The sequence below is a fragment of the Ranitomeya imitator genome, chromosome 4 (genome assembly GCF_032444005.1).
Source record: "Ranitomeya imitator isolate aRanImi1 chromosome 4, aRanImi1.pri, whole genome shotgun sequence".
Classification (NCBI taxonomy): Eukaryota; Metazoa; Chordata; class Amphibia; order Anura; family Dendrobatidae; genus Ranitomeya; species Ranitomeya imitator.
This window is the reverse complement of record NC_091285.1, coordinates 504258772-504539269: the sequence shown is the minus strand read 5'-3', so window position 1 is coordinate 504539269 and position 280498 is coordinate 504258772. Positions and strand designations below refer to the sequence as shown.

General features: G+C 43.2%; 1 protein-coding gene across 2 annotated transcripts; it reads right to left on the bottom strand.

Moving 5' to 3' along the window:
• Nucleotides 1-56036: 56036 nt before the first annotated feature.
• SLC12A1 (solute carrier family 12 member 1) lies at nucleotides 56037-242679 on the bottom strand. Of its 2 annotated transcripts, none has more exons than XM_069766023.1 (27): nucleotides 242598-242679; nucleotides 239556-240097; nucleotides 227634-227756; nucleotides 225527-225602; nucleotides 219719-219814; nucleotides 209886-210025; nucleotides 208939-209049; nucleotides 205476-205587; nucleotides 202799-202926; nucleotides 198999-199083; nucleotides 172347-172498; nucleotides 167517-167624; nucleotides 149392-149515; nucleotides 145801-145902; nucleotides 140953-141108; nucleotides 136937-137036; nucleotides 126077-126188; nucleotides 123422-123562; nucleotides 112602-112708; nucleotides 111576-111658; nucleotides 98073-98216; nucleotides 82423-82548; nucleotides 79206-79317; nucleotides 78822-78908; nucleotides 68735-68870; nucleotides 66029-66096; nucleotides 56037-58030 (listed from the first exon to the last, which is right to left on the bottom strand). In XM_069766023.1, the coding sequence occupies exons 2-27, from the start codon at nucleotides 239961-239963 to the stop codon at nucleotides 57895-57897; spliced, it is 3273 nt and encodes a 1090-aa protein (XP_069622124.1). In that variant the 5' UTR covers nucleotides 239964-240097; nucleotides 242598-242679; the 3' UTR covers nucleotides 56037-57894. The 2 variants fall into 2 exon arrangements, with proteins under 2 accessions (XP_069622124.1, XP_069622125.1); XM_069766024.1 differs by lacking the exon at nucleotides 219719-219814 and adding an exon at nucleotides 216932-217027.
• Nucleotides 242680-280498: the final 37819 nt, after the last annotated feature.

Below are 280498 nucleotides of genomic sequence, written 5' to 3'. Positions count from 1 at the left end.
CACGGGCACACGGACACGGATAATTCCGGTACCGGAATTATCTGGACGTGTGGGACTGCCCTAATAGGGACAGGAAATGACAAAGAGGTTAAATAACCGCTCCCTCATCCTCCCCTCAGTGTTCTTTCCTGTCCCTACTAGGGATGAAGAGGTCATCCCAGGTGTACTGTGCCAGCAGCGCTCACCGAGGGGAAAAAACTCATAAGCCGGGCAGCTGGGGAGCAGACTTACTTCTCTTCCCCGAGTGCTGCTCCCGTCACCTTTGGACTCGGGACACCCGCCACCAATCCGCACCTTCGGGCAAGGTCTGGGGGCATTCTTCGGCTGGAGGCCTCTTGAAGCTCTCAGACTCCAGCCCCTCTCCTCAGGCGTTGTAGCCAGCATGTCACGCAGTGCGCTGAGACTTCCGCTCTGAAGCCGGTGGCAGGATGTGATGTCAGACGCCGGCCGGATTCAGCATGCAAGAAAGGTTTTTTTGCATTCCACTCTGGAACGCATAGTGAATTACAGCGCGGATGGTGTCGGCGGGCTCCTCCCCCCACACACACACACCTGGACATCGGTGGGAGAAGGTCCTCTGATCAAGAGGACAGGTGCTGCAGTCCGGTCGCCTATATAAGAGCCCTGCACAGGAAGACATCTCAGGTTGGACCACTGTGTGGTGAAAATCAGCATATAGATGTCAGCTACCTCGCGCTCTGCATCTGCAGATCCCAGCATCATCCTGGCCCCAGTAAGTAGTCTGGCTCCGGTTGTCCACTCTCTGATGCAGGTTACAATCTTATGATTCCTTCTCCCCTATATTGCAGGGGGACAAGGAACCGGCATCAGGAAGCAAATCTAAGACTTCACGCAGATGCGCAGTCTGTACGAAAAAATTGGCCTCTTTGTATAAGAAAACAATATGCAAAGAGTGCACAGAAAAAGTCATCAGGGACGATCAACCATCCTTGATGGAAGAGATTAAGGGCTTAATCCAGCACAAAATTAAAACCTTCCTGGCTGCCCTTTCCCAGCCCACACTCTCTCCTAGTGCCCCTCCTGAAGCTGGTCGGAAATTCAAAGAGTGGACTTCTAGATTGCTAGGGTAGCTAAAACATACTACCATTTGAGGATGCCTCCCAGTTAACCTAAGAAGGACGGACTACTAAGAAAATCAGGGGAAACGTCGGCATCTTTATTGAACACCAATGCAGTATCTACCTGTGTGGCTAGATCAATGTACCGTTGGCTGGGACAACTAGAGGAGCAGCTGTCCTCAGGTAATCCCAGAGAAGATATTCTAGCTTCCCTACCTCTCTTCCAGAAGGCGATAGGCTTTCTAGCAGATGCTTCTGCAGAATCTGTGAGAGTGGCAGCAAGATCATAAGGGTTGTCAAACTCAGTGAGGCGAGCACTCTGGCTAAGATCTTGGTCCGGGGATATGACTTCAAAGATTAAGTTGTGCTCTATTCCCTTAAAGGGGAAATATATGTTTGGTCCGGCCTGAGACAAACTATTAGAAAAGGCCTTGGACAAAAAGAAAACATTACCAGAGCCTAGAAATCCTAGGAAAAGACCCTACCGCCCCCAACAAGAGCATACTCCTCAGTAGTACAAAGGAAGGGCAAATCGGGGTGTTGGAGTTATCCAAAAGGGGAAAAGACAGGAATCTTCTTCCCCACTCCCAGAAACAAAGAAAGCAATGACGCCATCACAGTGGGAGGTCGCATCTCAAACTTCTGTACTGGCAAAAAATCTGCTCGGATCAATGGACCCTCAGATCAGTCAGAGAAGGGATAAAAATAGTTTGTCTCATACCCTCAAAGAATATTAAAAACAACATGTCAGTCTATGTCAAGACTACAATCCACCCTGATAGTGGGAGTAGAAGACCTATTAACCGGCAATGTAATCTCCATAGTTTTGGAGAACGAAAGGAACAGGGGACATTATTCAAACCTATTCCTGAGAAAAAAAAACAAACTGGTCACATCGGGTCATAATCAACCTGAAGCCCCTGAATCGATATGTAGCATGCAGAAGATTCAAGATGGAATCCGGCAGGTCAACAGTACCTCTGATAGGCCAGGACTTCGTCATGGCGACTATAGATCTACAGGACGCATATTATCACATCCCAATCCATCCAACTTATCAAAGATTCCTAAGGTTTCCCGTCACCAGGGGAAAAAACATAGACCATTTCCAGTTCAACGTCCTCCCGTTTGGAATATCCTCAGCCCCAAGGTTCTTCACAAAGATCATGTCCAAGGTTATGGCCTACATCAGAGGTCAACATATATGCATAGTCTTATACCTCGACGACCTCTTGATAGTGGCTCCCTCAGTACCCATGCTATAAGAACATCTTCAGACGACAGTCCAGATCTTATCGTCCCTAGGCTGGATAGTGAACCACAAGATATGGTTCCAGCAACAGCAAAAACATTTTTAGGAGTCCTACTAGACTCACACAGCCAAACATCTTTCTTGCCCAGACTAAAACAAATCTTTCTAACAGCAAAGATAAAGATGTTGCGGGACAAAGAAATAGTATGATTAAGATGGGCTATGTCGGTTCTTGGATCCATGACATCCTGCATCCAGACATGGTAGCATGTGCACAAGCTCACACCAGGACACTTCAGACTCATATCCTGGCAAACTGAGACGGATCCCCAGAATCTTTAAGATCCGAATACCACTGCATGTAAAGTCTTCATTAACATGGTGGCTACAGAAGGAGAACTTAACCAGAGGAGTTCCCTGGTCGCAAGACCCAGCGATCACTATAAGAGTAGACGCCAGCGGGAAAGTATGGGGAGCCATGGTATCCCAACACATGCTACAAGGATGCTGGTCAGACGAGATAAGCCGACGATCCTCAAACTTCAGGGAACTAAAAGCGGTAGAGGAGGACCTCAGAGCAGCAGTAACTCTTGTCCAGGATTCCCATATCAAAATATACTTGGACAACATGACAACAGTTGCCCACCTTCGCCATCAGGGAAGTACAAGGCATGAAGATCTGCAAGCAATATCAGCCAGAATATTTTCATGGGCAGAAGAAAACCTTCTCTCACTGCTCTACACATCAAAGGGGCAATAAATATACAGGCCGATTTCCTGAACAGAATAAAGATCCATCCAGGAGAATGGAGCCTAGACCCCGAGGTCTTTCAGATACTGACCAGAAGGTCGGGCCAGCCAGAGGTAGACCAGTTCGCAAGTGGTCAGAACACAAAGAAGGACTAGTATTATTCACTAGATTAACCGATCCCGGCCAAGGTGTAGACGTGTCAGCCCAACCATGGACATTCAAACTGGCTTATGCCTTCCCTCCATTACTGATTCAACCAAGAGTCCTACAAAAAATGAGGGAAAGGGTCAGGGTAATCCTGGTGGCTCCATTCTGGCCCAAAAGAAGCTGGTTGGGAACCCTTACCAACCTAAGAGTAGATGGACTGATAGCACTACCTACGGTCAAGAACCTTCTCTATCAAGGGCAAATACTTCATCTGGATCCCGAGAGATTACACCAGAAGGCCTGGCTTCTGAATTCTCAATCCTGAAGACCAGAGGGCTGTCAGAAAAGGTCATTAGGACACTACAAAATAGCCAAAAGGCAGTGACCAACTCCATTTACCAGAAGATATGGAAGACCTTTATCACATGGAGTGCTCCCAAACGGCCTAAGCCACATCGGCCGAACTTAGCCAGAATCTTGGATTTTTTGCAAGAAGGGCTGGAGTAGGGTCTCAGACCCAGCACCCTTAAGGTCCAGGTGGCGGCCCTAAGCTCATATTTTGACCAGTCTTTAGCCGATCACAGATAGATCAGAAGGTTTATGACAGCAGCATCCCGCATATGTCCAAGAGCTATGAACCTAGTTCCATTCTGGGACCTCAATATAGTATAATATATAGTATATAATGTTTAGTCTACAATCTGTCCCTGTTGCTTCCGCTCCGGCATCTTGACTCCAGTCATCCACTCCCCATCCTCCTCCTCTTCTTGGTAAACCTCCCAGGTTCAGTGGCGATCCCAAACTCTGCAGAGGGTTCCTGAATCAATGTCGTCTCCATTTCGAGCTTCTGCCCCAGCAGTACCCCATGGATCGAGCTAAAGTAGCGTTTATTGTGTCTCATTTGGAGGGGGAGGCTTTGGCCTGGATTAATCCCTTGTGGGAGCGTGATGATCTTGTAGTCTCCCACTTAGAGGATTTTCTCGAGACCTTTTGTAGGGTTTTTGATGAGCCCGGACATTTAGGTTCTACAACAGAGTCTCTCTTTAACTGACATCAGGGTTCCCTATCTGTTGGACAGTATGCCATCCGCTTTTGTACTCTGGCTTCGGAACTAGGATGGAATAATGAGGCTCTTGTTGGCGCTTTCTGGTGGGGTCTGTCGAGCCGGATTAAGGATGAGCTTGCTGGACGTGACACTCCAACTACTCTGGAGGATCTTATCTCCCTCGCTACCCGCATAGACCTCTGCTTTCAAGAGCGATCTCATGAGTCTGCTAGGGAGAGGAGACCTCATTCTTCTATGCCTTCCTTCCATCAGTCCAGTAGCCCTCGACTCCCCACTACTTCTACATCTACTTCTTCGACACCTGAACCCATGCAAGTGGATCGCATAAAGATGGCAGAACAGCGCCGTAAAGAGAGACGTACTCAGGGTCTCTGTTTTTATTGTGGAAGTGCCGCCCACTTGCTACGTAGTTGCCCTGAGAGGCCTGAAAACTCCGCCTAGGACAGGTAAGAGAGGCCTCCCTAGGTGTCCCTGCTTCCTCTCTACCTTTGACTCTCTCTGTCTTATTTGTTTTCAACCAGGGTCATTTCTCCGAGGTCGCGTATGTGGATTTGGGTGCGGCAGGTAATTTAATCATTCAGTAATTTTATCAGTCTTGAGGCGGTTCGGAGGCTTCGCATTCCAGTTTTCTCTCTGGACACTCCACGGCTAATTGCATCGGTGGATGGGAGACCTTTACAAGAGGCAATTTCTTTGGTTACACAAGAGGTGGAATTACAAATCGGGGCTCTTCATCATGAAAGGATTGCTATTTATATTCTGCCGAATCTCTCTCATGCCTTATTGCTCGGTCTTCCGTGGCTTCGAGTCCATGAGCCTACTCTTAATTGGCGTTCTGGAGACATGCTACGTTGGGGTCCTACTTGTCAAGATCGGTGTCTACGGTCTATTCGCCCAGTCTTCTTTCCTCAATCCACTTGTGTTCCCGCAGGGTTACCTTCTCCTTACTGGTCTTATGCAGACGTCTTCAACAAACAGGAGGCCGAAAATCTTCCTCCACATCGTTCCTACGATTGCCCGATTGATCTCCTCCCCGGTTGCACACCACCTAGGGGAAGAATCTACCCTTTGTCGGCTGCGGAGACCCAGTCTATGTCCGAGTATATCCAGGAGAATCTGGCTAAAGAATTCATCCAAAAATCTTCCTCCCCTGCTGGAGCAGGATTTTTCTTCGTAAAAAAGAAGGATGGTTCCTTACGACCTTGTATTGACTACCATGGATTGAATAACATCACAGTCAAGAACAGGTATCCCCTGCCTCTCATTCCGGAGCTCTTCGACCGTCTTTGAGGAGCTCATATCTGCACTAAGCTTGGCTTGCGAGGTGCTTACAATTTAGTCCGTATTCGCTCCGGTGACGAGTGGAAGACCGCCTTTAACACCCGGGACGGTCACTACAAATATTTGGTTATGCCTTTCAGCCTCTGCAATGCCCCCGCGGTTTTCCAAAAATTCATCAACGATATTTTTCGAGACCTTCTCTACTCCTGTGCAGTGGTATACCTGGATGACATCTTTGTTTTTTCTTCAGACCTCCCATCCCATCGAAAAAGTGTTCGCATGGTCCTGCAACGTCTGAGAGATAATCACCTGTATGCTAAGTACGAGAAATGTCTATTCGAGCAGACTTCCTTGCCGTTTCTTGGATACATCATCTCGGATTCTGGTCTAAAGATGGATCCCGAAAAAGTGAATGCCATTGTTAATTGGCCGCAACGCTGCGGGGTGAAAGCCATCCAACAATTTATAGGATTTGCCAATTATTATAGGCAATTCATACCACATTTCTCGTCTGTGATCCAACCTCTTTCATCTCTCACCCGTAAAAGTTCCTGCTCAAATGTTTGGGCCCCGGAGGCGGAGAGATCCTTCGTATTTCTAAAACAGTCTTTTTCCACCACTCTGGTCTTGCATCATCCAGAGGTTAACAAACCCTTCATTCTGGAAGTGGGCGCATATTCCACGGGTGACGGAGCAGTGCTCTCTCAAAAGACTTCTGAGGGTCGGATGGTTCCCTGCAGCTTCTTCTCTAAAGCATTTTCGACTTCAGAGCAAAATTATACCATTGGAGATCGTGAGTAGTTAGCCATCAAATTGACTTTAGAGGAGTGGAGGTATCTGAAGGCTCCGTACATCCATTTGTAATTTTCTCTGAACATAAGAATCTTGCATATCTTCAAACTGCGCAAAGACTAAACCATCGACAAGCCAGATGGTCTCTATTCTTTGCCCATTTTGAATTCGAGCTACGCTTCGGGCCGGGCAATAGGAACGTTAAAGCAGACGCGCTGTCTAGGTCATTTCAGCCACTAGATACTGTGGAAGAGCCAGCATACATCATAGATCCCTCCAAAGTCATTACTATGGCTCCTTTGCAAAAGATTCGTCCTCCACCTGGTAAAACCCTTGTCTCGGACTGTGATAAAGAGAGGGTTTTATGTTGGGGCCATTCATCTAAATTGGCTGGTCATGCAGGATTCAAGAAGACTTTTCTTCTCATCTCTCGAAGAATTTGTTGCATCTTGTCCTTCCTGTGCCAGGAACAAAGTACCCAGTCAGTTACCTTTTGGTAATCTACTACCTCTTCCAGTTCCGTCAGCGCCTTGGCAGCATATTGCCATGGATTTCATTACCGACTTAACAAGCTCTTCCGGATGTACAGTCATCCTTGTGGTTGTGGACCGGTTTTCCAAAATGGCTCACTTTATTTCTCTACCTGGATTACCCTTTGCTCCTGAGTTGGCGAAGGTTTTCATCCAGAACATTTTCAGACTCTATGGCTTTCCTTTGCACATCGTATCCGACAGAGGAGTTCAATTTACTTCCCGCTTTTGGAGAGCTTTGTGCAAACTCCTGAAGGTGTATCTTGATTTTTCTTCCACTTACCCTCAAACCAACGGTCAAGCTGAACGAACTAACCAGACTTTAGCTGCCTATCTGCGACACTTCACTAATGCTCATCATAATGCTTGGGTCAGTCTGCTCCCTTGGGCTGAGTTTGCTTACAATAACCACTCCAGTGAAGCTTCTGCGAGAACTCCTTTCTTCATTGTGTTCGGACAGCTGTTATGAATAGGTAATTCAGAACCACAATGGACCTTGAAGTTCAGAGCACACAAGTGACCTGACAAAAACCACAAAACATAGGACGAGCTCTGAGACGTGGGAACTCTGCTGACCGCAATCCCTAAACCTATCAAACCACACTAGAGGTAGCCGTGGATTGCGCCTAACGCTCCCTATGCAACTCGGCACAGCCTGAGAAACTAGCTAGTCCTGAAGATAGAAAAATAAGCCTACCTTGCCTCAGAGAAATTCCCCAAAGGAAAAGGCAGCCCCCCACATATAATGACTGTGAGTTAAGATGAAAATACAAACACAGAGATGAAATAGATTTAGCAAAGTGAGGCCCGACTTACTGAATAGACCGAGGATAGGAAAGATAGCTTTGCGGTCAACACAAAAACCTACAAACAACCACGCAGAGGGGCAAAAAGACCCTCCGCACCGACTAACGGTACGGAGGTGCTCCCTCTGCGTCTCAGAGCTTCCAGCAAGCAAGCAAAACCAAAAAAGCAAGCTGGACAGAAAATATAGCAACAAAAGTAACACAAGCAGAACTTAGCTTATGCTGAGCAGACAGGCCACAGCAACGATCCAGGAGGAAGCAAGACCAATACTAGAACATTGACTGGAGGCCAGGATCAAAGCACTAGGTGGAGTTAAATAGAGCAGCACCTAACGACTTAACCTCATCACCTGAGGAAGGAAACTCAGAAGCCGCAGTACCACTCGTGACCACAGGAGGGAGCTTGATCACAGAATTCACAACAGTACCCCCCCCTTGAGGAGGGGTCACCGAACCCTCACCAGAGCCCCCAGGCCGACCAGGATGAGCCATATGAAAGGCACGAACAAGATCGGCAGCATGGACATCAGAGGCAAAGACCCAGGAATTATCTTCCTGACCATAACCCTTCCACTTAACCAGATACTGGAGTTTCCGTCTCGAAACACGAGAATCCAAAATCTTCTCCACTATATACTCCAACTCCCCCTCCACCAAAACCGGGGCAGGAGGATCAACAGATGGAACCACAGGCGCCACATATCTCCGCAACAATGACCTATGGAATACGTTATGGATGGAAAAAGAATCCGGAAGGGTCAAACGAAAAGACACAGGATTAAGAACCTCAGAAATCCTATACGGACCAATGAAACGAGGCTTAAACTTAGGAGAGGAAACCTTCATAGGAATATAACGAGATGACAACCAAACCAAATCCCCAACACGAAGTCGGGGACCCACACAGCGTCTGCGATTAGCGAAACGTTGAGCCTTCTCCTGGGACAAGGTCAAATTGTCCACTACATGAGTCCAAATCCGCTGCAACCTGTCCACCACAGTATCCACACCAGGACAGTCCGAAGACTCAACCTGCCCTGAAGAGAAACGAGGATGGAACCAAGAATTGCAGAAAAACGGTGAAACCAAGGTAGCCGAGCTGGCCCGATTATTAAGAGCGAACTCAGCCAACGGCAAAAAGGACACCCAATCATCCTGATCAGCAGAAACAAAACATCTCAGATATGTTTCCAAGGTCTGATTGGTTCGTTCAGTCTGGCCATTTGTCTGAGATTGGAAAGCCGAGGAAAAAGACAAATCAATGCCCATCCTAGCACAAAAGGCTCGCCAAAACCTCGAAACAAACTGGGAACCTCTGTCAGAAACGATGTTCTCTGGAATGCCATGTAAACGAACCACATGCTGGAAGAACAATGGCACCAAATCAGAGGAGGAAGGCAATTTAGACAAGGGTACCAAATGGATCATCTTAGAGAAGCGATCACAAACCACCCAAATGACCGACATTTTTTGAGAGACGGGGAGATCCAAAATAAAATCCATAGAGATATGTGTCCAAGGCCTCTTCGGGATCGGCAAGGGCAAAAGCAACCCACTGGCACAAGAACAGCAGGGCTTAGCCCGAGCACAAATCCCACAGGACTGCACAAAAGAACGCACATCCCGCGACAGAGACGGCCACCAAAAGGATCTAGCCACCAAATCTCTGGTACCAAAGATTCCAGGATGACCAGCCAACACCGAACAATGAACCTCAGAGATAACTTTATTCGTCCACCTATCAGGGACAAACAGTTTCTCTGCTGGGCAACGATCAGGTTTATTAGCCTGAAATTTTTGCAGCACCCGCCGCAAATCAGGGGAGATGGCAGACAAAATTACTCCCTCTTTGAGGATACCCGCCGGCTCAGGCAAACCCGGAGAGTCGGGCACAAAACTCCTAGACAGGGCATCCGCCTTCACATTTTTAGAGCCCGGAAGGTACGAAACCACAAAGTCAAAACGGGAGAAAAACAGCGACCAACGAGCCTGTCTAGGATTCAACTGTTTGGCAGACTCGAGATAAGTCAAGTTCTTGTGATCAGTCAAGACCACCACACGATGCTTAGCTCCTTCAAGCCAATGACGCCACTCCTCGAATGCCCACTTCATGGCCAGCAACTCTCGATTGCCAACATAATTTCGCTCAGCAGGCGAAAACTTCCTGGAAAAGAAGGCGCATGGCTTCATCACCGAGCAATCAGCACCTCTTTGCGACAAAACAGCCCCCGCTCCAATTTCAGAAGCATCAACCTCAACCTGGAACGGAAGCGAAACATCTGGTTGACACAACACAGGGGCAGAAGAAAAATGACGCTTTAACTCTTCAAAAGCTTCCACAGCAGCAGAAGACCAATTGACTACATCAGCACCCTTCTTGGTCAAATCGGTCAATGGTTTAGCAATACTAGAAAAATTACAGATGAAGCGACGATAAAAATTAGCAAAGCCAAGGAACTTTTGCAGACTCTTCAGAGATGTCGGCTGAGTCCAATCATAAATGGCCTGGACCTTAACAGGGTCCATCTCGATGGTAGAAGGGGAAAAAATGAACCCCAAAAATGAAACCTTCTGAACACCAAAGAGACACTTTGATCCCTTCACAAACAAAGAATTAGCACGCAGGACCTGGAACACCATTCTGACCTGCTTCACATGAGACTCCCAATCATCCGAGAAGACCAAAATATCATCCAAGTATACAATCAGGAATTTATCCAGGTACTCTCGGAAGATGTCATGCATAAAGGACTGAAATACTGATGGAGCATTGGCAAGTCCGAATGGCATAACTAGGTACTCAAAATGGCCCTCGGGCGTATTAAATGCAGTTTTCCATTCATCGCCCCGTTTAATACGCACAAGATTATATGCACCACGAAGATCTATCTTGGTGAACCAACTAGCCCCCTTAATCCGAGCAAACAAATCAGATAGCAGCAGCAAGGGGTACTGAAATTTGACCGTGATTTTATTTAGAAGGCGGTAATCAATACAAGGTCTCAGCGAACCATCCTTCTTGGCCACAAAAAAGAACCCTGCTCCCAATGGCGATGACGACGGCCGAATATGACCCTTCTCCAAGGATTCTTTTACGTAACTCCGCATAGCGGCGTGCTCAGGTACAGATAAATTAAACAGTCGACCCTTAGGAAACTTACTACCAGGAATCAAATCGATAGCACAATCACAATCCCTATGCGGAGGTAGGGCATTGGACTTGGGCTCATCGAATACATCCCGGTAATCAGACAAGAACTCTGGGACCTCAGAAGGGGTGGATGATGAGATAGACAGAAATGGAACATCACCATGTACCCCCTGACAACCCCAGCTGGACACAGACATTGATTTCCAATCTAATACTGGGTTATGGACTTGTAGCCATGGCAACCCCAACACGACCACATCATGAAGATTTTGCAACACCAGAAAGCGAATATCCTCCTGGTGCGCAGGAGCCATGCACATGGTCAGCTGGGTCCAATACTGAGGCTTATTCTTGGCCAAAGGCGTAGCATCAATTCCTCTCAATGGAATAAGACACTGCAAGGGCTCCAAGACAAACCCACAGCGCCTAGCAAACTCCAAGTCCATCAAATTCAGGGCAGCGCCTGAATCCACAAATGCCATGACAGAATAGGAAGACAAAGAGCAGATCAAAGTAACGGACAAAAGAAATTTCGACTGTACCGTACCAATGGTGGCAGACTTAGCGAACCGCTTAGTGCGCTCAGGACAATCGGAGATAGCATGAGTGGAATCACCACAGTAGAAACACAGCCCATTCTGACGTCTGTGTTCTTGCCTTTCAGCTCTGGTCAAAGTCCTATCGCACTGCATAGGCTCAGGTTTATGCTCAGATAATACCGCCAAATGGTGCACAGATTTACGCTCACGCAAGCGTCGACCAATCTGAATGGCCAAAGACATATTATCATTCAGACCAGCAGGCATAGGAAATCCCACCATGACATCCTTAAGGGCTTCAGAGAGACCATTTCTGAAGATTGCTGCCAAAGCACATTCATTCCATTGAGTGAGCACAGACCACTTTCTAAACTTCTGACAATAAATCTCTATCTCATCCTGACCCTGACACAGAGCAGGCAAATTTTTCTCTGCCTGATCCACTGAATTAGGTTCATCGTACAGTAATCCGAGCGCCAAAAAAAAAAAGCATCAATATTACATAATGCAGGATCTCCTGGCGCAAGGGAAAATGCCCAGTCTTGAGGGTCGCCACATAATAAAGAAATAATGATCTTAACTTGTTGAACTGGGTCACCAGAGGAGCGAGGTTTCAACGCCAGAAACAGTTTGCAATTATTTTTGAAACTCAGAAATTTAGCTCTATCTCCAGAAAACAAATCAGGAATAGGAATTCTTGGTTCTAACATAGAATTCTGAGCCACAAAGTCTTGAATATTTTGTACTCTTGCAGTGAGAAGATCCACACATGAAGACAGACCTTTAATGTCCATCACCACACCTGTGTCCTGAACCACCCAAATGTCTAGGGGAAAAAAAAGGCAAAACACAGTGCAAAGAAAAAAAAAAATGGTCTCAGAACTTCTTTTTTCCCTCTATTGAGAAGCATAGTACTTTGGGCCTCCAGTACTGTTATAAATAGGTAATTCAGAACCACAATGGACCTTGAAGTTCAGAGCACACAAGTGACCTGACAAAAACCACAAAACATAGGACGAGCTCTGAGACATGGGAACTCTGCTGACCGCAATCCCTAAACCTATCAAACCACACTAGATGTAGCCGTGGATTGCGCCTAACGCTCCCTATGCAACTCGGCAGAGCCTGAGAAACTAGCTAGTCCTGAAGATAGAAAAATAAGCCTACCTTGCCTCAGAGAAATTCCCCAAAGGAAAAGGCAGCCCCCCACATATAATGACTGTGAATTAAGATGAAAATACAAACACAGAGATGAAATAGATTTAGCAAAGTGAGGCCCGACTTACTGAATAGACCGAGGATAGGAAAGATAGCTTTGCGGTCAACACAAAAACCTACAAACAACCATGCAGAGGGGCAAAATGACCCTCCGCACCGACTAACGGTACGGAGGTGCTCCCTCTGCGTCTCAGAGCTTCCAGCAAGCAAGCAAAACCAAAAAAGCAAGCTGGACAGAAAATATAGCAACAAAAGTAACACAAGCAGAACTTAGCTTATGCTGAGGAGACAGGCCACAGGAACGATCCAGGAGGAAGCAAGACCAATACTAGAACATTGACTGGAGGCCAGGATCAAAGCACTAGGTGGAGTTAAATAGAGCAGCACCTAACGACTTAACCTCATCACCTGAGGAAGGAAACTCAGAAGCCGCAGTACCACTCGTGACCACAGGAGGAAGCTTGATCACAGAATTCACAACAGACAGCATCCTGGTTTGCCCCTACCAGTCTCACCTGCCTCAGGTGTACCAGCAGCCGACTCTTTAGCTTTGAAGTTTTCCACGATCTGGGGCGAAGTTAAAGAAACGCTCGATAAGGCATCGTTAAGAATGAAAAGACAGGCCGACAAGAGACGTTTAGATTCTCCTCCTTTCATGCCTGGTGATAAGGTCTGGCTTTCTTCAAGATTCATCAGACTCAAGATACCATCTTACAAACTTGGTCCACGCTACATTGGTCCTTTTGAGATTCTGCTCTTATGAACAGGTGATTCAGAACCACAATGGACCTAGTGGTTAAGAGCACACAAAGTGACCTGATAGTTACTAACATAGGACGAGCTCTGAGACGTGGGAACTCTGCTGACCGCAATCCCTAATCCTATCATACCACACTAGAGGTAGCCGTGGATTGCGCCTAACGCTCCCTATGCAACTCGGGACAGCCTGAGAAACTAGCTAGCCCTGAAGATAGAAAAATAAGCCTACCTTGCCTCAGAGAAATTCCCCAAAGGAAAAGGCAGCCCCCCACATATAATGACTGTGAGTTAAGATGAAAAAACAAACACAGAGATGAAATAGATTTTAGCAAAGTGAGGCCCAACTTACTGAATAGACCGAGGATAGGAAAGATAGCTTTGAGGTCAACACAAAAACCTACAAACAACCACGCAGAGGGGCAAAAAGACCCTCCGCACCGACTAACGGTACGGAGGTGCTCCCTCTGCGTCTCAGAGCTTCCAGCAAGCAAGAAAAACCAATATAGCAAGCTGGACAGAAAATATAGCAAACAAAAGTAACACAAGCAAAACTTAGCTTATGCAGGGCAGACAGGCCACAAGAACGATCCAGGAGAAAGCAAGACCAATACTGGAACATTGACTGGAGGCCAGGAACAAAGAACTAGGTGGAGTTAAATAGAGCAGCACCTAACGACTTAACCTCATCACCTGAGGAAGGAAACTCAGAAGCCGCAGCCCCACTCACATCCACCAGAGGAAGCTCATAGACAGAACCAGCCGAAGTACCACTCATGACCACAGGAGGGAGCTTGACCACAGAATTCACAACAGTACCCCCCCTTGAGGAGGGGTCACCGAACCCTCACCAGAGCCCCCAGGCCGACCAGGATGAGCCAAATGAAAGGCACGAACCAGATCGGCAGCATGAACATCAGAGGCAAAGACCCAGGAATTATCTTCCTGACCATAACCCTTCCATTTAACCAGGTACTGGAGTTTCCGTCTCGAAATACGAGAATCCAAAATCTTCTCCACTATATACTCCAACTCCCCCTCAACCAAAACCGGGGCAGGAGGATCAACGGATGGAACCACAGGTGCCACGTATCTCCGCAACAATGACCTATGGAATACGTTATGGATGGTAAAAGAAGCTGGAAGGGTCAAACGAAAAGACACAGGATTAAGAACCTCAGAAATCCTATACGGACCAATGAAACGATGCTTAAACTTAGGAGAGGAAACTTTCATAGGAATATAACGAGATGACAACCAAACCAAATCCCCAACACGAAGTCGGGGACCCACACAGCGCCTGTGGTTAGCGAAACGTTGAGCCTTCTCCTGAGACAATGTCAAATTGTCCACCACATGAGTCCAAATCTGCTGCAACCTATCCACCACAGTATCCACACCAGGACAGTCAGAAGACTCAACCTGCCCTGAAGAGAAACGAGGATGGAAACCAGAATTGCAGAAAAACGGCGAAACCAAAGTAGCCGAGCTGGCCCGATTATTAAGGGCGAACTCAGCCAAAGGCAAAAAGGACACCCAATCATCCTGATCGGCAGAAACAAAACATCTCAGATATGTTTCCAAGGTCTGATTGGTTCGTTCAGTCTGGCCATTTGTCTGAGGATGGAAAGCCGAGGAAAAAGACAAATCAATGCCCATCCTAGCACAAAAGGCTCGCCAAAACCTCGAAACAAACTGGGAACCTCTGTCAGAAACGATGTTCTCCGGAATGCCATGTAAACGGACCACATGCTGGAAGAACAATGGCACCAAATCAGAGGAGGAAGGCAATTTAGACAAGGGTACCAAATGGACCATCTTAGAGAAGCGATCACAAACAACCCAAATGACCGACATTTTTTGAGAGACGGGGAGATCCGAAATAAAATCCATAGAGATATGTGTCCAGGGCCTCTTCGGGACTGGCAAGGGCAAAAGCAACCCACTGGCACGAGAACAGCAGGGCTTAGCCCGAGCACAAATCCCACAGGACTGCACAAACGAACGCACATCCCGCGACAGAGACGGCCACCAAAAGGATCTAGCCACCAAATCTCTGGTACCAAAGATTCCAGGATGACCAGCCAACACCGAACAATGAGCCTCAGAAATAACTCTACTCGTCCATTTATCAGGGACAAACAGTTTCTCCGCTGGGCAACGGTCAGGTCTATTAGCCTGAAATTTTTGCAGCACCCGCCGCAAATCAGGGGAGATGGCAGACAAAATTACCCCCTCTTTGAGAATACCCACCGGCTCAGACAAACCCGGAGAGTCGGGCACAAAACTCCTAGACAGGGCATCTGCCTTCACATTTTTAGAGCCCGGAAGGTACGAAACCACAAAGTCAAAACGGGAGAAAAACAGCGAACAACGAGCCTGTCTAGGATTCAACCGTTTGGCAGACTCGAGATAAGTCAAGTTCTTGTGATCAGTCAAGACCACCACGCGATGCTTAGCTCCTTCAAGCCAATGACGCCACTCCTCGAATGCCCACTTCATGGCCAGCAACTCTCGATTGCCAACATCATAATTACGCTCAGCAGGCGAAAACTTCCTGGAAAAGAAGGCGCATGGTTTCATCACCGAGCCATCAGAACTTCTTTGCGACAAAACAGCCCCTGCTCCAATCTCAGAAGCATCAACCTCGACCTGGAACGGGAGCGAAACATCTGGTTGGCACAACACAGGGGCAGAAGAAAAACGACGCTTCAACTCTTGAAAAGCTTCCACAGCAGCAGAAGACCAATTGACCACATCAGCACCCTTCTTGGTTAACTCAGTCAATGGTTTAGCAATACTAGAAAAATTATTGATGAAGCGACGATAAAAATTAGCAAAGCCCAGGAACTTTTGCAGACTCTTCAGAGATGTCGGCTGAGTCCAATCATAAATGGCCTGAACTTTAACAGGGTCCATCTCGATAGTAGAAGGGAAAAAAATGAACCCCAAAAATGAAACCTTCTGAACACCAAAGAGACACTTTGACCCCTTCACAAACAAAGAATTCGCACGCAGAACCTGGAACACCATTCTGACCTGCTTCACGTGAGACTCCCAATCATCCGAGAAGACCAAAATATCATCCAAGTATACAATCAGGAATTTATCCAGGTACTCTCGGAAGATGTCATGCATAAAGAACTGAAACACTGATGGAGCATTAGAAAGCCCGAATGGCATAACCAGGTACTCAAAATGGCCCTCGGGCGTATTAAATGCTGTTTTCCATTCATCGCCCTGTTTAATACGCACAAGATTATACGCACCACGAAGATCTATCTTGGTGAACCAACTAGCCCCCTTAATCCGAGCAAACAAATCAGACAGCAGCGGCAAGGGGTACTGAAATTTGACCGTGATTTTATTTAGAAGGCGGTAATCAATACAAGGTCTCAGCGAACCATCCTTCTTGGCCACAAAAAAGAACCCTGCTCCCAATGGCGACGACGACGGGCGAATATGACCCTTCTCCAAGGATTCCTTTACGTAACTCCGCATAGCGGCGTGTTCAGGCACAGACAAATTAAACAGTCGACCTTTAGGAAATTTACTACCAGGAATCAAATCGATAGCACAATCACAATCCCTATGCGGAGGTAGGGCACTGGACTTGGGCTCATCAAATACATCCCGGTAATCCGACAAGAACTCTGGGACCTCAGAAGGGGTGGATGATGAAATAGACAGAAAAGGAACATCACCATGTACCCCCTGACAACCCCAGCTGGACACAGACATTGATTTCCAATCCAATACTGGGTTATGGACTTGTAGCCATGGCAACCCCAACACGACCACATCATGCAGATTATGCAGCACCAAAAAGCGAATATGCAGGAGCCATGCACATGGTCAGCTGGGTCCAGTACTGAGGCTTATTCTTGGCCAAAGGCGTAGCATCAATTCCTCTCAATGGAATAGGATACTGCAAGGGCTCCAAGAAAAACCCACAGCGCCTCCAAGTCCATCAAATTCAGGGAAGCGCCTGAATCCACAAATGCCATGACAGAATAGGATGACAAAGAGCAGATCAAAGTAACGGACAAAAGAAATTTCGACTGTACCGTATGTTATGTAGGCAATCCAGTGACACAGTGAGCCAGCAATCAGAGCACATACAGTGATTTGACAATAACCCAAAAACAATAGAACGAGCTCTGAGACGTGGAATCTCTGTAGACCGCAATACCTGAACCCATCCTAAACACAACCAAAGGCAGCCGTGGATTGCGCCCGCCACCACCCACGCAACCCGGCACAGCCCGAGGAGCTGACCAGCCCGAAGATAGAAAAACAAGCCCGACTTGCCTCAGAGAAACACCCCAAAGGAAAAGGCAGCCCCCCACACATAACGACTGCTAGCAAGACGAAAAGACAAACGCAGGGACGAAACAGATTCAGCAAAGTGAGGCCCGATATTCTAGATAGAGCGAGGATAGCAAAGAGAACTTTGCAGTCTACAAAAACCCTAAAGCAAAAAACCACGCAAAGGGGGCAAAAAGACCCACCGTGCCGAACTAACGGCACGGCGGTGCACCCTTTGCGTCTCAGAGCTTCCAGCAAAAACGAATAGACAAGCTGGACAGAAAAAGTAGCAACAAAAGCAAAGAAACACTTATCTAAGCAGAGCAGCAGGCCACAGGAAAGATCCAGAAGCTCAGGTCCAACACTGGAACATTGACAAGGAGCAAGGAAGACAGAATCAGGTGGAGTTAAATAACAAAGCAGCCAACGAGCTCACCAGAACACCTGAGGGAGGAAGCTCAGAAGCTGCAGCACCACTTGTGACCACAGGAGTGAATTCAGCCACAGAATTCACAACAGTACCCCCCCCCTTGAGGAGGGGTCACCGAACCCTCACCAGAGCCCCCAGGCCGACCAGGATGAGCCGCATGAAAGGCACGAACAAGATCTGGAGCATGGACATCAGAGGCAAAAACCCAGGAATTATCTTCCTGAGCATAACCCTTCCATTTAACCAGATACTGGAGTTTCCGTCTAGAAACACGAGAATCCAAAATTTTCTCCACAATATACTCCAATTCCCCCTCCACCAAAACCGGGGCAGGAGGTTCAACAGATGGAACCATAGGTGCCACGTATCTCCGCAACAACGACCTATGGAATACATTATGTATGGAAAAGGAGTCTGGGAGGGTCAGACGAAAAGACACAGGATTGAGAATCTCAGAAATCCTATACGGACCAATAAAACGAGGTTTAAATTTAGGAGAGGAAACCTTCATAGGAATATAACGAGAAGATAACCAAACCAGATCCCCAACACGAAGTCGGGGACCCACACGGCGTCTGCGATTAGCGAAAAGTTGAGCCTTCTCCTGGGACAAGGCCAAATTGTCCACTACCTGAGTCCAGATCTGCTGCAACCTGTCCACCACAGAATCCACACCAGGACAGTCCGAAGACTCAACCTGTCCTGAAGAGAAACGAGGATGGAACCCAGAATTGCAGAAAAATGGAGAGACCAAGGTAGCCGAGCTGGCCCGATTATTAAGGGCGAACTCAGCCAACGGCAAAAAGGACACCCAACCAACCTGGTCTGCAGAAACAAAACATCTCAGATATGTCTCCAAGGTCTGATTGGTTCGTTCGGTCTGGCCATTAGTCTGAGGATGGAAAGCCGAGGAAAAAGACAGGTCAATGCCCATCCTGCCACAAAAGGCTCGCCAAAACTTCGAAACAAACTGGGAACCTCTGTCAGAAACAATATTCTCAGGAATGCCATGCAAACGAACCACATGCTGGAAGAACAAAGGCACCAAATCAGAGGAGGAAGGCAATTTAACCAAGGGCACCAGATGGACCATTTTAGAAAAGCGATCACCTACCACCCAAATGACTGACATCTTTTGAGAAACAGGAAGGTCAGAAATGAAATCCATCGAAATATGTGTCCAAGGCCTCTTTGGGACCGGCAAGGGCAAAAGCAACCCACTGGCACGTGAACAGCAGGGCTTAGCCCTAGCACAAATCCCACAGGACTGCACAAAAGTACGTACATCCCGTGACAGAGATGGCCACCAGAAGGATCTAGCCACTAACTCTCTGGTACCAAATATTCCAGGATGACCAGCCAACACCGAACAATGAAGTTCAGAGATAACTTTAGTAGTCCACCTATCAGGGACGAACAGTTTCTCCGCCGGACAACGATCAGGTTTATTCGCCTGAAATTTTTGCAACACTCGCCGCAAATCAGGGGAGATGGCAGACACAATTACTCCTTCCTTGAGGATACTCGCCAGCTCAGATGAACCCGGAGAGTCGGGCACAAAACTCCTAGACAGAGCATCCGCCTTCACATTTTTAGAGCCCGGAAGGTACGAAATCACAAAATCGAAGCGGGCAAAAAATAACGACCAACGGGCCTGTCTAGGATTCAAGCGCTTGGCAGACTCGAGATAAGTAAGGTTCTTATGATCAGTCAATACCACCACGCGATGCTTAGCTCCTTCAAGCCAATGACGCCATTCCTCGAATGCCCACTTCATGGCCAAAAACTCTCGGTTGCCCACATCATAATTACGCTCAGCAGCCGAAAACTTCCTGGAAAAGAAAGCACATGGTTTCAACACTGAGCAACCAGAACCTCTCTGTGACAAAACCGCCCCTGCTCCAATCTCAGAAGCATCAACCTCGACCTGGAACGGAAGAGAAACATCTGGTTGACACAACACAGGGGCAGAACAAAAACGATGCTTCAACTCCTGAAAAGCTTCCACAGCAGCAGAAGACCAATTAACCAAATCAGCACCCTTCTTGGTCAAATCGTTCAATGGTTTGGCAATGCTAGAAAAATTACAGATGAAGCGACGATAAAAATTAGCAAAGCCCAGGAATTTTTGCAGACTTTTCAGAGATGTCGGCTGAGTCCAATCCTGGATGGCTTGGACCTTAACCGGATCCATCTCGATAGTAGAAGGGGAAAAGATGAACCCCAAAAATGAAACTTTCTGCACACCGAAGAGACACTTTGATCCCTTCACAAACAAAGAATTAGCACGCAGGACCTGGAAAACCATTCTGACCTGCTTCACATGAGAGTCCCAATCATCTGAGAAGATCAAAATGTCATCCAAGTAAACAATCAGGAATTTATCCAGATACTCACGGAAGATGTCATGCATAAAAGACTGAAACACAGATGGAGCATTGGCAAGTCCGAACGGCATCACTAGATACTCAAAATGACCCTCGGGCGTATTAAATGCAGTTTTCCATTCATCTCCTTGCCTGATTCTCACCAGATTATACGCACCACGAAGATCTATCTTAGTGAACCAACTAGCCCCCTTAATCCGAGCAAACAAGTCAGATAACAATGGCAAGGGATACTGAAATTTAACAGTGATCTTATTAAGAAGGCGGTAATCAATACATGGTCTCAGCGAACCATCCTTCTTGGCTACAAAAAAGAACCCTGCTCCCAGTGGTGATGACGATGGGCGAATATGTCCCTTCTCCAGTGATTCCTTCACATAACTGCGCATAGCGGAGTGTTCAGGCACAGATAAATTAAATAATCGACCTTTAGGGAATTTACTACCAGGAATCAAATTGATAGCACAATCACAATCCCTATGCGGAGGTAGGTCATCGGACTTGGGCTCTTCAAATACATCCTGATAATCAGACAAGAACTCTGGGACCTCAGAAGGAGTGGATGACGAAATAGACAAAAATGGAACATCACCATGTACCCCCTGACAACCCCAGCTGGATACCGACATAGAGTTCCAATCCAATACTGGATTATGGGTTTGCAGCCATGGCAACCCCAACACGACCACATCATGCAGATTATGTAACACCAGAAAGCGAATAACTTCCTTATGTGCTGGAGCCATGCACATGGTCAGCTGGGTCCAGTACTGAGGTTTATTCTTGGCCAAAGGTGTAGAATCAATTCCTCTCAACGGAATAGGACACCGCAAAGGTTCCAAGAAAAACCCACAACGTTTAGCATAATCCAAATCCATCAGATTCAGGGCAGCGCCTGAATCCACAAACGCCATGACAGAATACGATGACAAAGAGCATATCAAGGTAATGGACAGAAGGAATTTGGATTGTACAGTACCAATGACGGCAGACCTATCGAACCGCTTAGTGCGCTTAGGACAATCAGAAATAGCATGAGTGGAATCACCACAGTAGAAACACAGACCATTCAGACGTCTGTGTTCTTGCCGTTCAACTCTGGTCATAGTCCTATCGCACTGCATAGGCTCAGGTTTAATCTTAGACAATACCGCCAAATGGTGCACAGATTTACGCTCGCGCAAGCGTCGACCGATCTGAATGGCCAAAGACATAGACTCATTCAAACCAGCAGGCATAGGAAAACCCACCATGACATCCTTAAGAGCCTCAGAGAGACCCTTTCTGAACAAAGCTGCCAGCGCAGATTCATTCCACAGAGTGAGTACAGACCACTTCCTAAATTTCTGACAATATACTTCTATATCATCCTGACCCTGGCACAAAGCCAGCAAATTTTTCTCAGCCTGATCCACTGAATTAGGCTCATCGTAAAGCAATCCGAGCGCCAGGAAAAACGCATTTACATTACTCAATGCAGGGTCTCCTGGCGCAAGAGAAAATGCCCAGTCCTGAGGGTCGCCGCGCAAAAAAGAAATAATAATCAAAACCTGTTGAATAGGATTACCAGAAGAATGAGGTTTCAAGGCCAGAAATAGCTTACAATTATTTTTGAAATTAAGAAACTTAGTTCTTTCACCAAAAAACAAATCAGGAATAGGAATTCTTGGTTCTAACATAGATTTCTGATCAATAGTATCTTGAATCCTTTGTACATTTGTAACGAGATTATCCATTGAAGAGCACAGACCCTGAATATCCATGTCCACACCTGTGTCCTGAAACACCCAAATGTCTAGGGGAAAAAAAAAGACTGAACACAGAGCTGAGAAAAAAAAATGATGTCAGAACTTCTTTTTTCCCTCTATTGAGAATCATTAGGTTGGCTCCTTGTACTGTTATGTAGGCAATCCAGTGACACAGTGAGCCAGCAATCAGAGCACATACAGTGATTTGACAATAACCCAAAAACAATAGAACGAGCTCTGAGACGTGGAATCTCTGTAGACCGCAATACCTGAACCCATCCTAAACACAACCAAAGGCAGCCGTGGATTGCGCCCGCCACCACCCACGCAACCCGGCACAGCCCGAGGAGCTGACCAGCCCGAAGATAGAAAAACAAGCCCGACTTGCCTCAGAGAAACACCCCAAAGGAAAAGGCAGCCCCCCACACATAACGACTGCTAGCAAGACGAAAAGACAAACGCAGGGACGAAACAGATTCAGCAAAGTGAGGCCCGATATTCTAGATAGAGCGAGGATAGCAAAGAGAACTTTGCAGTCTACAAAAAACCCTAAAGCAAAAAACCACGCAAAGGGGGCAAAAAGACCCACCGTGCCGAACTAACGGCACGGCGGTGCACCCTTTGCGTCTCAGAGCTTCCAGCAAAAACGAATAGACAAGCTGGACAGAAAAAGTAGCAACAAAAGCAAAGAAACACTTATCTAAGCAGAGCAGCAGGCCACAGGAAAGATCCAGAAGCTCAGGTCCAACACTGGAACATTGACAAGGAGCAAGGAAGACAGAATCAGGTGGAGTTAAATAACAAAGCAGCCAATGAGCTCACCAGAACACCTGAGGGAGGAAGCTCAGAAGCTGCAGTACCACTTGTGACCACAGGAGTGAATTCAGCCACAGAATTCACAACAACCGTACCAATGGTGGCAGACCTAGCGAACCGCTTAGTGCGCTTAGGACAATCGGAGATAGCATGAGTGGAATCACCACAGTAAAAACACAGCCCATTCTGACGTCTGTGTTCTTGCCGTTCAGCTCTGGTCAAAGTCCTATCGCACTGCATAGGCTCAGGTCCATGCTCAGATAATACCGCCAAATGGTGCACAGTTTTACGCTCACGCAAGCGTCGACCAATCTGAATGGCCAAAGACATCGACTCATTCAGACCAGCAAGCATAGGAAATCCCACCATGACATCCTTAAGGGCTTCAGAGAGACCTTTTCTGAAAATTGCTGCCAGCGCACATTCATTCCATTGAGTGAGCACAGACCACTTCCTAAACTTCTGACAATATATCTCTACCTCATCCTGACCCTGAGACAGAGCCAGCAAATTTTTCTCTGCCTGATCCACTGAATTAGGTTCATCATACAGCAATCCGAGCGCCAGAAAAAACGCATCAATATTACATAATGCAGGATCTCCTGGCGCAAGGGAAAATGCCCAGTCTTGAGGGTCGCCACGTAATAAAGAAATAATGATCTTAACTTGTTGAACTGGGTCACCAGAGGAGCGGGGTTTCAAAGCCAGAAACAGTTTACAATTATTCTTAAAACTCAGAAACTTAGCTCTATCTCCAGAAAACAAATCAGGAATAGGAATTCTTGGCTCTAACATAGAATTCTGAACCACAAAGTCTTGAATATTTTGTACTCTTGCAGTGAGATGATCCACACAAGAAGACAGATCTTTAATGTCCATCACTACACCTGTGTCCTGAACCACCCAAATGTCTAGGGGAAAAGAAAGGCAAAACACAGTACAGAGAAAAAAAAATGGTCTCAGAACTTCTCTTTTCCCTCTATTGAGAAGCATTAGTACTTTGGGCCTCCAGTACTGTTATAAACAGGTGATTCAGAACCACAATGGACCTAGTGGTTAAGAGCACACAAAGTGACCTGATAGTTACTAACATAGGACGAGCTCTGAGACGTGGGAACTCTGCTGACCGCAATCCCTAATCCTATCATACCACACTAGAGGTAGCCGTGGATTGCGCCTAACGCTCCCTATGCAACTCGGCACAGCCTGAGAAACTAGCTAGCCCTGAAGATAGAAAAATAAGCCTACCTTGCCTCAGAGACATTCCCCAAAGGAAAAGGCAGCCCCCCACATATAATGACTGTGAGTTAAGATGAAAAAACAAACACAGAGATTAAATAGATTTTAGCAAAGTGAGGCCCGACTTACTGAATAGACCGAGGATAGGAAAGATAGCTTTGCGGTCAACACAAAAACCTACAAACAACCACGCAGAGGGGCAAAAAGACCCTCTGCACCGACTAACGGTACGGAGGTGCTCCCTCTGCATCTCAGAGCTTCCAGCAAGCAAGAAAAACCAATATAGCAAGCTGGACAGAAAATATAGCAAACAATAGTAACACAAGCAAAACGTAGCTTATGCAGGGCAGACAGGCCACAAGAACGATCCAGGAGAAAGCAAGACCAATACTGGAACATTGACTGGAGGCCAGGAACAAAGAACTAGGTGGAGTTAAATAGAGCAGCACCTAACGACTTAACCTCGTCACCTGAGGAAGGAAACCCAGAAGCCGCAGCCCCACTCACATCCACCAGAGGAAGCTCATAGACAGAACCAGCCGAAGTACCACTCATGACCACAGGAGGGAGCTTGACCACAGAATTCACAACATTCTGCGTCGAGTAAACAATGTCGCCTACAAGCTGAGATTGCCTGCCTCGCTCCGTATTCTCAATACCATTCATGTCTCTCTGCTTAAACACCCTATCTTTAACCGATTCCGTCCTTCATCTAGTACCTCTTCTCAACCAATCAGCGCTGACAACATCTTTGAGGTGAGGGATATTTTAGCTTTTAAGAAGGTTCGTGGAAGGGATTTTTTCTTGGTTGATTGGAAGGGTTTTGGTCCTGAGGAGAGATCCTGGGAACCTTTGGAGAACATTGATGCTCCTCGTATTCTTAACAAATTTCTTTCCAGTTTGTGTAGGGGGAGTTGTAAGGAGGGGGGTACTGTAAGGCTACGTTCACATTTGCGTTGTTGGGCGCAGCGTCGGCAACGCGACGCAATGCAACCAACAACGCAAATACACAACGCAGCGTTTTGCGACGCATGCGTTGTCATAGGATTGCACAGAGCAGGAATTTCGGCGCAGGGAAAACGCTACAAGTAGCGTCCTCTGCACCCTGTCTGTGTGTCAATATGACGCATGTGTCGTAAAACGCAATACAAAGCATACCGGCGCATGTCCATGAAGCATCATGGAGCCATCAGAGACCTGCTGGACGCACTCCAACTTCCAAAAGTGGTGTGCAGTACTAAAAGTCAAAGCGCATGGAAAACTGAACACAGTAGAGGCACGGGGCAACAATATGGCAGCCAAAGAAGCAGTCAAAGGAAGACAATATGGAGAAGTGGGAGAGGTGGTAGAGCCGGACGGCTACTACATGGCAACTGAGGACAAGACACCTGACAAGATGACATCTTGGGACCTGTTTAAGAAGTTGCAGGAGCAAGCTCCAAAGAAGTAGAAGGAAAGCTGGATTCGGAAGGGGGCAACACATCAAGAAGGATGGGTATACTCAATGGACTACAATCCCTGTTTACTCCGAAGCATGTACCCTATGGTGGTTCAATGGGCACATGCGCCCATACACAGATCAAAGACACATTAATGATCTGATAGGTGCTTAGTGGTTCGCTCCAGGGATCTCTACCCTAACAGCCAAATTCACTATCAGCTGTTTGACCTGCAGCAAATGCAACCCTGGAAGAATGGAGAAAGTTCCCATACATCATCTTGCCAGACCACTGTACCCCTTCAAGAGGTTCCTTTCAGCCTTCCAAAAAAGTGACAAGTCTCAGAATATGATAATACAAAAACAAACTCATTCTTGTAAAAATTGTTCTTAGTGTGCTAAAGTAGCAAAGCGCACAAATATATAAATCTGGTATTGCTAGAACTGTACTGACCCAAAGAAGAAATCGGCCTAATCACTTTTTCCATATGCTGAACCACGTAAAAAATAAAATATGGCAATAACTGAATTGCTGGTGGTCAATCTACATCTGAAGAATCTGATTAAAAATCAATCAAAAAATGTTTCTTATATAAAAGTATTTTTACTGTGTGATAGCAGCAAAACATTAATAAAAACTATATAAATCTGGTATCGCTGTAATCGAACTGACCCGATGAATAAATCCGCACGATCTTTTATACTGCACGGTGACCCACATAAAATTAAGAACTATTCTTGTATTGCTGTCTGTGTTAATTTTGCCTCCCAAAAATCAGTAAAAGGCTCAGGTCGCCTTTATCCTGTGCTGTCCTCTGAGCGCTTACTTTGGGGTTACCGTGTAAATTTCCAAAAACTGATTTGGACAAAACCACAGACAGAACCACTAACTATATTGAGGCAAATGGAGTCACTTTGGAGTCTGTCTGGTGTCTGTTCCGGCAGTGTGCCATTATTTTAGGCATCTTTTTAATTCACAAGTGTGATCGATCACCGTTCTGTGAACGCCTAGAAAGATGGATACCATCTGAACAGGCACTAAATGGAGTCCAAATTGTCTCCATCTGCCTCATTATGGTGGGTGGTTCCGTCAAGAGTTGCATTTTTGTGGGATTTACTAAGAAAACCCTTATTTATCCCTGCACAAAACCAGCCGCAATGCAGGTGTGTCGTCTGTTACTGGAAATATAGGGGTTCCCACATTACTGGTAGAACAAAGACTCTGGAAATGTGACATGGCTCCGGCCCCCCAAATAAAATCCAGTAAAAACTGCTCTCCCAAATCCAAATGACCCCTCTTTCTGATGTCCACTGTGCCTAAAACACAATAAGTGACCACATATTTGGCGTGCATGTCTCCACTAGAAAAAGCTAATCACAATGTATGGGGCGCTACAATGTATGCGCACTACATTGTATAGGGGCACTAAACTGTCAGATTTGCAATTCTTCAAAAAAAAGCACGGAGAGCTTACAAAGTGAAAACACCAGTGAGGCCAAAATAGATACTGCACCCATAGATACAGTTGTGTGAAAAGGTGTTTGCCCCCTTCCTGATTTCCTATTATTTTGCATGTTTGTCACGCGTAAATGTTTCAGATCACCAAACACATATATTTATATATATTAGACAAAGATAATAATAATTTTATTTATATAGCGGCAACATATTCCGCAGTACTTTACATTATAGAGGGGACTTGTACAGACAATAGACATTACAGCATAACAATAAACACAGATCAAAACGGATACCAAGAGGAATGAGGGCCCTGCTCGCAAGCTTACAATCTATGAGGAAAAAGGGAAGACACGAGAGGTGTATGGTAACAATTGCTTTCGTTGTTCGGACCAACCATAGTGTAAGAATCGTGTGTGCATGTAAAGCTGCATGAACCAGTTAACAGCCTAAATATGTAACAGTACAGACACAGAGGGATAACTAAATGCATAAAGTGTATGAGAACATGATGCGAGGAACCTGATTATGGTTTAAGTTTTTTGAATGGGCCAACAGGGATAGTTAGGTTAATGCGTTGAAGGGGTAGGCCAGTCTGAACAAATGTGTTTTTAGGGTACGCTTAAAACTGTGGGGATTGGGGAATCGTATTAACCTGGATAGTGCATTCCAAAGAATTGGTGCAGCACGTGAAAAGTCTTGGAGACGGGAGTGCGAGGTTCTGATTGTTGAGGATGTTAACCTCAGGTCATTAGCAGAATGGAGCGCACGGGTAGGGTGGTAGGCTGAGACCAGGGAAGAGATGTAGGGTGGTGCTGAGCCATGGAGTGCTTTGTGGATGATGGTAATAGTTTTGTACTGGATTCTGGAGTGGATGGGTAACCAGTGTAATGACTGGCACAAGGTACAGGCATCGGTATAACGATTGGTGAGGAATATGATCATGGCTGCAGCATTCAGGACAGATTGGAGAGGGGAGAGTTTGGTAAGAGGGAGGCCGATTAGTAAAGAGTTACAATTGTCCAGATGAGAATGAATAAGAGAAACAGTAAGAGTTTTGGCAGAGTCGAAAGTAAGAAAAGGTCAAGTTCTAGAAAAGTTTTTGAGATGCAGATAAGAAGAGCGAGCCAGTGATCGGATGTGGGGGGGGTGAATGAAAGTTCGGAATCAAGTATGACCCCAACGCAGCGGGCATATTGCTTGGGAGTAATGGTGGAACCACGCACGGAGATGGCAATGTCAGGCAAAGGTAGGTTAGTAGAGGGAGAAAACACGAGTTCAGTTTTTGTTCATCTTCAGATAGAGGGAGGATATGATGTTGGAGACAGCGGTAAGACAATCACTGGTATTTTCTAAAAAGGTAGGCGTTATATCAGGAGAAGAAGTGTATAATTGGGTGTCATCAGCATAGAGATGGTACTGGAAACCAAATCTACTGATTGTTTGTCCAATGGGGCGGTATACAAAGAGAAGAGGAGGGGGCATATGACTGATCCTTGAGGAACCCCAACAGTAAGGGGACAGTGAGAGGAGGAGGAACCAGCAAAAGATACAGTGAAAGAGCGGTCAGTGAGATAGGAGAACAAAGAGAGCACAGTGTCCTTAAGGCCAATGGAGCGGAGCATAGTGAAAAGTAGCTGATGATCCACAGTATCGAATGCTGTGGAGAGATCCAAGAGAATTAGCATGGAGTAGTGACCATTAGATTTAACTGTTAGTAGATCGTTAGAGACTTTAGTGAATGTGGTTTCAGTAGAGTGTAAAGAGCGGAAACCAGATTGAAGAGGGTCGAGAAGAGAGTTATCTGAGAGATAGCCGATAAGACGGGAGTGGACCAGGCGTTCGTGGAGTTTAGAGATGAAGGGAAGATTAGAGACAGGCCTATAGTTAGCGGCACAGTTTTGGTCGAGGGATGGTTTTTTAAGTAATGGATGTATGATGGCATGCTTAAATGAGGAGGGAAAGATACCGGAAATGAGAGAGAGGTTGAATATTTTTGTTAGGTGAGAGGTGACAGCAGGGGAAAGGGACTGGAGGAGATATGATGGAGTGGGGTCACTGGTGCAAGTGGTCGGGCGAGAAGATGCAAGGAGCCTGATTACTTCTTCTGTGACTGGTTCAAAGTCAGAGAGTGAGCTAGATGCAGTGGGGGAGGGAGGACAGTGCATGGTATGAGGGGATTGGGAGATAATTTCCTGTCGGATATGATCAATTGTTTCCTTGAAGTAGTTGGCCAGATCGTCAGCGCGGAGATCCGTGGTTGGGGCCTGCACTCTTGGGTTGAGTAGGGAAAGAAAAGTGTCAAAGAGAAGTTTAGGGTCATTGGATAGTGAGGTGATAAGGGTGTTGAAATAGGTTTTGATAGAGAATGAAAAAAGGATGTGGTCAGAGAGCGGGAGAGGGGAGTTTGTGAAATCATCCACTGAGCAAAGCCCGGAGAAGACCAAGTGGAGGGAGTTTACTTCTTCATGAGTTGTAGAGTTAGTATGCTGCGAGAGGCCGAAAGAGGAGGTTAGAGAAAAAAGGTGAGCAGCAGATGGGGAGAGGGGAAAAGCAATGGGGATGTTGAAATAATCACCCATGATGAGGTTAGGGATGTCACAGGAGAGAAAGTATGGAAGCCAGGTGGCAAAGTGGTCCAGGAACTGATGGGAGGGGCCGGGAGGACGATACACCACCGCCACTTGCATGGAGAAGGAGATGTAGATTCTGACAGCATGGACCTCAAAAGAAGGGAAGACAAGTTAGGGTACTTGGGGGATAACCTGAAAGGTACATTTGGGTGAAAAGAGCAGACCAATGCCTCCACTTGCTCTGTTGTCCGATCTTGGGGTATGAGAAAAGTGTAGTCCACCATATGAAAGCAGCAACAGCGGTGGTGTCTGACTGCTGGATCCAGGTTTCAGTAAGAGTCAGGAGGTTAAGATAATTAGAAAGGAAGAAATGGATGAAGGGGAGTTTATTACACACTGAGCGAGAATTCCAAAGGGCACAATTGAAAGACACAGAAGGCATGCAGGGAATATTAATAACATTAGTTTCTGAGTGTAGCCATTGGGAGGTTTGACTGGCTATAACATGGGGGGTTGGGAGAGATGTTTCCTGCGAATAGGAGAAGGAGGATAGAAAGAGTGAGCAGATGGTTAAGTGATTTGTGAGAGCGTATCTTGTGTTAGATGGTGGGACTGAATGGATTTGCGCTGTTTAGCAATATGAACAGAGCATGAGTGCTATACATAGGAGAGGAAAGGACAGAGGGGCCGATATGGATAACAAAAGTAGTCACAAAAAGCAGTTTTTATATGAAGGTTTTTATTATTAAGGGTGAAATAAATCCAACCCTATTGGGCCTTGTGTGAAAAAGTGATAGCCCCCTAAACCCAATAACTGATGTGGCCACCCTTACCTGCAACAACTGCAATCAAGTGTTTGCAATAACTGGTAATGAGTCTTTTACAACGTTCTGGTGGAATTCTGTCCCACTCCTCTTTTGCAGAATTGTTGCAATTCAGCCACATTGGAGGGTTTCTGGCGCATGGACCGCCTTTTTAAAGGTTGTGCCTCTCAACCGGATTAAGGTCAGGACTTTGATTATGCCACTCCAAAGTCTTAATTTTGTTTTTCTTAAGCCATTCAGAGGCAGACTTGTTGGTGTGGTTTGAATAATTGTCCTGCTGCATAATCCAAGTGTCCTTCAGCTTGAGGTCACGAACAGATGTATAGATATTCTCATTCAGGATTTTTGGTAGACAGCAGAATTCATTGTTCCATTTACCACAGCAAGTCTTCCAGGTGTTGAAGCAGCAAAACAGCCCCAGACCATCATACTACAACCACCATATTTTACTCTTGGTATGATGTTCCTTTTCTGAAATGCTGTGTTACTTTTATGTCAAATGTAATGGGACAGAGACCTTCCAAAAAGTTCAACTTTTGTCTCGTCAGTCCACAGAGTATTCTCCCAAAAGTCTTGGGGATCATCAAGATGTTTTCTGGCAAAACTGAGACAAATCTCTGTGTTCTTATTGCTCAGCAGTTTTTTGTCATAGAACACTGCCATGAAAACAGAGAAACATACATAATCCTCTACGAAGTATATTGAGAGGATAAGAAGTGAAATGAACAATATTTGGAGATTAAAAATAACTGTTTATTAATACAATTGTTAAAAACAGGGGGCGGGGGGATGGAGAATATATAAGACAGGATAGGGACCTCCAAATGGTAACGGGAGAGAGGAGCCAACAATCATCTAATAAGAATATTCAGTATAATAAGGTGATATATTCGTTACATGAGAGAAATCCCCTCCAAAACAGAACGTATAAAATCTTAAAAGTGCACTAGGGTGGCTGCCAAGTATTGTGGCTGTTGGAAAAAAGGCAGGCAAAATGCTTTTTTCCCCCCCTTTTCCCTTAACCAAAGCTAATCTCTATAACCAATGTGATGAGTAAGATGGTTATTATAGGGACAAGGAGTGCGTACCCAAGGAGGGGGTATCCTAAATTATCTCAACCAGCTGGTGCTATATAATTACAGCTACTCAGAAGCTGGTAGTAAGGATCCCCAAGTACAGGCTGTTATAGAGACAAGCGCAAAGGAAATGTAATGAGAGTTACCTGGACGGTTCTGTAGAGGAGTTGGAGGCCAGTGCCCTGGGATCATGTAACTACGAGGGGACGTGTGGCTGGGCTCTCCCGACGCCCGACGAGCGCCGTTTCGCCAAAATGCTTCTTCCGGGGGCGGGTACAGGGGTTGGGGAAGGCCGGTGTTTTAAAGGAAAAGGGGCGTGCTGATTGGGGGAGAGGTGCAGCGCGGCTAGATTGGCAGGACCAATGGAGCGCACGCATCAGGAGACGCCCCCTGTTGCCAAGGGGACCTCCGGAAAGGCGCTCCTGTGACACACGGTGGAACGCACCGCGGTCACATGATGGAGCACCTCCGGGGGTCAGAGGGGGCTATGATCTCCCGGCGCGTGCGCATCCGGACATCAGCAGAGCTCGCCGGCTGATGCGATGCAGGGGGCATCACACTAAGCGCGTGTGAGAACGCCCAGCACAGGGGCGGACATAGTCACTGAGGGGGATGTCTGGACGTGAGGTAGGAGGCGCCTTGTACGAGGCCAAGGACAGATCCAGCGCGTGCGCATAAGGGTGTCCTCCGGATGATAACAAAGCTCACCCGCTCTGGCAAAGCAGGGAGCGTGGTAGAATGGGCATGTAAAGAACGCCCAAGGCAAGTAAAAAAGGGGGAAGCACCTAAGGTGAAATAAAAGATAGGCCTAGCGCTTGCGTATAGGGGTATCTGTGTTGATGAATAGAGCCTATAAGAAGGAGAGGAGAAAGAAGAATACCATAATAGGGACTGAAGGGGAGGGAATACATGGGTATTGGGACTAAGTGTAAGTGAATGGGAAAGTGAAAAATAAAGTGGGAGAAAGCCACAGTTGGCTAAAAGGAGTGGGATGCGGCAAAAAAACAAAAGGTCATTAACCCAAAAATGAAGGGTATATTAGTATACAACGAGTGTTGTTATGAGGTGCTAAGCCTTTAGGAAAAATGGATGTATGGGGTGAAGGTAATATTACAGGGGAAAAAAAAAAAAAAAAATTATAATAATATATATATAACACCAAAGTGATGCAACTTGTAATATGCAAAGTTCGTATTTTTTCTTGCTTTCTCTTTCTTTTCTTGGCTCCGTCCTTTTCTTTTTTCCTCCGTCACCGTAACGTTCTCTCCTCCTTTTTTAATTCCCCACAGGAGTAGGCCGTCAGTGCAGTAATATGGAGGACATCATAGCATCTAAGGGACCAATCCGAAGTATCAGACACAAAGGGCAACGCATGGTAAGTATGGAAACCTTGAATTAAAAAAGTGGAGGTTAGTATAAAGGAACAGGGGAGTAAAATAATGGAAATAGAATTACCAGAGTTAGTTGGACTTGAATAAAAACACCTAAAATTATAAAACCTGTTTCAAGAACACAGTTACATTTACATTATTGGATATTACAGGAAGGAACTAAAGCCAAAATTTTCATTAAGGCCCTGAGGGGTGATAGTACCTAAGCGGTAGATCCACTTGCTTTCCAATTGGGCAAAGGATCTACCCAGATCTCCACCTCGTATGCCTAATTTAATCTGGTCAATGGCTTTGAAAACTAGGCCCTTGGGATTAGAGTTATGGTGGCTTTTAAAGTGGCGTTGCAGGATTTTTAGGAAGGAGATGACTTCGATATTCTTTGCCTTCTCAATATCGCGGATATGTTCGCAGATGCGTATTTTGAACTCCCGTGATGTTAACCCAACGTAGATCAAGTCGCAGGGACAGGTAGCGTGGTATACAATCCCTTGGGACGAGCAAGTGAGGTGTTCCCTAATTTCAAATATTCTTGACTTATCGAAGTTCATGAAAGAAAAAGATTTTTTTGTATTCAAACAGGCTTTGCATGTACCACATGGGAAGAAGCCTTTAGGTACTGAACTAGTGATAGGTTTAGAGAGAGTGGGGTTATAGTGGCTATGCACTAGTAGGTCCCTCAGATTGCGACTTCTTTTTGCTACCAGAGAGGGTGAGGAGGGAAGGATTTTTCGTAAGGTTGGATCCGTCATTAGAATTTTCCAATGTTTTTTGAAAATCATTTTTATATCATCCCACTGATTATTGAAAGTGGAAATAAATCTAATTTGGTTTGAAGTATTTTCTTTGCGTTTGTTGGGTAAGGAGTATAGGAGATGTTCTCTGGGTGTTTTTTTGGCCCTTCTATATCCATTCCTAATGCAGCGTTTGCTGTAGCCTCTGTTGAGGAATCTTTGTGTTAGATCTATTGATTGATGTTCAAAGGCCTGATCATCTGAGCAAATGCGTTTCGCTCTTAGGAACTGGCCAATTGGGATGGCTTTTATCGTTGCTGGTGGATGTGAGGATGAGGCGTGTAACAAAGAATTTGTAGCTGTGGGTTTTCTATACAGGTCGGTTTTGATGGTGCCATTTTCTGAAACCTTAATTTTTAGATCCAGAAATTCTAAATCCCTGCCAGATTTGTATGTGAGATTGATGTTGAGATTATTGGTGTTTAGTTTGGTCATTAGGGTATTTAGGCCTTCAGTCGTTCCTTCCCATATAAACCACACATCATCTATATACCTCATCCATCCTTGGACCTGTTGAATTTCTGTGATGGTATCTCCCTGAAATATTTCCCTTTCCCAGAATCCCAAGAAAAGGTTCGTGTAAGAGGGGGCACATGAGGCCTCCATGGCAGTCCCCTGTGTTTGTAGATAGATTTGTCTGTTAAAGGTAAAGACATTATGTTTTAGAACAAAGTCCAATAAAGAAAGGACTAGTTCGATCATTAGGGGATCTAGACTGCTAGTTTCCAGATACCAGGCCGCTGCTTTTAGACCGTCTCTGTGTCTAATTGAGGTATATAGGGCCTCTACATCGGCGGTGACCATAGTCATATAGTCGTCCAGCCAAAGATTATCCAATTTCTGTAGGGCCGAGGTAGTGTCCTGAATATAAGAGGGCAGGGTGAGGACCAAGGGTTTAAGGAAAAAATCAATGAAGTCAGAGACAATCTCACATAGACTTCCATTACCCGAGATGATCGGTCTTCCTGGTGGGTCCATTGGGTCTTTATGAAGTTTGGGTATTAAGTAGAGGGTTGGTAGTTTGGGATGGAGTTTACGGATGGTTTCCACCATGTTTTTAGATAGTATGCCTTGTTCAAAGGCTTTTTCAATGATCAATAGAAGGTCAGCCTGATGTTTAGTGAGCGGATTACAAGGCATTTTTTGATAGCAGTGAGGGGCTGTGAGTAATTTGTGTGCTTGTTTTTCATACAGTTTAACTGGCCAGACCACCAGATTGCCCCCTTTATCCGCCGGTTTAAAGACTACGTCTTTTAAAGTTTGTAGATTAGTCAAGGCTTGTTTTTCCTCTCTATTCTAGATTGTGAGCCCCATCGGGGACAGTGATGATAATGTGTGCAACCTGTAAAGCGCTGCGGAATATGTTAGCGCTATATAAAAATAAAGATTATTATTATTGGATGTCCAGGATGGTTTTTTGGGTAAGGCCTCGATTTCTGCGGTGATAACCTTAGTAACGATCTCTATGGCTGAGCAGGTATTTAGCGGTGGAAATCTGTGAGATTTGTTAAATAGTTTGTGGGGAAAAGAGCTTACCTGTGGTGGATCGTTTTCCAAAAGGAGTTCCTCCAGGTTCACTAGGGCTTCCCTCTCTTCCACTGTTGAAAAGGTATCGCTGGTATAATTTTTGTGATGTAATTTTTGGAGAGTGAGCTTCCTGGAAAAGAGGTGTAAGTCTCTCACAGCGGTGAAGGTATCTAAATTAGATGATGGCGAGAAGGTTAAACCTCTCTCCAGGAGTCTGATCTCGGTGGGTGATAAGTGATGTTCAGATAGGTTGATTACCTTTAAATGGTCCCCTTGTGTTCGCTGGTTTTTGGATCTGGTAAATATATCAGGGAGTCTTCTGTCATTTCTGAGTGCCATCCCTGTTCGGGGAGTCTCTCCTGTGGCGTTTTCACAGTCGCTCAAGGAGGTGTTGTTATCCGATGTGGAGGGAGCTGAACTTTCGGAGGGAGTCCTGTTATGAGATGATTTTGTGGGCTTTTTCTTATTGAATCTTTCCTTGTTTGGTCTGTCAGTGTTTTTATTCTGCCATCGGTATATTTTATTAATATCGTAATCGTTGAGATCCCGTTGGAATTTTTTAATTTTGTTCTGGCAGACTTCCTTTTCCCACTTATCCACATCTTTGTTTATGTCCGTCATCAGTTTATCCAGACCCTCCACTGGTATGTCTTTCACGAGAGATTTTTCCATTTCTTCAATATCCGAATCAATGGCTTTTAAAGACATTGTATTCTTGTCAATGATAATTTGTATGAATTCAAAGGAGCAAGTAGTTGCAGCTGAGATCCATCTTTTTGTTAGAATGTCATCCTCCAGATCAAAGGAAGGGTAGAGTTGTACTCTTAAACCCCTGGGGATGATTTGTTTGTCCAGATAATTATCCAATGCGGAGCGATTCCACCATAGCCTCGTTTTTTTGTAGAGGGCATTCCTATATTGTTTGATTAGATCCTTATTATTAGTAACTGTATCCTGATTACCACCAGAGGTCCCCTGTCTAAATAGGTCCGTGGCCTTAGCCTGCCAGGATTGTTCCCTAGCTTTGAAATCCATTCTGTGAAAGAAGCGGACAGTCTGTCTATGAAAAACAGATACAATAGTTATTGTATCTGTATAGAACACTGCCATGCAGGCTATTTTTGCCCACTATCTCTTTTATGGAGTCATGAAAACCGACATTAGCTGAGGCAAGTGAGGCCTGCGCGGTTCTTTGGATGTTGTTGTGGGGTCTTTTGTGAGCCCTTAGATGAGTTGTCGCTGCGCTGTTTTGGTATTTTTGGTCGGCCGGTTCACCACTGTTCCATATTTTTTGCCATTTGTGGATAATGGCTCACACTGTGGTTCACTGGAGTCCCAAAGCTTTAGAAATGGCTTTAAAACTTTTTTCAGACTGATTGATCTCAATTATTTTGTTTCTCATTTGTTCCAGAATTTCTTTGGATCACGGCATGATGTTTAGCTTTTGAGGCTCTTTTGGTCTGCTTCACATTGTCAGCCAGGTCCTATTTAAGTGATTTCTTGATTGAGAACAGGTGTGGCAGTAATCAGGCCTGGGTTTGGCTAGGGAATGTCAACTCAGCTTCCCAAAGATGTGATAAAGCACGGTTAATATATGTTTTAAAGTGGGGAGAGGGCAATCACTTTTTTCACACAGGGCTCTGTAGGTTTGGATTTCTTTTTCCCATAATAAAGACCTTCATTTAAAAGCTGCATTTTGTCTTTACTTGTGTTATCTTTATCTAATATTTAAATTTGTTTGGTGATCTAAAATACTTAAGTGTGACAAACATGCAAAAGAATAGGAAATCTGGAAGGGGACAAATACTTTTTCACACAACTGTAAATTCATTGAGAGGTGTAATTTCTAAAATTGAGTCACGTTTGAGTTTTTTTTGCTGTTCTGGCACCTTTGAGACTCTGCAAATGTCACATGCAATATATTCTAGCATAATCAATGCTCCAAAAGCCAAATCGCGCACCTTCCGTCTCAGCCTTGACGTGTGGCCAAACAGTAGTTTCTGACAGCATATCGGGTATCATCGCATTTGGGAGAAAATGCGTAACTAATTGTGGTGTCCGGTTTCACCTATTAACCCTTATGTAACTCAAAAGATTTGCAGCATATAAAAAATAGATTTTTACAACTAAAATTGTTATATTTTCACTTATTAATGTTATAAAATTCTGTGAGGCATCTGTGAGTTTCAAATACTCAAAGCACCCCTGGATGAATTCCTTAAACATTGAAGTTTCTAATATGGGGACACCTGTGGAGGTTTCTGAATTTCTGGCATCTCAGGGGCTCGGCTAATGGAGCTCACAATCTTCAATCAAAATCTGAATTCTAAAAGCCAAGTAACGCTTCTTCCCACGGGCTCCCTGACGTGCTTCCACATTTGGTTAAAATTGTATGACAAATTGTCCTCCTGTCTAGCTCCCAGGACCTCTACACACGCAGTACTTTGAAGCAGCAACCACGGTCGCCTCTCATGGATGCGCTGCACGTAATCTGTTCTACATATGCAGCAACCAGCAAGATACTCTGATGAAGGTCCAATGTGAGACCGAAAATGTTCAGTTATTTCTTCTGTTTTTGTCAGGATGCAAAATAAATGAAATTTCCTCATCTTTCATCATTTTGAGTGCCAAGTTTATTTTTGCTTAGATTACGGGTTGGATACCCTACTTGAGCACCATCCACAAGTTATTTTTTGTTGAGTGCCTTGTCGTTCTCTACTTTTCGTACAAAAGTTTTGAGATGGACACAGTTTGATGCTTCAGTGTTTGTAAATATTTTAGTCTCATGTTTCTATGGTTACTGAAGAAACTTGGCCTTGGCCCAAAATTGACAATGTTTTGTTCACTGAGCCACTTAGTTATCACTTTCGCCATGTGATGTTGTGCCCCATCATGCTGGAAAAGCATTGTTCATCACCAAATTGCTTCTTGATTGTTGGGAAAAGTTGATTTTGGAGGATCCTTAGACACCTTCTGTGATGACACAGCATTAAATCTTAATTATGCCAGACATCTTTTTTTTCGGTAGCCCAGGAGACATAGGCTGTTGTCTGAATGTTGACTATTGAATTTATGTTTTTCTTTTGTGGGTCAAGAAACACAGACTATTGTTCGTCCTTTGCTGGGTGAAGAGAATGGGGCATCAGACTGCGCTGCTCGCCTGTCAGGATAATGTACCAGAGAAGTCCGAGTAGATGTAATAGAGAATAGACTTTATTTCTACGCGTTTCGTGGTGATCACACCACTTCCTCGGGACAGTCTATCTGTCGGCGGAGACAACGCTAGCGTCGGTAACCTCGGCCCAACGCTAGTGTGAAAGTAGCCTAAAGCTTTACACTGAGAGCATGTGACCGTTACCTCTAACTGCCGGTCAGTCAGAAGTTGCAGTCACAAGATGGCGTGCGGGCCCAGAGCGGCGTCGGGAACAGCTGAAGACAGTTGCTGATAAGTATAATACTATGGTCATGTAACTTACGTTAGTGGCACCACTCCAGTGCTGAAATTTAAAAAAAATTGTGGCGTGATGCTTTAAGTGAAGCAGAAAAAAAAATTAGATGAACAAATTGCTGTAATCAAAACTGGAAGCAATAAATAAATTAAAAAAACTGTGTGTATCAGAATATTGAGACCCTAAAGAGATGGCGCTATGTAAGTAAGCATAATAAAAAAAATTTTTTTGTTATATGTGACTTCTCTAAAATAAAAAAAATTGAAATACAAAATAAAAATGGCCATTTTTTTAAAGCGATGAAGTGACATGTTAGTTTTGTTCACAGAGATGCATATTAGGATTGTACATCACATAGATATACTGTAGCGGTATTCCTAGAAAGTACATGCAAATAAAGAGAATAAGAAAAGTGAACAAAACATCGGTAAGTAAACTCTTCATAGCTCTCATGTAGAATGCAGTGAGCTGTACATGCCAGCACTAATCTACAAGACTCGGTCATTACCTGCAGGATAAATATGAGGTGCTACAAGGTTCATCTTCTGATTTGTGTTCGCTATAAATATGACACGATCCAACCCTTGCCTTGAATTGGGGCTGTCACATTACACTGGATGAATATGGATCTGGACCACTTATCTCGAATAATAGGCATAGTCAAAAAGGAAATAAGAGCACAAAAGTCAAAGTCCATTCATTTGTCAGGTACTCTATTGTAAAGCTAAATGCTCAGTTTACTGGTTACTATCCTTTTTATACCTTGGCTAAAACGGTAAATCTTCAAAAATATTGTCGATAATATTAATCATCCATGTCCATTTAGCATAGCCGGCCAGCTCAACGCTTATCAGGAGCCAAAGAATCGTCAGCTATGTTTGAGAAGCATCTGCAGATGAGATTTTATAGATGTAAGGCTTACTAATTCTGGCAAGTTTTGTGTTTATTTTGTTATAATGTTGTCCAATGATATCAAAGTGGTTGTGTTGGATTTACAATTCAAATTAATTGAATTTACTAATGACCCCTGTGAGGCTGTGACCCCTGTTACAGCTAGGGGGCGCTGTATGTGCTCCCTAGAATGCGCACAGAGGTGTATGAAGGCCATAGGTGTCAGGTCAGGTGTGTGAGGTGCATGTCAGTGTCAGTCTGGCGTGTGCTGGTGTGCAGAGCAGAGGCCTGCAGAGTGCTGGCTGAGTGAATGGAGACGCAGGCCAGCAGAGCCAGCACCCAGGGCAGCTGAATAGCCTGGCAACCGCAGCATATACAGTGATGCAAGTCGTCCATGGTACTGGTCTCAGATGTGGACAGTCCTGTGCCCAGAGGTGGATGCCCTGTGCCCGAAGGAGTCGGATGTGGACAGTCCTGTGCCCGGAGGTGGATGTCCTGTGCCTGAAGGAGTCGGATATGGACAGTCCTGTGCCCAAAGGTGGATGTCCCGTGCTCGAGTCGGATGTGGACAGTCCTGTGCCCGGAGGTGGATGTCCTGTGCCCGCAAGAGGACTAGCATGTGTAACGATTGCAAACAGGTGGATATGGTGCCCGGCTGCTATCCGGAGGATATCCTTGACTGTGTACGGCTGTGTGAGTAAAGAGACTGTAAGAGACTGTGATACAGCAATGCAGGACACCCACGAGAAATAGTCAGAGGAGGGCTGGCATGTGTAATGTCTGCAACATATGAGGCTGTGTATATGGAGACTGTAATATGGCGTGCAGTCGCCCAGGGAAACTGGATAAGGGAAGTCTAGCCTGTTTAGGGACTGCAATTTAAAGCCATATGATATGTATTGCTATGAACTGGTGTGAACTGAACACTGATAATATACACTGAAGTTATATGCATTTGTGTGAATTGGACTTTAATGCTGTGAGGAAACACATTAAAAAGACTTTTGTGTTGGAACTTTGTGGGTCACTGCCTCTTCACTGCGTACGATGCTACTACAATCTTACATATGGTGGAGAATGCAGGCAGTGACTTGTGTCACAGGTAGGGATCGCTGTGTGCTCTCCCCAGGTTATGCATGCAGATGGATGAAGTCCATATGTGTGCATGGCAGTTGCAGGTGTAGCTGTGATTGCAATGTGAGGCATACCCCAAAACGTGCTGCATAGCATTGTGCAAAATCTGCTGGGAAATTTTTTTTCAAGACAGCTTGCTGTGGCTCTGCTGGGCCACGAAGATTGAAGGCTTCTGACGGTAACTTGGGATTACAAAGATTTGCTGTGGATCAGCGGGTCCACGAAGTCTGCGCAGCAGGAGCTACAGTTCTGGGAGCAGCAGCTAGAGGCGCTGCAGTTGCAGCAGATAATGTGTTTATTTACGGTGTTGGGCGTAGAACCCGAAAATGTTGAGATACCTGCCATAGGGATCGCCAAATTAGGGTCAGAGTGTAATCCTGATAGGCTCCCCCTAGAGATATTGGTGGGAGAAACTGAAAATGTTGTTTTGGGCGGGGATGTCAGAGGGTCATACGCATTCCCTATCTCGTGCCCATACGGGGTAAAAAGTGTTCAACCCCACAAGTATGAACGGGGGGAGGATATGTGAGGCTGTGACCCCTGTTACAGCTAGGGGGCGCTGTATGTGCTCCCTAGAATGTGCACAGAGGCATATGAAGGCCATAGGTGTCAGGACAGGTGTGTGAGGTGCACGTCAGTGTCAGTCTGGCGTGTGCTGGTGTGCAGAGCAGAGGCCTGCAGAGTGCTGGCTGAGTGCATGGAGGCACAGGCCATAGGTGTCAGGTAAGGTGTGTGAGGTGCACGTCAGTGTCAGTCTGGTGTGTGCTGGTGTGCAGAGCAGAGGCCTGCTGAGTGCATGGAGGCACAGGCCAGCAGAGCCAGCACCCAGGGCAGCTGAATAGCCTGGCACCCACAGCATATACAGTGATGCAAGTCGTCCATGGTACTGGTCTCGGATGTGGACAGTCATGTGCCCGGAGGTGGATGTCCTGTGCCCAAGAGGAGTAGCATGTGTAGCAATTGTAAACAGGTGGATATCATGCCCGGCTGCTATCCGGAGGATATCCTAGACTGTGTACGGCTGTCCTCCGGATAGCAGCCGGGCACCATATCCACCTGTTTGCAATCATTACACATGCTAGTGTGAGTAAAGAGACTGTAAGAGACTGAACGATGCAGGACTCCCACGAGAGCTAGTCAGAGGAGGGCTTGCATGTGTAATGTCTGCAACATATGAGGCTTTGTATATGGAGACTGTAATAATGCGTGCGGTCACCCAGGGAAACTGGATAAGGGAAGTTTAGCCTGTTTAAAGACCGCAATTTAAAGCCATATGATATGTATTGCTGTGAACTGAACATTGATAATATACACTGAAGTTATAAGCATTTGTGTGAATTGGACTTTAATTCTGTGAGGAAACACATTAAAGAGACTTTTGTGTTGGAACTTTGTGGGTCAATGCCTCTTCACTGCGTACAATGCTACTACAATCTTACACCCCTTATTTATGAAAGCTCCAGCATTGGTCTGATTTTAGCAGCCCTGTCATTATCTCATCAACTCCACTTCCACATTAGGTTCAATGCACTCAGAGATGTTGTATTCCCCCTCCCATGTGTTGGTGACGTAATAAAGGAACGTTTCTTTCAGGCTTAGTTCAATAGCTGATCCAGAGACAGAAAAGTAGGTTGACTTTACTAAGGGTGTATTCACACGTGTTGCTTTTCCAGTGTTTTTTTTCTGCAGCCAAACCTTCCCTCTTGACAGTAAAAAAAACTGTGTATAAAATGCAGCTGACTTTTCTCCTGCTTTATCTTTTCGGGTGCAGATTACATGTGTGGCGCCTCAGGGTCCTGGTTGTCACAGTGGTATTGCTTTCCTCTCGGGGAGAGTGGTGCTACGTTTGGAGGCAAGAAAGGACAACTGCATCCAGGTATCACAAACATGCAACGCATTTCATACTCCAGGCCACCAGGAGGAGCTTTTGCTCCTATGTATTAGGTCACTCCCCATATATATATAACTGGTAGTCTGTAGGGAAAGTTAGGCTGGTTTCACATTTGCGTTTTTGTTTTTGCGGTAAAAAACGCAAAAAAAGGCATACGTTTTTTCCCCTATATTTAACATTAAAAACACATGCGTTTTTTTGCATGCGTTTTGACGCGTTTTTGCAATTCATGCGTTTTTTTCTCTGCATGCGTTGTGTTGCAGAAATGCAACATGTAGTAATTTTTGCGGCTTTTTTTTGCCGCAAAAAAACGCATGCTTTTTTTGCGGCAAAAAAAACTATTGATGTCTATGTAAACGCATGCGTTTTTAAGCACATGCGTTTGTTTGCGTTAAAAACGCATGCGTTTTTATTAAAAAAAAAAAAAACAGAAAACACTGATATGCCACCCCCCACCATAAAGGTGATAAAGGGATCCTAACCCTAAAGGGATCCTAACCCTAACCCTAAAGGGATCCTAACCCTATCCCTACCCCTAACCCTACCCCTAAAGGGATCCTAACCCTAACCCTAAAGGGATCCTATCCCTAACCCTACCCCTAACCATAACCCTAAAGGGATCCTAACCCTAACCCTAATCCCTTTAGGGTTAGGGTTAGGATCCCTTTAGGGTTAGGGTTAGGATCCCTTTAGGGTTAGGGTTATGATCCCTAACCCTAATCCATTTAGGGTTAGGGTTAGGATCCCTTTAGGCTTAGGGGTAGGGTTAGGATCCCTTTAGGGTTAGGGTTATGATCCCTAACCCTACCCCTAACCCTAATTATTTCTGTTTATAGTGGGGTTTTTTACTTTATTTTGATGATTGGCAGCTGTCACACATTTCTCAGCATGCGTTTAAAAACCGCAAACGCATGAAAAAACGCATGTAAACGCGTCAAAATGACGCGTTTTTTTCACCACATGCAAAAACGCATGCGTCAAAAAACGCAGCGTTTGCACGCGTTTACATGCGTTTTTTCACCATGCATATTTTTTAAAAAACACATGCGTTTTGAAACGCAAGTGTGAAACCAGCCTTAGTTAGTTCCTGACAGAGCTCCAGGCAGGAGTTCTGTAGAAGCCAGTTCCAGACAGTAGGCTGAGGAGGACAGAAGGGTAAAGGAGCTGTGCATGCCCTCAGAGCTGCAGCTCCCAGAAAGAGACATTGAAAGGCAGAATTGTAGTGCAGCGAGCATGAAGGGAGTTGAAGCAAAGGAGAGGATACCAGAAGGGGACCAGCCACGCTCAGGCTGCCTCCTTCTGAGGGGCAAAATCCCGGTAGCCGGAACACCGAGGGAGTAAGGATATTTATGCCTTATTTCAGAGACCGGCAGGACAGCTAATTGCTGGTTACCTGTCCGCACTTACACCCAGGAGGCACGGTGACACCTACAGAGTCGGGTTATCTAAGAGACCCTATAAACAGGCTCAAGTCACCAGTCATACGGGTTTTGTCCTATCCTATACGGGGGACAGAGAGAGTGAAACATCGCATCTGTGAGACCCTTATGTGAAGCCATAGGCTGTAAGGGACTACACCACTGCAGCGCAAGGGAAGGCTTCTGATTTCCACCTTGACAAGGGGACTCTGGACTTGCCTCCAAACCGGCCGGACTTTGCCTGCCCTGTGATCTGGTGCTCTGGACTGTGGATGCTGAAGTCTTCAGTAAAGGTAAAGAGACTGCAACATTGTGTCTTCGTTCTTCTCTGCGCCTCTCACCATACCACCATTTACACACCGGGAAGCCCTGGGGACATACTTCACCTGTGGGAAGGTATACCATCTGGCTGCCATAACATCACCCCAGCGGACCCCTTAAAGCAGCGTCGGTCACCCTGACCGAATATCACAGGTGGCATCACGAGCATAAACTTTATCCTTTTAAAGACCTTTCCCTTTCACATGGACGTCCCAGGGCCACGGACCTGGTCAGCCACCGTGACATCACCCAGTGAACATTGGACCTGGTACCTAGTACCCCACGGCCCTTGGGGGGCGATCCCCATGTGTGATTTGTCCACAGTACATGTGTATTAAAATTAGATTTAGTCACTAAAAACACTGAAAACCCTGTTTGTTGCAGTTTTTCCAGCATTTTTTAACTTTCATTGCTTTCTATGGGTGAAAAAAGCTGCAAGAATGCTAATAGTATTAACATGCTGCATATTTCAAAATCAGTGAAGTGTTCCGCTTCAGTCAGGAAGAAAAATAACAATCGTTCACATCATGCCACATCCAGATGTAGGTAAAGGGGTTGCCTTAGCTATCCACCAGAGCCTCACAACCAGCCCCCTCCATCACTAACTGAAACATGGGGAGGAGGAAGGAAAATTCTGTGAGTGTGTTGGAACCAATGTAGAGAGCAAGATCAGGACAATTGTGAAGCTTTTATAATGAAATTATGTAATATACCTTAACAGAGAACGTTGTGTTAGGACTGGCGGAACGCACCAAGACAGATGGTATAGATGCGTTCGCAGTCCGGGGTCCACCGTGCAGGTGAAAACCTGCTGCTAGCAATTAGCAGACTATATGGCAGTACACTAGAGTATACACGCGTGGGTTAACCTCACCCAGCGTGAAAGAAGCAATCCTGTTAAGGCACAGGACCGCGGTACCGCACCTAAAGCGCGAGCAAGTAGTCAGCGAACTCAACCCCAACTGGGATTGAAGTCCGATTAGACCCTTGCTGGCGCAACACCGCAACTGGGTGTGAAATGAAACAGAAGAGCATGCAGTGCCGCACTGACGAACGCCACTAACCACCCAGGCTTGGGTAAGGAAAGCACAGAGGAAGTGCACGGCGCCGTACTGGCGGTCACAGCAACTGGACGCTATAATGTGTGACTAGTGCTGTAGGATAAGTCGGGCGCTAGGTAGCAGCCATACACCTTCCGCGAACAGTCATACTATAGGGTAGGGGTATCCAAGGACGACTTGCACTCACAACATACACACATTAGCAATTGTTTGACAATACTAGCGCATAGCCGTGCGGTCATGCGCAGTTTATATAGCAGCAGCACAGGAAGTGGCCACAGCACTTTTGCCCTTCTAGGACCTGCCAAGAGGACCAATGGAATGTGCTGCAGAGCCTGAGCACATGACCCTCGATCTCCAACGGGAGACCTTACGCTGGGCATGCTCAGTACGTGCAGACAATGACTTAGTCCCAGAGAAGTCCGCTCGCTGCTGACCAGCACAGACTTTAATAGCAGAGACTGGAGAAGCAGCAGTAACTCTCAGAACAGAGTGAGAATGAGCAAGACGCTGGGACCGACGTCCTTGCTGAGCAGACTCCACTGCGGCTGGACAAGAATGGGAGACTGCAGCGGAGGTGGCTCGAGATTCCCCCTGTGCAGAAGCGGGAACTCGACCCCTAACATTACCCCCCCTCCTAGGGCCCCCCCTCCTTGGGCCTCGCTACGTTCGAAGGCAGCAATGAGCTGCGGAGCCCGAATGTGCTCAGCAGGCTCCCAGGACCTATCCTCAGGGCCGTAACCCTTCCAGTCCACCCAAAAAATTTTTTTGCCACGTACCACCTTGCACCCCAAGATAGCGTTCACCTCGAAATCGTCCGTAGACGAACCCGATGTCCCGGCAGATGACTCAGAAAACCGAGACATGTATACGAGCTTAAGGAGGGACACATGAAAGGTGTCGGTGATACCAAGGCGTGGAGGAAGGGCCAGACGGTAGACCACAGGATTAACCTGTTCGAGGACCTTGAAGGGACCCAAGTAGCGAGGAGCAAATTTAGTGGACTCAACTCGCAGCCTGATGTTACGGGCGGAGAGCCACACCAAGTCGCCAGGAGCAAAGGACGGGGCGGGGCACCGATGAGCATTGGCGGAGGACCTCATTCTCTCCTTAGAGGCCCGAATGGCATCCTGAGTGCGGTCCCAAATATCCCGTGCCTCCACAGCCCAGTATGCCACCCTGGAGTCTGCGGAAGACACGGGCATAGGCACAGGTACCCGTGGATGCTGACCATAGTTGAGGAGGAATGGGGTTTGTCCAGTGGAGTCGGCTACGGCGTTGTTCAGCGCAAACTCTGCCCATGATAGCAAGGATGCCCAGTCATCCTGCCTGGCTGAAACAAAATGTCGCAGGTATGTGACCAAGGTCTGGTTGGCCCTCTCTACCAACCCATTCGTCTCGGGATGATAAGCGGAAGAGAGATTCAACTCAATACTGAGAAGACGACACAGCTCTCTCCAGAACCGAGACGCAAACTGGGGACCCCGGTCACTGACAATTTTGTCAGGCATACCATGTAGGCGGAAGATGTGCTTAATGAACAACGCAGCCAAGGCCCGTGCAGAAGGTAACCGTGGTAGCGGCACCAAATGCACCATTTTCGAGAAATGATCGGTGATGACCTAAATGATGGTACAGCCGTGAGACTTGGGCAAACCCACGACAAAGTCCATCCCGACCATCTCCCAGGGCCTATCTGCCACCGGCAAGGGATAGAGCAACCCAGCTGGCCTTTGACACGGAGATTTATTTTTGGCGCAGGAGACACACGCCAGAATATAATCCCTGACATCCCGGACCATATGCGGCCACCAGTACGTCCTCGCCAGTAGCTCAGATGTCCTCTTTGTCCCAAAGTGTCCACCCACTCTGGACGAATGAGCCCAAGAGAGAACCTCCGGTCGCAAATTAATGGGCACAAAAGTCTTGCCCGGAGGCACAGACTCAAGCGAAACCGGTGCTATGGTTCTCAGGCTCTCAGAGGGAACAATAAGCCGAGGCTCCTCTTCAGTTGACATAAGGGAGCGAGAGATAGCATCAGCACGAATATTCTTCTCCCCGGCGAGAAAATGAAGAGAAAAGTGGAACCGGGAAAAGAACAAGGACCATCTGGCTTGGCGAGAATTTAGCCGCTGGGCTGTCTGTAAGTAGACCAAATTTTTGTGGTCAGTGTAAACCTGGAAGGGAAACCGCGCACCTTCCAGAAGATGTCTCCACTCTGAAAAGGCCAACTTCATTGCTAGCAGCTCCCTATCCCCGATGGAGTAGTTTCTCTCCGCTGGCGAGAAAGTCTTAGAAAAGAAGAAGCATGGATGCTTCCGACCTTGAGCATCCTTCTGGTAGAGGACTGCTCCAGCACCAACGGACGAGGCATCCACCTCCATTAGGAATGGCTTATCCACATCGGGACGATGTAAGATGGGAGCGCTAGCAAAGTGGGACTTAATAGAAGTGAAGGCCTTGGAGACCTCTTCCGACCACAATTTAGAATTCGCTCCCTTCTTGGTGAGGGCTACCAAGGGAGCTACCAGAGTTGAGAAGTGGCGAATGAACTGGCGGTAATAGTTAATGAACCCCATAAAGCGCTGCACCGCTTTAAGAGAATGGGGCTCTTGCCAGTCCATCACAGCCTGTAGTTTGGCAGGATCCATAGCCAATCCCTGGGCGGAGATGATATAGCCCAGGAACGGCAAAGACTCCTGCTCAAACATACACTTCTCCAACTTAGCGTAAAGAGAGTTTGCCCGTAAGAGGTCGAAGACTCTGCCAACATCTCTCCGGTGGGAGTCAATATCTGGAGAAAAGATGAGAATATCATCCAGATAGACTACAACTGAGGTGGAAAGCATATCCCGGAAGATGTCGTTGACAAAGTCTTGAAAAACGGCTGGGGCATTACAGAGCCCGAAGGGCATCACCAGATACTCATAGTGCCCATCTCTGGTGTTAAACGCCGTTTTCCATTCGTCCCCCTCACGGATGCGAATCAGGTTGTAAGCACCCCGCAGATCTAATTTAGTAAATACCCTTGCTCCCCGAAGCCTATTGAAGAGCTCAGATATCAAGGGCAAAGGATACTTGTTCTTAACGGTGATAGCGTTAAGACCCCTGTAGTCTATGCATGGACGTAGCTCCCCATTCTTCTTCTGCACGAAGAAGAACCCTGCCCCAGCAGGTGACACTGACTTCCTGATAAACCCTCTTGCCAGATTCTCTTGAATGTACTGAGACATGGCCTCCGTCTCCGGGAGAGATAATGGATAAACTCGACCCCGGGGAGGCTCCGCACCAGGCAAGAGATCGATAGGACAGTCATAGGGGCGATGGGGCGGAAGGGTCTCCGCCGCCTTCTTGGAGAACACGTCTGCGTAAGACCAATATTGCTTGGGGAGAGAGGATAGATCTGCGGGTACCTCAGTAGTAGCAACCTGAACGCACTCTCGGTGACACCTACCCCCACATGATTCACCCCATCCCAGAATTCTGCCTGAGGACCACTCGATGTGAGGAGAGTGGTACCGTAGCCAAGGTATCCCCAACAGGACCTCATCAATACCCTCAGGAATGACGAGCAGAGAAATAATCTCCTGATGGGATGGCGACAGGGACAGAGTAACAGGGATGGTCTGATGTGTTATCTGTGCGGGGAGTGTCGACCCATTCACCACTCGTACCGTTACTGGTTGAGATAGCATAACCAGGGGTATTGCGTGACGTTGGGCGAAGGCAGAAGACATAAAATTGCCCTCTGCCCCAGAATCCACGCAGAGGTCTACCGAGTGGGAGGATGAGCCAAAGGTAATTGTCCCCTTAAAGGACAATTTGGAGGCAAACGTCGCAGTGTCTAGTGCACCTCCACCTACTACCACTAGACGCTGACGTTTCCTCGACCGCTGATGACATCTGGTGGCAAGATGTCCTGACTGTTGGCAAACATGGCAACCCTGGAGTGCACGAGCGGTCTGGGACTTAGATCCCGCTCGTGACACCACCTTAGGTTCCTGGAACTCAGGAGCCTAGACTGGAGATTCCAAAGGTTTGGCGAAGGTGGGAGCCAGCCGAAACCTCTGCCTACACTGGGCTCGCTCTAACCTCCGCTCGTGAAAACGGAGGTCAATGAGAGTAGATACTGCTATTAACTCCTCCAGTGTGGCGGGAATCTCCCTAGTGGCCAGAGCATCCTTAACGTGGTCAGCCAGCCCCCTCCAAAATATAGGGATAAGGGCTTTATCCGACCACTCCAGCTCAGATGCCAGAGTGTGGAAATGGACGGCAAAAAGGCTGACCAAGGACGAGCCCTGAGTCAGTGCCAACAGTTGGAGCGCCGTGTCATGGGTGACACGAGGTCCTAGAAAGACCTGTTTCAGAGTGCTCAGGAATAACGGAGCACTCTGCACCACATGATCGCCACGCTCCCACAGCGGCGTAGCCCACTGCAACGCCCTGTCCGACAATAAGGAAATTATAAAGCCCACCTTAGCCCGCTCTGTAGGGAAACGAGAGGCCAGAAGCTCGAGATGTATTGAGCACTGACTCACGAAACCCCTACAGGACTTACTGTCACCAGAAAATTTCTCTGGTAGCGGGAGGCGAGATAGCGTCGGTACAGGAGCGGCAGTGGACAAGGTAGCTGCAGCCACACTTGCAGCCTGAACAGCGACAGCAGTAACATCCACAGCTGAGGTTGAACGCTCAAGAGCCGCCAACCTTCTCTCCAGCTGCTGGATGTACCGCTGTAAAAGCTGGTCATCCGCCATTTTACTAGCCAGACCCTGGCGCTAGTATTCTGTTAGGACTGGCGGAACGCACCAAGACAGATGGTATAGATGCGTTCGCAGTCCGGGGTCCACCGTGAAGGTGAAAACCTGCTGCTAGCAATTAGCAGACTATATGGCGGTACACTAGAGTATACACGTGTGGGTTAACCTCACCCAGCGTGAAATAAGCAATCCTGTTAAGGCACAGGACCACGGTACCGCACCTAAAGCGCGAGCAAGTAGTCAGCGAACTCAACCCCAACTGGGATTGAAGTCCGATTAGACCCTTGCTGGCGCAACACCGCAACTGGGTGTGAAATGAAACAGAAGAGCATGCAGTGCCGCACTGACGAACGCCACTAACCACCCAGGCTTGGGTAAGGAAAGCACAGAGGAAGTGCACGGCGCCGTACTGGCGGTCACAGCAACTGGACGCTATAATGTGTGACTAGTGCTGTAGGATAAGTCGGGCGCTAGGTAGCAGCCATACACCTTCCGCGAACAGTCATACTATAGGGTAGGGGTATCCAAGGACGACTTGCACTCACAACATACACACATTAGCAATTGTTTGACAATACTAGCGCATGGCCGTGCGGTCATGCACAGTTTATATAGCAGCAGCACAGGAAGTGGCCACAGCACTTTTGCCCTTCTAGGACCTGCCAAGAGGACCAATGGAATGTGCTGCAGAGCCTGAGCACATGACCCTCGATCTCCAACGGGAGACCTTACGCTGGGCATGCTCAGTACGTGCAGACAAGGACTTAGTCCCAGAGAAGTCCGCTCGCTGCTGACCAGCACAGACTTTAATAGCAGAGACTGGAGAAGCAGCAGTAACTCTCAGAACAGAGTGAGAATGAGCAAGATGCTGGGACCGACGTCCTTGCTGAGCAGACTCCACTGCGGCTGGACAAGAATGGGAGACTGCAGCGGAGGTGGCTCGAGATTCCCCCTGTGCAGAAGCCGGAACTCGACCCCTAACACGTTGCTTCCTATTCCTATTTTCCCAATTCGTTATGATCTCATTATCCACTTTGAAAAAACAACTTATTCTGTGTTACTTATACAAGACAAACTGCTAGCTCACTTTGATGTCATATGAAACTGTTGATAATGCTATACAGGCAGTAGAACGGGAGAAGATAGAGGAGCCAGGTGATGAAATAGGCAGAGGAAGACGCAGAAAGATACTGCTAAGCTTTCTAACAAGTCTTTTACCTGAACTCTGCTGCTTGCATCTCTCGGTATAAAAAAGATAAAGATATGAAGATCAGGAATTCAACCCTATGTGCTATGTTGTGTAAGGGAGAGATCGCAGCAGCTTGTCTTTCACTTGCTCAGAATGGATTGCAAATTAGAGATAGAGGTTTCACAGGGTAAAACTAGTGAGAAATGCAGGATACCAGTATTTGAATATCCAGAAATAGTGTTAGAAATCTGTGGCACCCCAGGAGTTCGGGTACCACAGTAGTGCTGTCTTCCTCACGGGAAGGATAGTGCTATGTCTGGAGACAAGTGAGATTTCCTTTGGTAGGTTTACATACACACAACACCTTCCACTTCCAGGCCAGGAGGGGGAGCTCCAAGCCCTGTTTTAGGGCAGCTTCCCTAAATAAAGATCCTGGTTTGGAGGTGGAGAGATCTCTGGAGTAGGAGTCTGTGTGCGAGGACAGACAGGAGTGGAGCACAGAGGAAAGTGAGAGCTCCAGGAGGCCATGAGCAGGCAGGCCTCTGAAGAGTATCAGCGCAGGAATCCGGGTATCGGTAGCCCGAGGCTTTTGTGGATTATAGTAACAGTAACATAGTTAGTAAGGCTGAAAAAAGATATTTGTCCATCCAGTTCAGCCTATATTCCATCATAATAAATCCCCAGATCTACGTCCTTCTACAGAACCTAATAATTGTATGATACAATATTGTTCTGCTCCAGGAAGACATCCAGGCCTCTCTTGAACCCCTCGACTGAGTTCACCATCACCACCTCCTCAGGCAAGCAATTCCAGATTCTCACTGCCCTAACAGTAAAGAATCCTCTTCTATGTTGGTGGAAAAACCTTCTCTCCTCCAGACGCAAAGAATGCCCCCTTGTGCCCATCATCTTCCTTGGTATAAACAGATCCTCAGCGAGATATTTGTATTGTCCCCCTATATACTTATACATGGTTATTAGATCGCCCCTCAGTCGTCTTTTTTCCAGACTAAATATTCCTAATTTTGCTAATCTATCTGGGTATTGTAGTTCTCTCATCCCCTTTATTAATTTTGTTGCCCTCCTTTGTACTCTCTCTAGTTCCATTATATCTTTCCTGAGCACCGGTGCCCAAAACCCAAAACTGGACACAGTACTCCATGTGCGGTCTAACTAGGGATTTGTACAGAGGCAGTATAATGCTCTCATCATGTGTATCCAGACCTCTTTTAATGCACCCCATGATCCTGTTTGCCTTGGCAGCTGCTGCCTGGCACTGGCTGCTCCAGGTAAGTTTATCATTAACTAGGATCCCCAAGTCCTTCTCCCTGTCAGATTTACCCAGTGGTTTCCTGTTCAGTGTGTAATGGTGATATTGATTCCTTCTTCCCATGTGTATAACCTTACATTTATCACTGTTAAACCTCATCTGCCACCTTTCAGCCCAAGTTTCCAACTTATCCAGATCCATCTGTAGCAGAATATTATCTTCTCTTGTATTAACTGCTTTACATAGTTTTGTATCATCTGCAAATATCGATATTTTACTGTGTAAACCTTCTACCAGATCATTAATGAATATGTTGAAGAGAATAGGTCCCAATACCGACCCCTGCGGTACCCCACTGGTCACAGCAACCCAGTTAGAGACTATACCATTTATATCCACCCTCTGCTTTCTATCACTAAGCCAGTTACTAACCCATTTACACACATTTTCCCCCAGACCAAGCATTCTCATTTTGTGTACCAACCTCTTGTGCGGCACGGTATCAAACGCTTTGGAAAAATCGAGATATACCACACCCAATGACTCACCGTGGTCCAGCCTATAGCTTACCTCTTCATAAAAACTGATTAGATTGGTTTGACAGGAGCGATTTCTCATAAACCCATGCTGATATGGAGTTAAACAGTTATTCTCATTGAGATAATCCAGAATAACATCCCTCAGAAACCCTTCAAATATTTTACCAACAATAGAGGTTAGACTTACTGGCCTATAATTTCCAGGTTCACTTTTAGAGCCCTTTTTGAATATTGGCACCACATTTGCTATGCGCCAGTCCTGCGGAACAGACCCCATCGCTATAGAGTCCCTAAAAATAAGAAATAATGGTTTATCTATTACATTACTTAGTTCTTTTAGTACTCGTGGGTGTATGCCATCCGGACCTGGAGATTTATCTATTTTAATCTTATTTAGCCGGTTTCGCACCTCTTCTTGGGTTAGATTGGTGACCCTTAATATAGGGTTTTCATTGTTTCTTGGGATTTCACCTAGCATTTCATTTTCCACCGTGAATACCGTGGAGAAGAAGGTGTTTAATATGTTAGCTTTTTCCTCGTCATCTACAACCATTCTTTCCTCACTATTTTTTAAGGGGCCTACATTTTCAGTTTTTATTCTTTTACTATTGATATAGTTGAAGAACAGTTTGGGATTAGTTTTACTCTCCTTAGCAATGTGCTTCTCTGTTTCCTTTTTGGCAGCTTTAATTAGTTTTTTAGATAAAGTATTTTTCTCCCTATAGTTTTTTAGAGCTTCAATGGTGCCATCCTGCTTTAGTAGTGCAAATGCTTTCTTTTTACTGTTAATTGCCTGTCTTACTTCTTTGTTTAGCCACATTGGGTTTTTCCTATTTCTAGTCCTTTTATTCCCACAAGGTATAAACCGCTTACAGTGCCTATTTAGGATGTTCTTAAACATTTTCCATTTATTATCTGTATTCTTATTTCTGAGGATATTGTCCCAGTCTACCAGATTAAGGGCATCTCTAAGCTGGTCAAACTTTGCCTTCCTAAAGTTCAGTGTTTTTGTGACTCCCTGACAAGTCCCCCTAGTGAAAGACAGGTGAAACTGTACAATATTGTGGTCGCTATTTCCTAGATGCCCGACCACCTGCAGATTTGTTATTCTGTCAGGTCTATTAGATAGTATTAGGTCTAAAAGTGCTGCTCCTCTGGTTGGATTCTGCACCATTTGTGAAAGATAATTTTTCTTGGTTATTAGCAGAAACCTGTTGCCGTTATGGGTTTCACAGGTTTCTGTTTCCCAGTTAATATCCGGGTAGTTAAAGTCCCCCATAACCAGGACCTCATTATGGGTTGCAGCTTCATCTATCTGCTTTAGAAGTAGACTTTCCATGATTTCTGTTATATTTGGGGGTTTGTTACAGACCCCAATGAGAATTGTGTTACCATTTTTCCTTCCATGAATTTCGACCCATATGGACTCGACATCCTCATTCCCTTCGCTAATATCCTCCCTTAAAGTGGACTTTAGACAAGACTTTACATAGAGACAAACCCCTCCTCCTCTCCGATTTTTACGATCCTTTCTAAACAGACTGTAACCCTGTAAGTTAACTGCTCAGTCATAGCTTTCATCTAGCCATGTCTCGGTTATTCCCACTATGTCAAAGTTACCTGTAGATATTTCTGCTTCTAGTCCTTCCATCTTGTTTGTCAGGCTTCTGGCGTTTGCGAGCATGCAGTTTAGAGGATTTTGTTTTGTTCCAATCTCCTCGCTGTGGATTGTTTTAGAAATGTTCTTACCTCCCTTCTGAGTATGTTTTCCTGGGTCTTCTTTGTTCGAGTCTAATGTTTTTCTTCCCGTCCCCTCTTCTTTTTCTCTTCTTCAGAACAGAAACAGAAACAGAGCAGAACCGGAGGGTATTGTTCTACAAGGACTTTGCCCATAATTACCTGTGGCACAGCAGCACCTAGGAGCCTGGAGTCACCGAGAACAGACCCCAGTTCACATGGCTCGACCTGCCTGCCATACAGGTACCGGTCCTAGGACAGCAGGATGATTAAAGGCCTTGTTGAGACACTTAGTGGCAGCAGGGACTTAGATACAGAAAGCGCAGAGTGGTAGGCACCCACCTGACTTACCCAGGGGAACTTGCTTGTCTCTGGACTGCCCAGACTTCTCTGCTTGCCCTGTGGTCTAGTGCCCTGGATTGTGGCTGCTGGAACCAACAGTAAGTAAAGAGACTGCAATCCTGTGTCCTTCTTCTTCCCTGCACCTCTCACCATACCACCATCTACATACTGGGAAGTCCTGGGGAGATACTTCACCTGTCGGAAGGTATGCCATCTAGCTGCCATAACCTCATCCCAGCGGACCCCTTAAAGCAGCGTCGGTCACCCTGTCTGAATACCATAGGTGGCGTCACAAACATAAACTTTATCCCTTTAAAAGACCTTTCCCTTTTACATGGGCGCCCAGGGCCACAGATCCGGTCACAGCCACTGTGACATCCCCCTGTGAAACAACAGGACCTGGTACCGAGTACCCCTTACCCGCGGGGCGACAAATCTATATGTCACTATAAAAGCATTGTAAAGTGTTAGAGAAATAAGGCAAGTCAGAGTACAGAAATACGGAGCCACTGCAGAGACACAATGTGGTGGCACAAATATTGTCTATGTGCTCATATTAACTAGTAGCCACTTTGTGCATTCCTACTGTACAAACCCACAGTTCTTCTAAAATGTAATCCCAGCCGGTTTGGAAAAAGGTAAAAATGAAAACAATGCTTCTGTTCAAATAACAATTTAATGGACAGTATAATATTGATTTCAATACTGGAATTAAAATGCTGATTGTTCTTTTTTCGTATTGTTCTGATGAAAAAAGCTTGCTACATTTGATATATATGACAGATTTTCAATTACATGTTTATTCCATTTATTGATTGTTTAAAAGAAATCCAAATCATTATGAAGCATTATAAACAGGCAAAAATCAACATATAGAAAACCACAGACGTGCGAACAAAGAAGCCTTAGGTATATGGAAGATTTCAGGAACTTTAAAATAAGTTATTTATATAGATTTATTTATCTTTACATACATTCTTTTGTCTAGAGCTGAATCAGTAGGACTGAGGATAATATAGAACATTTCTGTGTTTCCATCAAAATATAACATATAGTTCATAAGTCATTAGAGGGAGCCTGTCACCAGATATAACGCTATTAACCTGCAAATATGTGCTTAATCTGCAGGTTAATAGCGTCACTAACCTGCCCGCTGCCTGCATGTAGCCACATGCAGCAGAGAGAGAATTACATGTATTCTCCCCAGCAGCATAAGGTTTCAGTCATGGGGGGCAGCGCTGTCACTGGTTCAGTCACCGCTCTGTAGCGGTGGCTTTGACTGCGCCCCTGGCCCTGACTGACAGCTGGTCCTAATGCAGAGCCGGTGTCGGTTGTCGCTGGGGGTGCGGTTACCCTGTATTCTCAGAGCGGTGACAGAACCGGCGCTGCTCCCCATGTCAAACAGAATGCTGACGGGGATAATAATGTTCATTTTCTCCCCGCTGTTTTGGGCTACAAGCAGGCGCCAGGCAGTATAAGAACGCTGTTAACCCTCAGATTAACCACATATCTGTAAGTTAATAGTGTTATATCTAGCGACAGGTTCCCTTTAAACATTAAAGGGGTTGTCCGGCCTTCTGATAAAAGAATAAAGTCACTGTGTGACTTCAGACTTCTGGATCTTGACAGTGTGATGTACACGCTGTCTGGATAACAGGCGAGGGCAGGCAGTCATGTGACCACAAGTATATGGTTTGCATACTAATGGCCACATTCCAACTAGACGTGCGTGGAATCTCTCAATCCAAGTGCATTCAGAGAAGCCAATCACAGCTAGTTGGCACGTGATCACATATATGCAAATCATGTATTTGCAGTCTTCTCTCACTGACATTACCTGTGGATCCTGACAGAGTGCAAACCGCACACTGTCAGGATTCAGAAGTCTGCAGATTTTTATCAGAAGACCGGACAACCCCCTTTAAAGGGAACCTGTCAGCTGATTCATGATGCCTGTACCATGAGCAGAAGGAATCAGAATCCGGCTTCTAAATTATAAATATCTGTTTTACTATGAAATGCTACAGCTAAACCGTCAGGTCTCTGCCTATAGATCTCTGCCTATACTCACAAGGGAAGAGAACAGTCAGTCTAGTGAGTGATTGCAGAGAAGCCAGCGTGGACATGTCTCTTTGACAAGTTACCTCATCACCGATTGCGCCTTCAACTAGGTTTTCATCTGAATCACCAAAGTCTTTCAGAGTAAAACAGAGGTTTGTAATGCAGAGGCCGACAGGTTGTCATACAGATGCCAAAATACAACAGATCTAAAATCAAGATACCATATTGAGTTCAATTAAATAGGACAATCGATTATAAGATTGTTAGACTATGAAATACAATTACATGTTGTTTGTAACACATATAGTTCATCCCTTCTCTAGGTCATGTTAGATTGTCAAATAAGAAATAGAATTTTCACGATAATTTATGTTTGACTTTTTTTGTTTTTTTTGGCATCAGTTTAAAACTTTTCATTTTAGATACAGTAAATACAGGTACATGGAAATTTTTGTGTTAAGAATAAAAAGTCAGTACATTTTTGTGATTTCCCCTAACCAGTAGCACAGGTGGAAGATTTTTAGAGAGGATTTCTACCCATGCCATGTAAAGGTGATCAGAAACTGTTCCTTTTCTTGCAACAGGGAGGCTTCTGTAAAAAAGATAAAAATAGAAGATTATTTTAACATTTTTTAATAATTTGGAACCCATACTTATCTTAGATATAAGTCATGTACTTGTACAAGTCTTTTTTAGGCCGACGTCACACCTAATGTATCAAAATATGGTCTGTTTTTTACGGCCGAGAAACGCAGAAAAGTTCCTGAAGAGTGATCCGTATTCAATGCGAGGATGCAATTTTTTCTCCAAAAATTATCCGTGTGTCATCCGTATGGCATCCGTACGGCGACATTTTCTCCCCGGCTCGCAAAATGGACGTAGAATGGATCCATGGGCTCAAATACTCACGAAAACATATATACAGTCTATATATATATATATATATATATATATATATATATATATATATATATATATATATATATATATATATATATATATATATATATATACAGTTAGGTCCATATATATTTGGACAGAGACAACATTTTTCTAATTTTGGTTATAGACATTACCATAATGACTTTTAAACTAAACAATTCAGATTCAGTTGAAGTTCAGACTTTCAGCTTTCATTTGAGGGTATCCACATTAAATTGGATGAAGGGTTTAGGAGTTTCAGCTCCTTAACATGTGCCACCCTGTTTCTAAAGGGACCAAAAGTAATTGGACAGTTGACTCAAAGGCTATTTCATGGACAGGTGTTGCCCATCCCTTCGTTATGTCATTCTCAAATAAGCAGATAAAAGGCCTGGAGTTGATTTGAGGTGTGGTGCTTCCATTTGGAAGGTTTTGCTGTGATGTAAACATGCGGTGAAAGGAGCTCTCCATGCAGGTGAAACAAGTCATCCTTAAGCTGTGAAAACAGAAAAAACCCATCTGAGAAATTGCTGCAATATTAGTAGTGGCAAAATCTACAGTTTGGTACATTCTGAGAAAGAAAGAAAGCACTGGTGAACTCATTAATGCAAAAAGACCTGGGCGCCCATGGTAGACAACAGTGGTGGATGATCGCAGAATAATATCCAAGGAAGATAAAGCCCTTCACAACAGCCAACCAAGTGAACAACACTCTCAAGGAGGTAGGCGTATCAATATCCAAATCTACCATAAAGAGAAGACTGCATGAAAGTAAATACAGAAGGTTCATTGCATGGTGCAAGCCACTCATAAGCATCAAGAATAAAAAGGCTAGACTGGACTTTGCTAAAAACATCTAAAAAAGCCAGCACAGTTCTGGAAGAACATTCTTTGGACAGATGAAACCAAGATTAACCAGAATGATGGAAAGAGAAAAGTATGGCGAAGACGTGGTACAGCTCATGATCCAAAGCATATCACATTATCTGTAAAACACGGCGGAGGCAGTGTAATGGCTTGGGCATGCATGGCTGCCAGTGGCACTGGGTCACTAGTGTTTATTGATGATGTGACACAGGACAGAAGCAGCCGAATGAATTCTGAGGTATTCAGAGCCATACTGTGTGCTCAGATCCAGCCAAAATGCAGCCAAACTGATTGGTCGTCGTTTCATACTACAGATGGACAATGACCCAAAACATAAAGCCAAAGCAACTCAGGAGTTTACTAAAGCAAAGAAGTGGAATATTTTTGAATGGCCAAGTCAGTCACCTGATCTCAACCCAATTGAACATGCATTTCACTTGTTAAAGACTAAACTTTAGACAGAAAGGCCCACAAACAAACACCAACTGAAAACCACCGCAGTGAAGGCATGGCAGAGCATCAAAATGGAGGAAACACAGCGTCTGGTGATGTCCATGAGTTCAAGACTTCAGGCAGTCATTGCCAACAAAGGGTTTTCAACCAAGTACTAAAAATGAACATTTTATTTAAAATTATTGAATCTGTCCAATTACTTTTGGTCCCTTTAAAAACAGGGTGGCACATGTTAAGGAGCTGAAACTCCTAATCCCTTCATCCAATTTTTATTGTGGATACCCTCAAATGAAATTTGAAAGTCTGAACTTTACCTGCATCTGAATTGTTTTGTTTAAAATTAATTGTGGTAATGTCTATAACCAAAATTAGAAAAATGTTGTCTCTGTCCAAATATATGTGGACCTAACTGTATATATAAACACACATACATGTCAGTGACACACACACACACATATATATATATTACATACAGTAAACCATTTCATATCCGTTATATTTTTACATATTCCTCACTAATAATGTTAGAAGTGTCTGTGTGTAAAATTTGGGAGCTCTAGGTGTTAAAATAAATCACGGAAAAAAACTGGCATGGGCTCCCACGCAATTTTCTCCGCCAGAGCGGGAAAGCCAGTGACTGAGGGCAGATATTAATAGCCTAGAGAGGGACCATGGTTATTGCCCCCCCCCCATGGCTAAAAACATCTGCCCCCAACCACCCCAGAAAAGGCACATCTGTAAGATGTGCCTATTCTGGCGCTTAGCCTCTCTCTTCCCACTCACGAGTAGTGGTGGGATATGGGGTAATAAAGGGTTAATGTCAACTTGCTAATGTAAGGTGACATTATGCCAGGCTAATAATGGAGAGATGTCAATAAGACACCTATCCATTATTAATCCAATAGTAATAATGGGTTAAATAAACACACACACATTATGAATAAAGTATTTTAATGAAATAAACACATGGGGTTTTAATATGTTTATTGTACACTCAATCCAACTGATGACCTTCGATCTTCTGAAAAAAAAGGAAAAATAAAAAAACAATATCCCATACCTGTCCGCCGTACAGTCATGTCCCACGATGTAAATCCATCTGAAGGGGTTAAATAATATTACAACCAGGAGCCTGCTAATGTAGCCACCCCTGGCTGTAGAAACTGGGGAATGAATGAAATGCAGCATCAATGACTTGCGGTGCTGCGCCCCCTGGTGGCATAAACTCATATGAACTCTAGCGTGGGAATTTTTCAGAATATTTTCTCACACTAGAGTTCATATGAGTTTATGCCACCAGGGGGAGCAGCACCACATGTCAACGAAGCTGCATTCCATTCATTCCCCAGTTTTTACAGCCAGGGTCGGCTGCAATAGCAGGCTCCTGGTTGTAAAATTATTTAAGCCCTTCAGATGGATTTACATTGTGGGACATCTTACAGATGTGTCTTTTCTGGGGTGGCTGGGGGCAGATGATTTTAGCCGGGGGGGGTCCAATAACCATGGTCCCTCTCTAGGCTATTAATATCTGCCCTCACTCACTAGCTTTCCCACTCTGGCGGACAAAATTGTGCAGGACCCACGCCAGTTTTTTCTATTATTTAACCCTTTATTTTACCACCTAGAGCTCCCAAATTTTACACACAGACACTTTTAACTTTATTAGTGAGTAACATATAAAAATATAACGGATAATGAAATGGTTTACTGTATGCAAACCATGTCTCATATCCTGTCGGGTTTGATAAGGAGATAGCAAAAGCCGGCAATTGAATTACCGGCTTTTAAGCTATCTAGCTCTGTATTAAATATAAAAATATATATATATGTGTCAATGACATATATATATATATATATATATATATATATATATATATATATATATATATATATATAGTGCAGACCAAAAGTTTCGACACACCTCATTTAAAGATTTTTCTGTATTTTCATGACTATGAAAATTGTACATTCACACTGAAGGCATCATAACTATAAATTGACACATGTGGAATTATATACTTAACAAAAAAGTGTGAAACAACTGAAATTATGTCTTATATTCTAGGTTCTTCAAAGGAGCCACCTTTTGCTTTGATGACTGCTTTGCACACTCTTGGCATTCTCTTGATGAGCTTAAAGAGGTAGTCACCGGGAATAGTTTTCACTTCACTGGGGTGCCCTGTCAGGTTTAATAAGTAGGATTTTTTGCCTTATAAATGGGGCTGGGACCATCAGTTGTGTTGTGCAGAAGTCTGGTGGATACACAGCTGATAGTCCTTCTGAATAGACTGTTAGAATTTGTATTATGGCAAGAAAAAAGCAGCTAAATAAAGAAAAACGAGTGGCCATCATTACTGTAAGAAATGAAGGTCAGTCAGTCCGAAAAATTGGGAAAACTTTGAAAGTGTCCCCAAATGCAGTGGCAAAAACCATCAAGCACTACAAAGAAACTGGCTCACATGAGGACCGCCCCAGGAAAGGAAGACCAAGAGTCACCTCTACTTCTGAGGATAAGTTTATCTGAGTCACTAGCCTCAGAAATCGTAGGTTAACAGCAGCTCATATTAGAGACCATGCCAATGCCACACATAGTTCTAGCAGCAAACACATCTCTAGAAGAACTGTTAAGAGGAGACTTTGTGCAGCAGGTCTTCATAGTAAAATAGCTGCTAGGAAACCACTGCTAAGGACAGGCAACAAGTAGAAGAGACTTGTTTGGGCTAAAGAACACAAGGAATGGACATTTGACCAGTGGAAATCTGTGCTTTGGTCTGATGAGTCCAAATTTGAGATCCTTGGTTCCAACCACCGTGTCTTTGTGTGATGCAGAAAAGGTGAACGGATGGACTCTACATGCCTGGTTCCCACCGTGAAGCATGGAGGAGGAGGTGTGATGGTGTGGGGGTGCTTTGCTGGTGACACTGTTGAGGATTTATTCAAAATTGAAGGCATACTGAACCAGCATGGCTACCACAGCATCTTGCAGCGGCATGCTATTCCATCCGGTAGCCTTTAGTTGGACCATCATTTATTTTTCAACAGGACAATGACCCCAAACACACCTCCAGGCTGTGTAAGGGCTATTTGACCAAGAAGGAGAGTGATGGGGTGCTACGCCAGATAACCTGGTCTCCACAGTCACCAGACCTGAACCCAATTGAGATGGTTTGGGGTGAGCTGGACCGCAGAGTGAAGGCAAAAGGGCCAACAAGTGCTAAGCATCTCTGGGAACTCCTTCAAGATTGTTGGAAGACCATTGCTGGTGACTACCTCTTTAAGCTCATCAAGAGAATGCCAAGAGTGTGCAAAGCAGTCATCAAAGCAAAAGGTGGCTCCTTTGAAGAACCTAGAATATAAGACATAATTTCAGTTGTTTCACACTTTTTTGTTAAGTATATAATTCCACATGTGTTAATTCATAGTTTTGATGCCTTCAGTGTGAAGGCTGACAAACACAGCATGCTGCGATTTTCTCAGCCCGTAAAATACGGCTGGGAAATATATGGCTGATGGGAGCTGCCCCGTAGAGAATCATTGGTCCGTGTGCAATGCATTGTATTTGCACCTCTCGCTCGTCCGTATTCCTCTGTAGTGTGACGCTGGCCTTATACTCCAGTCTATCTTAAAAAAAAAAGTCAACTTATATCATCTCAATTAATACCGTATATACTCGAGTATAAGCCGACCCCCCTAATTTTGCCACAAAAAACTGGGAAAACTTATTGACTCGAGCATAAGCCTAGGGTGGAAAATGCAGCAGCTACCGGTGAATTTCAAAAATAAAAATAGATGCTCCATACCGTTCATTATGGCCCCATAGCTGTGCCATATAGTGCTCTGCACCGTTCATTATTGCCCCATAGATGTACCATAGAAAGTTGTGCCATATAGTGCTCTGCACCGTTCATTATTGCCCTATAGCTGTGCCATATAGTACTCTGCACAGTTCATTATTGCCCCATAGCTGTGCTATATAGTGCTCTGCACCGTTCATTATTGCCCCATAGATGTACCATAGAAAGCTGTGCCATATAGTGCTCTGCACCGTTCATTATTGCCCCATAGCTGTGCCATATAGTGCTCTGCACCGTTCATTATTGCCCCATAGCTGTGCCATATAGTGCTCTGCACCGTTCATTATTGCCCCATAGCTGTGCCATATAGTGCTCTGCACCGTTCATTATTGCCCCATAGCTGTGCCATATAGTGCTCTGCACCGTTCATTATTGCCCCATAGCTGTGCCATATAGTGCTCTGCACCGTTCATTATTGCCCCATAGCTGTACCATAGAAAGCTGTGCCATTGCTGCTGCTGCAATAATAAAAAAAAAAATGTCATATTCACCTCTCTTGCTTGCATCTCCTCAGCATCCCGTCTCGGCGTCTCTCCGCACTGACTGATCAGGCAGAGGGCGGCGCGCACACTATATGCGTCATCGCGCCCTGTGACCTGAACAGTCAGTGCAAGAGGATGCGAAGACAGAGCGGCACCCGGCGTGTGGAACGCGGACAGGTGAATATGTAATACTTACCTGCTCCCGGCGTCCCGCTCCTTCCCCCGGACAGCTGGTCTTCGGTGCCACAGCCTCTTCCTCTATCAGCGGTTGCTAGCGCCGCTCATTAGAGGAATGAATATGCGGCTCCACCCCTATGGGAGTGGAGTCCATATTCATTTCTCTAATGAGCGGTCCCACGTGACCGCTGAACAGGCGAAGAGCTGCGGCACCCGGAGACCGTGGGACTGCAGGGACACAGCGCCAGGAGCCCCGGAAGCAGGTAAGTATGCCTCAGCGCCCTCTCCCCCTCACCCGCCGACCCTACCGCCGACCGTGACTCGAGTATAAGCCGAGAGGGGCACTTTCAGCCCAAAAATTTGGGCTGAAAATCTCGGCTTATACTCGAGTATATACGGTAATTCTGTCCCTGTAGTCTTATTTTGTAATTCTTTGTTGGTTTATTCTATCTGAACAATCTTCCTAAGCCAAATACATCATAAAAATCATAAAAGGCTGGATAAGGAGTAACACATACGTGTATGATCAAACTACACATGGTTTATTTGTTGTCTGTAATCATGGAGACAAATAGATCTGCACAGGACTGGCATACACAAACCACAAGGAGATTAGTAATCGAGATCATCTACAATGTTCCCACAAATTTTTATTTTGAAATGCATTGGAATAAAAAAAGAAGTTTATACATGTGCACATAGCTTTTAGATGTGAACAGATAAACCAGGTACGAATATGGTAATAAGAATTGGGGCGACTTACAGGTAGAATTTTTTTTTGACCATCGCTAATTAGTCAAATTAAGAGTAATTGATACCCCAGACGAAGCTTTAGCGAAACGAGTGTCAGGTGTGTTTCAAGGGTGGGTATATGTATATGATAGGCTAGGTTCACATTGCGTTAGGGCAATCCGTTAAGCGCATAGTGCTAGCGGATTGCGCTAACGCAATGTTTGTTTAGGGTCCGCGTTCGGCGTCCCCGCTTGCGCAGATCCCCGATCTGCGTGAGGGTTGGACCTCTGACGCACCTCGGATGCTGCAAGCAGCGTCCGAGGTCCATCACAAAAGAACGGCACACCGCTAGCGCATGCCGAGAATGGCATGCGCTAGTGATGCGCTACAGCAAAAAATCACATTGCTGTCAATGGGTGCGCTAACGGACCCGTTGCACGGCGTTAATTGCAACATTTTCGCCGTGCAACGCAGTCCGTTAGCGTTAACCCATTAACGCAATGTAAACCTAGCCATAGTGTCTGGTATTTTACTTTTTCTCTTTTTTCTTTGTCAAATTAAGAGTCAAATTAGCATCGCCTTTCAATATCTAATCAATAGTGGTCTGACTCTCCACGCTGAAAGGACTGCCTTTTTTGTATGTATATATACATTTGTATATTTTGTACATATACTTGTAAATAACATCACATATTAATGTTGTTAATTGTTGTATTTATTACTGTTCCATATACAGTGGTGCTTGACAGTATATGTGCCTATATTTCACTTATGTGGTTTTTCAGTAACGAGGGCCTATCGAGTGCATACTTTGCTTAGAGCTTGAATTTGTCTGGGCATGGTTGTGCCAAAGGGACAAGATCTTGAAGCCATGCAATGACGCATAGTTTGTCAGCATCAGCACTATGTGAATCTGCTGAATGACCCGTGAAAAATAACTATAGTTAAGGCACAACTATACAGAAGGTGCCTAGATATCTCAAGCCATATAGTACTTTTTATTTTAACCTGCAAAATTAAAGACTACAGGATCTCAATCTATATTATTTTTCCCTGAACTAGTGCTTAGCCTCTTGGTTGACCCAAAAGGTATATCATACTTACAGAACAATGAGGTTAGCAGAACGAGAATGTTCCTGTAGAAGTTCATTAAGTCGAACTTGGCGATAGCTCTGCAGATATAAACATTCATATCTTGAATTTATTGACTTGTAAATATGTTTACTACACATAGAATATATTGGCATTCAAAGTAAAGAAGGTGTCTTTTTTATTTATTTAAAGGGTTTCACTTTTCTTTAAAGGGAATCTGTCAGCAGGGTTTTTGCTGTGTAATCTGAAAATAGTAGGAGATAGAGGCTGTATCACAGAATTCAGGGATGTATCACTTGTCAAAGTGCGTGCTGTTGTGTACTAACTATGAAGGATTTATCACTAAGAGATTAACATTGCTGGATTAGTTTTTCAACTAAGTTGCTTACTGTCTACGGACTTTGTTCTGGGCAGGGTTAGCTTTCTCAGCTCTGCTTTATGCTAAATCTAAAAGCCCTGATTGTGTCAGAACCACTGCACCCATTGAACTAAGTGATACATCATTGGATTCAGACTCTCTTTGTCTACATCAAGCTCATCTCATAGCTGGACATTACCTAATACTTATCATCCTCAGTTCTTGCTGTTTGGCTGATTTTTATCCCAGCTCTAGTACTCAGTGATGCAATCTTTAGCTATATGCACTGTTAGATTGTCTGAGTGTCAACAGAGTCCCTGAGGTAGTCAGAGACACACCCTCAGTTTGATCATTGACCTATGCTTAGGCTCTCACTCTCTCTCCTCTTCAGCTCTGCCCCTGATAGTGGTTGCTGTGTATAAACACAAGTCTATCACAGGCTCAGCAGGAAGTCACTGCATGTAGTGATGATGTCTCCTACAGCAATTGCAGAATAATTAAGAATAATTGAAAACTACAATTACTAATTGCAAAGTGGTAGAATCTGCTTTCCAGTTAAAGGAAACCTGTCAGCAGATTTTTGCTACCTTATCTGAAAGCAGAGTATTGCGGGCAAAGAGAAACTGAATCTATCGATGTATCACTTAGTTCACTGGGTGCAGTGGTCCTGACACAATCAGAGCTTTTAGATTTAGAATGAAGCAGAGCTGAGAAAGCTAACCCCGCCCACACCAGGCTCTCTGTGTACAAAGTCCATAGACAGTGAGCTGCTTAGTCAAAAGACTAGTCCACTAATGTTAATCTCTTAGTGATAAATCCTTCACAGTTAGTAAACAACAAGCTCGCACTTTGACACATCCATGAAATTTATGTTTCAGCCTCTATCTACTGCTGTCTTCATATTTACCAGCAAAAACCTGCTGACAGATTCACCTTAAATGGGGTTTTCCCACAAAGTTCATTTTAATCAATTGATCTGAAATAATAATCAGTTCCACAATTGGATGTGGTAAAAAAAATGTTCCTGTGCTGAGATAATTTTATAAATATTTTCCTGCTGTGTACTGTGTAATGTCTGTGTCTGACCATGCAGGGACATGGTCTGATCTTACCACATCTCCAGACTAGGGGAGGAAGCAAAAGAGTATACACACAGGACAGCAGGGGATCACAGCTGATTCTCTCTGTGAAGTAAAACCAGGCAGGGCTATGTTTTACTTCACAGAAAGACTCAGCTATAATGCCATCCTGTCCTGTCTGAATACTATTTTGCTTCCTTCCCTGGCCAGGAGCTGTGGTATGATCAGACCATGTTCCTGCACGGTCAGACACAGACATTACACAGTACACAGCAGGGGCACATTTATAAGATTATCTCAGATAAGGACATTTTTATTTAACACATCCAATTGTGGAACTTATTTTTATTCCAAGATCTATTAATAAAATGCACTTTGTTTGTGGGACAACCCGTTTACTTATTTATTCATGCCAGCAGCATTTGCACACACAAAAATGGCAGCATTCCTTTCTGGCAATGTGCGTGAGCCAGACACCACCATATTTGTGCAAGCACAGATTGCAGGGAAATATTTATCCATGCCAGAAAAGAGTTTGCTGTCATCTGCGGTCCCTTTTGAGATGGTGCTGCATCACCAAACTATTGAGAGGAGAGGTGACTATCCCTGATCTTCTATATTGAACGGACTTTCTGCACATATACTGCAGGAAATGAGCTTTAGTAGGATGAAACCTGGAGAGTTATTATTATTTATTAGTTGCTTGTAAATTCAAGTCTGCTTCAGCCCCTTATTTACTACATAACTGGCCCCTCTTCATCATGTCTCCAGATATATACTTCGCTTTTATAGTGTGTGCATTTTTAAGGCCATAGACACTTCAGACATGATGGATGTGGTGTGGAGGTCTGTGTGTCTAGGATGCTGACACCATCACTAGCTCTCATGTACTGTATAAGCATATTCAGTCATGTACTGTTTTTCCCCTCTAAGAATGATCTTCTCTCCCTTGTGCTCATAGATACTAATGAGACGTGTGTATTTTAGCCCCCTTCCTGCTCCTGTGGTTTTTACAGTGGGCTTTGGCCTTCTCTTTCTGACTGCCGTTTGCGTGGTTTCCTCCCCATCTACACCCCAATATTCTGATATACTACAGCCTGGTGTGACCTTGCCTGTCTGAAGATTTGGAAGCCCGCTCCACTCTCCTCAAGACTTTGAAGCTTCTAATCTTCCTCTCTTCTAAAGAGATGTAAAAAGCTGAGCATCTAAGGTCCTGACCAGTCAATATTGTAGACTGAAGTAATGTTCGGTGCCAGTTATGCTATTCTAAAATTCACCTACCTTTTCTCGGAACTGTTCAAGTTCTGAATCCGTAATTTTCCATGGGTTTTCTTTTCTTATTTTCTCTGCCGTTGGTACATCACTGGCGCTTTCATGGAGTCTGTAGGGCTCAATCATCTCTTCAAAGAACTTCCAGCTATTCAAAAATGAACAATACAGATGTCAGTGCGTTTCACAAAATTCTATTTTGACATTTTCTGACATATTTTACTAAGTTACATAGTAACATAGTAACATAGTTAGTAAGGCCGAAAAAAGACATTTGTCCATCCAGTTCAGCCTATATTCCATCATAATAAATCCCCAGATCTACGTCCTTCTACTGAACCATAGTAACATAGTTAGTAAGGCCGAAAAAAGACATTTGTCCATCCAGTTCAGCCTATATTCCATCATAAAAGTTGTATCAGTGCATAAAATTAAAATGTTACTAGTAGTTTGGTAATAGACAAACAAAGCGATATTCACTTACTGGCACTTACCTGGATTCAGCGCAGGCCATACCATGGACTCTGTTTACACCGGAAAGGAGACAACATTGTTCCAGGAACAGCTGGATTGTCCGCCACAGTCAAGCTAGGACTGCTGCCGTGTCATCTCTGACAACACCAATATCACACTATTGAAATCACCGGATCGCAACAGTCACGGGTCACAGCGGTCCTGCTGCTGATGGATTGGTATTTCCCAGGGTAAACGCAGACCTTGAAGCAGCATGCACTGGACCCAAGTAAGTACCAATAGGCGAGTATTGTTTTTTGTGTTATTTTTTCAAATATATCAAGCCACCTGAAAAATACAAATTTTGCCCGGACCACCCCTTTAACTTGATAAGTTAGTCTTCGTTCACATGAATTTATTTATCCTGTGCATTCCTGTTTCAAATGGAAGCAGAATAGCATCATTGATTTATGTTAGGCACAACTGGTTGTGCAAAAAGTTTTAGGAAGGAGGAATACTGCTTTCATTTTGGTTATGACTGCGTGTTGAAGGTTAAGTCAGTGTGTCAAATTTGCATACAGTAAAGATCATCCACTCATGCAATATCTTAACACCTTAAGAACCAAGCTTGAAAGGGTCCTTAATGACCAGCCCTTTTGTTTTCATTATTTCCTTTCTGCTTTTCAGTAGCGATAACTTTTTTTTTTTTACTTTTTTCACTGACGTGTCTGTATGAGGCTTCATTTACACAGGACAAATTTTATTTTTTTTGAGTGCTCTATTTTGGTACACAGGACCACCATCAACAGTAATGCCCTTACTGTTGTATGGAGCCTGGTGAACAGAAGTAGCCCCCCTCTCGTGCTTCTGCTCACCAGGCCCCATGTGACACTTCCTTTCACTAAGCATATGACTTATGAAGGTTATAGCTTGCACCAAAAATGTTTAAGGGCTTCATCGCAAATGGGGTGAATACATATGTATATGCTAATTTTGAATTATCTGATTCCATAAATTTAATTTTTGCCTATATTTTTCTCACTTCACTTCAACTATTTAGTGCTGATGCATTATACACAAATTGGATTACAAAAATATTTTAACACTTGTTATAAAGTAACAAAATAGGTAAAAAGTCATAGGGGGTGAATATTTTTGCAAGCAACTGTAAGACGTCATTGGTTGGCAATTAAATGTAAATTGAGCAGCCAGCATTGGATCTTGATGATTTATTTGCCCAAGTGCATTCAGCATGGCAGAACATTCTTCAGACAACCTTTAATACCCTTATTCATAGTATGTCAAGGAGTATAAGTGTGGGTATTTCTGCACATGGGGCTCATTATCAATACTGAATGCGTCGAGATGTTTTGAAAATGTTGCTTCTACTTTTTATCATTTGAATATCATTAACATGTCTATCAATCCTGTGATTCCCATAATTCTACAACTTTTCCTTGTCAGCGCTGCAATTGCAATGTTCAGGATTGTGTATAGATAGAAAGACAGACAGACACTCCTCAGCATTGGAATTGCAACATACTGTTATAAACATACTTTACATAATTTGTCTTCTACAAGATCATATTATATCTTTGGGTAACATATATTTATACAGTACAGACCGAACATTTGGACACACCCTCTCATTTAAAGATTTTTCTGTATTTTCATGACTATGAAAATTGTTCATTCACACTGAAGGCATCAAAACTATGAATTAACACATGTGGAATTATATACTTAATAAAAAAGTGTGAAACAACTGAAATTATGTCTTATATTCTAGGTTCTTCAAAGTAGCCACCTTTTGCTTTGATGACTGCTGTGCACACTCTTGGCATTCTCTTGATGAGCTTCAAGAGGTAGTCACCGGGAATGGTTTTCACTTCACAAGTGTGCCCTGTCAGGTTTAACGAGTGGGATTTCTTGCCTTATAAATGGGGTTGGGACCATCAGTTGTGTTGTGCAGAAGTCTGGTGGATACACAGCTGATAGTCCTACTGAATAGACTTTTAGAATTTGTATTATGGCAAGAAAAAAGCAGCTAAGTAAAGAAAAACGAGTGACCAGATTGTAAGCTCTCACGAGCAGGGTCGTCTTATTTTGCTTTAATTATTGTATTGTTAACGTTGTTACTTATGACTTTTGTGATTGAAACTGTTAAACTGTAAAGCGCTGCGGAATATGTTGGCGCTATATAAATAAAGATTATTATTATTATTATTATTATTAAATGAAGCTCTACAAGGAAACTGGCTCACATGAGGACCGCCCCAGGAAAGGAAGACCAAGAGTCACCTCTGCTTCTGAGGATAAGTTTATCCAAATCACCAGCCTCAGAAATCGCAGGTTAACAGCACCTCAGATTAGATGCCACACAGAGTTCTAGCAGCAGACATATCTCTACAACAACTGTTAAGAGGAGACTTTGTGCAGCAGGTCTTCATGGTAAAATAGCTGCTCTCTTTCTTGAAGGAGTTCCTAGAGATGCTTAGCACTTGTTGGCCCTTTTGCCTTCACTCTGCGGTCCAGCTCACCCCAAACCATCTCGATTGGGTTCAGGTCTAGTGACTGTGGAGGCCAGGTCATCTGGCGTATTACCCCATCACTCTCCTTCTTGGTCAAATAGCCCTTACACAGCCTGGAGGTGTGTTTGCGGTCATTTTTCTGTTGAAAAATAAATTATGGTCCAACTAAACGCAAACCGGATGGAATAATATGCCGCTGCAAGATGCTGTGGTAGCCATGCTGGTTCAGTATGCCTTCAATGTTGAATAAATCTCCAACAGTGTCACCAGCAAAGCATCCCCACACCATCACACCTCCTCCTCCATGCTTCACGGTGGGAACCAGGTATGTAGAGTCCATCCGTTCACCTTTTCTGCACCGCACAAAGACACGGTGGTTGGAACAAAAGATCTCAAATTTGAACTCATCAGACCAAAGCACATATTTCCACTGGTCTAATGTCCATTCCTTGTGTTCTTTAGCCCAAACAAGTCTCTTCTGCTTGTTGCCTGTCCTTAGCAGTGGTTTCCTAGCAGCTATTTTACCATGAAGGCCTGCTGCACAAAGTCTACTCTTAACAGTTGTTGTAGAGATGTGTCTGCTGCTAGAACTCTGTGTGGCATCTAATCTGAGGTGCTGTTAACCTGCGATTTCTGAGGCTGGTGATTTGGATAAACTTATCCTCAGAAGCAGAGGTGACTCTTGGTCTTCCTTTCCTGGGGCGGTCCTCATGTGAGCCAGTTTCCTTGTAGAGCTTCATTTCTTAAAGTAATGATGGTCAATCGTTTTTCTTTACTTAGCTGCTTTTTTCTTGCCATAATACAAATTCTAAAAGTCTATTCAGTAGGACTATCAGCTGTGTATCCACCAGACTTCTGCACAACACAACTGATGGTCCCAACCCCATTTATAAGGCAAGAAATCCCACTCATTAAACCTGACAGGGCACACTTGTGAAGTGAAAACCATTCCCGGTGACTACCTCTTGAATCTCATCAAGAGAATGCCAAGAGTGTGCAAAGCAGTCATCAAAGCAAAAGGTGGCTACTTTGAAGAACCTAGAATATAAGACATAATTTTAGTTGCTTCACACGTTTTTGTTAAGTATATAATTACACATGTGTTAATTCATAGTTTTGATGCCTTCAGTGTGAATGTACAATTTTCATAGTTATGAAAATACAGAAAAATCTTTAAATGAGAAGTTGTGTCCAAACTTTTGGTCTGTACTGTATATGTATATATATATATATATATATATATATATATATATATATATACTAGATGGTGGCCCGATTCTAACGCATCGGGTATTCTAGAATATGTATTTATGTATGTATATAGCAGCCACATAGTATATAGCACAGGCCACGTAGTATATAAGAGCCATGTAGCATATAGCAGACAAATACTACGTGGCCTGTGCTATATATTATGTGGCTGCTATATACATACATATTGTAGAATACCCGATGCGCTAATAAAGGCCATGCAATATATAACAATGGCCACGCAGTATATAACACAGCCACGTACTTTATAACACAGGCCACGCAGTATATAACACTGGCCACGTAATATCTAGCACAGCCCACGCAGTATATAGCACTGCCCACGGAGTATATCACACAGCCCACATAGTATATAACACTGCCTATGTAGTATATAGCAGCCACACGGTATCTAACACAGCCCATGTAGTATACAGCAGTGTGGGCACCATATCCCTGTTAAAAAAATAATTAAAATAAATAATAGTTATATACTCACCCCTGGGGTCCAGCGAAGCTCCGGCGATACACATGCGGCTGCCGCCATCTTCCGTTCCCAGGATGCATTGCGAAATTACCCAGATGACTTAGTGGTCTTGCGAGACCGCTAAGTCTTCTGGGTAATTTCGCAATGCATCACCGGGAACGGAAGATGGCGGCAGGCACGTGCGGCTCGGCGGACTACGGAGGGTGAGAATAGCAGGTTTTTTGTTTTTTTATTATTTTTAACATTACATTTTTTTACTATTGATTCCGCATAGGCAGCATCAATAGTAAAAAAGTTGGTCACACAGGGTTAATAGCAGCGGTTACAGAGTGCGTTACCCGCGCCATAACGCGGTCCGTTACCGCCGGCATTAACCCTGTGTGAGCAGTGACTGGAGGGGAGTATGCGGGCGCCGGACACTGACTGCGGGGAGTAAGGAGCGGCCATTTTCTTCCGGACTGTGCCCATCGCTGATTGGTCGTGGCTGTTTTGCCGCGACCAATCAGCGACTTGAATTTCCATGACAGACAGAGGCCGCGACCAATGAATATCCGTGACAGAAAGAAGGAAAGACAGAAAGACGGATGTGACCCTTAGACAATTATATAGTACTAGATGGCAGCCCGATTCTAAAGAATCGGGAGTCTAGAATCCATATATACTTTATTTATTCAAATGTAAGAATAATACAATTAATAAATAATAGTAAGAAAGAACAAAAATAATAGGCAGTATATGGAGAAAACACCAAACAAAAGTTCAAAATTGGTGTGAAAATGTCACTGAACCACTTCACAACTAAATATATATAGTTTTGGTAAATGGTATCATTTTTTTGACGAAATTCGGCAGGAGCTTGAAGAGCAACGTCACTGGGCCTGCCTCCACGCAGTAAAAACTTGCTGTGAGGTAAAAATTCAAAAATCACACCAAAATGGCGGGCGGAGTGTGTCACAGTACGGCACGTTTCTGATTGGTCGCTCGCAGCAGGCGGCAACCAATCAGACACTGGACACTGTTGACGTCACTTATCTCCGGACATTAGCTCCGGACATTAGCTCCGGACATTAGCTCCGGACATTATCTCCGCACATTAGCTCCGGACATTAGCTCCGGACATTATCTCCGCACATTAGCTCCGGACATTAGCTCCGGACATTAGCTCCGGACATTAGCTCCGGACAAAGCCACGGAAGTTGGCACAAATTGCAGGAAGTAGTATTCTAGGCAATTATATATTAGATATATACATATATATATGTATATACACTGCTCAAAAAAATAACACTTAAACAGCAGAATATAACTCCAAGTAAATCAAACCTCTGTGAAATCAAACTTAGGAAGCAACACTGTTTGCCAATCAATTTCACATGCTGTTGTGCAAATGGAATAGACAACAGATGGAAATTATTGGCAATTATCAAGACACACTCAATAAAGTATGGTTCTGCAGGTGGGGACCACAGACCACATCTCAGTACCAATGCTATCTGGCTGATGTTTTGGTCACTTTTGAATGTTTGTTGTTCTTTCACACTTGTGGTAGTATAAGACGGATTTTACAACCCACACAAGTAGCTCAGGTAGTGCAGCTCATCCAGGATGGCACATCAATGCGAGCTGTGGCAAGAAGGTTTGCTGTGTCTGTCAGCATGAGACGAGTGGTGGACTCCGCATCAAGGAGCACGTTTGCTCCAGGTACTAATACCATTCACTCTCTCCTATAGCGATCTGTATTGCGCTTGAAGCCCCATACTTGCCTTATACAAACGGCACTACTTATCTACGGTCTACTTCTGCTATTGAACATTATGTAACTGATGAAGGTCACCACGGACCGAAACGTTTTATTGTTCATACTACAATAAACCTTGCTGCAGTATATACTTAAGTTGAGTGCTGGGTTTACTATCTTGTGTCAGCATAGTGTCCAGAGGCTGGAGGCGCTACCAGGAGACAGACCAGTACACCAGGAGGCGTGAAGGGGGCCGTAGGAGGGCAACAACCCAGTAGCAGGACCGCTACCTCAGCCTTTGTGCAAAGAGGAACAGGAGGAGCACTGCCAGAGCCCTGCAAAATGACCTCCAGCAGGCCACAAATGTGCATGTGTCTGCACAAATGGGATATTAGTTGTGATTTACGTTGATAATTTAATTTGTAGGTTTTATTGTTCTCAACACATTCCACTATGTAATGATTAAAGATATACAACTGTAATATTTAATTCAGTGATATTTAGGATGTGGGATTTTAGTGCTCCCTTTATTTTTTTGAGCAGTATATATATATATATATATATATATATATATATATATATATACAGTGGGGCAAAAAAGTATTTAGTCAGTCAGCAATAGTGCAAGTTCCACCACTTAAAAAGATGAGAGGCGTCTGTAATTTACATCATAGGTAGACCTCAACTATGGGAGACAAACTGAGAAAAAAAAATCCAGAAAATCACATTGTCTGTTTTTTTAACATTTTATTTGCATATTATGGTGGAAAATAAGTATTTGGTCAGAAACAAAATTTCATCTCAATACTTTGTAATATATCCTTTGTTGGCAATGACAAAGGTCAAACGTTTTCTGTTAGTCTTCACAAGGTTGCCACACACTGTTGTTGGTATGTTGGCCCATTCCTCCATGCAGATCTCCTCTAGAGCAGTGATGTTTTTGGCTTTTCGCTTGGCAACACGGACTTTCAACTACCTCCAAAGGTTTTCTATAGGGTTGAGATCTGGAGACTGGCTAGGCCACTCCAGGACCTTGAAATGCTTCTTACGAAGCCACTTCTTCGTTGCCCTGGCGGTGTGCTTTGGATCATTGTCATGTTGAAAGACCCAGCCACGTTTCATCTTCAATGCCCTTGCTGATGGAAGGAGGTTTGCACTCAAAATCTCACGATACATGGCCCCATTCATTCTTTCATGTACCCGGATCAGTCGTCCTGGCCCCTTTGCAGAGAAACAGCCCCAAAGCATGATGTTTCCACCACCATGCTTTACAGTAGGTATGGTGTTTGATGGATGCAACTCAGTATTCTTTTTCCTCCAAACACGATAAGTTGTGTTTCTACCAAACAGTTCCAGTTTGGTTTCATCAGACCATAGGACATTCTCCCAAAACTCCTCTGGATCATCCAAATGCTCTCTAGCAAACTTCAGACGGGCCCAGACATGTACTGGCTTAAGCAGTGGGACACGTCTGGCACTGCAGGATCTGAGTCCATGGTGGCGTAGTGTGTTACTTATGGTAGGCCTTGTTACATTGGTCTCAGCTCTCTGCAGTTCATTCACTAGGTCCCCCCGCGTGGTTCTGGGATTTTTGCTCACCGTTCTTGTGATCATTCTGACCCCACGGGGTGGGATTTTGCGTGGAGCCCCAGATCGAGGGAGATTATCAGTGGTCTTGTATGTCTTCCATTTTCTAATTATTGCTCCCACTGTTGATTTCTTCACTCCAAGCTGGTTGGCTATTGCAGATTCAGTCTTCCCAGCCTGGTGCAGGGCTACAATTTTGTTTCTGGTGTCCTTTGACAGCTCTTTGGTCTTCACCATAGTGGAGTTTGGAGTCAGACTGTTTGAGGGTGTGCACAGGTGTCTTTTTATACTGATAACAAGTTTAAACAGGTGCCATTACTACAGGTAATGAGTGGAGGAAAGAGGAGACTCTTAAAGAAGAAGTTACAGGTCTGTGAGAGCCAGAAATCTTGATTGTTTGGTTCTGACCAAATACTTATTTTCCACCATAATATGCAAAAAAAATGATAAAAAAACAGACAATGTGATTTTCTTGATTTTTTTTTCTCAATTTGTCTCCCATAGTTGAGGTCTACCTATGATGTAAATTACAGACGCCTCTCATCTTTTTAAGTGGTGGAACTTGCACTATTGCTGACTGACTAAATACTTTTTTGCCCCACTGTATATATATATATATTTTTTTTTTTTTTTCTCTTCACTGTTCATTTTTTACACTGTGACTGGACATCTGTAGGATCCCCAGTTACAGGGGAAAACAACTTACTACATTTACAGCTCTGTTACAACCTGGCACCTCTGCTATGCCAAACAGAGACCTGTCGATCATGTGATTGTGGGTCCTACAGAAGCATCACATTGCTGATGCTTTTCTTGACTGCATAAAGCTCATTGATGACTAAGTAGCCAGCAAAAGAGAACACAACATTTTCAGGGGTGTGGGATTAAAGTAAGGGTACCGTCACACAGTGGCATTTTGATCGCTACGACGGCACGATCCGTGACGCTCCAGCATCGTAACAATATCGCTCCAGCGTCGTAGACTGCTGTCACACTTTGCAATGTACGACGCTGGAGCGATAATTTCATGACGTATGTGCGATGTAGAAGCCGTTGGTTACTATGCGCACATCGTATACAATATCGTGCACACCTTTGTTACACCATGCGATCATGCCGCCACAGCGGGACACTAGACGACGAAAGAAAGTTTCAAACGATCTGCTACAACATACGATTCTCAGCAGGGTCCCTGATCGCAGGAGCGTGTCAGACACTGCGAGATCGCTGGAACGTCACGGATATATCGCTGGAACGTCACAAATCGTGCCGTCGTAGCGATCAAAATGCCACTGTGTGACGGTACCCTGAGAATCAAATACCCTTGGACAGTATCATGTTAAAGTGAAAACCTCAGTGAATTTATAGGGCTGTATGATTTTCTATAAATTTGTACAAATACGGTAATTCACGTCAGTTATATATTGCAGGTAACTGCATTCATTCGGATGATGTAATACCAGACAGCGACAAGAGTGCTGTTTATGATTCACTCCGTGTTGGTGAGATTTGAAAGATAAAGGGCTATTCCCATATAATCCATGAATAAGTAATATGGGAATATAAAGGGCTATTCCCATCTAATCCATGAATAAGTAATATGGGAATACTTGTTTCCAGAGGTGATTAGTTAAGGAAACAGTCTGTGTAATGCGGTTTCCATAACTTCCAGCCCACTTGGGCGCATATAGACAGGTATTATCCTATGATTGAATGACAACAGTAATAAATCCCTTGTGCTTGCACACAAATGTTGTATTGGGCATGTATTATAAAGCATTGTTGAGAATAATAAAGAATTGTAATAATAACAAGAACGACATTCTAGAAAAACAGCAATAACTACAGTACATGGATAATAAACACTCTACAACTTTACAGCCAATGTGCAGTTACACCAGTTTCCACTAAATCCATGGGGCTCTGTGTAGCTATATTGGTAAATGAGTTTTACGTTCCTCCTGCATACCGAGATTTCTCTAGCCATAAAACAGCTAATAAAAGTTTTGTAGTTTGATGCAGCAAATCTGACAATACACCACTGTTACATACCTTTCTTTGCTTGGCTTAGTGTTAATGTCTGCAACAATATATACATCGGCAAATTTAATGCGGAACTTACTGAGAAGTGCGGCCATCCTGTGAAGATAAAGAATAAAATATGAATGTAATGTGCCTGTGGTTCCTAACTAATTTCCATCCAAATGAAAAGCTACAAACATAAATTCTACTTTAGATAGGATATATTTTCCTTCCACTCGAAAAGACTTACAAGAAGGAAAATATGCCTGGGCCCTGGAGAAATAAATATATATTTGATGAGCATTTAATTAGAGTATTTAAAAAGAATAATGAGGACATGTTGCATTTGCATAAGATGATTTTTAGTCTTTGAAGTTTATAAAATAAAGCTGGACAAAAGATATACATAATTACATCAATTTCTCATCCTCGAGACGGTTCACTTTTCCACCTATAAAGATCCGCAGTTTACAATCACTCCATTTCTTTCTCAAGGTCAGAATATGTGGAATAAGTAACGTCAAACCTGAAAAATAAAACAATGAATGATTGGTGGGTATGCTGCAACCTGAAAACTCATTATGATAGTTGTGACCTGAGTTACCCTCAAATTCTACCATATTCTTCCCAAACTACACTGTGTTGTGGTTGGTCGTGGAAGACCAAAATTCCAAACTGTGATTTCCTTGTGAATTTTTTGACTCTAGATCCTCTATTGGTCTTGGAGTACTGAGTGAACAAACTGAGTGGTCTGCTGAACTTATGTGACTGCCCTTTTACATTGAGGAAATACATTGGGGGTTGTGGGCTAATTGTAGATAAGTGATCATTTTGTAAAAAAATAATGTTAGTTTACAACATTGGTTACCGTATTTGGCAGACTATAAGATGCACCGGACTACTTTTTTTTTCATAAAGTGGTGGTGAGTCTTATAGCCTGCTTTTGCAGTAGCTTACTGGGGGGAGGCGGCAGCTGCGGTGGAGCGGAGTCCCAGGAGGCAGGGTCGCTGCTGCAGGAAGCTGGCGGCCTCAGGAGTGGGGCGATCCTGCGGGCCCCAGGCTGGAAGAAGGGGGAGTTCGACGGAGCGAGGCTGCAGCGAGCCCCGGGCTTTCACAAAATGTCCTCAGACTTCCCATCCATATACACATCTCCAAACCACCCCAAAAATTAAAGTTTCCGCTCAAACAAACTTTTTGCAAAAATACTCAGTGTGCACTTCCCCTTGTATAGTTTTTTTTTCTGTCTTGCTACTTTTACACCAGATATTATAACAAAATATATATGTGTATATTTGCCCACCATATTATGACACCCATAACCTATTTATTATCGTGTAGATGGAACAGTAGTGAGGGCTAGTTTTTTACAAGACAAGCTGTAGGTTTTACTTGTACCATTTTTGGGTACAAACAACTTTTTGATTACTATTCTATTATTCATATTAGGCATGAACAAAAAAACAGTAAATCTGGATTATGATTTTACATTATATTTTTTTTACAGTTTATCAGAGTAGGGCAGGTTGAAGCTCATGTCAAACGCAGTTGCCATAGCAACCTGTCTGCATCCCACAATTGTACTGCATGGATACCGATGGCTAACGAAGGGAGCAATCTCCCTTTGTCAGATTCCCTCACACACGGCTGTCACTATTCACAGTGGCATCCAAGGGGTATAAATTCTGCCACCAATAACAGCCTGCTCCTTCTGCGGATGGCATGGCCAGCACTCTTGTCCCCTTGCCATTCGTCAGACGTAACCGTACATCCGTTTGTAGTACATCACATGCAATATAGATGCATAATTATGCCCATTTGAGATGAGGGTTTAACCACTTAATGACCCCAGGTTTATTGGTTTTGCGTTTTCGTTTTTCGCTCCTCTTCTTCCCAGAGCCATAACATTTTTATTTTTCCGTCAATATGGCCATGTGAGGGCTTATTTTTTTGCGTGACGAGTTGTACTTTTGAACGATATCTTTGCTTTTAGCATGTCGTGTGCTAGAAAACGGGAAGAAAATCGAAGTACGGTGAAATTGCAAAAAAGTGCAGTCCCTCACTTCTTTTTTGTTTGGCTTTTTTGCTAGGTTCACTAAATGCTAAAACTGACCTGCATAGACACCAAACATGTCTAGGTTCTTTTTTATCTAAGTGCTAAAAACAAATTTCAAACTTTGCTAAAAAAATTTTTTTTAAAAATTGCGGAATTTTCTGTTACCCGTAGTGTCTCCATTTTTTGTGATCTCAGGTTGGGCGAGGGTTTTTTTTTGCGTGCCGAGCTGACGTTTTTAATGATACAATTTTGGTGCAGATACGTTCTTTTGATCGCCCATTATTGCATTTTAATGGAATGTTGTGGTGACCAAAAAAACGTATTTCTGGCGTTTTTAATTTTTTTCTCTCTACACCACTTAGCGATCAGGTTAATCCTTTTTTTATTGATAGATTGGGCTATTCTGAATGCGGCGATACCAAATATGTATATGCTAGATTTTTTTTAATTGTTTTATTTTGAATGGGGCGAAAGGGGGGTGATTTGAACTTTTATATATATATTTTTTTTACTTTTGCCATGCTTCAATAGCCTTCATAGGAGACTAGAAGCTGGCATAGCCTGATCAGCTCTGCTACATAGGAGCGATGCTCAGATCGCTACTATGTAGCTGAATTGCTCCATTGCTATGAGCGCCGACCACGGGGTGGCACTCACAGCAATCTGGCATCAACAACCATAGAGGTCTTCAGGAGACCTCTGGTTGTCATGCTGATGCATCGCTGATCCCCGATCACGTGACGGGGGTCAGTGATGCGGGCATTTCCGGCCCGATGGCCAGAAGCACTAGTTAAATGCCGCTGTCAGCGTTTGACAGCGGCATTTAACTAGTTAATAGTGGCGAGTGGTTCACAATTCCACCTGCCGCTATTGCGGGCACATGTCAGCTGTACAAAATAGCTGACATGTCCCAGTTTTGATACGGGCTCACCACCGGAGCTCACATCAAAGCAGGGTTTCTGTCCTCGGACGTACTATTCCGTCCGATGACAAAAAGGGGTTAAAGGGAAACTGTCAGGATATAAAATGCTGTTAACTTGCAGATATAGGGTTAATCTGTAGGTTACCAGCGTTATGACGGCGCCCAACTGGTGTACTGAAAATGCTGCAACTTTATTTCTCCTGGGAGCCGCTGGCTTTCAGTCATACAGCAATACCCATAGCAATTATAGTCTCACCGCTTCTTACACTGCTGTGAGCACACCCTGGTGTTTATTGACAGCCGCTTCTGAAGTACAGAGTGAGCTTTTAGTCAGTGCTGGGGTGTACTTACAGCTTTTGCTCTCAGCGCTGTGAGCGGTGACTGTAGCTTTGCTGGCACGCCTGTATGACTGAAAGCTGGTGGCATCTGGGAAAAATAAAGTTCATTTTCTCCCTGGTGCCACACTTTCAGTGCAACGACTGGGTACCTTCATAACACTATTAATCAGCACTTTAACCCTGTAGTTTAATGGTGTTATCGGACATGACAGATTCCCTTTAAGATTAAGGGTCCTGAGTTTTATGATAGTATTTTTAGGCTATTGGTAAAGTGTACACTTACATTTTACATACTAATATTGTATCAGGTTTTCTTACCTCCATCATCAAACAGCCACCAGACATCAATAGTGCCCTTTCCTTGCTTCTTCTTAAATTGTTCACTAGCTTCCACAAGTCTCTGGTTATACTCACCCATGTGCATTGGCGGAGCTGCACTGACTTCTGAAATACCAAGCAAAAATATTCATCTACATTGTGAGTACTAGTGGTGATCCCACTGTAGATGTCAGCACACTGCCATAATAAGCAGCTTTAGTTTCTGTATTTCATTATTATATCTCATATATTCAATGTCATGCTTAAAAAATGGAAATTTCTGCTGCCTAGAACAAAGGAAATGGATTTGTCAAATTAAGAAGAGGACTGAAGCGAGAACAATGCAAACAGTTTAGGAAATGTCATCTTACATTACTTTGCTGATGTAAGATCATAGCTCACATTATCTAAATGTATTAAAAGTATCAATCTTGATTCCAGGATGTTTTTTCTCCTGCGATGCTTTGTCCCGTCTGTCACTCTTTATCATTTATTCATAGTTTATTTCATATATTTTGCTTAAAGTAAAACCAAATTTACAAAATGTTCCCTGTCAGATGGATTGTACATGAAATATCATAGCTTTATAAGGGGATTCATATTTTATTCAATATGGTCCTACTATTATTTCAGTATTATAGTCACTTCTAAAATGGCCCCCAATTGCGTACTTCATAGGCTGCACTGTATTTGTATCTCTTACATATTCTTCACAAGTAACAAAATCATAACCTTCGGATTTGTAGTGACTGAGATCAACATTTCAGACAAAATCTTAGTGTGCAAATTGCATCAAAGTGGAAGAGGACTTGAACTCTATAGTGCCACCTGTTGGAAGCAGCAATCCTACAAGTACCTATCGACCTTTTGACGAGCCTTGCAATATGACTTAGGATAAAACCCCTTAAATCTTAGCAGAGGCTAGAAAACAGTACAAGGACAGATATTCTGTTAGTAGAGTAAAAAAAAGCCGATCTTTGGTTACACCTATCCATTGACACTACAGATTGGGAAGATTCTGAAGACCTTGAGTTCTTAAACAAATTGTAGGATGTGTCTGGCTAACGTAAAGGTTCAAGGGGTTTTCGGCTTTAACCTACTACAGTAAACAATAACCTCTTACATTATGATGTGCTGCCCCTTTGTCATTAATGTCTTCTGCATGGCACTGTTGTTCTGAACCTGGCCGGTGATGGAGGGGCATGCCATTGTCACCCTTCACCATTGCAAAAACAGCAGACGCAATAAGAAAGATATTAAGTGATGTCAGGGGTTGGGCAGCGCTAACTGCGCATGCCCATGGCCTAAGATCACAGCGCAGGCGCCGAGACAATTCAATAACGCGGAGAAGGCAGCACCCTGTAAACATGAGGAAGTAACTGATGGCTGTGGTGCGTCTGTATCAGGGGGGAAAGACCTGCCCCCCCCAAATGATTTCAAGGTGTGAGGGACAAATTTCATAAACGATTATTTCAGCAGTGGCAGGAACAAGAACTAAAAGAGCCAACTTGTCGGAATGCAGCATTAGTGCTGCACAAGGTGGCTCTTTTAGTTATGAACTCCTGGGGGGGGGTGACAGGTTCCCTTTAAACCACTCGACTGTTGTTTTAGCAGTATGCATTGGGCCTTTGCCTTGTTGGAGGGTGAACCTCCGTCCCAGTCTCAAGTCACTGACAGACAAACAGATTTTGCTCAAGACTATCCCTGTATTTTGCAACATCCATCTTCCTCTTGACTCAGACCATTTTCCCTGTCCCTGCTGCTGATGGTGATCTTGGGATGATGAGCTGTGTTGGTTTGGTGCCATACAAAGCATTTACTTTGGTGGACAAAAAGTTCAGTTTTGGTCTCATCTGACCACAGCACCTTCCTCCATACATTTGGGGAGTCTTCCACATGTCTTGTGGCAAACTCAAAATGAGCATTACAAATTTTGTATGTAAGTAAAGGATTTATTTTCTCCCATTCTTCCATAAAGGCCATCTCTATAGAGTGTATGGCTTATTGTGGTCATATAAGCAGATACTGCAGTCTCTGGAACTCTCCAGCTCCTTCAGTTACCCTTGGTCTCTGTGCTGCCTCTCTGCTTAATGCTCTCCTTGCCCGGGCTGAGGGTTTTGGTGGCCGGCCCTCTCTTGGCAGATTAGTTGTGGTCCAGGGGATCATCAGAGATTGGGATATTTTTTTATAACCCAACTCTGACTTGTCTTTCTCAACAACTTTGTCTCTGACTTATTTGGAGATCTCCTTGGCCTTTATGGTGTTTGGTTAGTGGTGCCTCTTGCTTATTGGCCTTGCAGCCTCTGTTGCCTTTCAGAAAAGGTAAAGTGTATATACTGACAAACCATGTGACACTCAGGTTGCACACAGGGGGACTTCCTTTCACTAACCATGTGACTTATGAAGGTAATTGCTTGCACCAGAAATTTTTAGGGTCTTCACAGCAAAAGGGGTGAATACATATGTGCATGCCAATTATTAGTAAATTTATGTCTATATTTTTCTCACTTCACCAAGTTAGACTATTTAGTGCTGATGCAGCACACACAAATCAGATTACAAATATATTTAAATACAGGTTGTCATGTAACAAAGTAGTTAAAAAGCCAAGGGGGGTGAATACTTTCTCAAGTTGCTGTTGGTCCTTATTCATCATTGGTGGGGGGTTTCTTAGTCGCTTTTTTTTTTCTCTTTTTTGTAGTATTTGATGAAGTTTTCTGTGCCAGATTCTTCAAAATGAGATACGTATATGTGACTTTGTAGCACAAAAAGTCGCACATTTTATTAATAGGTTGCAAATTTGCACTCAAATTCCAGACATACATAAAATCACTCCAGAGAGGGGATGTACATTTGTGCTAAAATTTATCGATGTATTTATTTTCTTTAAAGTCACAATTGATGAATCAACCGAAAACATCTGAATATTCCCAAAACGTGCCCACAGCAGTGATGAGCATTAAAAATAATCAACAACACATACAAAATAGACCTAAAAATGAACAAACTAAGAGAAGAAAAAAGGTCCAAAAGAAAATCCAAGCAATTAACAACAAAAAGAAGAGTAAAAAGAGATGCAAATGCATTCATGAATCAGACCCTTTATGCTCAAATTTTTTGATGTATCTGACAGAAATTGTTCTTTATTCCAGTATGCTCTGGACGTGGCCAAACAGTTCACTGCCCTTTTCACCTACTTTTTATTTTCCATCTACCTCCGCCCTCCTTTTGCTTGCGTAAACCAAACTGTCAATCAAGAAATAGGAATACTGAGATTGATTAAAAAACAAAGGTGAGAAGGTGCACCGGACCACTGGGCTGTGCCCAAAATGCACCAACTGGCTCATTAGCATATTTGAATAAAACTTTTTTTCGAAGAATGCAGTTACAGATTTGGGCACAGATTTTTATTAGGAGTCTGTCCCTTACAAAGTGCTGTGATGGGTTTGTACAGTCATTTTTTTGCTGACAGACTTAATATAAAATGAACATTAACCCTCAGTGCAGCGCCCCAGAGTCCTAGTCATTGCAGTAATGTTATTCTTCCACCAGGAGGGAGTGATGTTACGTCTGAAGGCAATGAAGGAGATCTTCTGTCCAGGTATCACAACCACAATACACACTTCACACTCCAGGCCGCCAGGGGGGGCCATGCTTCTATCTATTAGGGCACTCCTCACAATTAGGTAAAACTGGTAGTCTGGACAGAAAGTGAAAAGGAAGAGAGGAGAGCAGACGGAAGGTCTGAAGGGAGAATGAGGGTTCACGGAGCTGCGCCTGCCCCATGTGTTGCAGCATCCAAAGAAAGAGACATTGAAAGAAATTGTGTTGCAGTGAGTGAGAAACGAAGTCATAGCAAAAGGAGAGGAACATCAGGGGGAGACCAGCTAGAAGCAGGCTGCCTCCTTCTGAAGCACAGTGCCGGTAGCCAGAACACCGAGGGAGTAAGGATCTCTATGCTTTACTTCAGAGACTGGCAGGACAGTTGATTCCACGTTGGCTGCCCGACCATATACGCAGGAGGCACAGTGGCAGCTTGTGGGGCAGGGGCATCTCTAGGGTCCCTATAAAAAGCCTCAGGCCACCAGTCATACGGGTTTGTCCTATCCGTCAGGGGGACAGAGAGGAAGAGACTTAACACCTACAATAGTTGTGAGGACCTCACCGAGTTGCTCAGCAGGGAGGGACTACAACACTCAGGTGCTAGAGGAAGGCTATTGAATTCCACCTGGAAAAGGGGACTCTGGATTTGCCTTCAGACTGGCCCGACTCTGCCTGCGCTGTGGTCCCTACCCTGGACTGCGGATGCTGAAGCTTTCAGTAAAGGTAAAGAGACTGCAACCTTGTGTCCTTGTTATTCACTGTGCCTTGCATCATCCACCATCTACACTCTGGGAAGCCCTGGGGACATACTTCACCTGTGGGAAGGTATACCATCTAGCTGCCATAACATCACCCCAGCGGACCCCTAAGCAGCGTCGGTCACCCTGACCAAATACCACAGGTGGCGTCACGAACATTATCCCTTTAAAGACCTTTCCCCATTTACAACGGACGTGCCCCTGGGGCCACGGACCGGGTCAGCCACCGTGACATCCCCACTGAGAACAGAAGAAGGGTTCGGCTCCGAGTTCCCCTAGCCCTTGGGGGCGATCCATCTGTATTCGGAAGCATTTAATAATATACTTAATACACACACAAAATAAAAAATCGAGTCTTTACTTCTATCCTTTTCAGGCTGAGAAAATGCTGATTACAGTATCAAAAATATGATTGCAGAGCAGAAAAAGTAACAAATATGCAATGATTACTGCACTCAGAAGTTGTGAACATTTCTAGATTTTTTTTTAAAGTAAATCCGGTTAATTAAACTATTTGCAACTTAATATGATTCCTGCATATGGCTCCAAATAAGAGAAATGTGGAATAAGCCTTAATGGGATTTGGAAGGATATGGGACTTCTTATTTTGCTGCGTCAGTTCTCGGAGAGCCGGCAGCCTGGAGAGCAATTACAGTGATAGATGGCCTGTCATGTGGGCACTAAGAGTGGCGATTAGTACCTCTTGACATGTTCAGTATTGCACAACATGGCGTAATGGGAGAGGTGATAACACCATCAAGCATCTGAAGTGCATCTTTCCACAAACTGTTATCTTCTCAGAATACCGTCAGAAATAATTCGCTGGCACTTGTGTTTTTACAATATTTTCTGCAAACAAAAATGGCAATACATTTAGGAGCAATTTCCATATTTTGATGAGCAAGAGTAAAATTAAACTGCTATTTCTAAGTTATTTTTCTAAAATTACGTATTTTGAACCAGTGTGGGTTTTTTTCCCATAATTTCTGCCTCCAAACATGAAATTAATAAATTGTGATAGACAGTGACCTTGGCACCAAGGAGTCTATTGTGTATCATGAACACATTGTGATCCTGCCACCACCCTGGACAGTGGATACTGGGCAAAAGAATAACATGGAGACCTCAATCAACTAACGTGGACATTAAATAATCTTTGTTTTAATAAAGGAAGCAACTAACTGGGTTGAAATCCCACCAAGGACAACATCTCAAGGAGTTTGTATGTTCTCCCCGTGTTTGCATGGGTTTCCTCCGGTTCCTCCCACACTCCAAAGACATACTGATAGGGAATCTAAATTGTGAACCCCATCGGGGACAGCGATGATAATGTCTGTAAAGTGCTGTGGAATTATTGGCGCTATATAAATGAGTAAAATAAATTAATTCATTATGAACCTTTGTACCCTGCCTGACATCTTCATTATGTAAAAACATAACTACGCTGTATCTATTTAGTAATTCCCTTTACTTTTGTATCTCTGTTTATAACTAAAAAAAGAAGAGGTTTACCATAAGTAAAGGAAAGTTCTTTGGGCTACGTGACAGAATATACAGCACATATCGTGCTGCACAAAGGCTTTTCTCTATTTCATATATGTACAGAATGGGGGAACAGCCGTGCGGTACATCCATGTATGAACATCATCTACATGCCTGGTAGCAAAGCCAATTGTCTATGTTATAGGTGAATCAGGACTGATTGACCAAACAGCCATTATGCCGAGGCTTAAAGAAGCTCTCCCAATTTCTTTGTTTCTAGGACTGCATCTCTTTCTGTCACTCTCTGCACTACTTTTACATGTGTAAAATTAAACGGTTGAAAGGTTGAACCCTGCTCTTACCTATACATTTTGTGACACGCACTGCACAGTCATCATCATTAACTGTGATAACAACTTTTGCCTTTCGCCTGTAGAGAATTTCAGTGGTACTGCCCATGTTACTTCATTAGTCATTACATAGCATCGTCTAATGGCTGAGATGGGGGCACTTGTCACATAAGGGGATCACATCCCAAAGGTTAATATGAGATTACATGGCCTACTTTTATAGATGTATACCATAAATTTATAGGTAAAACAACTAAATAAGGTAGTACTAGTGGGGCAACTCTTTCTCAATCCGTATGTTTCCCACTTTTAAAATAATAATACTTATATTCACTGATGATATCGTTCTAGTAATGTTGACACTGTCTCTCCCGGCGATTGCATAATCTTCTTTCTTTTCTTTTTTCTTTATTTTTTTTTATATAGCGCTAACATATTCCGCAGCGCTTTACAGTTTGCACACATTATCATCACTGTCCCCGATTGGGCTCACAATCTAAATTCCTATCAGTATGTCTTTGGAATGTGGGAGGAAACCGGAGTGCCCGGAGGAAACCCACGCAAACACGGAGAGAACATACAAACTCTTTGCAGATGTTGTCCTGGGTGGGATTAGAACCCAGGACCCCAGCGCTGCAAGGCTGTAGTGCTAACCACTGCGCCACCGTGCTGCCCATATGCATAACAGTGTGATGTCACGCAAACCCTGCGGCCAATTAGCAGCCACTTCACCCTCCTCTCCTTTGGACATATTTTGTACATCCAGGTGAAGAGAGAGCAGCAGCACTCACTTCCCACAGGTATAAACGATTTATCGAAAGCGGAGAGTGTAAAATGGCTGCTGGATGGCCGCAAGGTTCGTGCGATGTTTGCGTGCTATTCCCCGGCCTCTCCCCTCTGTCAGTCCCTTCACTGGCTCTCCATTACCCTGAGACTCCAGTACAAAACTTTAACCATGACATACAAAGCCATCCACAACCTGTCTCCTCCGTACATCTGTGACCTTGTCTCCCGGTACTTTCCTGCACACAACCTCCGATCCTCACAAGATCTCCTTCTCTACTCCCCTCTTATCTCCTCTTCCCACAATTGCATACAAGATTTCTCTCGTGCATCACTCCTACTCTGGAGCCCTCTACCACAACATATCAGACTCTCACCATCGAAACCTTCAAAAAGAACCTGAAGAGCCACCTCTTCTGACAAGCCTACAACCTGCAGTAACCACTGATCGACCAAACCGCCACATGACCAGCTCTACCCTCACCTACTGTATTCTCACCCATCCCTTGTAGATTGTGAGCTCTCGCGGGCAGGGTCCTCACTCCTCCTGTACCAGTTGTGATTTGTATTGTTTAAGATTATTGTACTTGTTTTTATTATGTATACCCCTCCTTACATCAAAACCCAAAAGAACAAAAAGGATGATCAAAAAGGCCAAAACTTTGTTATAAAAATATCCAACTTTATTAAATAACATCTTTTTTATAAAACCAGAGTGAAACAGTGGATAAGACCACAGTGCATATAAACAACAAAAACGGGATGGGTGACCAGCGGCAAAAAGAATAATATAAAACATATATTACTTATAGGTCATGGCATACATAGTATAATCCCAATAAATCATTATGCTCTGTAACACCTATGGCATATATGGTATACTGCAAATAGATCATTATGTTCTGTAACCCCTATAGATAATAGCGATGTAAGAAATATACCTATCGGAAACTAGGGCTCAGGTACTGATATCTACATGCCAAATGATACAAAAATAACGCATACCTAAATCAAAATGAACCCGATCGCCAATAGTGACCGTAGGAGGGGTGCAGGAAGGAGCCGGCGGTCACCACATCACCCCGACGTGCGTTTCGGCGGAGCCTTCGTCAGGGGGCGTGACGCCCTCTGACGAAGGCTCCGCCGAAACGCGCGTCGGGGTGATGTGGTGACCGCCGGCTCCTTCCTGCACCCCTCCTACGGTCACTATTGGCGATCGGGTTCATTTTGATTTAGGTATGCGTTATTTTTGTATCATTTGGCATGTAGATATCAGTACCTGAGCCCTAGTTTCCGATAGGTATATTTCTTACATCGCTATTATCTATAGGGGTTACAGAACATAATGATCTATTTGCAGTATACCATATATGCCATAGGTGTTACAGAGCATAATGATTTATTGGGATTATACTATGCATGCCATGACCTATAAGTAATATATGTTTTATATTATTCTTTTTGCCGCTGGTCACCCATCCCGTTTTGTTGTTTATATGCACTGTGGTCTTATCCACTGTTTCACTCTGGTTTTATAAAAAAGATGTTATTTAATAAAGTTGGATATTTTTATAACAAAGTTTTGGCCTTTTTGATCATCCTTTTTGTTCTTTTGGGTTTTGTTCTATATTTGATGATTGGCCATTTATTTGTCCTATCGGTAGTGGCTGCATGACTAATTACTTACTACAGTATTGATATTTATAATGTCACTCAGATCTTTGTTGGCCTTTATTTACCCCTCCTTACATGTAAAGCGCCATGGAATAAATGACACAATAATAATAATAAATAATAATAATAATAATGTCACGCTGTTACATGCTTGCCAGTAAGAGATAGTGCAAACACCGCTATAACACCACTGGAGGTGAGTATAAGTATTATTTTAAAAGGGGGAAATATGCAGATAGAGAAGGAGTTGTCCCAGTAGTGGACAACTCCTTGAAGACTTAAGATATATGTGAGGGGGTGGGGATGCATTTTTAAACCGTTGCCTTGGGTGTAATTTGAGCTTGTCTATCCCACATAGATGAAATATTGTAAATGAATCTAACTGATAGACAATTTTTACTATAATGTATATTAATGTGAATGATGTTATTTCCATAACAATGGAATATTGATTGACTATTTGACAACATAATTATGGGATGTAAAGTTTTCTACAGCCGGAAAGTTTCTTTAGCTTCAGTCATCCATACTTGTTCAGACTTTCTCATTTGTGTTTGTCTGGTTTTTTTTTATTTTTCAGAGTATAAATAGCTCTTGACAAGTTTATTCTAATGTTATCATACAAGATGTGGCAGCATATCTATCTCACTGACCCTGTCAAATCCAGCAATCACAAATTCAATGCATATATTTGTATATAAAATCATTTTAGTCAGGAACAAAATTGCATTAAAATACAACGTGTGATCGGCCTGCAGAGAACATGGCATGGTTTTCAATTGGAAAAGTTGATAATATATTTAAATTGATTTGTTTTTAGCGAGAGGATCCTTTTTTAAGTTCAAGATCATTTCCTCCGGAAAGAAATTCATATTCATTGAGATTTCGTAGGTTTTCTTTGCTGCCATATTATCTGCCCAACTGTCTCGCCTAATTTGGGAGTTCATGTGTCAAACTTACCCCCCTTACAAAATAGTTTGAAAGTGACACAAAAATTAAAGTCTCAGCATTACTACAAGTAACGGGTAAATATGATTCTTTCATGTTGACTTTTCCTATTAGAGTGCTATCGGCAGCTGCCACCTTACGTTACTATGATATAGGTCCCCTACATATTAGAAGTCTTCATATATCAACACTTCAGCATTGGAGGGGGGATTTCTACATGTAGAACAAGTTTTAATATGTCAGAAAAATAGATTTTTTTCCCTGGGAATAGGACCCTTTCCAGGCATGAAATATTAACTAAACAGTTTACGGTACTTTGCGTTACTCCATGTCTTTATATATGTAACAGATCCATTGTGAACGGAAAGCTAAATCTATCAATACAATTTATATTAACATTAACCAACTGGTACATAAGGATTGGCTGAAAATATAATGAGGCAACGTGACAGTCCCCCAGTATTATACAAAAGGTGGAAAAAGGATTAGACATGTTGGTTATCAATATGTCTGATTGATTGTCAATGATGAAATGCTGACAGTGGTATACGCCAGCGGTTTATTCCCTATCGCCATTGAATTAAACTTGTGTACTCACTGAAAGTTCGCCAGTGTGTTTGACAAGCTGTAGCTCTAAGTCATTGTCATTCAAGTTCCCATGAAACTTTACTCTCTGGTAACTGGAATCAACATAATTGCTAGTATGGCTTTATGCATAAATGGAAAATACATTCAGAATGCATTTTCCATTTACACGGCATTGGGATTATGTAAATCTTGGCAATCTTCACACAGTACTGTGGAACATGATGACTCTATATAAATGAGCAGAATAATAATCAAGAAATGCAAAATTGTACTAAAATCAGTGCAGGATAGATAAAGTAAAGTACTGAAATTGTTACCCAAAATGTCATTTATTGCTTTACGTGTTTCATTGAAGTTACTGCGTAATTTGTAAATTAGTCATCTAAATAGTTATCCTTGGGCTGTCCAGGAATGAAAAAAAGTATGTATATGTATATATATAAGAACTATATAAGGAAAGTGATTCTATGGCCTTCTCACAGGCCTGATCTCATCAGCATCGAGTCTGTGTGGAGTTATATGAATAATCTACGCAAGCCTCCATCCACAGAAGATATGTAGTTAGTTCTCCTAGATGACTGTAGCAACCTGCCTGCCGAGTTTCTTCAAATACTGTGAGCAAGTACCTAGAAGAATTGATATTCTTGTGAAAGCAAAGGGCGGTCACACCAAATATTGATTTGATTTAGATTTCTCTTTAATTCATTAAGTTTGCATCTTTTTAATTGCAGTAAAGTAAACCTTGGAGGCCACTAGAGCATCATCGAAGGAGTAGCGGAGAATAAATTAGGTGAGGTTTTCTATTTTCTTCCATTTTTGCTGTTAGACAATTACTTTTTAAATCCTGGATAGTCACTTTAAAGCTAAATTTTCATAATTAGAAAACTAGATGAACAAGGGGAGTTTACTTAGCGGGGCTTTTAATTCTTTAATTCTGGATGCTAAATGAAAATTGTCTGCACCCTAAAGGTCTTCAACAACATAGCTGCCTATAGTCCCAAATTACCATCGTGTCTGTCCTGATTTTTAGGTATACTAGGGGCCCGTTAAAATGCTTGGCTGAAAAATAGATGTGATTTGCGTTAAAAAACGGGGTGCTTTCTCAGGCAGTTCTGGAACATTTCTGGTGGGCCATAGGTTGGGACCTAAATAGTAAGTAATATTGGTAAGTACATAACAATCCAGAAAACACCATAAAACAATAAGGTCCATATACGAGTGGCGGAGGTAGAGGAGACAGGAAGTCTGTGATCGGCGGTTTTAGCCAATAGGCATAGATTACTAAATAATGTCAGAAAAGGGAGCATTTATTTGCCAACTCTCCAAAACTACTCAGTAACAGGCACCTGTTTGGTTTGTTTCTGTGTTATGAAAGGCATATCGCATACAGAGCACCTTAAAAAGGAATCTGTCAGTAGGATCGACTCTCCTAAGCTGTCTACAGTGATGGAAATAAGTATTTGATCCCTTGCTGATTTTGTAAGTTTGCCCACTGACAAAGACATGAACAGTCTATAATTTTAAGCGTAGGTTAATTTTAACATTGAGAGATAGAATATAAAAAAAATCCAGAAAATCACATTGTATAAATTATGTAAATGTATTTGCATTTTGCAGTGAAAATTAAGTATTTGATCCCCTACCAACCATTAAGAGTTCTGGCTCCGACAGACCAGTTAGACACTCCTAATCAACTCGTCACCTGCATTAAAGATGGCTGTCTTACATAGTCACCTTTATAAAAGACTCCTGTCCACAGACTCAATTAATAGGTCAAACTCTAACCTCTACAACATGGGCAAGACCAAAGAGCTTTATAAGGATGTCAGGGACAAGATCATAGACCTATACAAAGCTGGAATGGGCTACAAAACCATACGTAAGACACTGGGTGAGAAGGAGACAACTGTTGGTGCAATAGTAAGAAATACAAAATGACTGTCAATCGACATCTATCTGGGACACCATGCAAAATCTCACCTCGTGGAGTAACCTTGATTATGAGGAAGGTGAGAGATCAGCCTAAAACTACACAGGGGGAACTTGTTAATGATCTCAAGGCAGCTGGGACCACAGTCACCAAGAAAACCATTGGTAACATTACAACTTAAAGGTTTAAAATCCTACAGTGCCTGCAAGGTCCCCCTGCTCAAGAAGAAGGCACATGTGCAGGCCCATCTGAAGTTTGCAAATGAACACCTGGATGATTTTGTGAGTGAGTGGGAGAAGATGTTGTGGTCAGATGAGACAAAAATTGACCTTTTTGGCATTAACTCAACTCGCCGTGTTTGGAGGAAGAGAGATGCTGCCTATGACCCAAAGAACACCTTCCCCCCTGTCAAGCATGGAGGTGGAAACATTATGTATTGGGGGTGTTTCTCTGATACGGGCACAGGACTACTTTACTACATCAATGGGAGAATGGAGTGACAACATCATTTCCTCTGCCAGGACATTAAAAATAGGTCGTGGCTGGTTCTTCAGCAAGACAATGACCCAAAACATACAGCCAATGCAACAAAGGAGTAGCTCAAAAAGAAGCACATTAAGGTCATGGAGTGGCCTAGACAGTCTCCAGACCTTAATCCCATAGAAAACTTATGGAGGGAGTTGAAGCTCTGAGTTGCCAAGCGACAGCCTCAAAATCTTTATGATTTAGAGATGATCTGCGAAGAGGAGTGGACCAAAATTCCTCCTGATATGTGCACAAACCTCATCATCAACTACAAAAAATGTCTGACTGCTGTGCTTGCTAACAAGGGTTTTGCCACCAAGTATTAAGTCTTGTTTGCCAGAGGAATCAAATACTTATTTGCCATTGCAAAATTCTAATCTATAATATAACGCTGGGAGCGTCACTCTGTCCAATGCCTTTATAGACTGCGCAGGCGCAAGCGCCGGCGCAGTCTGGCCCCCACAAAGTGACGCTCCCAGGAGATCGCGGTATGCGTAAGCACTGAACGCATACCGCGATCTCCATCGGAGAGTCAGGGACCGTGGACGCGCCAGGAGGGAGGGTAAGTATATTCACCTGTCCTCCGTTCCAGCGCTGCGTGCGGCTCCGTCTTCCGGCTCCTCTGCTGTGACGGAATCGGCGCCTGCGCAGTCCGCGCTTTCCGGCGCCATTTTCTTGAAGACACACTCCGGCTCCACTGCAGGTGTGTCTTCAAGAAAATGGCGCCGGAGAGCGCGGACTGCACAGGCGCCGATTCCTGCTGCCGGAATCGGCGCCTGCGCAGTCCGCGCTTTCCGGCGCCATTTTCTTGAAGACACACCTGCAGTGGAGCCGGACGATAGGTGAGTATGGTATTTTTTTTTTTTTTATATGGCAGCAGCATACGGGGGCATATAATACAATAGTGGCGCAGGATGGGAGCAGCACATGACAGAACGGGCGCAGGATGGCAGCAGCGCATGACAGAACGGGCGCAGGATGGCAGCAGCGCATGACAGAACGGGCGCAGGATGGCAGCAGCACATGACAGAACGGGCGCAGGATGGCAGCAGCACATGACAGAACGGGCGCAGGATGGCAGCAGTACATGACAGAACGGGCGCAGGATGGCAGCAGCACATGACAGAACGGGCGCAGGATGGCAGCAGCACATGACAGAACGGGCGCAGGATGGCAGCAGCGCATGACATAACGGGCGCAGGATGGCAGCAGGATGGCAGCAGCACATGACAGAACGGGCGCAGGATGGCAGCAGCGCATGACAGAACGGGCGCAGGATGGCAGCAGCACATGACAGAACGGGCGCAGGATGGCAGCAGCACATGACAGAACGGGCGCAGGATGGCAGCAGGATGGGAGCAGCACATGACAGAACGGGCGCAGGATGGCAGCAGCGCATGACAGAACGGGCGCAGGATGGGAGCAGCACATGACAGAACGGGCGCAGGATGGGAGCAGCACATGACAGATCGGGCGCAGGATGGCAGCAGCGCATGACAGAACGGGCGCAGGATGGCAGCAGCGCATGACAGAACAAGCGCAGGATGGCAGCAGCACATGACAGAACGGGCGCAGGATGGCAGCAACACATGACAGAACGGGCGCAGGATGGCAGCAGCACATGACAGAACGGGCGCAGGATGGCAGCAGCACATGATGGAGACCATATACCAATTTAAATGCTCGCCACCCGGGCGTAGAACGGGTTCAATAGCTAGTAAATTTATAAAATTTAAACAATGTGATTTTCTGGATTTTATTTGTGATATTCTATCTCTCAATGTTAAAATTAACCTACACTTAAAATCATAGACTGTTCATGTCTTTGTCGGTGGGCAAACTTACAAAATCAGCAAGGGATCAAATAATTGTTTCCTTCACTGCATATGGGCATGCACTTCAGAGAAAGTTTAATAAAATGACACCTTGATATCTGGGATCCAATGTCTTATTCGAGAGAAATCCACAGTTTTTTAAATATGTACATAGTTTAGATTTATGGGCCCGATACCTATCTTTTTGAAAATTTGCTTATATTAAATGTAAGGGGCGTTACTTGAGTGAGACATGTAATAACTGACAGTCTGCTCTCCTGAGCTACATGTCTCATACTGGTAACATCTCTTTTCATTTAGAATAAGCTTTAGAGACAGATTCTCTGGAGATCTATTTCCGGCCCATAGATCTTAACAGCTCATTAACATATTAACAAAAATGTGGATTTCACTGGAATAAGACATCAGATTGCAGCTATCTATGTATCTTTTTATTCACCTTTCTATTATGTACAAGCAAATATAGAAGGCTTATGAGGGTAATCCTACTAACAGATTCCCTTTAATTTGAGAGATCAAAGTGAAATAATTAAGAGCCCCCGTATATTAATTTTACTAACTTTGAAAATTTCACTTCTAAGCATTCAGTTATATAATAAAGCTTTAAAAACCTGTTGAAGACACACAAATATGCTGACTGGAGAACTCAAAGTATTGCTGTCAGTAGCGAAAAATGAGTCAATAGCTTCTAATACTGGAGGCGGCCATACAATAGAATCTATTACATCACATCTAATTTATGTTTTTTCCTGCAATCACATTATTTGTGAATACATAAGCAGGAAATGAGGCTGCTTACCATGCAATAAGCGTGAACTCCCTTCAAGCTAAATGCAAATGTCGCTATAGCTAAAGTACGCTATTATTTAGTGGAAGCTTTTTTGACAGCAGAACATAACATAAATAGTTATAAGTAGAAATACTTGTAATGTATATAAATTACACGACTATTCCTTCAGGCTCTAATTTTAATTTAGATGGAGTCATATATTTTCCTTTCGGGAACCATTTTGCATATTATTCAGGAACTGAAAAAATATACACAAAACAATGGAAACTTTTTGTTCTGGTTTTACCTCTTAAAGAATAAAGTAAGCTTTTACTCCAACACTCGTAACTGTACGCAGGAGATATATCATAAGGAACAATGGTAGAAACTCTTAAACATTATTACCTTTCTTAGATGCTTGGGTAGAAATATTCAGCTTGCTGGATTTAGAAAAGAACCTGCGAATTCTACCATTTCCATCCTGAAATTCACTGTCTTTAATGGTTGCTTCAAGTGCCAGTCTCTCTTGTTCTAGTCTCTGGAACTCCTCTACAAATTTAGAAATGAAGAAATAGTTAATGATAGATTCTGGAAAATTAAATACGGTACGTTTTCCCATTACAACCCCCTTTTTTTCTAAGTCTTAGAGACTTATAATAAGACAGGTTATAAAAGTAATTACATTGGAGCTTTGACCCCTGGTAGACCCAGTATTGCTGAGAATGAGAGGCCTTTAGGTCTGGTTCTGGACTCATTTGTCTGCTTCATAAAGACCAACTCACTGTATCACGTGGTCTTTAAAGGGACTCTGTCACCTGAATTTGGAGGGAACAATTTTCAGCCATAGAGGCGGGGTTTTCGGGTGTTTGATTCACCCTTTCCTTACCCGCTGGCTGCAATATTGGATTGAAGTTCATTCTCTGTCCTTCATAGTACACGCCTGCGCAAGGCAAGATTGCCCTGTGCAGGCATGTACTATGGAGGACAGAGAATGAACTTCAATCCAATATTGCAGCCAGCATGCAGCCAGCGGGTAAGGAAAGGGTGAATCAAAAACCCCCAAACCCCGCCTCCATGGCTGAAAATTGTTCCCTCCAAATTCAGGTGACAGAGTCCCTTTAATGCCCACCACCGTAGTCGAGTCTCAATGCAGATATGTAGCCAAAACGTTGAAGGCCTTCTGAAACTATTCATACTGCAGATAAATTGGTACAGTATTGTAAAAACTGAAGAGAAGGTTACTCAGATAGGATCATTTTCCAGAGTCACCAAATACCTCTGCTTTTTTCCAGAAAGTCTAACAAGTTCTAACTATCAAGTAACTAGAAGATGAATGTATTTGATAAAAAGTGGTGGTGTAGAACTTCCATAACTGATCTAAATACAAAGTTACATATGGTAGGCTGAAAAAAGACACAGGTTCATCAAGTTCAGCCTTTCTCCACAAGTTATACATTCTCTACCGCTAGATTATTTATAACCCACAATCTTTTGTGGTCGGGCATTCTACAGTCTGACTGCTGTAACTGTAAAGAACCCTTTCCTATTCATCTGCCGAAATCGCCTTTTCTCTACCCGTAATGAATGTTCCGTTGTCCTTTGTAAGGTCTTTCGTAGGGACAAATCATGTGCCAGTCCTCTGTATGGATCACACATGTACTGTATTTATACATGTAAATCAGATAGCCTTTGAGGCGTTTTTTTCTATACTAAACAACTCCAACTTTTCCAATCTTTCATTGTTACCTCCATTCAGTGTAATAATCTAGTTGTCCTCCATTGTATAAAATCTTTTCAATCTCAAACTGGATCCCATATTCAAGATTTCCCCTTAGAAGTGACTTACAAGATACAGTCGGATCAGGGGATTTTTTCGCTCTTTTTATTCATCCTAAACGTGTTGTTTGCTTTCGCAGCTGCTGCCTGACATTGAGTACTGCTGCTCAGCTTGCTTGCAACCAGAATACCTAAGTCCTTCTCCTGTTCTGTAGTCCATACTCTATTTCCTTTTAAAGGGAATCTGTCACCCCCTGGGATGCTTTTAAGCTATTACTATGGGCATACAGGTGATAGAATGGTTAAAACCGTCTTACTTGTATACCTCATAGCTGCGGTCTTGTTGCTAAGAAATAGACTTTTAATGTGTTGCCTGGAAGAAAAAATCTTCAGTAGCAGTGACTCGCCTGCGCAGAAGAACAATGAAGCCAATGCCCATAGCAGGGCGTAAAAGATACAGTGAAGCCTAGTGAAAGCCTCAAAATCTTAATGATTTAGAAATGATCTGCAAATGAGGAGTGGACCAAAATCCCTCCCGACAAGTGCGCAAACCTCATCATCAACTACAAAAAAAGTCTGACTGATGTGCTTGCCAACAAGGGTTTTGCCACCAAGTATTAAGTCTTGTTTGTCAGAGGGATCCAATACTTATTTCTCACTGCAAAATGCAAATAAAGTTATATAATTTATACAATGTGATTTTCTGGATTTTATTTTTGATATTCTATTTCTCAGTGTTAAAATTAACCTACCCTTAAAATTATAGACTGTTCATGTCTTTGTCAGTGGGCAAATTTACAAAATCAGCAAGGGATCAAATACTTATTTCCTTCCCCTTAAGTATCTGCAGGGGCCAGGCGAGGTATTCCGGCCCCAAAACTGATTGTCATATGACACTGTGTCATGCATGGGAGGGTGGTGGTCCAGCCTGTCTGACTAGTCTCCAGCGGAGATTGGTGCCTGGTGGCTTTTAAAGTATGTTTGACCCTGAAATATTGCTACCTGGCTGAGATCATACAGCTAGTGCTTGAAACAACCCAGTGCCTGTGGATTGGGCACCAAGTACCCTCTGTCAGGTTCACTCTAACATTTTGGGAAATAAATCCTTATTCTACTGCCATACACACTTTCTGTCAATAAACGGATGTGTATCTAGCCAGGCATGTGTATATATTCATTTCTGCTGTATATATATTAATATGTTTTAACATTCAAATATGAAAATGTTGAAGGAATCACAGATAGAGTGAATGATGTAATGGACAATTTTGTATCCCAAATGGCATATATTTCCATCAGAAGAAGGGACATCATTCAGAATTAAGCATAAAGAGGTTTGTTATCCGTTAATGTGATAGGAGCACTAGACTGTGGAAAAGATTCCTCACTGGGAAAGTTACCTTTTATTGTACAAGAATGAAGTACAGAACTAATCTTCCTTGTCTGGCAAATGGTGTATAAAAATGGGTTCTACAGTGTATAGCCAACTGATACCGACTTTAATTACCCATCTGACACTTACGATCGCTAATACTTCTCCTTTAATTAGGCCTTGCTATAATAACATGATGACTGTATTTAATAGGATATGACGTTAATCATGCATATGATTCTGTTAGAAAGGTTATCACTTCTCATTCTTTCTTAATGTTCTCCATCTAAAATCTCTTATTCATCTATTGTGTTCACAAAGCAATTCTCTCACATAACTATTCTCATCACGTGTTGTGTTGGTATCTCAGAGAATTTCGTCAGATTACTATTTAGTCCACAAAAGTATAAGTACAATCATGCTATAAGCTTTTCCCCTTGCTTGTCTTCTGTTCTTAAAGGGAACCTGTCACCCTGTTTTTTCAGATTGAGATAAAAATACTGTTAAATAGGGCCTGCGCTGTGCGTTACAATAGTGTATGTAGTGTACCCTGATTCCCCACCTATGCTGCGAAATACATTACCAAAGTCGCCGTTTTCGCCTGTCAATCAGGCTGGTCAGGTCAGGCGGGCGTGGTGACATCGCTCTTTTCTTCCCCAGCTTTCCGTTGGTGGCATAGTGGTGTGCGCATGTCGCAGTGACGAATCCACTGCGCGCACGTGAAGAAGCAGCGCGCGATCTGCGCTATTACCCCCTGTCATCGGTGGGGGCGGCCATCTTCCTGGGGCCGCGCGTGCATCTCGGCTTTGGGAAAATGTCCGCCACGATCTCTTCTGCGCACGCGCGGCATCCCGTGGCCATTTTCCTGAAGCCCCGTGCAGCAGAGTACTCCATCTGCGCACGCGCGGCCCCAGGAAGATGGCCACCCCCACCGATGACAGGGGGTAATAGCGCAGATCGCGCGCTGCTTCTTCACGTGCGCGCAGTGGATTCGTCACTGCGACATGCGCACACCACTACGCCACCAACGGAAAGCTGGGGAAGAAAAGAGCGATGTCACCACGCCCGCCTGACCTGACCAGCCTGATTGACAGGCGAAAACGGCGACTTTGGTAATGTATTTCGCAGCATAGGTGGGGAATCAGGGTACACTACATACACTATAGTAACGCACAGCGCAGGCCCTATTTAACAGTATTTATATCTCAATCTGAAAAAACGGGGTGACAGGTTCCCTTTAAGGTTCTTGTAAAGGATGACTGCAGCATTCTCTTGTACAAATTGTATGAAATTTGGGAACTCAATTATGGCTGAAAGTGTTGGCACCCTTGAAATTGTTCCAGAAAATGAAGTACGGTATTTCTTTCTAAAAGAAGGTTAATGCAATTACACACGTTTTGTTATACACATGTTAATTTCCTTTGAGTGTATTGGAATAACACAAAAAAAGGTGAAAAAAGGCAAATTGGACATAATTTGAAAAATATCAACAATCTCAAGGTTACAAGTCCATCTCCAGAGATCTTGATGTTCCTTTGCTCTTGGTACGCAACCTAATCAAGAATTTATAACCCATGGCATTGTAGCTAATCGCCCTGTTCGTGGACGTCAGAGAAAAATTGATGAACTGTTGAATCACAGGAAAGTCCGAATGGTGGATAAGCAGCCCCAATCAAGTTCCAAAGAAATTCAAGCTTTCCTGCAGGCTCAGGGTGCATCAGTGTCAGCATGAATGAAATTAAATGCTATGGCAGGAGACCCAGGAGAACCTCATTGCTGATATGCTGATACAAAGACATAAAAAGGCCAGACTGCAGTTTGTCAAAATGTATTTAAGTAAGCCAAAATCCTTCTGGGAAAGCTTCTTGTGGACAGATGAGACCAAGATGGAGCTGTTTAGTAAAGCACATTATTCTACTGTTTACCGAAAATGAAATGAGGCCTACAAACAAAAGAACACAGTACCTACAGTGAAATATGGTGGCAGATCAAAGATGTTTTATTTCTGAGACTGATCTAAAACCTGGGTTGGCGTCCTAGGTCATAGGTCTTCCAGCAGGACAATGACACCAAACATACTTCAAGAACCACCCAGGAATAGATGGAAACAAAGTGCTGGAGAGTTCTGAAGTGACCAGCAATAAGTCTGGATCTAATTTCCATCTTAAAATTGCTGTTGGGACAAGGCACTCTTCAAATATGAGAGACCTGGAGCAGTTTGCAAAAAAAGAGAGCTCCAAAATTCCAAGGGGAGAGGTGTAAGAAGCTTGTTGGTGATTATAGGAAGTGATTGCTTCACAAATCAGTTGTTTATTCCCAAGGGTGTGCAACAAAATATTAAGTTGAGGGTACTAAAAATTTTGTCTGGACCATTTTGGGGGTTTTGTGTGAAATTATTATTTTTATTTGCCTTTTGTTTTCTGTTTTTTTGTGTTGTTCCAATACATGCAAGGAAATAAAGGTGTATAACAAAACATTGTCATTGCAATCATTTTCTGAGAGAAACACTTCAATTTCTGAAACAATTTCAAGGTTGCCAATACCTTCGACTATAGCCATATGTCTACTTTTTTTTACATTGACATTAGAAAAGAGCGAATCTTTTGAAATTCGAAGTCGAAGGTTTCATTGCCTAAGAATGATGCCCTGGACAGATACAGTGCCTTGCGAAAGTATTCGGCTCCCTGGAACTTTTCAACCTTTTCCCACATATCATGCTTCAAACATAAAGATACCAAATGCAAATTTTTGGTGAAGAATCGACAACAAGTGGAACACAATTGTGAAGTTGAACGAAATTTATTGGTTATTTTACATTTTTGTGGCAATTCAAAAACTGAAAAGTGGGGCGTGCAATATTATTCGGCCCCTTTAACTTAATACTTTGTTGCGCCACCTTTTGCTGCGATTACAGCTGCAAGTCACTTGTCATACTGTATATATTCTAGCATAAGATGCAAGAACTAGGCAAGATCTCAGTCTGAACTTTGTTTCTCAATGTGACTCACTTTCAATATTTTATTGCCATCTATACAGTGGCATGTAAAGTTTGGGCACCCTTGGTCAAAATTATTGTTATAGTGAACAGTTAAGCAAGTTAAAGATGAAATGATCTCTAAAATGACTAAAGTTAAAGATGACACATTTCCTTTGTATTTCAGGCGCAAAAAAAAGTATTGTCATTTTTTACGTTTTACAAATTACAAAAAGGAAAATGGGCTGATGCGAAAGTGTGGGCACCCTTGGAGATTTGTGTGCTCAGATAACTCAGATAATTTCCCAGCTTTATAAAAACTCAGCCTCCTCTAACTTAGTGCCAAAAAACATCAGCCATGGGTTTTTCTAAGCAGTTGCCTAACATTCTGAAAATGAAAATGGTGGACGCCCACAAAGCAGGAGAAGGTCTATAAAAAGATAACAAAGCATTTTCAAGCTACTCTTTACTTAGTTTGAGATGTAATTAATAAATGGAAGTTAACAGGAACAGTGGAGGTCAAGATAAGTTCTGGAAGACCAAGCAAAATGTCAGTGAGAGCTGCTCATAGAATTGCTAGTTAGGCAAATCAGAACCCCTGCTTGACTCCAAAAGACCTTCGGAAAGATTTAGCAGACTCTGGAGTTTTGGTGCATTATTCTACTATTCAGAGACACCGACACAAATATGGCCTTCATTGAAGATTCATCAGAAAAAAAAAACCTCTCCTGCGTCTTCACCATAAAATTCAGCATCATGAGAATGCAAAAGAACATCTCAACAAGCCTCATGCATTTTGGAAACAAGTCCTATGGACTGATGAGGTTAAAATAAAACTCTTTGGTTAAGGGTATGTGTGGAGAAAAAAGGGCATAGAATTTCAGGAAAAGAACATCTCACCAACCATTAAGCATGGGGTGGATCAATCACGCTTTGGGGTTTTGTTGCAGCCAATGGCACGGAAACATTTCACAGGAAGAGGGAAGAAAGAATTCAATGACATTTCAACAAATTCTTGATACAAATGTAACACCATCTGTAAAAAAGCTGAAGTTGAGAAGAGGATGGCTTCTACAAGTGTAAAATGATCAAAATCCACAATAGAACTCCTCAAAAGGTGCAAGCTGAAGGTTTTACAATGGCCCTCACAGTCCCCTGATCCGAGCATCATTGAAATTCTGTGGCAAGACCTCAATAGCAGTGCATGAAAGACGACAGAGGAATCTCAAAGAACTGGAAACATTTTCCAAGGAAGAATAGATGAAAATAGACAGGCGGGTTGTAATTATATATTTATTTTAGAAATATATAGTCATTTACTTTGAGGTTCATAGGGACGACCTATGAAGCAGCTTGCACCAGAATTCTGCAAGAAAAAAAGTTGCACACTGTACTATAAATCTGTTGAGTGCAAAAATCCCCCAAGCCTTTTTTTTTTATTTATATTTTGCTTTCTCAATTTTAAAGAAAATTGGACTATGCTTAGGGGGAGAACTCGGAACTTCAGCTTCCCAACACTTTGCTATTTATGGAGGAAATTGGCCTAAATTAAACTGCAAATCAATGCCAACCCATAGCTGACTTTGATTTGCTCTGCTGGCGCACAGACTGGCAATGATTACAAATTTATTGTAAGACTAGACTATTGCCTTTTTTACAGTACATTAAAGGGGTGGTCTGAAACAAACATTTATTTTAATCCTAAATATCTGTCTATTTAAAGTGATAATGTAATCTCTTTTCTCATATACTTTAATTAAAAAATCTCTTCCGTTTCCTCTCTATTCTCTTATTTATTTATTTTTTACCTACCGTACTTCCGGTTTGATGACATTTCGTTTGAGAGTTCCCAATGCATGCTGGGATACTCAAATGAGACGTCATCCGGATGCAGATGCTGTGGTCACTGTAGCAGCCCCTGCCCTTTCCTGAAACAAAGTGTCATCAGAAATGTCCGTTACAGTTTCTGGGCTAGTCCCTCTTCTATTGAGCATGCATCAGTTGTCATTTTTGACATATGCTAAATACGAGCCCCCTTGTCACTGTACGATATAACATTCAATGTACAGTGGCAGTTTGCTCACTCCCTCACTGACACTGATGAGAAGTTTCAAGGGCCGGCATGTGAGTGCACTGTCAGTGTGCATTGTAAGGAAAGAATGTGGCAAGCAAGAAAAGCAGAGACCAGCCCTACCCCTGAAAGTGATGTCACTTTTGGGGATGGAGCTAGTCTTTGCTTGCTGTGTTCTCTCCTTACAATGTGCACTGACAGTGCGCTCTCCTGCACACTATTAATGTGCTTTGAAAGTAATTTCACACAGTGACAAGGGAGCTCGTACTGAGCATACTTTGGAATTGACAACCAATGCATGCTCAGTAATCCTAGGACTAGCCCAGCCTCAGAAAATGATGTCACTGATAATGCTTTGCTTAAGAGAAGGGGGCAGAAGCTGCAGCAGTCTCTACAACCTGACGATGTTTCATTCTTAAACGAAATGCCTTCAAACCGGAAGAGGAAAAAATAAAAAAAATTAGAAAGAGTAGGGACTTTTTAATTAAAGTACATTAGAAAAGTTATTCGATTATTACATTAAATAGGCAGATGTTTAGAACTAAAAATCTATGCTAGTTTGTACCACCCCTTTAAAACTGATTTTAAAGGGAACCTGTTGCCAGCTAGGAATATATTTGCCACCCAATATGAGAGAAGCATGATGTAGAAAAAGAGACCCGGAATCCAGAGCTGTGTAACTTACTGGACTGCTTGCTGTAGTTTTGATTATCACTAGAGGACTAGTAAACCTTCTGCCAGGTAGTCCTCCATATCCATGAGCTTTGTATAACCCCGCCCCCACCACTGATTGGCAGCTTTCTGCCTTTGCACAGTGCACACAGTTCTCAGCAATCAAAGAACTGGTAAATCTACAGCCGATACAAAAGTGATCCTATCACAACTGCAGCAAGCAGCCCAGTAAGTAACACTTCACTGGAATCAGGGTCTCTACCCCTACATCAAGATGCTCTCTGATGGGGTAGCAAAAACCTGCTGACCTATTTCTTTTAGTAAATGTCCTTGTCGATATGCCTTTCTCAGTCCTTGTTCAAGCACCAAACTTTGGTAACAACTATGTAAGCAATATACTTTTTACTAATGTTATTGCGTCAGAATATGTCCGCACAATTCATACAAGATAAATAAAGCTCTCTACCACTTTCATGTACCACAGTGGCATCTAAAATTCTTATCCATGTGTACAGCAAAAAAGGATTTTGGCCAGAAAAATCTTTATAAATACATGGCAAAAAAAAAATCAGAAAAGTATTACACAAGTGATACCACCATTGGCCATCCAAAGCAAATATCATTTTTCACTGTAATACTTCTGATTCTTTTTACAGAGATGTATTTACTGCAAATACTGTATATTCAAGTGTATAAACCATGTTTTGTGCTGCATTGGCCAGCAGATGGCAGCAAATACATTCTTGAGAAAAGTGTGATAGAAAGCATGTAGCTATCCCATGGCTGCGCAATACGACGCACAACAGTAAGTTCTGCTATAGTGCCATAAATAAGTAACAGAAGATATAATATTATCCCAAAATCAAGAACTGTAAAAAAACAGTTTTGAAGCTAAAACTACTTTATGAAGAAGTTACATATAGACACAACTCCTTAGCCTGCCAATAAATTTATTATTCTAGTCATTCATTTGTCACAGAAATTTCTGCAAGTGTCTTATGCATTTGAATGGAGCCTACAGAGATCTCTATGAGTTTGCCGCCAAAACAACCTTATTCAGGTGAACGCAACTCATTTTCAGTCGTACAAATGTCTGCGAGTGTCCTGATCGATCAGCCAGAGGGAGTTTATTGTCCTTTGTACTGGTGTCATTGGCAGAATAGCCTTAAAGGGAATCTGTCAGTAGGATCAGCCCTCCTCACCTGTCTATATGGGCATGTAGGTCACAGGAAGCTGAGTAAAATGATACCCTGATATCTCCAATCTGAAGTCTTATTCCACAGAAATCCTGTTTTTTTCCTAATATGTAAATGAGCTGTTCTATAGGCAGTACACAGATCTCCCTGAGAGTTTGCCCCAGGAGGTATTAACGTTTTCCTTCCATACATGGGAAAGAAGAATAATCCCTAACATGAGCTTAGAGCAGGTCTCTCGGTGTGAGACATGTAATGACAGACAGCCCTACGCTTACTGGTCTCGCTGCAGAGCTGCATGTGATTAAACAGTGCCTGAAGCAGAGCAGCCATAAGTGTGATTAGTAACATTTCTTCAGTTTTCATCCTAGCAGTCAGTGTGGGGAAGAGCCAGTTCAGCCGAGCTGACAGTATTGTGGGAGAACTGATAGAAGTGTGACTGCAGACTTGTGACTCCTCACATACATCTCACAGGGCACTCTAAGGATTCTCGGGAACGGCGACCACGTGACCGCAAGTATGTAATATGCACACTCCCGGCCAGAGAACATCTAGACTATTCTGACCTCGCACAATACACTTGCAACGAGCACGTTGCGACAGATTGTAGCCGGGAGTACGCATAGCACATACTTGTGGTCATGTGACACTGGAGAATCCTCACACCTCGCAGTGTGCGCTATGCGAGGATTTACAAGTCTGAAGTCACATAGAGTACCTGCAGACTTGTCATTTTAGGCCACCCTGATTCTGGCTGTGGAGCTCCAAAGACAAGATCCAGTACTAGTTTGGTGTCACTCTTTCGCTCTGCATGCTCCCTGTTTTCCACCGCTAAACCCTGTGCAATTATTAAACCAGTCCACCATTTAGGACCATTTCTAATTCTTATCACTTCATTTGCATTTATTCCTGTGCACATTTCCATTTGTAATGCTAGATATGCTTTTCTTTTCACATTTGTTCTATTTTGTCCCTAGGAGAAGATGGAATGTGGAATTAATAGTGACAAAGTATAAATCATGCACGTTATCATCATAAGTGAATGTGTCACTGTGCGCTACAAACCATTACTATACTGGTTCAGTCCACCAGTTCCAGGACATTTATTACTATCATAATTGATGTCACTTTCATTGAATGTAACATTTTCCTTTACACCCCGTTCGCCACTATCACGAAATGAGTTATGGCAACGCAAGGTGAACAAGAGAATGCGGATTTCATTGCTTTCCGATAAACAGATTACAGGAAATTCACAGCTCAAATCTGAATTAATTATAGCTTTACATAAAACCGGTAATTTGTAAGCATCAATCCCTGAAAAGGAATAAAACAAAACTATAATTCAATATTTTATCCCTTATAATTTGATATAGTAGCGCCAGAAAGCTGGGATTTGTGCCGAACGCTCTTATTAGTTCCTAGCTGGTCTGCAGATATTCTGTTTATGAAGGTCGGTGACATTTTTGGGCTCAGTTAATTAATAATTGTAGCTTTTTTATAAAACCTCTATGTTCGTTCCATGCAAAATATCTCAATTAATTGGCCCCAAGAAAAAAAGTAAGAGCACACTATAAAGTTATAGTATGGCTCCATCAAAACTGCTTTCTAAGGGCAGTCCCACACGTACAGATAATTCCGGTACGGGAAAAATTGGTACCTGAATTATCCGTGTCCGTGTGCCCGTGCGTTTCTGTGGACCTTCTCCTGTATGAGCGATCACGTGGGGCCGCCGATTACAGTCATGAATATGCGGCCCCACCTCCCATAGGGGTGGAGCCGCATATTCATCACTATAAATGAGCGGCCCCACGTGACCGCTCATACAGTAGAAGGTGCGGCCAGGACAGGAAGCAGCGCCAGCCAGCGAGGGAGCCGGGTGAGTATTTTAAGAACAGGGGGCGGGCGCACAGGGGGTGGGAGGGGGGTGGGGACATGGACCTTTATTTTAAACACGAGAAACAAAAAAAAAAGGATTTATCATATCTTCTTTACAGCAAACGCTGCTGCAGAGAAGATATGAATCGCGGCTTCAGCACCAGATGCAGGGGACAGCGCTAAACTTTAGTGCTGTCTCCTGCACGGTTCGTGTGGTACCCAGTGGGCACACGGGCGGCACACGTGTGCCACACTGATGAGCCACAGACGCGTACAGGCACACGGATACGGATAATTCCGGTACCGATTTTTCTGGTACCGGAATTATCTGGACGTGTGGGACTGCCCTAAGTGTGTAGAGAACTGAAAGTAAGTAATAATAAGTAATGACACAGGCGCCCATAATTATGCAACAGAGTGCCAAAAAATACTGGTACAATACAGTGAACACATACAGCCCGATTCATCATTTGCCTTTTTTTTAAATCTTGTATCCTTTAAGTTTTTTGTTCCAAATTGTTCAAAAAGTCGAACGTGATTCAGGTATTTTGCATAAAACAGGAAAGCCTATTTTGCTATTTTTTTAGCAAAAAAAAAAAAAAAGTCACATTAAAATGTCTCAAAATTTGAGCCAAAAATTTAAAGTATACATAAAATGAGTCCAAAGGGGACAAGAATACTTTCCACCAATATTTTGGGACTTTTTTTTTTAGAAGCCACAATTGATCAATCAGCCAAAAACATCTGGAAATCCCAAACTTATAATGATGAAAATAAAAACAGATGTAATGTAAACTTTAGAGAAAGCACGGCTTAAAAGAAGAATAAATGTAATAATAAATTGGGCCCATAGTGTCTGAACAAGGAAGTTCACAATGGGTTTGCAATGAGTGAGTTCAGACTGATGGGGGCGGTATGGTGGAGGCCTCTTAGTGGTGAATTGGCGCTTCGGCCCATGTCCAGCTCTGCTGAAGAACATGCCATTGAACAGCAGTGCCCTGTTGTGAGAGTATCTATAAAAATGGTTGATATCATACAGTATATGTCAAGAATCACATAGAAGACACAGAAAATCCTAGTAGTTTCGTTTTCTCATCACTTCTCAGTTAATTGGCCCTATATAAATAATATTCCAAATTACAACTATGGCTAGCTGCATCATGTGATCTCAATGTCACTATTCAGATGTCCATTGTGGAGGACTTACTGCAGACTGGAAGATGATGACGTCATCACCTATTATCTCCCTCCTGGCGGTTCTCGGACACCTCCCCTCCTCACCCGCTTTGTATACCCTAAGTAATGCTGTAATGCTGAAAATATCATGTAATTTTTTTTTATTAAATGCATGTATTTGGGGCTAAAAAACATTTTTGCAATTGAGTTTCATCAATAGTTTTGCATCGGTTGACATTTATTGGCTCTTTGTTTCCTTTCACATTCAACTTTGATGTGGTCTGTGATCATAAATCAGCACCCAGCACCCAGAAAAAAGAAAGATAAAAGATCTGCAAACTCTCCCATTGGACTCTCAGAGTTCGCTCCCTGATGGGTGCTCAGATAACTCATTGAGCGGCCAGTAATAGACAGTGCACTGCAGAGGCTATAGAAGCCAAATGGGGCAAGATTTTGAAGTGAAAGCCAATTGCAAAAATAATTTTTACCCCCAAATACTTGCATTTAAGTAACGCAAAAAAAAGGTCACCAAAAGTGGACAATACTTATAAACCAGGATAACAGTAATAGTCCTTAACCCCTTCGTACACCACAGCACTTTATAACAAGATATAGGCATTCACTCCACTTGCGGGCAACGTTTCTCTATCCAACGTTTGCCACTTTAATAAAGTCTGACCCCATAAGAAACGCTAGGAGCAGGTGGATCGTCAGTCTCCTTTTTTTTATGTTCTGTCAAGTGGACAGAAAAAATAACAGATGGACATATGTGATTAGACCAAGTTCACCTTCTTACCTTGAGCCTGGAGAACTGCCGAAATATCGAATCCTTGGTTGTTCCTTACTATTATGACTCCAAATTCGAAGTCAAATGCGTCACTGTAAAGAAGCGCAGAGTATAAAGAATATGAAGAAGAAACCATGGCAAAGAATAAAATAACAATACGGCAAGTCAGGTACGCTGAAACCTTAAGATAATCCTTGGATGACCCTCAAACAACTTCCACTTGTAAAGGTCCATCGTATGGAACCATCTTGTCCAATCGTGTCCATATGGTTATCGCCTTGAAAAACTATAACTAAACTATTAAGTAAATAAGACTATGTAATGACTTCCTACATTGTGAAGAATACTGTTTTTATAGATATATTTTTTATTCCGAATAATTTGTTATTTTTTTTTTCCATTTCCTCCACTGTCAAGATCCATTTATCCTCTTAAGTCAGTGAGATTTTTTTCCCTGTGTAGTTTGTAGTAAAATCTAACAACTCTACCCTTCGGAGTCACTAATTACCACCTTCAATAACATAGCCCCTATCTGAGCTGCAATAGAAAATGGACACTTTTGTGATCCGAGCCACAGTTACGCAGCGTGCGGCTTTTCCGGACTATACTTGTTATTATCCCAGTAACAGTTGGGACGCTCTTTTATCAGAGATTCTGAGAATGAAGCTGGTCCAATCTAGTGATGATTGAGAGCCCAGACCAAAGGAAATGCATTATGCATTGGAAATATAATTATGGTGTGACTGTTTGGTCTGTCATTTTACGTTGGCGCGTTTGTATTTTTGGCAACAAGACTTTATTCCTTTGAGAGCAGGTGTTGGCATCACCTCGGCTCAGTGAGCAAGTGGAACAGTTGGCGGCCAGATGCATCCTCATTGTAAATATTGATTTCTTTTACATACGGGTCTCGCTATATCAGATATAGTTAATGTAGACCAGCAAGTAATCTGTATTGAATCTGAAATATATCAATGTAGCACATGTTTTACAAATGGAAACAAACAATATTAGTTAAGCCAAGACAAGAACACTCACTGCAATATGCCCACGTAGTTTGCCAAGTCCACTGTGCTGGCCTGTCTCCATTCCTTCTTGAAGCCCATCACCAGGGTATTAGGCTTCAGTCTTCCCAAACCGGCAGCCTGCAGAATAATGAGCTATTACTGAATAATACTCTTATATCATTATTATTTTAAATAAGTAAGTAAAGAGTTATTCCGAATTATTACCTACACAAATGCGGAAGTCTATTGGACTTAGGCTGCCGTCACACTAGCAGTATTTGGTCAGAATTTTACCTCAGTAAAATAAATCAGCTCCTGGTCATACCTGCAGTCTCTACAGAGACACAAAGTCCTTACTGTTTAGTGCTGATCTACAGGCAGTCGTGCCGGTGAACAGTGCTACTTATTGTGCTGCATTAGGCTGCCGTCACACTAGAAGTATTTGGTCAGTATTTTACCTCAGTATGTGTAAGCCAAAACCAGGAGTGGGTGATAAATGCAGAAGTGGTGACAGGTTTCTATTATACTTTACCTCTATTTGTTCCACTCCTGGTTTTGGCTTACAGATACTGAGGTAAAATACTGACCAAATACTAGTCAGTGTGACGGCAACCTTATCGAGATAGCCGAGTGCAGTGCTCATCTCATGAGTCCCACTGACTTGCAATGGAGGAAACAAAAAAGGGAAAACGTTATTAGTTCACCGACTATAACAAAATGTCTATGGATTCCTGAATTGTCCGATACGTGGGTCCACCGGGTCGGCATTCCCGAGCAGGCAAAGAGGGTGAAGGTAGTTGAGATCCAGCATCGGTACCATAAAGATTCAGTAATTTATGGGGTCAACATTAAGAGCCAAATGAAACAAGTCATAGAGGAACACGAACCACCTGACGCATTTCAGACAGGGCATACTTCATGTGAATATATACCCTTAAAAGCTGACACAGCATAGACTAAGTAACTCCACCCCACACACCGGATCGATCATAAACATATTAACAAACATAAAGCAACAAAGAACAAAAAATTTAATCCGAATAAATATATGTGAGTACATATAACAGTGAGTAAATCATAAGAACGAAAAATTAAAAGAAATACATCAGATCGCTACAATAGTGCAGACCCATAGGAAAGCATTTATTTAACGGCCTCCCTTGTAATTAACGCTTTCAGCCAATTTCCTCTTCTCATCGGTTTGTTAACCCGTTAAATGCCTCTATTTACCCGTGTGGAGTTCGGTGACGCGGCTCATGTATTTTCAGCCATTCTCTTTTCTAAAGTGCGAGTGGTGCAACCAATATCGTATTTATTGCAAAGTGTGCAAGTGGCCATATAAGCCACATAGTGTTCCAATTAATATTTGATATTGTATTTTTTACCTGTATTATTTTCTGTTTTATATATATATATATATATATATAGATAGATATATTTACACAAACCATCTTTATTACCGCCACACTTATATGAGCCTTTAAACCTCAGCCAAAAAAGAATGGTGATGCTGATACATAGAAAGACTAGATGATATATAATTGTCAGTTCCTATTCCTTTTTAAGGGTATATATTCACTAAGAACGTTCTCATATAGTATACAGGTCCTTCTCAAAAAATTAGCATATAGTGTTAAATTTCATTATTTACCATAATGTAATGATTACAATTAAACTTTCATATATTATAGATTCATTATCCACCAACTGAAATTTGTCAGGTCTTTTATTGTTTTAATACTGATGATTTTGGCATACAACTCCTGATAACCCAAAAAACCTGTCTCAATAAATTAGCATATTTCACCCATCCAATCAAATAAAAGTGTTTTTTAATAACAAACAAAAAAACCAACAAATAATAATGTTCAGTTATGCACTCAATACTTGGTCGGGAATCCTTTGGCAGAAATGACTGCTTCAATGCGGCGTGGCATGGAGGCAATCAGCCTGTGACACTGCTGAGATGTTATGGAGGCCCAGGATGCTTCAATAGCGGCCTTAAGCTCATCCAGAGTGTTGGGTCTTGCGTCTCTCAACTTTCTCTTCACAATATCCCACAGATTCTCTATGGGGTTCAGGTCAGGAGAGTTGGCAGGCCAATTGAGCACAGTAATACCATGGTCAGTAAACCATTTACCAGTGGTTTTGGCACTGTGAGCAGGTGCCAGGTCGTGCTGAAAAATGAAATCTTCATCTCCATAAAGCATTTCAGCCGATGGAAGCATGAAGTGCTCCAAAATCTCCTGATAGCTAGCTGCATTGACCCTGCCCTTGATGAAACACAGTGGACCAACACCAGCAGCTGACATGGCACCCCACACCATCACTGACTGTGGGTACTTGACACTGGACTTCAGGCATTTTGGCATTTCCTTCTCCCCAGTCTTCCTCCAGACTCTGGCACCTTGATTTCCGAATGACATGCAAAATTTGCTTTCATCAGAAAAAAGTACTTGGGACCACTTAGCAACAGTCCAGTGCTGCTTCTCTGTAGCTCAAAAGTGGCTTTACCTGGGGAATGCGGCACCTGTAGCCCATTTCCTGCACACGCCTGTGCACGGTGGCTCTGGATGTTTCCACACCAGACTCAGTCCACTGCTTCCTCAGGTTCCCCAAGGTCTGGAATCGGTCCTTCTCCACAATCTTCCTCAGGGTCCGGTCTCCTCTTCTCGTTGTACAGCGTTTTCTGCCACATTGTTTCCTTCCAACAGACTTACCATTGAGGTGCCTTGATACAGCACTCTGGGAACAGCCTATTTGTTGAGAAATTTCTTTCTGGGTCTTACCCTCTTGCTTGAGGGTGTCAATGATGGCCTTCTTGACATCTGTCAGGTCGCTAGTCTTACCCATGATGGGGGTTTTGAGTAATGAACCAGGCAGGGAGTTTATATAAGCCTCAGGTATCTTTTGCATGTGTTTAGAGTTAATTAGTTGATTCAGAAGATTAGGGTAATAGGTCGTTTAGAGAACCTTTTCTTGATATGCTAATTTATTGAGACAGGTTTTTTGGGTTATCAGGAGTTGTATGCCAAAATCATCAGTATTAAAACAATAAAAGACCTGACAAATTTCAGTTGGTGGATAATGAATCTATAATATATGATAGTTTAATTGTAATCATTACATTATGGTAAATAATGAAATTTAACACTATATGCTAATTTTTTGAGAAGGACCTGTACCTATGGGTAAGGACATCACTGTCCGAAATGCGTCGCGTTTTTCGTGCCCCTCTATGTCTTGTGCTTTGGGATTTTAATGTTGATCCAATAGTGAATAGGATTTCTATGCTACTTGTGCTGGATCTTAACTACATTCACCCTCTTTGCAATGGAGTAGCACAGACATACACAGGTTTTATTTTTGAGGGATTCATAACGAATTGTTTCATTTTACATTGGATGTTTATATTGGATCAGTAATACAATGCTACATATGTGCGATACATGGACTGTCTACAATTTCAACAGAGTGACAGGGACTCCATGTGCAAAAGTATCAAAAGTATAGGTTCTTTGTACAAAGTTCTGCTTCCATATATTGGTCATTGGCTGTGATAGGATACACCAGGAAAAGAATGCAAGGATACATGAAGAACACCAATAGTTTCATTCAAAGGGAATCTTTCACTAGATTTTTGCTACCTTATCTGAGAGCAGTATGATGAAAAAGCAGAGACCCTGATTCCAGTGATGTATCACTTACTTGGCTGCTTGTCATACTGTTGGGAAAAATCCCTGTTTTAGGCTACTTTCACACTAGCGTTTTTTGCAATACATCGCAATGCGTCGTTTATGGGAAAAACGCATCCTGCAAAGTTGTTTGCAGGATGCATTTTTGCCCCATAGATTAGCATTAGCAACGCATTGCGACGCATTGCCACACGTCGCAACCATCGTGCGACGGTTGCGCCGTGTTGTGGCGGACCGCCGGGAGAAAAAAACGTTACATGTAACGTTTTTTGCTGCCGACGGACCGCTTTTTCCGACCGCGCATGCGCAGCCGGAACTCCGCCCCCACCTCCCCGCACCTTACAATGGGGCAGCGGATGCGCAGGAAAAATGCATCCGCTGCCTCCGTTGTGCGGCGCATTCACTGCTAGCGTCGGAACCTCGGCCCGACGCACTGTGAAGGGCCAAGTCCGACGCTAGTGTGAAAGTAGCCTTATCTGCTGCAGATCTAGCACTTCTCTGAATGCTGAGCTCTGTATAACCCCGCCCACACCACTGATTGGCAGCTTTCTGTGTACATTGTACATAGGCAGAAAGCTGCCAATCACTGGGGGGGCCTGGCTATATAGAGCTTATGAACATGGAAGACAACATGGAAGCAGATTTACTAGTCATCTAGTAATAATATCCTGCTGATAAAACTGTGATCTTATCAAAGTACAGTAAGCAGCCCAGTAAGTGACACATCACTGGAACCTGTCTCTACAATATACTACATTCACATTAGGGGGACAAAAATCTGGTTACAGATTGCCTTTAATAAAAGATGGTACAGAATATGACTAATTGTAAACCACAAATTCTAAATTATATATTGTCAAAATTGGGTTTATCTAGGCATAACAGTCCCTATTAAATATGTGTTCTTTTGGTCATGAAATAATTGTTCCAAAGAGATTGTCCTACCTGAAAAACCCATATGTCCACTAGGGTTATGGCTGTCATGGAGGAAGGACACATGCTTGGGATCCCCTTTATTAACCAGTAAAGCCATGTAAACCATGTAATACAGTTTCATTCTTGGAGTCGTTTGTCCCATCTGGGTAATTTGGGAATTCATTTATGTAATATATGTGTAACTTTGACTTTTTTTTACTTAAGTGGGGTTGCGGTGTGTACTCCAAGTCAGTCATGGATTTTCAGATAATATTGCAAAAAACAAATCCATGACAGGAGAGTGGCTTTGTGGCTAGCGCTGACGCCGTGCAGTACTGCAGTCCTGGGTGTAAATACAACCACAAACAACATGGAGATTGTATGTTCATCCAGTGTTGCATGGGTTTCATCCAGCACTTTATGTACTGGTTGGGTATTTAGCTACCTAGACATTAGGGGTCTTTCACACGTCCGTGTCTCTGGAACATGTGATGATAGTTTTCATATGTACCGGAGACACTTACAGATGTAGATGTGCACACATCAGTGTGTTTCCACGGACCGTGTATCCGTGGGCAAAACCTGCTGACACGTCATTTTTTTTACCAGCAGCACGGGCCGCAAAACGTCCCGCACACGTGCACACGTGCACACGATTGACACACAGGGATGTCATCTCTGTGTCACACGTACCGACGCCTGAGAAGCAGCAGTACAGTAAACTCTTTTCCCCGGCGCCGGGTGCTGAAGACCGTTCTCATCATTCTCCCCTGCTCTGCTGGCAATCAGCGTGAGCAGAGGAGAATGATGAGAGTTGTATTCAAGTGATAACAATGACAGCAGGAGGCGGCTGATGGGAGTATTCCTCACCCACCGCATGCACTATAAATCAATGAAAAAACGGAGTGTGTTCCCCTGTATTTTCTATAACCAGCCAGGCAAAACTAACAGCTGAGGGATGCCACCCTCAGCTGTCAGCTTCAGCAAGGTTGGTTATCAAGAATAGAGGGGTCCCCATGCTGTTTTTTTTTTATTATTTAAATAAATAATTTAAAAAAGCAGCATGGAGTCCTCCCCATTTTTGACAACCAGCCTTGCTAACGCTGACAGCTAAGGGTTGCAGTCCCCAGCTGTCAGTTTTGCCTGGCTGGTTATAGAAAATTACAGGGGAACCCACGCCATTATTTTCATTTATTTATTTATTTATAGAGCAGGGTGAGGAATACTCCCATCAGCCGCCACCTGCTGTTACTGATAATAGCGGCAGCAGGTGTAAGCTGATGGGAGTAATAGTCCCAGCAGCCGCCGCCTACTGTCATTGTTATCACTTGAATACAACTTGTGCTGATCGCCGGCAGAGCAGGGGAGAATGATGCAAGCTGTCTTCAGCACCCGGCGCTGGGGAACAGTGCTTACTGTACCGCTGCTTCCCTGGCGTTGGTACATGCGGTACTACTGATGTGTCACATGAATGCCACACGTGTGCCTCAAGTATTACACACATGGACACACAGACACTGACATCTCCGGTACCGTTTTTTACCGGTACCCGAAATCTCAGAACGTGTGAAACCGGCCTTAGATTGGGGAACAGGCACTGATTGCATGATGTATAATGACAATCCTTGTTCTGTGCTGCAGAATATATTGGCGCTATATCAGCAATATAAGAGAAAGTCAAATCCTGTGGTCCAGTAATGATTCCTACAGATGTAGCTGAGTTGCTGATGACATTGCCTGCTGTGCAGGAGTGACAGGCGGCTTTATTACACGGCCACCAGTGACTTTTTGTTTGACTGTGGAAGAGGAAGTTTTTCTTACATTCATAAATGACTTGAGATGAACGGAAATGATTTCCTTGCAATTAAAAGTATTTGGATTTCAGCAGTCAAGCTGTCATTTCAATGGATCTGTGAGTTACTATCTCCAGAGCACATGTTGTTTTCCAGGGGTTTTATTGTCCCTGAAATGACAAGTTTGTTCCTGGGCGACGTTACGAGAGTGCAGCTGTGATGTTCACCACAATCACGGTTTTAGCTTTATTGACTTTTTTTTCATTCAAAGATGTAAAAAGCCGTAATGATTTTGTGGGAGTTTTCAGGAACAAGTGCAATCTGCTTATTTTACATTCCGCTTTTTAGATGAAAGATTCATCTGCTCGCAGAAGTTTCCACTAGAACGCTTGACTAAAAAAGATCGTGTTTCAAAGAGAACATTTAGCACAAACCTGTCATCTCCTGAGAGAAGAAATAGCCATTTGTGGGGTGAATCAGCCTTCATTGGAATGCAGAGTACAAAGCGGAAAAAGAAAGTGAATGCGCTTTATGGAGAACCTGTCACAAAAAGAAGAGTTCTATCCAAACGCTGAAAAGCGCCACACCTCTGTACAGAAAGTGATCAGGAGCCAAAGCTTGGTGTGCAGCCGTTATGATTGCCATCGGAAACATTTTTAATATTTATTTTACCCTTCAGGACTCGTGCCGATGACTGCAGATTCTCTCATCCGAAAAAATCATTATGCAAATGACACTGACCAAGCTCTGATCAGAGGGTCAGCAGAGATTCTCTCGGATGAACGACACTTCTCCATTTTGTCAGTGCGCGAAAATCAGACTGCACTCAGATGTCATACGAGTGCAGCCTGATGTTATCCACAACTAAATTCACAGCTGATGACTTTGCTGCTGCTGTGGGAGCTCAGCATGGAAAGGGAACGTATCCTGAGGGTTCATCCTCGCCTGTGTGCGTCGGCTCGGTATATTACTCTGCATGAATGTTTCTTCATATCCTCTATTATGGCATTTCATCAGATATATAAAGCAGTAAAATTCACCTGCAAGTGTGACTGAAGACAGTTTTCTTTGGGGTAGTAGATTATTAACATTATAACAAAGGCTCATTGTCCAGCACTAAACTGTTAACCCTTCTAAGCCCAGCCACTTTATTGCCCACCCAGCTCCACCATGTCCATTATGCAGGACAACAATCAGGAAGGATGACTGTTGATTAAGAAAAATGCAAATAAACTGTGTCAAGAAGTCCACATTTTAGCTGTAAGAGCTATCTGAGTATATTTTTCCAAAACCATAAAAAAAAGATAAAATTCAGATTTTATCCAAATGCAGGAAATGATTTCTATTTGTGAAAGGTTGAAGACTTCACACCTTCTGTCAGATTCATTAAAAAAGTGACCCTCAACTTTTAGAATCAAGCACAAAGTTTCTGTCTATAAAAACCCCTCCCGAGTGTATCTGGCCATCATTAAAAATGTAATAGTGAATAAAGCAGAGAGGAAATATGTCCGCCCCGGAGCTGTCTGCAGTTAGCAGCCAGCACTAGTACACATTGTTAGATTGTTAATGATAGCAGAAAACGTTCTGAAGTTTTTATGTAGCAAGGACGTTTTCTTCATTACTAGAAGCCATGCATCACTCTCCGTGACGCGTATATGTCATATGCAAGGTCCAGGACTCGCAGCATCACTCGCCGTGACGCGTATATGTCATATGCAAGGTTCAGGACTCGCAGCATCACTCGCCGTGACGCGTATATGTCATATGCAAGGTTCAGGACTAGCAGCATCACTCGCCGTGACGCATATATGTCATATGCAAGGTCCAGGACTCGCAGCATCACTCGCCGTGACGCGTATATGTCATATGCAAGGTTCAGGACTCGCAGCATCACTCGCCGTGACGCATATATGTCATATGCAAGGTCCAGGACTCGCAGCATCACTCGCCGTGACGCGTATATGTCATATGCAAGGTTCAGGACTCGCAGCATCACTCGCCGTGACGCGTATATGTCATATGCAAGGTCCAGGACTCGCAGCATCACTCTCCGTGACGCGTATATGTCATATGCAAGGTTCAGGACTCGCAGCATCACTCGCCGTGACGCGTATATGTCATATGCAAGGTTCAGGACTCGCAGCATCACTCTCCGTGACGCGTATATGTCATATGCAAGGTTCAGGACTCGCAGCATCACTCGCCGTGACGCGTATATGTCATATGCAAGGTTCAGGACTCGCAGCATCACTCTCTGTGACGCGTATATGTCATATGCAAGGTTCAGGACTCGCAGCATCACTCGCCGTGACGCGTATATGTCATATGCAAGGTCCAGGACTCGCAGCATCACTCTCCGTGACGCGTATATGTCATGTGCAAGGTTCAGGACTCGCAGCATCACTCTCCGTGACGCGTATATGTCATGTGCAAGGTTCAGGACTCGCAGCATCACTCTCCGTGACGCGTATATGTCATATGCAAGGTTCAGGACTCGCAGCATCACTCTCCGTGACGCGTATATGTCATATGCAAGGTTCAGGACTCGCAGCATCACTCGCCGTGACGCGTATATGTCATATGCAAGGTTCAGGACTCGCAGCATCACTCGCCGTGACGCGTATATGTCATATGCAAGGTTCAGGACTCGCAGCATCACTCTCCGTGACGCGTATATGTCATATGCAAGGTTCAGGACTCGCAGCATCACTCGCCGTGACGCGTATATGTCATATGCAAGGTTCAGGACTCGCAGCATCACTCGCCGTGACGCGTATATGTCATATGCAAGGTTCAGGACTCGCAGCATCACTCGCCGTGACGCGTATATGTCATATGCAAGGTTCAGGACTCGCAGCATCACTCGCCGTGACGCGTATATGTCATATGCAAGGTTCAGGACTCGCAGCATCACTCGCCGTGACGCGTATATGTCATATGCAAGGTTCAGGACTCGCAGCATCACTCGCCGTGACGCGTATATGTCATATGCAAGGTTCAGGACTCGCAGCATCACTCGCCGTGACGCGTATATGTCATATGCAAGGTTCAGGACTCGCAGCATCACTCGCCGTGACGCGTATATGTCATATGCAAGGTTCAGGACTCGCAGCATCACTCGCCGTGACGCGTATATGTCATATGCAAGGTTCAGGACTCGCAGCATCACTCGCCGTGACGCGTATATGTCATATGCAAGGTTCAGGACTCGCAGCATCACTCGCCGTGACGCGTATATGTCATATGCAAGGTTCAGGACTCGCAGCATCTTACCTGCTGAGGTTACGCTCCTCTAAGCGGGAATTACACTTATTATTGCAGAAAAGGACTTTAGGGTCCTGGGAAAAGGATGTAGTTAGGAGAATGCAGGGAAACACCTGAGCAATATGTCAGATGGAATTCTCCTACATACTTACCAGGTTCTTGTTACTCCATCTGAGAGCACATTATTTGAGGAAGAGACCCTGATTCCAGCAATGTGTTTTGATAAAATCACAGTTTATCTGCTGCAGATCTATCCGTTCTCTGAGTGCTGAGCTCTGTATAACCCCGCCCACACCATTGATTGGCAGCTTTCTATGTACACTGTGCATAGGCAGAAAGCTGCCAATCAGTGGTGGAGCAGGGTTATAGAGAGCTACTGCATATGGAGGACTTGTTGACAACATGTTTACTACTAATCTAGTAGAACAGTGATTTTATCAAAACTACAGCAAGCAGCCCAATAAGTGACACATCGCTGGAGTTTCGGAGTTTCAACGTTACACTGCTCTCATATTAGGGAGACAAAGATCTGATGATAGATTCCCTTTAATCAAAACCATGTAACCGCCGAGTGGCATAAAACCAGACATGACAGTGGTCACAACAAAAAGGATAGTGCAGGATTTTTGGAAAAATCAGGGTGTAATCCAGCTTGGTAAGTGTACTCACTAGTTTGCAGAACTCCCCTAGTAATAAATGGAAATAGCTGTGCAAATATGACCACCTTTCCAGCCACAGCCGCCCAGCATCATTTGGAATGGAAAATTGGGGGAACCCTGCTCATCAGATTGTTGTTGGCCCCAATATTGGGATCCTCGCCCATCAGATATTTACGGCATGTCTTTTGTTTTATATAGGAAACAAAATTTACTGAAAAATGAACTTGAGAGCTCTCCTTTATCAAGGCATCTGTTATATCATTATGCTAATACACTCCTCCATATAACCGTCCAGATTTTGCTGCTTTTTGGCATGTCATATATAAAAAGCCGACATAGGTTATATAGAGATTGCCCACAAGCTGGACCACCACTCAATAAAACCTCCTGGACTTCAGGTTAATCATGTCACCCCCCAAAATCTAGGAAACAAGCAAGTTAATGTTTGGAACATGGAAACAAAATAACGAAAGGTTTAGATACAACTATTGGAGATGCAACATGGTGACCGTTTCTGTGTCTCACCTGAAGGAGCGTTCTTGCACCTTCCCGGAAGTTCTCGGCAGCGACGGCAGTGTAGAAGGCTTTCTTCTTGTTCTTATTTAGCCACGTCTGCTTTTTGATCATGCCACTGTTCATTTCCTTTACTGCCTGTTTGCGCGGTCCCTGCATAACACGATAACGGTTCAGTGGAATGAGGCATTATGACATGAAATTGAACCCGATCTTTGGAAAATGTTTTTTCAGCTATAACATGAAAATAAGACGCTTACATTTTCTTCAATTATTATTATTTATTTATATAGCACCATTGATTCCATGGTGCTGTACATGAGAAGGGGTTACATACAAGTTACAGATATCACTTACAGTAAACAAACTAACAATGACAGACTGATACAGAGGGGCGAGGACCCTGCCCTTGCGGGCTTACATTCTACAGGATGGTGGGGATGGAGACAATAGGTTGGGGGGTTGCAGTAGCTCCGGTGTTGGTGAGGCGGTAGCTTCGGTAGTGGTGAGGAGGCAGCAGGATCAGTGCAGGCTGTAGGCTTTCCTGAAGAGATGGCTTTTCAGGTTCCGTCTGAAGGATCCGAATGTGGTTGATAGTCAAACGTGTTGGGGCAAAGAATTCCAGTCCAGAGGATGGGAGATATTCTGGAGAAGCCTTGGAGGCGGTTGGGTGAGGAGCGGATAAGTGTGGAGGAGAGAAGGAGGTCTTGGGAGGACCAGAGATTATGTGAGGGAAGATATCGGGAGATTAGTTCAGAGATATATGGAGGAGACAGGTTATGGATGGCTTTGTAGGTCAGTATTAATAATTTAACTGGATACGCTGAGGGAATGGGAGCCAGTGAAGAGATTTGCAGAGGGGAGAAGTGGAGGAGTAGCGAGGAGAGAGATGAATTAGTCGGGCAGCAGGGTTAAGGATAGACTGGAGAGGTGCAAGGGTGTTAGCAGGGAGGCCACAGAAAAGGATGTTGCAGTAGTCAAGGCGGGAGATGATGAGGGCATGCACAAGCATTTTAGTAGATTGAGTGTTGAGGAAAGGATGAATTCTGGAAATATTTTTGAGCTGGAGGTGACAGGAGGTGGAAAGAGCTTGGATGTGCGGTTTGAAGGACAGGGCAGAGTCAAGGGTTACTCCAAGTCAGAGAATGTCCGGTACAGGGGAAAGCATGATGTAATTTATTGTGGTAGATAGATCAGGTAAGGAAGATCTGTGAGAAGGAGGAAAGATGATGAGTTCAGATTTGTCCACATTGAGTTTGAGGAAGCGAGAGGAGAAGAAGGAGGATATGGCTGATAGACACTCTGGGATTATGGACAGAAGAGAGGTGACGTCTGTGCCAGGGAGGTAGATCTGAGTGTCATCAGCATAGGGGTGGTACTGGAATCCAAGGGACTTTATGAGTTGTCCCAAGCCAAGTGTATAGATTGAGAAGAGTAGAGGTCCTAGAATAGAGCTTTGGGGGACTCCAACAGGGAGAGGGTGGGATGAGGAGGTAAGGTGGGAGTGTGAGACACTGAATGTGCGGTTGGAAAGGTACGAGGAGATGCAGGATAGGGCAAGGTCTTTGATGCCAAAGGAAGAGAGGATCTGTAGTAGGAGGCAGTGGTCAACTGTGTCAAAAGCAGAGGACAGGTCTAGAATGAGGAGTACAGAGTATTGTCCGTTAGCTTTCGGTAAGTAGGTCATTAGTGATTTTGGTCAGGGCAGTCTCAGTTGAGTGATGGGGGCGGAAACCAGATTGTAGATTGTCAAAGAGCAAGTTAGATGAGAGGTGGGAGGAAAGCTCAGCGTGGACGTGCTGCTCCAGGAGTTTGGAAGCGAATGAGAGCAGCGATATTGGGCGATAGCTGGACATAGAGGTTGGGTTGAGGGTTGGCTTTTTAAGGATAGGTGTGATTGTGGTATGATTGAAAGCAGAAGGGAAGGTGCCAGAAGTTAGTGATAGGTTGAAGAGATGGGTTAGGGATGGGATAAGTGTGGTGGTGAGGTTGGGGAGAAGATGGGATGGGTTCTAGTGCACAAGTGGTGAGGTGTGATTTGGAGAGGAGACAATTAAGCTCCCCTTCAGTGATGTTGGAGAGCGAGGTTATAGGGGAAGGGCATTGGTCTAGTATACAGAGGGGTTGAGGTGGGTGAACACACTAAGATCATAGATTTATGAGATTGCATATTATTATCAAATGGTAGATAAATTCTAAAAAAAAGAGGCTGAATTTGGAAGCTATACTGATCCTTTAACTAGTTAATAGCCATCAGTATTTTTAGCTTTTGGATGCTGGAAATAGGGAGCATTGTAATAATATTGAAGTTTAAGAACTCTGAAGGTCTTATCCAAATGAAAAAGTCTGTTTTCAGCGGAGGTTAAATCAACACATGCTTTAGTATGATTTAATGGCTGTGGCTGAAATCCTAAAAGCAATCTAATTTATTTCTTGTTTGTACAGGCATCACTTGGTTGTATTACAGACTACACATTCCTGAATCGGGAAAAAACAACAGAAAAACAGGCAAAGGTGCTTACCTGTCTAGGCCATTCCTGAATCGGCCTGAATGCTAAGAACAGTGAAAAATTGGAAAAGAAGAAGACTGAGCAGCGAAACATTTCTTATTAGGATTTTATTTCTGGGAAATATCCATTTTATGTACAATTAGACCCATCTACTTACAGCAAACAGCTCACAGCAAATGCAGAGCCCGATGTTCTTGGTGAAAGAGTGAGTGATATCCATAAGGGCCGGTCTGGCCATTGGTGCACCAGTTAAAACCAAGCACTGAGGTCTGCAAAATACAGAAAAAATAAAGGGTTATTCTAATGATAGCATGAAATGCCCTACAGGGGGTTTCACAGCAGTTAAAGCAATGTGAAAGGAAAAAATAAAAATGCTACTTTTTTGCACCAAAATATTGATTTAGAATTAAATTTAGCATTTTCAAATTCATTTCCTGAGTACACCGATGTAGTGGAAAACTACATTTTGGGCACATGTCAGGACTCAGAAGGGAAGGAGCAGCCTTCAATATCTGGAGCGCAAAATTGGCTGGAACAGATAGCGGATGTCATGACGTGTTTGGAGAGCCCCTGATGTGCTAAACGGTGGAAATTCCCCACAAGTGACCTCATTTTGGAAACTACACCCCTTAAGGAAGTTATCTAGAGTTGTGGTGAGCATCTTAAACTTGCAGGTGCTTCACAGAGTTTTATAATATTGAGCTGTGAAAATAAAAAAAATCACATTATTCCAACAAAAATGTTGTTTTAACCTCAAATTATTCATTTTCGCAAGGGTAACAGGAGCCAAACAATTTGTTGTGCAATTTCAAGTTCACGGATACCCCTTATGTGGTGGAAAACTACTGTTTGGGCATACAGCATAGCTCGGAAGAAAAGGAGCGTATTTGACTTTTGGAGCAGGAAATTGCCTGGAATAGAGAGTGGTCGCATTAGGTTACTTTCACACTAGCGTCGGATTTGGCCCGTCGCATTGCGTCGGGCCGAGATTCCGACGCTAGCGTTTGATGCGCCGCACAACGGGTGCAGCGGATGCATTTCTCCGGCGCATCCGCTGCTCCATTGTGAGGTGCGGGGAGGTGGGGGCGGAGTTCCGTCGGCAGCAAAAAACGTTACATTTAACGTTTTTTGCTCCCGGTGGTCCGCCACTACACGGCGCAACCATCGCGCGACGGTTGCGACGTGTGTCAATACGTCACAATGCGTCGGTAATGTTACTCTATGGGGCAAAAACGCAGCCTGCAAATAACTTTGCAGGATGCGTTTTTTCCCCTAAACGACGCATTGTGACGTATTAAAAAAAACGCCAGTGTGAAAGTAGCCTAATGTGACTGCACTCCAAACCAACGGGATCGTTGCAGGACGGATTATCTTCTCGTCGTCCTGAGTGTGCCAATGCCCCACATGTAATTGGGAACTATTTTTCAGGCACCGTGGAAAGCTGGGAAGGAAAAGAAAACTATATTGTAGTGTAGATTATGCTGTTATGGCTTGCAGGTGCCATGACCCACTGGAAGGACCCCTGAGGTGCCAGAACAGCTGGAACCCTCATAAATGACCTCATTTTACAAACTACACTTCTCTTCTAGGTGTGCAGTGATCATATTGACATCAAAGGTGTCTCACAGAATTTTATACCAATGGGCAGTGAAGACATTTTTTTTCCAACAAAAAATAGTTTTAGCCCCAGATTTTACATTTTCCAGGAGTAAATGGGTAAAACAGGCAAAAAAAATAGTCACACAATTCCTGCTGAACATGGCAATATCCCATATGCTTACTGCTTAGGTTGCTTTCACATTGCGCTTATCTTCATGTTTGTGGGCCATTTTGGGGTTTACGTCAGGCCCCCCATCCTCACAAAACGAGATTTGGATGTATGTCTACTACGCAGTCTACTATGTCTGAGTGTCCACCTCTAGTAGACGTATACGCTCTAAAATGATGCATGACAGACAGTGCGTTTGCTTTGCGAGTTCCATTGCAATCTATGGAACCATCAGCACATATGTCTGAATTCTGTTTTGCAGCGAGGTTCAGACGCAAGCCCTGATGGGACCCATGAATGTGAAGATAAACGTAATTTGAAAGCACCCTTAGCCACCCGGCATGACTTGGGAGGTAAGGAACGCTATTTGACTCTTGGAGAATAAATTATTGTAGAATAGTATGTGGACTCCACATACAGAGCTCCTAAGTGCCAGAAGAGCAGAATCCCCTCCTCAAGTGACCCCTTTTTGGAAATTACACCTCTCTGGGTATTTATCTACGGGTGTAGTGAAAATTTTGAATTCATGTGTGTTTTCCGGAAACAACCAGTAGTGGATGTTGCTGAGTGAAAATTGCAAATCTGCCCATGTAGTGCTCATACATTGTAGTGCCCATACATTCTAGTGCCCTGCTCGTGCTTCTGGAGACATGGACCCCGTAAAATAGGTGGGCTCTCATTGCTACAGAAATGCCAAAACATGTAGAAGGTAAATTTGTCTTAGGCCGGGATCACACATGCGGGAAATACATCCGAGTCTCGCATGGTAATCCCCGGCCCTGCACCTGACACTCAGGAGCAGAGCGTGCAGCTCCATGTATTGCTATGCGGCCGCACGCTCCGCTCTGGAGTGCAGGCGGCAGGGCCAGGGATTACCATGCGAGACTCGGATGTATTTCTCGCCTGTGTGATCCCGGCCTTAGGCACAATGTGAGACAGAAAGGGGGGCATTAGGATTTGGGAGCACAAAATTTGCTACATTTCTTTTGGGCAAGAAACCATAGCAGTTTTCTAGAGCCTTGCTAACAGGAACGTGGAAGCCTCTTATATTTCCATTAGCAAATGACGAACTTGAGTGGGACCTGTTTTTTTTATTGATTGAGTTGAAGCTTTTGTTCAGAACATTTTACATAACATTTTGGATCACATTTATCCTATGCTCTACGCTGAGCACTTATATCGGGGTTTCCATCTAAATCTCCAAGTGACGTGATTCAGATGAAACCCCCGAGGGATCTAGTTACTATAATGAGGCAGTACCATTACTCTGGACTCCATCTAGCCTGTGTTCAGCGGTGTCCTTCTTTTCCGAGGTGCCCAAAACTGTGCACCAGCATTACAATGCATTATACCTGCCAGCGCTGCACTGGCAGAAGCCTCTTTGACCATACACCTCTCTCTTTGCTGATGACAGCCATGGCCCCAACTTGTGATAACATCTACATGCTGTCTTCGAGGACAGGTATGTGCATATTTCCCAATGATGGCACCATGTACAGAGTTGATGGCGTTATTTAAATGATACATTCTTTTTGTGGGATAGTGATGAGGAATAAGTTTTTGCTTTCTAGGAAGAATTGAGCCAAGTTTTTGCAGATTTCAAATTTACTCTTACTACTTTAGATCAAAAAGTTACAATTCCTGGACACTTTGGTTTGTAAGGAGAATTAAGTCCTTTCTACATATTTGTTTGTTAAATCAACTGATAAAAATAGCCTCCTTCAGTTCCGAACTAACCACCCACGTAGAATGGTTGAGTCTCTACTATCGAATAAACTATAAAAGAGGTTGTCCACTACTTTTACATTGATGTTGGCTGGGGTTCGACACCCTGCATCCCCGCCAATCAGATGTCATCGGTGGCGGCTGCCGCCGGCTGGAAGTACTCAATTGCCGAGTTATTGCATCTTCTGGCAGTGGCCAAAGCTTAATACTGCACATCCGCTTCCTATTCAAATCAATAGAAGGCAGATGTGTAGTATCCTGCGGCAGCCACTATCAGAAGATGGAGCAGCTTGCGGCCACCACTACCGCCAGCAATAACAACTGACCTGAGGGGGTGCCGAGTGTTGGACCGTGGCCTATCAGACATTGATGATCAATTCTACTCCTCCCTCTCCCAACTGTTGTGAATTCTGTGGCTGAATTCACTCCTGTGGTCACAAGTGGTATTGCAGCCTCTGAGCTTCCTCCCTCAGGTGTTTTGGTGAGCTCGTTGGCTGCCTTGCTATTTAACTCCACCTGAGTCTGTCTTCCTTGCTCCTTGTCAATGTTCCAGTGTTGGATCTGAGCTACTGCATCTTTCCTGTGGCCTGCTGCTCTGCTAGATAAGTGTTACTTTGTTTTTGTTTCCGTTTTTTCTGTCCAGCTGTGCTATTCTCTTTTGCTGGAAGCTCTGAGACGCAAAGGGTGCACCGCCGTGCCGTTAGTTCGGCACGGTGGGTCTTTTTGCCCCCCTTTGCGTGGTTCTGCTTTGGGGTTTTTTGTGGACTGCATGGTTCTCTTTGCTGTCCTCGCTCTGTCTAGAATATCGGGCCTCACTTTGCTGAATCTATTTCATTCCTACGTTTTGTCTTTTCATCTTGCTAACAGTCATTATATGTGGGGGCTGCCTATTCCTTTGGGGTATTTCTCTGAGGCAAGTCAGGCTTGTATTTCTATCTTCGGGCTAGTCAGCTCCTCAGGCGGTGCCGAGTTGCATGGGTGGTGTTAGGCGCAATCCACTGCTGCTTTTGGTTGTGTGAGGATGGGTTCAGGTATTGCGGTCTGCAGAGATTCCATGTCTCAGAGCTTGTTCTATTGTTTTTGGGTTATTGCCATATCACTGTATGTGCGCTGATTACTGCACACTGTGTTGCCTGATAGCACAGCATAACAGTACAAGGAGCCAAACCAATGATTCTCAATAGAGGGAAAAAAGAAGTCCTGACATCATTTTTTTTTCCTCAGCTCTGTCTTCAGTTTTTTTTTTTTTTTTTTCCCCCTAGACATTAGAGTGCTTCAGGACACAGCTGTGGACATGGATATTCAGGCTCTGTGCTCCTCAATGGATAATCTCGTTATAAATGTACAAAAGATTCAAGATACAATTGATCCGAAATCTATGCTAGAACCAAGAATTCCTATTCCTGATTTGTTTTTTGGTGACAGAACTAAGTTCCTGAGCTTCAAAAATAATTGTAAGCTATTTCTGGCCTTGAAACCTCATTCTTCTGGTAATCCTATTCAACAGGTTTTGATTATTATTTCTTTTTTGCGCGGCGACCCACAGGACTGGGCGTTTTCTCTTGCGCCAGGAGACCCTGCATTGAGTAATGTTGATGCGTTTTTCCAGGCGCTTGGATTGCTTTACGATGAGCCTAATTCAGTGGATCAGGCTGAGAAAAATTTGCTGGCTTTATGCCAGGGTCAGGATGATGTAGAAGTATATTGTCAGAAATTTAGGAAGTGGTCAGTACTCACTCTGTGGAATGAATCTGCACTGGCGGCTTGGTTCAGAAAGGGTCTCTCTGAAGCTCTTAAGGATGTCATGGTGGGATTTCCTATGCCTGCTGGTTTGAATGAGTCTATGTCCTTGGCCATTCAGATCGGTCGTCGCTTGCGCGAGCGTAAATCTGTGCACCATCTGGCGGTATTGTCTGAAAGTAAACCTGAGCCTATGCAGTGCGACAGGACTATGACTAAAGTTGAACGACAAGAACACAGACGTCTGAACAGGCTGTGTTTCTACTGTGGTGATTCCACTCATGCTATTTCTAATTGTCCTAAGCGCACTAGGCGGTTCGATAGCTCTGCCGTCATTGGTACTGTACAGTCCAAATTCCTTCTGTCCATTACCTTGATATGCTCTTTGTCATCGTATTCTGTCATGGCGTTTGTGGATTCAGGCGCTGCCCTGAATCTGATGGATTTGGATTATGCTAAACGTTGTGGATTTTTCTTGGAGCCTTTGCGGTGTCCTATTCCGTTGAGAGGAATTGATGCTACACCTTTGGCCAAGAATAAGCCTCAGTACTGGGCCCAGCTGACCATGTGCATGGCTCCTGCACATCAGGAAGTTATTCGCTTTCTGGTACTGCATAATCTGCATGATGTGGTCGTGTTGGGGTTGCCATGGCTACAAACCCATAATCCAGTATTAGATTGGAACTCTATGTCGGTAACCAGCTGGGGTTGTCAGGGAGTACATGGTGATGTTCCATTTTTGTCTATTTCGTCATCCATTCCTTCTGACATCCCAGAGTTCTTGTCTGACTTTCAGGATGTATTTGAAGAGCCAAAGTCTGATGCCCTACCTCCGCATAGGAATTGTGATTGTGCTATCAATTTGATTCCTGGTAGTAAATTCCCTAAGGGTCGTTTATTTAATTTGTCCGTGCCTGAACACACCGCTATGCGCAGTTATGTGAAAGAATCCCTGGAGAAGGGACATATTCGCCCATCGTCATCACCATTGGGAGCAGGGTTCTTTTTTGTAGCCAAAAAGGATGGTTCGCTAAGACCGTGTATTGATTACCGCCTTCTTAATAAGATCACTGTTAAATTTCAGTATCCCTTGCCATTGATATCTGACTTGTTTGCTCGGATTAAGGGGGCTAGTTGGTTTACTAAGATTGATCTTCGTGGTGCGTATAATCTGGTGAGAATCAGGCAGGGAGATGAATGGAAAACGGCATTTAATACGCCCGAGGGTCATTTTGAGTATCTGGTGATGCCGTTCGGACTTGCCAATGCTCCATCTGTTTTTCAGTCTTTTATGCATGACATTTTCCGTGAGTATCTGGATAAATTCCTGATTGTTTACTTGGATGACATTTTGATCTTCTCTGATGATTGGGAGTCTCATGTGAAGCAAGTCAGAATGGTTTTCCAGGTACTGCGTGCTAATTCCTTGTTCGTGAAGGGATCAAAGTGTCTCTTCGGTGTGCAGAAAGTTTCATTTTTGGGGTTCATCTTTTCCCCTTCTACTATCGAGATGGATCCGGTTAAGGTCCAGGCCATCCAGGATTGGACTCAGCCGACATCTCTGAAAAGTCTGCAGAAATTCCTGGGCTTTGCTAATTTTTATCGTCGCTTCATCTGTAATTTTTCTAGCATTGCCAGACCATTGACCGATTTGACCAAGAAGGGTGCTGATTTGGTTAATTGGTCTTCTGCTGCCGTGGAAGCTTTTCAGGAGTTGAAGCGTCGTTTTTGCTGTGCCCCTGTGTTGTGTCAACCAGATGTTTCTCTTCCGTTCCAGGTCGAGGTTGATGCTTCTGAGATTGGAGCAGGGGCGGTTTTGTCACAGAGAGGTTCTGGTTGCTCAGTGTTGAAACCATGTGCTTTCTTTTCCAGGAAATTTTCTGCTGCTGAGCGTAATTATGATGTGGGCAACCGAGAGTTGCTGGCCATGAAGTGGGCATTCGAGGAATGGCATCATTGGCTTGAGGGAGCTAAGCATCGCGTGGTGGTATTGACTGATCATAAGAATCTTACTTATCTCGAGTCTGCCAAGCGCTTGAATCCTAGACAGGCCCGTTGGTCGTTATTTTTTGCTCGTTTTGATTTTGTGATTTCGTACCTTCCGGGCTCTAAAAATGTGAAGGCGGATGCTCTGTCTAGGAGTTTTGTGCCCGACTCTCCGGGGTTATCTGAGCCGGCGAGTATCCTCAAGGAAGGAGTCATTGTGTCTGCCATCTCTCCTGATTTGCGGAGAGTGTTGCAGAAATTTCAGGCTAATAAACCTGATCGTTGTCCGGCCGAGAAACTGTTCGTCCCTGATAGGTGGACTAGTAAAGTTATCTCTGAACTTCATTGTTCGGTGCTGGCTGGTCATCCAGGAATCTTTGGTACCAGAGAGTTAGTGGCTAGATCCTTCTGGTGGCCATCTCTGTCACGGGATGTGCGTGCTTTTGTGCAGTCCTGTGGGATTTGTGCTAGGGCTAAGCCCTGCTGTTCACGTGCCAGTGGGTTGCTTTTGCCCTTGCCGGTCCCGAAGAGGCCTTGGACACATATTTCGATGGATTTCATTTCTGACCTTCCCGTTTCTCAAAAGATGTCGGTCATTTGGGTGGTCTGTGATCGCTTTTCTAAAATGGTCCATCTGGTGCCCTTGGTTAAATTGCCTTCCTCCTCTGATTTGGTGCCTTTGTTCTTCCAGCATGTGGTTCGTTTGCATGGCATTCCTGAGAATATTGTTTCTGACAGAGGTTCCCAGTTTGTCTCGAGGTTCTGGCGAGCCTTTTGTGGTAGGATGGGCATTGACCTATCTTTTTCCTCGGCCTTCCATCCTCAGACTAATGGCCAGACCGAACGAACCAATCAGACCTTGGAAACATATCTGAGATGTTTTGTTTCTGCTGACCAGGATGATTGGGTGTCATTTTTGCCGTTGGCTGAGTTCGCCCTTAATAATCGGGCCAGCTCGGCTACCTTGGTCTCTCCATTTTTCTGCAATTCTGGGTTCCATCCTCGTTTCTCTTCAGGACAGGTTGAGTCTTCGGACTGTCCTGGTGTGGATTCTGTGGTGGACAGGTTGCAGCAGATCTGGACTCAGGTAGTGGACAATTTGACCTTGTCCCAGGAGAAGGCTCAGCTTTTCGCTAATCGTAGACGCCGTGTGGGTCCCCGACTTCGTGTTGGGGATCTGGTTTGGTTATCTTCTCGTCATATTCCTATGAAGGTTTCCTCTCCTAAATTTAAACCTCGTTTTATTGGTCCGTATAGGATTTCTGAGATTCTCAATCCGGTGTCTTTTCGTCTGACCCTCCCAGACTCCTTTTCCATACATAATGTATTCCATAGGTCGTTGTTGAGAAGATACGTGGCACCTATGGTTCCATCTGTGGAGCCTCCTGCCCCTGTTTTGGTGGAGGGGGAATTGGAGTATATTGTGGAGAAAATTTTGGATTCTCGTGTCTCTAGACGGAAACTCCAGTATCTGGTCAAATGGAAGGGTTATGCTCAGGAGGATAATTCCTGGGTTTTTGCCTCTGATGTCCATGCCCCAGATCTTGTTCGTGCCTTTCATGTGGCTCATCCTGGTCGGCCTGGGGGTTCTGGTGAGGGTTCAGTGACCCCTCCTCAAGGGGGGGGTACTGTTGTGAATTCTGTGGCTGAATTCACTCCTGTGGTCACAAGTGGTATTGCAGCCTCTGGGCTTCCTCCCTCAGGTGTTTTGGTGAGCTCGTTGGCTGCCTTGCTATTTAACTCCACCTGAGTCTGTCTTCCTTGCTCCTTGTCAATGTTCCAGTGTTGGATCTGAGCTACTGCATCTTTCCTGTGGCCTGCTGCTCTGCTAGATAAGTGTTACTTTGTTTTTGTTTCCGTTTTTTCTGTCCAGCTGTGCTATTCTCTTTTGCTGGAAGCTCTGAGACGCAAAGGGTGCACCGCCGTGCCGTTAGTTCGGCACGGTGGGTCTTTTTGCCCCCCTTTGCGTGGTTCTGCTTTGGGGTTTTTTGTGGACTGCATGGTTCTCTTTGCTGTCCTCGCTCTGTCTAGAATATCGGGCCTCACTTTGCTGAATCTATTTCATTCCTACGTTTTGTCTTTTCATCTTGCTAACAGTCATTATATGTGGGGGCTGCCTATTCCTTTGGGGTATTTCTCTGAGGCAAGTCAGGCTTGTATTTCTATCTTCGGGCTAGTCAGCTCCTCAGGCGGTGCCGAGTTGCATGGGTGGTGTTAGGCGCAATCCACTGCTGCTTTTGGTTGTGTGAGGATGGGTTCAGGTATTGCGGTCTGCAGAGATTCCACGTCTCAGAGCTTGTTCTATTGTTTTTGGGTTATTGCCATATCACTGTATGTGCGCTGATTACTGCACACTGTGTTGCCTGATAGCACAGCATAACACCCAACCTTCTAAATGCTTCAGCCAATATCAAGCATGTCATTTATGGGGTTAAATGGTATGGGGCAGTGTGGGCACCACTCATAGCCATGACAGCCAGAGCTCAGATATATCTTAAGCCAAGCTCCTGTTGGCGATCGCGTGAGCACAGCTCCTGTGCGCAGCACAATCACCATGTTCTACCTGTTCGTGAAAAGTCTGAAACCACTTCCCAACCATGACGTATATATGTCAAAGGTCATGAATGGGTTAAAGAGAACATTTCAGCAGAATTGTTATGTAAATTAAAGACTTGGCTGTAATGCCACTGTAACACAGATTAAATTCATACTTCTGGTGGGAGGAGAGGCCAATGATTTACGGACCCATTGGGGTGGAGCCGCATATTCATCACTGTAATGGGCAGCACCACGTGACCGCTCATACAGGAGAAGCTGCGGCGAGGACAGGAAGCAGCGCCAGAGAGGGAGCCGGGTAAGTATTTTATTAACAGCGGGGGGGGGGGGGGGGGGGGCGCACAGGGGGTGGGAGGGGGTTGGGGACAAGAATCTTTTTTTTAAACACACACAAAAAAGAGTTTTCATATCTTCTCTCCAGCGAACGATGCTGGAGAGAAGAATTGAATAGAGGCTTTAGCACCAAGCTGGGAGGACAGCGCTTACTGTAGCGCGGTCTCCTGCACGGCACATGGACTGCACACGGACAACATCCGTGTGTGGTGCGTGTTTTACACGGACCCATTGACTTTAATGGGGCCGTGTAATACGTGCACTCCCACGAACACTGACATGTCTCCGTGTTTTCCAAACGGATACACGGTCCGTGAAAACACGCTGACATGTGCAGAGACACATTGATTTTAATGTGTCTACGTGAGTCAGTGTCTCCGGTACGTGAGGAAACTGTCACCTCACGTACTGGAGCCACTGACGTGTGAAACCGGCCTTAGATAGTATTTCCATTTTGCTTCTGAAATTTGAAAAAAATAAAAACATTTTTTATCTAAAAACAAAGAAACTTGCATTTAGCCTAGATTAAAAAAAACTTGTAATTTTTGTGTCTATAGCACCTACGGAGACTAAAGACGAGCAGTCCACGGTCCAGATCAGTGCTGTCTGGTTGTGGACAGGAGCTGTGGAAATTTGCTTACCCTCAGGATCCTAGGTCGGCTTATAATTAGCTGAGCTGGTCTGAGCATTTTTTTGTTCTATAGGATAGAGCTGCTGTCAGACTTCTCTGGCAATGGCTTATGTTCAGGGACAATAAAAGGATCTGCTTTGAAATTTAACATGCCAGATCCTTCTCTCTCCCGACATCATCTGTCAGGAGAGAATCAAGAGGGTCCCCTATATAAATTTCACTGTTGGCTGATGTTGTCATGTGACAATTTAGAAAATCATATACATCATAGGAAATACCTGAAATTTTTCACATGTTCATCAATAATGTTCAAGTCCAACGCAGTGTTTAAAGCCTTCGTGTATTGTAGAGCTTGTGTTGAAGATCCCCAATTAACATCTGTCCAGAAAACAATGATATACATTACATTTTACAATATCGGGTGGGCAAGTTTAGATGTCCAAATACATATCCATATCCAAATACATATCCAAATTTTCTTCATTACTTAAAAAAAAAAAATCTGTGCAACTTTTGTATAGCCAAAGATGGAAAATTTAATTTTTAAGTTAATTAATTAATAAACAGATATCAGCAAATGCTTTAGCTGCCATATACAGTGGTGTTTTAACCCTTTCACCACCTTGGGATTTTTCAGGTTTTTTTTATCCTCTTCTTCCCAGAGCCATAACTTTTTTACTTTTCCATCAATATGGCCGTGTTAGGGCTTGTTTTTGTGGGACGAATTGTACTTTTGAACTACACCATTTACCATATGGTATACTGGAAAATGAGAAAAAAAATTCCTCCTCTCCAGTGTGGATATATTTTCTCAATGCCTGCAATCTCCATATGTTGTGTCGTTCCATTATGATATTCAATAATGTGTAAACAGGTCCAAACAAGCAAACAAATGAAGATCATTAAAGATGACACCGAGTTTATGATCAAAGATTTTATCACTTGCTCCACCACAGGGGTCATTTATACTACAACATGCCCATGTAAAAAGGTATATGTTGGGCGCACTAAAAGACCCCTGCGAGTCAGAATTAGTGAACATATTCGAAATACTAAGAACAAGTTTTTGGGCCACTCCCTTTCAAAGCACTTTATTGAATATCATAATGGAAAGACACAACATATGGAGATTGCAGGAATTGAGAAAATATATCCACACTGGAGAGAAGGAAATTTTATTAAAACTATGTCGAGAGCAGAAACAAGATGGATTTTTATATTGGACACCATTATTCCTAGAGGACTGAATAGTGGGATTGAATTGTTCGGCTTTCAGTGATTCATTGGACGGATGGCGGATAAAAGGACTGCCACTTGGGGGTAGGGACCATCCCTGAAGAAGGAGACAGACGTCTCCGAAACGCGTCGGTTGTTTTGGTCCCTACCGTCATCCGTACTCTGCCTCTAGTCACGTGTGCGGTCACGCTGCTCACTCCGGCACGCAGGTCCTACTTCAGCGCCGTTCTCACTATAAGCACCAGACTGGACGCTTGCCTGTCCGGACGCCACTGCATGTGGGGCTTAGGAGCGATATGCTGCCACCGGCCGAGGCAGCTATTGATCGTTAATTGCACATTTGGACTTTATTCTTCAGCAAGATTTTCTTCAGTTGCACGGACCTTCGATTAGGGTAAGAACTTCATCAGCATACAGCTGGTCCTTTAGTTTCTTCCTGTGCAGCACTTATTTGGAAAATCCATGCAAACCCTGAAGGGGCGATTTTAAGTTATTGTATGAACTACCATAGCGGTCATTTATCTTTTGACCATTTTAATCTCTATTTATGGACTACTATAGATCTGGTCTTTTCTTATTAGGGTTAATTTAGTGCGAATACTGATATATGTTTATATCTTTTTTGGGTAATGACAGATTCTATTTAATTAAAGCTACAGTACATTTGATTTTCACATAAGTTTTAAACATAGATAATGAGACCAAAATGTCACAAATATTTTACTTTTTCATTTTTTTGAAATGAGGAAAATGATTCAATATCTCATGTCTATGCGTGTCAAAAGTATGTGAACCTTTAGGATTAACTGATAGTTTGAAGGTAAAATTAGAGTCTTGTGTGTACAATCAATGGGATAGAATCATAGAATGGTAGAGTTGCAAGAGACCCCTACGGTCATCATATCCAACCCCCTGCTCTATGCAGGATTCACTAAATCATCCCAGACAGAGGTCTGTCCAGCCTCTATTTGAAGACTTCCATTGAAGGAGAACTCACCACCTCTCGTGGCAGCCTGTTCTACTCATTGATCACCCTCACTGTCAAAAAGTTTTTTCTAATATCTAATCTGTGTCTCCTCCCTTTCAGTTTCATTCCATTACTTCTCATGTATAAATATGCAAATGAGAATAAGGATGATCCCTGTATACTGTGACAGCCCTTCAGATATTTGTAGACAGCTATTAGGTCTCCTCTTAGCCTTTTCTTTGCAAGCTAAACATTCCCAAATCCTTTAACTGTTCCTTATAGGACATACTTTGCAGTCCGTTCACCATCCTGGTAGCCCTTCTCTGAACTTGCTCCAGTTTTTAAATGTCTTTTTTAAAATGTATTGCCAAGAACTATACACAGTATTACAAATGAGGATGAGGCCTGATCAAGGAGGAGTAGAGGGGGATAATGACTTCACGTGATCTTGACTCGATGCTTCTCTTAATGTGTTCGCCTTTTTTTGCTGCTGCGTCACACTGATGACTGATGTGCAGTCTGTGATTTATTAATATACCCGTATTTTTCACACACGCTGTTGCTTTGTTCTATTCCTCCCATTCTATAAACGTAATTTTAATTTTTCTTGCCCAGATGTAGAATCTTGTATTTCTCCCTGATAAATACCATTCTACAAGTCGCTGCCCATTTTTAAATCTTATCTAGATCCTTCTGAATCCTGACAATCAGATGTGACTGAGAAACCTATTTTACCTAAAGAACAAAGATTTATCAAAATCTGATCTTCACAACATTTTTGTGGAAGTGTATCATGGCACAAACAATTGGGGATTTCTTAGGACCTCAGAAGAGTTCTTGATGCTCTTCAGGCTAAAAAAAAGGTCTCACAACTATTTTTTATAAAGTTTGGACTCCACTAATTCATCGACAAGTTATCTGCAAATGAGGAAATTCAAGACTATTATTAACCTCCTCGGGAATAGTCGATAGCAAGAGTACACTAATAGCAAAGGGTATTATGGTCTGCAAGGTCACAGTGGAACCAAAGGTGTCTTCTAAGAAACAAACGGCCTCTTTCAAATTAATCAATGTCAACGTTCATGTGTACACCATTAGGAGGACACTGAGAACACTAGTACAATGATGTGCATGGCAATATTGCAAGGACAAAGTGACTGCTTTTCAAAAAGAACATTGTTACTCGTCTGCAGTTTAATAAAGATCAGCTGGACAAGACAGAAGGATATTGGTACAATGTTTTGTACATGTTTGAGACCAAAATAGAGCTTTTTGGTTTAAATGAGAAGCATTCTGTTTAGATAAAGAAAAACACCGCATTACAGCACAAAAACCTCATAACATCAGTGACATACGATACTGGTAGTATCATGGTGTATGCCTGTTTTTCTGCAACTGGGCTAGCACGTCTTACCATCATTGATGGAATGATTGAATAATGAATTCTCAAATATATCAGCAAATTCTTAAGGACAATGTCAAGCTATCTGTCTAAAAAATGAATCTAAAGAGAACATGCAGCAAGACATCTACCCAAAGCACACAAGTTACTATAGAAAAAAATGCTTAAAAAGAAATAATCTTAAAGTTTTAGAATGGTCTAGCCAAAGTCTTGACCTTAATCACATAGAAATGTTGTGGAAAGACCTAAAGAGAACAGTTTATGGGAGAAAAACAACCACATAACAGAGTTTAAGTTGTTTTGTAGGGAGGAATGGGCTAAAATTCCTCTAAGCCGATGTTCAGGCCTACTCAACAATTATTCAAAAAGTTTAGATGCAGTTATTGATGCACAAGGGGGTCACACCAGATACCGAAAGCAAAGGTTCACAAACTTTTGTCATTGACAGACATTTAATATTGAACCATTTTCCTACAAGAAATGACAATGTCCAATATTTCGACTCATTTGCTTGATTTGGTGATCTTTACCTACCCTTAGGATTAGTGTGAAAATCGGGTTTAGTTTTAAGTCAAATTTATGCAGAAATATGGAAATGATTGAAGGGTTCACGGGCTGTCAAACACTACTTTATACCTTGTATTAATTTTACTTTAATATGTTCAATTAATTTATTATGCAATTCGTACCTGGCTTCTTGTATGTCACGTAGATGTACAGGAAAAGTTCTATCCCATAAGTGATGAGAGCAGCCCACCAGTTGATGACAAACATCACCCCACAGCACAGCATGGCTCCGAACAGGGACACCCACATGTTGTAATATTTGAATGCAGGTCTCCATCCTGTGTGTATAAGATGGATTCATCATGTTATATTCACCTTCTATTAGAGGCTCTAAATAAGAAAAAGTATCACCAAATTACAAACTTGGCCATCCATTTGTGGCTTTTCAGGACTTTGATACTGGTGACTTATCCTTAGGGCAGGTGCAGACGAGCATATCGGATCGCACTCGGACCAGTGTTAGTCTGTGGGACAGTCAACATGTCAAAAAAAAATTGCAGCATGCCCGAGTTTGATGGAATTTTTGGATTGCACTCAGGTCAATGAGTCCATGGAAAACATTGGACTGCACCCATATGTCACCTGAGTGCAGACCATTTTCCACGGACTGACAGAATGAAGAAGATGGAGAATTTTTTTTTTTCATCTTTTCCTCATCCCAGAGAATCTGATCATGTTGTGATCAAACTCTGATGAGAGAGTGATTTGCATAATCGACACTTGGATGAAAGACTATATTCTTATTTGCTCCCGCCCTAAAGACAAATCATCAATATAAGATTGGCGGGGGGTTGTCACAGCTCCACAGCTAGTTGGAAGGGGCAGCGTTGCTTTAGTGCCATCTATTTGCAAGGTATCACTCCTTACATTTTGTTGTGGCTGTGCTTGATAGTGCAGCTCTCTGCAGCTCAATCCCATTCAAATACCAGGCACCAACTCAACAAAATGTGCCAAGCAGTTCTCAGGAAACAATGAAGAGGCCTCAACGCTCATGAAAATGACACAGCCTCTTCAATCAGTTGAATTTTTGGGTGCCAAGAAGTCAGACCCCACTTATCTGATGTTATTGAACTCAATATTAAGTATGGGTCTAGTGATGAGGGAATATACTCATTACTCGAGATTTCTCGAGCACGCTCGGGTGTCCTCCGAGAATTTTTTAGTGCTCTGAGATTTAGTTTTCATCACCTCAGCTGAATGATTTACAGCTACTAGCCTGCTTGATTACATGTGAGGATTGCCTAGCAACCAGGCAATCCCCACATGTACTTATGCTGGCTAGCAGATGAAAATCATTCAGCTGAGGTGACGAAAACTAAATTTCCGAGCACTAAAAAATACTCGGAGGACACCCGAGCATGCTCGGGAAATCTCGAGTAACGAGTATATTCGTTCATCACTATATGGGTCATCAATATTAAAGTACCAAAAAAGCTTTAACTCCTTAGTGACAGAGCTAATTTTGTACTTAATGACCAAGCCAATTTTTACAATTTTGATCACTGTCACTTTATGAGGTTACAGCTCTGCAACGATTCAATGAATCCCGCTGATTCTGAGAATGTTTTTTTCGTGACATATTCTACTTCATGTTACTGGAAAAATTTCTTCGATATAACTTGCGTTTATTTATGAAAAATATGGAAATATGTCCAAAAAAATTGTTTGCGGTCGCCGTTATTCGGCGTTATTCGCAACACTGGGGACAGTAAAAACTGACCCAAGTCATGTTCTACGGGGTCTGAGCTACCCCTGGTATCCAAGACGCTGGAGATTTTCCGATCCTTGGGGCGCTATACTCTTATTTCTCAGTGCCATTAAAAAGCGGCACTGAGGAGTAAGTACCCTTAACTGCCGCCATTAATAGGTGCATCGGCAGTCGTTAAGGGGTTAAGTGAAACTTGTTAACTGCTTCATACTGCCCAAACCACAGGGAGCATTAACCAGAGCCTTGCTGCACAGGCTAGTGGGTTTTTCTCTGAATTGCTCCCAAGTTAGAAGATCCGGCCAGGGACAGTACCTCAAGATAAAACTCGCCTGGCTGGCTTTTACCATCACTGCTATTGGTGATTGCCAAGTCTCTTACGTAGTGAACAACCTGACACCTGGAACAGTAATGGGAAAAAACAGTCGGGGGTGCCAGACTAATCTTTTCTCCAGGTACGGTCCCTGATGGCAGTCATGCAGCCAGGTTCTGATTCATGCTGACCATGGTTTGGGCAGCATGAATCAGCTGAGAATTTCCTTTTAAAAAAGTCTAAAAAAAATGCTGAGTGGCGTCCTATAATGCTGGGTTTTACACAGCAAGTGATTTCATATCACATTAGCCCAAAGGGATCGTCTGAGATGTCCCCTATTACACAGGCATGGATTGGCGTCCTAAAACCTACGACAGTAACACAAAGTAATAAAGATGATAATTTATTGTAGCAATATCTGTTTTCTTGCAGACGATGGAGTCAAAGCTTTAAAAACAAAAAACAGTTATTAAACTTTGCAGAGCAATGTCTTTTTTAATTCCCTTTATACCTAAAGTGCCCGTTCTTGCCAATATTGCCATTAAATATGACAGTAGTATTACTGGCTTAGTTAATATCGTGTCATATTTGTAAATGCGTAATCAATACAACTATACCGTGATATACAAATCTGTGTTTTAAAGATACGGTGTGGGAGGAAGATATCGACATTCTTGTCACTACTTATTCTGCAAATATTCAAGAACCAAGAAATGTGGTCACGTTGGCTCTTCAGATAGAGCCGTGCATATCTCCCATCATTATGTATTGCAGTCAGAGGGGATATAACTCAGGGGCATTAATAAGCAAGTTGTCATTCATAAAGCTTTAATATAAAATATTCCACAGCTCAGATAAAGAACATGTCACTCAACCGCAAGCAGTCACTTTAATTACAGAAACATGCAAGTATCGTATAATTATAGTATATTATATTACAGAAAAAGGCTGGATACTACTATAGAGAAAGCCTTGACTACTACTATACGTGTCATTATGATGAGAATATTTCTGGGACTGAAATTGGTTAAATATGCCTGGATAAATTATACCGTCGCTGCTGACTGATGACGCAGCGCAGGCGCACGCATAGATTTAACCTTTCACAGAATAAGGTATTCCAGATGTGATAAAATGGAAAATGATTTGATTTCAGCCTTTACATCACAAACAAATACAATTAGTAATATGAGGATGTAGAATTTTTATTTTAGTCTACATACAAAATATGGGACTACTAACTATGAGAAAAGTTATTATATCTCTCTAATTTATCCCATAGTAGATGTGAATTATATTTGAAGTTTGAACTTATTAATTAATATCTGTCACCAGGTTTCCCCAATGTAAAGGACGGCCACCACCTTTAATTTCTCTTATACAGTATTCTAGTAAGCTGTTTGTAAGTGCCCCATCCCCTCTGCAGAGGACAAAAGTACCAATAATTATACTTCCATATGGCACGTATCGGTCCAATTGGCGTCGCAGGTCTTGGTCCAGTGCCGCCTTTTTCATCGCAGTCACGATCCTCCTGCTTGCTTCTTATGGATCACACGTCCTACCTCATCCACACAGTGTCCCCCAATTGCGCTCCTGCGCATGCGCACTTCACTTTGTCCTGCTTTACAGTACTTTGCTCTGCCCTCCGCAGAGCAGCGAGCAGCGCACCTGCGCCGGAGCGCGATTGGAGGACACTATGTGGATGATGTAGGACGTGTCATCCATTATGAAGCGAGCAGGAGGATGGTGACTGTGATGACAGAAGCAGTGTTGGATCAAGACCTGTGACGCCCATCAGACAGGACTGTGCCCTGTGGGGGAATAATAAACTGCATTTTATTGCTATACAGTAAGGATAGGGGCTTACATACAGCTTACTAGACTGCTGTAAAAAAGGCCTTAAAGGTTGTGGCTGTACTTTATATTGGGAAAACCTTTAAAGGGAACCTGTCACCAGAAATAAAGCTGTTAACCTGCAGATAACAACGTTATTATGCTGTCCGGCGCCTGCACATAGACGAATGCAGCGGGGAGAAAATTATCTTTATTCTCCCCGCCAGCACTCAGTATTCAGTCATGGAGGCAAGGGCGGTGCCGGTTCAGTCACCGCTCTGAGAACGCTGTAACTGCGCCCTTGGCCCTTACTGACACTGGCTCTACATTGGGGCCGGCTGTCAGTCAATGCCAGGGATGCGGTTACAACAGCCGCACTGTATACTGAGAGAGGTGACTGAACCGGTTCCCCTACCTCGAGACTGAATACTGATGCTGGTGGTGGGAGAATAAAGATCATTTTCTCCCCACTGGACAGCATCATAATTCTGTTGACCTGCAGATTAACAGCATTATTTCTGGTGACAGGTTCCCTTTAAGAGCTCTTATATAGCAATATACTCCTCCATACTTGGAACAAAAGTACAGAGAACTAATTTCAGGGTGACACCATGCTTTCCCTAAAAGGGATGAGAAGAAAGGAAAAATGTAGTGGTAAGGAAATGGCGTGAGTTCCTGTACAATGATGGTGGTGACATGAATCCTCACCAGGAAAAGGGTTCTGTTTTCTCTTGGTTTCCTCGATCTCCCCAAAAATCACAAATATACACCAAATGCAGATAATTATTACATTCTACCATTTTCTTATTACATAGTTGTGGAATTAGAGGCATTTTCTTTTACAGAGAAATAAATCTCTTCTCATTGTACAATTTACGACCAAAAGATACTGTACTACCTATAGAAGGGAGAACATATAGTAATGACATATATAGCCAAAAGTGCTAGAGCGGGGGGCAACCATCAGCCAGCAGGCATTTCGGAGAACGGATCCCTAGAGTAGTACCTTGTATGATACAACATTTTATTAGTAAAATCCCCATGACTGCGGCATATAGATATACGACATATAACGTCGATAAAACGTACCAATGATTTGCCGGCGTTCATTACACTGACCTGGTGATTTCGCATATGAAGCATGGAAACAAGAGAAGTTGATCAGAGCATAAGAAGCCAGGAAGAAGTTGGAGATGATGGGTGCGATGGTATTCAGTTCAGCTGTATGAGGGAAACAAAATCTTACAAAGCGATGTCTCAATGTTCATCTTACTGTTCGATATCTCATTTTACTTTTTTCTTTACTTTTTAGTAAACCAGTTGATACATTTTGACCTTATTATCTAATAATAAATGTAAATTGATGCATAGCACAAAGGAGTTCTCTTAATCGGTGATGAAAAAGCCGAACTAAACAAACCCTTTGAAAGTTTCCTTGCCCTAATTCTGGTGACCCTGAAGCACTGATTCAAGACCAATCCAGACCTACAAATCATTTTCCATGGAGGATGGATGAGTAAACTGACTCCCACTCTCTAACTCACACAATGTCTATGAATGTATTTATCCTCTGTTCACACTAGCATCATGACTTCTGTTTAAAACAAAGCCAATATACACAATCTGTATTCACAGGGATACTGGAAAATTCCATCCATGTGAATTAAGTTTTGGGATACCAACACTTTACACCTAAACAGCCTTTATGACGTTATGACGTCCTATTGTAAATCCAAAGGCACTAGTGCGGAATTGGTCTCCACTTTGCATCTAGAACAGCTATCACTCTTCTAAGAATGCTTTATATAAGATATTGGAGTGTGTTTGTGGGAATTTTTAGCCCATTCAGTGAGAAGAGCATTTGTGATATCATACATTAATATTGGATGAGAGGGCCTGGCTTCCAATCTTCATTATAGTTCATCACAAAGGTGTTCAATGGGGTTGAGGTCACAGCTCTGTGCGGCCAGTCAAGTTCTCCCACACCAAACTTCTCCAACCATGCCTTTTTGGACCTTGCTTCGTGCCCAGTCATGCTGGACCAAAAGGTTCCAACAATTGTCCAAATTGTCTTGGTATGTTGAAACATTAACATTTCCCATCACTAAGTGGACTACGCCAACCCCTAAAAAACAACTCCATAGTATTATCCCTCAGCCACCAAACCTTACAGTTGTCACAATGCAGTCAGGGAGATAACTTTCTCCTGGCAATTGTAAATACCCAGATTCGTACACCAGACTGGTTTTAGAAGAGTGATTCTTCACTCCATATAACATTACTCCGGAGTCCAGTGGTGATGAGCTACACACCACTTCATGAGACATTTCATGTTGTGCTTGGTGATGTAAGGCCTTCATGCTACTGCTCAGTCATTGAAACCAATATCATGATGCTCCTAGGGTGCTGTTTTTGTGCGGATGTTAATGGTATTCATTTCTAAATGCATGGATACCTGTATCCCACACAAAGATCAGTATCTTATTTATCACTATCAAACCAGGAAAGCTACAGTGGGTACAGAAAGTATTCATACCCCTTTTAATTTTTTAACTCTTGGTTTCATTGCAGCCATTTGGTAAATTCAAAAAAAGTTCATTTTTTCACATTAATGTACACTCTGTACCCCACCTTGACTGAAAAGAACAGAAATGTAGAAATTATTCCAAATTTAATAAAAAGAAAAACTGAAATATCACATGGTCATAAGTATTCAGACCCTTTGCTCAGACACTCATATTTAGGCCACATGCTGTTCATTTCCTTGTTATCCTCTTTGAGATGGTTCTACTCCTTCATTGGAGTCCAGCTGTTTTAATTAAACTGATAGGACTTGATTTGGAAAGGCACACACCTGACTATACAAGACCTCACAGCTCATGTCAGACCAAATGAGAATCATGAGGTCAAAGGAACTGGCCAAGGAGTTCAGAGACAGAATTGTGGCAAGGCACAGATCTGGCCAAGGTTACAACAGAATTTCTGCAGTAATCAAGGTTTCCAAGAGCACAGTGGCCTCCATAATCCTTAAATGGAAGAAGTTTGGGACAACCAGACATCTTCCTAGACCTGGCCGTCCAGCCAAACTGAGCAATCATGGGAGAAGAACCTTGGTGATAGAGGTAAAGAAGAATCTCAAGATCACTGTGGCTGAGCTCCAGAGATGCAGTACGGAGGTGGGAGAAAGTTCCACAAAGTCAACTATCACTGCAACCCTCCACCAGTCAGGCCTTTATGGCATAGTGGCCCGACTGAAGTCTCTTCTCAGTGCAAGACATATGAAAGCCCGCATAGAGGTTGCTAAAAAAAACACATGAAGGACTCCCAAACTATGAGAAATAAGATTCTCAGGTCTGATGAGATGAAAGATAGACCTTTTTGGTGATAATTCTAAGCTGTATTTGTGGCGAAAACCAGGCACTGTTCATCACCTGCCCAATACAATCCCAACAGTGAAACATGGTGGTGGCAGCATCTGCAGGGACAGGACGACTGGTTGTCATTAAAGGAAACATGAATGCGGTCAAGTACAGAGATATCCTGAATGAAAACCTCTTCCAGAGTGCTCTGGACCTCAGACTTGGCCGAAGGTTCACCTTCCAACAAGACAATGACCCTAAGCACACAGCTAAAATAGCAAAGGAGTGGCTTCAGAACAACTCTGTGACCATTCTTGCCTGGCCTAGTCAGAGCCCTGACCTAAACCCAATTGAGCATCTCTGGAGAGACCTGAAAATGGCTGTCCACCAACGTTCACCATCCAACCTGTCCGAACTGGAGAGGATCTGCAAGGAGGAATGGCAGAGAATCCCCAAATCCAGGTGGGAAAAAAACTTGTTGCATCATTCCCAAGAAGACTCATGGCTATACTAGCTCAAAAGGGTGCTTCTACTCAATACTGAGCAAAGGGACTGAATACTTATGACCATGTGATATTTCAGTTTTTGTTTTTTAATAAACTTGCAAAAATTACTACATTTCTGTTTTTTTTACAGTCAAGATGGGGTGCAGAGTGTACAGTAATGAGAAAAAAAATGAACTTTTTTGAATTTACCAAATGGCTGCAATGAAACAAAGAGTGAAAAATTTAAAAGGGTCTGAATACTTTCCGTACCCACTGTATGTCACTACACATTACATTTTTCATTTTAAGGGTTCGTGCATTTGACCGATTATCTCATACAAGAGCTTTTTGTGGTCTTTCTGGTTAGCATTCGTACCAAGGATATTCTATGGGGTTGTGCACATGTCCGATTTTTTTCCTCAGACTGAGCGGCCCACAGAAAAAAAATCGTAGACATGTCCAATTTTAATCTGACATTTTTGATCAAAATCCGCATTGCAAGTCTGAGTCCTTAAAAAAAAATTGGATCTCACTCGGATGACACCCAAGTGCGGTCCGTTTTTCATGTACTGTTAGAATGGAGAAGGTGGAGAAAGGTTTTTTTTTCTCTACACGTCTGAGAAAAACTGATGAGGCTCTGATCAAAATCTCATCATAATAATTAAACAATTTTACTCTGATGTGGAGAAAACGGCCGTGTGTACCTGCCCTAAGATTAATTCACATTTATTTACAAAATGCAATTTGCTTTTTGGATATAAAATTAAGCGTTAAAAAGACAGATTTCTCACTGATGAATATATTGTCCTGTGGGTTCCAAAATGGCTACAATATATAGAACGACATAAAAGGCAAAAATTACTAACCGATCAGGATAAAGGCCATTGCGATGATAAATGTAAGAACGTATCCTCTGATTGGTTCGTTGTTTTTTCCATGTCCTTTGGCAAAAAAGTGAAGTGCTTTGTAAATGTTATCCTTGCAGAGCGCCTGTAGGGAAATCAATATACGCTCACTTAACTTATTTCAGTGTAATAAAAATGTTCCCATCCACTACATGACCCGTCATCACTGGGATGATTCACGGTCTTGTACTGATCACAGAAAGCTGCCATCATAGGTTGCATTAAATTTTATGGGTACAGACATACCTTATTTAACCAGATAATCATTAACACTGACCCTTTTGAGGACACGAGTATAAAATTGTTAATATCTCATGGAATTTGAAAGGACTTTAGTGCTGTTGATTGTACAACAAGTGGCTCTCTCAGGCATAAAAACTAACTAATATTACATGCTATTAACCCATCACCTGAACGCTCCATTCCTGAACATTAAGGTCAAAATGTTCTGCGTCTACATGGAAACTAGTGAAGGCTTGCATCGGTGCAGATGCTAATTACTGGCCGACAGATTGTCTTTAATGACTGTGTGAAATGAAATAATAATGTACAAATCCTATAGAGTAAATGAAATGTATTCTGGCAATGACCTCCAATTGTACTTTTCTTTATGTCTCCCAGTTCAGACATACATATATAATGTGTTTTATCTATACTGTAAAAGGGTCCAATTACTATTACTATTTGCCATAAAGAAATGCTTCTTTTGCAAGTAAATAAGTAAATCAGCTATAAAATTTTATTATATATTGAAGTCTCTGGCACAAAACTAGAAGATAATCTGAAATGTCACAAGTCCAGAAGTGAAGACTTAGCAGCGTTAGCCAATTATGAGAGGGTAGAGAGTTGTACATTTTATATTAGCATCTTATTTTAGTCGTCATCCTGTGTGCATGTTTTATGTCATTTTATATAACCTCCCAATAAACTAGAATATTGTCTTACGAATAAATGGCTAATAAGGACCTTACCGTATATATATACAGTGGGGCAAAAAAGTATTTAGTCAGTCAGCAATAGTGCAAGTTCCACCACTTAAAAAGATGAGAGGCGTCTGTAATTTACATCATAGGTAGACCTCAACTATGGGAGACAAACTGAGAAAAAAAAATCCAGAAAATCACATTGTCTGTTTTTTTAACATTTTATTTGCATATTATGGTGGAAAATAAGTATTTGGTCAGAAACAAAATTTCATCTCAATACTTTGTAATATTTCCTTTGTTGGCAATGACAGAGGTCAAATGTTTTCTGTAAGTCTTCACAAGGCTGCCACACACTGTTGTTGGTATGTTGGCCCATTCCTCCATGCAGATCTCCTCTAAAGCAGTGATGTTTTTGGCTTTTCACTTGGCAACATGGACTTTCAACTCCCTCCAAAGGTTTTCTATAGGGTTGAGATCTGGAGACTGGCTAGGCCACTCCAGGACCTTGAAATGCTTCTTACGAAGCCACTCCTTCATTGCCCTGGCGGTGTGCTTTGGATCATTGTCATGTTGAAAGACCCAGCCACGTTTCATCTTCAATGCCCTTGCTGATGGAAGGAGGTTTGCACTCAAAATCTCACGATACATGGCCCCATTCATTCTTTCATGTACCCGGATCAGTCGTCCTGGCCCCTTTGCAGAGAAACAGCCCCAAAGCATGATGTTTCCACCACCATGCTTTACAGTAGGTATGGTGTTTGATGGATGCAACTCAGTATTCTTTTTCCTCCAAACACGACAAGTTGTGTTTCTACCAAACAGTTCCAGTTTGGTTTCATCAGACCATAGGACATTCTCCCAAAACTCCTCTGGATCATCGAAATGCTCTCTAGCAAACTTCAGACGGGCCCGGACATGTACTGGCTTAAACAGTGGGACACGTCTGGCACTGCAGGATCTGAGTCCATGGTGGCGTAGTGTGTTACTTATGGTAGGCCTTGTTACATTGGTCCCAGCTCTCTGCAGTTCATTCACTATGTCCCCCCGCGTGGTTCTGGGATTTTTGCTCACCGTTCTTGTGATCATTCTGACCCCAAGGGGTGGGATTTTGCGTGGAGCCCCAGATCGAGGGAGATTATCAGTGGTCTTGTATGTCTTCCATTTTCTAATTATTGCTCCCACTGTTGATTTCTTCACTCCAAGCTGGTTGGCTATTGCAGATTCAGTCTTCCCAGCCTGGTGCAGGGCTACAATTTTGTTTCTGGTGTCCTTTGACAGCTCTTTGGTCTTCACCATAGTGGAGTTTGGAGTCAGACTGTTTGAGGGTGTGCACAGGTGTCTTTTTATACTGATAACAAGTTTAAACAGGTGCCATTACTACAGGTAATGAGTGGAGGAAAGAGGAGACTCTTAAAGAAGAAGTTACAGGTTGTGAGAGCCAGAAATCTTGATTGTTTGTTTCTGACCAAATACTTATTTTCCACCATAATATGCAAATAAAATGTTAAAAAAACAGACAATGTGATTTTCTGGATTTTTTTTTCTCAGTTTGTCTCCCATAGTTGAGGTCTACCTATGATGTAAATTACAGACGCCTCTCATCTTTTTAAGTGGTGGAACTTGCACTATTGCTGACTGACTAAATACTTTTTTGCCCCACTGTATATATATATATATATATATATATATATATATATATATACTGGATGTCCTCATATGAACTCGAGCCTGGGAACTTTTCAGAATATTTTCCCAGGCTCGAGTTCATATGAGGACATCCAGCAGAGGGCGCATCACCGCAACTCGAGGTAACTACAGGTCATTCACCTACATTCCATTCATTCTCCGGGATTTTACAGGCAGGGGCGGCTGCATTAGTAGGCTTCTGCTTGTAAAATAAGTTAACCCTTTCAGATGGATTTACAGCGTGGGACGAGACTGATCATCGGAAGGTAAGATGGGAGGTAAGAACATTTCTAAAGCAATCCACAGCGAGGAGATTGGAACAAAACAAAATCCTCTAAACTGCATGCTCGCAAACGCCAGAAGCCTGACAAACAAGATGGAAGAACTAGAAGCAGAAATATCTACAGGTAACTTTGACATAGTGGGAATAACCGAGACATGGTTAGATGAAAGCTATGACTGGGCAGTTAACTTACAGGGTTACAGTCTGTTTAGAAAGGATCGTAAAAATCGGAGAGGAGGAGGGGTTTGTCTCTATGTAAAGTCTTGTCTAAAGTCCACTTTAAGGGAGGATATTAGCGAAGGAAATGAGGATGTCGAGTCCATATGGGTCGAAATTCATGGAGGGAAAAATGGTAACAAAATTCTCATTGGGGTCTGTTACAAACCCCCAAATATAACAGAAACCATGGAAAGTCTACTTCTAAAGCAGATAGATGAAGCTGCAACCCATAATGAGGTCCTGGTTATGGGGGACTTTAACTACCCGGATATTAACTGGGAAAGTGAAACCTGTGAAACCCATAAAGGCAACAGGTTTCTGCTAATAACCAAGAAAAATTATCTTTCACAATTGGTGCAGAATCCAACCAGAGGAGCAGCACTTTTAGACCTAATACTATCTAATAGACCTGACAGAATAACAAATCTGCAGGTGGTTGGGCATCTAGGAAATAGCGACCACAATATTGTACAGTTTCACCTGTCTTTCACTAGGGGGACTTGTCAGGGAGTCACAAAAACACTGAACTTTAGGAAGGCAAAGTTTGACCAGCTTAGAGATGCCCTTAATCTGGTAGACTGGGACAATATCCTCAGAATTAAGAATACAGATAATAAATGGGAAATGTTTAAGAACATCCTAAATGGGCAGTGTAAGCGGTTTATACCTTGTGGGAATAAAAGGACTAGAAATAGGAAAAACCCAATGTGGCTAAACAAAGAAGTAAGACAGGCAATTAACAGTAAAAAGAAAGCATTTGCACTACTAAAGCAGGATGGCACCATTGAAGCTCTAAAAAACTATAGGGAGAAAAATACTTTATCTAAAAAACTAATTAAAGCTGCCAAAAAGGAAACAGAGAAGCACATTGCTAAGGAGAGTAAAACTAATCCCAAACTGTTCTTCAACTATATCAATAGTAAAAGAATAAAAACTGAAAATGTAGGCCCCTTAAAAAATAGTGAGGAAAGAATGGTTGTAGATGACGAGGAAAAAGCTAACATATTAAACACCTTCTTCTCCACGGTATTCACGGTGGAAAATGAAATGCTAGGTGAAATCCCAAGAAACAATGAAAACCCTATATTAAGGGTCACCAATCTAACCCAAGAAGAGGTGCGAAATCGGCTAAATAAGATTAAAATAGATAAATCTCCGGGTCCGGATGGCATACACCCACGAGTACTAAGGGAACTAAGTAATGTAATAGATAAACCATTATTTCTTATTTTTAGGGACTCTATATCGACAGGATCTGTTCCGCAGGACTGGCGCATAGCAAATGTGGTGCCAATATTCAAAAAGGGCTCTAAAAGTGAACCTGGAAATTATAGGCCAGTAAGTCTAACCTCTATTGTTGGTAAAATATTTGAAGGGTTTCTGAGGGATGTTATTCTGGATTATCTCAATGAGAATAACTGTTTAACTCCATATCAGCATGGGTTTATGAGAAATTGCTCCTGTCAAACCAATCTAATCAGTTTTTATGAAGAGGTAAGCTATAGGCTGGACCACGGTGAGTCATTGGACGTGGTATATCTCGATTTTTCCAAAGCGTTTGATACCGTGCCGCACAAGAGGTTGGTACACAAAATGAGAATGCTTGGTCTGGGGGAAAATGTGTGTAAATGGGTTAGTAACTGGCTTAGTGATAGAAAGCAGAGGGTGGTTATAAATGGTATAGTCTCTAACTGGGTCGCTGTGACCAGTGGGGTACCGCAGGGGTCAGTATTGGGACCTGTTCTCTTCAACATATTCATTAATGATCTGGTAGAAGGTTTACACAGTAAAATATCGATATTTGCAGATGATACAAAACTATGTAAAGCAGTTAATACAAGAGAAGATAGTATTCTGCTACAGATGGATCTGGATAAGTTGGAAACTTGGGCTGAAAGGTGGCAGATGAGGTTTAACAATGATAAATGTAAGGTTATACACATGGGAAGAAGGAATCAATATCACCATTACACACTGAATGGGAAACCACTGGGTAAATCTGACAGGGAGAAGGACTTGGGGATCCTAGTTAATGATAAACTTACCTGGAGCAGCCAGTGCCAGGCAGCAGCTGCCAAGGCAAACAGGATCATGGGGTGCATTAAAAGAGGTCTGGATACACATGATGAGAGCATTATACTGCCTCTGTACAAATCCCTAGTTAGACCGCACATGGAGTACTGTGTCCAGTTTTGGGCACCGGTGCTCATGAAGGATATAATGGAACTAGAGAGAGTACAAAGGAGGGCAACAAAATTAATAAAGGGGATGGGAGAACTACAATACCCAGATAGATTAGCGAAATTAGGATTATTTAGTCTAGAAAAAAGACGACTGAGGGGCGATCTAATAACCATGTATAAGTATATAAGGGGACAATACAAATATCTCGCTGAGGATCTGTTTATACCAAGGAAGGTGACGGGCACAAGGGGGCATTCTTTGCGTCTGGAGGAGAGAAGGTTTTTCCACCAACATAGAAGAGGATTCTTTACTGTTAGGGCAGTGAGAATCTGGAATTGCTTGCCTGAGGAGGTGGTGATGGCGAACTCAGTCGAGGGGTTCAAGAGAGGCCTGGATGTCTTCCTGGAGCAGAACAATATTGTATCATACAATTATTAGGTTCTGTAGAAGGACGTAGATCTGGGGATTTATTATGATGGAATATAGGCTGAACTGGATGGACAAATGTCTTTTTTCGGCCTTACTAACTATGTTACTATGTTACTATGTATGTTAAGGTATGGAATATTGTTGTTTGTTTTGTTTACATTTGTTTCAGGTGACAAGGGTCTTCAGGTGGATTACCAGTATAATAAAATATTACAACAAGCTGTGTATTTATTTCATTAAAATACTTTGTAATAATGTGTGTGTTTTTTTAACCATTTCATACTATTGGATTAATAATGGATAGGTGTCATAATTGACGCCTCTCCATTATTAATCTGGCTTAATGTCACCTTACAATAGCAAGGTGGCATTAACCCTTCATTACCCCATATCCCACAGCTACACAGGAATGGGAAGAGAGTGGCCAAGTGCCAGAATAGGCGCATTTTGCAGATGTGCCTTTTCTGGGGTGGCTGGGGGCAGATGTTTTTAACCAGGGGGGGCAATAACCGTGGACCCTCTCCAGGCTATTAATATCTGTCCTCAGTCACTGGCTTTACTACTCTGGCGGAGAAAATTGTGCGGGAGCCCACGCCAATTATTTCCGCGATTTAACCCTTTATTTTGATAGCTAGAGCCACCAAATTTAACATACAGACACTTCTTCCATTACTAAAGAGAAATATGTAATAAAAGAAGGGATATGAGATGGTTTACTGTATGTAAACCTTGTCTCATATCATGTTGGGTTTCAGAAGGAGATAGGAAAAGCCGGCAATTGAATTACCGGCTTTTCTGCTAGCTAGCGCTGTATGATATCATATATATATATATATATATATATATATATATGTGTGTGTCTCACTGACATATATATATATATACAGTATATATGTTTTTACGATTATTTGAGCCCATGGATCCATTGTATGTCCGTATTGCAAGCCTGCGAGAAAATCTCGCTGTACGGATGCCATATGGATTACATACGGAGGATGCCATGCGCAAAATACGCTGACACACCCTGCCTACGGATGACATACGGATCACTATTTTGGGGACTTTTCTGCGTATTACGGCCGTAAATAACGGACCGTATTTTAATACGCTGGGTGTGACGCCGGCCTTAACATTATACTTTTCCAGAAATGTATCCAGTCGCCTCTTAAATTTTAGTAATGAATCACTCATTGCAACATCATACGGCAGAGAGTTCCATAGTCTCACTGCTCTTACAGTAAAGAAACCATGTCTGTTATTATGCTTAACCCCTTAGCGACCGCCGATACGCCTTTTAACGGCGGCCGCTAAGGGTACTTAAGCCACAGCGCCGTTAATTAACGGCGCTGTGGAAAAAGTACATAGCGCCCCCCAGAGGCCGATTTTCTCCGGGGTCTCGGCTGCCGGGGGTAGCCGAGACCCCAGAGAACATGATTCGGGTCGGTTTTCACCGACCCCGCTTTTGCGATCGCCGGTAATTAACCGTTTACCGGCGATCGCAAAAAAAAAAAAAAAAACGCGATTAGTATTGTGTTTCTCTCCCCTCTAATGTGATCGGACATTAGAGGGGAGAGAAATAGGGTCCCCCGAGCCCCCCACGGTACCTTATGTACCGGAGAAGGTGCCCCCCCGGTCCCCGACCCTCCTCCTTCCTGCCCGGGCTCCAAAATGGCGGGCGCATGTGCAGATGCGCCCGCCAAAGCCTAGCTTCCCCCGGTGTATTGGGGTCTGTTTTTACAGACCCCCTGGAGCGATCGCAGACCCCCTGGAGCGATCGCAATCCCGGGGGTCTTTACAGACCCCCGGGATTGCGATCGCTGCAAATAGTTTGTAAAAAAAAAAAATGCTTTGCATTTCTCTCCCCTCTGATGTGATCGCACATCAGAGGGGAGAGAAATAGAGCCCCCGAGCCCCCCACCATACCGCCTGCTCCTGTCCCCGGTCCTCAGTAGTGGTCCCCGGTCCTCAGTAGTGGTCCCCGGTCCCCAGCCCACTGCTCCTGGCCCCCCTTCTTCTTCTCTGCTGGAAGAAAATGGCGGGCGCATGCGCAGTGCGCCTGCCATGATCTGCCAGCAGAGACCCAGCAACCTATGAGAATTTTCTCATTGGCTGCTGGGTTTTGATTACTGTAATATGCCCAATTACAGTGATCAAAACCCCTAATATTTGATAAACATGGCAGCACTTGGGCTGTACCTTTCTCTTCTCTCCTTGTAGTTGTTCTAGGAGAGAAGAGAGAGAGACTACAGTTCAAGTGCTGCTCTGTCAGTGACAAAAAACATAATATCTGCCTCCGCCAGCATCCCATTTACCCACCCCCGTTCTCCGTAATCCCAGAGGATTATAAAAAAAAAAAAAAAAAAAAAAAAAAAAAAAAAATTATAATTTTTTTTTAAAATTTTTTTTAGGGTTAGGGTTAGGGTTAGGGTTAGGGGTAGGGTTAGGGTTAGGGTTAGGGGAGGAATTAGATAAAATGGTTCGCAGAACTTTTAGCGCGGAGCAAGCTTACAGCCTGCTTTGCTCCGGCAGCTCCGGCAGCGAAACAGATTCTGCCCCTGAAGTTGAGCAGTTTTCAGACAGTGATGACGACTCTTCCTCCACGGGATCCCCCAGCCCGGTGGTAGCGGAGTCGGTCGTCACTGCTGAAGCTTCAGAGGCAGGACCAAGTACCGCAGTCCCCCCACCGCTGTGGTATAATGACACCTCATTTTCCCCTCAAATTCCCCCTTTTTCTGCAGTCCCTGGAATAAAAGTAGATGTCGCCAATTTTACCCCCATTGATTTTTTTGAAATTTTCATTAGCCCCGAAGTCCTGCAATTAATCGTCCACCAAACTAACCTATATGCCCGGCAATATATTTCCCAAAAACCCACTGCCTTTCATTCCCGTTCCTGGATCCCCACAAATGTCCCCGAAATTAAAAAATTCTTAGGCCTCACCCTGAATATGGGTATAGTAAAAAAACCCACTCTCCGCTCTTACTGGGCAACAAAAGCTGTCCACTGCACCCCTGTATTTGCAGCCATCATGTCCCGAGCCCGTTACGAAGCCCTGATGAGATTCCTCCACTTCAGTGACAATGCCCAAGCTCTCCCAAGAACTGACCCCAACTACGATCGGCTAAATAAATTAAGACCCCTAATTTCCCTCCTAAAAACTTCCTTTCTAAATTCCTATACCCCAGAGCAAAATATGGCAGTCGACGAGTCCTTGATGAGCTACAAGGGCCGTCTTTCATTCCGCCAATTTATTCCCTCCAAGAGAGCCAAATACGGCGTAAAATTATATAAAGCTTGCGAGAGCTCATCAGGGTACACGTCCACCTTCCTAATTTACGAAGGTAGGGACCGCCAAATAAACCCCCCAAACTGCCCCCAGACAATTGGTATCCCAGGCAAAATTGTCTGGGAGCTAATGACGCCCTTTCTCAATCAAGGGTACCACGTGTACACAGATAATTATTACACGAGTATCCCCCTATACAAATCCCTCCATGCTGCAAGTACAGGGGCCTGTGGGACAGTGAGGAAAAACAGAGTGGGGTTTCCGTCACAGTTGGTGTCCAGACGTTTGGAGAGGGGGGCGTCATTTTCACTTGCAAGCGACCAACTACTTGCAGTGAAGTGGAAAGACAGGAAGGACGTCTATATGCTTTCCACACTGCATACGGACACCACTGTGACGGTCAGAGAGAGGGGTGCCACCAGGGACAAAGAAAAACCTGTCTGCGTCACAGAATATAATAGACATATGGGTGGCGTAGACCTGTCAGACCAGGTTCTGCAACCATACCTGGTCAAGAGGAAGACCAGGGCGTGGTATAAAAAGGTGGGAATCTATCTAATTCAGACTGCCACCTACAACAGTTTTGTCCTATACAAAAAATCTCAAGGACCACTAACTTTCCTGCACTTTCAGGAAAAAGTAGTAGAGAGCCTCATATTTGAGTCCATGGCACCGGGGGAAGCCTTCGACTCTGAGGATTCCCGGAGACTGTCAGAACGCCATTTTCCTCACCCTGTCCCTGTCACTCCCACCCAAAGGTATCCTCAAAAAAGGTGCCGAGTTTGCAGAAAGCATGGCAGGCGGAGTGATTCCCGATTTTATTGCCCCACATGCCCATCCCAACCAGGCCTTTGTATCTCCCCCTGTTTTGAGACCTACCACACCACCTACAATTATTAGTTTGTTTTTTTTTTTCAATCATTTTTATTTTCTGCTTAGTGGCCCCAGTAGTACAATTTGGAACAATTGATAAATATTTTAATTAGTAGATCCCATTTTACCCCATTTCACAATTAATTCCAGAATTTGATCAATCCCATACCAAACTACTATTCCAACAAATTCTCATCCACGTACCCACGTCTGTACGCTCTAGAGTGTGGACCCCACAAATGTTCTTGCAAAGTCAGGTCATCTGAAAATTCTACGACTCGATCAATCCCATACCAAACTACTATTCCAACAAATTCTCATCCACGTACCCACGTCTGTACGCTCTAGAGTGTGGACCCCACAAATGTTCTTGCAAAGTCAGGTCATCTGAAAATTCTACGACTCGATCAATCCCATACCAAACTACTATTCCAACAAATTCTCATCCACGTACCCACGTCTGTACGCTCTAGAGTGTGGACCCCACAAATGTTCTTGCAAAGTCAGGTCATCTGAAAATTCTACGACTCGATCAATCCCATACCAAACTACTATTCCAACAAATTCTCATCCACGTACCCACGTCTGTACGCTCTAGAGTGTGGACCCCACAAATGTTCTTGCAAAGTCAGTTCATCTGAAAATTCTACGACTCGATCAATCCCATACCAAACTACTATTCCAACAAATTCTCATCCACGTACCCACGTCTGTACGCTCTAGAGTGTGGACCCCACAAATGTTCTTGCAAAGTCAGGTCATCTGAAAATTCTACGACTCGATCAATCCCATACCAAACTACTATTCCAACAAATTCTCGTCCACGTACCTATGTCAATAAGCGTTAGAATGTGGACCCCAGAAATGATCTTGAAAAGTGAGATTATCTGAAAATGAATTCTAGGACTTTATTACTCAAACATTTTTGACCATTTATCTAACTTTGACTGTTTTTATAACTGTCTTGCTACACAAAACTTTGGCTTCCATTTATATTACTTATATTTATGTTGATGATACGGGCATGATCATTTTATTGTAGGATTTCTAAAAAATGAGGAAGTTCCGTACTTATACACTATGGGCTTTACTTTATGGTTCTTGCCGAACCTCTGGTACCAGACAATACTTTCTATAGAGAACTGGTTGTTTTGTGCATATAGCGGTTCTGACCTTGGCGGGTGGGAGCTTGCTATGGTGTACCACGTCTATTGGCACATTCGTCTCTCATATAGGGATTGATGGAGCTAAAAGGACGTTGTACGACCAGTCTCTGAAAGTGTCTGCCATTCTAGCCCTGATGGTGTTCTTTCATCTTTGGAACAAACTCCGCTTTGCCACATAGTTGGCTGCATTTTCCTACACATTTTGCCCTTCATTCCAGTACAGTTTATTCTTCCTGCTACAATATACGCAAATGCGGGACAACTGTTTTGTTAGCAAGACCAATTTTATAGTCAGCCATTGTGTTTTAGGAGCATGCCTCCCTCTGTGAGTAATAATTCCTGGAAGGATTTTCTTTTTTGCTCAATGTCTCTAGAAGCTTTGAATGGGTCCTGGATCTTCAATTTCAAATAAAGCCAAATTTGTCACATTGTGCCCCTTTCTGTCCAAGCCCTGCCATTTGTCCAAACAGAACTTTTTTACTACATATGGGATATTGCTGCACTCATAATAAAGTGGGTAACGAATTGTGGGGTCCACTTTTTGATGTTATTTCTGAAAAATCGAGACATTCAGGTCTAAAACAAGATTCTCGTGGAAAAAAATGAATTTTTTCAATATGACAACCTAATGTTATCAAACTCTGTGTCATACATGTGGGTTCAAATTGCTCAATATACCCCTGATTAAAATCTTTGAGGGGTGTAGTTTCCAAAACGGGGTCAGTTGTGGGGGGTTTCTGCTGTTAGGCACATCTACAAACCCAAAATGACGTCCGCTCTCACAATTAAGAGATTAAAAAGTCAAACAGCGCGCCTTCCCTTCCAAGCTCCGCAGTGCGCCCAAACAGAGGTTTACCCCCACATACGGGGTATCGACATACTCAGGACAAATTGCACAACAACTTTTGGGGTCTATTTTGTCTTGCTACCCTTGGGAAAATAAAAAATTGGGGGTGAAAAGATCATTTTTGTGAAAAAAAAATGATTTTTAATTTTTTCGGCTCTACGTTATATACTTGTGTGAAGCACTTGGGGGTTCAAAGTGTTGACCACACACCTAGATAAGTTCCTTAGGGGGTCTAGTTTCCAAAATGGTGTCACTTGTGGGGGGTTTCCACTGTTTAGGCACATCAGGGGCTCTCCAAACGCGACATGGTGTCCGATCTCAATTCCAGAGAATTCTATGTTGAAAAAGTCAAATGGCGCTCCTTCCCTTCTGAGCTCTACTGTGCACCCAAACAGAGGTTTACCCCCACATACGGGGTATCGACATACTCAGGAAAAATTGCACAACAACTTTTGGGGTCTATTTTGTCTTGCTACCCTTGGGACAATAAAAAATTGGGGGTGAAAAGATCATTTTTGTGAAAAAAAAATGATTTTTAATTTTTTCGGCTCTACGTTATAAACTTGTGTGAAGCACTTGGGGGTTCAAAGTGTTGACCACACACCTAGATAAGTTCCTTAGGGGGTCTAGTTTCCAAAATGGTGTCACTTGTGGGGGGGTTCCACTGTTTAGGCACATCAGGGGCTCTCCAAACGCGACATGGTGTCCGATCTCAATTCCAGAGAATTCTATGTTGAAAAAGTCAAATGGCGCTCCTTCCCTTCTGAGCTCTACTGTGCACCCAAACAGAGGTTTACCCCCACATACGGGGTATCGACATACTCAGGACAAATTGCACAACAACTTTTGGGGTCTATTTTGTCTTGCTACCCTTGGGAAAATAAAAAATTGGGGGTGAAAAGATCATTTTTGTGAAAAAAAAATGATTTTTAATTTTTTCGGCTCTACGTTATAAACTTGTGTGAAGCACTTGGGGGTTCAAAGTGTTGACCACACACCTAGATAAGTTCCTTAGGGGGTCTAGTTTCCAAAATGGTGTCACTTGTGGGGGGTTTCCACTGTTTAGGCACATCAGGGGCTCTCCAAACGCGACATGGTGTCCGATCTCAATTCCAGAGAATTCTATGTTGAAAAAGTCAAATGGCGCTCCTTCCCTTCTGAGCTCTACTGTGCACCCAAACAGAGGTTTACCCCCACATACGGGGTATCGACATACTCAGGACAAATTGCACAACAACTTTTGGGGTCTATTTTGTCTTGCTACCCTTGGGAAAATAAAAAATTGGGGGTGAAAAGATCATTTTTGTGAAAAAAAAATGATTTTTAATTTTTTCGGCTCTACGTTATAAACTTGTGTGAAGCACTTGGGGGTTCAAAGTGTTGACCACACACCTAGATAAGTTCCTTAGGGGGTCTAGTTTCCAAAATGGTGTCATTTGTGGGGGGTTTCCACTGTTTAGGCACATCAGGGGCTCTCCAAACGCGACATGGTGTCCGATCTCAATTCCAGGGAATTCTATGTTGAAAAAGCCAAATGGCGCTCCTTCCCTCCTGAGCTCTACTGTGCACCCAAATAGTGGTCCCTCCCCACATATGGGGTATCGGCATTCTCCGGACAAATTGCACAACAAATTATGTGGTTCATTTTCTTTTTTTACACATGTGAAAATAAAAAAAATTGATTCTGAAGTAAAATATTTGTGAAAAAAAGTAAAATGTTCATTTTTTCCTTCCACATTGCTTCAGTTCCTGTGCAGCAACTGAAGGGTTAATAAACTTCTTGAATGTGGTTTTGCGCACCTTGAGGGGTGCAGTTTTTAGAATGGTGTCAATTTTGGGCATTTTCTGCTACATAGACCCCTCAAACTGACTTCAAATGTGAGGTGGTCCCTAAAAAAAATGGTTTTGTAAATTTTGCTGTAAAAATAAGAAATTGCTGGTCAAATTTTAACCCTTATAACTCCCTAATAATTTTTTTTTTTTCCAAAATTGTGCTGATGTAAAGTAGACATATGGGAAATGTTATTTATTGACCATTTTGTGTGACATATCTCTCTGATGTAAGGGCATAAAAATTCAAAGTTTGAAAATTGCAAAATTTTCAAAATTTTCGCCATATTTCCGTTTTTTTAATAAATAAACGCAAGTAATATCGAAGAAATGTTACCACTAACATGAAGTGCAATATGTCACGAAAAAACAATCTCAGAATCAGCGGGATCCGTTGAAGCGTTCCAGAGTTATAACCTCATAAAGTGACAGTGGTCAGAATTGTAAAAATTGGCCTGGTCATTAAGTACCAAATTGGCTCTGTCACTAAGGGGTTAAACCTTTTTTCCTCCAGACGTAGAGGATGCCCCCTTGTGCGTGTCTCAGGTCTATGATTAAAAAGATCGTCAGAAAGGTCTTTGTACTGTCCCCTCATATATTTATACATTAAAATAAGATCACCCCTTAGCCTTAGTTTTTCCAAACTAAATAGCCCCAAGTGTAATAACCTATCTTGGTATTGCAGACCCCCCAGTCCTCTAATACCTTGGTCGCTCTTCTCTGCACCCACTCTAGTTCAGCTATGTCTTTCTTATACACTGGAGACCAGAACTGTGCACAGTATTCTAAGTGTGGTCGAACTAGTGACTTGTATAGAGTTAAAATTATGTTCTCCTCATGAGCATCTATGCCTCTTAATGCATCCCATTATTTTATTTGCCTTTGTAGCAGTCACCTGACACTGGCCACTGAATATGAGTTTGTCATCCACCCATACACCCAGGTCTTTTTCATTGACGGTTTTGCCCAGAGTTTTAGAATTAAGCACATAGTTACCGAATATACTCGAGTATAAGCCGAGATTTTCAGCCCAAATTTTTGGGCTGAAAGTGTCCCTCTCGGCTTATACTCGAGTCAAGGTGGGTGGCAGGGTCGGCGGGTGAGGGGCTGAGGGCGCTGAGGTATACTTACCTAGTCCCAGCGATCCTCGTGCTGTCCCTTCCGTCCCACGGTCTTCTGTGCTGCAGCTTCTTCCCCTCTTCAGCGGTCACGTGGGACCGCTCATTAGAGAAATGAATAGGCGGCTCCACCTCCAATAGGGGTGGAGCCGCCTATTCATTTCTCTAATCAGCGGTAATGGTGACCGCTGATAGAGAAAGAAGCTGCGGCACCGAAGACAGCTGTGACAGGCGGGGACAGCGTGAGGATCGCTGGGACTAGGTAAGTATGTCATATTCACCTGTCCGCGTTCCAGCCGCCGGGCGCCGCTCCATCTTCCCAGCGTCTCCGCTCTGACTGTGCAGGTCAGAGGGCGCGATGATGAATATAGTGTGCGCGGCGCCCTCTGCCTGATCAGTCAGTGCAGAGACACCGGGAAGATGGAGGCGCCGGGACCGGACGCTGGGAGCTGCAAGCAAGAGAGGTGAGTATGGCTTTTTTTTTTTTTTTATTGCAGCAGCAGCGGCCATGGCACAGATTTATGTGGAGCATCTATGGGGATATATGAACGCTGCAGAGCACTATATGGGGCACAGCTATGGGGAGATATGAACGCTGCAGAGCACTATATGGGGCACAGCTATGGGGAGATATGAACGCTGCAGAGCACTGTATGGGGCACAGCTATGGGGAGATATGAACGCTGCAGAGCACTGTATGGGGCACAGCTACGGGGAGATATGAACGCTGCAGAGCACTGCATGGGGCACAGCTATGGGGAAATATGAATGCTGCAGAGCACTATATGGGGCACAGCTATGGGGAGATATGAACGCTGCAGAGCACTGTATGGGGCACAGCTATGGGGAGATATGAACGCTGCAGAGCACTGTATGGGGCACAGCTATGGGGAAATATGAACGCTGCAGAGCACTATATGGGGCACAGCTATGGGGAGATATGAACGCTGCAGAGCCCTGTATGGGGCACAGCTATGGGGAGATATGAACGCTGCAGAGCACTATATGGGGCACAGCTATGGGGAGATATGAACGCTGCAGAGCACTGTATGGGGCACAGCTATGGGGAGATATGAACGCTGCAGAGCACTGTATGGGGCACAGCTATGGGGAGATATGAACGCTGCAGAGCACTGTATGGGGCACAGCTATAGGGAGATATGAACGCTGCAGAGCACTATATGGCACAGCTATGGGGGAATATGAACAGTGCAGAGCACTATATGGGGCACAGCTATGGGGAGATATGAACGGCGCAGAGCACTATATGGCACAGCTATGGGGAAATAATGATCTATTTTTATTTTTGAAATTCACCGGTAGCTGCTGCATTTCCACCCTAGGCTTATACTCGAGTCAATAGGTTTTCCCAGTTTTTTGTGGCAAAATTAGGGGGGGTCGGCTTATACTTGGGTCGGCTTATACTCGAGTATATACGGTATACATCTTATTACTTCTACCCAAGTGCATGACCTTACATTTATCCCCATTAAAGCTCATTTGCCATTTATCAGCCCAAGCTTCTAGTTTACATAAATCATCCTGTAATATAAAATTGTCCTCCTCTGTATTGATTACCCTGCAGAGTTTAGTGTCATCTGCAAATATTGAAATTCTGCTCTGTATGCCCCCTACAAGGTCATCAATAAATATGTTAAAAAGAAGAGGGCCCAATACTGACCCCTGTGGTACCCCACTGCTAGCCGCGACCCAGTCCGAGTGTGCGCCAGTAATAACCACCCTTTGTTTCCTATCCCTGAGCCAGCTCTTAACCCACTTACCAATATTTTCCCCTATCCCCATTATTCTCATTTTATGTATCAACCTTTTGTGTGGCACCGTACCAAAAGCTTTTGAAAAGTCCATATACGCTATGTCCACTGTGTTCCCTTAGTCCAGTCCGGAACTTACCTCTTCATAGAAGCTGATCAGATTCGTCTGACATGAACGGTCCCTAGTAAACCCGTGCTGATACTGGGTCATGAGGTTATTCCTCTTCAGATACTCCTGTATAGTATCTCTGAGAATACCCTCCAGGGCCTTATCCTTTAAACCTGCTTGTAAATACTGTACAGACTGCCATTCGCTAAGTAAAAGTTTGGTTTTTATTAACCACATGTTTCCTGGATTGTTTGCTGCCCTGGTTCCAGAAGAGGGATTCCTGGAGTCAGAAGAAGCCTGCCGGCGAGAAGTAGGTCGGAAGCACCACATGCACAGCAGCATACCAGGACTGAGACCCTTGTCTGTAGGATGCCAGAGCGAGAGGGAACCAGAGCTGGTCCACGACTACCTCGCTTGGGCATCTTAAATATGCATCATGCCGCAAGATCACATTGTGCCAGGCCTGCTAATCGCAAGCAGCACCAGGCATGGTAGCAGAAAGGAGGGGGATTGCAATGTTCTGTTCCAGGAAATGCTGGCCAGTTCTGTGGCCATTGGTGCACTAGGGTCCTACACATCTTTTTGCTTTACTCTACACTGTATTTATATAGTATATGGATATACTGTAGATATGCACAGAGATAGTGAGAATATTTGTCATGTAAAGTATTCCTCTACTTTTATTGTCAGTTATTATTATTATTTATTGTTATAGCGCCATTTATTCCATGGCGCTTTATTATGATATTGTATTTTGAGAAGTGCCCAAATATAATAATATACCCATTTGTGAATATTTCCCTTTAGGAGTAGGACAAACTCTGGAATAGTGGAAAGAGAACAGAAGAGTTGCAGTGGAGCACTCGATGGTAATCTCTGTAGAACATGGTTGACAACTTGCCTCTGATTTCTTTCTGGACAACTTATTAAAAAAATCACAGACAGGCAACTTTTTTTGTGGGCACATCAGAAATCCATAACAAATCTTTATCATTATTACAGTATATTTAAATGATGCAAATCAAGAGCCCATCATTTTGATTTATGAAAATGGCAGTATTCACTGGGAACTGTAAAATGTTCACAATTACAGTAATCTACACAAGCTTCTCCAGTATCAAAAACGTCATAGATGCATAATTTTTTTATGGAAAATTGAAAAATGTTTTCACAGAGATTCCTCTATGGTTGACAACCCTGCTACGAAGTCAGCAAAATTTAGATTCTTATTACCCAGAATTGTGGCCTGGTCAACAGTTGGTGGTGTATATACAGTATATATTTATAATATGTGTATAACAGAATAACTATAATAATAACACTTAGAACATAATAAAATAAAGGCACATCTGCTGTACCTGAAATACTTTGGGTGCACTGACAAGCGATGCCAGAGCCGAGGACAGGGTGGCTGAGAAAATCCCGGCAATGATCAGAGGCCCAAATCCCGACACCATACTCATCACCTACAATAAATGAAAAACAATCCTGTAAACTATGAGACGTGACAATTGTGTGTCACTATAAAATGTCACATATGAAGAGAAAAGAACCCTGCCAGGAACACAGAGTATAATAGATATACCAGAAAAGGTCACAGAACAATTACATTTGACATTTTTTGTTCTCTTCTTGTTTCATAATTTAAGTGTTAACTCTTACACTACTGGAGAGACTTTATGCTGTATGATATTGCAATTACACTATGTGCAGAATTATTAGGCAAGTTGTATTTTAGAGGATTATTTATATTATTGATCAACAACTATGTTCTCAATCAACCCAAAAGACTCATAACTATCAAAGCTTAATATTTTTGGAAGTTGGAGTGGGTTATTTTTAGATTTGGCTATCTTAGGAGGATATCTGCTGGTGCAGGTAACTATTACTGTGCAGAATTATTAGGCAACTTAATAAAAACCAAATATATTCCCATCTCACTTGTTTATTTTCACCAGGTAAACCAATATCACTGCACAAAAGTTAGAAATAAACATTTCTGACATGCAAAAACAAAACCCCAAAAAATTAGTGACCAACATAGCCACCTTTCTTTATGATGACACTCAACAGCCTTCCATCCATAGATTCTGTCAGTTGCTTGATCCGTTTACGACCAACATTGCGCCCAGCAGCCACCACAGCCTCCAGACACTGTTCGAGAGGTGGACTGTTTTCCCCTCTCTGTAGATCTAACATTTTATGAGGGACCACAGGTTCTCTATGGGGCTCAGATCAGGTGAACAAGGGGGCCATGTCATTATTTTTTCTTCTTTGAGACCTTTACTGGCCAGCCACGCTGTGGAGTAGTTGGAGGCATGTGATGGAGCATTGTCCTGCATGAAAATCATGTTTTTCTTGAACGATACCGACTTCTTTCAGTATCACTGCTTGGAGAAGTTGTCTTCCAGAAACTGGCAGTAGGTCTGGGAGTTGAGCTTCACTCCATTGTCAACCCGAAAAGGTCCCACAAGTTAATCTTTGATGATACCAGTCCATACCAGTACCCCACCTCCATCTTGCTGGCGTCTGAGACACAGTGGAGCTCTCTGCTCTTTACTGATCCAGCCTCTGGCCCATCCATCTGGTTCATCAAGAGTCACTCTCATTTCATCAGTCTATAAAACCTTTGAAAAGTCAGTCTTAAGATATTTCTTGGCCCAGTCTTGACGTTTTATCTTCTGTTTCTTGTTCAAAGGTGGTCGTTTTTCAGCCTTCCTTACCTTGGCCATGTCCCTGAGTATCGCACACCTTGTGCTTTTTGTTACTCCAGTAACGTTGCAGCTCTGAAATATGGCAAAACTGGTGGCAAATGGCATCTTGGCAGCTTCACGCTAGATTTTCCTCAATTCATGGGCAGTTATTTGCGCCTTTTTGCCCAACACACTTCTTGTGACCCTGTTGGCTATTTGCCATGAAACACTTGATTGTTCAGTGATCGCGCTTCAAAAGTTTGGCAATTTCAAGACTGCTGCATCCCTCTGCAAGACATCTCACAATTTTGGACTTTTCAGAGCCCGTCAAATCTCTCTTCTGACCCATTGTGCCAAAGGAAAGGAAGTTGCCTTATAATTAAGCACACCTTATATAGGGTTTTGGTGTCATTAGACAACACCCCTCCTCATTACAGAGATGCACATCACCTGATTTACTTAATTGGTAGTTGGCTCTCAAGCCAGAACAGCTCTGAGTAAGGCAACATGTATAAAAAGTATCATGTGATCAAAATGCAACTTGCCTAATAATTCTGCACACAGTGTAGTATTGGACTAAGACCCCATTTCACACAAGCTACATTAGATGCCAGATAGACAGAGCTATTCTACCCTATAAACAATGTCCTAAAATCAGAAATAGCATGCAATAATGAATTACTATAAAATTTGGATGCACATTCAATTGAAATGTATTGCAGCTCAGACATCAGCTCTCTGCACTGTAATACCATTACCAGCCATCAGCCAATGGAAGGCCGGTGCCTGACATCGGCAGGCCGGCGTGGGCAGTGTGTGAAGTCACTGCCATGCACCGCCCAAGCTGTGGAGGAGAGGAGGACAGGACACTGTTCGCTGAAAGAGCGGAGGTCAGGTGAGAAGGATTTTTTTTTAATGTGTATGTGAAGCGTGACTGAATTGGGGAAATTACTATATGATGGGAAGCAGGATGAGACATTACTATAAGATATGGACCAGGATGGGACATTACTACAAGATAGGGACCAGGATGGGACATTAGTACAAGATGGGGACCAGGATGGGCACAGCACTTCAAGACGGGGGGCCAAGATGGGACCATTACTACAAGATGGGGACATTACTACAAGATAAGGCAAGGATTCCCGGGGATCACAATGCTCGGGCCAGCAGCTGCAATGGCACGTGCAATTAAATATTACATACTCACGCTGGCCAGCATCAGGATGTGCTTAATGGTTGAAGTTAGCATGTAATACGCTCCACTCCCACAGTAGAAGAGACCAACAGCAGTCCCTCCTGTGATGACTATACCACAGCTCCAGCGTCTCCTGTGATGTACAGTATATACTGCAGCCCAGCGTCTCCTGTAATGTATGTACCTCAGCCCAGCATCTCCTATGATGTGTATACCACAGCCCCATGTCACCTGTGATGTCTATGCTGAAGCACTATATCTCCTGTGATGTCTATACTGCAGTCCAGCATCTCCTGTGATGTATATACCTCAGCCCAGCGTCCCCTGTGATGTACATATATACTACAGCCCCAGCATCTCCTGTGATGTCCATGTCGCAGCCCTACATCTCCTGTGATATATATATATATATATATATTTATATATATATCTCAGCCCCAGCGTCCCCTGTGATGTCCATGTCGTAGCCCTAAATCTCCTGTGTAATGTATATACAGTAGTCTGGGAGTCTCCTATGTTATGTAGTCATGTATATACAGCAGTCTCAGTGTTTCCTATGTGATGAATACGATAGTCTCAGCGTCTCCTATGTGATGTATATACTGCAGACCTCCCACTGCCTGAGTTATATAAATGTAATATGAGCAGTGATGAGTTGCCCACTGTGAGGAGACCTGCAGTGCAATCTACATCTGTGTTTGGCACAATTTACTGCTGCGACTTGTTTACAAAACTTATCATTGCAAAGAGACGCCTGTGCTTCAGACCAACACAAATCTGTAAAAGCATTTATGAGTAGCGTCATCATCCATACCGCCTAACATCACAGCCGCACCAAAGAGAAGCAGTTTCAGCCACAACATTGGGGTTGAGTTAATTAAATGTTTGACCAAATGTAGCAGAGTCATTTTCAAGTTGGTATAAATATCCCAGTGGCCCTTGGCAGAAAAAAGTTTCCCACCCCTGGTCTAAAGTAATTAATGAAGTGAGACTCATGGTACCAATTCCAGGCTGGTTCTGTGCTGACGCTTCCCCAGTTCCCTCTGGATGTCTGTTCACACCTCACTCCAGCATTCATAAGTCAACACGACTACTAGTGGTCTCAGGAATGACCTCAGTGATGTCGATATGTCACCGCTACAGTCAGAGATTGGCTCCCGTGATCACAGGTTGCGTCTCATTGCTTTTAATTACATTATTGCCATAGGTGAGTGATCAGAGACCAGTGGCAGAGTCACCAAGTGTTGGCAAAGGAGCCGCATGCGATCGTCGAGGTATTACGCCTTTAGTATTTTAGAGTACTGTACGCTGTTTATAAGAAAATGTATGGGCATGGACAATTCCTTTCAATTAAATCTGCCAAAAGGTTTTGCTATGTGTTCTGAGAGCAGCATGGTGTAGGAGCCGAGACCCAGACTCCAGGGATGTTTCACTTACAGGGCTGTATGTTTCTGTTTCAATAGATTCAGTGTTTTATCAGCAAGAGATTATCACTTCAGCACAAGCTGCCTAGCGCCTCCTTGTCCAACTTCACCCCCAGAAGTGATGAGCAGCTTTCTGTCACTATGCAATGTAAACAGAAAGCTGCCAATCAGCGGTGTGGGCGGGGTTATACAGGGCTCAGCATTCCGAGCTCTGCTTAATCTGCAGCAGAAAAACTGTGATTGTGTCACATCGCTGGAATCAGGGTCTCTGTCCCTAGATCATGCTGCTGTCAGATCACATAGGAAAAACCTGCTGACCGATTTCATTTAAATCTTTACCTCTGCAGCCTTCTGTATGAAGTTATTGTGCCATGTTTTATTGCATGTCATTTTTCAGAGGCACCATACTACAGCATATACATTTTTAAGGACTTTATAGGCTGGAATACATAGAGATTCTGCATCTCTGGAAACAACTGTGAAAACTTTAGTTCCTACATCCCTTTAAGAAATCAGAAGAACACATAAATTGCAATCATTATGGATGAGCAGCCTGGTGGATGGATGTGACAGTAGGATAGAGGTGAATATGTTAGCTTATTATATCGATGTATGTCAGTGCACAGGATTTATAACATTATCAATATGCGATGCACTTTTTATGGTGAAGAAGTAGTTAATACCAGAATGGAAGAGAGCGGGCTATTGAAGGAATTAATGTATACTGTTTTGCCATTATGAATTATATTGACCATTGAGAAACTAAATAGAAAATTATCAGCAATAACGCAAATAGGCTATAAAATGCCCCATTATGTTTTATGCCTAGTGCAATGTGCGCCGCTGTTCCAGGAGCCAATGATCAATACTCACTTGAAAGTTATTCATCAGCCCATAGTTACATTTCTGATAATCACATATGGAGAAATCATAACCGAGGCCGCAGGCAGCAGATCCATTACAGTTTATGGTAGAAGTGATGGTGTCATTAATGCTTCCAGTGGCATCACGAACTACAGATGCGGCTAAAGAATAAAACGAACACAGATTTATCATTATTCACATACAAATGTAATGTTAGTGTGCTTCATAAATGGCGAGGGGAAATGAGAGCAAAATTACATAAGGTGCCATACAAAATGTGCCTATGCGCATGTGGGCAGAGACCTGTCACTCCAGGTCAGTGGGAGGGGAGAAGCTGCCCAAGACCTGCCTGTCCGACCAGTCTGCATCGCCGCTCGGATCGCCACTAAAGTATGATTTTCTCTGAACTGACGCAGCGTTTCCAAGTCAAACATACCTGGCTGAGATCATACAGCCAGCGCCTGATACACGCTGCCCTTGGATTGGGCAGAAGTTGTCGGCTGTCAGGTTCTCTTCTTTTTTTTTTTTTAACTCTTTTTATTGAAGAATTCCACAAAATAAGATAACAAACATATGATATCATAGCATAGCATCAAAATAATCCACATATCAACATTACATTGATATAGATATGACAGAATACCTTCAATAATAACATATACAAACAAACAAAACATGACCTTCAGTAGAATACATTTTACCAAGCTCTGCACTTCCTAATCAACGGGTCCCCAATGAATATTTTAACGCTCGTACCAGATCAGGTTGTAATAGACACGTTATTCATCCTACATAGATCATCACATTCATAATCCAGAATAGATATACACATCAGGGATTATATCGCGAGATTGAAGAGGCCATAGCACCAGGAGCCAGGTGCGTCAATGGCGAGTTACACCACCTTCCCCAAAGCTTCTGAAATTTCTGGGGACATCCTCTGTTTCTGTATAGTATGTGTTCATAAGGAATTGCGTTATTCACAAGTTTCTTCCACTGATTAATCGAAGGAGATTTCCCCCCCATCCACCTCAATACTATCGCTTTCCTAGCCATAAATAGAGCTTCCTGAAGAAATATTCTATCATGGTGGACCCACATCTCCTCGTCCACGACCCCCAGAATGCACAATTCCGGTCTACATTCAATCAGTATCCCCATTATCTGCTCCAGTGTAGCTACAACCTCACTCCAATATCTCCGAATAATCCTACAGTTCCAAAGAAGGTGCCAGAAATCAGCCCCCGATTGCCCACATCTGTGACAGTCATCAGTCGCCCCTCTACCAAATTTATGTAGTCTAGTTGGGGTCATGTAGGATTGGTGAAGAATATACAACTGTATTAATTAGTTATTTGCAGCAGGTGACACCATTGTATGCGCTTCTAGGATATCGCGCCACTGACCATCAGTGATAGAGGGGATTAGATGTCGCCATTTACTCTCCATAGCGAGCTGAGAGGATGCGATTTTAGAGTTTAACAAAAAGGTATAAAGGGAGGATATTACTCCTGTGGGTCCTTGGGTCGACAGTATTCCTATCAGAGGGTATTTAGAGATTCTCATTTTAGGATACGGAAACTGGTACATTATGACGTGTCTTAATTGCAAATATCTATAAAAATCTCGGTGGGGAATTCCAAACCTGATATGGATTTCTTCGAACGATAATAAAATTTCATTTTCAAAAAACTGACTAAGTGTTGTTATTCCATTTTGTTTCCAGAAAACTGGATCCTGTAAACTCTGAAGGTGCGGGAATTCGGGATTATCCCATATCTGAAATTCCCCAATTTGATCAGTAAATTTCAAAATGCGTTTATTTTCTCGCCAAACCTGTATTGCCAAGCTATGTGCAAATATCAACCCCTGGGGTGGTCTATATGAACCCTCCAAGATTGCCCACGGAGTGTACCCACCCAAGAAATGCACGAGGTGGGCTTCTGCATTATTTACGTTCACTAAGTTACCCAATATTTTAAGTAGCGCAGCTGAGCAGCCAGATAATACAAATATAAGTCAGGGATCGCATATCCACCTTGGTGTTTGGGCCTCTGCAGGGATCCAATACTTAATTTAGGTCTTGACAGACCCCATATAAATGCTGCCATCATGCTATGTATTTTCCTGAAGAAACTTTTAGGAACCCTTAATGATGTGTGTTCCAGCATATATAAGCATTGAGGAAGAATTATCATTTTAATTAATCCAATTCTTCCCGCAACAGATAAGGGAAGTCGGGAGCATATCCCAAACTTATTCCTCATCAGATCTTCCAGAGGGTATATATTATCCCTAAGGTCTCTAATTGGATTTTGATTAATTACGATGCCCAGATATTTAAATTTTTGTACTACCTTTAAACCACATAGCACGGGTTCAGTTATATTATCTAATAATGGCATAGTCACAGACTTACTCCAATTAAATTTAAGACCAGATAGTTCCCCAAAATAATTAATAAGATCAATTGCCCTTGGAAGAGATTGCTCCACTTTCTCTAGAAAGAGTACTAGATCACCAGCATATAGTCCCATCTTATCCACTCTGGAGTTGATATTTATTCCTTCCACCATCGGGTCCTGTCTAATTGCAAGTGCAGTTGGCTCAATTGCAAGAGCAAATAACATTGGGGATAGAGGGCAGCCCTGTCTGGTTCCCCTATCCAAGCCATTGTCAGGTTCTCTTTAATTACAGGAATGGTGAGTTTTTCCTTCTGGATATCATTAATACACAGACCAGTTGTAAATGGGAAGAGGCCCCTCATGCTATAAACCCACGTATGACACAAGATGAGAGGCACAAACCGGGTCTTGTTTAAAGAGAGGACACAGAAGTTGACACCCGGCAGCAGTATCTGTTTATCCATGTGGTCTCGATATTGTAGTCATTATACAGTATTTTGCTGGTCCAGCTTGTGTACTTGCTGCCTGTTTGTAGAGTATGACTGAATGTACATGCACATAACAGCCCCCAGTGCAATGGGAGATGCGCAGATCAAGGTGAGAAATCATTTTAGAACAATGGCAAAATCACAGTCTCAGAATCAGTGGGATACGTTGAAGCGTTCCAGACTTTTTACCACATACAGTGACACAGTTCAGAATAAAAAAATTTTTTTGGCCTGGTCATTAACCCCTTATTGACCAAGCCAATTTTGACCTTAACCCCTTAAGACCGACGATACTCCTTTTAACAGCATCAGTTAAGGGGCCTCATTCCTCAGCGCCGCTTTTTAACGGATCATTTTTACAATTCTGACCACTGTCACTTTATGAGGTTACAGCTCTGGAACGCTTCAACGTATCCCACTGATTCTGAGACTGTTTTTTCGTGGAATATTGTACTTCATGTTAGTGGTAAAAATTTCCGTGATAAGACTTGCTTTTATTTATGAAAAAAATGGAAATTTATCAAAAATGTTGAAAATGTAACAATTTTCAAAGTTTAAGTTTTTGTGCCCTTAAATAAGAGAGATATGTCACACAAAATAGTTAATAAATAACATTTCCCACATGTCTACTTCACATCAGCACAATTTTGGAAACCTTTTTTTTTTTTGTTAGGAAGTTATAAGGGTTAAAAATTAAAAACCCATTTTTTAGGGACCACCTCACATTTGAAGTGACTTTGAGGGGTGTACATGACAGAAAATACCCAAAAGTGACACCATTCTAAATACTGCACCACTCAAGGTGCTCAAAACCACATTCAAGAAGTTTGTTAACTCTTCAGGTGCTTCACGAGAACTAAAGCAATGTGGAAGGAAAAAAATGAACATTTAACTTTTTTCACAAAAAATGTACTTTAGACACAAACTTGTTTTCATGAGACGTCCGTCACCTTTAAATAGGTTCTGTCAACAGATTTCAAAATATAAACTGTATACATTACTAAATAGCACAGTCTGACCTGATGAGACTGGTGTGCTTACTTTCATAATCCACTTCAGAATGGCTGTATAATCGTAACATCAGCCCGAACAGACTGCTTCTCTTCTTATAATCAGATAGGGTTTTCATCTGAATCTGTGCAGGATTTCTAGGTGAAGCAGCTGTTTGGGACGAGGGAGCGGGTCCCTGTATCATGGCTTTACCAGCATGACTCTCCTGACAGGTTGCCAGATGAAATATCAGCTATTATTTAACATTTTCAGTCTCTCTGTGTCTTCACATAACAGATCTTCATACGAGTGGATTATAGTCATTATGTTACTCTAAATATGTTCACATTATGTTTTATCACAGACATTAGAACTAAAGCAGTGACGATGTATTGTATATGTTGTAATTTCCTGACTACCAGATGTAAAGTGCTCGGAAACAAATGCGCTTCTAAAGCTCACACATCAGATCTTCTATTAACCCCTTCAAGTCGTGGCCCTTTTTCATTTTTGCGTTTTCGTTTTGCGGGATGAGTTGTACTTTTGAACGACACCATTGGTTTTACCATGTCTTTTACTAGAAAACGGGAAAAAATTTCCAAGTGCGGTGAAATTGCAAAAAAAATGCAATCCCACACTTGTTTTTTGTTTGGCTTTTTTTGCTAGGTTCATTAAATGCTAAAACTAACTTGCCATTGTGATTCTCTAGGTCATTACGAGTTCATAGACACCTAACATGTCTAGGTTATTTTTTATCCAAGTGGTGAAAAAAAATTCAAAACTTTGCTTAAAAAAGTGCCATTTTCTGATACCCGTAGCGTCTCCATTTTTCGTGATCTGGGGTCGGGTGAGGGCTTATTTTTTGCGTGCCGAGCTGACGTTTTTAATGATACCATTTCAGTGCAGATGCGTTCTTTTAATCACCCGTTATTGCATTTTAATGCAATGTTGCGGCAACCAAAAAAACGTAATTCTGGCGTTTTGGATTTTTTTCTCGCTACGCTGTTTAGCGATCAGGTTAATGCTTTTTTTTTTGATAGATCGGGCGATTCTGAACGCGGCGATACCAAATACGTGTAGGTTTTTTTTTAAATTGTTTTATTTAGGATGGGGCGAAATGGGGGTGATTTAAACTTTTATATTTTTTATATTTTTTTCATATTTTTAAAAACATTTTTTTTTACTTGTGCCATGCTTCAATAGCCTCTATGGGAGGCTAGAAGCTGGCATAGCCTGATCGGCTCTGCTACATAGCAGCGATCATGAGATCGCTGCTATGTAGCTGAAATGCAGGTGTGCTGTGAGCGCCGACCACAGGGGGGCGCTCACAGCAGGCCTGCATCAGTAACCATAGAGGTCTCAAGGACCTCTTTGGTTACCATCCTGATGCATCGCCAACCCCCGATCATGTGACGGGGGTCGGCGATGACATCATTTCCGGCCACCTGGCCGGAAGCGCCGGTTAAATGCCGCTGTCTGCGTTTGAAAGCGGCATTTAACAGGTTAATAGCGGCGGGTGAATAGCGATTTCACCCGCCGCTATTGCGCGCACATGTCAGCTGTACAAAACAGCTGACATGTTGCGACTTTGATGTGGGCTCACCGCCGGAGCTCACATCAAAGGGGGTGACACGGCATGCGCAGTAATAGTACGGCGCATGTCGTGAAAGGGTTAAGAGTACAATTAGAAGTGTTAGGGTATGTGCACACGTTGTGGATTTGACGTTGCGGATTCGCAGCAGTTTTCCATGCGTTGTACAGTACCATGTAAACCTATGGAAAACCAAATCCGTAGTGCACATGCTGCGGAAAATTCAGTGCAGAAACGCTGGGGTTTATTTTCCGCAGCATGTCAATTCTTTGTGCGGATTCCACAGCATTTTACACCTGTTCCATAATTGGAATCCGCAGGTGAAAACCGCACAAAAACCACGGTAAATCTGCAGGTAATCCGCAGGTAAAACGCAGTGCATAATTGTCATGATCCGGGTTGGAGTTTGCCATGTTTCTCCTGTTCCGGCCTGGTCATGGTGGGGTTAACTATTCCTGCCTCTCTTTGATTTGGGAATGGCTATTTCTTAGTTCTCTTGTTGGCAGCTTGTATCAGTGATAGTTTTGGGCTTGCTGGGACTGCTACCTGTGAAACCCCTGTGTTCCTTTTGCCTCTGACCTCCCTTACCTGTATCTGACCTGTCTACTGTACCCGACCTAGTTTGACTCTGGTGTGTATCCCCTCCGTTTGTGACTCGGCTAAAACTCTGACTTTGTCTCCTGTTTCCTGTTTTTGTTACCACACGTCTGTCTGGCTTTTGACCTTTTGGCTTACTCTGACTCAGATCTCTGTCTCACATCTCTGGTACCTTTACTCCTGGCTGGTTCGGACCCTTGGCTTGTATATTGACCACGAGTTCTGTTTTCCCCTTTAAACTATACGCTTACCGACTGTTACGGACTTGGCTAGTTTTGACCACTCTCTGTCGCCACCTGGTGGCGCAGTGCAGCTTGCTCTGGGCTGCGGTGTGGCAAGTGTGACCTCTTTTTCTGTCACCCACTCTCCTTCATGGAGTCTGCACACACCTGCATTGCATTGCTGCAGCGTGACAATAATAGTACGCCGATGTCGGACACCCTCCCTTTCATAAGAATTCAAGATGAAATGCCAATACAGAGCCATAGTTAGATAAAAGCCTTAAGAAGAGCCATCCCAGATAATAAATGCTGGGAATAAATTACAAAATATTCAAGGTGATCCCCTTGAGAAAGCGGCGTTTGTGCCAGCGAAACATGCGTCGGGTTCCTCATCCTGCCTGGGTCACCAGTATACTGCCTCACATCCATTTGGTAAGCCTCTTCTTGACTATGCATGTGCATTAGATTTGGTAATTTATTCCCAGCATTTATCTGGGATGACTCTTCTTGAGGATTTTATCTAACTATGGCTCTGTATGGGCATTTAATGGATACTTGATTCCTTGACTACTTTCTGGTGATCACTATCTATCTGTATGGTCTTGAAGTCTATGTGATTGTATTGCACAGCGTTTACCCTCACTTTTTGATACCTAATAAAATGTATATTGATTTTCACCTATTTATCACCTGGTACCCCATTTCCTCTTGAATTCTTATGTCCTTTGGGGTTGGTGTTGTTTTATATAGGGGGGTCACGACTGGTGCTCTCCTCCCTAGCATCCATTATGCAGCTGGGCTTGTGTATACCCTCCCTTTCATGTGGGCTCCGGGGCTGACCCACATCTTTTCCAGCACATGTTGCTATTTTGAACAGATGACATTTGCCTCTAACAGCCGCAATCCACTCGTAGCTGTTAATGTTGTGAATTCTGTTGTCGGGCTCCCTCCTGTGGTCATGAATGGTACTTCGGCTGGTTCTGTCCATGGACTTCCTCTGGTGGGTGTTTCTGAGTTTCCTTCTACAGGTGACGAGGTTAATTCGTTAGCTTGCTGCTCTATTTAACTCTACTTAGATCTTTGCTCCATGCCACCTGTCAATGTTCCAGTATTGGTCTAGTTCACTCCTGGATCGTTCTTGTGACCTGTCTTCCCAGCAAAAGCTAAGTTCCTGCTTGTATTTTCTTTGGTTTGCTATTTTTCTGTCCAGCTTGCTATTTTTATTGTTGTCTTGCTTGCTGGAAGCTCTGGGACGCAGAGGGAGCGCCTCCGCACCGTGAGTCGGTGCGGAGGGTCTTTTTGCGCCCTCTGCGTGGTCTTTTTGTAGGTTTTTGTGCTGACCGCAAAGTAACCTTTCCTATCCTCAGTCTGTTCAGTAAGTCGGGCCTCACTTTGCTAAATCTATTTCATCTCTGTGTTTGTATTTTCATCTTTACTCACAGTCATTATATGTGGGGGGCTGCCTTTTCCTTTGGGGAATTTCTCTGAGGCAAGGTAGGCTTTATTTTTCTATCTTCAGGGCTAGCTAGTTCCTTAGGCTGTGCCGAGTTGCATAGGGAGCGTTAGGAGCAATCCACGGCTATTTCTAGTGTGCGTGATAGGATTAGGGATTGCGGTCAGCAGAGTTCCCACGTCCCAGAGCTCGTCCTTATTATAAGTAACTATCAGGTCATTCCGTGTGCTCTTAACCACCAGGTCCATTATTGCCCTGACCACCAGGTCATAACAGTACAGGTGGCCCAAAGTACTAATGCATCTCAATAGAGGGATAAGAGAAGTTCTGAGACCATTTTTTTTTCTTTGCAGTGTGTTTTGTCTCTCTTTTCCCCTTTACCTCTGGGTGGTTCAGGACACAGGTGTAAACATGGACATTCAAGGTCTGTCCTCTTGGATGGATAATCTCACTACAAGGGTACAAAACATTCAAGATTTTGTGGTTCAGAATCCGATGTCAGAGCCTAGGATTCCAATTCCTGATTTGTTTTTTGGTGATAGATCTAAGTTCTTGAATTTCAAAAATAATTGTAAATTGTTTCTTGCCTTGAAACCTCGCTCCTCAGGTGACCCTGTTCAACAAGTAAAGATCATTATTTCTTTGTTACGTGGCGACCCTCAAGACTGGGCATTTTCCCTTGCGCCAGGAGATCCGGCATTGCGTGATGTTGATGCGTTTTTCCTAGCGCTTGGATTGCTTTATGACGAACCTAATTCAGTGGATCAGGCAGAGAAAATCTTGCTGGCTCTGTGTCAGGGTCAGGATGAAGCGGAGATATATTGTCAGAAGTTTAGGAAGTGGTCTGTGCTCACTCAGTGGAATGAATGTGCCCTGGCAGCAATCTTCAGAAAGGGTCTCTCTGAAGCCCTTAAGGATGTCATGGTGGGATTTCCCATGCCTGCTGGTCTGAATGAGTCTATGTCTTTGGCCATTCAGATCGATCGACGCTTGCGTGAGCGTAAAGCTGTGCACCATTTGGCGGTACTATCTGAGCATGGGCCTGAGCCTATGCAATGTGATAGGACTTTGACCAGAGCTGAACGGCAAGAACACAGACGTCGGATTGGGCTATGTTTTTACTGTGGTGATTCCACTCATGTTATCTCCGATTGTCCTAAGCGCACTAAGCGGTTCGCTAGGTCTGCCACCATTGGTACGGTAGAGTCTAAATTTCTATTGTCTGTTACTCTGATTTGCTCTTTGTCATCCTATTCTGTTATGGCATTTGTGGATTCAGGCGCTGCCCTGAATTTGATGGACTTGGAGTATGCTAGGCGCTGTGGTTTTTTCTTGGAGCCCTTGCAGTATCCTATTCCATTGAGAGGAATTGATGCTACGCCTTTGGCCAAGAATAAGCCTCAGTACTGGACCCAATTGACCATGTGCATGGCTCCTGCACATCAGGAGGATATCCCCTTTCTGGTGTTGCATAATCTGCATGATGTGGTCGTCTTGGGGTTGCCATGGCTACAGGTTCATAATCCAGTATTGGACTGGAAATCTATGTCTGTGTCCAGCTGGGGTTGCCAGGGGGTACATGGTGATGTTCCATTTTTGTCTATTTCGTCTTCCACTCCTTCTGAAGTTCCAGAGTTTTTGTCGGATTATCGGGATGTATTTGATGAGCCCAAAGCCAGTGCCCTACCTCCTCATAGGGATTGCGATTGTGCAATTAATTTGATTTCTGGTAGTAAGTTTCCTAAGGGCCGATTGTTCAATTTATCTGTGCCAGAACACGCCGCTATGCGGAGTTATATAAAGGAATCCTTGGAGAAAGGCCATATTCGCCCGTCGTCATCACCGTTAGGAGCAGGGTTCTTTTTTGTGGCCAAGAAGGATGGTTCTTTGAGACCTTGTATTGATTACCGCCTTCTTAATAAAATTACAGTCAAATTTCAGTATCCTTTGCCGTTGCTGTCTGATTTGTTTGCTCGTATTAATGGGGCTAGTTGGTTCACCAAGATAGATCTTCGAGGGGCGTATAATCTTGTGCGTATTAAACAAGGCGATGAATGGAAAACACCATTTAATACGCCCGAGGGCCATTTTGAGTACCTGGTTATGCCATTCGGGCTTTCCAATGCTCCATCAGTATTTCAGTCCTTTATGCATGACATCTTCCGAGAGTACCTGGATAAATTCCTGATTGTGTATTTGGATGATATTTTGGTCTTTTCGGATGATTGGGAGTCTCATGTGAAGCAGGTCAGAATGGTGTTCCAGGTCCTTTGTGCGAATTCCTTGTTTGTGAAGGGGTCAAAGTGTCTCTTTGGAGTTCAGAAGGTTTCATTTTTGGGGTTCATTTTTTCCCCTTCTACTATCGAGATGGACCCTGTTAAAGTCCAGGCCATTTACGATTGGACTCAGCCGACATCTGTGAAGAGCCTGCAAAAGTTCCTGGGCTTTGCTAATTTTTATCGGCGCTTCATCGCTAATTTTTCTACTGTTGCTAAACCGTTGACTGATTTGACCAAGAAGGGTGCTGATGTGGTCAATTGGTCTTCTGCAGCTGTAGAGGCTTTTCAGGAGTTGAAGCGTCGTTTTTCTTCTGCCCCTGTGTTGTGCCAGCCAGATGTTTCGCTCCCGTTTCAGGTTGAGGTTGATGCTTCTGAGATTGGAGCAGGGGCTGTTTTGTCGCAGAGAAGTTCTGATGGCTCGGTGATGAAGCCATGTGCTTTCTTTTCTAGAAAGTTTTCGCCTGCTGAGCGCATTTATGATGTTGGTAATCGAGAGTTGTTGGCCATGAAGTGGGCATTCGAGGAGTGGCGTCATTGGCTGGAAGGAGCCAAGCATCGCGTGGTGGTCTTGACAGATCATAAGAATTTGACTTATCTTGAGTCTGCCAAACAGTTGAATCCGAGACAGGCTCGATGGTCGTTATTTTTCTCCCGTTTTGATTTTGTGGTTTCGTACCTTCCGGGCTCTAAGAATGTGAAGGCTGATACCCTGTCAAGGAGTTTTGTGCCTGACTCTCCGGGTGTTCCTGAGCCGGCAGGTATTCTCAAAAAGGGGGTAATTTTGTCTGCCATCTCCCCTGATTTGCGGCGGGTGCTGCAAAAATTTCAGGCTGATAGACCTGACCGTTGCCCAGCGGAGAAACTGTTTGTCCCTGATAGATGGACTAGTAGAGTTATCTCTGAGATTCATTGTTCAGTGTTGGCTGGGCATCCTGGAATCTTTGGTACCAGAGATTTGGTGGCTAGATCCTTTTGGTGGCTGTCTTTGTCACGGGATGTGCGTTCTTTTGTGCAGTCCTGTGGGACTTGTGCTCGGGCTAAGCCCTGCTGTTCTCGTGCCAGTGGGTTGCTTTTGCCCTTGCCGGTCCCGAAGAGGCCCTGGACGCATATTTCTATGGATTTTATTTTGGATCTCCCCGTCTCTCAAAAGATGTCGGTCATTTGGGTGGTTTGTGATCGCTTTTCTAAGATCGTCCATTTGGTACCTTTGTCTAAATTGCCTTCCTCCTCTGATTTGGTGCCATTATTTTTCCAGCATGTGGTTCGTTTACATGGTATCCCGGAGAACATCGTTTCTGACAGAGGTTCCCAGTTTGTTTAGAGGTTTTGGCGATCCTTTTGTGCTAGGATGGGCATTGATTTGTCTTTTTCCTCGGCTTTCCATCCTCAGACAAATGGCCAAACCGAACGAACTAATCAAACTTTGGAAACATATCTGAGATGCTTTGTTTCTGCTGATCAGGAAGATTGGGTGTCCTTTTTGCCGTTGGCTGAGTTCGCCCTTAATAATCGGGTCAGCTCGGCTACTTTGGTTTCGCCGTTTTTCTGCAATTCTGGTTTCCATCCTCGTTTCTCTTCAGGGCAGGTTGAGTCTTTGGACTGTCCTGGTGTAGATACTGTGGTGGATAGGTTGCAGCAGATTTAGACTCATGTGGTGGACAATTTGACATTGTCCCAGGAGAAGGCTCAACGTTTCGCTAACCGCCGGCGCTGTGTGGGTCCCCGACTTCGTGTTGGGGATTTGGTTTGGTTGTCGTCTCGTTATGTTCCTATGAAGGTTTCCTCTCCTAAGTTTAAGCCTCGTTTCATTGGTCCGTATAAGATTTCTGAGGTTATCAATCCTGTGTCATTTCGTTTGGCCCTTCCTGCTTCTTTTGCCATCCATAATGTGTTCCATAGGTCGTTATTGCGGAGATACGTGGCGCCTGTGGTTCCATCCGTTGATCCTCCTGCCCCGGTGTTGGTTGAGGGGAAGTTGGAGTATGTGGTGGAGAAGATTTTGGATTCTCGTATTTCGAGACGGAAACTCCAGTACCTGGTCAAGTGGAAGTGTTATGGTCAGGAAGATAATTCCTGGGTTTTTGCCTCTGATGTTCATGCTGCCGATCTGGTTCATGCTGCCGATCTGGTTCGTGCCTTTCATTTGGCTCATCCTGGTCGGCCTGGGGGCTCTGGTGAGGGTTCGGTGACCCCTCCTCAAGGGGGGTACTGTTGTGAATTCTGTTGTCGGGCTCCCTCCTGTGGTCATGAATGTTACTTCGGCTGGTTCTGTCCATGGACTTCCTCTGGTGGGTGTTTCTGAGTTTCCTTCTACCGGTGACGAGGTTAATTCGTTAGCTTGCTGCTCTATTTAACTCCACTTAGATCTTTGCTCCATGCCACCTGTCAGTGTTCCAGTATTGGTCTAGTTCACTCCTGGATCGTTCTTGTGACCTGTCTTCCCAGCAGAAGCTAAGTTCCTGCTTGTATTTTCTTTGGTTTGCTATTTTTCTGTCCAGCTTGCTATCTTTATTGTTGTCTTGCTTGCTGGAAGCTCTGGGACGCAGAGGGAGCGCCTCCGCACCGTAAGTCGGTGCAGAGGGTCTTTTTGCACCCTCTGCGTGGTCTTTTTGTAGGTTTTTGTGCTGACCGCAAAGTAACCTTTCCTATCCTCAGTCTGTTCAGTAAGTCGGGCCTCACTTTGCTAAATCTATTTCATCTCTGTGTTTGTCTTTTCATCTTTACTCACAGTCATTATATGTGGGGGGCTGCCTTTTCCTTTGGGGAATTTCTCTATTTCTTTGAGGCAAGGTAGGCTTTATTTTTCTATCTTCAGGGCTAGCTAGTTCCTTAGGCTGTGCCGAGTTGCATAGGGAGCGTTAGGAGCAATCCACGGCTATTTCTAGTGTGTGTGATAGGATTAGGGATTGCGGTCAGCAGAGTTCCCACGTCCCAGAGCTCGTCCTTTATTATCAGTAACTATCAGGTCATTCCGTGTGCTCTTAACCACCAGGTCCATTATTGTCCTGACCACCAGGTCATAACATGTTAACTAGTTAAATGCCAGTGTCAAACTCTGACAGCGGCATTTAACTTGCACTTCGGGCAAGCGCTACGGAAATCCCACCCATCAGTGCCCGTGCCACATGACCGTGGGTCGCTAATAGGTTGGCATGACAACCAGAGGTCTCCAGCAGACCTGTATGGTTGTCACTGCCAGATTGCTATGAGTGCCGCCCGGTGGTCGGCACTCATAGCAAGTGAGTAATTCTACATACAGGCGATGTGATCATCGCCTCTATGTAGCAAAGCCGATCAGATTATGGCATGTTCTAGTCTTCCATGGAGACTACTGAAGCATGCCAAAAGTAAAAAAATATGTTTTTAAGAATATTGAAAAAAGAAAAAACGATTAAAGTTCAAATCACCCCCCTTTTCGCCCCGTTGAAAATAAAACCATTAAAAAAAAATCAAATATACACATATTTGGAATCACCATGTTCAGAATCGCCTGATCTATCAATATATATAAAAAAAATAACCTGGTCGCTAAACGGCGTAACTAGAAAAAGTAAAAATGCCATAATTACCCGTATATAAGCCGACCCGAGTATAAGCCGACCCCCCCTAATTTTGCCACAAAAAACTGGGAAAACTTAATGACTCGAGTATAAGCCTAGGGTGGGAAATGCAGCAGCTACCGGTAAATGTCAAAAGTAAAAATAGATACCAATAAAAGTAAAATTAATTGGGACATCAATAGGTTAAGTGTTTTTGAATATCCATATTGAATCAGGAGCCCCATATTATGCTCCATAAAGTTTATGATGGGCCCCATAAGATGCTCCATATTAAAATATGCCCCATATAATCCTGCATAAAGGTTAATAATGGCCCCATAAGATGCTCCATAGACACATTTGCCCAATATAATGCTGCACAAATGATGATTATGGCCCCATAAGATGCTCCGTAAAAATATTTGCCCCATATAGTGCTGCACAAACCTTGATTATGGCCCTATAAGATGCTCCATACAGACACTTGCCCCATATAATGCTGCACAAACGTTATGGCCCCATATAGTGCTTCACAAAAGTTATGGCCCCATAGATGCTCCATACAAACACTTGCCCCATATAGTGCTGCACAAACGTTATGGCCCCATATAGTGCTGCACAAACGTTATGGCCCCATACAGTGCTGCACAAACGTTATGGCCCCATACAGTGCTGCACAAACGTTATGGCCCCATACAGTGCTGCACAAACGTTATGGCCCCATATAGTGCTGCACAAACGTTATGGCCCCATACAGTGCTGCACAAACGTTATGGCCCCATACAATGCTGCACAAACGTTATGGCCCCATACAGTGCTGCACAAACGTTATGGCCCCATATAGTGCTGCACAAACGTTATGGCCCCATATGATGCTCCATACAGACACATTTGCCCCATATAATGCTGCACAAACGTTATGGCCCCATAGATGCTCCATACAGACATTTGCCCCATTTGCTGTTGCTGCGATAAAAAAAAAAAAAATCACATACTCACCTCTCTGTCGCTCAGGCCCCCGGCACTTTCAATAGTCACCTGCTCCTTGTTCCGGCGCCACTCCATCTTCAGTGTCTTCAGTACTGACATTCAGGCAGAGGGCGCGCACTAACCATGTCACCGTGCCCTCTGACCTGAGCGACACTGCTGAAGACAAAGCGGCGCCCGGAATGGGGAGCAGGTGAATATCACGCAGCGCAGCGCTCCCCCTCCCCGTATACTCACCTGCTCCTGGTGCTGTGCAGTCCCTGCTTCCCCGATGCCACAGCTTCATCTTGTACTGAGCGGTCACCGTTACCGCTCATTACAGTAATGAATATGCGGCTCCACCTCTAAGGGAGGTGGAGCCGTATATTCATTACTGTAATGAGCGGTAACAGTGACCTCTATGGGAGGTGGAGCCACATATTCATTACTGTTATGAGCGGTACCATGTGACCGCTCAGTACAGGATGAAGCTGCAGGCGCCAGGGAAGCCAGGGACCTGTAGGGACCGCGCCAAGAGTAGGTGAGTATAATTAGACAGCCCCCGCTTCCCCTCCCCTGCCGACCCCTGGGTATGACTCAAGTATAAGCCGAGAGGGGCTGAAAATCTCGGCTTATACTCGAGTATATACGGTACGTCTTTTTGGTCACCACGACATTGCTTTAAAATGCAATAACGGGTGACAAAAAGAACATATCAGCACCAAAATTGTATCATAAAAAACGTCAGCTCGGTGCGCAAAAAAATAAGCCCTTAAAAAACCAGAGATCACGAAAAAAAAGACGCTAGGGGGTATCAGAAAATGGCGCAATTTTTTTTTTTTTTAACAAACTGGAATTTTTTCTCACCACTTAGATAAAAAATAAACTAGACATGTTTGATGTCTATGAACTCGTAAAGACCTGGAGAATCATAATGGCAGGTCAGTTTTAACATTTAGTGAACATGGTTATCAAAAAACTGTGGGGTTGCACTTTTTTTGCAATTTCACTGCATTTGGAATTTTTTTCCCCATTTTCCAGTACACAAAATGTTAAAACCAATGGTGTCGTTCAAAAGCACAACTCTTACCGCAAAAAATTAAGCCCTCACTTGGCCATATTGAATATAAAAATTATGGCTCTGGGAAGAAGGGGAGCAAAAAGGGAAAAAAACAAAACAAAACCGCAAAATCGAAAAATACCTCCGGAGGTTAAGATAGGTTGTTTGCACGCCTCCATAGTGCAGTTATCCTGTACTGTGGTTGCACCCTGACATCTCCGGTTATACTGACCGACCATAGATTAGCAGAGAACACTATTGGGTGCTGACTTAGTAGTAGCTACTTAGTAGTAGCTAGTAGCACTATGAGAGGACAGAGCATAGTGGCATTGTGAAAACAGCCAAAGGGGAGGATAGACATCAATTCACTTTTCATCTTTAGGCTACAAACACACTAGAAGAAACCTTTTGGAATCATAAATATTCATAAAACCACTGTAGCATTCAGACCCAAGGAACTTTTTAAGATTTTTGTTCCCTAACGCAAAACTTATAACACCTGACAGTCAGTGAAATCTTGGTGTCCTGGTTTATAAGCTTTATATAACATTATAGAATTATGTCAGAATTTGTAGGAAATAATGCAGGAACCATAGTGACATTGCCACCCCAACAAGACCTACTGGCTGACTGGTTCAGATGAAATAAAAAAACACACATGATCACCAGGGTGTTGTGAATTCCGCTCTTGGGCTCCCTCCGGTGGTTGTAAGTGGCACTTTTGTGAGTTCTGCTCTTGGGCTCCCTCTTGTGGTTTCAAGTGGTATGGCTGCTCCTTGGAGTTAGCTATCATCAGCTGCCTCCACTTATCTTCTCTTCTGCTCAGCTACTTTGGCCTGGCTGTTACTTCAGCCAGTGCCACTTGTAAATGGTTTCTGGTTGGATTCACATCTCTTTGGATTTCCCTGTTTTCCTGACCAGTTCAGCAAAGCTAAGTTCTCGCTTGCTCTGTTCTGTTCACAGATTGTGGACTTATCTGTTCAGTGCTTTCTATGTTTGTCCAGCTTATCAGTATGAATTAATTCTGTCTTGCTGGAAGCTCTGGGAAGCAGATTTACCCTCCACACCTTTAGTCAGGTGTGGAGATTTTTTGTAAACACTGCATGGATTTTTGTAGTGTTTTATACTGACCGCACAGTACTCCATCCTGTCCTATCTATCAAGCTAGACTGGCCTCCTGTGCTCATCCTGGTTTCATTCTGTGTATGTCTTTTCCCTCTCCACTCACAGTCATTATTTGTGGGGGGCTAATCTATCCTTTGGGGATTTTCTCTGAGGCAAGATAGTTTTCCTGCTTCTGTCTTTAGGGGTAGTTAGCTCTTAGGCTGTGACAAGATGCCTAGGGAGAGTTAGGAGCATTCCACGGCTACTTCTAGTGTTGTGTAGAGCTTAGGGACTGCGGTCAGTACAGTTACCACTTCCTTCAGAGCTCGTTCCATGTTGCTCCTAAACCACCGCTGTTGTGAATCCTGTTGTCGGGCTCCCTCCTGTGGTCATGAATGGTACTTCGGCTGGTTCTGTCCATGGACTTCCTCTGGTGGGTGTTTCTGAGTTTCACAGGTGACGAGGTTAATTCGTTAGCTGCTGCTCTATTTAACTCCACTTAGATCTTTGCTCCATGCCACCTGTCAATGTTCCAGTATTGGTCTGTTCACTCCTGGATCGTTCTTGTGACCTGTCTTCCCATCAGAAGCTAAGTTCCAGCTTGTATTTCTTTGGTTTGCTATTTTTCTGTCCAGCTTGCTATTTAATTTGTTGTCTTGCTTGCTGGAAGCTCTGGGACGCAGAGGGAGCGCCTCCGCACCGTGAGTCGGTGCGGAGGGTCTTTTTGCGCCCTCTGCGTGGTCTTTTTGTAGGTTTTTGTGCTGACCGCAAAGTAACCTTTCCTATCCTCGGTCTGTTCAGTAAGTCGGGCCTCACTTTGCTAAATCTATTTCATCTCTGTGTTTGTATTTTCATCTTTACTCACAGTCATTATATGTGGGGGGCTGCCTTTTCCTTTGGGGAATTTCTCTGCGGCAAGGTAGGCTTTATTTTTCTATCTTCAGGGCTAGCTAGTTTCTTAGGCTGTGCCGAGTTGCATAGGGAGCGTTAGGCGCAATCCACGGCTATTTCTAGTGTGTTTGATAGGTTTAGGGATTGCGGTCAGCAGAGTTCCCACGTCCCAGAGCTCGTCCTTATTATCAGTAACTATCAGGTCATTCCGTGTGCTCTTAACCACCAGGTCCATTATTGTCCTGACCACCAGGTCATAACAGTATAGGTGGCCCAAAGTACTAATGCATCTCAATAGAGGGATAAGAGAAGTTCTGAGACCATTTTTTTTTTTTGCAGTGTGTTTTGTCTCTATTTTCCCCTTTACCTCTGGGTGGTTCAGGACACTGGTGTAAACATGGACATTCAAGGTCTGTCCTCTTGGATGGATAATCTCACTAGAAGGATACAAAACATTTAAGATTTTGTGGTTCAGAATCCGATGTCAGAGCCTAGGATTCCAATTCCTGATTTGTTCTTTGGTGATAGATCTAAGTTCTTGAATTTCAAAAATAATTATAAATTGTTTCTTGCCTTGAAACCTTGCTCCTCAGGTGACCCTGTTCAACAAGTAAAGATCATTATTTCTTTGTTACGTGGTGACCCTCAAGACTGGGCATTTTACCTTGCGCCAGGAGATCCGGCATTGCATGATGTTGATGCGTTTTTCCTGGCGCTTGGATTGCTTTATGACGAACCTAATTCAGTGGATCAGGCAGAGAAAATCTTGCTGGCTCTGTGTCAGGGTCAGGATGAAGCGGAGATATATTGTCAGAAGTTTAGAAAGTGGTCTGTGCTCACTCAGTGGAATGAATGTGCCCTGGCAGCAATCTTCAGAAAGGGTCTCTCTGAAGCCCTTAAGGATGTCATAGTGGGGTTTCCCATGCCTGCTGGTCTGAATGAGTCTATGTCCTTGGCCATTCAGATCGATCGACACTTGCGTGAGCGTAAAGCTGTGCACCATTTGGCGGTACTATCTGAGCATGGGCCTGAGCCTATGCAATGTGATAGGACTTTAACTAGAGCTGAACGGCAAGATCACAGACATCGGAATGGGCTATGTTTTTACTGTGGTGATTCCACTCATGTTATCTCCGATTGTCCTAAGCGCACTAAGCGGTTCGCTAGGTCTGCCACCATTGGTACGGTAGAGTCTAAATTTCTATTGTCTGTTACTCTGATTTGCTCTTTGTCATCCTATTCTGTTATGGCATTTGTGGATTCAGGCGCTGCCCTGAATTTGATGGACTTGGAGTATGCTAGGCGCTGTGGTTTTTTCTTGGAGCCCTTGCAGTATCCTATTCCATTGAGAGGAATTGATGCTACGCCTTTGGCCAAGAATAAGCCTCAGTATTGGACCCAATTGACCATGTGCATGGCTCCTGCACATCAGGAAGATATTTGCTTTCTGGTGTTGCATAATCTGCATGATGTGGTCGTCTTGGGGTTGCCATGGCTACAGGTTCATAATCCAGTATTGGACTGGAAATCTATGTCTGTGTCCAGCTGGGGTTGCCAGGGGGTACATGGTGATGTTCCATTTTTGTCTATTTCGTCTTCCACTCCTTCTGAAGTTCCAGAGTTTTTGTCGGATTATCGGGATGTATTTGATGAGCCCAAAGTCAGTGCCCTACCTCCTCATAGGGATTGCGATTGTGCAATTAATTTGATTCCTGGTAGTAAGTTTCCTAAGGGCCGATTGTTCAATTTATCTGTGCCAGAACACGCCGCTATGCGAAGTTATATAAAGGAATCCTTGGAGAAAGGCCATATTCGCCCGTCGTCATCACCGTTAGGAGCAGGGTTTTTTTTTGTGGCCAAGAAGGATGGTTCTTTGAGACCTTGTATTGATTACCGCCTTCTTAATAAAATTACAGTCAAATTTCAGTATCCTTTGCCGTTGTTGTCTGATTTGTTTGCTCGTATTAAAGGGGCTAGTTGGTTCACCAAGATAGATCTTCGAGGGGCGTATAATCTTGTGCGTATTAAACAAGGCGATGAATGGAAAACAGCATTTAATACACCCGAGGGCCATTTTGAGTACCTGGTTATGCCATTCGGGCTTTCCAATGCTCCATCAGTATTTCAGTCCTTTATGCATGACATCTTCCGAGAGTACCTGGATAAATTCTTGATTGTGTATTTGGATGATATTTTGGTCTTTTCGGATGATTGGGAGTCTCATGTGAAGCAGGTCAGAATGGTGTTCCAGGTCCTTCGTGCGAATTCCTTGTTTGTGAAGGGGTCAAAGTGTCTCTTTGGAGTTCAGAAGGTTTCATATTTGGGGTTCATTTTTTCCCCTTCTACTATCGAGATGGACCCTGTTAAAGTCCAGGCCATTTACAATTGGACTCAGCCGACATCTGTGAAGAGCCTGCAAAAGTTCCTGGGCTTTGCTAATTTTTATCGGCGCTTCATCGCTAATTTTTCTACTGTTGCTAAACCGTTGACTGATTTGACCAAGAAGGGTGCTGATGTGGTCAATTGGTCTTCTGCGGCTGTAGAGGCTTTTCAGGAGTTGAAGCGTCGTTTTTCTTCTGCCCCTGTGTTGTGCCAGCCAGATGTTTCGCTTCCGTTTCAGGTTGAGGTTGATGCTTCTGAGATTTGAGCAGGGGCTGTTTTGTCGCAAAGAAGTTCTGAGGGCTCGGTGATGAAGCCATGTGCTTTCTTTTCTAGAAAGTTTTCGCCTGCTGAGCGTAACTATGATGTTGGTAATCGTGAATTTTTGGCCATGAAGTGGGCATTCGAGGAGTGGCGTCATTGGCTGGAAGGAGCCAAGCATCGCGTGGTGGTCTTGACAGATCACAAGAATTTGACTTATCTTGAGTCTGCCAAACGGTTGAATCCGAGACAGGCTCGATGGTCATTATTTTTCTCCCGTTTTGATTTTGTGGTTTCGTACCTTCCGGGCTCTAAGAATGTGAAGGCTGATGCCCTGTCAAGGAGTTTTGTGCCTGACTCTCCGGGTGTTCCTGAGCCGGCGGGTATTCTCAAAGAGGGGGTAATTTTGTCTGCCATCTCCCCTGATTTGTGGCGGGTGCTGCAAAAATTTCAGGCTGATAGACCTGACCGTTGCCCAGCGGAGAAACTGTTTGTCCCTGATAGATGGACTAGTAGAGTTATCTCTGAGATTCATTGTTCAGTGTTGGCTGGGCATCCTGGAATCTTTGGTACCAGAGATTTGGTGGCTAGATCCTTCTGGTGGCCGTCTTTGTCGCGGGATGTGCGTTCTTTTGTGCAGCCCTGTGGCACTTGTGCTCGGGCTAAGCCCTGCTGTTCTCGTGCCAGTGGGTTGCTTTTGCCCTTGCCGGTCGCGAAGAAGCCCTGGACGCATATTTCTATGGATTTTATTTCGGATCTCCCCGTCTCTCAAAAGATGTCGGTCATTTGGGTGGTTTGTGATCGCTTTTCTAAGATGGTCCATTTGGTACCTTTGTCTAAATTGCCTTCCTCCTCTGATTTGGTGCCATTATTTTTCCAGCATGTGGTTCGTTTACATGGTATCCCGGAGAACATCGTTTCTGACAGAGGTGCCCAGTTTGTTTCAAGGTTTTGGCGATCCTTTTGTGCTAGGATGGGCATTGATTTGTCTTTTTCCTGGGCTTTCCATCCTCAGACAAATGGCCAAACCGAACGAACTAATCAAACTTTGGAAACATATCTGAGATGCTTTGTTTCTGCTGATCAGGATGATTGGGTGTCCTTTTTGCCGTTGGCTGAGTTCGCCCTTAATAATCGGGCCAGCTCGGCTACTTTGGTTTCGCCGTTTTTCTGCAATTCTGGTTTCCATCCTCGTTTCTCTTCAGGGCAGGTTGAGTCTTCAGACTGTCCTGGTGTAGATACTGTGGTGGATAGGTTGCAGCAGATTTGGACTCATGTGGTGGACAATTTGATATTGTCCCAGGAGAAGGCTCAACGTTTCGCTAACCGCCGGCGCTGTGTGGGTCCCCGACTTCGTGTTGGGGATTTGGTTTGGTTGTCGTCTCGTTATGTTCCTATGAAGGTTTCCTCTCCTAAGTTTAAGCCTCGTTTCATTGGTCCGTATAAGATTTCTGAGGTTATCAATCCTGTGTCATTTCATTTGGCCCTTCCTGCTTCTTTTGCCATCCATAATGTGTTCCATAGGTCGTTATTGCGGAGATACGTGGCGCCTGTGGTTCCATCCGTTGATCTTCCTTCCCCGGTGTTAGTTGAGGGGGAGTTGGAGTATGTGGTGGGGAAGATTTTGGATTCTCGTGTTTCGAGACGGAAACTCCAGTACCTGGTCAAGTGGAAGGGTTATGGTCAGGAAGATAATTCCTGGGTTTTTGCCTCTGATGTTCATGCTGCCGATCTGGTTCGTGCCTTTCATTTGGCTCATCCTGGTCGGCCTGGGGGCTCTGGTGAGGGTTCGGTGACCCCTCCTCAAGGGGGGGTACTGTTGTGAATCCTGTTGTCAGGCTCCCTCCTGTGGTCATGAATGGTACTTCGGCTGGTTCTGTCCATGGACTTCCTCTGGTGGGTGTTTCTGAGTTTCACAGGTGACGAGGTTAATTCGTTAGCTGCTGCTCTATTTAACTCCACTTAGATCTTTGCTCCATGCCACTTGTCAATGTTCCAGTATTGGTCTGTTCACTCCTGGATCGTTCTTGTGACTTGTCTTCCCATCAGAAGCTAAGTTCCAGCTTGTATTTCTTTGGTTTGCTATTTTTCTGTCCAGCTTGCTATTTAATTTGTTGTCTTGCTTGCTGGAAGCTCTGGGACTCAGAGGGAGCGCCGCCGCACCGTGAGTCGGTGCGGAGGGTCTTTTTGCGCCCTCTGCGTGGTCTTTTTGTAGGTTTTTGTGCTGACCGCAAAGTAACCTTTCCTATCCTCGGTCTGTTCAGTAAGTCGAGCCTCACTTTGCTAAATCTATTTCATCTCTGTGTTTGTATTTTCATCTTTACTCACAGTCATTATATGTGGGGGGCTGCCTTTTCCTTTGGGGAATTTCTCTGAGGCAAGGTAGGCTTTATTTTTCTATCTTCAGGGCTAGCTAGTTTCTTAGGCGGTGCCGAGTTGCATAGGGAGCGTTAGGCGCAATCCACGGCTATTTCTAGTGTGTTTGATAGGTTTAGGGATTGCGGTCAGCAGAGTTCCCATGTCCCAGAGCTCGTCCTTATTATCAGTAACTATCAGGTCATTCCGTGTGCTCTTAACCACCAGGTCCATTATTGTCCTGACCACCAGGTCATAACACACCGCATCATAACAGTACAAGTGGCCAAAAATGAATTAAATGCAGCTCAAAAGAAGGAAAAGAAAGTTCTGAACCATTTTTTTTCTGTGCTCTAGTTTGTCTCTTTTTTCCTCTTGATATCTGGGTGGTTCAGGATATATGCTCTGCCATGGATGTTCAGGGTTTGTTTTCTCGTGTGGATCAACTTGCTGCAAGAGTACAGAATATCCAAGATTATGTTGTCCAGACTCTGGCTTTAGAGCCTAGAATTCCTACTCCTGATTTGTTTTTTGGGGACAGATCCAAGTTTTTGAACTTTAAAAATAACTGCAAATTGTTTTTTGCTTTGAAACCCCGTTCTTCTGGTGATCCCATTCAGCAAGTAAAAATCATCATATCCTTGCTGCGTGGTGACCCTCAAGACTGGGCTTTTTCTCTTGAAACAGGGGATCCGGCATTATTGATTGTGGACGCATTTTTTCAAGCGCTCGGAATATTGTATGACGAACCTAATTCTGTGGATCATGCAGAAAAAACCCTGTTGGCCTTGTGTCAAGGTCTGGAAGCGGCAGAATTATATTGCCAGAAATTTAGAAAATGGTCTGTGCTCACTAAATGGAATGAGGAGGCTCTGGCTGCTATTTTCAGAAAAGGTCTTTCTGAAGCCCTTAAAGATGCTATGAAGTGGGCGTTTGAGGAGTGGCGACATTGGCTTGAGGGAGCTAAGCACCGCGTTGTGGTCCTGACCGATCATAAGAATCTGATTTACCTCGAGTTGGCCAAGCGGCTTAATCCTAGACAGGCTCGATGGTCCCTGTTTTTCTCCCGTTTTGATTTTGTGATCTTGTATCTTCCGGGATCTAAGAATGTTAAGGCTGATGCCCTCTCTAGGAGTTTTTCGCCTGATTCTCCTGGAGTCCTTGAGCCGGTTGGCATTCTTAAGGAAGGGGTGATTCTTTCCGCCATCTCTCCTGATTTGCGGCGGGTGCTTCAGGAATTTCAGGCTGATAGGCCTGACCGCTGTCCTGTGGGGAAGCTGTTTGTTCCTGATAGATGGACAAGTAAGGTGATTTCTGAGGTTCATTGTTCAGTGTTGGCTGGTCATCCTGGGATTTTTGGTACCAGAGATTTGGTTGCTAGGTCCTTTTGGTGGCCGTCCTTGTCGCGCGATGTCCGTGCTTTTGTGCAATCCTGTGGGACTTGCGCCCGAGCCAAGCCATGCTGTTCCCGCGCTAGTGGGTTGCTTTTGCCTTTGCCGGTCCCTGAGAGGCCCTGGACGCATATTTCCATGGATTTTATTTCGGATCTTCCTGTTTCCCAGAAGATGTCTGTTATCTGGGTTGTTTGTGACCGGTTCTCTAAAATGGTCCATCTGGTACCTTTGCCTAAGTTGCCTTCTTCCTCAGATCTGGTTCCATTGTTTTTTCAGCATGTGGTTCGTTTGCATGGCATTCCGGAGAATATTGTGTCTGACAGAGGTTCTCAGTTTGTCTCTAGATTTTGGCGGGCCTTTTGTGCTAGGATGGGCATTGATTTGTCTTTTTCTTCGGCGTTTCATCCTCAGACTAATGGCCAAACTGAACGAACTAATCAGACCTTGGAGACCTATTTGAGATGCTTTGTGTCTGCTGATCAGGATGATTGGGTGTCTTTCTTGCCGTTGGCCGAGTTTGCCCTTAATAATCGTGCTAGTTCGGCTACTTTGGTTCTTCCTTTCTTTTGTAAATTTGGTTTTCATCCTCGCTTTTCTTCTGGGCAGGTTGAGCCTTCTGATTGTCCTGGTGTTGATTCTGTGGTGGACAGGCTGCAGCAGATTTGGACTCATGTGGTGGACAATTTGACGTTGTCTCAGGAAAGGGCTCAACGTTTTGCTAACCGCCGTCGGTGTATTGGTCCCCGGCTTCGTGTGGGGGATTTGGTTTGGTTGTCTTCTCGTTATGTTCCTATGAAGGTTTCGTCCCCTAAGTTTAAGCCTCGGTTTATTGGTCCTTATAAAATTTCTGAAATTATTAATCCGGTGTCGTTTCGTTTGGCTCTTCCAGCCTCTTTTGCCATTCATAATGTTTTCCATAGATCTTTGTTGCGGAGATATGTGGTGCCCGTTGTTCCCTCGGTTGACCCTCCTGCCCCGGTGTTGGTTGAGGGAGAGTTGGAATATGAGGTTGAGAAGATTTTGGATTCTCGTTTTTCGAGGCGGAGGCTTCAGTATCTTGTCAAGTGGAGGGGTTATGGCCAGGAGGATAATTCTTGGGTTGTTGCCTCCGATGTCCATGCCACCGATTTGGTTCATGCTTTTCATTTGGCTCATCCTGATCGGCCTGGGGGCTCTGGTGAGGGTTCGGTGACCCCTCCTCAAGGGGGGGGTACTGTTGTGAATTCCGCTCTTGGGCTCCCTCCGGTGGTTGTAAGTGGCACTTTTGTGAGTTCTGCTCTTGGGCTCCCTCTTGTGGTTTCAAGTGGTATGGCTGCTCCTTGGAGTTAGCTATCATCAGCTGCCTCCACTTATCTTCTCTTCTGCTCGGCTATTTTGGCCTGGCTGTTCCTTCAGCCAGTGCCACTTGTAAATGGTTTCTGGTTGGATTCACATCTCTTTGGATTTCCCTGTTTTCCTGACCAGTTCAGCAAAGCTAAGTTCTTGCTTGCTCTGTTCTGTTCACAGATTGTGGACTTAGGGTACTTTCACACTAGCGTTTTTTTTAATCCGTTACAATGCGTCGTTTTGCAGAAAAAACGCATCCTGCAAAAGTGCTTGCAGGATGCGTTTTTTCCCCATAGACTTGTATTGACGACGCATTTGCGACGGATTGCCACACTTCGCATCCGTCTTGCGACGGATGCGTTGTGCTTTGGCGGACCGTCGGGAGCAAAAAACACTACATGTAACGTTTTTTTCTCCTGACGGACCGCTTTTTCCGACCGCGCATGCGCGGCCGGAACTCCGCCCCCACCTCCCCGCACCTTACAATGGGGCAGCGGATGCGCCGGAAAAATGCATCCGCTGCACCCATTGTGCAATGCAGCAAACGCTAGCGTCGGACTCTCTCCCCGACGCATTGCGACGTGGAGATTCCGACGCTAGTGTGAAAGAAGCCTTATCCGTTCAGTGCTTTCTATGTTTGTCCAGCTTATCAGTATGAATTAATTCTGTCTTGCTGGAAGCTCTGGGAAGCAGATTTACCCTCCACACCTTTAGTCAGGTGTGGAGATTTTTTGTAAACACTGAATGGATTTTTATAGTGTTTTATACTGACCGCACAGTATTCCATCCTGTCGTATCTATCAAGCTAGACTGGCCTCCTGTGCTCATCCTGGTTTCATTCTGTGTATGTCTTTTCCCTCTCCACTCACAGTCATTATTTGTGGGGGGCTAATCTATCCTTTGGGGATTTTCTCTGAGGCAAGATAGCTTTCCTGCTTCTATCTTTAGGGGTAGTTAGCTCTTAGGTTGTGACGAGATGCCTTGGGAGAGTTAGGAGCATTCCACGGCTACTTCTAGTGTTGTGTAGAGCTTAGGGACTGCGGTCAGTACAGTTACCACTTCCTTCAGAGCTCGTTCCATGTTGCTCCTAAACCACCGCATCATAACACCAGGGTCACAGAATCAGAAAAGAATCCGAATGTAAGACCGGACTAAAAAAGGAACCAACTCTTACAATAGAATAAAGCCAGGAATCATAATATTGAAAGTAGAGTCTGTCTGGTGCAATGGACACTAGGTTGTAATAATAATTATTATTCCAACATATATCTTTCCTCTTAGTCATTGTTAGCATCTGTATTGATCCAGCACATGTCTAACGTTTCTCGAGATAGGACACCACAATACCGTACAGCTACTCACCGGCACAAATAGCGACTCCTAGATAGGCAACAGTTGTGATGAAGATGGCCAACATGGTTCCCTTAGGAATAGCATCTTGTGGATCCTGACAAAAAAAATCATTTTATTTATGTGATTATGTCATTTTTTAAAGAAAATATCAGGAACATTTATTGACCCATCAAGGACCATTTTCATGTTAAGGACTCCAAGAAATGTTTTATTTTTTTAATACATCATTTCATGTAGATGGCAATTAACATTAACCCCTTTTTATGTTGAAATGCACAGAACAAACAGTTACAAGGTGAAATGCAATGTTATCTGTTTGCCATTTACTGGAAATGAGTGATACAAAAGATTATTACTTTCTGAGGGACACTTATGGGAAGTTACTGTGTGGTAGCAACAAAAATGTGTGCACCCAAAGGGGGCACTAGTACTGTGTGGGGCACAAGAGGGGCATTATTGTGGGGGTTTGGGAGGGTTACATATTTAGAGGTAGAGTGTGTTACCAGAGAGTTGTATCTAAATAATCTTATAGATATTTTCTGCCTCAGATTTTTTTGTGGCAAAAATCCCCATTGTTTTAGGAGAGTAACAGTTAATATGCTGGGAGCTTCTTATTATACCTGTGTATGGGGATACAACTACAATGTAGTGATGTTCTGAAAAGATCACAATCTTTGTGTAATTATTACATACTAGATGGTTGCCCGATTCTAACGCATCGGGTATTCTAGAATATGTATGGCCACGTAGTATATTGCTCAGCCACGTAGTATATTGCCCAGCTACGTAGTATATTGCCCAGCGACGTAGTATATTGCCCAGCCACGTAGTATATTGCCCAGTCAGGTAGTATATTGCCCAGCCACGTACTATATTGCCCAGTTACGTACTATATTGCCCAGCCACGTAGTATATTGCCCAGCCACATAGTATATTGCCCAGCCACGTAGTATATTGCCCAGCCACGTAGTATATTGCCCAGTAACATAGTATATTGCCCAGCCACGTAGTAGATTGCTCAGCCACGTAGTATATTGCCCAGTTACATAGTATATTGTCCAGTGACGTAGTATATTGCCCAGCCACGTAGTATATTGCCTACAGCACAGAGCCACGTAGCATATTGCACAGCCCATGTAGTATATTGCCCAGCGATGTAGTATATTGGCCAGCTATGTAGTATATTGCCCAGCCACGTATGACACAGGTTAAAAAAATAAAAAATAAACACATACTCACCTTCCGCAGGCGCGTTGTAGCACTGTCCACGGATTATCGCTGGCAGCGGCCATCTTCCGGAGGTCGCGCGTGCGCAGATGGTAGTGCTCGGCTTCCCAGGGCTTCAGGAAAATGGCCACGGGTTACCGCGCGTGCGCAGAAGGAGATCGCGGTGGACATTTTCCTGAAGCCGAGTTCCATTGCAAGACCCAGGGCTGGTGTGAGCAGGACCTATGATGACGTCGCGGTCACATGACCGTGACGTCACGGCAGGTCCTTGTCGCACACCAGCCCTGGGACGGGACCGGAAGCTGCCGCTTGCAATGGAGCGGTCCCGGGAGCGTGGCGAGGAGCGAGAAAGGCGGCGGAGGGTGAGTATAGCAGGTTTTTTGTTTTTTTATTATTTTTAACATGCATATTTTTACTATTGATGCTGCATAGGCAGCATCATTAGTAAATAGTTGGGGACACACAGGGTTAATAGCAGCGGTAACGGAGTCCGTTACACCGCGGGCTGTTACCGCTGTGTGAGTGTAGGGGATTACGGAGCGGGCGCCGGGCAGTGAGTGCAGGGGAGTAGGGGAGGGACTAATCGGACTGTGGCCGTCACTGATTGGTCGCGGCAGCCATGACAGGCAGCTGCCAAGACCAATCAGCGAACGAATAACCATGACAGAAGGACAGACAGACAGACGGAAGTACCCCTTAGACAATTATGTATATAGATATCTTATTTCATTTTATTACAAGAACGTACTGATGGTTTGTGGAACTAAAAATCATTCATATTGCTGCCAATTGTCATTTTGGCTATATTACAATTCATTAAGCAGATTTGCCAACAGAGTTTACAACACAAACTGCATGCAGTTTTCCACCGTGCTTGCACTGACGTCAGATAGGTGAAGAGAGTTCATTGGTTGTGAACTCCCAGGACCTTTCTGACAGGACCGCGAGCAGGAAAGCTTTCTCACACTTGTGGTGCCCTCAGACAGGGAATAGCAGTTCACAGGGAGACACTGAGCACATGGTGATGGTTAGCACATCTCCCGGATGACAGGCTGCATGGTCGTATTATGCAACCATGCAGCCTGCCATTTAGATGAAGCAGAGCAAGACCCATCGTGGTACAAATGGATTATCATCTTCTCTGCGGAAAGGTGAGGAATATTGTTGTTTTTTTTTAACTCTTTTGCAGAAGACAATGGCGTCGGTGGAATGGGCGATGTGGTAAGTATGGTTTAATTAAGATTTATTAAAGGAGCCTGTGTCATTCGTTCAATTAAAGGATGTTATTCTGGGTGTCTGTGTTTTTATATAATATGACAATGGGGTTAGAAATGGGAGTGTCTGATTGACGCCTCTCCATTACTAACCTCAGGGCTTGATGTCACCTGACAATACAAAGGTCACATAAACCCCTTCAACCATCAGTCCACTTGCCACCACTACAGGGCAAGTGGGAAGAGAAAGGCTAATTGCCAGAATAGGCACAAATTATAGATGTTCCTTTTCTGAGGAGGCTAAGAGCTGATGTTTTTAGCCTGGGGTGGGGGGCAGTATCCTTGGCCCCTTCCTAAGCTATTAATATCAGCCCGCAGCTGTCTGCAAAGCCTTTGCTGGTTATTTTAAAGGCTAAGTATACAGCTATGAGCTGATATTAATAGCCCGGGAAGCTCCATAGGTATTACCCCCTTCCCAGGCTATAAACATCTGCCCCCATTCATCGGCTTTCCCTCTGCTGGTTAAGAAAATTACGCGGGACCCCACACAATTTTTTTCAGAAAAATAATCTTTACATAATTAAATACATGTACAGTAAGCTGCACACACTGTACTAATTGTATATGCCACTGACAGCTATATATCTATCTATTCTATGTGTATTTATTGTATGTAATTCATCTATTCTATCCTGTCAGCTCCTGCTGTGATTTTACAGTGCACGGCAGATGAATTGCTGGCTTTTCTTCTATCTAGCTATGTATGTATCTATCTAATATACTGTATATGCTGTACATATATATATGTGTGTGTCACTGACATCTATATAGCTATCTATCCTATGTGTATATAGCTTCTATCTATTCTACTGTTACTTATCAGGCTGTGATTTTACTGTAAACGGCACATGAATTGCCGGCTTTTCAAATGCGATCGTTGTGTAAAAAAAAAAAATCGGACAGCACTCGTAGGGTCCGAGTGCTGTGTGATTTTTTTTCTCGCACCCATTGACCTCTATTGCGGGATGCAATCCAATTCGTGATTGCAATCGCAGCATGCTGCAACTTTTTTCCAGTCCGATCGTGATCTGATTCAAGCTGGAAAAAAAATACAGATGAACACAGAATGATAGAATAACATCGGTCCGAATGCAATCCAATTTTTTATCGGATTGCATTCATCCGATTTCATTGCAAGTGGGAATGAGCCCTTAGGGGCCACTGCAAACCGTCCAGAAGCCTGAAGACTATGGGGCCAACTATCTGCTAAATATGGAGAATTTTGAAACATCTGATATATTATATGGATATTGTGTATTGTTATCCTCGCAAACAAGAATTACATAATGCAAATTTAATGAGATGTACCTTCAAATCTCCTGAAATATTTGCCCCTGCCAGAATTCCTGTAGCTGCTGGGAAGAAAATAGCAAAGACAGAGAAGAAGCCTTCATCACCCCTGAAGTCTGGACCAAAGTTTTCCGCAAAAATCGAAGCTAAAATAAAAGGAGTTGATGTTCGTTAACTTGCAGAATAAAGATAGCGATCAGTAGCGTGCAGGCAGGAGAGCAAAGTATCCCATAAACTGGATATAGTCCTGTCGGTTATAGTGAAGTATAAGGGTGCATTTATCATTATCCATCCAAGAATAGTAACTCCGGCACACAACAAAAGTCAGTATGATTCACATATGAATTTATTAGAAACTCAAAAGACGTTTCAAATGACGTTTTTTTAATCCAGAGAAAATTCAAATTAACACCGCATACGTAGTGAAAAAAGAGACAATATTCATCACTTCACTACGGACCCCGCTCTGCTGGATTCCCCATCACTGATATAAGTACAGGTTTTTCTTGAAAAAGGCTCACAAGCCGAAACGTTGAAACAAATACCTGTGAAGTGATGAATATTGTCTCTTTTTTCACTACGTATGCGGTGTTAATTTGAATTTTCTCTGGATGAAAAAAACGTCATTTGAAACGTCTTTTGAGTTTCTAATAAATTCATATGTGAATCATACTGACTTTTGTTGTGTGCCGGAGTTACTATTCTTGGATGTTTCTATTTTTTCTCCTGAGCGCCAAAATTTGGTAGTGAGCACCCCAATTTTCCATATATTTATTATTATCCAGTCCTTCACAAACTATAGTTGGTATCCACTCGCTGCTATAAAAGTATTTATGGCGATAATCCATATTAAGCCCATTAAAAGGCATGAGTCACTGGAGCATTAAAAAATCAGGATAGCTATAAAGTTATCTTAAGATTTCTTGTAAACTGGTTGTACACTACTTGAACAACCCATTATCAATCTGAATATAAAATTTAAATAAAAACACTTATACTCACCTCCTGTATCGGTACCATGCCAGTGGTGTCGGTACTCACCTTCCCGGGTCTCTCATGCGTTTATTATGCCATGTGAGCTCTGCGCCCAATTAGTGCTGGTGTCACTGGCCCAGCATTCGGGGGTATAAATAATCAAGAGAAAGTTAACGGCCAGCCGCAGTTTTCACATAACAACCTCACATGAGCCCCGGGAAACCGAATGCAGACACCTCAGGAACAGTTCTCACACAACAGGTGAGTATAAGTGGTTTTATTTTAAGGGAGGCAAAAATTCAGATTGAGAAGAGGTTGTCCTATAAGTGGAGAACCCCTTTAATTGTAGGTCATGCAACATAAAATAAGGCTTTAAAGAAGCTCTCTGTTATGACCTGGTGGTCAGGACAATAATGGACCTGGTGGTTAAGAGCACACGGAATGACCTGATCGTTACTGATAATATAGGACGAGCTCTGAGACGTGGGAACTCTGCTGACCGCAATCCCTAATCCTATCACACACACTAGAAATAGCCGTGGATTGCTCCTAACGCTCCCTATGCAACTCGACACAGCCTAAGGAACTAGCTAGCCCTAAAGACAGAAAAATAAAGCCTACCTTGCCTCAGAGAAATTCCCCAAAAGAAAAGGCAGCCCCCCACATATAATGACTGTGAGTAAAGATGAAAATACAAACACAGAGATGAAATAGATTTAGCAAAGTGAGGCCCGACTTACTGAACAGACAGAGGATAGGAAAGGAAGCTTTGCGGTCAGCACAAAAAACTACAAAAAAAACACGCAGAGGGCGCAAAAAGACCCTCCGCACCGACTCACAGAGCTTCCAGCAAGCAAGACAACAATCAAACAATCAAACAATCAAAATAGCAAGCTGGACAGAAAAATAGCAAACTAAAGAAAAACAAGCAGGAACTTAGCTTCTGCTGGGAAGACAGGTCACAAGAACGATCCAGGAGTGAACTAGACCAATACTGGAACATTGACAGGTGGCATGGAGCAATGATCTAGGTGGAGTTAAATAGAGCAGCCAGCTAACGAATTAACCTCGTCACCTGTGGAAGAAACCTCAGAAGCCGCAGCCCCACTCACAACTACCAGAGGAAGCCCATGGACAGAACCAGCCGAAGTACCATTCATGACCACAGGAGGGAGCTTGACAACAGAATTCACAACAGCTCTCCCATTAACATTTTCATTTTTATGCATTAAATGTGTGTATGTGCATGTAATGTAGTGTGAGTGTATTAATACACTCATCTACCACTGCTGTCTCCAGTATCCAGCGCCATTCTGCTCCTCTTCTCAGTGACGTCACCGCACTTCTATGCATGAGATGGAAGTCTATTTTACAATGAAATTCTATGGAGACTCGTAGTGACGCTACATAGGCTTTCATTGTAAAAGAGACTTCCCAATCACGCTGATCATAGCATGACCCGTCCAGTCTAAAGAAAGGTGACTGGATACCGGAGACTCTGGATACCGGAGACAGCAGCAATAGCTGAGTATAATAATATACTCACACTACATTACATGCATATATACATACAGTACAATTACTGCATAAAAAAGTCTAAGGAAGATTCCAGATGTAAGAATTTGGATTGTCAATGACGTGTCTGTGATGGTCATGGACCCCAGATTATTAGTAGTATTCTAGTACAATACCCAACAGGTTCAACTCCTGAATACGTCACCTTGATAATTAAAGAATCCTCTTGATCTTTTTTCCTCTGTGGTTGGAATAACGGTCCCGATAAAGAAGTTGGCGATAGCGATAAGCAGTATTACCAGCAGCACAATTTGGGCCTTAATGAAAAAAGACACCATTGTATGAGGTAACATCCAATGTACATCAATAAGGTGATTGTGGTTTATTAATATTACTACCATGATCTGGTACATAATTTATAGGCAGAATGAATTTTTCTACAATTTAGCTTGTCGAATATATTAAACTTTTTGGATTTAGCTTCAAACTGCTGTAAAGTAAGAAAATAATACATTGCAATGATAAAAATACAGAGAGTGTTGATTCTTCATGTATTTTTATTAGTTTTATCCCTTTATAAGTATATTTATCCCCTGATTAACATGTAATGTAAATGTACATGTGTGAGTTTATTCATGTATATGCAGCAGGAATCACTACAAACCACATGTGCTGTGTGCTTACTGTGTTATATAGCCAGCACCTGCCCATTACAGCATCGATTTTACCACTTTCCACTGCATCTACAGTGTGCTGATGGGTTGTCATGCCAGTCGGAGCCTGCTGAATCTTGGTACAACTGCCAGCCGGAGCCTGCTGAACGTTGGTACAACTGCCAGCCGGAGCCTGCTTAACCTTGGTACAACTACCAGTCAGAGCCTACTGAACCTTGGTACAACTGCCAGTCGGAGCCTACTGAACCTTGGTACAACTACCAGTCGGAGCCTACTGAACTTTGGTACAACTGCCAGCCGGGGCCTGCTGAACCTTGGTACAACTGCCAGCCGAAGCCTACTGAACCTTGGTACAACTGCCAGCCGGGGCCTGCTGAACCTTGGTACAACTGCCAGCCGGAGCCTGCTTAATCTTGGTACAACTACCAGTCAGAGCCTACTGAACCTTGGTACAACTACCAGTAAGAGCCTATTGAACCTTGGTACAACTACTAGCTGGAGCCTGCTGAACCTTGGTACAACTGCCAGCCGGAGCCTGCTGAACGTTGGTACAACTGCCAGCCGGAGCCTGCTTAACCTTGGTACAACTACCAGTCAGAGCCTATTGAACCTTGGTACAACTACCAGCCGGAGTCTGCTGAACCTTGGTACAACTACCAGTTGGAGCCTACTGAAACCTTGGTACAACTACCAGTCGGAGCCTATTGAACCTTGGTATATCTACCAGTCGGACCCTGTTGAACCTTGGTACAACTACCAGTCGGAGCCTATTGAAACTTGGTACATCTACCAGCCGAAGTCTACTGATATTTGGTACAACTGCCAGCCGGAGCCTACTGAACCTTGGTACAACTACCAGTTGGAGCCCACTGAAACCTTGGTACAACTACAAGTCGGAGCCTATTGAACCTTGGTACAACTACCAGTCGGAGCCTACTGAACCGTGGTACAACTACCATCCGGAGCCTATTGAACCTTGGTACAACTGCCAACCGCAGCCTATTGATCCTTGGTGCAACTGCCAGCTGGTGCCTAGTGAACCTTGGTACAATTACCAGCTGGAGCCTTCTGAACCTTGGTACAACTGCCAGTCTGAGCCTTCTGAACCTTGGTACAACTACCAGCCGGAGCCTACTGAACGTTGGTACAACTACCAGCCAGAGCCTACTGAACCTTGGTACAGCTACCAGAGAGAGACTACTGAACCTTGGTACAACTGCCAGCTGGAGCCTGCTGAACCTTGGTACAACTATGAAGCCAAGTCGCAGGATGAGCTTCAAGCTTCATAGGAGATAAATACTAAACTAAAAACTAAAAAAAAAAGCAGAACATTGTAGAAAGGTTCAAGTTCCCTAGAATGACTAAGAAAATTTAAAAAATATTTGAAAAATAAACAAAAGTTTTATCTCCCTTTTCAAGCAATTCTTATAGATTTAAAAAAACAATTAGAATATGAGGAAGGTGACATTTTATTGTATCATCAATCTATTTTCAATAGATTGATGTGATCCGTCTTCTAATTAACTACACAGATTTCATAATAGTCTGATGAACTCAGATTACGTATTTAGTCCTCAAACATACTGTATATCATGTACAGTAGAGCTTCTCAATCTCTTTCTATTTGGACCTTACAAGTGAAACTGTAGTGACAGCTGTGGCCCACAGGTAATCAACTTTCATGGCAAAACTAATCATGTATCTCCATTTATCTTTCTATCGTCTACCTAACTACCTACTTATCTATCTATCTATCTATCTATCTATCTTGATCTATCTGTTATATATACTGGCACCAATAATGTGATGTATTTATGGAATGTGTACCTGAATGACACTGCAAAATTGAGAAGTTTTTTTAAGAGATAACTCTAGAGGACAAAAGAGTCATGCTCTGATGGCCCATTGTAGGTAGTTAAGCAACTACAGTAGTAAAGTTAAGTTTTATGATCCATTATTAGCTCATTTCTAACTAAAACAATCCTGATCCAAAGTTCACCTTATACAATGTCCCCTGAGATGACTTTCAATAGTGTATCTCTATAATTATGAAGCTAAACCCGCATGTCCCTCTCACTTTATAATTTAGTCAATCATTTCACAGTGAAAGAGAGAGTAACAAGCTGATAAGAAGGCAATCTGTTATTATCACGGCTATCAGTTAGACACCATTTTTATGTCTAGGGCATATCAATGAGAATATTCCGTGGCCTCTCCCCTCTGTCAATCCCATCACTGGCTCCCCATTACCCAGAGACTCCAGTACAAAAGCCTAACCATGACATACAAAGCCATCCACATCCTGTCTCCTCCATACATCTGTGACCTCGTCTCCCGATACTTTCCTGCACGCAACCTCCGATCCTCACAAGATCTCCTCTACTCCCCTCTTACCTCCTCTTCCCACAATCGCATACAAGATTTCTCTCGCGCATCACCCCTACTCTGGAACTCTCTACCCCAACATATCAGACTCTCACCTACCATCGAAACCTTCAAAAAGAACCTGGAGACCTACCTCTTCCGGCATGCCTACAACCTGCAGTAACCATCGATCGACCAAACCACTGCACGACCAGCTCTATCCTCACCTATTGTATCCTCACCCATCCCTTGCAGATTGTGAGCCTTCGCGGGCAGGGTCCTCTCTCCTCCTGTACCAGTTGTGACTTGTATTGTTCAAGATTATTGTACCTGTTTTTATTATGTATACCCCTCCTCACATGTAAAGCGCCATGGAATAAATGGCGCTATAATAATTAATAATAATAATAATAATAATTCTTTGACACACAAGTAACCAATATAAGATGTTAGAACAATATACAGTATATTGAGTTTTCTGTAGAAATGAAGATTTGTTTGGAAGAAAATATTTAATCCAGTTTTACAAATTTTTCAGCAGACCCATGATCTGAAGTATCATCAGTACCATTATATCCGCCGTGTTTTGCTTTATTAAAGTAAATCTGTTGTCACTTCCTTGTGTCTTACCTTTGCTTCCCATTCCATGCCAGCTACAGAAATGCCAAGCAGAATGATTACTGTTATTGTCCCCACAATCCTGATATCATTCATTTCGTCCACCATGATTGCATTATTGTCCTATTGGGAAAGAAGTCAAATACCGGTAAGCATAATCCAAATCTTGGTATAGACACGTACACAGCGGTCAGCCGTCATTGTCCTCTCATCATGAATACTCTGGACTCATAAGCTATGTGCCCAATGTATTTTGTAACATTTTGTAATATTTCATGGGTTAGGTAAGAAGACCACTATCACGATTTGATAGACAGTTTGTAACTCTTTAATCTGCTGTAACTCTTTAAGCTGATTTATGGCCATACACTATAAAAGTTGAATATGCAAGAAACAAAGAGCCTGTAAAACCCAAACCGTGTAACATTTTTAACAAAATCCAATTACAAAAATCATTTTAGCCCGAAATAAATGCACTTAATAAAAAATGAAAAAAAAAATGCCCCAAAAGTGAACAAACTCCTTATGCCTTTAAGGCTTTCAGGTAAAGTTTGCTTTGAAGGATAGGTCATACAGGTTGTCTAAGTAATCATCTAATGAAAATCTTCATATCTGCTTTTTTCAAGTAGAGCGAGTGGGGGCACGCTCTATCAAAGGTTCAATTGTTGCACATAAATAACAGGCATTGGTCTGAATTTTGTAACATAATATATTTTATTGACAAGCATATTGCCCTTTTATGACTTTGAAAATACCAAGAGTCTGTTATTGTCTTTGATGTCAAGAAGGGCGAGAATGTGGAACATCTACTGGCAAAAGTTGGAAGAAAATGAGCAAAAATACCATACCAAAGCAATAGACTAGTATTGTTTATTGACACCAAGAATCATTAACCGTGAAAGTAATTCCAGTTAAGGTGAAATACTTAAAAGAAATTTTCCAGTTCTCATGTTATTCACCTTTAGAAGATCCACAACAGTTTCTGAGAAACCAACCACGTACATAGCAACAGCAACAGCATTGGCAAAAGCAAAGATAAGGCCAATCGATCCACCAAATTCTGGCCCAAGGCTTCTGGAGATGAGATAGTATGCTCCACCTAAACGAGGCAATAGCTCAGTTTAGCACACGGATACATTTCAGTTTGTAATTTGGCATCACTCAAATTGTCAAGTTTCATGAACAGACCTTACCCTACAAAAAGCAGAAGGGAGAAGGCAAGTGGGCATTTGTCCTCCCATTGTCCTTGCCAATCTTTCCTTATGCCAGTGAGAGAACATGCCAGAAAATGACTAATCTGCGCTTATACAGGAGTTAGGGATTAAAATGGTTCATGTTATGTTTTTCTTTATTTATACTATTAAACATTTAACCATGAAGCAATTCCAGATTTAATTGATAATGCCTGCAGATATGAGCAAGCAATCTGTCTGTTCATGGAACTTAACAATTACAGGAACCAATGGTATCTGAATGAGCAGAAAGCAAGTTTCTCTTATTTCTATAGATTTGTTATTGCTGCCAATAGACAGTAATTACCAATAGAATAACTAGAACATTCCGTGATTATACTGAAATTACAGAAAGGAAATTTTCCATGTATTATTGTACTGATGTACGCACTTACCCTTTTTTCCACTATCCATATTTTCTTGGTCATTGTGGAATTTGTTGAAGAATTATTTCCTAGTTAAATATTGCATTGATTTTTATTCTAGTTAAACAATCACAATTATTTTGGTCATAGGGTTAAAATACAATTTAATAGATATCATAAAGAATATGTAGTAAAGAACTGTGTTTTTTTTTGTCCTTACTTTTTTACACACAAAGCCCAGTGTGGTTTATTTGGAAATAATTCTTCAACATGACTAAAGTTTGGCAAATTAATAGGGTATTTCCAGCTTATAAATTGCTAGGATATGAAATCACTTTATGATCAATGGGATTTTAACATTTGGGACCCCCAACAATCATAAAAATTAAGGGGACAGAGAACTGATATGGTGCTTTGTCCTTTCACTGTTCCAGCCCTGTGTAATCAAGGGAATGGGGCTGGCTGCAGTTCTCTGCACAGCCAGGCAGCCATAACTGCTGCCGTGCAGGGGAAACAGGACTGGTTTCACTCTCAGGATCATAAACTGATGACATATCCTAGTGATGGGAAGAACCCTTTAATGGAGCAAAGAATATAGATAATTTGAATATGGATAGACTCTCTTGCACTTACCTTGTACTGGAAATACAACATGAACCCACCAAGCCGCCATCTATCCAGCCAACCAACAATCACAACTGGGTCAAGTGTACATTACCAACATGTCTATGTTACGTATAGTAAAACAAAATGAAAAGAGGCTAAGCCTCTGCCGGTTCACCGATACCAGAGGTGCGCGGAACGCGTCCTGACCCAACGTGCAATGGATACAATATATGGAATGAAGTGGTAGTTCCAGCTCCTTAAAATTCAAAGTCTTTATTTTCCAAGTTAAAACTTCATAATCAGCAAAGAATCCTTGTACATCATGGATGCATAGGCAGCGAAAAAGAAAGGTATAAGCAAGGCGTTTCGGTCAACTAAGATCTTTATCTCAGCTTAATCCTACATCTACCTTCCAGTTCTTATAAGGTTGTTCCATATACTCTTACACAGCTGATTTGATCACCTGGTATTAGTTACAGAGTCTGCACCTATCAAAATTTCACAGAAAAATTACAAATCTTTAAAACGTCATAATACATATAAATGACAACAACTATTTACAAATAATGGTACATTAATTCATTTCTCCTATTCAGGCCATTTGGATATCTTGTTTCTAGATTATAAATCCAAAATGCCTCTCTGGTTAAGAGGTGTCTTTTTATATCTCCACCGCGCGGTGATTTTTTTTATTTGTTCTATACCTCGGACATTCATTGCTGATATATTTCCGGCGCGGTGGGTTATAAAGTGTTTTGCTACCATGGAAATATTGCGATTATTACTATTTCCTTTTAGTGTGTCTCTCAAATGTTCGGATATGCGCGTCTTTAATTTTCTTGTGGTGCAACCCACATATGTTAAATTACAGATCTCACAATCTATTTTATAGACCACATTAGTCGTATGACAATTTATGAATTGCTTTATATTATAGATTGATGAATTTTTCTTGTCAGTGAAGGTTTTACTTGTAAGTGCATGTTCACATGGGCTGCACGATGTGGTTCCGCACTTGTAGAAGCCATTGACTTCCAGCCATGCTCTCGATTTGGTTCTGGTCAGAAATAGTCCCGGGAGATTAAGCTTCCTATTGTAGGTGCTCTCCTATCTACCACATTGATGCCCTCCCCCGATATATTGAATAGTGTAGTGTCCTCATAGAGAATTGGCAAGCGTTTATTAATAATATGTTTTATTTGATTGAATTGTGGGCTATATTGTAAACAGATGAATGGTTTCTTTTTTCTGTGATCTTTTATTTTCCTATCCTGTCTCTTAGGTATTAGCATACTTTCTCTATCTTTTTTACCCACTATATTTTCTGCTCTTTTTAAAGATCATCTGGGATATTTTCTTGCGCCTAATTTAATTTCCAGTTCTTTAAATTCTTTATTCATATCATCCGCTCTGCTACAATTTCTTTTTAGTCTAGTGTACTCCCCCACTGGTATCGACTTGATGGTGTGTTTGGGGTGGCTACTTGTAGCGTGCAGGACAGTATTCCCACTGATAGGTTTTATATGCATTTTGCTAATAATGGTCTGACCTTCTGTCCCTAGTAACTCCAGATCCAGGAATGAAATATGTTTACTATCACACCTGTGAGTGAATTTAATATTAAAACTGTTATGATCTGGTGGTTTAGGAGCAACATGGGACGAGCTCTGAAGGAAGTGGTACCTGTACTGACCGCAGTCCCTAAGCTCAACACAACACTAGAAGTAGCCGTGGGATGCTCCTGACACTCCCTAGGCACCTCGTCACAGCCTGAGAACTAACTACCCCTTAAAGATAGAAACAGGAAAACTATCTTTCCTCAGAGAAAATCCCCAAAGGATAGATAGCCCCCCACAAGTAATGACTGTGAGTGGAGAGGGAAAAGACATACACAGAATGAAACCAGGATGAGCACAGGAGGCCAGTCTAGCTAGATAGAAAGGACAGGATGGAATACTGTGCGGTCAGTATAAAACACTACAAAAAATCCACACAGAGTTTACAAAAATTTCCACACCTGACTAAAGGTGTGGAGGGTAAATCTGCTTCCCAGAGCTTCCAGCTACACAGAATTAATTCATACTGACAAGCTGGACAAACTTAGAAAGCACAGAATGGATAAGTCCACAACCTGTGGACAGAAAAGAGCAAGCAAGGACTTAGCTTTGCTGAACTGGTCAGGATAAGAGGGAAATACAAAGAGATGTGAATCCAACCAGGAACCATTGACAAGTGGCACTGGCTGAAGAGAGAGCCAGGCATAAATAGCCGAGCAGAAAGACAATCAGTGGAAGCAGCTGCAGACTGCTAAATCCAAGGAGCAGCCATACCACTTAAAACCACCGGAGGGAGCCCAAGAGCAGAACTCACAAAAGTGCCACTTACAACCACCGGAGGGAGCCCAAGAGCGGAATTCACAACATAAAACTGTTGTTATTCATGTATTTAACGAAGTCCGGTATGGCAGACACATCTCCCCCCCATATGATGAGCAGGTCATCGATGTATCTACCATACCAGACCACGCCCCCGGAATAAGGGCTATCCACAGAATATATATATTTGTACTCCCAAAAGGCCATAGTCAGATTGGCCAAAGATGGGGAATATTTAGCCCCCATCGGGACACCTGTCTTCTGTAGAAATACATCATCATCAAAAGAAAAAATATTGTAGGTTAGCAGAAAAAAAACAACCTGCAACAAAAAATGTTTAAAATTTTATGAATATTCACTGTATTTTTCAATATGGAATTCCAAGGCTCTCATAGCCAGTTCGTGTGGTATGCATGTATAAAGCGATATAACATCGCAGCATAGCCATTTGCATTGGCTTTGCCACTTTTTTTGGAAAAAGTTTTCAGGACTTCCCTGGAGTCTTTAATATATCCTGGTAGTCTTAAAACAAGTGGTTGCAGCAGTGTGTCGACCCATTTACACAAGTGCTCGTTCATGGATCCTAGACCTGAGACAATTGGTCTCATTGGTGGTATGCCGCTGGTTTTATGTACATTTGGGAGTCCATACAGTATTGGCAATGTTGGATGCGGTATTAATAAATAGCCTGTTTTTTTTATTTATGAACAGGCGGACTATAGAGCAGAAAATATAGTGGGTAAAAAAGATGGAGAAAGCATCTAGGAGACAGGATAGGAAAATAAAAGATCACAGAAAAAAGAAACCATTCATCTGATTACAATATAGCCCACAATTCACTCAAATAAAACATTTTATTAATAAACGCTTGCCAATTCTCTTTGAGGACACTACACTATCCAATATATTGGGGGAGGCATCAATGTGGTAGATAGGAGAGCACCTACAATAGGAAGCCGAGATGCAAACTCGGCTTTGGGAAAATGGCCACCGCGATCTCTTCTGCGGCCATTTTCCTGAAGCCCCGTGCAGCAGAGCACTCCATCTGCGCACGCGCGGCCCCAGGAAGATGGCCGCCCCCACCGATGACAGGGATAATACCACAGATCGCGCGCTGTTTTTTTACGTGCACGCAGGGGATTCGGAACTTGGACATGCGCACACCACTACGCCACCAACGGAAAGCTGGGGAAGAAAAGAGCGATGTCACCACGCCCACCTGACCTGACCAGCCTGATTGACAGGCGAAAACGGCGACTTTGGTAATGTATTTCGCAGCATAGGTGGGGAATCAGGGTACACTACATACACTATTGTAACGCACAGCACAGGCCCTATTTAACAGTATTTTTATCTCAATCTGAAAAAACGGGGTGACAGGTCCCCTTTAACCAGAGAGGCATTTTGGATTTATAATCTAGAAACAAGATATCCAAATGGCCTGAATAGGAGAAATGAATTAATGTACCATTATTTGTAAATAGTTGTTGTGTGTATTATGTCATTTATATGTATTATGATGTTTTAAAGATTTGTAATTTTTCTGTGAAATTTTGATAGGTGCCGACTCTGCAATTAATACCAGGTGATCAAATCAGCTGTGTAAGAGTATAAGGAAAACCTTATAAGAACTAGAAGGTAGATGTAGGATTAAGCTGAGATAAAGATCTTAGTTGATCGAAACGCGTTGCTTATACCTTAATTTTTCGCTGCCTATGCATCCATGATGTACAAGAATTCTTTGATGATTATGAAGTTTTAACTTGGAAAATAAAGACTATGATTTTTAAAGAGCTGGAACTACCGCTTCATTCCATATATTATGTCTATGTTAAACCTACATTAGGGTTATCTTGGAGGCCAGATGCACAGATTTCATTGTTCTTCTCAACATAGTTTCAGTTGTGCGTATAGTGGGGGAAGATCCACTGATGGTCAGCATACTTTCTTACCTTATCTTTTTCCCATCATCAAAGCAATAGCTACTGTATGTATAATATTGGCAATTCTGCATTCTTACAATTAAGGGGAGTCGCTCAGAACAAAATGACTGTTCTAACTAAACACAACATCTTGTAGGTACCATAGTCTTAATAAAAAAAATTGTACCTTTAGTGTCCAAATCTGTTGCTGCGTTAGCCACAAATTGTTCTTTATTGAACCATGCAAATGAGGCGCTCGGTGCACCTTTGGCATGGCTGAGCAGTTCACTGCACCTTACAACCTACTTGTTTTTCATTTATCTGTCTTCCCTTCTTCCTTGATTGCCAGTTCTGACTTTACAGGAGCCAGAAGACACTGTAGATAGATGGAAAACAGGAAGTGACCGGTGCTGAACTGATCGGCCTTTCAAGGGTGCACCTACGTAGCCCCTCTGTAGCATATTGAATAAAGAACAATGCTGCACAATGATGTTTAATCCATAGTTATTGATGCCACTGGAAAAGAAGCCCCAGCAGTCAGATAACATGGTGTCACTAAGAACGAAACACACTGCGCTGCAAGCAAGGCGCAGCACGTGGCACAATAGAACAATGGCAAGGTACTGGTGAATAATTCGTAGGGTATCTATATTGGTAAATTTGTGATCTTCCAGTTATAGAAGCAATAAAAAACGTATTTTTATGCATAGAAAAACAATAACAAATACTATTAACCAGTTCAAGACCCGGCCACCGGAGATGAGTATAGGTTTTATTATTTAACTGGGGAGGAAACATGGGGATTCAGAAGGGACTGCCCGAGTAAAGGACCACTTTTAATTATAAAATTTGTTTGTTTTCACAACAATTATTTTTATATATTGGATGCTTTTTTTTACGGCTGTGCAGCTAGTAGCTCTGATTTTAGATTGACAGTATTTTTTTTTTCATGCTTTTTATTTATTTATTTAAATATTTATCTATGTATTTATTTTCCATTTATTTCACATATTGTTTATTTCACATATTGTGCCCCCCGTAAGGTCATAAAAGACCTTTGAGGACCATTTCAACATTTAAATATGTTTTTTTTATCTGATTCCCCCTGTAACTGGGGCTGTTACCTAAGTCTCAGTTACAGTGGAACCGTAGCTTTCAGGCTGCATTGCAGAGCCTTCTGGGTCTCCTAAAACCCAGCAGCTTCTGTTCTCCCCCTACAGCCAGTGATCATAAGACTACTGGGTCTGGAGGAGGAATTTTCCAACAATAGCTATAACAGCAGGTTATGTAAAATGAAAGAAAACTATTTTTTTTCTTTTTGACTCCCCCCCTCCCTCATAAGTCAACTGGGGAGACTTGAGCTTGAGCCAATAAAGGTAGACCCCCGTAAGTACTTTGATAGTTTAGGCCAAATCACTGTGTAATTTATGAACAGATTTTGCTTTACATTCTGTCAGACATAATAAAAATGTATATTCCCTTTCTACAGTATTGAAAATACTTGCCTCCTCGGACAATGCCATTGGTGCATATTGCTGACATAGAAAGACCTGTCAGCGTGGTTACCACCACGCTGAGACCAATGATAACAAATCCAAGACCTGAAAACAGCAAAAAGAAAGTACATTTACCTGCATCCAACACAAGCATTAAATATTGGAGATCCCTGGAAAACTGTTGCAGGAAAGACATGGTTCTCCTGAAATGCACTGGGATTAAAGTCACTTACCGCACTGGTGTCCAACTGGGGTATATTTACAAAAGTAATCTAATGCTGCAGCTTTGTCAATTCACAGTAGCTTTTCATCAAAGATTGATTATAAATCCAATCATTATTTGAGTTATGTTTTATGTCTTAAGTTGCCCCTACACCTAGAGATACCGTGCCTGCTACCTGTAAAAGCATAGTGGCCAAAAACCTCAACGTGAGTTCACGGTAAAACTATGCTTTGTTTTGCTATACAGAACTTGGTGAATTTATCCCATTATTAAGTGGGCACCAGTCTATAATATCCAGAGTGCCCTCCGATGTATGTTTGTCACACCTGGACCTCACAGCAGGAAAGTTACTTACATGTAAGAGACTGCACATCCAAGTCTATACAAAAATTCTTAATACTTTATTATTTCCCAAGTGAGATCGAGTCTGGCACAACTGTTTAAAAAAAATTAAAGAAGTCCTCCCATGAATACATTTCTTCATTAAATGTGTGTATACTCACCTATCATCGCTTTCTCCAGGATCCAGAGCTGCTCTGCTCCTCTTCTCAGTGATGTCACCGCTCTGCAGTCTGTCAGGGTCACAAGTGGCTTTTACCATGTAAACCTATGGAACATCAGATGTCAGCAGTCTCCATACACTTACTTTGTAAGAGAGACTTCCAGCTCATGCATGACTCACAGAGTGAGACGACTAGTCTGAACAGTGGTGACGTCACTGAGAAGAGGAGCAGAACGGTGCTGGATTCTGGAGAAAGCAGCGGTAGGTGAAAATATTAATCACACTACATACCATACATATATAAAGACATTTAATGAAAAAAAATATTCATGGGAGTTTTTCTTTAAGTCTTAACAGGTCCTGATCCAGAGGTACACGATACGGCAATGGACCGGCCTACATAGTCATTATAATTAGGCGGAGGATTAGTATTGTGACAAACAAATATGAAAGATCAGACTATAAAAATGGATTATGCAATTTCAATAATAAAGTGCATCAAAAACAGTTGTGAAAAAGATTATTATGTCCATAAAAATCTAAGGGAGGTCACCAACTACTCATCATGGCCTCATTGTATGGGGTCATCATGTCATGCATAGCATCACATAAATGGATTCATGGGACCTGTATGTCTTTGGGTGAATTTAGTTGCTTTTAAATATTTGAACCTGACTAAATGGGCATACATAGTGGCTCAGTGGTTAGCACTGCATTCTTGCAGCGCTGGGGTCCTGGGTTCAAATCCCACCACGCACTACATCTGCAAGGAGTTTGCATGTTCTCCCCGTGTTTGCGTGGGTTTCCTCCCACACTGCAAAAACTTACTGTTAGGGAATCTAGATTGTGAGCCCCAATGATGACAGTGTCTGTAAAGCGCTGTGGAATTAATGGCGCTAAATAAGGGAGTAAAATAAATTAATAAAAAATAAATATGTGAAAATAAAAACAACAGCGTGTTAATCTGGGTTTTTTTGTTTTCACTTGGATGAGTGTCATCTTCTATGTATATAACCTTCTGGTTGTGGTGTTGCAGTACTTAATGTGTGACACACTATAACTATGTGTAAGAGTGACCAAAGGGAACATATTGAGTGCTGAAAATCAGTTGTCCATCAAAAGGTCTGCTTTATAGAAGTAATACTGACCAGGTATCCAAGTATTTGGAGTCCCTTTAGTGGTGTTCTTTTACTCTTACCGTAGTAATCATCATATGCTACAGCTTTATTTATTTGCTTTCTGAAGCACAGTAATATGAAGGCATAATACATACCCTGTAAGCAATAATGGTGATATTGCAGACCTATAAGTCGATCAGTTTTCTTTCAATGGAAACTACCTGAAAAGTCTTATAAATAATCAATGATCCATTTTTATGTCACTCACCTCATTCTTATAGGAGCACAAAACTTGAATATGGACCTTAAAGAAGCTGTCCACTACTTTAACATTGATGACCTATCCCTAGGATAGGTCATCAATGTCTGATCGGTGGGTGCGTGACACCTGGCAACCCCACCAATCAGCTGTTACGGCACTCCTCCATCTACTGATAGTGGCCGTGTCTGGGTACTGCACTTCTGCCTCCTATTGATTTGCATATGGGCTGATGTGCAGTACCTGGCCGCGGCCGCTATCAGTAGACGGAGCAGTGCCGTAACTGAGAACTGCCGGCAGCTGATGACACTGAGAACAGCAAATCGGCAGGGGTGGCGGACGTCGCATCCCCACCAATCAGACATTGATTAGGTCATCCATGTTACAGTAGTGGACAGCCTCTGTAATATTTCATCTCATGTCAAATTTCTGTCATGACTTAAGAGAAGTTTAGACTGCGCTGGAACCAGTCCTTGAACCAGCCATGTCGTTACATTGTTCTTCTGCTGGATTCGGGCCCACCATGTCTTTTTTAACATTTTTGCCTCCTGCTAGATGACGTTACCTTACAAATTGGTGATCTTAGTTCTCCACATCCAGAGGTCCCAATAAGACTTTCCAGACCTTAGAGCAGAATAGTATAATCTCCTACCTAGCCATGCAATCGGTATCTTAAGCATCCTTAACTCTTTACCTCCTCGTACAAAACCGTTGGTTGCTATTGCAGAGGTTGACAACCCAGTAATTGTAGTTACCATGGTCGCAAGCAAAATTATGATAACTCCCAGACCTGTCAGTAGTAGAAGAAAATGAAATATTTTATATATGTCTCGTCTTTTAATACAACATAACGCCGTAAACGTTGACTCCTAGAACTTACGAGCCTGGAAATAAATACTGAGCTCTTGGAAAAAGGCTGTATGGGAAAAAGTGACTGAATACCAACTTGTGAATAGCAGAGCAGTCCTTTTCACGTAAATCCTGAAATTAAGAACCTAAGAGAGAGGCTTAACTACCCACTGTTGGAAACATTGAGATGCCTTTAAAATCCTGAAATAAATTCATCTTCTTGTCTCATTTTTGCTCTGTACTCCGGTCGACGCTAAAAAAAAATGCCTCCAGCACATCAAGTATGTGATTACCTTAAAATAATGAGATTCTGAACTGGCATCGACCTTTAGAGCATCCATGCCTCATATTTTATTACCTCCACTGACACATCCATTTGTGGCAATTGCAGAGGTGGACAGGCCAGTTATAGTAGTCACTGTCACAGCTAACCCGATGATAATGACACCAAGACCTCAGTGGAAAGAGAAAAATACAGTATGTTAACTATTAAAACATACTTCTGTGAGTGTCTCATCAAGAATGCCCTCCACCTATAAGCCTACAGCCTTGGCTGTTACAAACGCTCCACTATATAATACTTTTCTCGTATGCAACATTACAGCTGACCAATATTAAATGCTGAACTTTTGTCTAACATTAGCTATAAAATCATCAGCAAGATGCATAAGATAGGCTACTAGGCTAAAACCTTCAATTGTGACCTCACTCCTTCCCAAGCTCATTTCTACCACTTTCCATTCTTTCACCAGTCATCATACACACGTTGGCCTTGATTCATCAAGACTGGGGATGTTCATGTGTTCATGCTGGTCTTGACAAGGAGGCGTGTTGTTGACGTAATTAATTAGCCCCCTTTCTGCCCCCGCTCCTCATATTTTGGTGGGGCTGGGCAAAACTGGCATGAAAATACCAAAAGTCACAAAATGTTTGTGCAACTCCTTGTAATTTTGCAACTACCGAAAAAATGATTTACGCCAGAGTTCTGGAATACCGCTTTGATGCACTGATGCCATATAGTTAAGGAGTGGGGACACCTCCTCATCACTGATGGCTAGAGTGGCTCTGTCCTGTGCTCACCATCTCTTCTCTATCAAAGAAATCTAGTAAAGAATGTGAGTGTGTTGTATGCTTGAACATACAGTATGTGTCACTGTATACTGTATATATACACTGTATGTGTGTAAGCATGTCATTGTGTGGTGTGTGTGAATGTGAACCCTCTGTGATGCAGTGACCCCTGTTACAACTAAGGGGTGCTGTGTATGCTTCTCAGGATACGTATGGAGGCGTAACTGTAATGTGAGAATGAGATAGTGAGATCCTTCCTGAACTACATTAACTGCTTTTTTTCCTCCTTCCTTTTTGATGATGCTTCATTTGACAATCTCTAGTGCATGCTGTGATACTCAAACAAAGCGTCATCAGGGGGCTGCGGTCACTGCCACATAGTCCATAGACTGCCATAGGCTGCGGTCACTGCCACAGGTCCTGCCCATCCCTGAACCGAAGTGTCATCAGTGACCTTCGTTTTAGGGTTGGGCTAGTCCATGTGCGAAATGCACTGTGTAATGAGTACAAAGACAGTGCGCTCTCTTGCTGGCTCAGATTAGTAGTAACAAGTAGGCAACTTGGCGTACTGCGCATTGTAAGACCAACACCTTGCACGTGTCATCACCTGTGGGGGCGGCTCTGGTCTATGTGCGCCAGGTATTTTGACACGCACTGACAGTGCACTCTGTTGCCAGATTGTTGCTAGACTTCTGATCTGAGTGAACACCGAATGCTGCGGCTGTTGCCAGCCTCGGAGGCACATAGTGTCTGAGCGCATTCTCCTCTCTGTCTCCTTTCTTCTGACACCACGTCTTGGTGTATTAGTATAGAAAACTTTGTCAGAAGAATGGAAACAGGGAGAAGAACGCTCATGGCCAATGTGTACGAGATTGTAGAAGTCCATGAGAAATAGTTTTCATTTACCGTATAGGCATATTTTTTTACAAATAACATGTTTTTCAAGAATTATAAAGAGTCAGCAGGTTTTACGTAAAAACTAAATGATATACTTAGAAATAACTACCCACATTAAGCGCGTATCAGCTCTAAGCAGAGCCCTGCCTGCGGGAGAACTACAACCTTATCATTGTAAAACATAATCCATCGGCCATGCAAACATAATCTTAAGCGATTCAACCCGAAATGGCTACAGGACTGTGTTCTTGTTTATAAATCTGAGTTATTCCTCAGAGTTACAGATTTAAAGCAACTTTTAAAAAAAAAATAAACTTCTCCACTACTCCGCAGAGAGAACGACGACCGGCACAGTCATGTTCTTCTGAGATTGAAAATGCTAATGTGAAATTAAGGACTCTGCACGATGTTAACTGGGAAAATAAGCCGATCAGAAGTCAAATCTTACAATTTCATCCCAGCACCAAAGATAAATAACTTCTAAAAAGAAAATCCTTCTGGCTTTCCTCACACCTAGGAGGAAAGTAATACTTCTTAATGACCCAAATAAGTTACCAAACTGCCCTTAGAAAACTAATTGTGCATGAAAGCCCTAAGCAAAGAATTGGCAGGTTTCAAAATGCTCCCATTTTATGGCAGGACAGAGACGTGGCTGTACCCCTGCGGCTGTAAGGTTTCATTTGATATGCATCATAAAATCACCCAGCGCTTATTTGTCAGGCACAACATATGCTAAAGAGCAGGCCAGAGAAAATGAGAATTTTGCAATTGGTAATATTTGTCTTCGGTAAGAAATAATCTTTCTATACATCCCAAATGACCCAATTCTATTTCACAGCTTCGGCATAAGCTATTCTCATTAAGTGAATGATGAGCGCACAATTAAAAAGTGCCGGTGGGTAAGAAAGTCCTTCTGCCACAATCGGTGCACACTGTGCAATTAGCGGGATGTATGGGCAAGATCCTGCTTCTCAAGAGAAAGGTCACACAGAAGGTTTTCTTCATCACAGATTGAAAAATTAATATCCCCCTTTAAGGACAGAAGGCTCCTTGATTGAATTTCTGATGTGGCATTATGAACTTTTTTTTCCCATTTTTAAGGCAGAATTAGCATAACCTGAGGCTACATCAAATTCAAGTATAAGTGAGAAACGTTTATGAAACTGGCAAAATAGAGTCAAATCACTACTGCCATTGTGTGGGGTTACTGATGGATTTCATCCGCTGCATTATTTTTACAGTCTGGTATAGACTTTAATTATGGTTCCATAGTGCATGATCTGACCTGCCAAGGCTAGGAGGAAATTAAGGAAAATCTGCCAGCAAAGTGGCAAATATGACTAAACCTCTACATTAGTACAATCGTACCCTTATTGGGTGGAAATGTCGTGGAAAGATGGACGGGCCAAAGACTCCAAGGCTCATCAGGATGGAAGAGTTTTTTTCATACAACGCGTTTCGCAGTACTACTCAGATACCTGAGGAAGGTGTTCAACCAACTCCGAAACGCTTTGTGTGAACAAAACTCTTTCATTCTTATGTTCCTTGGAGTTTTTGGCAGTGTCCGGGATACACCGTACATCTATCCATGGCTGGTTAGGGATGTGCCCTCGGTGGCCGAAGCAGCAGACATTGTCCAATCAGCTTTTATTCTAGATTGTCCTCTCTTTTACATGAAGGTAATGACCAGGACACCAGTCTGTGTTTTAAGCAGGAGCTTCCAAGTGATGGAGGTGTCTAACAAACTTTATACAAACTGCAGGGTCCTGTGCACAATGCCAGCATGGCAGAAGAGGTAACTATAGGGCTCCACGTTACAGAACCACACAGATTCCACACAGGGATTGTTGGCTGCCATAATTATGGACATATTCTCACCTAGCGGAAAATACCTCTATAGCATCCCTATTAGCCCCTATTAAATTGGAGGCATATGGACGTACAGTAGACACCTCATTTACCTCTATGGAGGGAAAGTTATGATACAGTTCTGTGGATGAGCACTTTAATACAACATTCAAGGTCCCGAATTTTAGGACATTGCACTAAATATAGGATATTTTTATTTTTGCACGTTCATTGCGGTTTCTGCCTACCCACTGTATCCCTCTATAATCTGTGCCTGAGTTCTCTATACCCAGAGGTCCCCTACCCTATCCTTCCTATAGGTTCCCTACCAATGGGTATGCTCCAGAACAATTAAATGAAGATCTAGGTCAGTTTTACATTTAATTCAAAATATCCTGAACATCTAAAAGTTGCTTGTATTTTGTTACTTTATATACAATATGTAACATTATAAATGGAGGATATACTAAGAGATGCTAGCAAATAGCAAGAACATAAAGCCCATAAGCCTATGATCACATCAGCGTTGGAGAAAAATAAATGGAGCACACTGCACTATTTTGTCTGCTAAAATGGTGAGCACTTTGATAAAAAGCGGACCCCATTATAGACAGTGGGGTCCATCCGGTGCCATTTGTGTTCATTACGTGACAGATTTTGTGTTTTATGTTGTTCTGTTCCTATGGCGGAGCTGAAGAAATTAGATGAATGTGATGGTCCCATAGTCTGACATTTGGGAAATGGTGATTTATGAGATATTAGCTTCAAGTTAAAAGTTAATATAACATTGTAGTTGCTGATCGCATCCCGTAGAGATGACCTGTAAACTCTCCCGACATGACTATTTTAGTAACTACTTTAATTCTATATGAGATAACGATTGTTTCCCAGAACTCTCCAGTGTGCCGTTCCTATGCCATCACTTCTCAAAAATGATGAATAAATTGATTAAAGGACATTACCATACCCCTTGTCAAATGAGAGTGCCCCAAACAATCTGACACGGAGTAAAAAAAAAAACCCACATAGCATGAGGTTGTCTACTATTTTTTCATTGATGACCTATACTTAGGCTAGGTCATCAATGTCTGATTGGTCAGGGTCCGACACCCAGCACCCCCTCTGATCAGCTGTTTTTGGCATTGGGGTTACCGTCCGGAGCTGCTCCGTTTTCCGATAGTGGCGACGGCGGTGTACTGCACATCCGCCTCCTATTGAACAGCTGGGGAGCTGCCTTGTGTCGGACCCAGGCCGACCAGACACAGGCAACCAATCCTAAGGATAGATCATCAATGAAAAAGTAGTGTACAACCTCTTTAACTTTCCCATTTAGATCACGGCATATCTTTGGCTTCAGTGGGAAATTTGCTACTTTATAAAAAAGAAGAAAACACTGTAATGGCGCAAGCAAAAACCTGCGCTGTTTTATCCCATGGAATCCAGTGAAGGGAGAAGTCCATGGGTGGGATGGGAATGTTTGGCATCCATCTAAGGCATTTCTCTAACATATAGCAGCTTTGTATGATGTATGGCACAATATATAGCCATGGGAGACACATTTTAAGTATATAAATGGGGTCCAAAAAAGCAGCATGAATCCAGCCTAACCTGTACTGAAATGTCAATGTGATTGTATGCATGAAGAAACATCTACTGCAATGTAGGATTGTATCTATAATGGGGTCAATGGCCGGCAGGAATTGCATCTTGCTGTATACATTGGAGGCATGTTACCGGCAGAGTGGCACAATCTGTTCTATATGAGCCAAGGGTTTGTAATAAAACCTTATCACATGACAAATAAGCAACATCGCAGGCGGGACATGTACACACTTACCGATTCCTGCTTGACCGATAATCCATGAAAGACGAATGAAAAGCATCACGCCCCATATGTTCAGCATGCACCTCACCTATTAGACGCATTTAGGAAACATTTGATCAATACCAGATAGTTTGCTAAATAGATTATTAAATGTTAATCATTGCGTTACTGTTTTTCATAGAAGATTGTAGACGCTGATGTAGGTAGATTGTTGCGGCTAAATATGTAGTAATTTAAAATATTATTTCATAGTTTAACCCTTTCGTGACGGATCTAATTTTGCCTTGCGCAGGCATGGCTGAAGATTGTTCCCTCCAAATTCAGGTGACAGAGTCCCTTTAAGGACCAGACCAAATTTTTGAAATCTAACCAGTGTCACTTTATGGGTTAATAACTCTGGAACGCTTCAACGTAACCCAGTGATTCTGAGAATATTTTTTCATGGCATATTGGGCTTCATGCTAGTGGTAAATTTTGATCTATATGATTTGCGTATATCTATGAAAATATCAAAATTTTGACAAAATTTCTTAAAATTTTGCAATTTTCAAACGTTTAATTTTTACGCCCTTAAATCAGAGAGTCATGTCGCACAACATAGTTAATAAATAACATGTCCCACATGTCTGCTTTACATCTGCATAATTTTTGAAACATTATTTTTTGGTTAGGAAGTTAAAAGGGTTCAAAGTTGATCTGGGGGGCGCTATACCCTTGTTTCTGATCTCCATTTTAAAACGGCGATGAGGGAATTCTAATGCGATCATTAAAATGCAATAAAAAAAATAAGTAGCAGGAAATCCTTAACTTAATGTTTTTCAAATAGTTTTATTAATTTCTACACAGAGCTGCCTCAGAATTGTGCTGGCTGCCCATGGAAACAGACAGCAGAGCTCCTGTACTCGCTGTCAGACATGTGACCTATCAGATTGGCGCTAACCACGTAAGCTCCCACGCAGCTCTTTCCTTACAGGGAGGAAGATAGCAGAGTTTTGCATTTAGTTTGGTGATGTAACAAATGTAAATAAAGATCAAACACAAAAATAGCTTGTAATTAAATATCAGTGCAAGAGTGTCACACTAAAATACTTATAAAGCCTCTTCTAATAATGTGGGCTGGCATGCCTTTGGACAATGACAGAAGGCATTGATGCAGGGTAAGTGAGGGACGGAAAGTTATAGCACTTAAAAGGAATCTGTCATCAGGTTTTTGTTGCCATCTGAATGCAGCAGGTGCAGATACCCTGATTCCAGCAATGTATCACTTACCAGGCTGCTTGCTGCAGTTGACATGAAATCACAGTTTTATCTCCCTGTTCTCTGACTGCTGAGCTCTGTATAACCCCGCCCACACCACTGGTTGGCAGCTTTCTGTGTACACTGTGCATAGGCAGAAAACTGCCAATGAGTGGTGATGGCGGGGTAAAACAGAGTGCATGAATATGGCGTACTACACGGCAGCAGGTTTACCAGTGATAATCTCTTGCTGAGAAAAAAGTGATTTTATTAAAACCGAAGCAAGGAGCCCAGGAAGTGATATATCACTAGAATCAGGGTCTCTGTCCCTACATTATTCTGCTCTCAGATTAGGTGGTGAAAACCTGGTGACAGATTCCCTTTAAAATTCTGGCAGATTGCTAATGAATTATAACCGCATTTTGAAGAAAGAATGGATGGCAAGTTCCAAGGCATGAAAATCTGGGCAGTTCATGGACATATTAGACTGATATGTTCAGCAAAAACTGTTTTATCTTGTTGTGGTGGATGAGGGCAGCAAGACCATGCTTTTCCACAAGTTCCATGCCCAAGGGCTCTTTAACTGTGGTATGATCGTCACTATTTTTCACAGTAATTTTCATCTTTAACACATACACTATTTGTGGCACTGGTGGCCTATATGTGAAACATGCCCCTCTTGTGGACTACTATTACTTAGACAGCCGCAGTGCGCGGACTGGCCGGCGGCTCTCCCGACCCGAGCATGATAGCTTCATGGAAATACATCCAGCAGCCATGCTGAGGTCGGGATAGCCGCTGGCCAGTCCGTCCACTGTGTTCAGATCTCCATCCGATTTTTATAGCCGTCTGATTACACCCTTAATGTATTTGTTTAACTCACCAGAACACCTTTTATCCATCCAAATTTAACAAATCCTCCCTTCTGTTGCTCTTCTTCATTCTGTTCTTCATCTCCCAGGGCACCTTCTCCATTGGAAACTGATCCTGGAGTCACTGCTACATCCTACACAACAGAGAATACAATACATGACGGTACTATGTGCGGTACTATATATTCATTTATTTCTCATTAAAGAATAGTATCACTAAATTATAGTTACACTGTCAGGTTGGAAAATGCAGATCTCAAGTTCAAATTAGTTGTTTTATACATAAAAAAGATGAAAAACATCCCATTGTGCTTCCCTGCATAGATTTTACCCAATTTTCCTGGCTACAATAAATCTGAGATATGGTAACTGATTAATAAGCTGCAGTCATTGTTAATGCTGAGAGTGATTGAAGAATAAGATTACGGAATATGGCAAATTCTGGAAATCCATGAGCAGAAGCTTAAGGGTAAAACAATGATAAAACATCGTTAACGTCCATTAACAATTTCACATGATCCAAAAACAATGAATTGCATGAAGAGTGCACCAGAAGGATACCATGAATTTAGAACGTCGCCCCCTTTATAAATTCTATGCCCTAAACCTTTCTAAGAAGTCACGTTTGCTTGATATTTACTATGACATTTCGGCGATCCCATTGTTTTCTAGTTTAGCGCTCTTGGGTCATGTGAATATTTAGGGGATTTTATAGTTCACTTTCACCTACAATGTTTAGGAACAGAGAAATAGCTTTGTTTAGTCTGGAATTTATTTTTTCCATTAAAATCAAGGCTAGAAGTATTATAATTCTAACCTTAAAAAAAAGTTGCTTAGGCTCACATCACATTAGGTGGAATAGTCAACAGAATATCCCGGGGTTTCTATGGGACAGAATTGGAAAAACCACAAGGAAATAGGGTACGCATTTTATATGGTCAATATAGAACACATGCAACTAGAGTTACACAAGCAGGCCTTATTCTGGAGGGCAGACGTATTCATGCTACAGTCATTAACATTTCAACATTTAAGGGATGTGAAGCTCTCCACATATGTTCACTTGTGGTGAAAGCAGCATTTAGAATATTGCTAGATATGGGCCTGTGTGTTAAAATAGTAGATATCAATACGCTCTATGTCTCATGCACATGGCGAAGCAGCATTCAAGGACCGTGTATGACGTCACAAGTCATCTGTCCAAATTACAGACTGGTAGAAACGTTGTGCGCGGCCATATGGTTAACCAAGTTATCACCTATCTACAGGATAGGTAATAAATTACTGACTAGTGAAGGTCCAAGCCCTCGGACACATCGACCAGCAGAACTGGGAATTTTTATCCCTGAAGGGGAATTCTCACCCATCTTACAAAGTGGACCTTTTCATTCATTTTCTATGGGGCTGCTGGAAAAAGCCAAGCATAGCATTTGGCAATACCAAGGAAGCCCACAAGCCACGCCGAAGCACACACAGTCTGATTCTATGATGAGGAACATTTTTGTCCTTCAGGGAGGCCTGTTGACAGGTCTCCTTTTGGTTCTCTAGCTTAGAGCAGGAAGATAAGACTCTGCCTACAGTTCCGCCCTGGAGCAGGGGAATATCATTAACTGAAAACTTCTAACACTTCACCCCAGGTATTATTTTAATGAGTTTAACAACAACAACATGACAATGTATGTAGTTTACTTAGCAAATCCTGCTGACAGGTTCGCTTTAAAGGGGTCATAGCATCTCCAAAATCCTATCGCAATATGTAATAATAATAATATTAGCAAATACCTCCAATTAGAAATGCAGTATAGTTTTTCTGATTCGCTATGTCTCTTTCCTCATGTGCAAGCATTGTGGTAGCTTATCCATGGTTACGACCATTAGCAATTAGCTAACTGTCACTATATAAGTGGTCACTACCTTCACCACAACCCAGCATAGTACTTAGGGACCTTCCTTAGTCCCCACTAACAGTAGCACAGTCAACTAAGTGGGAGTCCTATAGTTCAACCCACAGTTCCACGTCCTTCTTCTCCCCTTAGGGAAGTTACTTTTGCAGCTATGGCCATCACTTAGCTTCTCAACTGCTGATGCCCTGGAACTACAGCCCGGCGCACTCTCTTTGTCTCATGCTCCCTGTTCCATCCTTTGCCCATTACCTCTCTATCTTTTGAACTTGGGGAGCCATACTGCTAGGTGTCCGGTCCCAGAATCCATCTCCGGTGCATCACTCCATCCTTCTATCACTTTCTCTTTTTCTGCTCAGGATCACACTATCCACTGCCTCGGTCTCCTCTCACACACATCATGTGACCTTGATTACTGATCAAACCGTAGGTCTACTTCTACTGCAGACTGATTCCTATCTCACATCATAACAAGAAATTGTCTCCGTCCCTTCACTTTAGGCCCTCTGGGCTAGTCGCAATCATTAACCCTAGCTCTCCCTACTGTCGGTTGCAAGACACAGTAGGCAAAAAGTAAGCTCATATGAACTTACAAACTAAAGGATTATATGCAACATAAAATACAGACCTAGGTGACTTTATTAAAATGTAGAAGAGATCTAAAAGGAAATAGAACTGAATTATTACCACACACAGCTATAAAATACTTGATGGATCGTACACTGTTTTGATAGCATTATGCTTCATTTCACAGAGAAGATAAAAACATAGCAGACAAAAATCTTTTCTCTGCAGGATATAAACAGAGCTGAAGTAAATTACTACACATATAGAGCAGCAGCAAAAGACAAGGTAGAAGCAATCTGCAAAAGGCCGAAAGATTATGCTCCTTTCTGAATTTTCTTTGATGGTTTTTTTTTTGCAGGATAAATTGTATTTTTCACGGGCTTAAATTCTGCCTTTCTTTTAATTATTTATTAATTTAAATCACTTTTTAGCGGGGTTTAATTTTAGGTCTTTTACCGTGCAGTACGTTCAGGCCATTTTTTAGGTCGCCACGTTCCAAGAACCAGAACCCCATTCCTTTTTCTGTCCGTGTACTGGGCATATTTTGTGCAGGATAAGTGATATTTTCAATAAGACAATTTTGGAGCACAAACATATAAATTGTTGATTACCTTTTGTGTTTTGGGATGTGGAGTGATGTATAAAAAGAAATACAGCTGATAGTTTCCATTTTTTTTATTAATTAAACAGCAAGGTAAACAACACAATACGTTCTCTTGGGTCGTAATGATTGCAGCAATACCATATATGTGTAGTATTTCACATTTGCAAAATAGAAAGACTTTTAGACAAAAATTATAATTTTTTTTCCTGTGTTTTTTGATGAACTTTTTGTAACTGTTTTCAGTCCCGCTAAAGGATTTCACAAAACAATCTACCGATTGCTTATTTATTTAATGCTTCCATATAATCATCTTTTAGGATCTGGCATGACGATATAGCCATGGTCCTTTTTAGACCCTAGGCTGATAAGTTGATCCATAGTTGCCCCATGGTCGCATTGCAGGGTGCTGGTGGGTTGAGACTAACCTTATACATGTAGCATTTTTCCTGCTCAGTTTTCCTTGTTGTGTAAGACAACAGCATTCACAGGGCTCAGTGCCTGGTGATGGTAACTATAACTTTACTTATTAAAATAGGCCAAAAAAGTAGGGGTCTTCTCCACTGTTCTGCAGTTGAGTACTTAAAAGTTGGTCATACACGTTAGATAGCTGCTGCCAGATCTTAACAATGTCGACTCTAACTTTAAAGAATATGCTTAAGGCTAGTCATCATTCGCACATCTGCATGAATTATCCCTGTGCGCTATCCCTGGATAGCACACAGACCCATAGAGTTTCATAGATCTATACACTATACAGAGCACCTCCTAATCTAATCCATGTTTGGCATATATATCTCACAGATCTATTGTTTAATGATCAATTTTAATATCATTCGAATTAAAAAGAAGACCAGTAATTGGCATCTGAACAAACATGTGACCTTCAAGGTGTCTTTGTATTGACTTGGGAACAAACACCTCCTCTATAAAAAAAAACGGACGAGAAAAATCGAATGTAACTAGGATGCCATATAGATGCAACTAGAATGACACCTGACAAAAAAAACAGTCTGTTTCTCACAGATGGGTGTATGCTCCGAGCAAGCAGAAAAGAGTTTTATTTTACTCACTTAGCAACACCATAAATTTCCACAACGCTTTACAGACATCATCATCACTGTCCCCATTGGGGCTCACAATCTAGATCCCCTATCAGTATGTCTTTGGAGTGTTTGAGGAAACCGGAGAACCAGGAGGAAACCCACGAAAACATGGGGAGAACATTACAAACTCCTTGCAGATGTTGTCTTTGGTGGGATATGAACCTAGGACCCCAATGTTGCTAACCACTGAGCCACCGTGGTTCCCTCTGAATTGTAACTTTTTGCCTTGCTACTTGAGAAGTGATTCAGGAATTAGGACGGTAATTGGTCTATGGTTTTGGAGAACCTTGTACAATCACCACTCTTGCTCTCAATGGAATCCACCGCACTGTCAAGGGGTAGGATACATTAGGCAGCAAACAGTTCTTGAAGTGTTAGAAGCAGGAAAAATGCCCAAGCGTAAGGATCTGAGCAACCCAATACACTTGTACATATATTATGCTTTTACGCCAGTTGTGTGCACCTTGGCGGATGAGGAGGATGGGGCTGTAAAGAGAATGAATATTTCATTGTCAGTCCTGCTATAGGTGTCAGGATGACTGCTGTATTATTAATGGTCTGCCACAGCAAAGGTGATTAATAATGAGGGCGTCAAGTTGCCTTTACCAGAACGATGCTGTTTTTATGGATATGGAAGTGGTTAACTCCTAAGTTTTTCAACAGCTATAAATATCAGTGTACAGAAAGCATCACAACCCATGAATATGCATTTCTCTATTTGTAGCAAAAGCACAAAGCCAAATTTTAAACCGATAAAGAAAATCCTTCAATTATTGCCACCTGAAACCAGTTGATTCCTGCATGATCAGAATTAATGCACACTTTCACACACCATTACCATAAATAGCGCTCCTTAATGTTCTATTAATGTGCTCTGAATTCCTGTGTTTGCAGCTACAATTACTCATTTACCAGCAGAAACCTATAAGTGGTAAAGCACGTAACCCTATGGGTACATCACCCGGGGACAATGGAGGGAATGCTACGGATTTGGCATTGCTCCATAGAAAGGTGTAGTCTAACATTCAGATGTACAGTTAGAGATTAGATTTCCGGGACCATATTCAGGATATTTCATGAAAAATAACGGTATTTGTCCCTTTGTTACTATGACTATTGCTATGACTATTGCTGAATGAATACATAACATTGCAATAAATCAGTGGTAGCGTTCCATGGTGAAACATTTTGGCTGAACCAAGGATTACGTGCAAACATCAGTCTTTCCTTTATACTTTCCCTCCCTTTAGAACCTACCGCTAGTTAAAAAATCAACATACCAATAAGATAAAAATCTGCATGAAATGACCCTATGTACTTCTAGTTCAAAAGAGAATATTCGTTGGAATAACATATTTACAAGGAAATGATCCATTGTGGAAAGATTTCTATAGGCTGGCGTTTTATAGGAAAGTCTCAAAATTAAGTTGGTTAGAATAAAATGCGCCACTTTTCATTTAATCAGTAAATAAATGCTTTATTGAATTTAGTTTGGTGTATTTTTGACCACTTGGAAAAAAAAAACAATGCAAACCATGATTTCATGTTAATTGTATAATTTTCTGTTTTACTAAATTTATCAGAAATATGGAGGTCACATCCTAGAAAAGTGCAGAGAAGATCGACCAAGGTGATTAAGGGAGTAGGTGGACCACAATACCATGACGGGTTATCAGACTTAGGATTATACGGTTTGGAAAAACAAATTCTTAAGGGTGATCTTATTACAATGTGCAAATATATGAGGGGACAGTACACAGATCTTTCTTATGAGCTACTTACACCCAAGTCTGATATGATGATAACTGGGCATCCTCTACGTCTAGAGGAAAGAATGTTTAATCATAGTCACAGATTCTTTACTGTAAGAGCAGTGAGATTGTAATGTTCTAATGTTGTAATGGTTGATTCACTATAAAACGTACAAGGCGGGCCTGGAAGCCTTTCTTGTAACAATATAATATTGGGCACTGGATTCTGTGATTGGACATTGATCCAGAGAACTAGTCTGATTGCTGTATGTAGTGTCGGGAAGGCCATTTTCCCCTAATATGGAGCTATTAGTGTCTATTATATCATCATGGTGTGTCTAGCACATGTGCACATTGGTATCTCTGAGTGCGGACTCCATCTTTGTGCACCATCATGCAGATGAGATAATTTACTCAGTAACTTGTTCATATCTGTCCAGTATATAAGGCAACAGCCTAGCCAGTGAGCCTTCCTCCTTATCATGCCTCCATATGGGTTGCATCCCAATGCCAGTTTTTGCCCTAGTAAGGAGCATTATGCCCTTTTTTAATGTTTTTATTTGTCTTATTTAGGTTTTGTTTTTGATACATAATAAAGATTTATATTTTTAAAATTTAGGAACTCATCTTTTGTACTTGTCTTTCCTCTTTTTTTAATTGCATCTGTAAAGGATTTGCCTTCCACTGTATCAGCAGGTCAGGTTATAGGTTGAACTTGATGGACTTAACCTTAAACTGGGGAGCCACATACAAGGGCTCTACAGGTACGTGTAGCTCTAAAACTACCGGTTGGGGAGAAAAGTTTTGCGGTATAACAAATTAAAAAAACGAATCTCCCCAAAAGGGAGAAGAGCAGGGAGAAGGGTAGGGAAGATCCATTCCCGGTATCCATGGCATGCACTATGGTGAATGTTCCACTATGAAGACCTCCTCATGTTTACCAAGTTTATCAGGGCTGTCAACTTGGGATTATTGAGCACAGGCAAGTACAAGAGGGATAACCTGGACAAAGAGATGGACTTATCAGAAAGTTATTACATAGCATCATGTTACACAATGGAGCTCTAGATTTAGCTTTTGATAAAAAGGATTCCGAATGATTCCAGCTGATAATCTCTAATGTCAGTAGATAAAATAGGTTGGATTGCTTTTAGATATTTAGAGATACCCAGCAGCCTATGAAAAAGAAGGTTGGTGTTGGTTCTTGAAAAAAAATAAATCTTCCTATGAATGCTGTATATGTCAAGGAATTGTGCCATTTATCTTCTTTCACGATTGTCCCTTTAGAATTTATCGCACACAAAGTGCGAAACTTATGGGGCCATTTGGCATAGCTTGTGTGTTATTAGCTCAGCCTTGGTGCAAAAGCTACTGGAAGGGGACTATAAGCGTAAATCAGTACCTCCGACTGTGACTGTGATTGCCACCAAGTCACCTGTTGTGTATAATGTAGTATTACGAAGAATAACCTTTTATCCTTGAGGCGGGATAGTCAGAGGTTTACCCTGGGCATAAAGTGCACCATTCGCAAAAAAGTAAAAAGAAATGCGATTTCATTACTCAGACGGAATCTATGATATTGGATGTCATTATATATTAACACCAGTAAATGTACTGATACCAGCTGGCGTATCTGTGTCCCCGCGTCTCAGTATATGCAATGAGCCTCGGACAACATTCTATTTTCAAAAGATTTATTCACATAAACTAATCAACATTTGGGTGTTGTCAATCCAACTCCATCAGAACTTGTCATCTTGGTGAAGATGGATTGACGCATTGACTTGTTCATTTCAGCGTGTACCATTATGCAAATAAACCTCTTCTGTATTTACGGGGGCTGACAACCGGATTTTATTTATGGAAATTCATACAGCGTTGGGCTCAATGTTCTCCTGTATGCACCAGATTACACTATCTCCCATAATGTATGCCAAGAAACGTTTTCTTAATAATTTTCCTATGCTTTCAGTAGATAGAAGTTTTACATTTTATTATTTATCCTTTTTTTCTTGTTCTCATTTTTGAAAAATCTGAAAGTTTTCAGGCATCTGCTGCTCAAAATGCAGCAACAAACTGTTTTTTGATAATATATCCAAAACAGAAAAAGGTATCCTTGGCTTAGGCACCGCAAATAAACCCATTAATAGAAATGCCTGGTAGGGAAGGCCTCCTATTTTACAGCATTACTTTTCCATCTTGTGAAAAGCAAACGTCCACTTCAGATAGGAAGAAGACGAGAACTCTAGTATCACGTACTGGATGTAGCAATCCTAAAAGTTAATATCGACCCTTTAACAAGCCTTGCCCCATGACTTAAGGTACCGTCACACTCAGCAACTTTGCACCGAGAACGACAACGATCCGTGACGTTGCAGCGTCCTGGATAGCGATCTCGTTGTGTTTGACATGCAGCAGCGATCTGGATCCCACTGTGCCATCGCTGGTCGGAGCTAGAAGTCCAGAACTTTATTTCGTTGTCAGGTCGGCGTGTATCGTCATGTTTGACATCAAAAGCAACGATGCCAGCAATGTTTTACATGGAGCTAACAACCAACGAGAACGATAAGTGAGTCGCCGTTACGTCACTGGATCGCTCCTGCATCGTTCTGGAGTTGCTGTGTTTGACATCTCTACAGCGACCTAAACAGCGACGTTCCAGCGATCGGCTCGTTGTCTATATCGCTGCAGCATCGCTGAGTGTGACGGTACCTTTAGGAAAAGACAACAAACCAGTTTCTCCATTTGCAGACACACATTTTAGGTGTTTGTCCCCCATTACTGCAAAGAGGTTTGATTTAGCTGCGTGAGACACCTCCGACAGGAAATCAAAGGGGTAAAGTATCTCCTTGTGGACAGTGCTAAGTTGGTGTAAGGAGACTTATAGGCCATGCAATGCTCCTCTGGAAATTTAAATATACAAATAGCTTCTTTTGAAAAGAACAGTACTCCTTACAACTTAGCACTGTCTGTAAGGAGAAACATTACCTCTTAGACAGCTTGTAAAAATCAAGCATCTTTTGTGGTTTTTATTTATACAAGCATTATTATTTCAGGTATTTTCCCACAGGTCTCCAGCTCCATCTAAAGCATGTTGCATTTGGAAAAAAAGCAAAGGACTAAAAAAAAAACTAACACCGAGGTCCCAATTTATTATTGCATTTGCATTCTTTTCAATGCTTGCCATTGAGGACCGAGTTTAGGGTTTACAGATGTTTTGACCTGTAAATGGCCCTGTAAAAGATTAATTTGGAGTGAAACTGTAGCATGCTACAATTTTTTTTCTCATGCGGGATAAAGGTGAGAAAAATTATTCAGATCTGCCCTGCCTCATTAAATAACATTGGTCCTGGAGCAATCTAGTATTTATCTGATTGTTGTTGTCTGACTTATATGCTAGTGCAAAACCTAAGGCTGCGGTCACAGCGTATGTTCTCTTGTACGAGACAATCGGGCTGGTTTTACATGCACTCATAGACTTGAATGGATCAACATGTTAGGGCATGTTAGGTTAGGCTATGGGTTGAGCTAGATGCACTTAAAGTCTTCCTTCAACCTTAATAACTATGAGTGCAATCCGAATATCAGATACACTCGCAGCATGCTGTGGTTGTTCTCTCATGCCGAATTGGCATGAGTAAAAAATTGCAGATCTCCACCGCCCCATGGTATAACACTGGGCCGAGAGCTGTCCGATAAAACATTGGATAGCACTCGGCTGTGTTATACTCTCATGTGAGCGAGCCCTAAGGCCGGGATCACACATGCGAGAAACACGTCCGTGTTTCGCATGTGAAACCCAAGCTCTGGCGCCGGCACTTGGGAGCGGAGCGTGCGGCTCCATGTGTTCCTATGCGGCCGCACGCTCTGCTCTGGAGTGCCGGCGCCAGAGCTTGGGTTTCACATGCGAGACATGGACGTGTTTCTCGCATGTGTGTTCCCGGCCTAAGACATACTCTAGACACATCATGTTATCCCGGAAGGTACAGCTTTTGATTGCAGGGTTCCGAAAACTCTTTATTTACATTTTTAATTACCAGACTGATCTACAGAAAGGTTTCTAGAACAATATGAAATAAGTAAAATGTCCACATGTATAATAATAAAATAAATGTTTTATCTACTTCAGTACATCTGACCTCCATGCTAGCTTTATTAATGGCGATCTGAAGTCAGTACCTGATTAGCACAACCCATTACAGGCTATAGACACAGTAATACATGTCTGACAAATCCATTGCATGAGTGGTCAGGTTGTGCACATTAAAGAATCACTTGGTATCATCACCTAATACCCATTTACACATATTGATTGGAGCAATTTTTGGATGTAAATATGTTTTTAGGGGCTCATTCAGACATCAGTTTTTCTCGTACTTGATTTTCAGGGATAGAACTCCTATCTAGTACAGTCTATGGGGTAGTTCACATGTCTAATTTTTCCACAGAACAAATCATTGTGACATGTCTTATATTGAGCTAAGTCTCAAATCAATTTCCCCGATGCAAATTTCTGGGTCTACGAAAAATTCAGACAGAACTCAGATGCCATCCGCGTGCTGTCCATTTTTCACAGACTAATAGGAGAACCTAAAAAAAAACATAATTTTTTTTTTATGCAAAAAAATCTGCCGAACCTCCAATGGTAAAAGCTGATAGTCGGGCCAAATTTTGATGAAAATATGATCCAAAACACGGAGATGAAACTCGGACTGTTTTGTGTGTATTCGAAAAATCACTGATCTCTGAATGAGCCCTAACACTTTAAATTAATTTCCTTTCGTAAAGATGCATGAATCATAAAAAATATAACCTTTTCTACAACCGAACCTCTAAATTGTTGTATTCCAAGTTGTTACTTTTGCGCTTCATTAGGCTGTGTTCACACTGAGCATTTTGCTCAGGATTTTGAATCAGAAGTGATCCAATATTTATATAAAAATATATTCAAAAAGTATTTGAAGCGCTTTAGATCTGGATTTTGAAGTGGACCCACATAAAATAAACTCCATATAGAAGTACCACTGGCAAAAGAAATGAATTTGATTTTGTGACAATTAAATTTGCTAAGATACAGTATGCTAATTTAGGATAGGTCCAAATGTCAATGACATGCCTATCTGGCTGGAACAAGTGGAGTGGTTGCAAGCACAACTGGAAGAGGAGTAGCAGCGGGGGTTCAGTAAGTAGATTATGCATTATTTTATTATTTTCAAGCATGTTGGGTTTATTTTTAAAAACGTTTTTATAGGTGGACATTCGAATTAAAGGGCTTGTCTCAAGTTTGACAGTTATTCCCTTTCCGAGGGATAGGGGATAAATACTGATCGCTGGGAGTCCAACCACTGGGACACCCACCAATCCCAATCTGAAGAGCCCTGTGTGACTGAAGCAGTGAGCAATGATCTGCACTTCTGCTCCAGTCATTATTAATAGGAATGTTGAAGACCAACCTAGTGCTTCCATTGACTATCTCCAGTGGTCCCATTAAGAATGAATAAGGATGCATGATTGATCACTACTCTATTCACACAGAGCTTTTTGGAGGCCCAGGTCCTGGAGATGGGCAGGGGTCCCAGTGGTTAGACCCCTTGCGGTCAGGAAGGTATTCCCTATCCTATGGATAGGAAATAACTCGCAATGCACCTCATGGACAGTTTGGGAATGACCTCAGTCATTTACATGTAACGAATTGCTACATGTAAAGAAATCCTCTGGCACACTTAGAAGTATATCTACATGATGCAGAGTAAATGCATGGGATGCATAATAAAATAACCTTAATCTCCCCATGTATTGATTAATTTCCAGTGTTTTATGTCATGATGGACATAACGGGTGTACAGCCCATCCACTTTAATGTAATATCTCTCTTAATAAAAAATGTCTGGAACTATTTAACTTATCCCCGGAGTAATCATTTCAGGACGCTTAAGTGCTTTTGGGTTTATTTTGCAATAAAGAAAACAAAAAAGACTAAATGCAGAGTGCTTACTACTTGACTTACCTTTGACAGCTGTTCATGGATTTCCGCCAGACTCGGTCGTGTTTGCTTGACTCCAGAGACACTGCCAGTGTTTCTATAATAATCAATCTTGGGCACGGCGTCCATAGTGTTGTGACCAAATGTCTTCATGTAATATGTGTGACTGTGAGTGTCATAAGGATGGAAACCTCCTTCTGTCTTAATAGTGTCTCCATTGTGCAGGATGTTGTTATTGAACATCTCCCTATTCCCCGGACTATAATTCATTCTATGCCTGTCTCCACTAGCAAATGATGTTTCTTCATACTGTGGAGGGTCCTTATCTCCTTCGCAGGTGGGATTGTCGTAGCCCTCATTAACGACATTGACCTGAAAACGTGTTGGGCTAAGGGGAGCTGTGTCTGGAAATGAATGTGGGGAATTATTCATTGTGACACTACAGTATAGTAACTAGTGGGTGCACGGTGCTAGGACTACAGAACGTTTACTGTGAGCTTTATAGGATCATTATTTTTAGTACAGAACATGGATTTTTTGGTCTATTTCTTCAGCTTTCTCCAAGTCTAAAAAAGAAAAAACAAACACAATTATGGACATTTTTCTTAAGTATTTACTATTGTGAAGCTTTCCGATGTAGATAGGTGCCATAGGTCTCCTTGTCACTGTAATGTGACTGTTAGATCGACTGTGAAAACCCCTTCATATTTGGCTACAAGTCATCTATACCATCTGATGCCTGCCGCTTGACCATCTAATGTGTACGGAGGCCTCTAGCCTCTTTCTTGACAAGTGATATCGAGTAATTTAAGGGATAGTCCCATCTCCAAGATCCTTTAACAAGATGTAGTAGGTGTAATTAATAATATTAGCAAATCCCTCCAATTACAGTTGAAATTAAATATAGTTCTTATGATTTGGTATGTCACTTACCCCATGTGCAGGGCATTTCAGAAGCTTAGGTGTCCATGGTCATGACCACTAACAACTAGCTGTAAATATATCAGTGGCCGTAACCATGAATATTTAAGCTACTACAATGCCCTGCACATGAGGTAAGAGACATAGTGAATGAGAAGAATTATACTACATTTCTAATTGGAGGTATTTGCTAATATTATTATTATGATTACACCTACTACATATTTGGATAGGCTCTTGCAGATGGGAATACTCCTTTAAGGATCAGGTTGTTTAAATTCAAGTACCTGACCCTTTGTTCTCTGGGACATTTCCGGCTCACAGAGGAGTCTGGCATCCTTTCTCTCCTTCGATAAACATGAATGCTCAGCTTAGAACATTGTAAGAGACAGCTGATGTCCGAGTGCTTTATGTTAGGGCTGACATTTATTGAATGACTACTTCCAGCATGGGAAACACATGTGGAAATGTTAAAAGGGTTCTCACACCAACAATAATCATCACCTGTTTACAGAATAGGTGATAAACAAGTACGGATTGGGGATAAAATTCAGCCCTGGCATTGGAAATCACACAGGTCCATGTTGTCCCCGTCCCCATGAACTAGATGGGATATATTACTAATATTACCATGGATGGAGGAAACTAAGATTTTCTACAAGACCAATATTTCTATGATACCCGTGGCCTGCTGGGGTAAGTGACGGAGTGAGCAACTTTGTGCTCCGCCACAACTCTTAACAGTATGAGTGTCTTGAAAACACCGGTTCTGTTAATAACGTAGGAGACAAGGCAGCCTATGACCAGACAGGCCCTTCTGGCATTTGCCAGAATTGCCAGATGGCCAGTCCAGCCTTGGTGATAAATGTATGATTGCTGTGAGTCCAAACCCCCGGGTCACCTTGTTACAAAGAATGTCCACTCTTTGTAAATGGGTTTGTAGGCAGCACGCGTGGTCATTACTCTATTCACTGTCTATGGGAGCATTCAAAACCATGTGCACTACCACTAGTGAATTAATCTGCATTTACACAGGGACCGCTGGGTTCTCGTAATCAGTACTTGTTCCCCCCCCAGAGAACATACATTTATCACCTATCCACTGGATAGGTAATAAACGCTGTTTGTGGATAATCCTTAGTAAGCTTTGATTGAAAAATATATATTTTGTAAGGTTGAGAGTTTAGAATTCAGGGTAGTTCTGAATAAATGATCTCAGCACAAAAAAGTGACTGATTTTTACTAATAACCCTATATCAGATTTATAGTTATCAAACTTAGATCTTGTTGATAAACTATAGTTCAGTGTGCCTACACCAATTACCCCTACCAAATTCCATTAGATTACCCCCAATACACTGCACTGCATTTATTATACACCCTAGGGGCACGTGCGCACATTCAGTATTTTGGTCAGTATTTTACATCTGTATTTGTAAGCCAAAACCAGGAGTGGGTGATAAATACAGAAGTGGTGACGTGTTTCTATTATACTTTTCCTCCGATTGTTCCTCATCTGGTTTGGACTTGCAAATACTGAGGTAAAAAACTCACCAAACACTCAACTTGTGCACGACGCCTGAGTACATCATGAGAAGCATCATGAACATAATCCATGAAGCATCATTCAGACTGTAGCCTGTGAACAGAATTTTGTCTTGAATCCTCAATGTTGTACTGTTACGTAACCTATTCCAATACAGAATGGAATTACAGAATTGAAATTTCCTATTATACATTTGATATAACACCTACATGTCGTAGCTGGAAACCAGGGCTGTTTGTCGTTTTGGCTGTTGCCCTATAAACCCATCTGTAGAAATACAGGATCACTTAACCTATATTTCCTTACTATAATCACCTCATTTCTGCATTTAAAGTGAGAAATCCATATACTGAGCACAGTTACAGGTAGCGCTATTTGTTAATATAATAAACACTTAAAAAAAAACAACAACGTGGCAAATAGATATCTAAAACTATCCTTGTTATGAGACTCTCGGTGTCCTTTGTATCAGTCAAATAGAAACATTAAAAAGTGATACACAGATATTAAACTGGCATTAAAGAGTCTGCACAATAAAAAGTATAAAATAAAGATAAACATCTACTAAAATACAGGGGACCTCTATGGACACTACTAACCTTCCAATCTACAGAATGACAAGTATGACCTCTCTGCATCAGAACTGCATGAGAAATTAAGTCAGGAGCTTTTATATCATCCTGACGTGACACCACCCGGCCCTCTGTATCCATTGGTTTGGCACATCAGAAAACCCCACGGCATCTCTACCAGTCACAAGCCCAGTAGCACCATTTGGAAGGGAGCTCATTAATGGCTTACTTACACAATCCAACTGTTAAACATCAACTTACAGGCAAATAAACTAATTCCTGTGTACTTGGAAGAAAACTAGAAGGACACTTGTACATTCTGGAAAAATATTACACTCTCCCCAATCTATATAAAAACTTAAGTGGATTTACAGCCCATGTGCAATGACATAATAAGGTGCAATGGTCTTTATTGCTGTGAGACGCTATTTATAATCACACTTGCATGTTAGTGAGGAAAGTTATCAAGGTTATTGGAAAATAGATTCTCTAATGAGAATGTATTAACTGTAAATGGCATTGTATCTCCTTTCAATATCGTAACGCAATGGATCTTCGGTCATTGTGCTGTCCATGCGCACAATGCACTACACAAAGATTACACAATCCCCAATAAGTGGACAAGGGAGGTCTACATGTACGATTTTCCACATGGACCAGTGGTGTTGAAGAGATTGCAGCATGGTCTAGTCTCATACATTTAGCAGAAAGGCCAAAGAAAAACGGGTGCAGTAAAATGTCTCACAAATATCTCAAACTTCATTTATATTAGAATAGTATGCACAAAGAAAGAATTTAAAAGCAGAGTCACTCAATGGACGTACCGACGTACCGACGCATACTGTGCAAGTGCCGCACAACGGGGGCAGCGTATGCATTTTTCCAGCGCATCGCTGCCCCATTGTGAGTTGCGGGGAGGTGGGGGCGGAGTTATGGCCACACATGCGCGGTCAGAAATGGCGGACACAACGCAGCAAAAAATGTTACATGTAACGTTTTTTGCTGCAGATGGTCCGCCACAACACGGCGCAACCGTCGCACGACGGTTGCGGTGTGTGGCAAAGTGTCGCAATGCATCGCTAATGTTAGCCAATGGAGAAAAAACGCATCCTGCAAGCAATTTTGCAGGATGCGTTTTTTCTCCTAAACGACGCATTGCGACGTGCAGTGCACGACGCTAGTGTGAAAGTAGCCTAAGAAAGTCACACCTGTGGTTGTAAAACATATAAAATCAAAAATACAGATGCATCTATGAAATATAGTCACATTGGGCTGCATATGAATTAACTGAAAAAAGTAATTATATGTAAACTTGCATAATACTGGTGGGGAGCCCGGCGCCCCAACGCGCGTTTCACTAAGCTTCATCAGGGGGGTGTTTCTTTGGTTTATTTATTTATACACAGGTGCATCTCTGTAGTTCAGAGCCTGCTAAACTGGCTGTAGGAAGTTAGTTGGGATTAATTTTGCAAAGAAGACAGGGCTCATTTCAATAGCTCTTAAGGTACCTTCACACTGAGCAACTTTAGAACGAGAACGACAGCGATCCATGACGTTGCAGCGTCCTGGATAGCGATCTCGTTGTGTTTGACACGCAGCAGCGATCAGGATCCCGCTGTGACATCGCTGGTCGTAGCTAGAAGTCCGAAACTTTATTTGGTCATCAGGTCGGCGTGATTCGTCATGTTTGACAGCAAAAGCAGCGATGCCAGCAATGTTTTTTCATGGAGCTAATAACCAGCGAGAACGATAAGTATGTCACTGGATCGCTCCTGCATCTTTCTGCAGTTGCCGTGTTTGACATCTCCTAGTGACCTAAACAGCGACGCTGCAGCGATCGGCTCGTTGTCTATATCGCTGCAGCGTCGCTTAAGGTACCGTCACACTAGACGATATCGCTAGCGATCCGTGACGTTGCAGCATCCTCGCTAGCGATATCGTCCAGTGTGACAGGCAGCAGCGATGAGGCCCCTGCTGTGCTGTCGCTGGTCGGGGAAGAAAGTCCAGAACTTTATTTCGTCGCTGGACTCCCCGCAGACATCGCTGAATCGGCGTGTGTGACACCGATTCAGCGATGTCTTCACTGGTAACCAGGGTAAACATCGGGTAACTAAGCGCAGGGCCGCGCTTAGTAACCCGATGTTTACCCTGGTTACCATCCTAAAAGTAAAAAAAACAAACACTACATACTTACCTACAGCTGTCTGTCCTCCAGCACTGTGCTCTGCACTCCTCCTGTACTGTCTGTGAGCGTCGGTCAGCCGGAAAGCAGAGCGGTGACGTCACCGCTCTGCTTTCCGGCCGCTGTGCTCACACAGACAGTACAGGAGGAGTGCAGAGCACAGCGCTGGAGGACAGACAGCGGTAGGTAAGTATGTACTGTTTGTTTTTTTTTACTTTTAGGATGGTAACCAGGGTAAACATCGGGTTACTAAGCGTGGCCCTGCGCTTAGTTACCCGATGTTTACCCTGGTTACCAGCATCGTTGGTCGCTGGAGAGCGGTCTGTGTGACAGCTCTCCAGCGACCAAACAGCGACGCTGCAGCGATCCGGATCGTTGTCGGTATCGCTGCAGCGTCGCTAAGTGTGACGGTACCTTTAGTGTAACGGTACCCTTAGCTTTTGAGCCAATCTACAAGGCGGAAAGCAATTAGCACATGTGATTGTCTAGTCAATTATCTTGCTCATCTGAAGGTAACCTAATTCTGGGTTCACATGGCCATGTTGAAAAATGCAAATTTAGGATATGACTGACTCAAGGTGCTTGTCTGCATTGTGGATGGTTGCCCAAGCTGCCTTGTATTGCATTTACTAATCTGGTCCAGGAAATGGCTCAAAGTAGTGAGCGCTTTAATTCTAAATCGTCCACATTTTTTTAAAATCCATATCACATCTGTATGGCATTAAGGTCCAGTTTAGTTTCCTGAACAAATCGATGAAAAATGGATGCCATACGAATAGTGTTAACATAGTTATTTTTTTGTCCTGTCCCATTAAGTTTTATTTGAAAAAGTGTTTGTCTGAATTTTGCCTTTGACTTCCATTGGTTAATGTATATAAAAGAATGTATCTACAAAGGAAAGATGAATACTTATAATGTCAGCCTTATGGTGGTGATGAACAACAAAATCTCCTCAGCCATTAATCACACTATCTATGAGAAGCATTTACAGGTCATATACCAGGCAATGGACTAAGATCTACTACAATCCTGTAGAATTCATACCTTTCCGTTTTAGCTGTGGTATCACAATCATTGGTGTTCAGTGGTGATGAGTGGAAGGATTTGACATTTTCCAGGAATTCTTTACATGGTTCCAACCATGATCCCAGTTCTTTCTTGTATATTTCCATTATCAACATCAAATAATCTTCCAATTCAGTTCTGTTTTTTTAAATATGCTGATTTCCCTAAGGCCTCATGTACCTGGCCACTGCGGCTCATACGAAATAAAAGGACTTCTATAGAGTTGAATTAGCCCTCTCCTATGACTCTCTGTGACTCAGATTTCCTCACTTTCATTTCATACCAACTACACAGAAAAAAATATGATATACTCCATCAGGCCTGGTATGTACGGAGAATATTTCTGATTCTTTTAGACTGATGGAGACTGTACCAAGTCTTTGAGCCTGAATAACTTTGCCGTACATAAACTGCATGGGTATGTTGTGCACACGTTGCAGATTTGCCTGCGGATTTTTCTGCACTAAATCCGCAGCTCTTGGCAGAAAACGCAGGTGCGTTTTTGATGCGTTTTTGTATGCGTTTTTGAAAGCTAAATAAAGATGTATTATTGAACAAAAAAAAGATTTGTGATGTCATGTCTTGTCCAACCTCCTCTTTTACATTTGTCCAACCCACACTCCATTGCACACGTAGATAGACAGATAGATAGATAGATAGATAGATAGATAGATAGATAGATAGATAGATAGATAGAAGGAATGAGATAGATAGATGTAGATCGATATATGGATAGTTAGGCTACTTTCACACATCAGGTTTTTGCCGTCAGGCATAATCCGGCAAGTCTTGAATAAAAAAGGATCCGTTTTTTTTTTCGCCGGATCCATTTTTTTCTCATAGAGTTGTATTAGTGCCAGATTGCGCCTGATGGCCACATGTTTCATCCCTTTTTTGCCGGATCCGTAAAAAAAAACCTGTTTCCGGCGGACGGAGAAAACAAACAGGAACATTTTTTTCTGTTCGGCGAAAAAACGCACAGCGACTGATTCGGCGAAAAATGTGTGAAACTGAGATGTGAAATATTGAATCTGACCTCCGAATCCAGTTTTCCATGCATTTTTTCCATTGAAATCATGCACATTTTCCGTTCTCTCTGGTATTTGTAGCCTGGGAAGGGGTTAATACCCATGGCCGCTCCCAGGCTATGAATATCAGCCCGCCGCTGTCTGCGTAGCCTTTACTGGCTATTAAAATAGGGGGACCCCCCCAAAAAACGTGCGGTCCCCCTATATTTTATAGCCAGAAAGGCTATGCAGACAGTTGCAGGCTGATATTCATAGCCTAGAGAGGGGCCATGGATATTTGCCCCCCCCACGGCTACAAATACCAACCCGCAGCCACCCCAGAAATGGCGCATCTGTAAGATGTGCCAATTCCGGCCCTTAGCTCCTCTCTTCCCACTCCCAAGTAGCGGTGGGATATGGGGTAATAAGGGATTAATGTCACCCGGTTAGTAATGGAGAGGCATCAATAAGACACCTATCCATTACTAATCCTATAGTAGTAAAAGAGTTTTAAAAAAAAAACACAGCCAGAGAAAAGTATTTTAATATTCTTAATTTAACCATACTTACCATACTCGATCGTCTGCAAAAAATAATAAACCGTATACTCACTTTCCGCCTTAGTCCAATTGATAACGAGTGTCCCACGACAATCTCCCCTTTAGAACAGTGACATCGGGTGATGTCACTGCTCTATAGACTTCAGTGACACACTGACAGGAGACAATGGCTCCTGCAGTGCATCACTAAGGTTACCTTAGTTCAGAGTCTCACTTTATGGCAATGCTGCATGGGAATTTTCCCATACAGCAGTGCCACAAGTGAGACTAGGGACTATTTTTTACAGTGGCGGAGGAATACATTGCTGAAGGATACCTTCCGTCATTGTATTCCTGGAGCCCCTGGAGAGCGATCGCATCAGCAGATGTGGCTGCTCTCCACAGGAGATCGTCGTGGGACACTCATTTTAAGAGGATATCTGCGGACACAGGGAGTATATTGTTTGTTATTTTAATATTTTTTACAGTTGGCAATGGCTTCGGGGATCAAGGTGACAAGGTGATGGTGAGTATGTACTCTATGTTGTATGTATTGTATGTCTATATGTATGTATTGTATGTAAATGTGGCACCCCTAGGGGTATTTGCCACAAAAATAGTTACTGACACTAAATGCGAATACTAAAATAGCAAGACTGCACTACCACCTCCGGCCAGAAGGGGGAGCTCCAGAGACTCCCCTTGATCCATTCTGGTCTGAGAGAAGAAATGGCAGTTGGGCTAAGGAGCTGATAGTGAGAGGTCATACAGCTGAATTTCTAACAGCCCTATGACGGTTTCCAGGCCCAAATCACCGGCCTGAGGAGAAGAGGGACAGAGAAAAGGGACATTGTGAGAACCGGGTAGCATTAATCACTACCCAGAACAGGCGCAAAGACGGATACCGGATCCGTGGCCGTATTCATTATATATAATACAGCAACCGGAAAAACGTGAGGTGATATCAGCTTCACTAGGGCCCGGACGCAGCAACAGACACAGAGTTCAGCGGTACTCCTGGAGGGGGTAAGCCGATAAAAGGACTCGGGTTGCCCGTCGAACCAGGACCCGGAGGGGACAGATTGGGCCGGCAGCCAGTTCACATACAGCAGCAGGGCCACACAGAAATTGCGCACAATAAGAGGCGAAGACCCCGGCAGGGTCAAAGTAACTCAGAGTTCCCATACAGACTCCGGTGACAGGACTGGTTGTAAATCCCTTTATGTTGAAGTAAACTGGTTAAACGTTTCAGTGCCTCAGTCTTTCATTTGGACAATAGCCATCTATCCAGGATCGGGATCGTCACCGCTGGGAGAACCTGCTGCTGATCAAGTAAGTGCCTGTCCCCTCACGATACCCCTTACACTGTGCATTGCCTGAGGCCACAGCACCGGGTCAAGCCACCTGTGACATCCCCCTCAAGAGACAGACCCCATTGGTCCGGTGCTGGGTATCCCGGTCTCCTGGGCGTCACAATTGGCGTCACGAACAGGATCTAGCCAGCCCGTATACCGGGTATTGTGTGCCGTGATTGGAGCCCAAAACTGTGAAAACTTGGATGAAAAATCTTGAAAATTGACTTTATTAAAGAAAAATCCATTCCCCATTGAAAACTATTGAAAGTGACTTTTCCCCATTGGTTATAATGGAGTAAAGATGGCCGCCATCCCCTGAGGTAATCACCTCATAACCGTTAGGCACGAGACTGTTAATTGAGCTACGCCATCACCTGAGCCCCAGTCTAACTGAAAAACTTCAGAATCCACCATTACAGAGCGCGCGGCCGGCAGGAGCAGCAGGGGGCGTGTCATTGTGGGCGGCACCAAGCTGAGCGCTCTGACATCAGAGCAAGGGGAAAATCGATCCTGCTGCACAGCGAAACGAATCTACACTATCCCGACGGAAGCGGAGGACCGGAAGGGTCCGTATTAACTAAGGGGGCACAGTATGTCGCAGCACGGAGACGCCGCAGCATCCGGCGACGCTAATGCAGCTGAAAGACAGAGTGTCGATAGAGAGTCCGGTAGCGCAGCGGTGCAAGGAGTGGCGCCCATCATGCCGGTGCTGATGCCATATACCCCGGGTGGCCCATGGCTTCCAATGTATGAAGGTGAGCCTAATACCCTTGACGATTTCAGAGAAAAGATGCTGACCCATTTTGACATGTTCCCCGTGGGTGAAGTTCAGCGTGTTAGTCTCCTGATGATGCAGTTAAGTGGCCATGCTAAGCGAGAAGTCACAGCATGGGCAGCTGATCTAAAAGGCACTGTTGAACGCATATTTGCTGGATTAAAAGCTACATTTGAAACCACTGCCAGCAGCAAAGCTAAAGTACGATTCTTTAATTGCAAACAAAAAGTTAATGAGGGCGTGAGAGACTTTGCCTTAAACCTGCAGGAAGCCCTTAAATCACTTACACTGGCTGAACCCATTTTTAACACCGGAGCGGATAAACTGCTAAGAGATCAATTTATTGAGGGACTCTACACCCCTTCTCACCGGGGGCATGTGAGCATGCTTGTTTTTAAGAACCCTGAATTGACATTTGCCCAATTAAAGGAGAGCGTTATACGTCTCCAGCTGGCAGAGGCACCTCGGGATCAGGAGCCTGCGCAACTCATGGCAGAGGCTCCTCAACAACATGGAGTACCAGTGACATCAGCTATGTCCGGGGCCATTGCTAAGCCCCTGGGGCCCAGTACTAATGAGGCTTTTCAACAAAAGCTTGACTCTTTAACTGATGTTGTTGCTTCAATGGCTAAAACCATGCAGGAGATGAGAGGACCCAAGATGGAGTTGTCAAACCGTAGAGAAGGTGTTCCATGGATGAGACCCCGGAGATACCCGACATGGAGAGGACGACCCCGCGACCGCTACCAACCGGATGGACAGCCCATTTGCCGCCGTTGCCAGCAGCCAGGTCACTTTGCACGAGATTGTGATTTAAACGGGAATCCCCTGGGAATGCGGGCCGCTTCGCAGGAATGAACTTTCAAGGCCCAACACCCTGGCACGACAGGTACATCGGAGGACGACCCATTATCCCTATCGTGCTGGACGGAATGCCCCTCAACGCTTTGCTGGACACAGGTTCCCAGATTTCATCTATACCGTATATCCTTTATAAGAGGTACTGGGCTGATGCAGATATTGATAAAGGGCCCTCTGATGTTGAACTAGATATATGGGCCAGTAATGGTAAGTTGGTACCGAAACTAGGATTCAGGGAGATGACCATAAAGATTGGTAAAGTAGAATTGAAGAAACAAGGTATAATTGTTGTTGATGTTGACCGGCGGAACTGTGAACCAACTGTATTGATAGGAATGAATGTGTTAGAGAACTGCTTTTCCGAAGTCATTTCTGTCTTACAGCAGATTGCTGAAACTGCCCAATCCTGACAGCAGAGAGTTCTCCGGAGGGAAATAAAAGTATTGATGTTAAGGCAACAGGTAGAAGTTGCAGGTGGAGAAATCGGCAGTGTGAGGGTAAGTGATCCAACGTCTATTGTAATCCCACCAAAAACAGAAATGCTGGTATGGTGTAGAGCAGCCATTGGTACTAAGGGACGAGATTATCAAGCCTTAATAGAACCAGTGTACACGGACAGCAGGCCCACTATACTCACAGCACGAGGGATAGTCGAGGTACACCGGGGACGAGTGCCGGTACGACTTTTGAACTGTGGAGAGGAAGAGGTCGCTTTGCCAAGGTATGCTACAATGGCAAAGCTATATACTGTTGACAACAATGCCATCACAACCATTGAGCCCTTAGAACCAACCTGTCAGGTGGAAGGCAATGGCTCAGACGGAGAATTGGAGGATTGGTGCCAACAGCTACACGTGGGCATAAATTCAACACCTACCCATCAAAAACAAGGGGTGTATAGGCTAGTGACGGAATATGAACAAGTCTTCAGTAAACACCCATTGGACTTCGGACGGATAGAAGGGGTAGAACACACAATCCCCACCGGTGACCATCCCCCAATAAAAGAAAGATATAGACCCATACCGCCCGCTCACTATCAGTGTGCAAAAGATATGCTGAGGGAGATAAAACAGGCCGGGGTAATAAGAGACAGCTGTAGCCCCTGGGCGGCCCCTCTAGTGATTGTCAAAAAAAAGGACGGAACCATGAGAATGTGCGTAGACTACCGGAAGATTAATAACATCACCCATAAAGACGCCTACCCCTTGCCTAGGATAGAAGAGTCCTTAACTGCTTTGAAATCTGCTAATTATTTTTCCACCTTAGACTTAACAAGCGGGTATTGGCAAGTCCCTGTGGCTGAGAGAGATAAGGAAAAGACGGCATTCACCACACCAATGGGTCTATGTGAATTTAATCGCATGCCGTTTGGACTCTGCAACGCATCCGGTACCTTCCAGCGGCTGATGGAATGCTGCCTCGGACACAAGAACTTCGAGACCGTCCTCCTGTACCTAGATGATGTGATCGTCTACTCAAAGACTTACGAACAACACTTAATAGACCTGGCAGAAGTGTTCGAAGCCTTATCCAGGTACGGCATGAAAGTCAAGCCATCCAAATGTCACCTTCTCAAGCCAAAGGTACAGTACCTGGGACACATCGTGAGTTCGGAGGGAGTAGCACCAGATCCCGAGAAAATAAGCGCCATAAGGGATTGGCCAAGACCTACCAGCGCAAAAGAAGTGAGACAATTCCTGGGATTGGTGGGTTACTATCGCAGATTTATAAAAGGATTTACCAAGTTGGCAGCACCCTTGCAAGACACCTTGGTAGGGCAGAGGAAGAAACCTTCAAACCGAAACCCTCCTTTTCAGTGGAACAACGAAAGGGAAGACTCCTTTGAACAACTAAAGAAGGCACTAACCGGAGAAGAGGTTCTGGCATACCCAGATTACCATCAACCTTTCATCCTTTACACCGATGCCAGTAATGTGGGACTAGGAGCGGTGCTGTCACAAAAGCAAGAAGGTCGGGAGAAAGTCATCGCCTTTGCAAGTAGAAAGCTCCGGCCTACTGAAAGAAATCCAGAAAATTATAGCTCCTTCAAATTGGAACTACTGGCAGTAGTTTGGGCTGTGACTGAACGTTTCAAACACTATCTGGCCGCTGCAGAATTTATTGTCTATACTGACAACAATCCGTTGACCCACCTGGACACAGCCAAATTAGGTGCGTTAGAACAGCGATGGATAGCCCGGTTATCTAATTACAACTTCAAGATCAAGTATCGAGCAGGTCGCAAGAATGGAAATGCCGATGCCCTATCCCGGATGCCACACTTGAGAGATGTAGAAGAAGAAACGGGGGAGCTTGAAGAAATTGAACTACCAGCCTTCCATCATCCCAAGGCAAAACATCATCAGTCAAGTACCTATCAGAAACAACAAGAGGTGAATTTTAATCCGTTAACACACCATAGATGGGCTGACACCCAAGACAGCAATCCGGCTGTGAAGTTGGTGAAGGAACTGTTAACTGAGCAAAGTGCATATCCCGATGAGGATGCCCCAGAAGAGACGCATCAACTCTGGAAAGAGAGAGGCAAAATGTTCCTGTATCAAGGGAAGCTCTGTAGAAGGTACACCAATCCGAAAACACATGAATTGGTTTGGCAGATTATCGTGCCTAAACAAGATGTCAAGATGGTCCTCGAAGCTTACCATAATGGTGCTGGTCACTTTGGTTGGAAAAAGTTAGAAGTACTTCTAAGAGAAAGATTTTATTGGGTCGGGATGAGAAAATCAATCGAACAGTGGTGCAGAAATTGTGGCCCGTGCAACCTCAGAAGAAACGATCAAAAGAACCAAAGAGCACCACCCGGCCAATTACCAATCGATCTAGAAATGGGAATTCTGAAACCAGACGCAGGAGTTCAAGACTCCAATTGGGATATCATACGGCAAAAGCAGTATCGCCAAGTGCAAGAGAGTGTGGAAAGAAGCCTTCAGCAAACTAGAGAAAGACAAGAGCGAACTTTCAACCAGAATGCTCTAGCGACCCCATTAAGACCGGGTGACCAAGTGCTCAAGAGAAATCGTCGAACCAATAAACTGGACAATCAGTGGGAAGCCGTACCCTACACAGTTTTACCAACAAGAGTGGATAATCCTAAAATGTGTCTCATTAGCAAAAACGGAGGCTTAACATCTGTACTAGTGTCAAGAGACAATCTTAAATTATGCCCGGAAGCATTGAAAGAGCCAGACGTTGTCCAGCCAGAACCAGAAGTTATTCAACCCATACAGGTTCAACCAGTAAAGGAAAAAGAAGAGGAAATGTATCACACCTGTATAGGAGACTTTCCCAAAACCCTACTAACATACCATGGTACAGTAGTGGTTCCCATGGTGGCCTTTTACCCAACACCGAACCCAATACCAGAAGTCCCAAGACAGGAAGAGGCTGACCCCGTACTACAGGAGGTTCCGGGCCAGGAAGAACAGATTCCTGGTCAGAGTAATCCCATTCACGGTGGACTTGCCAACTCCATAGTCGTGGAATTATCTTTAGCAGAGCGGGCAGATTCTACATCCGCAGTAGACAGTAGTACACCACATGAAGAGACACCGCTATTACGTAGATCACAGCGTAGTACCCAGGGTCAATTACCGGCCAGGTATGCAGATTACCAACTATAAAGCTCATAATGTGAATTGTATATATGTTATGCCGTATATAGTTAAACAGAAAATGTAGTATAGTCATTGTTATCAGTCTGCAACGTTTAAGCCCAGTGCCTACAGAGACTTGTCTGTATGAACTTCTTGCATATTCTTGAACTTTTTATCAGCCCGGAGGCACTAAATCAAAGCTCCGGAAAGACTGCTTTTTGAATTTTGCTTTTTGCTCTTTTTGAACTTTCTTTAGACTTTATATTGATAACTCCGTTGGAAAAATGGAACTAAATTCCTGGACACTAAGTACAGTGCCTTTCCTAGTACCTTCAAGGATAGAACTGTATTAATGGACGCTATTTGAAGTGACTTTTTACAGAACTCTATTTTTGTTTCCTTGAGTGGTTTTTGTAACTTTTCATTTTTAAGACTCTGTACATATTAATTGCTATTTCAAAATGTTATCGTCCCACAGTCCCGCAGTACTGTTCTTAACTAACGTCTTAACTAACGTCTTAACTAATTGTGACGCCCAGGAGACCGGGATACCCAGCACCGGACCAATGGGGTCTGTCTCTTGAGGGGGATGTCACAGGTGGCTTGACCCGGTGCTGTGGCCTCAGGCAATGCACAGTGTAAGGGGTATCGTGAGGGGACAGGCACTTACTTGATCAGCAGCAGGTTCTCCCAGCGGTGACGATCCCGATCCTGGATAGATGGCTATTGTCCAAATGAAAGACTGAGGCACTGAAACGTTTAACCAGTTTACTTCAACATAAAGGGATTTACAACCAGTCCTGTCACCGGAGTCTGTATGGGAACTCTGAGTTACTTTGACCCTGCCGGGGTCTTCGCCTCTTATTGTGCGCAATTTCTGTGTGGCCCTGCTGCTGTATGTGAACTGGCTGCCGGCCCAATCTGTCCCCTCCGGGTCCTGGTTCGACGGGCAACCCGAGTCCTTTTATCGGTTTACCCCCTCCAGGAGTACCGCTGAACTCTGTGTCTGTTGCTGCGTCCGGCCCTAGTGAAGCTGATATCACCTCACGTTTTTCCGGTTGCTGTATTATATATAATGAATACGGCCACGGATCCGGTATCCGTCTTTGCGCCTGTTCTGGGTAGTGATTAATGCTACCCGGTTCTCACAATGTCCCTTTTCTCTGTCCCTCTTCTCCTCAGGCCGGTGATTTGGGCCTGGAAACCGTCATAGGGCTGTTAGAAATTCAGCTGTATGACCTCTCACTATCAGCTCCTTAGCCCAACTGCCATTTCTTCTCTCAGACCAGAATGGATCAAGGGGAGTCTCTGGAGCTCCCCCTTCTGGCCGGAGGTGGTAGTGCAGTCTTGCTATTTTAGTATTCGCATTTAGTGTCAGTAACTATTTTTGTGGCAAATACCCCTAGGGGTGCCACATTATGTATGAATGTACTGTATGTATTGTATGTTATATGTTGTATGTACTGTTGTATGTTGTATGTACTGTTATATGTTGTATGTACTGTTATATGTTGTATGTTGTATGAACTGTTATATGTTTGTGTTTTTTTTGTTTTTTTTCTCACATTCAACACATTAGCTGGAAGATGGGACTACTACTGTCCCATCATTGGCTAATGTGTCAATCACTGTCACTGTAGCAGGCATAGCCCGATGGGACTTGTAGCCCCATCGGACGATGCCTGCACGCACACACACACCCCCCCACCCGACAGCCCTGCACAGACCCCTGCAGACCCGCACAGACCCCCGGCAGCCCACACAGAGTCCCGACAGCCCCACACAGACCCCCACAGACTCCCGGCAGCCCGCACAGAGTCCCTACAGCCCCGCACAGACCCCCGCAGACCCACACACACACACAGAGATGCCACCCGCACACACAGACACACACAGTCACCGCCCACACTCCGCCCACACACTTCCCTCCTCCCGATCTGCAGCGTTTCCCCTGCAGCAAAACCACAGATCTTTTTTACATCTGCGGTTTTGTTTGCGGATGTGCCCGACTCAGTGCAAGTCAATGGGTGCAGAAACGCTGCAGATCCGCACAAAGAATTGACATGCTGCAGAAAAAACAATGCTCCGTTTCCGTGCGTTTTTTTCCGCAGCACGTGCACAGTGGATTAGGTTTTCCATAGGTTTACATGGTATTGTAAACCACATGGAAAACTGCTGCACATCCACAGCGTCAAAAACGTTGCGGATCCGCGGTAAAATCCGCAACGTGTGAACATGGCCTATGAATGTGTGAGTCCTTAACTTCATATTTTACAACTGAATTATGATGACTTTTACTACAGTAGAACATCTGGAAGCAGCTACAAATTACCGCAAATGCAATAATGCAAAATAAAAACGTATATGTAAAAGTATCATTAGAAGAAATAAATGAGCACATACTGTACTGGATCTCAGGCTGTTTGTGCTCTGACTCTTCATCAACATCAGGCCGGCCTATCAGAGAAAAAGTGAATCCTCCTGAAGTTTCAGGGGCTGTTACCAGGGCCAGCCTGGTCATCGGCCAATTCTAGCAAATGCTGCATTGTCTGCTAGACTGTTCTTTGGTTTTACACTTATTCCCAAATGGTTTGCCATTCTCCCCAATACAGCAGATATACAGTATATCTGTCAGGCTGCTGCAGTGCATGATCCCTTGACGTGATCTGCCTGGAAAAAAAGGGCAGACAGGACAAAACCCCGGAACAGATCATGACATCACTCACTCTCTATTAGACTCACTACTATTTTTTTTAATATAATTAGTTACATAGTTACTTAGGTTGAATAAAGACCTAACTCCATCAAGTTCAACCTTTCTCCACCAATTGTACATTTTATCACTAATCTAGCTATAACCCACAATGTTATATGCATCAAGGTAATCGTTCAGCCCTTTTTTAACCCCTTAATCCCATATGACGTACTATCCCGTCCAGGTGACCTGGGACTTAATTCCCATGGACGGGATAGTACGTCATATGCGATCGGCCGCGCTCACGGGGGGAGCGCGGCCGATCGCGGCCGGGTGTCAGCTGCCTATCGCAGCTGACATCCGGCACTATGTGCCAGGAGCGGTCACGGACCGCTCCCGGCACATTAACCCCCGGCACACCGCGATCAAAGATGATCGCGGTGTGCCGGCGGTGCAGGGAAGCATCGCGCAGGGAGGGGGCTCCCTGCGGGCTTCCCTGAGACGATCGGTACACGGTGATGTGCTCACCGTGTACCGAGCGTCTTCTCCCTGCAGTCCCCGGATCCAAAATGGCCGCGGGGCTGCATCCGGGTCCTGCAGGGAGCACTTCCGGGTCAGGATCAGGCTGCAGCTGCAGCTCTAATCCTGCCCGGCTGTATGTCAGATCACCGATCTGATAGAGTGCTGTGCACACTGTCAGATCGGTGATCTGTGATGTCCCCCCCTGGGACAAAGTGAAAAAGTAAAAAAAAAAATTTCCACACTTGTAAAAAAAAAAATAAAAAAAAAATTCCTAAATAAAGCAGAAAAAAAAAAATATTATTCCCATAAATACATTTCTTTACATAAAAAAAAAACAAAAAAACAATAAAAGTACACATATTTAGTATCGCCGTGTCCGTAACGACCCGACCTATAAAACTGGCCCACTAGTTAACCCCTTCAGTGAACACCGTAAGAAAAAAAAAAAAAAAACGAGCCAAAAAACAACGCTTTATTATCATAACGCTGAACAAAGAGTGGAATAACACGCGATCAAAAAGACGGATATAAATAACCATGGTACCTCTGAAAACGTCATCTTGTCCCGCAAAAAACGAGCCGCCATATAGCATCATAACCAAAAAAATAAAAAAGTTATAGTCCTCTGAATAAAGCGATGCCAAAATAATTATTTTTTCTATAAAATAGCTTTTATCGTATAAAAGCGCCAAAACATAAAAAAAATGATATAAATGAGGTGTCGCTGTAATTGTACTGACCCGAAGAATAAAACTGCTTCATCAATTTTACCAAACGCGGAACGGTATAAACGCCTCCCCCAAAAAGAAATTCATGAATAGCTGGTTTTTGGTCATTCTGCCTCACAAAAAAATCGGAATAAAAAGCGATCAAAAACTGTCACGTGTCCAAAAATTTAACCGATAAAAACGTCAACTCGTCCCGCAAAAAACAAGACCTCACATGACTCTGTGGACCAAAATATGGAAAAATTATAGGTCTCAAAATGTGGAGACGCAAAAACTTTTTTGCTATAAAAAGCGTCTTTCAGTGTGTGACGGCTGCCAATCATAAAAATCCGCTAAAAAACTTGCTATAAAAGTAAATCAAACCCCCCTTCATCACCCCCTTAGTTAGGCTAGGTTCACATTGCGTTAATGGGTTAACGCTAACGGACAGCGTTGCACGGCGAAAATGTCACAATTAACGCCGTGCAACGGGTCCGTTAGCACAACCATTGACAGCAATGTGATTTTCAGGTGTAGCGCATCGCTAGAGCGTGCCATTTTCGGCTCGCGCTAGCAAGGTGCCATTCTTTTGTGGCTCGCCTCAGACGCTGCTTGCAGCGTCCGCGGCGCGCCCGAGGTCCGATCCCCGATCTTCCAGAGCGGGGACGTTAACGCGACCACTAAACACGACACCTAAAAAGACATTGTGTTAGCGCAATCCGCTAGTGCTAAACGGATTTCCCTAACGCAATGTGAACCTAGCCTTAGGGAAAAATAATAAAATTAAAAAAAATGTATTTATTTCCATTTTCCGGTTAGGGTTAGGGTTAGGGCTAGGGTTGGGGCTAGGGTTAGGGTTTGGATTACATTTACGGTTGGGATTAGGGTTGGGATTAGAATTAGGGGTGTGTCTGGGTTAGGTGTGTGGTTAGGGTTACAGTTGGGATTAGGGTTAGTGGTGCGTTTGGATTAGGGTTTCATTTATAATTGGGGGGTTTCCACTGTTTAGACACATCAGGGGCTCTCCAAACGCGACATGGCGTCCGATCTCAATTCCAGCCAATTCTGCATTGAAAAAGTAAAACAGTGCTCCTTCACTTCCGAGCTCTCCCGTGCGCCCAAACAGGGGTTTACCCCAACATATGGGGTATCAGCGTACTCGAGACAAATTGGACAACAACTTTTTGGGTCCAAGTTCTCTTGTTATCCTTGGGAAAATAAAAATTTGGGGGGCTAAAAATCATTTTTGTGGGAAAAAAAAGGATTTTTATTTTCACGGCTCTGCGTTGTAAACTGTAGTGAAACACTTGGGGGTTCAAAGTTTTCACAACACATCTAGATAAGTTCCATGGGAGGTCTAGTTTCCAATATGGGGTCACTTGTGGGTGGTTTCTACTGTTTGGGTACATCAGGGGCTCTGCAAATGCAACGTGACGCCTGCAGACCAATCCATCTAAGTCTGCATTCCAAATGGCGCTCCTTCCCTTCCGAGCTCTGCCATGAGCCCAAACAGTGGTTCCCCCCCACATATGGGGTATCAGCGTACTCAGGACAAATTGAACAACAACTTTTGGGGACCAATTTATTCTGTTACCCTTGTAAAAATACAAAGCTGGGGGCTAAAAAATCATTTTTGTGAAAAAAAAAAAGAATTTTTATTTTCACGGGTCTGCGTTATAAACTGTAGTGAAACACTTAGGGGTTCAAAGTTCTCACAACACATCTAGATAAGTTCCATGGGAGGTCTAGTTTCTAATATGGGGTCACTTGTGGGGGGTTTGTACTGTTTGGGTACATCAGGGGCTCTGCAAATGCAACGTGACTCCTGCAGACCAATCCATCTAAGTCTGCATTCCAAATGGCGCTCCTTCCCTTCCGAGCTCTGCCATGCGCCCAAACAGTGGTTCCCCCCCACATATGGGGTATCAGCATACTCAGGACAAATTGGACAACAACTTTTGGGGTCCAATTTATTATGTTACCCTTGTGAAAATACAAAACTGGGGGCTAAAAAATTTTTGCGAAAAAAAAAATAAATTTATTTTAACGGCTCTGCGTTATAAACTGTAGTGAAACACTTGGGGGTTCAAAGCTCTCAAAACACATCTAGATAAGTTCCTTAGAGGGTCTAGTTTCCAAAATGGTGTCACTTGTGGGGGTTTTTAATGTTTAGGCACATCAGGGGCTCTCCAAACCAACATGGCGTCCCATCTTAATTCCAGTCAATTTTGCATTGAAAAGTCAAATGGCGCTCCTTCCCTTCCGAGCTCTGCTATGCACCCAAAAAGTGGTTTACCCCCACATATGGGGTATCGTCGCACTCAGGACAAATTGCACAACAACTTTTGTGGTCTAATTTCTTCTCTTACCCTTGGGAAAATAAAAAATTGGGGGCGAAAAGATCATTTTTGTGAAAAAATAAGATTTTTTATTTTTACGGCTCTGCATTATAAACTTCTGTGAAGCACTTGTTGGGTCAAAGTGCTCACCACACATCTAGATAAGTTCCTTAAGGGGTCTACTTTTCAAAATGGTGTCACTTGTGAGGGGTTCCAATGTTTAGGCACATCAGGGGCTCTCCAAACGCAACATGGCATCCCATCTCAATTCCAGTCAATTTTGCATTGAAAAGTAAAATGGCGCTCCTTCCCTTCCGAGCTCTGCCATACGCCCAAACAATGGTTTACACCCATATACGGGGTATCAGCGTACTCAGGACAAATTGGCCAACAATTTTTGAGGTTCAATTTCTTCTCTTACTCTTGGGAAAATAAAAAATTGGGGGCGAAAAGATCATTTTTGTGAAAAAATATGATTTTTTATTTTTACGGCTCTGCATTATAAACTTCTGTGAAGCAATTGGTGGGTCAAAGTGGTCACCACACATCTAGATAAGTTCCTTAGGGTGTCTACTTTCCAAAATGGTGTCACTTGTGGGGGGTTTCAATGTTTAGGCACATCAGTGGCTCTCCAAACGCAACATGGTGTCCCATCTCAATTCCTGTCAATTTTGCATTTAAAAGTCAAATGGCGCTCCTTCCCTTCCGAGCTCTGCCATGCGCCCAAACAGTGGTTTACCCCCACATATGGGGTATCAGCGTACTCAGTACAGATTGTACAACAATGTTTGGCATCCATTTTATCCTGTTACCCTTGGTAAAATAAAACAAATTGGAGCTGAAATAAATTTTGTGTGAAAAAAAGTTAAATATTCATTTTTATTTAAACATTCCAAAAATTCCTGTGAAACCCCTGAAGGGTTAATAAACTTCTTGAATGTGGTTTTGAGCACCTTGAGGGGTGCAGTTTTTAGAATGGTGTCACACTTGGGTATTTTCTATCATATAGACCCCTCAAAATGACATCAAATGAGATGTGGTCCCTAAAATAAAATGGTGTTGTAGAAATGAGAAATTGCTGGTCAACTTTGAACCCTTATAACTCCCTAACAAAAAAAAATTTTGGTTCCAAAATTGTGCTGATGTAAAGGAGACATGTGGGAAATGTTACTTATTAAGTATTTTGCATGACATATCTCTGTGATTTAAGGGCATAAAAATTTAAAGTTGGAAAATTGCGAAATTTTCAAAATTTTCGCCAAATTTCCGTTTTTTTCACAAATAAACGCAAGTTATATCGAATAAATGTTACTACTAAAATGAAGTACAATATGTCACGAGAAAACAATGTCAGAATCGCCAAGATCCGTTGAAGCGTTCCAGAGTTATAACCTCATAAAGGGACAGTGGTCAGAATTGTAAAAATTGGCCCGGTCATTAACGTGCAAACCACCCTCGGGGCTTAAGGGGTTAAAAGCTGTTATAGTCTCTGCCATTACTACTCTTGTGGTCAGGCATTCCACAGTCTGACTGCTCTAACTATAAAGAACCCTTTCCTATTTAGCTGCCAGAATCTCCTTTCTTCCACCTGTAATAAGTGCCCCCTAGTCCTCAGAACAGTCCTTGGAAGAAACAAGTCATGTGCCAGTGTTTTGTACTGGCCACACATATATTTATACATGTAAATGAGATCCCATCTGAGGCGTCTTTTTTCTAACCTAAACAAGCCCAACTTTTCCAACCTTTTCTCACATGAGAGGCCTTCCATCACTTGTAATAATCTAGTTGCCCGTCGCTGAACTGACTCTAACTTCTGAATATCCTTTTTAAAATGGGGAGCCCAAAACTGGATCCCGTATTCTAGATGTGGCCTCACAAGTGATTTATAAAGGGGTAATAATTAGTGTTGAGCGATACCGTCCGATACTTGAAAGTATCGGTATCGGATAGTATCGGCCGATATCCGAAAAATATCGGATATCGCCGATACCGATATCCGATACCAATACAAGTCAATGGGACATCAAGTATCGGAAGGTATTCTCATGGTTCCCAGGGTCTGAAGGAGAGGAAACTCCTTCAGGCCCTGGGATCCATAGGGATGTGTAAAATAAAGAATGTCATGGGCGGCACGCGGCCAATCAGAAGCCGCGACGTCATTCTCATTCACAAAACTGCTAATTCTAGGAATTGAGGACCTGCGAATGACGTCGCGGCCTCTGATTGGTCGCGTGCCGGTCACATGGGTGGCACGCGACCAATCAGAAGCCGGGACGTCATTCACCGGTCCGAAAGGCGCGCTTTTTAAACAAAGAAGCCTCCCGGATAGCAGCGTGAAGTCCAGGGGCCGCCGGAGAGGTGAGCATATCAATATTTTTTATTTTAATTCTTTATTTTCCACATCCCTATTGATTCGATACCGATACCCGATATCACAAAAATATCGGATCTCGGTATCGGAATTCCGATACCGCAAATATCGGCCGATACCCGATACTTGCGGTATCGGAATGCTCAACACTAGTAATAATACATTGGATTGCGGGATTTTATCTCTGTTTTTATACATCCTAAAATCATGCTTGCTTTTGCAGCTGCTGCTTGACATTGAGTACTGCTGCTCAGCTTGCTTGTAACCAGAATACCCAAGTCCTTCTCTTGATCTGTAGTCCCAAATATACTCCCATTTAATGTGTACGAAGCAATAGGATTACTCCGTCCTAGGTGCATTACTTTACATTTATCGATATTAAATCTCATTTGCCAAGTGTTTCCCCATTCAGTCGTCTTATTCAGATCGTTTTGCAATATTGTAATGTCAAAGTCAGATTTTAATATTCTACATATTTTTGTGTCGTCAGCAAAGACTGACACTTTCCTCTCAATTCCATCCACAAGGTAATTAATAAAGAGGTTAAAAAGAATCAGTCCTAGCACAGATCCCTGCAGTACCCCACTGCTGACTATATCCCGCTTAGAGAATGTTCCCTTTATGGCAACTCTTTGTTTCCGGTCATTTAGCCAATTACTTACCCATCTGCATATACAGTGGGGCAAAAAAGTATTTAGTCAGTCAGCAATAGTGCAAGTTCCACCACTTAAAAAGATGAGAGGCGTCTGTAATTTACATCATAGGTAGACCTCAACTATGGGAGACAAACTGAGAAAAAAAAATCCAGAAAATCACATTGTCTGTTTTTTTTTATCATTTTTTTGCACATTATGGTGGAAAATAAGTATTTGGTCAGAAACAAACAATCAAGATTTCTGGCTCTCACAGACCTGTAACTTCTTCTTTAAGAGTCTCCTCTTTCCTCCACTCATTACCTGTAGTAATGGCACCTGTTTAAACTTGTTATCAGTATAAAAAGACATCTGTGCACACCCTCAAACAGTCTGACTCCAAACTCCACTATGGTGAAGACCAAAGAGCTGTCAAAGGACACCAGAAACAAAATTGTAGCCCTGCACCAGGCTGGGAAGACTGAATCTGCAATAGCCAACCAGCTTGGAGTCAAGAAATCAACAGTGGGAGCAATAATTAGAAAATGGAAGACATACAAGACCACTGATAATCTCCCTCGATCTGGGGCTCCACGCAAAATCCCACCCCGTGGGGTCAAAATGATCACAAGAACGGTGAGCAAAAATCCCAGAACCACGCGGGGGGACCTAGTGAATGAACTGCAGAGAGCTGGGACCAATGTAACAAGGCCTACCATAAGTAACACACGACGCCACCATGGACTCAGATCCTGCAGTGCCAGACGTGTCCCACTGCTTAAGCCAGTACATGTCCAGGCCCGTCTGAAGTTTGCTAGAGAGCATTTGGATGATCCAGAGGAGTTTTGGGAGAATGTCCTATGGTCTGATGAAACCAAACTGGAACTGTTTGGTAGAAACACAACTTGTCGTGTTTGGAGGAAAAAGAATACTGAGTTGCATCCATCAAACACCATACCTACTGTAAAGCATGGTGGTGGAAGCATCATGCTTTGGGGCTGTTTCTCTGCAAAGGGGCCAGGACGACTGATCCGGGTACATGAAAGAATGAATGGGGCCATGTATCGTGAGATTTTGAGTGCAAACCTCCTTCCATCAGCAAGGGCATTGAAGATGAAACGTGGCTGGGTCTTTCAACATGACAATGATCCAAAGCACACCGCCAGGGCAACGAAGGAGTGGCTTCGTAAGAAGCATTTCAAGGTCCTGGAGTGGCCTAGCCAGTCTCCAGATCTCAACCCTATAGAAAACCTTTGGAGGGAGTTGAAAGTCCGTGTTGCCAAGCGAAAAGCCAAAAACATCACTGCTCTAGAGGAGATCTGCATGGAGGAATGGGCCAACATACCAACAACAGTGTGTGGCAACCTTGTGAAGACTTACAGAAAACGTTTGACCTCTGTCATTGCCAACAAAGGATATATTACAAAGTATTGAGATGAAATTTTGTTTCTGACCAAATACTTATTTTCCACTATAATATGCAAAAAAAATGATAAAAAAACAGACAATGTGATTTTCTGGATTTTTTTTTCTCAGTTTGTCTCCCATAGTTGAGGTCTACCTATGATGTAAATTACAGACGCCTCTCATCTTTTTAAGTGGTGGAACTTGCACTATTGCTGACTGACTAAATACTTTTTTGCCCCACTGTAGCTTCCCTATTCCATGCTTCTGTAGCTTAACTATAAGTCTGTTATGTGGAACTGAATCAAATGCCTTTGCAGAGTACAGATAAATCACATCAGCCGCATTACCTACCTCCAGATTTGCACTCACCTCCTCATAGAAACTCAACATGTTAGTTAGACACAACTTATTCTTCATGAATCCATGCTGGTTGTCAGTTATTATATTATTCTCTGCAATATACTTCTGCAGGTCATCCCTTACATTTTGGGATTTATTTTAATACCTCTCCACTCATTCCCTCCTAGACCCTTCACAGTCCGGCTTCCGCCCCCTACATTCGACCTTCTGACAGCAAAACGTAACGGTGACCACTCTCTGCTCATTCTTCTCGACTTTCTGCAGCTTTCGACACTGTTGATCACCGTCTCCTACTCTCTAGGCTCCAGTCACTAGGCATTAAGGACACTGATCTCTCCTGGTTCTCTTCCTATCTTTCTGACCGCTCCTGCAGTGTTCTGTTCGCTGGCTCCACTTCATCTTCTCTTCCTCTCACTGTTGGGGTACCTCAGGGCTCAGTCCTTGGCCACCTTCTCTTCTCCCTCTACATGGCTCCAAATGGACAGACCATCAGCAGATTTGGACTTCAGTACCATCTTTATGCTGATGACACACAACTATACACGTCATCCCCTGACCTTACCCCCGCTGTACTACAGAACGTCACTGACTGTCTGTCTGCAGTCTCCAACATCATGTCCCCTCTATATCTGAAACTCAACCTTTCCAAAACCGAACTTCTTCTACTCTCACCGTCTACTAACCTCCCTAAATCTGACATTTCCCTCTCCGTGGGCGGCACCATAATAACACCCCGGCAGCAGGGGTTAACACCAATTTCTCCTTCACCTCCCATATACAATCTCTTGCCCACTGTTGCTGCTTACACCTAAAGAACATCTCTAGAATCTGCCCTTTTCTCACCATGGAAACAACAAAAACCCTCACTGTTGCCCTGATCCACTCCCACCTGGACTACTGTAACGCTCTATTAATTGGCCTCCCCTGTTATGATCCGGTGGTTAGGACAAATAATGGACCTGGTGGTTAAGAGCACACGGAATGACCTGATTGTTACTGATAATAAGGACGAGCTCTGGGACGTGGGAACTCTGCTGACCGCAATCCCTAAACCTATCAAAACACACTAGAAATAGCCGTGGATTGCTCCTAACGCTCCCTATGCAACTCGGCACAGCCTAAGAAACTAGCTAGCCCTGAAGATAGAACAATAAAGCCTACCTTGCCTCAGAGAAATTACCCAAAGGAAAAGGCAGCCCCCCACATATAATGACTGTGAGTAAAGATGAAAATACAAACACAGAGATGAAATAGATTTAGCAAAGTGAGGCCCGACTTACTGAACAGACCGAGGATAGTAAAGGTTACTTTGTGGTCAGCACAAAAACCTACAAAAAGACTACGCAGAGAGTGCAGGGAAAAATACCTTCCGCACCGACTCACGAGCCCCTTTAATACGAGCAAACAAGTCGGACAGCAACGGCAAAGGATACTGAAATTTGACAGTAATTTTATTAAGAAGGCGGTAATCAATACAAGGTCTCAAAGAACCATCCTTCTTGGCCACAAAAAAGAACCCTGCTCCCAACGGTGATGACGATGGGCGAATATGGCCTTTCTCCAAGGATTCCTTTATATAACTCCGCATAGCGGCGTTTTCTGGCACAGATAAATTGAACTATCGGCCCTTAGGAAACTTACTACCAGGAATCAAATTAATTGCTCATCAAATACATCCTGATAATCCGACAAAAACTCCGGAACTTCAGAAGGAGTAGAAGACGAAATTGACAAAAATGGAATATCACCATGTACCCCCTGGCAACCCCAGCTGGACACAGACATAGATTTCCAGTCCAATACTGGATTATGGACCTGTAGCCATGGTAACCCTAAAACGACCACATCATGCAGATTATGTAACACCAAAAAACGGATATCCTCCTGATGTGCAGGAGCCATGCACATGGTCAATTGGGTCCAGTACTGAGGCTTATTCTTGGCCAAAGGCGTAGCATCAATTCCTCTCAATGGAATAGGATGCTGCAAGGGCTCCAAGAAAAAACCACAGCGCCTAGCATACTCCAAGTCCATCAAATTCAGGGCAGCGCCTGAATCCACAAATGCCATAACAGAATAGGACGACAAAGAGCAGATTAGAGTAACGGACAAAAGAAATTTAGACTGTACCGTACCAATGGTGGCAGACCTAGCGAACCGCTTAGTGTGCTTAGGACAATCGGAGATAGCATGAGTGGAGTCACCACAGTAAAAACACAGCCCATTCGGACGTCTGTGTTCCTGCCGTTCAGCTCTGGTCAAAGTCCTATCACACTGCATAGGCTCAGGCCCATGCTCAGATAGTACCGCCAAATGGCGCACAGTTTTACGCTCACGCAAGCGCCAATCGATCTGAATAGCCAAAGACATAGACTCATTCAGACCAGCAGGCATGGGAAATCCCACCATGACATCTTTAAGGGCTTCAGAGAGACCCTTTCTGAAGATTGCTGCCAGGGCACATTCATTCCACTGAGTGAGCACAGACCACTTTCTAAACTTCTGACAATATATCTCTGCTTCATCCTGACCCTGACATAGAGCCAGCAAGATTTTCTCTGCCTGATCCACTGAATTAGGTTCATCATAAAGCTATCCGAGCGCCAGAAAAAACGCATCCACATCACGCAATGCCGGATCTCCTGGCGCAAGGGAAAATGCCCAGTCTTGAGGGTCGCCACGTAACAAGGAAATAATGATCCTTACCTGTTGAAGAGGATCACCTGAGGAGCGAGGTTTCAAAGCTAAAAAAAATTTAAAATTATTTTTGAAATTCAAGAACTTAGATCTATCACCAAAAAATAAATCAGGAATTGGAATCCTAGGCTCTGACATCGGAGTCTGAACCACAAAATCTTGAATGTTTTGTACTCTTGTAGTGAGATTATCCATCCAAGAGGACAGACCTTGAATGTCCATGTCTACACCTGTGTTCTGAACCACCCAGAGGTAAAGGGGAAAAGTGAGACAGAACACGCTGCAAAGAAAAAAAAATGGTCTCAGAGCTTCTCTTATCCCTCTATTGAGATGCATCAATACTTTTGGCCAGCTGTACTGTTATGATCCGGAACTCAGAACGATCCAGGAGCGAACTAGAGCCATAGTACAACATTGACAGCTGGCATGGGGCAAAGATCTAAGTGGAGTTAAATATAGCAGCCCACTAATGAATTAGCCTCGTCATCTGTGGAAGGAAACTCAGAAACACCCACAGGCACCAGAGAAAGTCAATGGACAGAACCAGCCGAAGTACCATTCATGACCACAGGAGGGAGCCCGACAACAGAATTCACAACACTCCCCCTCACTCGACTTTCCCCTCTCCAGTCCATCCTTAATGCAGCAGCCAGGGTCATCCACCTTGCTAATCGTCCGCTCTTCGCCAGTCTTACACTGGCTGCGATTCATTATAGGATCCAATTCAAAGTACTTGTTCTCACCCACAAAGCTCTCCACAGCTTACATCTTACATCTTACCTTACATCTCCTCCCTCATTTCTGTCTGTCGGCCTAACCGATCTCTGCGCTCTGCAAACGACTTTCGACCAACCTCTGTACTAATCCATACCTCCCACTCCAAGACTTCTCCCGTGTTGTGCCAATCCTCTGGAATTCTCTACCCCAAGAAATTGGGACCATCCACAACTTGCACAGTTTTAGGCACTCACTCAAAACACATCTGTTCAGAGCGGCTTATCACGTTCCCTAATCAAGGTAATTTTATGTGTAAGTATGAGTGTGTAGCCCTTCACTATCTCCACCTACCCCCCACCCCCTGAAGATGGCTGGACCATCATTGTAAATACATCATTGTAAATACACACCTGTACTTTGTATCTCCCCCACCTCATTGTAGATTGTAAGCTCTCACGAGCAGGGTTGTTTTATTTTGCTTTAATCATTATACTATTGTTAACGTTGTTACTTATGACTGTTTAAAACTGTTTAATTGTAAAGTGCTGCAGAATATGTTGGTGCTATATAAACAAAGATTATTATTATTAATTAATTATTAATGTAGTTGGCGATCTGTTTCTCTGTAGATAACTTTGCCAGCTTGATTTCTTTTTTACATTTATTATTTAGATCTTTAATGCTATTTCAGTATTCTCGGCTTTCAAGATTTTGAATGCCCTTTGTTTTTGTCTTATTAAACTTTGTACTGTCCTGTTTATGCATAATGATTTCATTTTATTACTTGACATTTTGTTACCAGAGGGTATACATTTTTTGCAGGATTCTAGTAGTATTCCCTTAAAAATACCCCATTTATGTTCGGTATCCCCAGTTACCATGATGTTGTCCCAGTCTATACGATTAAGCTTTTCCCTTAATTTGTTAAAGTCAGCTTTCTTAAAGTTCCAGGTTTTGGCTTTTCCCCTTTTGAATGTTTGATTGAAAATTACAGTGCCTTGCGAAAGTATTCGGCCCCCTGGAACTTTTCAACCTTTTCCAACATATCATGCTTCAAATATAAAGATACCAAATGTAAATTTTTGGTGAAGAATCAACAACAAGTGGAACACAATCGTGAAGTTGAACAAAATTTATTGGTTATTTTAAATTTTTGTGGAAATTCAAAAACTGAAAAGTGGTGCGTGCAATATTATTCAGCCCCTTTAACTTAATAATTTGTTGCGATGATTACAGCTGCAAGTTGCTTGGGGTATGTCTCTATCAGTTTTGTACATCGAGAGACTGAAATTCTTGCCTATTCTTCCTTGGCAAACAGCTCGAGCTCAGTGAGGTTTGATGGAGATCGTTTGTGAACAGCAGTTTTCAGCTCTTTCCACAGATTCTCGATTGGATTGAGGTCTGGACTTTGACTTGGCCATTCTAACACCTGAATACGTTTATTTGTGAATCATTCCATTGTAGATTTTGCTTTATGTTTGGGATCATTGTCTTGTTGGAAGATAAATCTCTGTCCCAGTCTCAAGTCTGTTGCAGACTCCAATAGGTTTCTTCAAGAATCGTCCTGTATTTGATTCCATCCATCTTACCATCAATTTTAACCATTTTCTCTGTCCTTGCTGAAGAAAAGCAGGCCCAAACTATGATGCTGCCACCACCATGTTTGACAGTGGGGATGGTGTGTTCAGGGTGATGAGCTGTGTTACCTTTATGCCAAACATATCGTTTGGCATTGTTGCCAAAAAGTTCGATTTTGCTTACATCTGACCAGAGCACCTTCTTCCACATATTTGGTGTGTCTCCCAGGTGGCTTGTTGCAAACTTTAAATGACACTTTTTATGGATATCTTTGGGAAATGGCTCTCTTCTTGCCACTCTTCCATAAAGGCCAAATTTGTGCAGTGTACGACTGATTGTTGTCCTATGGACAGACTGTCCCACCTCAGCTGTAGATCTCTGCAGTTCATCCAGAGTGATCATGGACCTCTTGGCTGCATCTCTAATCAGTCTTCTCCTTGTTTGAGATGAAAGTTTAGAGGGACGGCCAGGTCTTGCTAGATTTGCAGTGGTATGATGCTCCTTCCATTTCAATATGATCTCTTGCACAGTGCTCCTTGGGATGTTTAAAGTTTTGGAAATCATTTTGTATCCAAATCTGGCTTTAAACTTCTCCACAACAGTATCACGGACCTGCCTGTTGTGTTCCTTTGTCTCCATGATGCTCTCTGTGCTTCAAACAGAACCCTGAGACTATCACAGAGCAGGTGCATTTATACGGAGACTTGATTACACACAGGTGGATTATATTTATCATCATTAGGCATTTAGGACAACATTGGATCACTCAGAGATCCACAATGAACTTCTGGAGTGAGTTTGCTGCACTGAAAGTAAAGGGGCCGAATAATATTGCACGCCCCACTTTTCAGTTTTTGAATTTCCACAAAAAGTTAAAATAACCAATAAATTTTGTTCAACTTCACAATTGTGTTCCACTTGTTGTTGATTCTTCACCAAAAATTTACATTTGGTATCTTTATGTTTGAAGCATGATATGTGGAACAAGGTTGAAAAGTTCCAGGGGCCGAATACTTTTGCAAGGCACTGTACATTGAAACTTACCATGTCATGGTCACTACTTCCCAAATGCTCTCTGACCTGTAGATCTGAAATTGTATCTGGTCTATATGACAGAACCAAATCCAGCAGATTACCTCCCCTGATTGGTTCATCTACCAGCTTTATTGTCCTGAACTGTTGATAAGAAATTGTAGCTTTTAGCACAACCAGGGGATTCTATGTCCCATTGAATGTCTGGATAGTTAACATCCCCCATTATAAGAACCCTATTACTGTTTGCTGCCTGTTTGTTGTAGCATTTCATCCTCTACCTGTTCAGCTATATTAGGAGGCTTGTAGAAAACTCCAATTAGCAGCTTTCCATTATTACCATCCCCATGTACATTTACCCATAGTGACTCTACATTGTTGTAACTTCTCCCAATGTCTTCATTAAGCACAGGTTTTAATGTGGATTTATGGAAGAGGCACACCTCTCCATCTTTTTTATCTTTTCTGTCCTTTCTAAATGTAGTGTATCTCTCTACATTTGTTACCCAGTCATGGCTCTCATCAAGCCAGGTTTCCATAATGCCCACCACATCGTATTCTGTAACCGTCATAAGAGTCTCCAGTTCATCCATTTTGTTTGCTAGACTTCTTGCATTTGCTAGTAGACATTTAATATTAGTAGCACATTTTGTACTCCTATTCAGCTCCCTGCTTTCCTTACATTTCCCAACCCCCCTAAATCCTTATTTATCCCTACTGCCTCCCTCTCTCTGTCTACTCTTTCTGACCCCTTATTAGAACAACTACCCTCCCTCCCCCCAGATCCTAGTTTAAAAGCTCCTCCATCCGTCTTACCATTTTTTCCCCAAGCACATCTGCACCCTCCCCATTGAGGTGCAGCCCGTCCCTACCGTAGAGCCTGTAGCCGACAGAGAAGTCGACCCAGTTCTCCAGGAACCCAAACCCTTCCTTCCTACACCAATTTCTAAGCCACTTATTAATCTCCCTAAGCTCCAGCTGCCTATCTAGTGACGTTCGGGCACTGGCAGTATGTCTGAAAACACCACCTTGGAGGTCCTGGCCTTCAGCTTCTCTCCTAGTTCCCTAAAATCATTCTTAAGGACCTTCCACCTCCCTCTAACTTTGTCATTGGTACCGATGTGTACCATGACCGCTGAGTTTCCCCTGCCCCACCCAGAAATCTGTCTATCCAATCCACAATCTGTCGAACCTGAGCACCCGGCAGACAACACACAGTTCGGCATTCACGATCTCGGCGACAGATGACCCTGTATGTCCGCCTAATTATAGAGTCCCCTACCACCAACATCTGTCTGGCCTTTGGTGCACTCCTCCTTCCTACAGCAGTCGTTTCCCTGGTTGCTAGGAGCAACGTCCTGCTGCTGTGATTCCAGTCCTGGGCTTGCATTCGTAATATCAGCCAAACAGGCATATTTACTAGGTTGTGCCAGATAAGAACTGGCCTCCCTGGCACTTTTCACCCTACCCCTATGCCTTCTTGTAACATTTAATCAACTGCTTACTTATTTTTCCTGATCTTCCCAACCTCCACCCTCCTCCGTATCACTGGCCCCAGCTAGTACAAGCTCAGTAAGCTCTCAACCCCTCTCCAGGTTTGCAATGCTCCTGAGTGTTGCCAGCAGCACATTTAGATCCATTACCTGGGCTTCCAAACATGTAACTTGCTTGCATCGAGTGCAGACATATTCACCCTCAAACTGCTGTTCAAGGAATGCATACATCTCACAAGACACACACCTGGTGGTATTGTCCATGGAGCACATAATCAATGGGGATAACCGTACAGATAAAAGCAGAAAAACAATAAACAATTGAAAATAGTAAAGGTACCTTCACACTGAACAACTTTCCAACGAGAATGACAACGATCCGTGACGTTGCAGCGTCCTGGATAGCGATCTTGTTGTGTTTGACACGCAGCAGCGATGAGGATCCTGCTGTGACATCGCTGGTCGTAGCTAGAAGTCCGGAACTTTATTTGGTCGTCAGGTCGGCGTGATTCGTCATGTTTGACAGCAAAAGCAACGATGCCTGCAATGTTTTTTCATGGAGCAACAACCAGTGAGAACGATAAGTATGTCACTGGATCGCTCCTGCATCGTTCTGCTGTTGCCGGTGTTTGACATCTCCTAGCGACCTAAACAGCGACGCTGCAGCGATCGGCTCGTTGTCTATATCGCTGCAGCGTTGCTTAATGTGACGGTACCTTAAGGCTAACAACAAACTATGCTCTTGTGTTAAACTATGAAATTACGTTTAACTATGGACTTATCTGCAGCCTCGGACTTAACAGCCCTCACTCCACTCAGTAGCCCTCACTTAGCTAGTGTCTGGAAGGGAATGTAGAAGCCATAATGGCCTGGCCAACCCCACACTTCTCACAACACACAGACTCTGCATGCATGTGTTGTGACTGTCACACAGCCGCGACACATGCAGCTGTGGCTCGGAACAGCTGATTGGGAGTGCTCCGGGTATCCGGGTTCCCGATGTAGCTTCTTTGGTAAGCACTATAGCTTGCCGAATACGGAGGGAGCTGACGATGTTCGCTCATCTCTAATTATGGGGTACTGTTGGGTTGTCATGGCAGTCCCCATTTTCCTCCCTTATTAATATGTTAAAAAAAATGTAAAGTAAAATCTATCAAATATAAAGTCAAATGCTGTAGAGAAAAAAAATAGACAAGCCAGAGAAAAAAGGAAGTGCAGAAAATGAAAAATTGCTCAGGAGTAGAGATGGGCAGACACCTGGATGTCCCGGTCTGGTGGTTTCGGGTACCAGAACAGTAACAGTAACAGACAGACATCGCTTCTGATCGGCAGTAAAGTCATTACTGCCGGCCAGACAGCCGCAGTCCTCATGCTGTCAAAATACAGTGTGAGACCACAGCTGTGATCGGAGGTATAAAGTTTACCTCTGGTCACTGTTGTCAGCTGATGTGACTACTGCTCCCATCACCCAACGTCTGCTGTCGCTAATAACAGCTAGCACCTGCGCTGTAAATAAATAATTTTAAAAAATGGTATGGGTTCCCTTTTTTTTTTTTATAACCAGCCAGGCAAAACTCACAGCTGGGGGCTACAACCCTCAGCTGTCAGGTTCAGCAAGGCTCAAGAATGGAGAAGTCTCTGGGCTCCCCCCATTTTTGACAACCAGCCTTGCTAAAGCAGACAGCTGGGAGGCAGGTATTCTTACAGTATTTTCACTGTTTATAGTGCCGTTTTTGTTTTTTTATGTGGCCTGATGTTACTTTAAAGTCTTTATTGAATTATAAAACGCACTAAATAGTACACACTGCATGGAATTAAAAACAATTCGAATTACGGCAATCATAGCACAGAGTTAATTTTTTATTACTATTTGATAATGATAAAGAATGTGGGTCATAACAGGAAAAAATGTTTTATATCCAGTCTAGCAATTCCTGCTACATGTTGTGTAATACTTATTTCTATTTTGGTGGTTAAGAAGAAAATGTTGCACTGCTCCACAGGCTAAATGGTATCTTCACTCATCAATGATCGCTTGCACATAGCAAGAATTTAAGAAAACGTTCCTATGAATAATATATCACTCCAGCTGGAAAAAAGAGAAAAGTAAGGTTTGTAGGTTTAGTACTTTCTTGTGCAATCATTTACTGGAGTAGCACCAGGAGCCAAAATATAAGTAACAAAGGGAAGTTCAGATAATTAGTAGCTGGGGAAAGTAAAGGTCTAAGAAAGTCTTCAGGTTTATTCAACATGACGTGATCTGTAAGAATGTAATTATTACATACCAATCGTATGGCGGTGTAACGGCTGATAGGAGTAGTAAAAAGAAGATAGGCAGAGAAGCTTGCACAGTCGGTGGTATTTGGGATTAGTGAGGAAATGTATGGACCGCAGTACTGTCTCCAGGAGTCTGTGGGCTCGTGTCAGTTATAAGTCCCACTGGCCTTAGCTTTTCCCTGCACTCCACTTGCCCAATGTATAACATATGCCCCAGATCAAAAAGAATAACAGAAGACAGCATACTATAAGGGTGTATAAAAACTGATTATTTATTTATAAACACATTACGGCGACATTTCGGTTGAAATAGGTTCACATATTGGAAACAAAATGTCACCACAATGGGCTTATAACTTGGGTACAGTTTTAGGGTACGTTCCCACGGTCAGTAGATGCTGCAGGTTGGACGCTACGTACATCCACAGCATCCAACCCGCATCGTCCAGATGTTACAGCATAGTGGATAGGATTTCAAGAAATCCCAAGCCCACTACGCGTGCACTGACGCCAGCGGATTACCTGCGGAGACGGACTTGTGGTGCATCTTTCCAGACTGCAAAATGTCAATTCATCTTGCGGAAACGCAAGATAAATATCACCTGTACAATGTATTGGATCCACACGGTTCAGGGAACACATGCGGAATCACCTACATTCAATAGCCATCAGCGGACATGTGCTGCGTCCAAAGTGCTGCCAATACTGACCGTGTGCACCTGGCCTTATAGTGCACTCCCGCCAGTTTATGTTTTTTATCTGGATGGTTTGGTGTGTACCAGGGAGGCTTTGCACCCTCATTTCTTAAAGGCGACGTTCTATTTTTCTAAATATAACATGCCTCATACGCTCAGTGGGCCTCTGTAGTTTTGATTCTGACCCCGATTCTAAGAGAATAGCCAGATTAAAATAAGCTTTGTGTGTTAACCAGATCTACCAGATTTCAGAATAATCATTACATATATTACTAACAAAATATATTTCCTAACCCTGAAAAGGAAGTTGTATTAACTTTGAATTTCCATGTCAAATTTTATGAAAGTTTAACTCAAATTTCCACCCATCTAGCCTGACAGCTCCTCAGTGTCCCTCCTGCTGCTGAGATCTCACACTGCTCAGTACAAGCTGCAGCTGTCAGTGCGGCTGCATAAGTGGAGATTTAATTCCCTTATATATTCATGAGATATTTCATTCTTTAGCTGACTTATAGTTATTTCAATTACAGGATTGCAGGATTATACAGCCATTTTGACATGTATTTTCAAACTAAGTACTGCAGCCTCATCAGGTCTAAGAAATATATTTATTCATATAATTTGCATTGTGTCTTGCTACCTACTATGAGATGTATTAGGAGGGTTCTGGCCTTATTGTTTTTATTATTCATGTTGGGGCATTATCTTTGCTTTATTAGTCTCAGTTGGGGTCTGGAGTATCCATTGATACGAACATTGTATTGGATGTTTACATATACATTTTTGGGCACATTACTGGAGTTCTACTGCATCCGTACTTGTTGGGGGATACACACTATATTGTAGTGTCCCCAATACTTGGAAGGTTCTCATGCCTCCCCTGATTGCAGAAGAAATTGCACATTTTGCCCTTTATATTGTTGTGAGCGTTAGGATCATCTGGACCATTGCATGGTTTTACTTGTTTTTATACGCATGTCTATTGTTTGCCACTAAATATTTTGCATATTTCCTGTATATTTTTGAGTGAGTACATCATTCTGTAGTTTATTTTTTCTTCTTATATTGTATACACAGCCTATATAAGGCATAGACTTTTAAAGGTGTCCTGTGGTATCTGGAAACAAGATATTAGCGTAAGAAGCTTTCAATTCTGTAAATTGTGAGATGGGCCACCATGGATTGGAAGTTTCTCAAACTATTCTCAAGCATTTTTTGTGGAATAGCTACCCACATTACCCTACTGAATGCAGCCACAGCCATTTGGAAGCGCCATTGCCATGATGGGGTGTTCTTTGTCTAATGTTTAGGACAATGATTTGTGTCAATGTAACTTCCACATCAAAACCAGGACCCATGGGTTTTAAGCAGAACATTGCCCAGAGCATGACACTGTCTGCCGGCAACCATAGTGCCATCTTTTTCCAAGGTAAGTGACGCACATACAGAAGACCATACACATGGTCAGACCAGGCTCTGATGTTCTACAAGCCATCACATGTGTTTTGGGCAGTGAAAGGAGGCAAGTATTGAGTCTGTAGCCACAAGCTGTGATGCTCTGTGTGTTCTGGTCTCGCTAACAATGCACATCGATGATCATTGGGTGCCCATGGCTCTGGCACTGGATAACATGGTGCCCTTCTTTAGACCACTTTTTGTAAGTACTAACCACTAGATACTGATGTTTTACGATAATCCAAGCCAGTATAATAAATGAGCAACACAAAAATCAGCACATTTTACCACTGGTGAAGGAGGAAAATTAAAGCATGCAACCCCCAAAAAATCTAAAATCCAGATCTCATCCTATCTGCAGGTTATGCAGGCTGATTGCAGATGGCCGTGACATTCTTTACAGTGGAAAAGCCGCAATTCCACACCCATCTGACTGATTAAAGAACATTTCCCTGAACAAATGCATTTTGTGTCTGAATTTCAGCCTCTGCAGGTTGCTCTGTTCCTGCCATTGATGACACGGAGCGGCTGTGCGCTGCTTGCTGCAGGATGGCAATGAACTCATCTATTGCAGTCAGTTGCTGCCAGCGGCTTCCACATTTTATCACAATATTGTAATGACAGGTAGCAATTCATTCCTTTTTTTCCAGCTGAAGAACAAAGGATGAGATGGATTTGTCAAGGTGATACTAATTAACAAAGACTTTTCCATAGATAGAGACGGAATTCACTGGCAGGGAAGGAATACAAATGAAGAGAGAATGACGCTGGCCTAAAACCTCCTCTGGTATTGTAAAAATAAGGGACATGTGTAGCAGCGTGCTCTCTTAGGCTACTTTCACACTAGCGGTTTTTTCAATACGTCGCAATGCGTCGTTTAGGGGAAAAAACCGCATCCTGCAAATCGTCGTGCGACGGTTGCGCCGTGTTGTGGCGGTCCGCCGGGAGCAAAAAACATTACATGTAACGTTTTTTGCTAACGACGGACCGCTTTTTCTGACCGCGCATGTGCAGCCGGAACTCCGCCCCCACCTCACAATGGGGCAGCGGATGCACTAGAAAAATGCATCCGCTGCCTCCGTTGTGCGGCGCATTTCACTGCTAGCATCAGAACCGACGCTAGTGTGAAAGTAGCCTTAGGCTTCTTTCACACTTCAGTTGTTTGGCGTCAGTCTGCTCTGACATCGTGACGGATCAACGGATCCGTCAAAATTGTTAAGAAAACGGTTCTAACGGATCCGTTTTTTTGATGTATCCATTACACAGATGCGTCAAAAAAATGGATCCGTTAGAACCGTTGCAACCATTTTTTACAGCCGTTGGAACTGTTTTTTGACGGATCCGTTTTTTGGAAATCTCAATCTCAATGTGATTGGCTATGCAAAGTACAGGGAAATGTGACTGGCTACTGGAAACTACTGAGAAACTACATATACAGTGTATTTACACCACATCTTTGAAAGGTTGTATAGAAAGTGGCTTGTAGAGAAAGATGGAAGGAATACTGGCGAATATTGAAGATATGTGCTGATTTCAATTTTGAGGCTAATTGGTTGGCAGTCATTGTTCGGGACAAGGAGGAAGAAAGACTGCGCATCCTGCGGCAGCGGCGGAAGAGAAGGCTGTGGATTCATCCTTTCACAGCCCAACGCATGACCCGTGGCGTTTATTCCACACTGTATATCGAATTGAGGGAAAATCCTGAAAAAATTTTCAGCTATGTGCGCATGAAAGCGGAAAATTTTGAAATTTTGTTGGGCCATGTTGGAGAATCAATACAGAGACGAGATACCCAGGTGCGCTTCTCCATATCACCAGTGGAGTGTCTGATGGTGACTATTCGGTAAGTTATTTTTTTTTAATGATTCTCATTCCTCACACTTATAATTGTAATGTTGTTTTTTGAATTTTTTATTAATTATTGTCTTTTCCTTTTGTTAACAGATTCCTTGCAACTGGAGAATTGTTTTCATCCCTACATTTCCAGTTCAGGCTTGGGATATCCACAATCTCAGGGATCATCAGAGAGACCTGCCGGGCATTGTGGGAGTGCCTACAAGCGGAATACATTCCAGAGCCATCACAGGAGAGGTGGCTGGAGATTGCCCACAATTTTGAAGAAATATGCCAGTTCCCAAATTGTGTTGGAGCAGTCGATGGCAAGCATATAAGGATTGTCAAACCTTATGGCTCTGGATCTGAATTTTACAATTACAAAAAGTACTTTTCAATTGTATTGATGGCCATAGCCGACGAACACTGCAAATTTATCGCTGTGGATATCGGTGCATATGGACGCGCAAATGACTCCCAGATTTTTAAAATTTCACCAATGGGGCGTCGTTTGTATGGAGAGACATTTGACTTTCCACTGCCTAGACCTCTCCCTGGAACCACCGCTCCACCAGTGCCATTTGTGTGCGTTGGAGATGACGCCTTCCAGCTTTCACCACACTTGATAAAACCCTATGGAAGTATTGGACTGACCCAGAGGAAGAAAATTTTTAATTATCGGTTAACCAGAGCATGAAGAGTTGTTGAATGTGCCTTTGGTATATTAACTGCTAAATGGAGAGTCCTGCTAACTGCAATTAAACTGCAGACTGAGACTGTTGATGATGTGGTGAAGGCTTGTGTGGTACTTCACAATTTTGTATTATCAGAAGAACATGTTTCCCTGGAAGAAAATGTGTCAGAAACCACCTTGCGGGATTACCACAACACAAGTTTTCGCAGTCCAGTTGCAGTCTCCAGATTGCGGGACAATTTTGCAGACTACTTCATGTTTCCTCAAGGATCAGTTGACTGGCAGTACGAAATGGTGTAAAATGCTTTTTTTTTCTTCACACTTGTAAATATACCATGTTTTTGGTTTTGTAACAAAACCTTTGGACTTTTACCTCGCAGTATTGTATGTTTTGTACCGGTACCCCTTTACACATTTTCTACTATTACTTTTACCATAAGCTTGCTGGTTTTTATACAGTTTAAAAAAAAAAGGAAAGACAATAAAATTGTTTTTCAACCAAAAAAAGTTTTATTTATTTACAAGTTTACAGGTTCTCATAATTTGGGGTGGAGATAGTAGCGGAGGGGCTGACAGGACGGACCACGTCGATAGTGGAGGACAGGACATCACGGGGAGGATCAGAAGTGGAATGGGTGGTGAAAACATGAGGTTGGACAGGGAGTTGAGGTACAGATGTGGACTGTGGGAGGTATGGTGAAGGTGGTGGGATTGGGAACGGTGAAGTTAAAGGGGAAGTATGGAAAGGGGAAGGTAGGTACTGGGAAATACTAAGGGGGAAGGAAGGAATGGTGAAGGAGAAGGAGGGTGGACGGGAGGAGGATGGATGGGAGGAGGATGGATGGGAGGAGGATGGACGGGAGGAGGATGGACAGGAGGAGGATGGACAGGAGGAGGATGGACGGGAGGAGGATGGATGGGAGGATAGACGGCAGCTTGAGGGGGGAAAGGTGTTGAAACATGAAGGGTAGGTGGAGAGGCTTGGGACATCGCCTGCGCTAGAGCAGTGTGGCAGCCTTGCAT

Bases quoted from the DNA above. Each gene is read 5' to 3' on its own strand.
- SLC12A1 (XM_069766023.1), bottom strand. From the start codon at position 239,963: ATGAATAATTCCCCACATTCATTTCCAGACACAGCTCCCCTTAGCCCA. The intron at 167,625-172,346 runs GTGAGTATTGAT...CATTTATTGTAG, and splicing joins GGCTGATGAATAACTTTCAA to GTGATGAGTATGGTGTCGGG. The intron at 123,563-126,076 runs GTAAGTAGATGG...CGTGTTATGCAG, and splicing joins TTTGCTGTGAGCTGTTTGCT to GGACCGCGCAAACAGGCAGT.